At 41.4% G+C, this 288,358-nt stretch overlaps 2 protein-coding genes across 7 annotated transcripts in view; one reads left to right on the top strand and one right to left on the bottom strand.

The window, feature by feature from the left end:
• Nucleotides 1-4,031: 4,031 nt before the first annotated feature.
• Nucleotides 4,032-142,461, bottom strand: JAM2 (junctional adhesion molecule 2). Of its 2 annotated transcripts, none has more exons than XM_089657366.1 (10): nt 142,172-142,461; nt 60,507-60,572; nt 49,517-49,633; nt 47,395-47,544; nt 35,101-35,300; nt 32,699-32,801; nt 30,330-30,437; nt 16,630-16,645; nt 14,186-14,225; nt 4,032-11,510 (listed from the first exon to the last, which is right to left on the bottom strand). In XM_089657366.1, exons 1-10 carry the CDS (start codon nt 142,224-142,226, stop codon nt 11,478-11,480), a joined length of 888 nt encoding a protein of 295 aa, XP_089513492.1. In that variant the 5' UTR covers nt 142,227-142,461; the 3' UTR covers nt 4,032-11,477. The 2 variants fall into 2 exon arrangements, with proteins under 2 accessions (XP_089513492.1, XP_089513491.1); XM_089657365.1 differs by having other exon boundaries at nt 14,186-14,228.
• Nucleotides 142,462-176,010: 33,549 nt separating this feature from the next.
• Nucleotides 176,011-288,358, top strand: part of MRPL39 (mitochondrial ribosomal protein L39) — a 151,525-nt gene continuing 39,177 nt past the window's right edge. For all 5 annotated transcript variants that reach the window (XM_089657367.1, XM_089657370.1, XM_089657371.1 and 2 more), the window contains exons 1-7: nt 176,011-176,167; nt 185,170-185,376; nt 228,607-228,746; nt 235,154-235,253; nt 258,871-258,938; nt 268,684-268,796; nt 279,994-280,059. In XM_089657367.1, the coding sequence (XP_089513493.1) occupies nt 176,092-176,167; nt 185,170-185,376; nt 228,607-228,746; nt 235,154-235,253; nt 258,871-258,938; nt 268,684-268,796; nt 279,994-280,059 (770 nt within the window). In that variant the 5' untranslated portion in view covers nt 176,011-176,091. The remainder of the gene's footprint in view (nt 176,168-185,169; nt 185,377-228,606; nt 228,747-235,153; nt 235,254-258,870; nt 258,939-268,683; nt 268,797-279,993; nt 280,060-288,358) is intronic.

Here is a 288,358-nt window from a genome sequence, read left to right on the forward strand (position 1 = left end):
CTGATGATCAGCTTCTCTTGAACAGAGAGGGCTATAAAAAGATTGAAATACAGCGGGTTCCTACTGAACCAGCCAAATGTTGATCCGTGTGTATCCATCTCAAGATAGTGGCACCCAGCAGCAGTTTCAGGGCTATTAGATATCTACACAAGTGAGCCATTTATGGGTAAGTAACATACATATAAAAAGACACTTTAACAAGTATTTAAGTGGTGCATAATCAATATTTCGTGCAAAAAAAAAAAAAACCAATAAAATATATAGAAGTGAATAAAAATATTCCACAACAAACAAATATATAATTGAAAATAACTGTATAGTCCAAAACAAAGTCCAAATAATATTAATTAGTCCATCAAAAAGATCACCACATGAAAGAATTTTGTGCAAAACAAGTGAAAGTGTGTGTGTGGAGTGCCCCCCTCTCAGGTGTGCACTCACCAGCAAGTATTGCCTCCCACTCTCATGGTTGGCAAACCAGGCTTAACAGACGATCTTCAAGAGATAAATCAGACCAATGTGGTATTTCAATTTCCTTCTTTTTTGGAAAATCCAGAATCCTAAGACCGGTACTCTTGAACTCCAATATTCAAACTTAGGTAATGAAGCTCAAGGACTCCTTTCTCCTAATACTCCATACTCAAATAGCCATGTAAGAGAAAAAAAACAAGAAAGCCCCAATGGTGCAGTACAAACTAAAAGTCCCTTTATTGCCACAATAGACTGCCACTTACAAGATATAAATGAATAAAAAGTCCAAAGATGTTAGCTTAGATATGCCTAAAGTGAAGAAAGCCGAGCCATTGCTCTCACCACTGCCGGCCCTAGATTGCTGATGCTTCCGGTTCCTGTTCCGGGCAGCGTCACTTCTGGTTGTGCCTGGGCGAGGGCAAGTGGTTTGAATATTGGAGTTCAAGAGTACCTGTCTTAGGATTCTGGTTTTCCCAAAAAAGAAGGAAATTTAAATACCACATTGGTCTGATTTATCTCTTGAAGATAGCCTGGTTTGCCAACCATGAGAGTGGGAAGCAACACTTGCTGGTGAGTGCACACCTGAGAGGGGGCAACACACACACACTTTTTCACTTGTTTTGCATAAGATTCTTTCACGTGGTGACCTTTTTGATGGACTAATTAATATTATTTGGACTTTTTTTGGACTATACACCGTTATTTTCAATTATGTTTATTGTGGAATATTTTTATTCACTTCTATATATTTTGTTTTTTGCATGAAATATTGATTATGTGTCACTTGAATACTTGTTAAAGTGTCCTTTCACATTATTTTTAAAGTGGCAGCTTAGCTTATGTGGTTATACACAGTTCTTGTTTGCTTAATAACGGCATTTATCACCTGTTTATATATTCAGCGCAGTTGTTGGTAGTATACCTATTATCACTTTCAAGTAACATACATAAACTATATTAAAGTGGTTGTAAATCTCAGATATGAAAAAGCATATCCCTCAAAGGTGTACTTGTCTCAATTAGGAGCACTAACTGTCATTTCTGTATGCTGCCTCTTAGCATTATTCACTTCTTACAAGTTTTCCTGACCCCAAGAGAAAAAAAAAGGTGACGGGGAAGCACCTCCAGCACACAGCCTTTGATTTACTGCCTCAGCTCTGTTTCTGGGATCTGTGTGGAGGGGGGCTGTGTCTTTTCCCTTCACTCAGCTCTCCTCACTGAGCTCTGCAGTGTGTAATTTCAGCTCTCCATCCCCTTTTCTCTCAGAAAAGCTGTATAAATTCAACACTTTGAATGGATGTAGAGAAGATAAGACTGCAGCTAAACAGGTACAACTTAGGAGGATTTGTTTCTTCTCTGTGTATCACCTGAGGCCAGTTACTTCACTGGGTATATGTAAGGGTTTACAACCACTTTAAATGCACAAAAAATTGTTATGGAAAGATTTTGCCTGAAATTAATGGCTTGGTGACAGAGTCTCTTTAACAAAGCCTCGGTTCCCAGCAGTCACTGCCTGTCCACTGCAGGTAAATGAGGACTTATTGATGGTGGGGGATGAACTAGGGTAACTTTTTTAACTTGAAGAGATTCTTGCAGGGGACAAATAGCGTAATTTTTAGTTTAGAAAATGTAATTCTGAACTAGTTAGTTTGGCTTGCTTTCATTTCATTTTGAAGTTAGCATTTGAAAATAATTTTTATGGTATTTTTTACGACAGGTAAATTTCTGGTGTTTTTGGAAACTAAGCACTCTCCGCACTCTCTGTCTTTTATTATGAGAGCTCAGACAGAAGTGTTTGAAGTTGAAGTCTAGTAAAACTTTTTTGGCCAGCATCAGTCTAATAATAAACCTGTAATGATGTGTATCCCAGGTCCTGCTGGTTGCAAATGAATATAATAGGTTCTCCCCTTTGTGCTCCAGAACGCTGGCATACTGCAGATCCGCTGATAGAATATATTTAACCCTCTCAAAGTTTAATCCTTCTCCAAGAAATACAGCCTAAAGAAGGGGAAGACAATTCTCCTGAAACATGTTGGCTCTACTTGTTAATTTTTATCATCAGTAAAATTCATCAAGGGAGACTTTTTTTTTTACATTGGAAGCTCCTCTCCAATCAACTATGTATTCCCTGTGGTAACACCTCCATTGTCATTATCAGAAAAGTAGCAGTCCTAAACCCCAATGGAGTCTATTACCTCCCACCGGGATATAATCCATTAGAAGCAATTCCCTCCATACCCTCCACACAGTATCTTGCTGCTAGGAAGCTTCCATCAGCACTAGTCCAGTGCTGTCTTCCACTCAAAGTAAGGCAGATCTGGAATTATGGGGAAGATTATTACATTGACCAGTAGCCAGCAGGACCTGTGATACACTCAGGGCTGGTGCTTTCACTAGGCAAACTAGGCAGCTGCCTAGGGCGCATGACCACCTAAGAGTGCCTGGGCGCAGAACAGGTCAGCACTCTCTCTGTGTGGGATGCTACCACGTCATGAATGATCCTTCATCTGAGGGGAGGGGCGGCAGAGGGAAAACAAAAGGGCAGAGGAAGATGTCTGGGGCCAGTATAGCAGCTGAGCTGTCGCTCCTTCCAGAGTTCCTCTCAGACTCAGTCCCTTACTGCAAGCTGTCTGGTGGCTGCTGATCACTGTGGAGTTTTAGCCCTTCTCTTCCCATTCATCAGCAGAGGCGGAGCTGTGCCTGCGGAGGAAGGTAATGTCTGAGTCTGAGGTCTCATCTCCTTTGTGAATGTGACCCGGCCGGCCATCCATCACATGTGCAATGCGTCAGTGAGTGATGACATCACGATCCCACAGCCTGCTTTTCTAGTGCCTGCTGATCTGTCAGTGTTGCTGATCGTGTGTTGTGTCAGATCTGTCACTGTGTGGGAATCACTTGTTCAGTTCTGTGTGTGTCGCCTGGGCTGCCTGCTGTCACAGCGTTTTATCTCCCCCCCCCCCCCCCCCATTGCCCGGGGAATTCCAGCCTGGGATCTGTCAGAGCTATCTTATGGCACATATTGCAAATTAAAAGATATTTAGCAGTTTCATATTTTGTTGATTTAATATTTTCTGTTTTTAATTTTTTTTTAATTTTTTTTTGGGGGGGGGGGGTGTCTAGCTGGTCTTGTCCAGGGCGCAAAATAGTCTAGCACCAGCCCTGGATACACTTAATTAGAGGTACATAATTAGAATAGTGCTGTATGCTCCCCAAAACATTTTACTAGATGTCAGCTACTGACCGGGTGCAGGCCATGGCCAGCAGCTGGCTGAATACAATAGTTAAGGCAGGAAATTTATCCATCTGCAGGCTGAAAGGAAATGAAAATCTAATTGTGCATGGATGGATTTATTCACAGTAAAACTTTCTGGGATAGAGCAAACAAGGATTTGAACTCCTGTTCAGTATTTATGGCTATTCAGTGCTCTGTTGGAGAGATTTACCCAACAGGTGATTTTTTTTTTTTTTTTTACACTTATTAAAATGTCCCTTATGATCACTATGTCAAAGCAAAGGTATGCTCCTTGTAAGCAAAAATGCGCACAAACCAGGCACAAACATAAAAAAAACACACTTTTTATTTATTTATACTGTATTCTACACAAGGTTAAAATCTTACAATGACAAAAGGTGCTAAGCAACTAACCTTCATCTTATGGGCATGCAGAATGACAGCTGAATATGCTTTTCAGGCACCGCCATGGCGCCATAGTGCAATTCATTTCAGAAGCAAATGTGTGATCAGTTCATTCACAGGCCTGGGGATATATTTCTACAAACACTGTGTGTATATATACACACTCCATAGAAAAGAAAATGTATACATTCTTGCCTGTGAAATTTAAATTAAGGCACATATACTCATCTACAACAAAAATAAATCTAAATATTTGACAAAAATACTTTCAGTACTTTGTTTCAGTACAGAGGGTATTCAATTTCAATGAAAAAACAGGAAGGAAATGACTGGATGAGTGGACATGCGTCTTCTGGAGGGGTCAGAAGAGAAGTTTTGAAATGCTTCCAGAGGAAGTTGGAACTGCACTGTTCTGGCCAATGAAAGTAAAGCCTAAGGCCCCTTTCACACAGGGTGGACCCATCAGTGGATCCACTTGCTCAGTGGGAAATCCGCTCGCTGATCCCCACTGAGCAAGCAAAGGATAGGTCCGTGTCCGCTCTATGCAGAGCGGACACAGCCTGCTGTCCTCTGGGCTGTCAGATGGAAATGGACCGCCTGTCCGTTTCCATCTGACTGTCATCTGATCCGCCAGATGGATGGGGAATGGATCCCCATCTGTCTGTTTTTAGCAGACAGGATTGGATCAGATGCAGGCAGGTGTAAACAGTCACATATTCATTTATATCTACCGCTCCATAGACAGCAATGGAGGGTCCAAACGGATCTGCTTCCAAAACGGACAGACGGACGCAATTGGTCCCTTGAAGTGAAAGGGACCTAAAGGAACTTTATGTTTAAGATTCCAAAAGCACTGGGTGTTAATCTCTGGTGCATGAACCTCCGGTGTTTAGGGCAGTAGGCACCCAGGGACAAATGCCAGGATCGCAAGAAGGCCGGGCAGAAACAAGTTTGTTTTATTGCAGGAGACACATAGCATGTCTCTCCTGTAATAAGCAGCTTGTGTTGCATTGTGTTTTTAGCACTTTAGTTTTGCTTTAATCCAGCTAAACACATTCCAGGTGCATTAAAACAAAACATTTTCAAAGTCTTACAGTCTTTCTTTGGAAAGTAGCCACAGCCTGTGTAGAAAAGCCTGCACCCTGCCAGCATGCTGTAGAGAATTACCCTTTTACTGTGGAAGCAGTGGTCCAAAATGCTCCCTGTGAGTCGGGGCTAGAGATCTGCAATCAGCAGGGAGCATCAGTTTTGCTGATTGCCAAACTTCAACTCTGACTTAGCAGGGACCATTGTAGAGAGACCATTGCTTCCACATAGAGAGCTACTGTAGGTTCTTTCTTAAACAGCACGCCTGCAGGGGATAGGCTTTACTACACAGGCTGAGACTGCTTTGTAAAGAAAAGGAACTTTGGAAATCTTTTATTTTTTTCTGCAATTGGGATGAATTTAGTGCCAACGGGTTCTGATGCTGGGGTCGCTGTCCCTAGGTCACTTTGGACCTTCTCTTGTGCAGCCGTAACAACTCGGCAGAGGGTGTGGCTTTCTCTTATTGGCAAAATCTCACCCACTAAGGTTTTCCTGCTTTCTCATTGAAGGTGTAGAATACCTTTTAAGAGGGAATCATTTTAATCTCTTTACATAAATACAAAAGGCATGGAGGAGCTCAGCTATGAGGAAAGATTGGCGTAACTGAATTTATTCTCTGTTGAGAAGAGACAATTGAGGGAGGATATGATCACCATGTATAGAGACATAAGGGGGGATATGATCACCATTTATAAATGCATAGGGGAGATATGATCACCATGTATAAATGCATAGGAGAGATATGATCACCATGTATAAATACATAGGGGGGTATGATCACCATGTATAAATACATAGGGGGGGTATGATCACCATGTATAAATACATAAGGAAGATATGATCACTATGTATAAATGCATAGGGGAGATATGAATACCATGTATAAATATATAAGGGAGACATGATCACCATGTATGAATACATAGGGGAGATATGAATACCATGTATAAATACATAAGGAAGACATGATCACCATGTTTAATGGCATGGGGGGATATGATCCCTATGTATAAATACAGAAGGTGGAATATGATCACTATGTATAAATACATAAGGGAGATATGATCACCATGTATTAATATATAAAGGGGACATGATCACCATGTGCAAATACATAAGGGGGATATGATCACCATGTATTAATACAGTGGTCTCCAAACTGCAGCCCTGGGGACAGATGCGGCCCTTCGCTTTCTTTTATCCAGCCCTTGGGGCACTATTTTCATCCGCTGATACCAATGAAGGTGCAGAATTCTTCCCAATGACATCAACAATGGGGTACAGTTCCTCCGAATGACACCAAAGATGGCGCACAGTTCCTCCCAATGACAACAATGGGGTACAGTTCCTCCGAATGACACCAAAGATGGCGCACAGTTCCTCCCAGTGACACCACAGATGGTGCACAGTTCCTCCCAATGACACCAAAGATGGCGCACAGTTCCTCCCAATGACATCAATAATGGAGCACAATATCACAAATGATAGGGCACAATTCTTCCCGAAGACACCTATCATGGGGAGCAAATCCTTCCACTGACATCAAGGATTGGGTGCTACTCCTCCCACTGACACCAAAGATTGGGCATTGCTTATTCCCACTAACATCAAGACCTTCTCTACTCCCAATGGCCTCAGTCCTTCCCCCCTTAAGTCAGAAGGAAACTGGCTCTTTGTTTAGAAAATTTGAAGACCCCTGTATTAATACATAAGTGGTCCATATAGTGAACTTGGTGTAGAGTTATTCCCTTTCAGATTATTACAGAGGACAAGGGGGCACTCTTTACATCTGGAGGAAAAGAGATTAAATCTCCACATATGGAAAGGCTTCTTCACAGTAATTTCCTAAATGCACAAAATATAACTGGATATTACATTTATAGGTAATAACATCAGGAATTGTTGATCCAGGAAATATCCAATTGCCTCCTGGGAGATCAGGGAGGAATTTTTTCCCATTCTGGAGCAAACCGGACCATACTTTGTGGGTTTTTTGCCCTCCTCTTGGCCAGCTGTGGGAATAGGATTGTGTATATGGAGGTTTTCTATTGGTTTATTATTTATTGGTTGAACTAGAGGGACTTGTGACTTTTTTCAACCTAACTATATAACAAAGTAAAAATCATGATGTGGTGCTGCACGGATCATAGGCTCAGATATGTCGGCTCATTCTAAATAACTGTGACCCAGCCAAAGAACCAGTACATCAGTATTCATTTGTAGTGTTCATCTGATGTATTTATATTCAAATGAAATAATCATGTAAAGGGGAATCCTGTGTCTTATGCTGGGTACATGCTATAAGTTTTTTTTGTTCAACCCAGCAGGCTGAACAAAAAAAGAAAACCTTACAGATCGCCATACTAACACAAGCAATGTTAGTGTGGCGATCTCCCCCTCTGTGCTCTCGTGTTGTGACAGGGTGACGGCCCCCGATGGAACATGCTAATCAGTGGTGGCAGCCATTGGCAGCACTGATCGGATGCTGGTTGGATGCTGGTTTTCCAGCATGCCTGTTCGACAGAAGCCTGCCCATGTGTATCCAGCTTTACTATATTATATATATACATGGATCTAATGTCCAAAGGGTTTAGCTCAGTATTCAGCTAATACAAGGTCCAGACTGTGATGACAACTTAACAATGGCTTCCTAATTAGCTAGTTTCTGCATCAACCTTCTAAATTTCCTTCTTCCTGATACAAAATTTTATCTCAAAATCCAGGCTAACAACTAACGTTGAAATACATACTGTATATAGGGGTTGGTTTACCTGTTAAAGGATCTGTAACTCTTTCCAGCCAGACCTGAGATTTACACAGCCCCCGGCTAGTGACACAAATTTTCTCTGCTGCAGTTAAACAATAGAGTTAGGTCACCTCCCCGCTCCCAGCCTGCACAATGAAGGAACAGCAGAAAACTGATGAGATCATACCTCTTCATTCTGTGCTCTCTTTCTGTCAGCCTTGTTATAACACATACATTCAACAAGCCTGATTGGCCCCTAGTGCTGACCTGCCAAAAATCAGTGCTGCTTTTCAGAAGAGGCTGACACCAAGGGAAACTCTTCAGATTACACAAGTTTCCTTTAAAAGTACATTCTTCTGCTTGCACTTTCCTTTATATCTGCCTGTCATTTAGCTTTAGGCTACCATTTAGGCCATCAACTCTTTCTAAACTATAGCTAGTCATACATGTTCCATTCTTCCATGTGCTGAATGGCAAAAAAAAGAAATCAGTCTTTTCCCCCATCCACACTTAGACCCTTTCACACATGCGAACCAATTAAGTCCGCCTGTCAGTTGTTCAAGTGGACCTGATTGGACACTCCATTCAGCCCTATGGACTGGCGGGTGTAAACAGACTTGATGGGGATCTGCACCCCTCCGTCTAGGTCAGGGATAGGCAGCCTTAAAGCGGTGGAGATCTACCTGAGCAACATAGGAGAGATCAAACATCACTGTGTCACCTCCTCACACCCGATTTAAACCTCTAATTGCCGTACTACCTGCAATCACATGCATTACACGGCAATCATGGGTTGAAATCAGGTGGTGAGGAGGCACCTCCTCATCACCTATCAAACACATTTAGATTACTTTTCAGAGGAGCACTAGTGCCTGCTGCACTTGAATGAGGTCTTAGTTGCATTTGGCAGCGGCTGTCTTAGGGCTCCTTCACGTGTAAAGTTGGGGGGTGGTAAACCCCTGCGGTTGAGTAGCAGTTTTCCCGCACCCAATCCCTACCCCCTTTAACTGCAGAGGCAGCAGCCAAAGGTGTACACATGCCGCAGCAAAAATTAATCCCCTGTTGCTTTAGGTGGGTGCTACCGCCTGCCATTCAACCCATTCAAGTAATGGGGCCATTCTGCAAGCAACCCACAAATGCATGCTTCTGAGGGGTCCAGGGGGTTAGCAGGTAGTGAGAAAGCTACACAACACTGCCTGCTTTAACCCCTTGTTTTCTGTACTGTGCAAGGTTGCAGGGCACTTGCAGAGAGGCCTTAGTCACTTGAATGGGTCATGCTTGGCAGAGCTGCACCCACTAATCATGACAGGGTGTATGACTCCTGCTGCGGCTGCAACATGTGTACACCCCTGGCCACTGCAGCTAAAGGGGGTGTGGTTGGGGTGGGAGTGGTAAAAACACATATTAGCTGAAAATAAACAAACTCATTGCTCTGAGCGCCCTATAAGGCTGCTTTCACATTGATGTGCTGAGGTCCACCTGCACCGTGGGTACAGCACAGTGCATCTGCACTTTCCTGGGTTAGCCGTGCTTTGCTATGGACTTCTATTATATCCTACAGGTGCACTTTTGGAAAGCAAAAATGCAACAAACCCGTAGGATATAATAGAAGTCTATGGCTACAGGCAGCAAACCCACAGGAAAACTACAGGTACACTGCATTGCACCCGCGGTGTGGGTAAACAACAGCATCAGTGTGAAAGCAGCCCTGTACTACTATGCCCAGTGTATTGCTTCACACTGACCTGAAGATCTCTGCCTACTACAACTCCAACTTTGGAAGTTGTCCCTCTGCATTGCACTCGGTTTGATGCTCTGGGATAGTGGGTCAGCAAGCCCAGACTGCAATCTACCAGTCACCTGGCTGAGATCTATTGGTATATTGCGATCTACAGGTTGCTGACCCCTGGTCTAGGTGGAGTGGATTGGAGGGCAGTCATGAGTAAACAGACAAACACTCGAACGACCACAAAGCAGAGTGGGCTCTCAGTTTATGCGGTGCAGACACAGACCTGTCATCCTCCTGGAGAGCAGAGTGATCCCCTGCTGATCTAAACGGAGCCCACACCATGTGAAAGGGGCCTAAACCGTGTGGACGGAGGAATATCTCCTACTGGCTACTGTAGTCAGGCAGCTACAACACCCACAGCTGTTAGAATACTCATATAGTGACTGGTTCTAATAGGATGTAGTCACTGTTCAGCTGATAATTTTCCACCTGACTTATTCTATTTTTACCCCATGTTTTTTCGAACTGGGCAATGTCAACAGGGCCATCCACAACACTAAATTTGTCTGATTCAGCAGGAATCAAACAAGATTCGAGCCATCTATGGCCAGCTTAAGCGAAGTCATTCTGTTTTTAACCCAAATGTACTCAAAATGGGTAGTGTCAACAAGGCCATCCACAGCTCTAAATTTGTCTGATTCAGCAGGAATTGGCCGAAATTCAAGCTGTGTATGATCATCTTGTGGAATAGGCTTTCCAAGGAGGGTTAATCCAATTTTCACACATTGGGTCATTGTCTACATTTGGCAGTCTCAGCAGGTATCAGCCAAAATTTGAGCTGTGTATGAACAGCTTAAGTGAAGTCATTCTATTTTCAAACCAAAACTTGGTGGTGCCAACAGGGTCCTACAGAGCTCTAAATTTGGACAATTTAGCAGGAATTGGCTAAAATCCAAGCTGTGTACAGCCAGCCTAAATAAATAGAGTCATTGTCTAACATAAGGCATAATATTCCACTCCTTCCTGTTGCCAATCACCCCCTACCTGTTCCAAACCTCTATACCCTATACCAGATTGAGACCCTAAAAAAACAGTTGGTTGAAGCAGGCCTTGTATTATGTCAGAATCTACAGGAGAAGAGACCTCTGGGATTAGAAAGTGAGATGAGAGTACCTTCTCCTCTCATGGTAGGAAGAGTTTGGTGTAGTCATCAAAGCAGCAATTGGCCACCATGTATAGGCACAAAAGAATCTTTCCATCCTCTGTCTTTTTCTTTTCTTCAGGTCACCAGTTTTATGTTGCACGTGGTATATATTTTTATGAGAATGTTTTCCATCCAGAAGATAAAATACTAAACTAGCTAGTTTCAGTACAAGGCCTCCTGAACTGCCTTTTTTACGCTACAATTTTTCACTGTGTTAAGTAACACCTAAGACTGAGCCTTCCTATATTAGAGGCTAAGCATTTAGCTCCCAGTTTTTCTATATACACATGAGCTCTGCTGACTGTGTCAAGCGCTTTGAAATACTTGTAGGAAAGTATTAACACTGCATGGTAAATGATGGCAGGGAATTGCAGGCTTGTCTTCTTATCACAATGGTGGAAGACTCAGTGACCATAGATGAACATCACTGTCCGTGCTGATTTGTCTGTTCACATTAAAGCACAAATGGTTTCCTCTTCTGAACATGGTAATTTACATTTTATGTAAAAATAGATACTCTTTTTTAAGTCTATCTTGAAATGACAATGGAGCATGCCATTCAGGAAACACCGCGGTAAAAATGGCTGCCTTTACAAACTGGTTCTCATATGACAAAGGACTTGGTGTGCTTGAAATCCTGCGAGGAAGAAAAGAAAAATGTTATTGAAACTATCCCTTTTTCAAAACGGTTTGTATGGGCAGAAGGTTTTTTTTGCCTTAATGCATTCTCTGCATTGAGGTAAAAAAATACCTTCCATGTTCCATTACAAGTCTGATTTCCATCCAGCGCTGCGTTCACAAACAGCAGTACTGCTCTCTCTTTCCTTACTGGACATGGAGACAGAAGCGGGAGCAATTGGCTCCTGCTGCTGTCAGTCATATCCTGTAAGGAGGGATTGGGGGGTGGGGCCAAACCACGCTGTGTGTCTATGGGATTGAGCTCACACAAGTGCCCCATAGCAAGTGGCTTGCTATGGGGGCACTCAGAAGAAAGGAGGAGCCAGGAAGGCTAGTAGGAGCCCCTAGAAGAGGAAACCTTATATACAAATAAAAAAGCAGCCAAAGGAAAAGTATCAAGCCCACTGTTTATTGTTCATCACCCCCACCTACTCATTTTCTCAGTGTGCATTTATTTTATTCATTCTGAACAACCAGGAGGTATTATGCTAAACAGAACTGACTGAAATCCCCCCTTTCCTTCTTGTTCTTAGATTAGTTAGTTATTTTGTTATGTAATATATATATATATATATATATATATATATATATATATATATATATATATTGTAATGGTGGGATGACTGGGTCAGAGCAATTCCAAAACTGCAGCTCCTGTAGAATGTTCCCAGTCTGCAGTCAATTATTGCTGCTGATTGTCAATTATGCCTCATCCAGACTCAGAATTATGGTTGGCTGAGTACTGGCGGATGTCTTTTCCATAAAGCAAAAATAAAGATTTAGAAAAAAATTATCCAAGCCAAGACCCCTTAAAGACCATTTGTTTTAAAAAAAAAAACTGCATACATAAAATGTCATGGTATCTCATAACCCAGGGGAGCTCTCCTACATCAAAAACCATCTGGGCATATAAAAATAAGAGTTTTTGATGTAGAAGAGCTCTCCTGAGTTATTGGACACATAGAGGGTTCATGAGGGGTTTTATGGGAGATATCATTACGATGGTATTTTATGTAGGTGGTTTTGTAAAATAAATGGTCTTTAAGGGGACATGGCTAGGGTTGCCACCTCATCACTGTAAAACTAAACACAATTATTTACTGATTAAGGTGGCAACCCTAGACATGGCTGATGCGTTTTCTATAGCTGCTTTTTTTGTTATTTGTGTATTAGGCCATTGTAGTTCACAAACAGGGTTTTTTTTTTCTAGAATTTTCTTCAACAATATATGTTAATTATACTGATGACTCCGGCTTCATTTTGGGGATTGACAGATATTTTTTTATTACAAAAACAGTTGGGTTTTAAATATTAAAGTAGAACTATAGGCAAAACTTTTTTTTCAGTTTTGATAGAGTATGGGAGGGTTATAACCCCTGGTAGATTTGTTTTCACTATCTGTGTCCTATTGCGGAGATTTCTCTTCACTTCCTATTTTATATCCAAACAGGAAGTGAGAGGAAATCCCAGCAAATTAAGGGAATCCCCTCGCCCCCTCCCCCCAGGTCACTAGAACTAGAGTCCCCATTGGAAGATTTCCACTCTATTACTTTTCTGGGGACATCCCATAATTTGGGACTTTCTTTTACTTCAACCACTTGCCCTCCAGAGGATTTATACCCCTTCCTGACCAGGCCATTCTTTTGTGATATGGCGCTGCATTACTTTAACTGACAATGCACCCAAGTGAACTTTACGTCCTTTTTTCCCACAAATGGAGCTTTCTTTCGGTGGTATTTGATCGCCTGTGTGGTTTTTATTTTTTGTGCTATAAACAAAAAAGACCGACAATTTTGAAAAAAAATATATATATATATATTTGTTACTTTTTGCTATAAAACATATCCAGTAAAAAATATAAAATATGAAATTTCGTCATAAATTTAGACCAAAATGTATTCTGCTACATGTCTTTGCTAAACAAAATCCAAATACATGTAAATTAATTGGTTTATGTGAAAGTTATAGCCTCTACAAATCGCGATATATATACTGCCGATCAACAACTTATAGTGGGAATGAAGGACTGCGGCGGGCATTCTGACACTGGGGGGGGAAATGACTAACTATCACTGACATCACCAGTGACACAAATACAGTGATCTGTGCTAATAAAAAGCACTGACACTGTACTAATGACATTGGGCAGGAAGGGGTTAAAATCTGGGGCGATCAAAGGTTTAATTATGTGCTGTTTGACTATGTGGTCTGTGTGTGCTTTACAGTGTAAGCATGCTTTTTTGTATTGCTCTGCATAGCTGGTGCTGACAGGAGAGATCTATATTGTTTACATACAGACCTCTCCCCCGTCAGTGTTCCTCGGTGATTGTCAGGTGCCGGCGGAAAATCTCCAGCCAGGATCTGGTGATCGACAGCTGTAGCTGCCAATGGCGGCGCGGGTAGGGCAGCGTGCATGCCCCCTAGCCAGAAATACAAAATCACATATATATCTATATATATTTATATAATTTCCGATGCTATTGGTAAACAGGACAAATAGAGACGGTGGATCTCCCTAACAGGGGCACAGACAGCAACACTGACAAGTGTTCTAATCCCTCCACACTCTATCCAAAACTAAAAAGAAAAAAAGGTTTTGCCTTTAATTAGTACTCTAAGCCCTGTAGTACTCACGTTTTCCATTTGTGATGCTGACATTTGAGATCCTTCTTTCCTGCTGAAGAAGATCAAAAAAATATGTTTGGTGGAAGGAAATGACTTGTGAAGACGAAACGTTTTGTAGATTGGACAATTTATCTTCTAAAAGGACTCTGATATCTGGTTATCAGTGTCTTTCTTTGTGCATTAGGTTAACTATTGTAGAAAAATGGAAGCGAACACTTTATAAAAGAATACAAAGGGATTCTTCTTCACTAAAGGCAATTAAGCCGTTTGCTGTGCAAGTGAATTTACACTTTGCAAGGGGGGTTTCCCTCAGCTTAGTGGATGTGGTGAAAATTTACTTTGTAAAGAATATGTAATCATGTGCAAGGGGAAAAAAAGTTAATTAAATGCTTGCACACAATTGGATGATGAAAGTCAGCAGAGCTTCCCCCCATTTACTAAACTAAAGGAAAATTCCCTTTGCATAGTGAACATCTGACTTTAGTAAATCAACCCCAATTATTGTCTATGGGAAATTAAACTTGTCAGAGAACCATATTTATCCCCTGGCTCACATCTGTGCAGGTGGTGCCGCTGCGGGACCTGCAAAAATACCTGCAGCTGCACCACCCACATAGAGGAATGTGGGACCCGCAGGCGGGTGCCATTAATTCTAATCGCACTTCACCCGCACTGGAAATCACAACTGTACTGGGAACCTGAGTTCCTGTGCGGGCTGCAATTTCGCAAGTAGTGCAGCGACTTCTTCCTTGTGTGTTCCAGGGCATGGGAATCCATTCAAATGAATGGGCTCTCATATCCGTGCAACTCATGGCCCATACGGCCACACAGATGTGAACCAGGAGTTACTCTTTTCTGACCAGGGGTTATTGAAGCACAGATATTGGTCAAATCCAGCAATCTCTGCATGCCTCAGTTACCTTATTAGAGGCTGACAAATGTTAAAAAGTGAAAACAAATTGAAGTGTTAAAGGCTGTCTGGGTCTTTTGTTTGCTTCAGATCCATGGAAATGGAAAACTAGCTTATGCCCCGGTTCACACTGGATCCAACTTCAAATGAAGTCGCATGATTTCAAAGTCGGATTGCAGTACGACTTTAGGTGTGACTTGATAGACATCTGTATGACTTCATGCATAGATGTCTATGCAAATCGCACCTCAAATCGGCAAAAGTAGTGCAGGAACTACTTTACTCGTCGGAGTCACACCGATTAGGACAGTTCCATTGCTGATCATTGGATGCGATTTATCATAAGATTTGAACGGTCAAATCGCATGACAATTTGCATCAGTGTGAACCAGGGCTAAAGCATATATGAACCCAAATCCAAAAATGTAATATATTGCAAGCTTATCAATTCTTAGATGTGGTGACTGCATTAGTTTTCTATTAGATTTTTTTCCCTCTTTATTTATTTTTATTTTCTTATTATTAGTGATCTGTCCAGTAACACACTTCAAGTCTTGTGGTGTTTCCTCTACCTATACAGGAGAATGAAAGACACCCTTGGAAAGCAGAACTGTCTGGAGAGGGAAGTGTTATATGTACTAATGGATTTAGATGGACTTTATATGAGTGACTATCATATTAAAGCTGAAATCCAAATAACGTGAATAATCCCCCTGCACTCCACAGATACAAAAATAAATAAATAATACCAGTGCCAGCCGCTATCACCTCTTCCTTATACCACAGAAAAATGCATACCGATCAATAGTGGTGAAGCGCTATGCTCAATATCATAATAAAGTGCAATAAATAATACATAAAAATAATAAATACCACTAAAGTAGGTGTGTAACCCTATAAGCTCTGTGCCACAAAATACAAATAAATATATGTAAACTAGAATGAATTTTATACAAGTGCAGTAAAAATGATTAAATAATGCAAATAAAATAAATTAGTGAATATACAATGATTGAGTGTTATAAAATCACACTTGTGATATTGTGCAAAAACTCATAGATGTTTATGATAAACCTATCTAGCAAGTAACTAGACCAATAAAGTGAAATATACAGTGATGTGTCACTTATCTATTCACACAAAGTGACAGGTGCTAAAATATTTAAAAAACATATAAATAATCAATCCACAATGAAGTGACAAGTGCTCCAGATATATATATAAAAAATATATACAAAATGAGTCCACAAAAAGGTGCAAGCCAATATGTGCAAATGATAATTATATTGTGAAAAATGCAGCATGTTCTACTTTTTTTAGTGCAACCAGAATGCACTGGAACTGCAAGCACTAATGTGAACTATGACATTGACAACCATAGCACCTACTTTCTGTGCATTTTGGATGCAGAAAAAAAGCAACTGAAATGCATGTAGTGTGAACTGGACCTAAAACAGACTGCAGGCAGGAAGGAATGAAAGTTGTGTTTTCTGTCTGTCACAATGCCTAAATCAATACATCTAAAATAGAAAATAATACTCACTCAGAGGATTTTCCACCTGAAAGAAGAAAAAAGAGAAAAACAAGATTACAATTTACAATAATGTTCTATTTATAAAATGATCATTGTAAATTCATATCAGATATGTATTCAGGGATTATCTTATGTTTCATTTTTAAAAATTATTTTTACATTTGAAATTACTGTCAATGTGTTTACATGAATACATTTTGTTGAACTGCCAATCTATCTCAGCTGAAAGATATACAGAAACAGGTCACGGCGCAGTCATAATGGTCATCGGGACCAATAAAGACGCTGTATTTCCTCAAAAGACACGCAGACAGTAATAAAAAAAACAAAACACATTTTTAAAAGAAAAATTCCAGGTATACCATTTTTTTTTTAAAAAGCATTATCTGACTGGATGAGGTAGAGAGTATGATGTCATCTCTCCACCTTGTCCAATTAGAGAACGCTTTGCATTCATTAATAAAATACAACGCATTCTGTGAATGGTGGCTGTACTGAGCGGCCGACCTTCTGTGTTCACAATGCAGCAAAGCACAGGACTCAAAAGCAAGTCGAGATCACTGGAATAGTGGCATCTGCTTCAGTGATTTCCAGCTTCTAGAGGGCTTGGCCAGGTGTAACATATCCATAGTTAGGCCTGGTTCACACCAATGCGTATTTTACTGCATTTTGCAAAAACACACTACAGTCCATTTAACATGGTTTCCTATGGGAAACATTTGCATCTATGCGTTTTCAGCCCCTGCATATTTGGAAAGGATCAGGGACTTTTTTCCCACAGCAGATTGCGTTTTTGTTGCAATAGACTTCATTGCAACTGCGCCAAAAACGCAAGTATTGCATTTTTGATGCGTTTGACATTTTGTTTTGGCCAATAGGAAAGTATTGAGTGTGACTTTCATGGGACTTTAATCCCACTTGAGTGCAGAGAGTGTAAAGTTGCATTGAAGTTGCATCAAAGTTGCGCAGGAACCTTTTCAAAGTTGACTTCGAATAGATTCCTGCACTACTTTGATTTGACTTTCATGCAACTATGAGTGCCAGAGAGCAGGAACATTTTCAAAGTTGCTGCGGATTTGAAAAGTTTTCTACACTAATTTGTTGAAACTTTGATGTGACTTTGAGTGCCAGAGGGTGTAAAGTTGCATCAAAGTAGTGCAGCAACATTTTCACAGTTGATGTGACTTTGAGTGCCAGAGAGTGTAAAGCCGTATCAAAGTCGCACTAAATACTTTCCTACTGGCAAATAAAAAATGCAAAACATCATAAAAACGCATGTTCAAAAAAGCAAAGCGCACTGCAAAACATGCCAGAAAAACACATAAATCACAACACATAGGTGTGAATCAGGTCTTGTTCCAAGCTGGGCCAATGTAACTATGAAAAAAATGACATTCCTAGCATTGATCTTTAAAAGGTCTTTTGGGCTTTAATTACTATCTGTAAGCTGCAAATCTGAAATTCTTCTTTAACTTTTTTTACACTCCATAGCCAAATGAAAGTTTTGGCTTTGGATATAATCATTCGGTTTTGAATTTGATCTAGTGGTGTAGTTTCCCCTTGTGGCCAGTAGGTGGGGCATGTTACTAAGGTATCAGAAGCCTCACTGCTAGGAAAGTCATATCCTTAGTGATACCAAAGAAAACTTCAGAGTCCCTGAGCAAAGCGTTCCAAAACGTTGCGTAACAACAAAAAGTACAATATAAATAAACACGGGCTGTCACAGTTTATTTTATAAGCTGCCTAATAAGTGTACACGTACCTTTCTTTTATCTGCATGTCGAAATGATGTGGACATCAAACTTCTGATAGATATATGTGTATATATATATATATATATATATATATATATATATACACACACACACATATACACACACACACACACTATATTGCCAAAAGTATTGGGACACCCCTCCAAATCATTGGATTTAGGTGTTCCAATCACCTCCATGGCCACAGGTGTATAAAATCAAGCACCTAGGCATGCAAACTGCTTCTACAAACATTTGTGAAAGAATGGGTCGCTCTCAGGAGCTCAGTGAATTCAAATGTGGTACCGTGATAGGTTGCCACCTGTGCAATAAGTCCATCCATGAAATTTCCTTGCCACTAAATATTCCACAGTCAACTGTTAGTGGTGTTATAACAAAGTGGAAACAACTGGGAACAACACAATTCAGCCACAAAGTGGAAGGCCACGTAAAATGACAGAGCACATGCTGAAGCACACAGTGCATAGAAGTCGCCAATTGTCTGCTAAAGACCTCCAAACTTCATGTGGCCTTCAGATAGCACAACAACAATATGTAGAGAGCTTCATGGAATGGGTTTCCATGGCCGAGCAGCTGCATCCATGCCTTACATCACCAAGTGCAATGCAAAGAGATGGATGCCGTGGTGTAAAGCACGCCGCTACTGGACTCTAGAGCGGTGGAGACATGTTCTCTGGAGTGACGAATCACGCTTCTCTGTATGGCAATCTGATGGATGTTTGGTGGTTGCCAGGAAAACGGTACTTACCTGACTGCATTGTGCCAAGTGTAAAGTTTGGTGGAGGGGAGATTATGGTGTGGGTTTTTTCAGGGGTTGGGCTTGGCCTCTTAGTTCAAGTGAAGGGAACTCTTAAAGCATCAGCATACCAAGACATTTTGGACAATTTAATGCTCCCAACTTTTGTGGGAACAGTTTGGGGATGGCCTCTTCCTGTTCCAACATGACTGCGCACCAGTGCACAAAGCAAGGTCCATAAAGACATGGATGAGAGAGTTTGGGGTGGAGGAACTTGACTGGCCTGCACAGAGTCCTGACCTCAACCTGGAGACTTTATCACCTTTGGGATAAATTAGTGGAGACTGTGAGCCAGGCCTTCTCATCTGACATCATTGCCAGACCTCACAAATGCGCTTCTGGAAGAATGGTCAAACATTCCCATAGACACACTCCTAAACCTTGTGGACAGCATTCCCAGAAGAGTTGAAGCTGTTACAGCTGCAAAGGGTGGGCCAACTCAATATTGAACCCTATGGACTAAGACTGGGATGCCATTAACGTTCATGCGTGTGTAAAGGCAGGCGTCCCAATACTTTTGGCAAAATATCTATCTATCTATCTATCTATCTATCTATCTTGCAGGCACCTGTGTGATAATGATTGTATTATAAAGGAAATGGCTGCAAGAGGGCAATAAATTGATGAGGAACTTCATCCAAACGTTAGTTCTTGATGGTGTGGGGAAGGGTTAGCATTTTTCGTTTTTGTTCTTTTTTCCCTTGATGTGTCACCATTGGAAAGGTTACCCCATACTTCCTCCCTAGTAACACCCATCAGACTGCTGTAGGCGAAATATTTACTTCCCTCTTGCAGAGTGCATACTCTATGTATTGCTAAGGAGATTCTAATAGGGAGTCATTGACACTGACACCAGCCCCACTCCATTCTTCAAATGAATGTATGAAGAGTGCACTCTAGAGAAATCTCCGTAATGGGGACGCAACCATAAAAAAACTAATAAACACCTGACCCTTCTACCTTTAAATCAATCAGCTAAAAACGTTTAGCTTGAGTCCTATTTAAAGCTGAAGGTTAACCTGCTTATATTTTGCCCTCCCTTGTTCTTCCTTTTCTACCTCATCAACAATTTAATGACTTGTAAACAAAATGTGCCAGAAACGCTTTGTCTTAAAAGTATACATCAGTATTTTTTGCTAGAAAATTACTTATAACCCCCAAACATAACATATATATTTTTACAAAGACCCTAGAGAATGAAATGGTGATCGTTGCAATTTATTATGTCACATGGTATTTGCGCAGCAGTTTTTCAAACACAATTTTTTTAGAAAAAATACTTTAACGAATTAAGAAAAAAAACACAATATATACCAGAATTTTTTTGTAAAATATGAAAGAGGATATTAAGGTGAGCAAATATACATTTTTATATTTTACCTGTTTAGAGTTACAGAGGAGATTTAGTGCTAGAATTATTGCTCTAGCACTAATGTTCACAGCAATACATCACAAATGGTGCTGAAAATTCCATTTACATATGCGTGCGCAACTTACGTATAAACTCACTTCTGCGCGCAAGCACGGAGGGTGGGGGGGGGGTGATTTAAAAAAAAATGTCATTATTTTATTTTTACACTGTCCCTTTATTGTCTTTTGTTATCACATTTTTTTCCTATTACAAGGAATGTAAACATCCCTTGTGTTAGAAATAAGCATGACAGGTCCTCTTTAAGGAGAGATCTGGGGTCAAAAGACTGGAAATCTCTCCTTTTCCTTTTTAAAGCAAAAGATCAAAAAAACATTTTTTTTGATCTTTTGCTTTAAAAAAGAAAAAGAAAATGGTTACATCTGCCCAGGGTCAGATGTGACATCATGACGTTGCTCCAGTCCTCCAATGCCACAGAGATGACCAGAGACCATGGAGTCTCTCATCGCCTCTCTGACCACCACCGTCGGATTGTTTCTCAGGTGCAGCAGTTTTAATGGTAAGCCCAAGAAACACCGGAGAGTGGCGGGAGGGGACTGAAAGTGATCCAGTGGCTAATGAGCCTCTTGGACCGCTTTCATTAGAAAGCCAGCCACTGGCAAAAAAAATGGCTAACATCTTCAGCCATGACCCCAGTAAACCACTTGAAAACGCAACGTATATATACGTATTGTGGTCGTCAAATGGTCAATAATAACTTTCTGTTTTCATTACCTTTTAGACCCAAGGATGTCATTACTGGGTCTCTGTTCTTCTCTATGAAATGCAGACATATCATGGCTGGTGGGAGTGGCCGGCAGGGTGTTGCACATAGCTTTCTGAAAACATCACAGCACCCTGCTTTTCTACTGATCTCAAGAGTCCTCAGCCTTAATGCAAGAAGTGGGCTGGCAATTGGGAGAAGTTATGCAAATATCAAAATGTCTTGATGGAAGAGTGTGCAAACATTCATTAAATGTACGTTTTATTTTATTAAAGTGTGTATATTTGTTACATTTTTGCAAACAGACTACCGTATATCTTTAAGCTGTTTAATTATTCTTTCAAATCCATATCTGAATTGTATGTGAATTGCAATAATCACAGTGATGTAATGATGTGAATGTGACATCAAAGGGAAAAAGCGGCCATTCTGCAGCCAATGACAGTCCGGCACATTCTCCTTATCTGATAGTCAGGCTTCCAGAAACACAGCAGCTGTAACCTGTTTATTTGGCTGTCCAGCTGGGGGTCCGTTGTGGGGGGTTGTGGGGGATGTCCATTAATTGTTATCTGCTGGCTCAGCTCATGACATCAAGCAGAGGAGCAGGAAAGAGGAAGGAACTTCCATATGTGGCAAGGGACAACCTGGGAAATCATTCTGCAGTTATAACAACAAGACGGGAAAACATAATACAAATTGGAAAAAGTGGCCCCTATCTGATACAGTCTGGGACTGGGAATATTTGGGAATTGGGAGGCAGCACAGTGGCCACAAAAAATCATCTCAGTAATCCGAAAACCTTTTACATCTGTTTTTTAGGGCTTGTTCACATGTGCAGTGCAATCTGAAAAGCAATCCTTGTTGAACCCTTCAGAGGGCATTGCACAAGTGGCAAGGAGGTATTATGTCATTTCCTCACAACCTAATTCAACCCTTTAAATCCTGCACTACCACACTACAATCATTTAATTACTGCTGCTCCCATGATGCTGTGTCATTGGCATCTGGACAACCTTAAGTGGCTGTATGCTCAGGTTCAAGCGGCCGGTTGGGGAGAAGGGCGGCAAAACCGTAGCTCAACTGCATGGTTTTACCACCCCATAGCTTTAAACCAGCCATACATAGATCAGAATTTGGCTGGTTCTGTAGGGACCGGCCAAATTTCAATCCATGAATAGGCAGGGATGTTACACAAAAATCGATCAAACAATCGACTTCTGTAAAACCACAATGTCTGATTTTCTCCACTCGATCAGCACCACTGCCAACAGTCAGCGTCACTGATCAGTGTATTCTGACAGTGGGGAAGTCTGTGGACCATCCACATCAAGTGTGTGGATGGGGGATTTGAGTCCTTTTTTTGTTCAACCCACTAGTCGAACGAAAAAAAATGATTTATCTATGGGCTGCCTTATAATGAAAAAAACCTTGTAAAAGCATAAAACAAATATATTCAGAAGACAGATACTGCCTCTGACTAGGATCTGAGTTCAGTAATAATAAAGAAAAAAAAATGTAAAGTCCCCCATGTACACAAACATTAACGCATGCATGCACTAAAAAAATTACACTGCACTTCACTGCATATCACCACGAAAGAGCAAACTTTCTAGGGCAATCACTTTCAGTTGATTATAAACGGACAACCTGTAAAAACGAAGGCAACAATACAGGGCACCGATGTTTGCCACACATTTTTAAGGCTTGACATGTTTGGCATCTCTTTAAACACTTTAAGTCCACCCTATAGTAGATTTATTGCTACAGGATGGATGTTCTGTGCAAAATCACGTTTTTATACATCATTTTGCACCTTCTCCGTAGAGGACTCGCGCGTGCGCCACAAGAGCACCTCTTCTGCCGTGACTGGACAAAGCAGAAGCTGATCAACAGGTGCCAGCCACTGGATGAGCGCCAGTACCCGTTGATCGCTGAGGAGACTGACAAAACACAGCTCTGCTGTGTTCTGTCAGCGGCGATCTGCAAGATTTTTCTTTCCCTGCAAAGCAGGGAATAAAATCTAGCAGATTACCTATGTGTTTTGTGTACATGACACTGTACACAAAACACATAGCTAGGCACACAGTTAACCCCTTGATCGCCCTAGATGTTTAACCCCTTCCCTGCCAGTGTCATTAATACAGTGACAATGTATAGTTTTAGCACTGATCACTGTCACTGGTTCCCACAAAGTGTCAGTGAGGGTCAGACTGTCTGCCGCAATATCACAGTCCCGCTATAAGTCACTGATCATCGTCATTTCTAGAATTAAAAAAAAAAAAAAGTTCCAGTATCTCTACCTCCATTTGTAGATGCTATAACCTTTGTGCAAACCAATCAATATATTCTTACTGGGACTTTTCTGCAAAAATATGTAGCAGAATACATTTTGGCCTAAATTTGGGAAGAAATTTGATTTTACATTTTTTTTATTGGACATGTTTTATAGCAAAAAGTAAACAATATATATATATATATATATATATATATATATATTTTTTTTTTTTTTTTTTTTAATTTGGTTGATTTTTTTATTTATAGCACAAAACAAAACAAACAAAAAAACCCGCAGGGGTGATCAAATATTGCCAAGCAAAAGCTCTATTTGTGGGAAAAAATTATAGAATTTATATTTTGTCTGTGTACAGCTTTGCATGACCGCACAATTGTCAGTTAAAGTAATACAGCGCTGTATAGCAACAAATGTCCTGGTCATGAAGGGGGGAGGGTAAATCTTCCACAGGTCAAGTGGTTAATTGTTGCAACCTCTTTAGTGCTTGCATGTACGAAAATGTACTTCTTGTGTTGTTAACTGATAATCTGCATTTGATAAACATTTGTGCTCAGATCGTAGGACATAAATTACAACTAGCAATATTTTATTCTCCAGGGCCTTTGCTTCAGAAAATATATCATCTTTGGAAGGTTTAACTAACTTTCAGGTCTAAAATGTACATTTTAACATGGGTGCTAAACGTGAAGAAATGTCTGGTAGGAAAGCGGAAACACATGTAATAATTGTTTAGAAGAGTTTTGCACTGTGCGGTCTGTTCCTCTGTTTCTGGCCGTCTGCCGTCTTTCTTAGTACACTCTCATAGATGTACATGATATCTCCTCGCTGATACATGGATTTAGCCTGCTGGGTCTGGCATAAATCATTTCCTGCCCTATCCACCCTCCTCTACCGCACAGCTCATTGACGGCCATGCCGCTTGCTTTCCTGTCTTTGTCTAGCTCTGGCATCTGGCTTCTCAGGGCGTTTTCCTTAAGGACAAAAATATTACTACATTGTTTTCTTTTATTACTCTTACTTACATATAATACCCTGGCTTGTGACATATTGTTGGGTGGATGCTGACCTTTTTGTAGTTTGTGGGATCAATTTATATCACAGAGTTCCTGCAGAAAGACCAACACTCCTGCCACTCACCTTGGCACCATACCCTCTCCCCAGGGACATAAAGGTGGAAATTCACTCCCACAATTAATAATGACTGTTTTTAATCCTTATGCTGCTAGCATTAGTTAATAGATATTATATTTACTTGTTAGTACAGTATATTTACTTTTTTTTTTTTTACATTTCTTCAGTTGCTTCCTGGTTTCCCGGATTAGACACACCCTTCTGTCTGCATGCCTGTGCTAAGGGCAGATGGATTCCAGGAAATAAGTACTACATGAATCACCTGCCCTTACTCAAGAAGGCCAGAAATGCTAAGGGGGTGTTTTGAAATGTGATGTCTCAACAGAATAAAGCATGGAGACATGGCTGAGGACGCCGCTGTTTGCATACACCTGTCATCCTGCACAAGAATTCACCAATTCTTGCCACTAAAATCTGGTGTATGCAGATAATCGCCTATGTGAAGGAGGCCTTACCCCCAAAATTCAATGGTATGTGCAGCGCTGCATGCCCATTTATGAATATAATTAAATTATTTCTGAGAATCCTAAACTTTTGATAAACTTAAATTTTTTTTGGCCTACTTCCTGGTTTGGCAACATAGCCCCAGCCTCACAGGTGCCCCCTAGGAAGGCTACATCACCAGTGTTATCCAGAGAACTCTTGCCAGATCTTGTGCATGCACCGCACATGTTTGGGGCTTCCAGTTATTGAAGAATATCAAGCTGCCCCAGAACACGTATGGCACATTTACCAGTTGAAATATATATTCATTGACTTAAACCCAAAAACCCACAATTATAGTGAAAAGATCAAAACCCAAAGAGATTACCCAAAAAATAAAAAATATCAAATATATATAAAAGAACAAAAATAAATAAAGTCCCAATATGCAAAGTGTCCAAATAATGTGTCCAAACAAAGATCAATTTCTTGATAGGAAGACGCTTCCTACTCCACTGAAGAAGATGCAAATCAATCACAGGTGCTCTTCAAATACCTCAAAAAACAAAATCTCAACATAGTATATTACCTTTTAAATCCCAGAACTAAAGTGCCACACGTGTATCATGCAAAAAAAACACTCCAGTGTCACAGCACTCATGTGAGAAAAAAAAAAAAAATTAAATTTTATAAGTATCACTGCAAACTATATATAAAGTGCATAATTACCCTAAAACAAACAAATTCCAGTTTGTAATCAACCACATATGTACAGAGTGTCCTTAGATTGGTATCCTCTTGTTCCTCAGGACCTCACAAACAGACCAGGAATCAGTATGTGAATTATAATCATATATAAAATTTATTGTAGCCACTTACATATAAAAATGATAAGATCAGCAAGACAGCATCCAACTCCTCATGCCCAGTATGCGATCCCCTTTCCGTGTGTAGAGGGTCTCCCGATCACCAGGTAATTCCCCCTTGCTACTCCTATCCAGCACTATCACTTTGTAGCTCTGGGGGACACCTGAAGTGCACCGTTACTCTCCAGACCTCCAACACACAGGGATTCCAGAATCCAAAATGGCTGCCGCAGCACTTCCGGGAACGTCACGTGCCCTGGACGCGTTTCGTCTCTTCTGGACTTTGTCAACAAGGATCCTTGTTGACAAAGTCCAGAAGAGACGAAACGCGTCCAGGGCACGTGACGTTCCCGGAGGTGCTGCGGCAGCCATTTTGGATTCTGGAATCCCTGTGTGTTGGAGGTCTGGAGAGTAACGGTGCACTTCAGGTGTCCCCCAGAGCTACAAAGTGATAGTGCTGGATAGGAGTAGCAAGGGGGAATTACCTGGTGATCGGGAGACCCTCTACACACGGAAAGGGGATCGCATACTGGGCATGAGGAGTTGGATGCTGTCTTGCTGATCTTATCGTTTTTATATGTAAGTGGCTACAATAAATTTTATATATGATTATAATTCACATACTGATTCCTGGTCTGTTTGTGAGGTCCTGAGGAACAAGAGGATACCAATCTAAGGACACTCTGTACATATGTGGTTGATTACAAACTGGAATTTGTTTGTTTTAGGGTAATTATGCACATTATATATATAGTTTGCAGTGATACTTATAAAATTTAAATATTTTTTTTTTCTTTTTTTTCTCACATGAGTGCTGTGACACTGGAGTGTTTTCTTTGCATGATACACGTGTGGCACTTTAGTTCTGGGATTTAAAAGGTAATATACTATGTTGAGATTTTGTTTTTTGAGGTATTTGAAGAGCACCTGTGATTGATTTGCATCTTCTTCAGTGGAGTAGGAAGCGTCTTCCTATCAAGAAATTGATCTTTGTTTGGACACATTATTTGGACACTTTGCATATTGGGACTTTATTTATTTTTGTTCTTTTATATATATTTGATATTTTTTATTTTTTGGGTAATCTCTTTGGGTTTTGATCTTTTCACTATAATTGTGGGTTTTTGGGTTTAAGTCAATGAATATATATTTTATTAGTACTTCAGGGGAAGGATATTGATATGACTTTAAGGGATTTTTGAGGATTTTATATATATATATATGTGTGCTGATTTATACTTATTACATTTACCAGTTGTCCTTATTCTTACCATCATTACATTGTTGGTAAAAATAATGGTGCTGGGTGTGGAACCCAGCCAGGCAGGATCTGTAGGAATGGGGCAATCCAATAAAGAATGTTCCCATTTGTAAGTTTATTTGTTTGTTAAAGTGGAAAATTAGGTAAAAAAAAAAATGGTGAACAGGCAGGACTCGTAATGCAGAAGGACACACCTTGTCTCTTCTGCACGAAAGTCCCTTACCTGCCTGTCCGCCCTGTACAGTGAGGAGCGCATATGCAGCTTACTGTACAAATTCGTCAATGCCGAATCTGACTCAACTCCTGCATACGCACGGGAGTGACGTCATCCCCACCCAACCAATGGCAGCAGCCGGCGTTTGAAACCCGGAAGCCAGCTGCCCAAAGATGTCACTGGCCAAGAGCAGCAGGATGCCTCATCATTGGAGCCAAAGTAAGTCATTGATCTGAACAGGCTGCCTTCATGCCCCTGTATGGAAGATGTGTGCATCCTGGGCATCTGAATACGGGCTCTTCACATGAGTGTAAGGATCGAGTACTCCCATGTGAATGAGGAGTAACACAGCATGTGTCAATGGATATTTGTTTGCTTCAAGCAGGTATTGCATTCTCAGTCTATAGCAGGGGTTTCCAAACTTTCTAAACAAAGGGCCAGTCTACTATCCTTTAGACTTTAGGGGGGTCAGACTGTGGTCAGCAGGAATAGAAAATGTCTCAGGCCTGGTGATCAGTGAGATCACCAAAAAATTGCATAGTGTAAGTGGTCAGTGCCTCATCATTGGTGTTAGTGGGAGGAAGAGTGCCCATTGTTGGTGTCAGCGGGAAAAATGGTGCCTCATTGTTGGTGTCAGTGGGAGGAATAGTGCCCACTGTTAGTGTCAGTGGGAAAAATGGTGCCATATCGTTGGTGTCAGTGGAAGGAATAGTGTCTCCTGCCAGTCGGAGGACCAAAGCACCAAGGGCCAGGCAAAGGCACACAAAGGGCCGCATGTGGATAGCGGGCCACAGTTTGGAGACCACTGGTCTATGGGAATGCAAAACCTGTCAATTTTGAACGTTCTAAGAAGAGTCTCAAACTGATGCCATCAATACAAGTACAAAGCCCCTGAACAAAAGGGCCCTTAGTGCCCATTCACACCAAATGTGTTGGGTTGCATTGGGCATTGCTGCCCACTGCAGTCCCAATACATAGACAAGGCAATGCACCTTATAGCCTAGTGTTTCAATTGTTGGTGTGTGCTGACATAAAATAGGACAGGATGCATTTTTACGCAGCGCAGGGTTTAGCAGAGCACTACACCACATTGCTGCAGGACACAAGTTGTCATTTTGTGATATTGCATTAAAAGCTCATACCTGTGGGTTTGCCTTATACAGAGCTTACATTTTTAAAAAAAGTAAAAAAAAATTAAATAAATAAAAATCATATCTCTTTGACTTTGATGAAACCTCACTGATTTCTGTGCTGTGTCAACAATAGTAAGTCCTGCTTTTAGTGTGATATAAACCCTGAAATATTACAATGCAGGTCACACGGAACAGCTGTAAATATATTTTATTTTCCAATACTATTAATACAGCCAGCCGCACCCCATTCCCCGGGTAATGCTATCCACAACTAAATTTAACTCTGGAACATAATGTCTGACCGCTCCTTCCATAGAATACTTCTACCTTTCTCTCTGCAGTAGACTCAGGACAGATTTTTATTTATCAGCAATTAGCAAACAGATGTTATTTTAGATGCCATATGGATGAACTACAGGCAGAAATAAAGGACAGACATTAATGCTGCTCTCTATTCATTAATTCATTGTTTCTGTACCTGAATTTTACTTGGTATCAGCCTATTGCAATTCCCAATGCAGCAGCACTAGAAGGGGTGGGACTGGCAGCCAATTAAATTTGTTGACAAGGAACATGCTGATAGGAGGAGACTGAAGAGTGAGCAGAAGGATGATCTCATCTGTCTCCTAGTGCTTACTGCCTGGTCAACAGACTGCAGGTGAAGGGAGGAAACCACTTAATTCCTTAAAGTGGAACTTTAGGTAAAATAAAAAAATGGGCTAACAGGCAGGAATTTTAGTGTAGAAGAGACATGCTTTGTCTCTTCTGCATTAAATTTACTTATCTGCCTGTCCAAACGTCATGTGGCCTTCAGATTAGCACAACAGTGTGTAGAGAACTTCATGGTATGGGTTTCCATGGCTGAGCAGCTGCATCCAAACCTTACATCACCAAGTGCACTGCAAAGTGTCGGATGCCGTGGTGTAAAGCACGCCACCACTGAACTCTAGAGCAGTGGAGACATGTTTTCTGAAGTAACAAGTCACGTTTCTCTGTCTGGCGATTCGATGGACGTGTCTGGGTTTGGCAGTTGCTAGGAGAATGGTACTTGCCTGACTGCACTGTGCCACATATAAAGTTTGGTGGAGGGGGGATTATGGTGTGGGGTTGTTTTTCAGGGGTTGGGCTTGCCCCCCTAGTATCAGTGAAGGGAACTCTTAGGGCATCAGCATACCAAGACATTTTAGGCAATTTCATGCTCCCAACTTTGGGGATGGCCCCTTCCTGTTCCAACATGACTGCGCACCAGTGCACAAAGCAAGGTACATAAAGACATGGATGAGCGAGTTTGGAAAGGAGGAACTTGACTGGACTGCACAGAGTCCTGACCTCAACCACATAGAATTCTTATCTTTATGGATGAATTAGAGTGGAGACTGCAAGCCAGACCTTCCTGTCCAACATCAGTGCCTGACCTCACAAATGCACTTCTGGAAGAATGGTCAAACATTCCCATAGACACACCTAAACCTTGTGGACGGCCTTCCCAGAAGAATTGAAGCTGTTATAGCTGCAAAGGGCGGGCCAACTCAATATTGAACCCTACGGGATGCAATTAAAGTTCATGTGTGTGTAAAAGCAGACGTTCCAATACTTTTGGCAATATAGTGTATATACAATTGATCAAATGCCATTATAGTGTCTCTTTAAGGATGAAAGATATGTTCCGGCGTTATGGTACTTACCAGAGAAGTATCCTCGTCTCTGAGCGTAGCACACACCAAAGCCACATAAAATGATGAGAACACCCACGATCACCACTGCTGATATGATCCCCGCCCAATTCAAGTCCTCTGCAACACGGGAAAATGGTATAATGCATAACATCTTCGTAAATAGACGCTACAGCATGATAGGAATGTATGGCACTATGAGCATTATGTAATGTAGTTCTCAACATTTTACACTAAGGAACTCTTGAAATAACTTTCTGATCTCAGGGAACCCAACAATCTATAGATCAACTTGTGTGTAACCAGCCTGCTCATACATGAATAGAATGTCAGCCAGTTGCTGCTTAACCAGCCAAATTTTGATCCATGTATGCCGGATAAAGGCTGGCCATAGACTGATAGTTTTCATTCATTCAGCCTTCAGGCTATACAGTGCAGGTGGATGCATCCTCCTAAATGGCAACTGTATTCTAACAGCCACTGCCTGCGGCTGCCAAAGTGCCCGAATCACAGCTGCATCTGCTGGATGTTGCTGATGTTCAACCAACAACTTTTAGCCTAGTTCCTTTGATTCTTCGTGGAATGTTGGACAGAAATGGGCCAATGGGGCTACCCAAGAAGCAAATTTTGGCAAGTTCTTCAGGAACCAGGCAAAATTCACAGTGTAAAGCCAGCTTATTTTTCTGATTTCTTATCTTTGGCTGGCATGAAAAAACAAAGCAAAATTGGACAAATCCACAATTTGTCAGCCCAACTCAATACTAGCCATCAGTTGGGCTGTGTAACTTTCAGAGCCACTCCTTATCCCACAAGAAGATTCTCCAAGTTGTGCAATCCGGTCTAATTGTTTTAAACTGACATAGACTGCTTCAGTCAGATACACATCTGCCTGTCTATGGCCTGCGTTTGTTGACACTTAGGGGTCTACTTATAAAACATTTGTTGCGAGAATGCCAGAAATATTTGCTAAAGCTGCACTTGACTTCAATAGATTAATTACTGTAATTAATTACTGTATCGCCAGCTCCATCTAGTGGTCTAAATGCAGTATAGTTGTCTGAAATACCTCAATTTAAAATATACTTCCTTTTGGCCAGTAGATGGAACTGATGGTACAAAAATTAATCTATTAGAAAAAATAAGGGAACATTTTTTTGTTCAGCTTGCAAAAATGCTTCTGTCATTCGGCCAATAAGTGTTTTCTAAGCAGACCCCTTAAAGTGTATGTAAACGAAAAACAATTTCAGACATAATACTATACCTTACAGGGTTGAGCTATGGGTGTGTCAGCCTGAGACAGCACATGTCCTGGCTGTTCCCTTTTTAAACTGAACTGTTCACGTTTGTCAATGCCACCATGGGTATGAAACCGTGAATATTGTTGAGAGAATGCAGCAGGAAGCAACGGCAGGAAGGGACAGACTGGCAGGATTATCAGCTACTTTTGCAACTTCGACAACAAAAGAAGAAAAAAGGCAGCAAAAGCCAAAAAAAAGGAAAGCTTCAGTTTTGTAAAATTGTTTTTTAAATTTCAGCACAAGGAACAATACTTACATTGAAGGAGAAGTGTTCTGATGGCTGTTCTGTTCAGTGAAATCTTATTCCTCCCTCCCAACCTTCCCCATATTCCCACTGCTGTGATCTTCTGGTGCTGCGGTGGTTAGTTGACTATTCCTGCCCTGTCTACCCCCTCCTCCATTCACAGAGATTATCTGATAGCTTCCATCACTGAATACAAATTGAGGATGGATAGCTATGAAAGATTGGCCACTTCCATTCATAAAGCGCTTTATTTTGGGGGAAGCGACAGTACAGCTTCTATAATTGGAGGAGGGAAGCAGAAAAGCCGGACTCAGTCAGCACCTTTGACAAGTGTCTGTGAGAGCAGGGCCGGGACAAGGGGTGGGAGGGGCGGCTGCCCCTGGGCGCAAAAGTTTACTGTAGGGATGGGGGTGCCTTCCTTCTGTTACAAGGCAGGATGTAGGATCCCCTAAGCTTGCACATCTTGATTTGGGGGGGTGCAGTTTTGGCATCTTTGTCCTGGGTGCTGAATGACCTTGTCCCAGCACTGTGTGAGAGGTGCAGCCACTCATGTTAACCTCCGCAGCACCAGATGATCACAGCTGTGGGGGCATGGGGGAGGGGGAAGAGGAATGAACATTTCAACGAACAGAGCAACTATCAGCACAAGGGACATTTCTCATCGAAAGTAAGTACTGTCCCTGGCGCTGACTTTAAAAAATTACCTAAACAAACTTTAAAAGGAATTAACAGATATCATCAAAAGCCTACTGACACAGCTCTGTATATAGATATGAATAAAAGTTATATACATCACTCATATGCACACTCATATATATTTTTAGAGTTGTCCTACTCACCAACTTGCATTTTCTTTGCGGGACACCTCTGTGGTTTGCCGATCCTGTTATTGGCCTCGCAGAAATATTCTCCCGTATCATGTTTTGTGACAGTGCTGAAGTGCTGGGTGGAAAGAATGGCATTGTTACAGACTCAGATCAATACAGATAATGAGGCTAATTAAATCCATGTAATGTCAATCCAGTTAAAGCCATCCAATGGACCGAGTCGTGAGTTAATAATCCCAGAATGAACTGCCTCTAAAGCAAACCATCACCTTCTAAACCTAGGTCGTAGTTTTATATAGGAAACATTTGGAGTTATAAAAAACTAAATGGCAAAACAGCTAAAACATGACTGTCACCTAACAAATGATAAAGGAGAACTGCACTCTGTCAATCAACATTAACATCGACTATGTTTTAACCTTATGATGCTAGCATTAGTATATTTACTTGTTTTAATTTTTTTTGCATTTTTTCAGTGATTTCAGGCCTAGGCAAATGATGTCATACACCCCAGGAGTCATCAGGAGGGGAGGAGGGATTTTCTCAGCAAAGCACAACCTCCTGCCTGCATGCCTGAGCTAAGGACAGATGAATTCCAGGAAGTAAATGCTACATGAATCATTTGCCCTTACTCGAGATGACCACAGCCAGAAATGCTAGGGTGTGTTTTTAAAAATAATTTTTTAGTAAAATAAAGCATTGAGACATAGATGGATGGGTAAGTTTTCTCGGAATATTAAAAATGAATTCAAGTGATAGTAAACTTAGTTTAAAAAAAAATTGCTAACAGGTAGGGTATTTATGACAGAAGAGATCCAGCAGTCTCTTCTGTCATCAAAGCTTCCCCCTGCCTGTCAGGCTTCATGTACACTGAGCTGCGCATGTGCAGCTCATGGTACAATTACGACCCCGATCTTGGCCATGGCAATGTCACTCCCATGCACTTGCATCATCGTTGCCCACCCAAGGCACAGAGCCTGGAAAGAAGACTGGGCAAAGATCGAAGTACCCGGGGCCAGCCAGATACATTACCAGGCAGAGCTGGAGGGTTTTTTTGGCAGGCATGTCTGTCATAATGTCCTAATATGTAGTTCATTCTATGGGTGGCTATTGGCACCACCCAGCTCAACAAACGCCAATTTTGGGTGGCCAAACAGTTCTTGCATCCAAGCAGGTGCAGTCATAAAAATTATTTCAGCTAGTGTGCAGAAACTTGCTGTAAAGACAAAGATTACAAGCACTTGTTTTATCAGCGGAATTGAAAATTAGATAACGATCTTTGAAGGAACATGTAAGCCAGTTTAGAGCCTACAATGTGGTCCTCTAATGTTTAAAGTGTGGCCCTGCAATCATTGATTTGCAATGGGGCCTTTAATAATAGTAATCTTTAGCAGTCTCATGCAACATGTTCCTAGTCTCTGACTGTCTCCTACAGCAATACTTCAGTCTCCAACCATTCCTATAAAACAGTCTTAGACCATTTCTTCCAGCAAGTCTTCAGTCTATTGCCGTGTTCCTGATTTCATATGGGGCCTCATTTGAGGTTCCCAATACCTTGTAAGTTGACAACCACTGGTCTACACCCTCAAGTTCTGCACACATCATCAGATGGACAGGGTTCTTTTGGAGCCTAAATCTGAAGGGGTAGGGATATGTTAGGCTAAATTGTAATGAGCAGTAGCCCACCTGACACAAGACCTCCCTTTTCGTGGTAGCCAGCTCCCACCAATGTTTTGACAATGAGTGTTAACACAAGCACTCAGGTGGGCTGTAAAACAAACTAACCAACACATAATGTCAGACTCTATTATAGTAGTCACAGGTGCAGAAGCAGACTGACCATTTGGAAACTCGGGCACTGCCCGAGGGCCTGGGGTCAGTAGGGGGCGCCATGAGATGCCACTGGTACCTTTTTCATAGGCTTTTTTGAGTTTGGGCAAGGACACAGGGGCCCCATGATCCCCTATTGCCCGGGGGCCCCATGAGTTGTCAGTCCGCCCCTGCACAGGTGGACAGAGCTTGGAACACAGCTCCCACCAATGTTTTGCCAATATCCCTGATAAGTATACAAAACACTAGTGGGTAAGTCCGCATGAAAGCACCTACCGAAGGCTATCATTTCTGTTAAAGGAAAACTGATCCTTAGACCATAAAAAAACAGGCATCGACACAAAGGGGGTTATTTACTAAAGCTGGAGCGTGCAAAGTTAGGCTCACTTCTGCATAAAAACCAATCAGCTTCTCACTCCAGCTTGTTCAATTAAGCTTTGGCAATAAAACCTGGAAGATGATTGGTTTCTGTGCAAAAGTGAGCCTGATTTTGCACTCTCCAGCTTTAGTAAATAAAACGGAAAATGTCTGCCTCCGTTTTTTATTGTAGACAGTTAAAAATTTGAAGATGCAAATCCGCTTACCAGAGTGCCTGTGGCCTTATCCAACTTATAAGTCACATTGGCAGACCTGGCGTTTGGGATTTGGTTATCCAAAGGTAAACCATCTTTAAACCACCGATATTCGGAAGCTGGGTTCCCTTCCTTCTCCCGACATTTCAGTTCGACAGCGCTGCCACTAATAGCAGAGTTGGGAATATCGCACACTGGAGTGCTTGGGGCCACTGTGGAAGAAAACATTGGCATTACTTAAAGAGACACCAAACTCTGGTTTAAAAAAAATCTTTTCAAGTATGTTAACCCAAAAGTACTCTCAGCCTCCTGTTAGAAAATGCCTACATCTGTGCTCCATGGTCCCATGGTATATAGGAACATAGCCATCCTCTCTTGCTTGCTCACGAAATGTATTATGGAATTTGTAGTGCGCGTAGAGCAGTGTACATGGCCAACAAGCACTTCCAAATAAACAAAAGTGAGGGGGGAAAAGGACAGGTTTGGAAGGTCACAGAGGACATTACAAGGGGGCAAAAAACACAGAAAGAAATGATTTCCTGAAAAATAGATTACAGGGCCATTGATTAGTGAGTCTGTATAAATACATTTGGAGAATAAGCATATTCTTTAGAGTCACTTTAAATTTTTCCACATTCCCCTCCAGGAAATCACACTTTCTTTTGTGACAGAAATATAAAGTAAGGCTCAATTCATTCTGCTGCGACCCCAAAGTTGTGTGACTTCCAGTGTGACTTTTCATTGTGACTTGTTTGCGACTTCAATGCGACTTTCATGTTTTGTGACTTTGACTTAAAAAACCCTTGCAGCCAGAGTTGCAAAGATAAGACAAGTATAGGACTAGCTTGTGACTTTTGTGGTTTTACAGTGCAGTCTATGACACTCATGTTGCACCAAAGACGCAGAAAAGTAGTGCAGGAAAAAAGGTGCTTTGCCACTGCAACTTGAGTTGCAGCAATGAAGACAGCACCCATTGAAATGAATGTGTGAATATGTATATATATATATATATATATATATATATATATATTTATATATATATATATATATATATATATATATATACAGTGGGGATCGAAAGTTTGGGCACCCCAGCTAAAAATTTGTATTAATGTGCATAAAGAAGCCAAGGAAAGATGGAAAAATCTCCAAAAGGCATCAAATTACAGATTAGACATTCTTATAATATGTCAACAAAAGTTAGATTTTATTTCCATCATTTACACTTTCAAAATAACAGAAAACAAAAAAATGACGTCTGCAAAAGTTTAGGCACCCTGCAGAATTTATAGCATGCACTGCCCCCTTTGCAAAGCTGAGACATGCCAATGTCATGGATTGTTCTCAATCATCGTCTGGGGAGACCAGGTGATGTCAATCTCGAAGGTTTTAAATGCCCAGACTCATCTGACCTTGTCCCAACAATCAGCACCATGGGTTCTTCTAAGTAGTTGTCTAGAAAACTGAAACTGAAAATAGTTGACGCTCACAAAGCTGCAGAAGGCTATAAGAAGATAGCAAAGCGTTTTCAGATGTCAATATCCTCTGTTCGGAATGTAATTAAGAAATGGCAGTCATCAGGAACAGTGGAAGTTAAAGCAAGATCTGGAAGACCAAGAAAAATATCAGACAGAACAGCTTGCAGGATTGTGAGCAAAACAATTCAAAACCCACGTTTGACTGCACGATCCCTCCAGAAAGATCTGGCAGACACTGCAGTTGTGGTACACTATTCCACTATAAAGAGATACTTGTACAAATATGGTCTTCATGGAAGAGTCATCAGAAGAAAACATCTTCTACGTCCTCACCACAAAAATCATCGTTTGAACTTTGCAAATGAACATACAGACGCGCCTGATACATTTTGGAAACAAGTTCTGTGGACCGATGAGGTTAAAATTGAACTTTTTGACCGGAATGAGCAAAGGTACGTTTGGAGAAGAAGGGGCACAGAATTTAATGAAAAAAACCTCTGTCCAACTGTTAAGCATGGGGTTGGATCAATCGTGCTTTGGGGTTGTGTTGCAGCCAGTGGCACAGGGAACATCTCACGAGTAGAAGGAAAAATGGATTCAATAAAATTTCAGCAAATTTTGGATGGTAACTTGATGCCATCTGTGAAAAAGCTGAAGTTAAAGAGAGGATGGCTTCTACAAATGGATAATGATCCTAAATACACCTCGAAATCCACGGGGGATTACATCAAGAGGCGTAAACTGAAGGTTTTGCCATGGCCTTCACAATCTCCTGACCTCAACATAATTGAAAATCTATGGATAGACCTTAAAAGAGCAGTGCGTGACAGACAGCCCAGAAATCTCAAAGAACTGGAAGACTTTTATAAGGAAGAATGGGCAAAGATACCTCTAACAAGAATTGAAAGACTCTTGGCTGGCTACAAAAAGCGTTTACAAGCTGTGATACTTGCCAAAGGGGGCAGTACAAGATATTAACTCTGCAGGGTGCCCACACTTTTGCAGACACCATTTTTTTGTTTTCTGTTATTTTGAAAGTGTAAATGATGGAAATAAAATCTAACTTTTGTTGACATATTATAAGAATGTCTAATCTGTAATTTGATGCCTTTTGGAGATTTTTCCATCTTTCTTGGCTTCTTTAAGCACATTAATACAAATTTTTAGCTGGGGTGCCCAAACTTTCGATCCCCACTGTATATACACACACACACACTATATTGACAAAAAAAAGTATTGGGACAACCCTCCAAATTATTGGATTCAGTTGTTCCAATCACCTCCATGGCCACAGTTGCATAAAATCAAGCACCTAGGCATGCAGACTGCTTCTACAAGCATTTGTGAAAGAATGGGTTGCTCTCAGAAGCTCAGTGAATTCAAGCGTGGTACTGTGATAGATTGCCACTTGTGCAATAAGTCCATTCGTGAAATTGCCTTGCTACTAAATATTCAACGGTCAACTGTTAGTGGTATTATAACAAAGTGGAAGCAACTGGAAACAACAGATACTCAGCTACGAAGTGGTGGGCCACGTAAAGTGACAGAGCGGGGTCAGTGCAGGCGTCCCAATACGTTTGGCAATATAGTGTATATATATATTTTTTGTATTTTATTCTTTTCCTTTGGATTACAATTCCCCTTTAAGGATTACAGGAACATCTAATTCCATTGAAAAATGAATTTGATGGCTTGATGAGTCTTTTTTCCCAGCCTGATTAAGTAGATAAAGGCAGCAGCTATATTTTATTCTAGACGTGCAGGTTACCTGGCTGCTAGCCCTGCATGAAGCCCAATATGGCTGACTCTGCTATGTGTCTGAGATGGATGTACTTTAAATCTGCACTCCTTTGCATTATTCTAAAATATTACATTATGTTCTGCAATCTGCCATGTATTTTTCTTCCTAAGTAAGAAAGAGAGGTGATTTCCTCTGTGGAGCAAGTGCCAGCATTTCCATTATTTAATGAAGTGCTCTTTTACGTGATATCTTCTGGATGAGTCACTTGTACAGAAAGCAGATTCTTGGTTATTAGTGTATTGTTAGACAATTAGCAGGAAGCTGGGTTGGTGTAAAATGGCCCTCGGACAAATCTGCTTAAGAAACATGTTTATGTATAAAGCTAGCGTAATAAGCCAACAGTGTGCTCAGCACAGTTCAGAGATCTGCGGGGGTGGACATTTCACACTGCACACCTCATTTCCTGTAACTGCAGTTTGGCTTTCATTCTGTATGCTAACCTAATTCCAGCACATCAGAGATGTGAGTTTTATAGAAAACCATTCTTCTGGCAGAGAGGCAGAAAGAAATGTCTTCTATACGATAAATTGCAATTTCACTCTAACAGGCTTATGGAAAGCAATGCTTGGTAAGGGTAGCACATTTTTGTTTTCCCTAACTGTCCATGAATGTAAAAATTACAAGCAATTGAATTATGTACTGATTCTGTCAATTAATGTGAAATTCTAGCTTCTTTAAGAAAAACAAATAACTTCCAGCTCAACGAAGGTACATAATAAGTCAAACAGATTTCTTTCTTTTGGCTGTGTATACACTGAGCACAGGACATGGCACAATACTGAATTTAACATGGGAAAACGCACACTTAAAAATTAGATATCAATTGCATATCAGGTATCATGTAGCTAAAAATTTAAACAAAAACTATATTGTACAAATTTTTTTCTTTAAATCACAAATAATCAAATGCACAGGAATACCCGAATAAAATATTCAGATAATCTCAGCAAGTAGTCAAATAACTCAAACTATCAAGAAACTATCATAAATCAATCTTCTGTGCTAAAGAACTATAAACATATATATAAAAGTGAATTGATAAAACTAAAATGATTATTTAAAATTATATATAATCCAAAACAAAAGTCCAAATAAATCAGTCCACAAGATGATCACCACTGAGAAAGACTTGTGCAGAATGAGTGAATACGTAAATATATGTGAAGTGCCCCCTCTCAGGTGTGCACTCACCAAAAGGTGTTGCCAGGATTTAAGTCTTGCTGTGTTGTTCCTGCTGTACAGTATGGAGTATTAGGAGGAGGAATTTGTATACTGGAGTTCAAGAGCACCTGTCCTGGGATTCTTGTTTTTCAAGATATAAGGAGATTAAAACATCACAGTGATCTGATTCATCTCTTGAAAATCGTCTGTTAAAGCCTAGTGTGCCCACCATGAAAGTGGGAGGCAACACCTTTTGGTGAGTGCACACCTGAGAGGGGGGCACTTCACATATATTTAGGTATTCACTCATTTTGCACAAGTATTTCTCACATGGTGATCGTCTTGTGGACTGATTTATTTGGCCTTTTCTTTTGGATTATATATAATTTTAAATAATCATTTTAATTTTATCAATTCACTTTTATATATATTTTTATAGTTCTTTTGCACAGAAGATTGATTTATGCACCACCTAAATACTTGCTAGAGTGTTTTTGCTTGATGATTTGTTTACTTTTTAAAGTGGCAGCATAGTTTATATGGTTACATACAGATATTATTCAATAGTGATAGGTATCACTCATTTATATATTCAGCGCAGTTTGTTGGTTATACACCTTCATCACTTTTATATTCTGCAAATAACTCAAACTACCCACAAAATATAGGGAAATTCAGTTTGGAAAGAGCTTAGAACATTCCCAAAAAAGACAAAAAAATCTTTGATGCAAAAACTATGTTGTACAAAAATATTTACAAAATCATGAAAAATCAAATTTCCAGGACTATCCAAATAAAATATTCAAATAATCTCCACAAATAGTCAAATAAAACTACTTTAATAATATAATATAGCAGAAATAATTTTAGAAAAAGCTTAGGGCATTCCTAAAACAGGCAAAAAATCTTTGACGCAAAAATTTCATTGTACAAAAATAGTGCCAAATCTCGAATAATGAAATTTGGAGGACAACTGAAATAAGATATTCAACTAATCTCCACAAATAATCCAAAAATTCCAACTACCCAGATAATATGATAAAAGAGAATTAATTTTAGACTTTGGAAAATTTCAGAAATAGACAAAAATATTACAAAATCACAAATCAAATTCCCAGGACTACCCAGATAAAATACCTAAAAAAAAAAAAAATATATATATATATATATAGGTAAATATTTTATCCAGGTAGTCCTGGGAATTTGATGTTTTATTTTTGTAAATTTTTTTGTCCATTTTTGGAATGTCCTAAAGTTTTTCTAAATACATTTATCTGCATAAAAGTACCACTACAAAAGGTACAATTTTTAAGGAAGATAGCCTGCTAAAGAACATAGCACAGCTTGTCTTGTGCTGCTACAAAGTGTTAATGAACTGGGACCTTCAATTCACATTTAAACTAAGTATACCAGTGGCATCCATAATTCATACAGCCTGCATTTGTAATATGTTCTTAGGCTGTATACATGTGTCACAGGCAACAAATGAACAAAGAGAGAATTGAAATCATAGTAATAGGGAATCAAACAGTTGTCATAACACCGAAAAGATAACTTTGCCAGAAAATCATGGATGACTGCTAAAATGGAAGAGTAAGTTTTAATAACAATGCATTACAAAAATATTTCAATGGCAAACATCAACATATAGCGTGGGTTTCCTCTGGGTACTCTGGTTTCCTCCCACACTCCAAAGACATGCTGGCAGGGTAAATGGATCCTGTCTAAATTGGCCCTAGTATGTATATGTATGAATGTGAGTTAGGGACCTTAGGTTGTACGCTCCTTGAGGGCAGGGCCTGATATGAATGTACAATATATAAATTGACAAAATTTAAAATTGGCTATAAAAGTGCCTGTAATAAACAGAATAATAAATAGTATTGTAAGGAGGACACACTGCCAGCTGGTGTTGGCAGTAGTAAACCATGCAGAAGCAGGGACAGCCAGGACCAGTCCAAGCAGGTTTGTCCTGAACTCTTATTCAGTAAGGCAGCAAACAAATAATCTTCAGTGCAGTAGGCTTTGTATGGCAAAACTACAACATAAAACAAACATACTGTAACATCTGCTCACCGAATCCACTAACTAAACTCATGATCAGGTCATGACAAGCAAGGTGTCTCATAATGGGTTCCCCAAGCAAACAGGCAGAACATGTACGCTTTTAGTGTTTTTCCAGCACTCAGCTTTCATTTCTCACAAAAGAGAGAGTGAGACAGGAAGCAAGGAAAAAAGGAAGGAAGGAAGAAAAGGAAGGAAAGAAAGAAAAGGAAAGAAAGGACAGAAATGAAAGGAAAGAAAGGAAAGGAAAGAAAGAAAAAAAAGAAAGAAAGGAAATAATCCCTGATCAGTCAGTCCTGATTATCAGTCAGTCCACATATATATATATATATATATATATATATATATATATATATATATAAAGGCTGTGGATGGACAGCTGAGACTAATAATGTCTGGTTATCAGGTACGATTTGGACCTAGGCATGGCGTCTTTATTCCAGCCAAAGCTCTACCAAGCCTCCAGGCTCCATGACCCAAACAGAGCTTATTAAGACTCTAAGAAAACAAAAAGTTTGTTTTCTTTACATTAATCTTAAACCTTGGAGCCAATCAACATCTGTATGTGGGAAACCTAAATGACACATACACACCATTGTCAATTCTGCCAGCCAGTGCCTCACAATACATTGTATATTTTGGTGCCAGCAATCCAGTTTATGCCTACAGCCCACAAAATGTACATCCACAATTGGGAGATTGCAGCAGGGATTGATTTAAATTGAAGGGGAAACCTAATAATATAAGCAATTAAATGCAATCTGTAGGCTTTGTGTAAATATTACCATGAAATTGGTTATCCTGTATATACGAGTATTCGTATATCAAAAATGTTACAGATTTGTGCATTATAACAAATGTTAAATTGCATATCAGGTATCATGTGACCAAAAGATTGTGTAATTCTTGAAGTGAGAACAGGTCCCTTTTCCATAATGCAAAAATTTTGTTGATAATTATTACCCAAGCTGTACATTATCTTTCATACAAATCATGTTTTCATCATCATATGCCTCTTTCCTTCACCAGGGACATGAAAGCATTTGCATAAGGAGAGGCAGCCTTTAAACCCTTCACAGCACCCCTTAATTGTAGGAAATAAGGAAAGGCTACGTAGCTCAAAACTGTTGCCTTCTGTAACTTACTGGGAAACAAAAAACTACACTTAAGTGCTGATATATATATATATATATATATATATATATATATATATATATATATATACATACACACACTTCTATACTGTATGTGTACATCTCCATGTAAAAGAAAAGAAATCTCAGCATTATGTATTAGTAGAATAGAATGTCCATTATTTACACTTTGTTAAAAAAAAGCTGTTTTTCCTGGATAGAAAACAAAATGGAAACTGGCCAATAGAAGGAATATAAACAAATCTAATTCTGAGTGATTTGTCTTGTAAATGCAGCAGCCAGCCATGCAAAGTCTGCAGATGATACATTTCTACTTAATCAGACAGAAAGAATCCAAATTCAATTAATTTTTAAAAGTGCAGTATAAAATAAACATTTTTTTTAGTGGTTTGGATTTGTCACCAGATAAATCTCCTACAATTACTGGGTTTGCTGCATAGAACAGGATTTAGCTACACTCCAGCCTTAGCTGGGGCCACATGCTCGGTCTTTATTTCTGAGGCACCATAGTTATTAATATTTTGTGATCTGATATTCTTCACTTACCTATGCAGCATGGCCTTATTCATTTTCTTTCCTCTGATAAGCATATAAAATCATTTGTAAACCCCCCACCCCCTGTAAGTACGTCTGCCTTTGTATTTCTGGCCTCACAGCTGACCCCAGCAATGCAGTTTTGTCTCTGATCCCCCATGGGATTCATTCAAATAAATTCAGGATGTGATGATGCTGCAGAATTATCAAAGTCTGAGTGGGAAAGAACCCACAAGGGGGTGGAGACATGATCATGGTACTGGGGGTCAAAAGATTTAATAAATAACATCATGGCTAGAGTTTAATTTGAATTGGTGGCCAGACTATTGACATTTTTAGCATTTATGTATATATTCGTAACAAGCACAAGCACAACAAGCACAAGCCCTCACTGACCTCTGTAGCTATTTACACTGTGGAGCAATCCATTTTCAAAACTTACTGCAGAAATAGGGAAGCTGTTCAAATTATATCCTTAGCTCATTTCCCCTTGCTTCTCCCACTTAGCAATGCCACAGCAGCTCAGCACTCTTGCTTCTCCCCTCCCAACTGTAACTCAGCAGCTCAGCTCGACCAGCTCCTTCCTCCAACAGTGTCTCAGCAGCTCAAGTCAACCTGCTTCCCCCAACCAGCTATAACTTAGCTGCCCCTGCTCCTCCTTCAAGCAGTAACCCAGCAGCTTAGCTAAAGCAGTAACCCAGCAGCTTAGCTCACCCTGCTCCCTCTACCAAAATGTATTCAGCAGCTAAATTCCCCCAGTTCCTCCCTCCCAATAGTGACTCAGCAGTCTTCTAACCTTTAACATAAACACAGGTGGAGTTGAGCTGCAGACTTACAAATTCAGTGCTTCTGTTGTAAATTTGATCATGAATTGTTTAACAGTGCCTGCAGCTACAGAGATTAGCCTAGGTATAGCCTTGGCATAAGTTACTTAAAAAAAGAGGAATTTTTTAGTGCATTCAAACATCATTTGGACACAACTTCATTAAGCCTGGTCCTTCATCACCTTTCATTCTGTAGGAAAGAGCTTGGCCAGGTTGAAAAAGCTACAGATGAGTAAGCAGGTAGTTAGGATTATATTGGTTATGACTGGCACATGCAAAGTGCCAAGTAGAATCTGACATCATCTCCTTGGGGATGTATATTCTTAGCAAGCAGGTGATCTGGTGTCCTCCAACAACCCTTGATATACCAGTAGGTTAGTTGGCTCTGGTCGTGTTTTTGGTGCCAGTTTCCGAGTGCTCTCTGAAAAGCAAGCTGCGGCCTGAAAGTTCCATTCAAACCACCGCACTGCACACCCGCCAACCAAACATATCCATACGGAGCTATTCAGTTCAGTATACTCTATTGGAGCTGGTGCACAGATGGCACTTAGCAGGGGTCAAAACTGCCTGCCAATCATCCAGTTTAAGTGACCTATTTGAACAAGCCCCCACAGTCACAACAGCTGAGCATAATGTGTGTTTGTATGACAGATGTAGATAAAACAGTCTGGAACCTGCTTCAAAGATAGGGACTTGTGTATACAGTCTATACAGAATACATCCATACTTTAATTACTATTCAAGTACTATTCAGTTTCTGCAATACCAAAAAATATACAAGCCTAGAGATAATTGTTATAGCTTTCTGTCACCAACAGATGCAAAAAGCATATGACCAGAACATGGAAGTCTATACAATAGCCAATCAGAATTCCAAGAGAGGGATGTAATTTGGAACAGGAAAGTGGAAAATGGTTAAAACAGATGAAAACTGTGAGAACACTAAGTTGTGTATATATAACAAATTCACACAGCAATTTGCCCAGTGAAAGTACATGTACACAGGCTATATCCTGTACTATTCAAAGGTAAATCATTGATTTTAAATCTCACAATTTTCATCCCCATTTTGCCCATTAGATGGAGCTATTATAGGAAATTCCTACCATACTTAATTCCATCTAGTGGGCATATGCAGTTATTTCAATTTAAAATCATTTATTTACATTCGAACAGCACAGGATATAGCCTATTTACATTTACCTTTTGCCCCATTTGCACAGAAGCAATGTACATGCACGTTCCCTGGTATGCAAATAATTTTTTTTAGAAATACATCTGTATGTATAAACATGTTTCCCCTAGAAATAACTGGGGTCATGATTGTAAATAAACAAAACTGGAAGAGGGAGTATGTAGTTAAAGGTTCTTCATTATCATAAAGGTTTTTAAAAAATAAAAAAAAGTATATATTCTCAAAAAATGTCTTTACATGCACAGTAAAGTTCATATCTTGCAAGGTCCCAAATCCTGTACATAGGCGGCCTGCATACACCAATTGCTTGTACAAGCCTGGCTAAATGCTGACTTTATACTCTGTGTTACTATAGTGTTTTCCTCCTGCCCTTTGGAATGTCAGCACAGCAGGCCGCTGTTAGTGCAGCCACAACATGAACCAGCAGGAAGCTAGAAGATGAACAATGGAGCTGGAACCAAAATCCTCTGAGCATAATCAGCCCTAAAATTGTAAGTCTGTCAATTTCTTCTAAAGGATAAAATAAAATACTTATAGCCCATTTCCAGCTGCAGGATTTGTGTCCTAAATAATAAGGCCGGCCTTTGCTAAAAAAAAAAAAAGAAAACTAGCTCTCCTTGTAAAACTCACCCAACCTTTGGTTCTGTCTCCTCAAAAAGTCCTCTTCGCCACTAGATGTTAGTCCTCTTTCAGGTTCATTTGGAATTACAGGATAATCCTAACTACTCCTGAAACTGTCCCCGTCCCCCGCCTAAAACCTATGCTGACTCACCTGTGTACGAAACAACTGTATACTTGTACCTGTTTCAGCCCACTCCAGTCTGGTCATGTGATTCCCTGTTTCAGCCAGTGCTGGCTGCAGGGAAGAAGAGGGAGCACTGACAACGGATGGGCCATTGAAGCCTATGGGTGACGTCTCAACTCCAGGCTTTACTAGCCATTTTCGGAGCCCTCCTCTCCCTTGCAGCTGCCGCTGGCTGACATTGGAGATCACAAGATCTGGAGCCTGGAACAGCTTGGAAATGGGTAAGCATATATCTGTATATCTTACACAGGCTAGTAAACAAAGGTGTTAAAGTGTTACTAAACTGAGGAGGGTACAAGGCACAACTTTATCAAAACAGCTCAGTTTGAAGCTATTAACCACCACAGAGCCAGCAGTTCAGAGAAAGGAAGAGGACGGGGCATCCCTGAACAGAAGTTTTCTACAGGATTTCACTGATTGCACAATGTGGGGACACACTCATTACAGGTACGTAATGTGACTAATAGTGTACAGAAAAGTAAAACTTGGCAAAACTTCAGCTTTAAAGGAGATTATCATGTTATTTTCAAGAAGATATGTACTGCACACTGTGTAAGGAGAGTGGCTCAATAGAAGATTGTCACTCCAGCATATCAGAAAAGCAAATGACTCATTGCACTCCGGGGTGCAGCAACATTTCTTGTTTATTTATACAGTAGCAGAGTCACCTCTGGTAGATTTTGTGCTAAACAGTGCTGTTGCAAAAAGCCCTCTTCAGCGCAAAACATTTTAGGGGTAACCCCTGTTGCTGTTTATAAACCAGAAATGTCACTGCAGCCCGAAGTGCAATAAGTAATTTCCTTTTTCTGACTTCCATGTTATCTTTTATTGTCAGCTCATGTGCTCCCACAGAAAGCAGGAACTTGCACCTTAAAGTGCACCTGTCCCCAGACCATGGACACTTAAGCAGTAAAAAGGTTTCCAAACAAGCCATCACTGACCTCTCTAGTTGCATGTAATGTAAACTAATGTATTGCAAAAATATGAAAGATCATACCATAGTCTCTAGGTCAGGTTTCAGTCATTTTTTTAACAGCATGGAAACACCTTCATTGTGTTCACATTACAGGCCTGGCAGGTGACCTAGATTCTATTTCCATAAGCAATCACTGAGATTTCAGTGCCTCACTTGTGAGTTTTTAAAAATAATTTCTCCACAATTCTTATAGCTACAGATGTGAATGAGGGTTTATTTTCAAGTGCTTTTTTAGAATATGATAAACTTCAGTGTACATATCCTCGGCAAAGGTTCACTTTAAGCACGAAAAACGTCACCCTGATTTCTCTCACCTAAGACAGTCAAAGTGATAGTAATTTCATTGAAATTTTTTTTGTCTTGAGGAGCGCTGACTTCACAGCGATATTTCCCTGAGTCTCCTCTTGTTAGGTTTCTAATCCTGATACTGGAGGTTTCCATATCTGCTCGTGTTGCCAAGCCACCTGCCAAGAGAAAAAGAGAGAAAGAGGATAATGTTTAAAGCAGTAATATTTCCCAAAAACAAAAATGTAATATATTGAAGCTTACCAAGCTTAGATGTGATGGCTGCATTACTTTTCTTTTCTTAGAGCCTTTTCCTCCTTCTCATCTGGCCAGTAAGTCTGTTAGTTTTTCAATTTTAACAGACCAAGCTGTCCAGAGAAAATGCCAGTTAAAGGGTTAAATAGGAATGAACAAATTAGCTCCTGCTACTGCTTCTTCCTCTCACACTCCAGCCCTGTTGTACAGGGATTGCAAGAAGCTGAAAGCAGCTCAAACTCAAGTACTTACACTGCTTACATTTAAAAAATACATTTAATGATGTATTAATCACTTCAGCCCCGAAAGGTCTTACCCCATTCATTACCAAGCCATTTTTTGCTATTTAGCACTTTAACTGGTAATTGCACGGTCATGGGACACTGTATCCAAACTAAATTTATATTGTTTTTTTCTTTTGGTCATATTTGATCAATGCTGAATTTTTTTATTCTTATTATATGAACAAAAAAAGACTTTTGAAGAAAAAGTTTGAAGAAGTTTGAAAGTTTTCCTTTCTGCTATAAAACATATCCAATAAAAATGTTTTTAAAAAAAAATCTAATTTCTTCATAAATTTAGGCCAAAATGTTTAGGTCAAGAAATAGCCTCCAGAGCAGTTTGGATTTTGGACATCATGGGGCAGTTTTTTGGCATGTTGTATGTGGGTCTAAATTGTTTGTGGCTTTTATAGTAGAGTATAGTAAAGTATCAGTTTTAAATTTTGGTTGAGGGTTAGTTATGGGGCTTAGGTTGAGGGCACACAACCTAAGGGCCGGTTCGCACTATAGAAACGCAGTATGTTCTACTTTTTTTTCTGCAACTGGAACACACTGGAACTGCAAGCACTGATGTGAATAATGACATTGACAACCATTTAACCTACTTCCTGTGCGTTTTGAATGCAGAAAAAAAAAGCAACTGAAACACATGTAGTGTGAACTGGCCCTAAAGGATAAGTGTACTTTTACAGAAAGTACCCTGATCCTTTTTCTCTGGGTCTCTCTTGCAAATTCTCACCCACCTTTCCCTGCACAGATCCACTGCAGCTGGCTTCTGGGAAGCAAATAGATGAAGAGGCTGCAGTGGAGATATTAAAGCTGAGCTAAAGGAAAATATAAAAGACACAAATTAATGCAGCTATGTGCAGTGCAGTGAGCTGCGATAAAATATACATTTTTATGCAGCTCACTGGATGGCACTGTATGTGCGGTGACATAAATGAAGTGTCATTTCAAGTACAGTTACCCAAAAAAAGAAACGATGTGATGCAGTAAAATGAGTAGCACACCGCCCCTTACGCACGGCTCACTCCTGCTGAAAAAGACAGCCGCCCTTACATTAAACTGGAGCAGGTAGTGTGAACAGGGCCCCTAAATAGGTCTGCTACTTCTCCTTGCAATGTCCAATCACAAGCTGGGGGTGGGGAGCAGACCTTTAAAGCTGTTAAAGCAGAGTGTTTCTTCTCTGCTTTAAAGTATAAAACCTTCCATGGTCAGCTGCGCCCCATCCCCCAATACTTAAGCCCAATCTCGATCCAGTGCTATGCCCGAATGCAGCGGTGCTGCTCTCTCTCCTTACTGGGCGTAAGGAGGTTTGGGGGCCACTCTAGGTAAAATCATTGCACAGTGCAGGTAGATATGAAATGTCTGCTATTTAAAAAAAATACTTTATAATCACTTTATTTTGTTACTGAACTTGTGAAATTTGTGCAGCAAAATTTCCAGCACCTGAAAAAAAAATTGCAGTTTTAGGAAGGCCAAGTGATGTATCAAAAGCCTCACCATGGTGAACAGACGGAAGGTTCCAGTATGACCACAGAGAAGCACAATGCAATATCTCATAGTATACTTGATAGCATTCAAGATACCATCGTATGATGAAACAAAACCTTACCCACTAAAGAGTTTTGAAAGAAGACAAAGGAGATTTCTTCATTGAGAGCCACTTTTTTCCACTCTAGCCTAACGATCTGCTCCTTTTCCAATTTATAATTACAGCTGAGAAGCGCCTCTGTTAAAAAAAAAATTAAAACAATGAAACAACAGACAGCTAAAGGGTAAAATTTCACTTAGCAATGTACACAGGGGACGCAGCCTTTCTGACCACTACTGCCATTGCTGATCTGAGAATACCTGTTGGAAGATCTATTCCTAACCACATCCACTGCAGGCTTCTGATACAAGCTCTCTGACCATTATTTGGTTTTCAATACAAACACTGCTTGAGTGCAATCACTTGTGTGTGCATAGCTTCTAAAGTTCTGAGATGAGAAAGATGTTTGTCTTCTATATGGACTTGACTGAAACAACTTTGTAGAAGGAAACACAGACGCAAAAATGCATTGACATGTGGGAATTTTTTAATAACGCATGACCAATTTTAAGCAAGCAAAAGATTCTAAATAACTTTGCATTGACTTCTTGGTATACTCTTAGAACTCTCTACAATGACCCCCCCCAGTCTACCTTTATAACCTAACTCCAGCCTTGCAATCACAAATAGTTTGGGCCGAGACGACCAAAACAATTTCCTTTACTAATAAATGTGTATAAATTGTATGTGGCATCAGCTGCACACAGTATATAGTGATGTGTTTCAGCAGCAGTAGAAGTGCCTTCATACTGTATGTTTTGCTAAAAAGTGTCCCTCTTTCTCATCTTAGAAATTTGGAAGGTACATGTGTGTGATCTTCAGCTTGAGCTATTTTGCTCTGTAAATGTGAATTTTACAACAAAGAAGCAAAAGAGACAGAGGAAAGCAAGAGAAAATGAACCTCAAAGATCCACCTGCTGGCTGGGCAAAAGACTGTAATCATGTTCTTTATTTTACTATTTTAATTTTTAGACCTGGCTATAATAAATAAAAAAAAATATACCAAACAGCTGCCGTAACTTAAGGCTAGATTCACATATGTGTGTGCGTCTCCCGCAAGTACAGAAGCCCATAGACTGCTGTACACTTGAGAAAAGGTGGAAATAAGTCCTTGACCCTTTTTTAAAATGTGCCACGCGGAACCGTATGATGTTGTGGCACCATGTGGTTTTGGGCACAGGTGTTGATGCATGGGGGGGGGGTGCACATCTGGTAATGTGTTCCCGACCTGCACTAATATGACCCTAGCCTTAAATGGTTTTTAGCTCCCAGCAGCTGTTGGCAGAAAAACAAAAAACACAACACTTACAACCCAGAAATTTCCATTCACTGATTTGGGTTCTCTCAGTCCAACCAGCCAAGGGCCATCTGGAACTTCTGTTTCTTTGCTGCAGCCAGGGCTTCTATTAGAAACCACGGGGCCCCATACAGCCAACCTGACAGGGCCCTTCCACCAAAGAAAACCCAGTTTACAAGGCTTCAGTTATGAATGAACACAGTCAGTAATTGTTATGGATCACTCATTGTATTCATTCAGGAAAGGAGGAGGCTAGTGAACATGAGGGGGAAATTACTGGAACTGATCCCCTGTATGGCTTTCTCTGCAGCAGCTGAAAGCCAGCGGGAGGGAGAGGAGAAGAAACCACCCCATCTGACCACATCTGATTCACCCAGCTGCGTGGACCCCCCTGCTGGCATGGGCCCCAGTACAGGAGGACTGGTGGTACCCCCCTTATCCACAGCCCTGGCTACAGCCAAGACTGAAAGAAGCAGCCAATTAATGCCTCTGCCTCACATAGAGCCCTCCTTTTGGCTGTGGTAAGAAAGTTTAAGTGCCTGAAGGACCACTTGGTCAGGAAGAAAAACGTGTCAGGGAACATTTCATTATTTCAAGATTATAAATAATATTGTTATAATGGCCACATCAACCTCATTTCCTTGGTTCTGCCTCCATTATCAAACTGGACCGGACTGTTCCTCTAACAATAAGGAATGACACCAAGGTATGTGACACGCAGGAGAGATGTTGATCCCAGTTCCTGAGATAGTTTACAGAGAGTGCCAGGGTTATCCAGCAGAAATATGTGACAAGGCGTCTCTGCAGAGGCACGCTGACCTTGCTGTTAAATCATTGCTGATGCAGAATTATTGTACACGGAGGACAGAACTAAAATAGATTGAAGGTTTCTTGAAGTTTAAAGATGAATTAATAAGTTGGGGGGGGGGGGGGTGACAATGCTAGCATGGATCATTGTTATCAAAGCAAGCTATCAGTGTCTTGTTGGCAGCAGAAGTAACACAACAATTAAAGGGAAGCTGGCTAAATGGGAATCCTGGCTGATTCCATGCTCTATTCAATTAATACGGAGCTTGCATAATATCGCATATGTTGTTAACCAAATGAGAGTTTCCAGCCAAAATGTTTTCTTTAGTTTTGGATTTAGCATGGAATGATTAGATCCTCTTTTAGTTTTTACTGCTTAGTGTAGATCCATAGGGTAGGTTTCCCCTTACTCCCTATTTTAGTGACAACATTGCTACCAGGCAGGGAAGCAGGCCCAGACTGGGACAGAAAATAGGCCAGGGCATTTTAGACTGAGCAGCCAGGGGGGGCTTCGGACACGGGGTGGTTGGTGATAGGACTGCACCTTCTGAACACAAAAAATGCAATGCAGCTAGCCACTCACAGGAGCCAAAACAGCAGTAGGAAGTAGCAGACTCCTGCCCCTGCCATATCCATTGTGCCTAAACATTCATGCGAATGTAGCTTTAGAACAGGGTTTGGATGCTACTACTTTAGAAAAGGTTTTGGAAACTAGTTACCAAACCCTGTTATAAAGTGAAGTTCCCTTTGAAAACCTCTAAAGTAGGTTACAAAGCCAATTATAAAGCATTACTTGCCAAAGCCAGTTATTAGGCAAACTGCCTTTATAACTGGCTATGTGAGTAATGCTTAGTAACTGGCTCTGTGAGTAATGCTTAGTAACTGGCTTTGTGAACAATGCTAAATAACTGGCTTTGTGAGTAATGCTTAGTAACTGGCTCTGTGAGTAATGCTTAGTAACTGGCTTTGTGAGTAATGCTTAGTAACTGGCTCTGTGAGTAATGCTTAGTAACTGGCTTTGTGAGTAATGCTTAGTAACTGGCTCTGTGAGTAATGCTTAGTAACTGGCTCTGTGAGTAATGCTTAGTAACTGGCTCTGTGAGTAATGCTTAGTAACTGGCTCCGTGAGTAATGCTAAATAACTGGCTTTGTGAGTAATGCTTAGTAACTGGCTCCGTGAGTAATGCTAAATAACTGGCTTTGTGAGTAATGCTTAGTAACTGGCTGCTTAGTAACTGGCTGTGTGAGTACTACAAAGCCAGCTATAAAGCTATAAAGCAATACTCACAAAGCAAGACATAAAGGAGTTTTGCTAAATAATGGCTTTGTGAGTAATGCTAAATAACTGGCTTTGTGAGTAAAGCTTAGTAACTGGCTTTGTGAGTAATGCTTAGTAACTGGCTGTGTGAGTAATGCTTAGTAACTGGCTGTGTGAGTAATGCTAAATAACTGGCTTTGTGAGTAATGCTTAGTAACTTAACTGGCCTTGTGAGTAATGCTTAGTAACTGGCTTTGTGAGTAATGCTTAGTAACTGGCTTTGTGAGTAATGCTAAATAACTGGCTTTGTGAGTAATGCTTAGTAACTGGCTGTCTGAGTAATGCTAAATAACTGGCTTTGTGAGTAATGCTTAGTAACTGGCTTTGTGAGTAATGCTTAGTAACTGGCTGTGTGAGTACTACAAAGCCAGCTATAAAGCAATACTCACAAAGCAAGACATAAAGGAGTTTTGCTAAATAATGGCTTTGTGAGTAATGCTAAATAACAGACTACTGAAAAGCCAATTATTAAGCAAAACTCCTTTACAACTGGCTCTGTGAGAAATGTTTTATAACTAGCTTTGTCAGTACTGCAAAGCCAATTGTAAAGCATCACGTACAGAGCCAGTTATAAAGAACTATTACTTTATAACAGGCTTTTTGAGTATTGCTTTTAGTAGTGCTTATAAAGCCTGCAAAATACTTATCTACAGTCAACTTTCCTGGGTAGAACAGTCCCCCCTTCAACTTGAGCCAGGCACACAGCAGGTGCACGCTGAATAGAAAAGCCTGGCCATGAGCCTGCTAATTAGAGGACTGCAGTTACAGAGTGCATAATTACCATTAAAAAAAGGAGTATCTGGCCCTGGAGAATCAGATCCGACCCCTTCACCGGGGGAAAAGAAGTGAGCAAGAAGAGAGGTGGGCGTACACCAGCCACAATGCTTTCCCTATATGCGGCCACAGCACCTCACTGGCTTTCATGTGTGGGAAGGCCTCGACCTCAGTTTCTCCATCCCTCCTCCACTCCTGGTGTCCTGGTTGCCAGGCGACCAGTGGCTGTGGGGTACATGCACAAACTGGGACAATCGGTTGTCATGGAGCAGCTTGGTGGGTGGGGGTATGGAGAGACTCTTTCCGCTCCTCCCACCACCTCCAATCATATGCAGCAAGTGTTGGCAGCGCATGCCTGGAAGGCACATCCACCCGCGGCTGGTCCTGCATGTCGCAGCCAACTCTTCTTAAGACATGCGGCCCGGCGACCCCTGCTCACTGGGCAGATGCCCGGTTTGCCCTACGGCCAGTCCGGGGATGATGGGAAATAAGAAAACATGCACCACGGACACATACAGCAAGAAAAAATCGGAGCAGATAAGGGGAATGGTAGAATCTTCCATCATTTTCTGTCCTGGTGAAAACAATGTTGAAAGCAAATCTCCGTGACATCTCAGACAGCAATGAAAACCTCATAAAGGATCTAAACCTTCCTCAGCACAAAAAGCTTTGGCTTGGGATACACTTTAGGTTATAGACCGAAGATGAATCACATTAACCCCCGTTCCCTAAAGAAGCGACATTCCGCCAAGCATTTTTCTTCTGTGACAACACAACAGTACCCACCCAATCTTATAGCTTAGCATTTGGCTTCTCACTTGCTCCTAATTGTTCTTATACAAATGAGATAAATACATGGTCTTTGGATCTTGGTATTCCTCTTTCAGATAACAGTGGAGATTGTGGTAGTTTAATGTTCTCATTAATGTTTGTGGCTGGAATGTGAAATATTACACCTGCATCAGACCCATCCAAGTAGAGGGGACTTCATACAGTGTCAGAAGAAAAAGTGAAATTGGATCCTGAAACTGAGGGGTCCTAAAGTCTATAAACTTCAATACCTCCTAGTAGTCAATGGCTGATGTAGCCAAAACCTTCCTATTGGCCAATGATGAGGCCAACCATAATGATGGGCCAATAATAAAGAATATGAGGTGGGAAAGGGCAGGCCAGCATTGACATTACAGACAGGGCTGCCCTAGGTTTTAGAGGTTCTTTGGAGCTCTTGGAGACTTCTGAAGGTACTTAGTGTAGGCCTGTACTTCAAGCATATGTTCACTTTTATTTTTTATGGGCAAGACACATCCTCTTAGATTGTAAGCTCCAAGGAGCAGGGCTCTCCTAACCCTCTTGTATTGAACTGTATTGTTGCTGTATTGTCTCCAGTTATATTGCAAAGAGCTGAGCAAACTGTGGGCGCTATATAAATCCTGTATAATAATAAAAATAAAAAGACACACCCAGTCTACAGTTTAGACAATCACCTAGCCAAATATTAGCAGTTCCTCAGTTTTAGTCCCTGAGACAAACTTGTAGTTTAACCTCTTTACAACAGAGCTACACATATATGCAATAGTATGGTGGGTGGACCCTAATGTCCAAACGTTGCATATACGCACCATTGTGTTATTCTGAGACATGCTCAGATGGTGGGGTGTCCCCAGAATGTGACTGAGATGTGATCAGCGACAGCTCACGGTCATCCACTGAAAAGCAGAAGTCAGTGGGAAAGGCTCCTGATTACCACATTACAGTGAACAAAGGAATGAAAGCCCCTCCTACTGGCTCCCGGAATCACTGGCCACTCCTAATGGTCAGAGACGGTGGACTTAGTACAGAAGATGGTCAGAGATTGTGGACATAATACAAGAGATGGCCAAAGGCTGTAGACATGATACAGGACATAGTCAGGGACTACGGACATGCTGCAGGAGATTTACAGAGAGAATAATCATAGCATAGGAGTTGTTGGACACTGGGGACATGCTTCAGGAGACAGTCATAGACTGAAGCCACATTACATGAGACTGCTAGAAATCATTGCTATAACAGAGCAATCTGGAACCACAGATTAGTGTCTGCCAGGCCCCGAGGGCCGCGCAAGAGATGCCAAAGGGCTACATGCAGACCCCAGTGGCATAGAAGATTCATAGTCAGTTGGCTGTCATGCTCTTTACCATGCTGCTGTTCACAAGACAGCAGCTTACGGAAAACATCTTAAAGTTATTTTTAGCGGAAGTCTTGTTTTTATACGTTGCATAGGTGTAACATTATTTAATGTGAAATCCAGTAAATTCCAAGGCCTCTTTAACATTAAGTAATTGAAGCACTTAGCAAATAAGAGTGATTGAAAGTATTGATTAGTGAGTGAATATGCTGGCTTATTAAACTGACAGGTTTTCCAAATGTCAGTGTTGTTTTTTACCCAGACGTACACCATCGGCCCGCAGTGTTCCTGGAAGCCAGACCCACACACTGCAAGCCAAATGAAATGGCTGGACAATGTCTGTGGCTGCTGGAAAGCCTAGTAAAACTGCCAACTATTCATCACAATGACGGCTCACTAATAAAATATATTCCAGATAATTATTTCTTGGATGAAGACACGAATTAGGCAATGTTTTCAGGCACAGGACTGTCTATAAAGTTGTCTATTCTACGTATTGCTTTTTATTCATTTTAGGATATATTCTTTCGATATTAGCAAAAGCTTACACTATTGAGATATAATAAAATTTAAATTAATCGTGTCTTCATTCAGCTCATGAATATAATAATTCTGCCACTGGGTTTTTATTACTCAAAGATTTGTGAGATGGGTTCCAAGAACTTTGGAAAGAAAGATAAGCATGTATGGCTGGTGGGTTTGGCATTTAAGTCCAACTTAGATCACTGAATAAATTCCAGTTGCATCAAAACAAAACAAAGTCTAAGTATTCAATAAAAATATGGCGGCATACTGGAAAATCCACATGGCTTTTTTTATAAACATTTTCTTCATTTTTAAGTAAAAAAAGTTTACAAAAAAAGGGTAGTACAACATGTCTTCATGAGAAGGTGTACAAGACAAGAATTTGAAAGGCAGACAAGTTTAGCATGGGAACTATATTGTTCTTATCATAATATAGTTAAATGTTCGATATGAGGTACTGTAGATGGGAGTGACCCATAGGGAACACCAAGGAGGGAAAGTAAAGTGGAATGGAGAATGAGAGGGGTAGGGGGACAGGAAGAGGGGAGAGGACCTCAAGTGGTAGGCCAAATGAGGTGTCAGTATTAAGTGTCTTCAAACATGAGGGTCTTGCCTTCCACCAAAAATGTGAAGTCCAGCTAGTAAAACAAGGCCCTCCCAAAAGATATGCTGATTATCTTGAAAGGAAAGGACAAGGTCCTCCATATGACAAGTTTTATTGATTTTTTTTACCAAAGTGAAATCACGAGAGGGGAAGTGTTTTGCTTGCCATCTTGATTGGAAGCATGATTTAGCTGCGTTCAAAAGGTGGTGGAGAATAGACTTCACATATGTTTGGTGAGGATTGAAGAGTGATGCAGTAAAAGAAGGCCAGACTGGAAGGGTGAAATCAGTAAATATCAGTAATATCTCACACTTTTGTTGAAAAAGGGGTCAGTTTAAGGCAAGACCAGAATATGTAAAGGAACTAGTCAGTTTTTGAGTCACCATGGCAACAGGTGTCAGGGATATCAGAACAGTTGAATTTGTGCAATACAGATGTGTAGATAGGATTTGATAGATAGTTGGTTTCCTGTAACCTAAAACATGTAGAGGATTTTAGGGAGAAGTGGAGTAGCTTTTGGCTAGGGAGGGATGAAAGATGCTCGGAGGTCCTGTTCCAATTGGGAGAGAAAAGGAAACTTTAATGCTCCTGTGGTTGGGAGAGCAGGACGTAGGTGAGGGAGAGAGGGTGTTTGTCATGAACCACAAACCAGCGGAGACAGAAAGTGCAGTTAAAATCACAACTCTAATGAAATAGCAAAAACAACACAGTTCAGGAATATAGTAAAAAAACAGAAGCCAGGGTTTGGATGCCAGAGCAGGTACAAGTCAGGGTCAGGAAACCAGAAATCAGCATAGTCAGAAGCAAATATCAGGAACAGGAACTAGAAAAGAAGTCAGCCAGACCAGGTTGTACACAGAAATACAGGCAGGAACACACTGGAGATCATACACCACGTAAGGGCAAGGAGAAAATGAGTTATGCTGCTAAAAAAGCAAAAAGGGCTGGCTGTAGGCTGGACTAATAAGGCAAGTAATGGTATCCAGGTGAGTCACTATGGAGACAACGGGTGGCTGGTAATTAACTGACAGCTGAGCAGATACTGAGCACTAATAAAGTGGCTGGAAGACTTTGGTTATAAAGAAAGTAAGTAGCAGGAGCCCAGCCCAGACAGTGTCTCTAAGCAGGCCCATTTCCGAGCACAGGCTCGGTGATAATCTTTATGAACACTTTAAACATGGCAGAACAGGAATAAGTATCCTGTGTATCCTGTTCTGCCGTGTTTTGAAAATGTAACAAAATAGCTGCATGGCTTTTCAAATGTGGCATCATCAATTTATCGAATATATAGAAGTTGCCAGTGACAAACTGGATGAGGACAAGATCTTAGAGGGCAAATTAATATAAAATTGGTTACAGGGATGCATCAAGGGTGGTGATAAATAGCGTATCTTCTGATTGGTCTGGAGTTGTGAGTGATGTGCCCCAGGGCTTTGTCCTAGGATCAATTCTGTTTAACTTGTTCATAAACTATATAGAGGTTGGTATAAATAGTTCAATCTCAGTGTTTTCTAATCAGGACAATAACTTCACAACAGGATATAGAACCTTTACAAGAAGACCTAGATAAAATAGACATGTAGGCAAATTCAAAGCAAATGGAGTTCAATGTAAGAAAATGTAAAGTAATGCACTTAAGGACTAAAAATATGAACAAAAGCCACACACTAGGGGACCACTGCTGAAGAAATCAAGACAAATCTAGTAAAGTGGCTGGACGACCTCAGTTATGAAGAAATGCTACACGTTAGGCTTGTTTTCCCTGGAAAAGAAACAATTAAGAGGACATATGATCGCAATATATAAATATCTAAATGGTGAATCTAACATAGGGAGGAAACTATTCAGTCTCAGGTCGCTCAAGAGGGCACGTGGTCACTCATTGAAGTTGGACAAGAAGCGGTTTAAATTTAAACTGCGTAGGGGGTTCTTTACTGTTAGAATGGAAGGATGTGGAACTCCCTTCCACAATCGGTGGTGTCAGCAGGCAGCGCCGATAATTAAAAAAAACTTGTATGATACAATATACAGGAATATGGGAAGTGGTAGAGTCATAAATACATACACACACCCACACAGGTTGAACTGGATGGACTGGTGTCTTTATTAAACCTTAACAGCTATGTAACTACCTTATGTAATGTGCACCGAACTGGAGCTGTACTTTTAGTATTCTGCATGTGCAAAGTCAAGGGGCTCATTAACACCATCGCTTTTTATAGAAACTACAACACAGGAGCCCTCATTACAGTGCAGTAAGAGCTCATGTACTTGCATACAGAAAACTGTATGTGTACAGGGTTGTGAGCCCTGAACACAGATTTTCTAAGTTCTGGGGGATATGTCCCAATACACACATGCCCTGTGCTTAAGTACTGCTCGAATGTGCGTACAGCTGCCCACAGCCAGTGCGTATTTGAGCATGTCATTGACTTTGACAGGCTGAGGCAGTGGGTTGTTCATGCTACCTGTGACTCTTGGGTACCAAAATACACCCGCTTTTTACACTGTATGGGCAAAGGCATCCACACGCATGAGCACTAAAAGCTTGTGAAAAATAATAAGCATTACAACCAATGATGCACTTCACATTATTTTATTGTGTTAGAGGGCAATGCATTGCATTTCTGAAAAATCCTGCTTGCCATATTATTTGGGCATTTTGGTAAAAAAAAAAACCATTACATTATAGTCAATAGCACCTCATTGTAAACACATTAAAAACACAATCTACGTTTCCATTAGTGTGTTTTTCAAGCCATGCGTCCTTTTTTCTAAAATACACAGACCCAACCCCCAATATAAAATTTGTTGGATGAATGTCACATGAATTTGCTCAGCCATCATGAATTCTGGATAATATGTGCTATTTCTTATGCTCTTCCATTCCATCTAGTGGCCATGACATGGTATTTTCCTGATTGAAGTAGATCTGGGAAAAAAATTGTATTATGGCCACTAGATAGCACTGATGAGTATAGGAAATCAAAATAATAACAAAATACAGTCACAATTCAAGATGATTGGTCAAATGCTTGTGATATTCTTCCAACACATTTTTTATGAATAAACCCCATATTATGTTTTGTGTGTTTTTCTAACATGTGTACATGTATATTTTCTAACACAATGGTGTGAATGGTCCGTTACACTTATTTTCATTAGATAGCAGCCTCAGCTTGAGTAGAAAAGCATTCTGTACAGAAAGATCTTTGCCTTCCATGTGGAAGCAGTGGTCTCTCTGCAAAGGACCAACACACTCACCTGAGTCAGAGCTACAGTTCCTAATCAGCAGGAAGCATCAAAAGCCCACAGCCTGCTTGTACACACCCTCTCTTCTGGCAGCTGCCAGAACCTAGTAGTCCTGATCTGATTGTCTAGGACTGAACCTAGATCACCAAATAGAAGCACTGCAATTTCCTGTAAGTGATATGCACATTTAATTACTACTGTTCATTGAGAATGCAACTGCCAACTAATAGAGATTTTAGTGTATATTATGGTACAAATGAACAATACCTCCAAACTCCATTTGGCTGACATCGACGTTTTCTGATTCCACAATCACACCAAAGGACCGCTGACCTGTGAATATATGAACAGTCATCACTTGGCCTGTACATTGATGGATTCTGGATAGTATTACGGCAGAAGCTGATTGAAGTAAATGTAAATCCAATCAAAAAAATCTCATATAGGCGTTAAAGCCTAAAGTTCAAAAGTTAGTGAACTTGACTTTTGAAAGTACTTTTTTTTTTTTTTAATTTCAGATTTTGTTTTAAAGTTTTCATAACAAGTAAATAGAAAAAAAGAAAGAAAAAAAAAAGAACAAGAGAACAAAACATCAATTTAAACATCAAAGCAGAAAGAAAGAAAAAAAAACAATATCAATTTAACAAATAATACTATAACATCAACATTAACATTTCCAAAAATAATCAAAGGGTTTTCACAGAAATTCAAGAATTCAAAAATATTGTAGAGCAACCAGTATAATATACTATTAGCAATATATATAGAGTTTTTACCCTAAGACAGGTCACCCCATTCATAAAAAAAAACAAAAAAAAAATAATAAAAATAATAATAAACAAAATTAAAAATTAAAAATATATAAGTGATTAATAAAAAAATATATTATATATTATTTTTTATGTTCAGCTTTCTTTAATAATCACTTGCCGACTGCCTAACGTACTAGTACAAAGCAGCCTCTCTGTACTGGATCCTTGGTAAAAGCAGTACATATTACACATAGTTAGGCACACTTTTAACCCCTTGATCACCCTATATGTTAACCCCTTCCTTCCCAGTGTTATTAGTACAGTGACAGTGCATATTATTAGCACTGATCACTGTATTAATGTCACTGGTGATGTCAGTGGCAGTTAGTTAGTTCCCCCCAGTGTCAGATTGCCGGCCGCAGTATCGCAGTCCTCTTATAATTCCATGATTGTCACCATTACTAGTTCAAAAATAAATAAAAATCAATACACACTTATTGGGAATGTTGTTTATCAAAGACACGTAGCAGAATACGTTTTGGCCAAAATTTATGAAGAAATTTTATTTTAATTTTTTTTGGATATGTTTTATAGAAGAAAGTAAAAAAAAGTTTTTTTTCCAAAATTGTCAGTTTCATTTATATCACAATAAATAAAAAACCCAGTGGTGGTCAAATACAACCAAAAGAAAACTCTACTTGTGTGAAAAAAATTATATAAATTTTGTTTGGGTACAGCACTGCATGACCGTGCAATTACTAGTTAAAGAAGTGCAGTGCCGAATAGCAAAAAATGACCTGGTCATGAAGGGGGTAAAACCTTCCGGAGGTTAAAATAGATGTTAACCCAAACGTAATGACATTCAGTTTGCTAAAGCACTATGTGTTGCCATTTAAAAAAGAAATCAAGTACTTGTTTTCACTGTTTTAATCCTCTGCTGAATCTCAGTGTTGCTGATCTCCTGCGGCCTCTTTGCAGCCACTTTCTGTCTACATGCACTTCGGTAATGACTGCATGACACTTCTCAGGGCAGGTTTCCTAATGGTGACTAAAGCAGCTCATGCATGAAACTGCCACTTCACCATCAGCAGAAAGTGTGACAACACAAAAGCATAATTGAAAAAGAGGGGCAGAGAGTTGTCACCCTGAACAAGGACCTTAAAGGCAGGATCGCCAGATATTATTTGAATGAAAGCTGCTAAATTCAAAAGACCGAAGATGACTTTAGAAATGACATTTAGGCTCCATTCACATTTGTGCCACCTGTCATGCGACCAAGTAGCCTAAGGGTGAAAAACTGACTCAGTCAAGCTATGACAACCTTATGATATGACAAAGCATGAAATAATGTAAAACAGCCGATTCTATATCACATACTTCTCGCTGAGTCAGCTCTGTGGTCGGTAGCTACACTGTGCCTTGTATGAAGGGATTCAATAGTGGAGGTTAACCAGGAGGGAATGAGTCACAGAGGGTCATGAGTCAAAAGTATTTCAATCGATTAGATCACATAAAAAATTACAACATTTATAAAGGCAAAGATCATTTAGGGTGCACATCCATTTAGCAACAATTAGAGTAGGGAGGTCAGATTGTTAATAGTTTGCTTGAGGAGGCCATAGACCACCCATTCTCAACTAGGGTTCCTCCTGAGGTGGCTATGGGTTCCTTGAGATGTGGCTTACTGACCACCCATGTGATGGTGCCTGCATAGCTCCAGGTCCAATGCCATGCAGCATGATTGCAAGGGTGACATTCTGACCACCACTGTAAAGGGGGCATTCTTCCCACTGACCCAACCACTGTAAGGGGCATTTTCCTGATGATCCCCAATGGACTAATCTTAGCAGGGGTTCCCTGCGACCTGAATATTATTATTTGGTGTAAAAATGTTGTCAGAGACATTAAAGCGGAGTTCCAGCTGAAAAAAATAAATAAACGTCAACAGCTACAAAAACTGTAGCTACTGACTTTTAAAATACAGATACTTACCTGTCCCTCGGTCCAGAGGTGTCCTCATGGTTGGTTTCACCAGCTGTCTTCTCTCCCCGGTTCTGGCATCTTCAGTGAGGGCACCCAGCTGTGACAGCTTGCGGCTTCACAGCCGGGTGCCCACTGAACATGCGCGATAAGCACTGCGCTTTGTGAATGGCCTCATAGCCTTCTGGGACCTGTCACCTGTCCCAGAAGACTACGAGGGGATGGGGGAGGGGGGACAACTTCTGCTTCCAATCGCCTAGGTGACTGCAGCGGAAGTGGGAGTGAGTACCTGTCAAATTCGGGTACCCGCTCCCCAAAGGTGCCAATCCTTAATGGGGAGTGGAGGACAAAGGCTTAAAGCGGAACTTCCCCTTTTGGGTGGAGCTCTGCTTTAAAGTGAGCTTGTGGCCAAGCTATGGAATACAACTGTGTACATAGTTGACTCACTGACCTCTGTAGCTGCAAGCTTTATGGAGCAATTCATCTCAGCAGCTCAGCTCATCATGCTCACCCCTGCCTGCAAATTCTCAAGTTGCATTGCTCCTCCCTCCAAGCAGTGATCTCAACTCATGTGCATGTCTTTGTATGCATGTACCGCTTGGATGTGCAAATATCAAAGTAAAACCACGGCATATTTCAGCTTGTCATTGATTTTGGCAGGATGCTGGCAGCGAGTTGTACTGTGACTTCTGAGCAGAGAATTACACCCAAACATATGCTGTCTGGTCCTGTACATATACCCTTAGACTGTTCCCAGAATGTTGAATTTTTGGTCCCATGCTGCACTCAGCAGTATGATCCACCAGTCTACATCCCATATTGTGTAGTGTACAAATGTTAGGGCTGGCAGGAGAAACCACAAAGTGCAGCAAGAAACCAGGGAACTGACACTTCTGGAGGTGTCGATTTCTGAAGGTACTTTAGAAGTAGGTTTCTCTTAAACACGGAAAAGATCAGGAACAGAATCTGTTTAACTGTCTTGTAAATAGCTATCAGAGATCTGTCTGGGTGTTAGGAGAAATTTAGACTAAACAGCTGCTCCTCTGAAAAGCGATCTGCAGTCAGATCACTTTTCAGAGCTGTTTGAAAGCTAGCAAAGAGGCAGTATGATGCCTCCTGGACTCCTGTTTTAACCCTGTGAATGCCACACCAACCCGTGTGCACTGCATGCTTTTTTGGGACATTTACAGGGCTTCCCCTTTTGCTTGAAGTGATCATTTTTGACATGGCAAGCAACGGCAAGTGAACACCCTGGTCTGCTGCTTTTACAATATATGCAAAGCCAACATTTCATATTCCTGATATGTGCCTGCTGAACCAACTACTTGTATGAAAAAGTCTCCTGTTCTCTTTGTATTGTTTCCTTTGTGTGAAATCCCTGGTGTTCCTGCCAGTCACTCTACTTTCCTATCAAAAACTGACCACCTTAGGCAGGAGAGCAGAGCATGGTCAGTTCTCTAGCTGTGCTGAGAACTCAGTCTGCTCTCCTCCAATGATCAGGCTTCTGCTGGCACACTGCACCCCTCTGCAGAGCCATTCACTGGGGAGACCAGTGTGCTGCTAAAAAAATATATAGAATGAACCTCCCGTACTACCTGCCTGTGCAATAAAGAAAAGGGGAGCTGCTATTACCTGACTATATGCCCAGATGGAAACGATGTATATTCAAAACAAAATGGTGTAGCGCTATCCCAAAAATTCTCTGCCTTCATCCACATATATGAATCATAATAAACAGTGTAACCCAGTAATGGTTAAAACAAGTGAAAATATTGAACCACACATATGTAGTACTACAGAACTAAAGAAACCAAAAAGAAAGAGAAAAAACGCCAATGGACTGACCAGGAAAAATGGTCAGTGTGATATAGTGTACAATAAAAATGTGAATAAAAACCTCCTTTAATATCATAAGGAGTAAATGTGCTCCCAGATGTCTGAAAGTGACATCCAATAATGCCTTACAAAGACTAGTGCAAATTTATAGTGAGAACCAATCGGGAAGAGTGCTGACCGAGTGAAAAGGTCAGTGATAAAATCACAATAGATAGTGAACGGTTGCAAGCCGCCCTAAATGCAGAAGGCTAAAAGTGGTAGAAGTGAACTCCCACATGCCCAAAAAATGACATCAACATATGTGACCTTAATACATAAATGCACAAAACAATGGGCAATACCACGATCTGTGGGACCAAAAGGGTCCTAAAATATTTCCCATAAATAATAATGAAGTGATAATAATTTGACACTATACAAAAATCACCTTCATATACAAGTGAACTATTGGAACAAAAAACATGCCCCTCTAAAATGACCTACAATCCGGTCAATCCCATACGTGGGAGAAAACCAGTGTGCTGCAGTTTCTCCTCTCCCAGCTCTCCGTGCAGCTTAGAATAGAGGGTATGTGATCACTTATAAAAAAAAAGGGGGAAAAGGGTATTTAAAATGTTTTTTATATCTATAAAAAAGTTTATTTTTCATTTCTATTTGAAACGGATGGGTTGTTTTACAAGGTGAGGGTTCACATATACTTTAAAGCCTGGAGGAGGGGGAGTTTGAGGCTGCTAAAAAACACAGCTCAACTATGCACTTTTAACACCCCCCCAACCACAAATCACATGTCTAAACAAGCCCTTATAGATGATGGCACTTACAGGTCCTCATTGTCTTTTGCCCTTCCCTACTATGTAATCCTGAATGTTTTCATGTGGATTTTGCTGAATAACGTCTTTTTTCTCCCCCCACCGTCTCATACGTGAAAAGCTCTGTCTGCTGTCCATGCTCTGATAGAGCAATTTGTGTTAGTTCAGTAGCCAGATACATAGCCCTAGGCCTGTTTTTCTACCCTGAGTGTCTTATTCAATGACCCCAAATAAGACTCTGCTGGGGAACATTGCCACGGCTAACCTCACCGCCAACACAACCCGCACAGTTCATGTGAAGTGCCAGACTTCTAATTAGAACTTTCATGCAATTACTGTCCAGGGACTGGAGCAGGACACAGGAGGGTGGACAGCTTCTCTACTTTGGATCTCAGTGCTGAAAAATGTGGAGATGTAAATAATTGATTCAAGAGGGACACCAAATAAAAATGTTCATGCTTCATGAGCTTCCAAGCAAGCATGTGATCAAATTAAATAGACCCATTTTATCAAATTCTGCTGTGAGAACTAAACAAACATAATCACTTTCAAAATGAGCCTGTCAATGATCAACCAGTTAAATTTGAATCATAAAGTGTACCTGTCATCTCTGCAGAGAGGCCATTTATTGGACTGAGCCAATATTCCACCTATGGGTTTACTGATACATTAAAGTGGTCATAAACAACCTATACCCAGTGAAGTGACTGGCCTCAGGTAACACACAGAGATTAAACAAATCCTCCTACATAAATTGTACTGGATTATTTTCCACCATTTGTCCTGTACTTCCTGTAAAACTCAGAGATGAAAAGGATTTTTCACAGACTCACTGAGCAGGAGGAAGAGAGCTGCAGTTAAACTCTGTACAAGAGCTCTGAGAGCTGTTCGGAAAGAAGGGACACACTATCCTTCACACAGGTACAGAGCTGAGGCTGTCAATCACAGGCTGTGTGCTGGAGATCCCTTCCTCCCTGTCACCTTTTGAGCTCTTGGTATCAGGAAAACTTGTCAGAAGTGATAATAGAGGAAGTAGACAGCAGAAAGAAAGGACACTTGTTGCTTTGGAGAGAGGCAAGTAAAAACTATAGAAATATCTGCTTTGTTCAGATTTCATGATTGAGGTTTATAGCCACTTTAAGTGAGGCACAATGTTTGATATTGATTTAGCTGATATGAGTTAACTTTTTGAACATATCTGCTCCATAAAACTGGAGATCTACAGCAGCAAACTGATCTAGTATGTAACAATTTTCCACCTCTCTGTGTTTTTGTGAGCAACACCGGGCATTAAAATGAAAGCAGTTCAAGCCAACAAGAGTATTTAAGCCCCATCCACCAAATGAGAATTATAACTCCTGTCGGGTTTTTTTTGCCATCTGTGACCCATTGGGGAGATTTCCCTTCACTTCCTGTCCCATAGCCAAATAGGAAGTGAGAGGAAATTCCTCCAAAGTGAGGGAATCCTTGGAGTGTACCTTGTGTACCTGAGTGATTAAGTGCACATTAATCATAAATTGTGCCTGTTCTAATTGATTATCCATATGCTAGTAGAACTAGGTGTTTTTATAATTTTTTATAATATTTCATAGTTTCCAAAAAATTTTCCCCCCCAAGTAATAGTGCAGCATTTTTAAATGTCACTTGTTTTGTTGCTGTTTTTTTAAAAATGTTTAATTGTTGTTATCCTGTATGGTAGGATGGATGAACCGTCCTTTCCGTCTTGTGTTCCCCTTGTTTATGTCTCAATCCAGCCTCCGTTCCTGGCTAACCTCCTATAAAAATGTCCGATAGCCACCTGTCCCTAGATTTGATAAGGCGCATGCGCGTGAAACGCGGTGTCTAGGTTACCAGCCCGCCTTGCATTCCAAGGCAGGATCCTCCTTCTGCTTCCTCCGAGATCGTGGTGATGTCAGTCCCGGGACGCCGTGAACTCCGGAAACTCCAGCAGTGCATGGAGCACTCTCTCCCTGTTGACACCTGAGGAGCGGACAGTTCTCCCACCTTGCCCTGGCCATTAAAGCTCTGCTTTTCTTGCATTCCAATAAAGGTACACCTCTGTGTGAAGTTCATATTTCATCCGTTCTCACAGCAGTTTGTTCTTTGGATATATGGATTCACTACACCAGTGGTTACACAGTAGCAGTGATGGGGATTTTGACTCTTTTACCAGATGGTTCTTTCTGCGCTTGATCATTTGACGTATTTATGCGTCACCAGAACTAGTGCTCCCATTGGAAGGTTTCCCCCTCTATTCCTGTTCTGGTGACAACCCAAAATTTGAGATTTTCTTTTACTTAAAAACCTGACGTGTTGTAAGCCCTCTCCACTCTATCCAAGACTAAAAAACATTTTGCCTTTCCTTATATTATAAAGACCAAAGACCCTAGATATAATCTGCAGTGTAAAGATCTAGGCTTTGGATGTGTGCACGTGTTTTTCCATGTGCTATTGTGGGAACATGTCCGGAATAATTGACCACACAAGTCTGTATGGTCATGTGTTTTGTGTATATGATGTGATCAGGCTGTTACGGTCATGGTCACAGCAAAGATGTTTGGTGTCAACTTCAATCTAGTAATCAGGTCCATCTGACAAGCAGAAGCATAAAAATCTATCTCCCTCTGTAACTTGCTGTCAAAGGGCTGAGAATAAGGTATCTCCTGTGAAAGTGCCACACTTTCTCATGGTGTCAGAAGAATCTGGTGTCACCCAGGTTTCTCACCCATGCAGACTGAGAATCAATGGGATGTCTGACTTAAAGTGTTACTAAACACAGGACCCTGCATTTACTATATCTGGTCTCCCACAGTACAAGGAACATGTAAATGCAAATATTTTAATGAATATAAAGTGTTAAATATCTTTTCTCATCAGCAGTATATAGCAGTCTTGTGACTTCTATCAGTGTTCAGCAGAGCCCTGGTTAAAGATTGTAGGAGCAGTTTTCATTCTGATTATCCTATGAGGCTGCATAACCCTTGACCTTTGTCTGAACAGCACTGATTGCCCTTGTACTAATCACATGCACTCCCAGAAAAAAAACCTCTCTAGCAATGCACACCAAACTGAGCATGTGCAGAGTGCATCCTAGAGCTCTCTACTATCAGCAGATGGATGGCCTGTGGAAGAAAGGGAGGATCAGAGAAGACAGGATCAGACAGCCTTCATACACAATGCGGATGATTAACCCCTTAGGTTCCACAGTGAGTATAACAAGCATGCTTTACTGCATATACAGACTTATTTTACTGTTGTGGGTTTAGTAACACTTTAATTGAAGAAAACTGTTTTTACCGTTTTCTTTAGAGTTAGTAATTCCTGGATTGGGTCCAAGAGCCCAAAGGCTTTGTACAGACTTTGAGGATTGAAGCCTCCAGCTTTGGGTCCAAGTTTTGATGGTGACCAGCACCTGCAAGTGTGCGTGGGCCCTATAGTATTGGTGGTGAGTAGGACAAAAACAAAAGTCACCCCACAACAGGATTTGTCTGACCAAGGTAGGATCACCAGTATTGTTCAATGAAAGCTGCAGATCAACATGTTGGGGCTGATGTGACATTTTAGAGATTGGGTTAACATCTACTTTAAAGCAGAAGGAAACCCATTTAATACATATTGACATCAAGCCAAGCTGCACCAATGTAGGTATGGGGAAAAATAATTCTTGTAGTTCCACTCTAAAGCTTACACAATACACTACCATTTTATTAGAAGTGCAATTGGTGACTTTACTGCCACTTTAAACTATAAGGTCTTTTCAAGGCGAGGACTGATGAAAATAACTCAAACTTGTAAAATGAAGGAAGGTTTTAGCAATGTTGCCCAAATTGTATCTTATGGAAAAATGGGGTTAAATTTTAGGAATTTTAATCAATTTAATGGGCCAGTATTTTAGTTACCTAAAATACTGGCCCAATCAAAAAGACAGTGACAGTGTCTATAGAGCAGTTATTCTCAACTAGGGTTCCTCAAGAGATTGCTAGGGGTTCCTTAAGCTGACTGACTTCTCACCTGATGGTGCCTGCAAGATTCTAGGTCTAATACCACTTGGCACAGCCAGCATCATGACACCAATGCTCTTTTTAGCTGTCTGTAATGGTGGCATTCTGATCACTACTGTATAAGGAGCATTCTTCCCACTAACCACCAATGTAATGGTCAACATTCTCATTGACCATCAATGTTATGGACAACCTTTGCCACTGACCTCGATTAATTAATTTTATCTGGGGTTCCCCAACACCTTAAATTGTTTCAAGGGTAACCAGACTGAGAAAGGCACTTGTAGAATATACATTCCTGACAGGTACAAGAGTCCTAGGATCTCCTAGCTGTAGGTCTGTCCCAACAGCTGACACTCAGAGCACTGTGTGACAAATGCTAATCGAAAGCCAGGTGGCATCACTAACCATGCTGGTCTGAGATATATTCTTGGACTTTGTGGAATGCGTTAAGATGCTGCCACCAGCCATCACAGCTATGTGGTATGCGGAGAAGCCAAGGAATTTCAGCCACAGCAAGCAAGGCAGCAGTCTGGTCATCCATGATATAATTTTACATTGAAATAAAGGCTAAACAGAATATTTCTAGGCAGGAGGGGACTCCGGGAATCCTATTAGAATCAGGTTCTTGTCTTTGGTGGTTGGATCCTACAGTTTCAGATTTGCACATTCCACATTTTCCTCCCCCTCTACTTCCCAGACCCTGGTATGTAACAGCTGGTCCTGAGGCAGTTTCAATCTGTCACTTTTCTTTGTTTTGTGTTTAAAATTAGGAGCCGGGTGTCATCACTGGTGTGTAGTAGCCAACAGGTCAGATCCAAATAGCTCCCATGGTATGATAACAACCTGTCTTTTTAAAGAGAAAGTATCCACAGAATTTTCAACAGAAAGCACACTGCTGAGAATTTCTGTTATGTGATTATGACATTCTTTGTTACCAAAATTCCAAGTCTAACATGTGCCTCTGTCAGGAGTAATGCCCATGGTGCCTGAATATGGTCATAGTGTATTGTTTTTTTGTCACTGAGCTGTGAAAACACACATACAATACTGATATACAAAAATAAAGAAGAAAACATATCATCTCCACTGACCACCACAGCGCCTGCGTACATCTCCACTGACCACCACAGCACCTATGTACTTCTCCACTGACCACCACAGCACCTACATACTTCTCCACTGACCACCACAGCAGCTACGTACTCCTCCGCTGACCACCACAGCACCTACATACTTCTCCACTGACCACCACAGCACCTACGTACTCCTCCGCTGACCACCACAGCACCTACATACTTCTCCACTGACCACCACAGCACCTACGTACTCCTCCGCTGACCACCACAGCACCTACATACTTCTCCACTGACCACCACAGCACCTACATACTTCTCCACTGACCACCACAGCACCTATGTACTCCTCCACTGACCACCACAGCACCTACATACTTCTCCACTGACCACCACAGCACCTACGTACTCCTCCACTGACCACCACAGCACCTACGTACTCCTCCGCTGACCACCACAGCACCTACGTACTCCTCCACTGACCACCACAGCACCTACGTACTTCTCCACTGACCACCAAAGCACCTACGTACTTCTCCACTGACCACCACAGCACCTATGTACTCCTCCACTGACCACCACAGCACCTACATACTTCTCCACTGACCACCACAGCACCTACGTACTCCTCCACTGACCACCACAGCACCTACGTACTCCTCCACTGACCACCACAGCACCTACAGTTGCAAGAAAAAGTATGTGAACCCCTTGGGATTACGTGGAGTTTTGCATGAATTGGGCATAAAATGTGCTCTGAACGTCATCTAAGTCACAACAATAGAAGAACACAGTCTGCTGAACATAATACTACACAAACATTAGATGTTGCCATGGTTTAATTGCACATAACATGTAAACATTCACAGTGCAGGGAGGAAAAAGTATGTGAACCTTTGGACTTAATAACTGGTTGACCCTCCTTTGGCAGCAATAACCTCAACCAAACGTTTCCTGTAGTTGCAGATCAGACCTGCACAACGATCTGGAGTAATTTTGGACCACTCCTCTTCACAAAACTGTTTCAGTGTAACAATATTCTTGGGATATCTGGTGTGAATCGCTCTCTTAAGGTCATGCCACAGCATTTCAGTCGGGTTGAGGTCAGGACTCTGACTGGGCCACTCCAGAAGGCGTATTCTGTGCTGTTGCAGCCATTGTTTTGTTGAATTACTTGTATGCTTTGGGTCATTGTCCTGTTGCATCACCCATCCTCTGCGGAGCTTCAGTTGGCAGACAGATGGTCGTATGTTTTCATGCAAAATGTCTTGATAAACTCTGGAATTCATTTTCCCATCAATGACAACAATCCGTCCAGGCCCTGAGGCAGCAAAGCAGCCTCAAACCATGATGCTCCCTCCGCCATGTTTTACAGTGGGGATGAGGTTTTGATGTTGGTTTGCTGCGCCTTTTTTTCTCCACACACAGTGTTGTGTGTTCTTCCCAAACAACTCAATCTTGGTTTCATCTGTCCACAGTATATTTTGCCAGTAGTGATGTGGAACATCCAGGTGCTCTTTTGCAAACTTCAAACGTGCTGCAATATTCTTTTTGGACGGCAATGGCTTCCTCCGTGGTGTCCTCCCATGTACTCCATTCTTGTTTAATGTTTTCCTTATTGTAGATGTGTCAACATAAATGATAGCATGTGCCAGAGATTTCTGTAGGTCTTTAGCTGACACTCTGGGATTCTTCTTTACCTCATGCAGCATTCTGCGCTGTGCTCTTGCAGTCATTTTTACAGGACGACCACGCCTAGGGAGAGTAGAAACAGTGCTAAACTTTCTCCATTTGTAGACAGTCTGTCTTACCGTGGACACATGAACATCAAGGCTTTTGGAGATACTTTTGTAACCCTTTCCAGCTTCATGCAAGTCAACAATTCTTGATCGTAGGTCTTCTGAGAGCTCTTTTCTGCGAGGCATGGTTCACATCAGACAGTGCTTCTTGAAACCAGTAAACCCAAAACAGGTGTGTGTTTTTTAAGGGCAGAACAGCTGTCAGCAACACATCCAATATCATCACACTGATTGGAGTCAAGGTTGGCTCATTCCTGGCTCCAATTAGCTCTGGGAGAAGTCATTAAGCTAGGGCCTCACATACTTTTTCCTCCCTGCACTGTGAATGTTTACATGTTATGTGCAATTAAACCATGGCAACATCTAATGTTTGTGTAGTATTATGTTCAGCAGACTGTGTTCTTCTATTGTTGTGACTTAGATGACGTTCAGAGCACATTTTATGCCCAATTCATGCAAAACTCCACGTAATCCCAAGGGGTTCACATACTTTTTCTTGCAACTGTACGTACTTCTTCAATGACCACCACAGCACCTACGTACTTCTCCACTGACCATCACAGCACCTACATACTTCTCCACTGACCACCACAGCACCTATGTACTTCTCCACTGACCACCACAATACCTACATACTTCTCCACTGACCACCACAGCACCTACGTACTCCTCCACTGCCCACCACAGCACCTACGTACTCCTCCACTGCCCACCACAGCACCTACATACTTCTCCACTGACCACCACAGCACCTATGTACTTCTCCACTGACCACCACAGCACCTATGTACTTCTCCACTGACCACCACAGCACCTACGTACTCCTCCACTGACCACCACAGCACCTACATACCTCTCCACTGACCACCACAGCAGCTAAGTGCTTTTCCACTGACCACCACAGCAGCTACGTACTTTTCCACTGACCACCACAGCAGCTACGTACTTCTCCACTGACCACCACAGCACCTACGTACTCCTCCACTGACCACCACAGCAGCTACATACTTTTCCACTGACCACCACAGCAGCTACGTACTTTTCCACTGACCACCACAGCAGCTACATATTTCTCCACTGACCACCACAGCACATACAAACTTCTCCACTGACCACAACTGCACCTACGTACTTCTCCACTGACCATCACTGCAATCATACACTTTTCCACTGACAACCACAGAATGTACATACTTCTTCATTGACCACCACAGCAGCTACGTACTTCTCCACTGATCATCACAGCACCTACATACTTCAGCACCGGCCACCACAACACCTACATACGTCTCCACTGACTGCCACAGCACCCATGCACATCTCCACTGACCACCACAGAACCCCTGCACTGCTTTACTGACCACCACAGCACCTATACATTTCTCTTCTGACCGCCACAGCACCTACGTACTTCTTCATTCACTGACTGTGGCAGCTATAATTTTCTGCACTCCACTGTCACTGCACATACAACCTCCACTGACCACCACAGGAACTATGCACTTCTCCACTCATGACCACTGCAACCATGCATTTCTCCACTGACTGCCATAGGAGCCATGTACTTCTCCACTAACACCCCCTGCACCTACGCCCTTCTCCACTGAGTGCCACAGCTCTCATGCATTCTCCACTGCTCACCATAGCACTCATGCACTTCTCCACTGACCCCAATAGCACCCATGTACTTCTCCACTCACCCCCACTGTACCTATGCACTTCTTCACTGAGCACCACAACTCTCAAGCATTCTCCACTGATCACTACCGTACCCATGCACTTCTCCACTGACTGCTACTACACCCACACACTTCATCATTGACAACCACTGCACCCAAGCACCTCTCCACTCACAACCACTGCACCTATACACTTCTCTATTGACTGCCACCGCATCCACTCCAGTTTCCAATGACTGCCACTGTACCCACATACTTTTCCGCTAACCACCAATACATTCATACTCAAACTGGAACCTGAGAATGTTGTTTATTTGCTCTATAGGCAGGGCCAGATTTCACATTAGGCACTGTAGGCATGTGCCTATAGGCACCTGTCCTAGAGGGCTACCCGTCTGTATGAACAGAGCCACACGACAAACCATTGCTCCTGGCTGGAACTGTGTAGATACTAACCCAAGGATCTGATCTCCTTCTAGGGCCCCTATAGGGATCCTGGGACTGCTGATCACCTCCCGGGACCAGACCATGGGAGGATCGCAGTAAAGGCTCCTCAGCACCACAGACCTTGCTCCCACTCCTCTGCCTCCTCTTCCTCGGAGTATGTGTGGATGGTGGAGCGCCCTGTCTGGGCAACTGCACCCAAGGCCTCACCTCTAAATCGGGACTCAGGGGAGCATTCTACTAAGATGGGGGAGTTTAGTGTGTGTGGAGCTCATATATATATATTCCTGTTCTATCATCGCCAGTCTCTGTCTCTTTCCCCCCCCCTCTTTCTCCCCCCCCCCCCCGGCTTTTCCTCCCCTCTTTCTCCCTCTCTCCCTCCCTCTCTCTCTCTCCCCCCTCCGCTCTTTCTCCCTCCCCTCCCTCCCCCACCCCCCGCTTTTCCTCCCCTCTCTTTCCCCCCTCTCCCTCCCTCTCTCTCCACCCTCTCTCTTTTATCATGAAAAAAAAAATCAGTTTGGGTGGTTGGGGGGGGGGGGCGCTTCAGAATTCTCTGCCTATAGGCTCCTGAGATGTAAATCAGGCCCTGCCTATAGGACAGAGTATTTTCATTTCAATGGCAGTAATAGTTTTTTTTAGGAAATGCTTTCTGATCCTATGAGACAATAATGTAAATAATTATTATATAAGTTTACATCTTCTGCATATGGTTTTTTAAAAATTAAATAACTTTCTTACATCACTATATCAACACTTTATGTTTAATAGGAGAAAAAGAACAACTGGCAAGATGCAGCAAGATCCAGCTATCATTTTAACTATACTAAACTGATGACATTTGCTTGACTTCTATGGATTAATAATCGTCACTGTAAAGGGTGGTATATCACAGTAAAGTGGATATAAAAAGTCTACACACCCCTGTTAAAATGGCAGGTTTCTGTGATGTAAAAAAAATGAGACAAAGATAAATAATTTCAGAACTTTTTCCACCTTTAATGTGACCTATAAACTGTACAACAAACTGAAATCTTTTTTTTTTTGGGGGGGGGGAGGAGTAAACCTAAAAAACTAAAATAATGTGGTTGCATAAGTGTGCACACCCTCCTATAACTGGGGATGTAGCTGTGTTCATAATTAAGCAATCACATTCAAAATGATGTTAAATAGGAGCAGGGCTTTTTTTCTCAGAGGAAAGGTGGTGGAACTCCCCCACCCAAACCTGGCCACGCCCCCATCAAACCCTAGGACCACCCCTTTAGAGAACAGGAATGCAAGTAAAATTTGGGAGGGGCTTCCGATGACATCATTTCCCGTACATACCATATAAGGGAAATGATGTCATCGGACCCCCGGCTGCCTCTTGCATGATCTGCATGAAACACATGCATAGATATAAAATGACTAATGTACTGACACCAGAAACACATGCATAGATATAAAATGACTAATGTACTGACACCAGAAACACATGCATAGATATAAAATGAATACCGTACTGACACCAGAAACACACGCATAGATATAAAATCAGTACCGTACTGACACCAGAAACACATGCATAGATATAAAATGACTAATGTACTGACACCAGAAACACATGCATAGATATAAAATCAGTACCGTACTGACACCAGAAACACACGCATAGATATAAAATCAGTACCGTACTGACACCAGAAACACATGCATAGATATAAAATCAGTACCGTACTGACACCAGAAACACACGCATAGATATAAAATCAGTACCGTACTGACACCAGGAACACATGCATAGATATAAAATCATGGCAGGCCGTTTGTAAACGTCCAGCATAGATATAAAATCAGTCTAGCATGCATGTGTACCCTGTCTGGTAGATGTGCCTGCTCCTACAGGCTCCCCTAGGGTTGCCACCTTTTCCTCCAAAAAATACCGTCCATCACTGAATTTATCTTTCCTGTTCCTCATGCACAGGAGGGGCGCTCTCGATCGGCGCCGCTGAGCGCTGAGCAATTGCGTTCTGAAATAGTTTAGGTGGGCTCAGGTGGGTGAGGATAGTTTAGGTGGGCTCAGATAGTTTAGGTGGGCACAGGTGGTTGGGATAGTTTAGGTGGGCACAGGCTGGGGAGAGAGTAAAAATTTAGAGCAATACATGATACTGCAGTCAGTGACAGGGAGCCGAGCGCAGCTTACCTACTCCAAGCTGTACGGCCCCTGCGTCCACGCTGTCACTGCCGTTGATGTCGCCGCGCCGCCCCCGATGTTTACACGCCGGCGGGGGGGGGCGGTGAAGCGTGCATAGTGTCCTCGCCCATCGTCCGCGCCCCCGATGTTTACACGCTGGCGGTAGAGGGGGGGGGGGGTGAAGCGTGCATGTCCCCGCTCACCGGCTGTGAGCAGCGGCAGTGACAGGTGCCGGGCACGCGCAAGCATGACATAAACAAGCCGCGTCCGGCACCTGTCACTTTCGCTGCTCTGCATAGCTTGTCAGCTCTGCAGAGGCAGTCGGTGAGCGGGGACAAGAAGAAAAAGGTGGCGGAACGCAGTACCGCCGCGTTCCGGCAGAAAGAAAGCCCTGAATAGGAGTCAGTACACATCTGCCATCATTTAAAGTGCCTCTGATTAACCCCAAATAAAGTTCAGCTGTTCTAGTAGGTCTTTCCAGACATCTTCTTAGTCGCATCCTACAGCAAAAGCCAAGGTCTGCAGAGAGCTTCAAAGCATAAGAGGGATCTCATTGTTAAAAGGTATCAGTCAGGAGAAGGGTACAAAAAAATTTCCAAGGCATTAGATATACCATGGAACACAGTGAAGACAGTCAAGTGGAGAAATTATGGCGCAATAGTGACATTACCAAGAACTGGATGTCCCTCCAAAATTGATGAAACAAGAAGAAAACTGGTCTGGGAGGCTGCCAAGAGGCCTACAGCAACATTAAAGATGCTGTAGGAATATCTGGCAAGTACTGGCTGTGTGGTACATGTGACAACAATCTCCCATTCTCTTCACATGTCTGGGCTATGGGGTAGAGTGGCAAGACGGAAGCCTTTTCTTACGAAGAAAAACATCCAAAAGCATGTGGGATAATGTGTTCTGGTCTGATGAAGCCAAGGTTGAACTTTTTTGGCCATAATTCCAAAATATATGTTTGGCGCAAAAACAACACTGCACATCACCAAAAGAACCCCATACCCACAGTGAAGCATGGTGGTGGCAGCATCATGCTTTGGGGCTGTTTTTCAGCTGGAACTGGGGCCTTAGTCAAGGTAGAGGGAATTATGAAGAGTTCCAAATACCAGTCAATATTTGCACAAATCCTTCAGGCTTCTGCTAGAAAGCTGAACATAAGGAGGAACTTCATCTTTGAGCATGACAACGACCCAAAGCATACATCCAAATCAACAAAGCAATGGCTTCACCAGAAGAAGATTAAAGCTTTGGAATGGCCCAGCCAGAGCCCAGACCTGAATATGATCAAAAATCTGTGGGGTGATCTGAAGAGGGCTGTGCACAGGAGAAGCCCTCGCAATCTAACAGATTTGGAGTGTTTTTGCAAGGAAGAGTGGGCAAATATTGTGTCATGCACATCTTGCATTGGGAGGAAGCTCCAGCACACAGCATGTGATTGACAGCCTCAGCTCTTTTTCTGTAAGCTGTGCAAAGGGAGGGGGGGTGTCCCTTCCCCCCAATCAGCTCTCAGAGATCTACTCACTGAGCTCTGCAGAGTGTAATTTCAGCTCTCTTCCCCCTTCTTCTGAATTATGAAAAGCTTTATAAATTCAGAATTTTAAACAGATGTAGAAAAGAGAAGACTGTAGATAAACAGGTACAACTTACGTAAGAGGATTTCTTTCATCTTTGTGTATCACCTGAGGCCAGTCACTTCACTGGGTATATGTAAGGGTCCCTAGTGCAAGAAGTTTAGTTAATTCCTCAGATTACATCTAAAATGTATATCAAAGCTTGCCTATGCAAAGCACATTAAAACATATGCTGTGGTATGAGTGCTACAGAAGCCCTCTTGGATACTGCATCCTGCTGTGTGGTCTTGCGATTTCCTACTGACTTCTACAGGTAAAATATAAAGTACTGAAAAATTGCCCACTACACCCAAAAGACTAGATTTTGTTTAGGACTGACACTTTCCATGTGTAGGCTTGTGGACCCAGGGCCCAACTTGGAAGCAGAGTGCTCTTTTACTTAAGCCCTGACTTTTTAAAGCTCCCTAAAAGGCCACGACTTTAAACATGATATACAGTAGAAAAAAAATGAATGATTACCATCTCATCTCCAAATATGTCTTGCAGGGATTTATATCGCTGTTGACAGAACACAGTGTGTAGCTGTAGGAGGATGACAAGGCCTGGATCCATACACATGAGATCATAACTGTAGGCTGCCATTAGAGTGATGAAAAACACACACGTGTCTGATATGTACTATTTTCAAGTCCAAGTAGAACTTGTACTTTCTCCAGGTGAACGGTTGAGCTCAGCTTTTCAGATGAGCTACTGTTTTTACTAGCTTCCATATATAATTATTTATATATTCTTGGAAAGAGTCCAGTGAAGATCAGATGATACAGCATGCCTATGTTCTGCATCTTCTAATACAGTATATTCTCTACAGAAATATATGAAGAACTCGGGCTGAATAAAGTGAGCAGTAGCTTAACCCGACCTATAATATGTGCAAAGTGTTGCTGCAGGTCAGTTCACACTTGCCTGCTGCAGATGGGTGCTCGTCCAACTCATCACCGACAGCTTGTTAAAAAAATAGATGTTTGGAGGCACATCATAAAAGTCCATGCAAATTGTTTAGCCCTAGTTCACATCTAAGCGGGTGGTTGTGGGTGCAGGAATCACAATGATTCCCACACCCTCAACCACCTGCTGTCAAAACGCACTGTTGTTTGAAAACACATGGGGCTGCCATTCACTTTGAATGGCGCCCCCACGCATCTAAAAATGCAGCGCATTTGTGGGTTTCGGGAACCACAGGGTGCAAAAGCATTTTTAGAATGGTGCAGGAACCTTTTTCCTGCAGGAAATGCAGGCTTTGCAGCCCATTCAAATGCATAGGCTGCCATACCTGCAAAAACGTGGGCTGCAAACCCGCATATATGTGAACTTGGCCTTATTAACACTAGAACAAGGCACAGTAGGATACACAGGAACTAAGATCTCTAGATCATATGATTAGGCACCTGTATGTGTAAAACACAAAGGAGATCAAAATTCCTGTGCATCCTGTTATGTCATGTTTTAAGGATTAATAAATAATTTACATGGACTTTAAATTCTCATTTACATATGTGATGCCCTCTAAAGAGCAATCTGCGTTCAAATATCTCTTCAGAAGGCATATGACAGGCAGTGAGGATACGTTATATCACCTCCTCCCCACCTGTTTTAACCCCCTAAACCCAGCACTAGTGCACCCCAAACAGCATTGCACACAGTTGTAGGAAACCTCTTTTTTGTTAAGTGGGTCTCATTCAATGGATGGTACTGCACATGTAACACAACAGCGGGGCTAATTTTTACTGTGCATCGCAGCATATGTGCACCCCCTCTGTCGCCTCAGCAGCTTAAGAGGGAGTGGTTGGTGGTTTCAGCCACACGCTTTTACTCCCCCCCCCCCCCAACCACAAATGTAAGCTAGGCTGGTGGTTGGTGTGCCACCACCCATCTACCTTTGAACAACTTGTAGCATAAAGAAACACAATTGTCTTCCCTAGAACAATGTTTTTACCTTTTTTATTTTTTAATTTCAGTGCTACTGATTGTGGCCTGTGTTATGTGGGGTCTACCAATGCTTAAAGCGATACTAAAGCCCAAATGATTTTTTGCCTTAATGCATTCTCAGCCATATACAGACCAAGCTGGTGGAACATACAGGAGCCAAGGATTGTATTGACCACAAGCTGCAGATCTCATATTGAAGGGCTTGCTTACATCCTATGGTGCACCAGCTTAGTGCACTGTTCTTGTGAGCAAGATTTGACTTTACTTTTTAATAAAATGCTTTTTTATATGGAAAACACTATAATCTTTTATTATACCCTCACTGGCCACTTTATTAGGTACACCTTGCTAGTACCGGGTTGGACCCCCTTTTGCCTTCAGAACTGCCTTAATTCTTTGTGGCACAGAATCAACAAGGCGTCGGAAAGATTCCTCAGAGATTTTGGTCCATTTTGACATGAGTTACTGTTGCCTTTCTATCATCTGGAATCAGTCTGCCCATTCTTCTCTGACCTCTGACATCAACAAGGCATTTTCCTCTACACAACTTCCACACACTGGATATTTTCTCTTTTTCAGACCATTCTCTGTAAGCCCTAGAGATGGTTTTATGTGAAAATGCTAGTAGATCAACAGTTTTTGAAATACTCAGACCAGCCCGTCTGACACCAACAACCATGCCTGTTCAAAGTCACTTAAATCCCCTTTGTTCTCCATTCTAATGTTCAGTTCAAACTTTAGCAAGTCGTCTTCACCACGTCTACATGCCTAAATGCAATGAGTTGCTGCCATGTGATTGGCTGATTAGAAATTTGTGTTACCATGCTATTGAACAGGTGTACCTAATAAAGTGGCCGGTGAGTGTATTTTGGGCATGTGATCATTTGAGAGGATCAGACAGGAACCACTAACCAGCCTGGAGGGAGGTTTCCCATCGCCCTGGGTCCAAATGGGCTAAAGCTGCAGTAGGTCAAATCCCTAAGGTGAGAGGCTGATGGTGGTGGTAATACACAGAGTGGAGAAGCAGTAGTTCATCTACCCACAGATAGATTGGTATGGTTAACTCTTTTACGACTTTCATAAAGGACTACCAATTCCTTACATACAGAGTTTTAGTGTATGCCTTGTGAGATATTTGGACTGTGGCTTATGTATTTATCTGGCATTTACTATGACATACTGTATATATATGAATGTGATGCTATGTCTATATTATTGGATGGTGTAGTGCTGTTTTATTCATTCTTTATAAAATGCCCCACTACCTGACCCCTCTATCCTTAAAGTGTTACTAAACCCAGGACCCTGCGTTCACTATATCTGGTCTCCCAGGACCCTGCATTCACTATATCTGGTCTTCCACAGTACACACAACATGGAAATACAACTATTTTAGTAAATATAAACTGCTAAATACCTTTTCTCACAAGCAGTATATAGCAGTCTTGTGACTTCATTCAGTGTCCAGCTGAGCGCTGGTTAAAGCTTGTAGGAGGAGTTTTCATACTGCTCTGACTGTCATATGAGGCTGCATAACGCTTGACCTCTCTCTGGACAGTGCTGATTGGCCCTGTGCTGATCGTATGCTGATCATATCCACTCTCCCACACACTAAACTGAGCATGTGCAAAATGAGTCCTAGAGCTCTGTACTATCAGCAAATGGATTGGGGACAGCAGAAGGAGGGGAGGATCATAGAAAACAGGATCAAACAGCCTTTTTTTTTTAAGAAATGTGAAAGCCCCTTAGGTTCCACAGTGAGTATAACAAGCATGCTTTACTGCATATATTGTACAGGCTGATTTTACTGTTGTGGGTTTAGTAACACTTTAAACACTTATCTGGCTCTATGTCATGGCTCCAGCACTGTCTATAGACACACACAGCTCGGCTTTGGAATCAACAGGATCACAGAGGCTTGGGTCTCTCCTTAGCACCCAGATTGCTATAGGAGGCACCTGAAGGAGGAATGAGCCAACAGCACCGGCGAGGACTGCCAGAAGAGGAAGGAGGATAGCAATCTTTCTGTGCACTGTATCACTTTAAAGTCTCAATCAGATGAGCATGTGGCAGGGTGACAAGGCAGAAGAACAGTTGGCAGAGAGTTGTCACCTCATAAAAGAAAGTGTCTGAATAAGTGCAATCACTGTGATTGATGAAAGTTGCAGATTTTAGAAGATTGAAACCGTTTTGAATTATATTAATATGTACTGTAAAATGTAGCCATTTGGGTTAATTTACTAAAGGCAAATAGACTGTGTACTTTGTAAGCGCAATTGCACTAATTCACTCCAAAGTTTAGTAAAAGCGGTAAAGCTCTGCTGATTTCCACCATCCAATCATGTGCAAGGAAAATCCTTTTTTTTTTCTTTTCTTCATTTTCCTTACACCTGATTGGGTATTCTTTACAAAGTGAAGTTTTACCTCCTTACATTTACTAAGGAAAATGAGTTTAACTGCACTTGCAAAGTGCACAGTCTATTTGCCTTTAGTATATCCACCCCACTGCCTTGTATATTGCAATTTTTATGTATTAATGATCACGAAGAGTGGGGTCCGCCAGGTCTTTTGGCTTGGTGAACCTGAGTGTGCACTTCAGGAGTCTTACACCCCAGGGGGGGGGGGGGCTCAGGCAAAGGTCCTTCCTCTTCGGGTAGGGACCAATGATACACTCTGGTGTACCTCTTTTTTGTTCACTAAGGTGTTTTGTTTTTGAGCAATGCACCATGGGCTCGAAATTTCAAAAAACAAATCAAAAACATGTTAAAGCTAGGATTAGATTTTAGTGATTGAGTTTAGCTTTACTAAACAGCAGAGCAACCAAAGATCTAATCCTTGCCCCATCCATGATCCAGAAATCTTGGGTGAATGTGGGTGATGCTGGTGTGTATGTGATTTACCATTCAGCAACCACACAAGGCAGATATATACTGTATATTTGTGAAATTTATACCTACAAGAAATCCTTTAACAAAGCCGCAGACATCCAGCAGCTCAGGCGTTAACCATAAGGGGGAGCTTCCAGTAAAGATTCATTAATCAGGCGGTGAGATCTGTGCCACGTGCTTGGGACAGACAGTGAATTTACTCCCACATGTCAAACATCTCTAAGTTTGTTATGACAGGGGAACATAAGTGTTTACATTTGGACTGCGTCTATGCATTTCCAACATATGTTGTACTGCCGGCAATGGGAACAGGTAATAACCATTATGAGCGGCCAGACGGAGAAGAGCCACACTCTGCCAGCAGAGACCCTTTTATTGACCTAGCTCATACTAGTAAGTGTATATGCTGTTTAATGAGCACTGATAAAAATCACGTATTAAAGAGCAGAAAATAGGAGATCCGTCATATCTGATGAACACGGATCAGCCTTAAAGCTGAACTCCAGGCACAAATATTTTCATTCAAATATATTTCACAATAGTCAAAAAGGATATAAATCCACTTTGTGTGCTCCATAAAATCCAGATATTACCATGTAAATGTAGCAGAGGCATCATCACTGTGCTGTACACAGCCTGTACAGAAAGAAGAGCTGTGGGAGGGACCCAGAGGCTCCACCCACTACTGCATGCAAAAAACTATAGGAAGGGACGGAGACAAGACCAGTCACCCTGCACAAAGAGATAGAGCAACAGTGACAGGTCTTTATTACAGGAAGCTTCTGCAGGTAAAGGATTACTGCACAGATCTGGAAGAAATACACAAAGCACATCAAGTTTGAAAGTGTTACTAAACCCAGAACAGTAAAATCAGTCTGTATATGCAGTAAAGCATGCTTGTTATACTCACTGTGGAACCTAAGGGGTAATCCTCTGCATCGTGTAAAAAGGCAGTTTGATCTTGTTTTCTCTGCCCCTCCTATTGTTCAAATGTCCACCTGACAGACTGAACCCGTAGCCACATGCACATGCTCAGTTTAGTGTGTATTGCTAGTGAGGTTTTTTTCTTTTCTTGGGAGAGTGCATGTGATCAGCACAGGGCCAATCAGCACTGTCCAGACAGAGGGTCAGGGGTTTTGCATCCCCCTAGAGCACAGAGAAAACTCCTTCTACAAGCTTTAACCAGTGCTCTGCTGAAGTCACAAGACTGCTCTAACTGCTAATGAGAAAAGGTATTTAGCAGTTTATATTTACTAAAATAATTGCATTTACATGTTGTGTGTACTGTGGGAGACCAGATATAGTGAATGCAGGGTCTGGGGTTTAGTAACACTTTAAGAAGAGTACACATGATGATGGAAACAGACACTATTTGTTTAGTTTGGAGTTCAGCTTTAAAGAGCAATATAAAGCAGCATGTAAAATGAGTGATCTACTGCTATTCAATAAAAATATACTATAATAAAGTTTATTTATTATAGGTATTTATATAGAGCCAACAATTTACGCTGTGATTTAGATACTATACATTCGTATCAGTCCCTGTCCTCAAGGAGCTCACAGTCTGTGGTCCCATCTCACATACCAACATAGATGCACACACATGCTAGGGCCAATTTAGGCCTCATTCACATCGCAGATCAATGCCGTACCCAGCCAAGAATCAGCAAAGATAACAGGTGTGTGTGATCAGCCACAGTCAGGAAGCCTGTAGAAATCAATGACCAAAGCTGTTTGCATATAAACAGACACCTGAGCTGTTACCTGCATTTGCACCCCGGTCACATTGGGTGCGACTTGTCATGCGATTTGCAAATCGTATGCCAAGTTGCACCCTATTGTCCGCAATTACAGTAGTCATATCGGTGCGGTTCTGACTTGGTTGGAACCGCACCGATCTCTAAAGTAGTGCATGCACTACTTTTGGTGCGATTTGCATAGACATCTGTGTCAGATGTCTTGCAAATCGCACCTCAAATCGGCAAGTCACCCGACTTTGAAATCGTGCAACTTCACTGTAAGTCGCACGATTTCAAAATCGGCTTTGATGTGACTGGGGGGGGGGGGGGGTAAGAGACAGATGAGTGGCGTCCTTGGAATTTACAGTGATTCTTGGTGGTACACGCCTAATGCTCACCAAATACAGTTAGAAAGTGATTTGAAAAAAAAACGATCGGATTTAAAAAGATCTGCCAACCAAGCATGCCATCATTGTATCGATATTTGTCACCTAGTTATCAACATATTATCGATCGATAACAACATAAATGGTACATTTTGCGCAGACTGATTACACAATGTTAACCACTATATACATTTTATATACATGGGCCGGACGGGAGCAGTGCAGGGGCGGTGGCCATTTATAAATGTCCTCCCCGCTCCCTGCTTGTGCGCGCTCCCTGGGAACACCTATCATTGTACGGGACCTCTGTGTGAGGTTCCGATCATGGGATCACTGATTGGCTAATCAGTGATCACATGAAGAGTAGTAAGCAAGATGTCACTTCTGACATCATTGCTTTCTACATATGAAATCTGTGAATGAACACAGAGATCACATGGTACAAGGCTATTCACAACACATGTGACAAGCTGTGACCAATCACAGCTCTCACAGTATTTCTCAATGGCTGCAAAAATGCAGCCAGAGAGGAGAAATGATTGCTTTTACAGCCTTTATGAGTATAAAAGCAATCAGTGTAAAAAAAAAATCTTCATCACCCCCCACAAGTAGTACAGTGTCACTATGGTGACACTGTACTGCTAGGGTGACAGTATGTAAAAAAAAAACAAATAATACTATAAAATAAAATAAAAATGTAAAAAATGTTTTAGAAAAATTATAACTTTTGGTTATAAACTAATTTGGGTTATTTTTTTTTTACTAAAAAGATAATTTAATTCATTTTGGCCACGATTTATGAAGAAAGATTATTTATTTGCAAAATGTTTTAAGAAAAACAATTTTTTTTCAAAATTTTTGGACTTTTTCATTTATATAGCAAAAAAATAAAAATCCCAGTGGTGAATAAATATTATTATTATTATTATTACTATTATTATTATACAGTATTTATAAAGCGCCAATAGTTCGCTCAGCACTGTACATTACAAATAAATACCACCAAAATAAAGTTTTATCTGCTAAAAAATTCATATGGGCACAGTGTTGCATGACCGCGCAATTGTCATTCAAAGTGTGATAGCGCTGAAAGCTGAAAATTGGCCTGGACAGGAAGGGGGTAAAAGTGTCCAGACTTGAAGTGGTTAATGGACTTCCAGGATTACATTTTAACACGTGCATGCGCTGTAGATTTTTTCAAACTGTTTTCGATCGATTCCACTACTAATGTTTAGAAAATCAATCGTTTAGGCTACAAATAAATCTGTCATGACGGTCCGTTTTTCTGCCATAAAACTGCATTTCGATAATCGAAATTAGCCCGCTAACCTTTCAAAAGCCAAGCGATTGAGTGTATCGAACACATTTTGGCCTAAATTTATTTTTTTTAATTTGATATGTTTAATAGCAAAAAGTAAAAAATATTTTTTTTCTCAAAATTGTCGGTCTTTTTTTGTTTATAGCGCAAAAAAATTAAAACCACAGAGGTGATCAAATACCACCGAAAGAAAGCTCTATTTGTGGGAAAAAAGGACATAAATTTCATTTATGTACAGCGTTGCATGACCGTGCAATTGTCAGTTAAAGTAACGCGGTGCCGTATCACAAAAAATGGCCTGGTCAGGAAGGGGGGTTAATCCTCTGGAGGACAGGTGGTTAAGTAATGTTTTTGTGCCTACGCGGTGCCTCAATAACGCAAGTTTTTCTTGTTTTATGATTTTTAGCTACTTTGGGATGTGGCACCTTCCACCACCACATAAATTATTTAAGGTTTTTTTTATGGTGCAATGGGTTTTCAATGGTCCTGAGGTGACAGAGGCTCTTTCCAACTATACCTGTTCTGATTAGCATTATTTTATCTTTTTTATTTTCATTTTTTTAACAGAAAGAAAAAAAACAAACACTGAAAAAAAGCAAAATGTGAAGCTACAGTACACAAATTATAAAAAATAAACACTCCACTAATTTAACAAACAATAAATGAAGTCAACTAAATAAACTAAACTTTAAAAATCCTCTAAAGTAAAAAAGAGTATATTTTTTAAACATAGTTTGTCTAAGCATCTCAATAAGCGACAATGAGGGTTTCTGCTCTGGCAAAATGTTGTCAATGACAAAGTTTCTAATTTCACTGTGAAATCGAATTTAAATAAATCATTCTGCTCATCCATGCTTGCAATCCTTTGCATCTGCCTCTTACTAAAAAGGGATTCCTATTGGATCCCACCTGCTGAGTGGTAGAGAAGATTAAAGGCACTAAATTACATCTTAAATATTTAATATTATTTTATATTTAAGAATATATAAAATAATGTTAAAATGCATCTTCTTTGTGATTTTACTGTAGACGACTATATATATATATAAAAAAATATACAGTGCTCAGCATAAATGAGCACACCCCAACAGATTTGTCAAAAAACCTTTCCTTTCCTTTCAGAATCAACATTTTCTATGAGACACTATACTACAAAATAGTCCCACAAATGTAGGCCATTGATTTCACACAAAATTAGGTAATTTGCACACACAAAAAAGTATTTTTCCTAACAAATGTATTCAAGACCATGTTGCAAAACTGAATACACCCCAATGAAAGTCTTAGGTGTCCAGCAAACAGTTGGTTATAAAAGGGTGTTACTTAACAAAGAAAACCCCTCCCATATCATGCTGTCAACAATGGCACCAAATGGAAGAGAAATGTCACAAGGCCTGAGAAAGAAAATAATTTCTTTACATAAAAAAGGTCAAGGCTACAAAAAGATCAGCAAAGCTTTACTTATCAGTCAAAGTACTGTAGCAAAAGTGATACAAATATTTAACAAAGATGGAACTGCAACCATCTCACAGAGGCGCCCAGGCCATCCACGGAAGTTAACACCTCGACAGGAGCATCTTCTGAAGAGAAGGGTTGAAGAAAATTGGCATGTAAGTTCACTGCAGTTAGCTAAAGAAGTAGAAGGCCAAGCAGGGGTGATTGTTTTCCGTAACACAATACGGCGTACACTGAAGAGGAATGGCATGCATGGTGTCGTCCACGAAGGAAGCTTCTCCTAAAGCTCATGCACAAAAAAGCCCACCTAGAATTTGCCAGGGCCTATGCTGAAAAAGAAGAAGACTACGGGGACTCCGTACTCTGGAGTGATGACACCAAATGTTTTTGGAACTGATGGCTTCAAAACTGTATGGCGTTGCAAAGGTGAGGAGCACAAAGAAAAATGCATGGTGTCTACATTGAAACATGGAGGTGGCAGTGTCCTTCTGTGGGGCTGCATGAGTGCTGCTAATGTTGGGGAGCTCCATTTCATTGATGGTGTCATGAATTCACAGATGTACTGCTCTATATTGAAAAAGAAGAGGTTACCATCACTCAGTGTCCTTGATCGTCGTGCACTTTTCCAACATGACAATGATCCAAAACACACATCTAAGGCCACTGTTGCATTTCTGAAGAACTGGGTGAAAGTGATTCAGTGGCTAAGTATGTCTCCTGATCTGAACCCAATCGAACACCTATGGGGAATTCTGAAAAGACAAATTGAGCATCACTCTCCATCCAGCAAAAAAAGAGGTCACTCTTGAAGAATGGAAAAAGATAGATGTTCCTAAATGTCTCCAACTTGTTCATTCCATGCCTAGAAGACTTGGTGCTGTCCTTACAAATCATGGAGGTCATACAAAATGCTAGATGTAGTTTTTGTTGTAGGATGTATTCATTTTTGCATCAACTAATTTGAGTAAAACTTAAGATTTATTAAACTAATTTCTATTATGAACCTTACTTTCATGTAATGAGCTGAACAAATGTTTTATAAAACTCAGTTTTATCAAAATTTTGGAAATTGTTCTTGTGTTCATTGAGATATTGATTAAAATCTTACTTTTCAAAAGGGGTGTACTGATTTATGCTGAGCACTGTGAGTATTATATATATACAGGGTGATTGAAAAGTAACTCTTTTAAACTATTTATACATTTTTTATATGAAGTTACTTTTTTCTCAATTCTTTAATGTATATTCCTTAATCTATGACAATTAAATCTGCGATACCATGAATGCCGAAAGGTATCTCACTATGCTGCAAGATGAAATCTGGCCAGTTGTCAATACCTGGGAGAATATTGAAGACTTGATTTTTATGCAAGATGGTGCTCCTCCACATTTTGCTATTATTGTTCATGAATGACTGAATGAACATTTTCCTGGGAGATGGTTGGGTCAACGTGGTCCGCATGAGTGGCCGGCCAGAAGCCCTGATTTAACACCCTGCGACTTTTTTCTTTGGGGTTGGTTGAAGGAACAAGTTTACTCTACAAAACCAAAGACTTTAGAAGAACTTGAAGGGCGACAACGAGAAGTTATTTCTGCCATCCCACAAGAGTTCCTGCGAAGATCTGTGGATGCGATTCCCAAGCGGCTTCAGAAGCTGCAGGCGAATGCTGGTGCACATATCGAATTTTAAATAAAACTCCATGTTATGTATGTTTTCGTATTAATTTTTTGTAAAAATAATGATTAAAAAATAAATTATAAGATTTTTAAAATAAGGAGTTACTTTTCAATCACCCTGTATATAGTTGTGCTCAAAAGTCTGCCTACCCTCGAAGAATTGGTAATATAAATTATGTACCATTTTTAATAAAAACATGAGTGAGCAGGCACACATTTCTTTTCTTATGGGATTCATATTCAACACTTTGCTACAATGTAAAGCAGTGAGTGTACAGCTTGTATAACAGTGTAAATTTGCTGTCCCCTCAAAAAAACTCAACACACAGCCATTAATGTCTAAACTGGTGGGAAAAAAAGTGAGTACACCCCTAAGTGAAAATGTCCAAATGGGGCCAAAAAGTGTCAATATTTTTTGTGGCCACCATTATTTTCCAGCACTGCCTTAACCCTCTTGGACATGGAGTTCACCAGAGCTTCACAGGTTGCCACTGGGGTCCTCTTCCACTCCTCCATGACAACATCACGGAGCTGGTGGATGTTAGAGACCTTGTGCTCCTCCACCTTCCATTTGAGGATGCCCCACAGATGCTCAATAGGTCTGGAGACATGCTTGGCCAATCCATCACCCTCAGCTTCTTTAGCAAGGCAGTGGTCATCTTGGAGGTGTGTTTGGGGTCGTTATCATGTTGGAATACTGTCCAGTCTCCGAAGGGAGGGGATCATGCTCTGCGTCAGTATGTCACAGTACATGTTGACATTCATGGTTTCCTCAATGAACTGTAGCTCCCAAGTGCACTCATGCAGCACTTATGCAGCCCCAGACCATGACACTCCCACCACCATGCTTGACTGTAGGCAAGACACACTTGTCTTTGTACTCCTCACCTGGTTGCCGCCACGCACGCTTGACACTATCTGAACCAAATAAGTTTATCTTGGTCTCATCAGACCACAGGACATGGTTCCAGTAATCCATGTCCTTAGTCTGCTTGTCTTCAGCAAACTGTTTGCGGGATTTCTTGTGCATCATCTTTAGAAGAGGCTTCCTTCTGGGACAACAGCCATGCAGACCAATTTGATGCAGTGTGCGGCATATAGTCTGAGCACTGACAGGCTGACCCCCCACCACTTCAACCTCTGCAGCAATGCTGGCAGCACTCATACGTCTATTTCCCAAAGACAACCTCTGGATCTGACGCTGAGCACGTGCACTCAACTTCTTTGGTTGACCATGGCGAGGCCTGTTCTGAGTGGAACCTGTCCTGTTAAACCGCTGTATGGTCTTGGCCACCGTGCTGCAGCTCACTTTCAGGGTCATGGCAATCTTCTTATAGCCTAGGCCATCTTTATGTAGAGCAACAATTCTTTTTTTCAGATCCTCAGAGAGTTCTTTGCCACGAGGTTCCATACTGAACTTCCAGTGACCAGTATGGGAGAGTGAGAGTGATAACACAAAATTTAACACACCTGAGACCTTGTAATACTAATGAGTCACAAGACACTAGGGAGGGAAAATGGCTAATTTGTCAGCCCAGATTCAGCCAAATGCAGCAAAGTTGATTGGACGGCGCTCCACAGTACAGATGGACAATGATCCAAAACACACTGCAAAAGCAACTCAGTAGCTTTTGATGGAAAAGAAGGCTACTCTTAAGAGCTGTAATTCCTAAATCCTTCCTCCAATTTGGATGTACATACCCTCAAATTAAACCTGAGAGTGTACACTTTCAGCCCATTATATAACTATAGCTTGAAGCTGTGTCCAAATATATATGGACTTATGTATGTATATATATATATATATATATATATATATACATATATATATATATATATATATATATATATATATATACATATATATATATATATATATATATATATATATACACATGTGTATATATATATTTTTATATATATATATATATATATATATACACATGTATATACAAATATAGCAATTTAAATAACTGCTTGGAATGTCTTCAGGTTTTGTAACATCCGTATATGGTCTTCTGAAGTAAAATCACTAACAAAAAGAAGACAACGTTTTATAAGTGTAAGAAAGCCTCTGACAATATGCCAACAAATGACTCACAGATTTTACTGTTACAAGTGTATTTCATGGTAGAACAACTGCACTGATCAGAAGAATCCACATCATTCTCTGCTTCATAAGGCCATAGAATTCCAGGTTCTAAAGGCCATGCACTTTATTTTGGAGGGCAGTCATTGTTCCAGTACAATAGGAATCCATGTTTTGTTGTGTTTTATGTCTCAATAGACATGGCAGGGCTTGTAAAGTCAACAGCAACAGCTATCTCTAGTGTTAAATTTTATTGCAGACAGCATTCCATGAGAGTCAGCTTAAACATGCTAGCGTGTTCTTTTTCTCTTAGTTTATGAAGTTTTAGAACAAACAAGAGAAGAGAGTTTTCAGGAGGCTGTAATTGACCTGGACCCCAATGGAAAATACAAACATGTTAATAATACCTTTCATTATGGTTGTCCATGGACTTTTTTGAGTGGGATGTCTTTAGATACATTTAAAGCATGCTTCCCATTTCCCAATATTCAATGTCTCCCAGACTTCTGAGATAGAAAAGACTGGCACTATTTATCAACAATTTTTTTAGGAAGAATCTAGCCATTTCAAACAAAATCATGTATGTATTACAGGCATTTAGAAGCATTTTTTACAGTGGCAGCTAATGCACTAACATCTTCGGGACAACACAGGCTTTGCTTAACCACTTGCCTACCAGGCACTTATACCCCCTTCTTTACCAGGCCAATTTTCAGCTTTCAGCGCTGCCGCACTTTGATTGACAATTGCGCGGTCATGCAACATTGTACCCATATGAAATTTTGATCATTTTTTTCTCACAAATAGAGCTTTCTTTTGGTGGTATTTAATCGCCACTGGGCACTTTACTTTTTGCGCTATAAATAAAAAAATGCAAAAAATTTGAAAAAAAAAAAAAGTTTATTTGTTTCTTTTATAAAATTTTTCAAACAGGTATTTTTTCTCCTTCACTGATGTGCGTTGATGAGGCAGCACTGATGGGCGGTGGGTGGCACTGGTGGGCACAGGTGGGTGGGCACAGGTGGGTGGCACTGCTGGGCACATGTAGGTGGCACTTCTGGGCACAGGTAGGTGGCACTGTAGAGTGGCACAGGTGGGTGCACTGCTGGGCACAGGTGGGTGCACTGATGGGCACGGGTGGGCGGAGCTAGTGGGCGCACTGCTGGGCGGAACTTGCGGGTGGCACTGCTGGGCACCGATCATCAGGGCACTGATCATCAGTGCCCTGATGATGGGTGCCGATCCCCGCTCTAACAACTGCCGGTTCTCGGCAGTACTTTCCTCACGATCTGACAGCGTGAGGAAAGTGCAGCCGAGAACCGGCACTTGCATTTTCCTCTGATCAGCGTGTCATTGGACACCGCTGATCACGTGGTAAAAGGCCGCTGTGATTGGCCTTTTACCACATCACGTGATCAGCTGTGTCCGTAGGACACAGCGATCACGGAGATCGCCGGGTGCGCGCCCCAGGAGGGCGCGTTCTGGGAGGACGTCATATGACATCCACCCAGAACTGGCCGGCCGCAGTGAAGCCGTTATTCGGCTATCTGCGGTCGGCAGCTGGTTAAAGTGTTACTAAACCCAGGACCCTGCATTCACTATATCTGGTCTCCCACATAGAAATGCAATTATTTTAGTAAATATAAACTGCTAAATACCTTTTCTCATCAGCAGTTAGAGCAATATTGTGACTTCTATCAGTATGCAGCCAAGCACATGTTAAAGCTTGTAGGAGGAGTTTTCATTCTGCTCTAGGAGGATGCAGAAGCCCTGATCTCTGTCCGGGCAGTGCTGATTGGCCCTGTGCTGATCACATGCACTCTCCCAAGAAAAAAAAAACAAAACCTCTCTAGCAATACACACTAAACTGAGCATGTGCAGAGTGACTCCACACGATATGTCTTATCAGGAGATAGGAGGGGGACACTGGAAGAAGTGGAGGATCAGAGAAGTTAGGATCAAACAGCCTTTTCACACAATGGAGAGGATTATCTACTTAGGTTCCACAGTCAGTATATCAAGCATGCTTTACTGCATATACAGACTGATTTTACTGTTGTGGGTTAAGTAACACTTTAAGGAAAATAAAATTATTTTAAAGCCTAGATTAAGCTTGGGCAGAAAACACAATGTAGTCCCCAGTTTACAGGCTAATCCTACCTTTTGCAAAAACAAACAAACCAAAAATTAATAATAAATGCTCCCATATGTATTAATTAAAAAAAATGTGCACTCATTATTGCTTGCATTGGAACCTGCAAAGCATTGCAACCATGACCAGTGGATTCCTGGTGAAGTGCTCTAACGTGTCCAGTGGATTCCTGGTGAAATGCTCTAACGTGACCAGTGGATTCCTGGTGAAATGCTCTAACGTGTCTAGTGGATTCCTGGTGAACTGCTCTAACGTGACCAGTGGATTCCTGGTGAACTGCTCTAACCTGACCAGTGGATTCCTGGTGAACTGCTCTAACGTGTCCAGTGGATTCCTGGTGCAATGCTCTAACGTGTCCAGTGGATTCCTGGTAAAATGCTCTAACGTGTCCAGTGGATTCCTGGTGCAATGCTCTAACTCCTGGAGACTAATCCTCCAGATTCAGACTAGTACCTCATTTATGTGCTGGAGGAAGTATCAATGGGCTACAGGTCTGGTGACATCACCGCACATATGCTCCATTGAGAACTAAGAGTCTCTTTGCCGGGGTGGCAAATGGGATTTTTAGATTTTTGATCACAAATTTCTATGAACGAAATACGCAGCTGTACTGGCGCAACCATGCATAACGGCACAGAATTTAAATTCTGACACGCTGGCAGCGAAGCATGGTCTAAAAGGTAGACAACTGTAATATTCACCTTATCTCTAATGCATGTAGACTCACCTAGTTACCGATCCAGCTCCGGTTAAAATAGCCCAGCATCATTCAACCAACATAATGTGAGTTCAGGGCAGGGGACAGTATTTTCAAAGAGGAACAGGCCGCTTCCGTGAATGGATAAATGTTGCTGAGAATGGTGCCACATCATCAGCAGTCATTGCTCTCTGCAGCATACAGGATTCGCCCACCATTGGTGGAAGAAGACAATGAGAAGGACTTGTGATGTCACCAGACCAGACCCAAGATTTCTGGAAAAAGGGTAAGTATATTGATTTTTTAAAAGGCTGCAAGGATGCTCCAGTGAATTGGGGGTTGAACCTGGAGTTAAATTATAAAGGTCATTTCAGAGCAATTGTATAGATATGCTTTGGAAACAAGAATTAATTTCATGTGAAGGGTAAAGCTGAGGATAAGGTAATGGTGTTATGGGTAGGCTGATGTTTAGGTCTGGAGCTCAGGTAAAGGATTTGGGGTTAGATTGAGCCCTGAGATTAAATTGGCTACACATGAATTATGCACTAGTTTTATTTGATGAGAATTTTAATATAAAAACATCAAAAATGTTTTAAATATTTGTGCTGTCTTTCTACTTAAATGTTCTCTTTTAAATTTTGATTGAATCCTAATTACGGACGGATGTGGTAACGAATAAATTAGATCTAATGTACATGTCATTCCTTTTTCAACTCCATCCAATTTTCTAACATTAGAAAATCAGACACTGTCACAAAATTAAAAATAATAATGTAATAAATTGATTAATTTTATGACAGTAAAAAAAATTAACAATAATAACAATACTGTCTACAATAAAAAATGTGTACAATAGTAGAAGAAAAAGAGACATAAGTATCTGAGATAAAAAAAAAGGAAAAGCCGAGAGTTATTTTATGCATTTCCTTTGACCTATCAAAAGAAAATCAATTGCTCAGTGTTATTTTATAATGGCGTGCTGATGTCATTTGATTTTTCTGCTTATATTTTCCTTTGCTATTGATTTAATTCAAATCCCTGTAGCACATCATCTGTTATCTAGTATTTTGTATAGCTGCTGCTTTGACATTTATAGATAAAACCCAGGCAAATAAAAAAAAACTCATGTAAACCTGTACTTTGTCCATATTAGTCAAAGCAAAAACTTTACTTTAGAGGAGGAACTTAAAGCCTATCTCCATGTTTTAGTGAACTTTAAATAGTTTGTTTGGACGAAGCTGGTGTTATAGTATTGGAAGGTGTGTTACTGGCCAGATCACCAGGTGAAAAAATAGGGGAAAAAAGAAAACGAATGCAGCCACCACATCTAATGATTGTTAAGCTGCAAATATATTAAATTTTTGGTTTTGAGTTTAATGCAACTTTAAAGATGTATTAACAAATACAGAGCTGCATTAAATGTGTTTTTTCTTATTTGCCAGGAGTTCCACTTTAAAACTGCAGCTTTCATCGATATAATACTTAGTCATCCTGCCATGAAGGTCCTTTGACATTATTAGCTTGATATTAGTTAATTATTAGTTCTTGTTCGATTATCACTTTTCAAACTTTTAAGATACTCCATAAAAACAAAATAAAAGAACTAAGTATTAGAACAAAATGAAGTTAATGCAAAAAACAACTGGAGCCAATAAAAACGTATGATATTATCCCTGTCAGTTCGATTTCTGCCTCGTTATTTTAAACTGTGTTGAAAATGTTGGTGGTACTTTGGTTGCTTCTCATTTTAGAAATCAGTTGCTATATATTTTTCATTAGGTTTTAGCTGTTCTAAAATACTGAGATTCTTGTAAAATCCTTCCAGCCGGCCTCAGTCAATGTATCAGCTGGCGCTCATCTATTAGTTATAATGCTGGCACATTCCTGTGTGTATAATCCTGTTTTCCACACTGCGCTGGAAAGGTTCATGGCTTCACTGCTGCATGATCAGCTCAAGCCTGGACAAAGAAAACACCAACCAATGTTGAACATAGTCACTCGTGCAAGAACAATTTTTGGGCCCCATTCAGCTACTACCCAAGTAGAAACAATTATTCACTGTGAAAGACAGATGACTAGATAGATAGATGATAGATAGGTTAGTAACATGCATGAAGCCTAAAACTGGCCATAATTAATCCCTACTTTAAATGCTTGTTTTTTTTCTAGGGGACAGGCTAGCACACAGTAATACTCACCTTACCTTACCAGTCCAGCCATCTTCCTCCTTGCAGGTTCTGGTTGTGATGACTGATCCACCAAAGCTGCTCTTCATGCCATTCTCCAACCGGTCTTATCACTGTCCCTCTCAACATCATCACACCTGTACTGTGATCAGTGCAAAATCAGTGGTCACATCCCCAGGCACAAATATGGCCACTTGTAGGAGTATATGTTTACATTCTAGAGCTAAGAAGTGGAGGACTGGGCCGCTGGCTGTAATGGGACCCTGGGGAATGGGCAGTATTATTGTGTACCAGCCCATTCCCTAAAAAAGGCAAGCAATCTATTCTTCCTTAGATGGGGGGAAGCAATTATAATTATTTTTACTGCAGTCTTTCTTAACATTTTTACCAAAAGAGGAACCCTTAAAATAGTTTTCAGGTCTAAAGGAACCCCTGCAAAAAAATAATTATCTGGGGGTTAGTGTGAAAATGCCTCATACAGTTGGGATCAATGGGAAGAATGCTCTCCTTTCTGTGGTGGTCAGAATACCACCATTAGAGACATCTAAAAAAGATTATTGGTGTTATGCTACTGGACCTGCCCAGTGATGTTGGCTCCTGGATTATGCAACATCCATCAGATTGAAGGTCAGTCAGCCAAAGATCAAAGAACCCCTAGCAACTCCTGGAGGAACCTTAGTTGATAATGGCTGGGGGAGTCTTCAGCTCTCCCATGGTTTATAAGTTTTAACTGCAGTCAGACAGTAAACACTTCTTATATTTCTAGTCTAACTTGTGCTAAGAGAAAATGGGACAAACATTCTGCAAGTCTCGGTGCCAGTCAGGCAACAAGTGAAGGAGATGCTACTGACTACAATCATTGGGATAGTTGGAAGTTAGAAATGTTCAGGTTAATGTGAAAATGTGAGGGAATCCTAGCACCCACCCATACCACCATTATAGTATAAATGATCCCAGACGGCTCTTGGGCTCTTTACAGTCTGCAAAAATAATATGCATGTCCCTGACAACAACCCATCAATGTAACAATAAACATTTACGGAGATACTACACAATATACAGTATATGACCGGATAGGAATTTAGTCATGAAGAAAAATTACTGCATGAGAATCCTCAGATGAAAGCTGCTGTTCTCTGACTCCAGCTGTTATTCAAACAGATCATGCAGTCTACCGAAGATGGATACATTCATTTTTGGTACATGCTGGAAAGTGTATGTAAAGTAAAACCCTTTTTCTGTTTGTTTTGGATTAAGTACAAAATGATTAAGTCCTCTGTTATTTTTTTTGTTTGTTTCTTACTAGAGACACAGGAGAAAGTCAAAGGAGATCTCTTCAAAGCAAGGGGATATCCTTTCTTAGGTAATTTCCACCAGAACAAATGTCCCCATTGGAAGATGCCCCCCTCACCTCTTTTTTCTGTAACAACTCAAATTTTGGATTTCCCACCACTTTCTATATCAGTAACAATGGTCTCCAAGACCATACGAATACATACAGCAATGAAACTTGATGTTCTAATCTTTCCACATTCTACCCAAAATTAATAATAAAACGTTTTGCCTTTACATTCAGTTTATACCATCTGGTAGTTTTGAGATATCCAGGTAATATTGCAGGAGGAGCTAGCACAAGCAAGGATGGACAGAAACACTCAAAACCAACTTTGGAATTACAGGGAGCTCTCTCTGTTGGAATATCCAAGATGTAAAAGAAGCCAGGAGTTGGCTCAGCTCACCAGGCTTGACCTAGTACGAAAACATAATTTTTGGGTGGTGTAACCTTGAAGCTGGTATATTGATTAATAATAAATAATATATATATATATATTAATGTATTCCTGAATACGTTTCTGTATTCTTTATATTGTCTTTTCTTTTCTGCTAAATAATTTTCATGTTACAGCTACTGGCACAGCCGAAGTGTCTAAACTTACAAGCCAAGCATTTTATGACCTACTACTGTAACTAACGCACTCCAGGTGTCTCTGGTATTACAAGTCTTTCGGGGTTACAGGATCTAAAACACTGATATCCGTGCACACTATATTGTGTCAGTATATGAGTACTATCATTTATTTTCAGTGTTAATAATGAAAACAGTTGTTTGTAATATAGTGTGGTCATTACCTGATCACATTGCAACAAAGTCAGTGTGATTTTTTTTTTACTTGTTGATAGTAATGGGTGAATCTGCCTGAGTTTATTTTGTTGTAGGTTCTACGAAAATGGTTTAAAGTTTAGAGAACCTGAATTTTGTGGCCAATCCTACTGTTGTCTATGTTGGGCATATCTTGCTGTTAAATTCTAGTAATTTGGGGTAAAATTTTGCCAAAAAAAGTACATGGACATCTGAGCACTGCCATTGGAGTACATTTAAAGTGGTTATAAAGCCTAAACATTTCTTAGCTTAATGCATTCCTTGCAAATAGAAACCGACTATGTAGGTTTTATGATGCAATAGAAGTTAGCATGTTAGGTCCCTTTCATACAAGGCAGACACCTTCTGTGATCTGCTTGCTCAGCAGGGGATCTGTCTGCTGAAACCCTACTGAGCAGACAGAGCTCAGGTCCATGTCCGCTCCGCTTATGCAGAGCACACATGGACACAAACTGCTCTCCTCTATGGGCAGTCGAATGTTTTTGGCGAACAGGATCAGTTTGGATATAGGCAGGTGTTTCTGATTGGGTCTGCCTGAAAAATGGACAGGTGGACCAGATCGGAAATCTCATGTGAAAGTGGCCTAAGCCACAGCTCAGTGGATGGCCTCTCACCTGACATCCTTTGATTGCAAAATTGAAGGAGCGAGGCAGAAAACACAATAGCTGAAACAGGAGTATCATTCATCCACTATGTAGCATGGATGGAGAAACTTGTTAAATTTTTTCTGTTTGGCCGGCATGTGTATAGCCAGCTTTAGACAACACAATGACTGCAGGGAAAGACAGAAGCTCTAACGCACACTGTGCCAGCTCCAGTCAGTGGTCCAGCCTGGACACCCAAGGTTCTGTGTCTGCAAATAGCCATCTGAAAACCTTTGTTACTGCATTCTTGCTAGGCCTCCTTGAAGAAATTCTCTATAAAGTTGTGACCAACGATCAAAAGTGAATAAAACAGTAAATGAGTAAGGAAATTCTGGGTCAAAATATTTTAGATGACAAATCTTCATTTGAACATAAAGCATATCTTTCAGCCTGTGCAGCTCCTTCACACAAGGATAGGTGTCATATTAGCATGCATTATGGAAATTTCATAGCAAACAAACTAAAAATAATTGCCACCTCTCTCAATGTCGTTTTAATCAACATATTTTGCAGCATTAAGATCAAACAGATTTAGCTAATAAAGTATTAAAATACATTTTCTTAAAGCAAACATTTCCTGATAGAGAGAGACATGGACACTACCATTGGCGACTCTTCTAGGCCAGTCACCTAGCTGTCATGCTACCCATAACTGATTTCAATACTTGAGTCACTGACCATGAACAAGTATGCAGATATGGGCTTCTCACTTTTGACTAATTTTATTAACATAAAAAATTGTTCTACTCAGAAAATATATGAGGAAGAAGCCAGTAGATGCCAGTAGGTCTACATAATAACCAGGCATTTTCAGGAGCAGGTAAGCAATAGCATAAGTCTAATTAAAGTGCACGTCCACAGTTGAGTGAATTGCTTGCTAGGCATCATAAAGAAAAATATTGAAGCCAAGAAAGTGTGAGTCTACTAGAAGTGGACTCATGCTTTAACAGACAGATTGGATCACAAGGGCAAGGGTAATTAATTCAACTGTCAAAACTTCAAGCCCATATCCTTTTTGGGTAGGCTGATTTTCTTGAGTTCTTCCATTCCTATGTGAAGCTCCTTTTGCTGCTGATCAGTAAGGGTGTTACTGTAAGAACTCCCAAAGATCAGCAGTTTGATTGGAAGACCTTCCACTTATTCAGGTCACATAGCTAGCCTTTGGGAAGACACTGGTTTCCAGCCTAAGTTGGGTTGTGCAAACGTAATTTATCCTCAGAAATCTAATGAGAAACAATGAGATTCTGAGGGTAGCCAAGGAAAGCAGAGAAGTAGGTCTTTGGGGGGCTATTTTTATGTGCAAAATTATGATTTTACTATTATTATGTCAAATAATGATGTTAGTAGAAATTGACTTCTCATCTAACCTGTGTTCACAGGTACCTAAATGGCAAGGCTGTCATTTGTTTTTTTCAGTTTTGGTTGGACTCTGGCAGGTAGAATTCTTACTTTTTATTTCTCAGTATCCCAAACAATCCCCAATTTGAGTTCCATTGTTTCTTCTGGCAAACTGCCATTAAAAGCCCAGCATAAAGACCAACAATTCTTGGAACATTTTCTAAAATCTAGAGGAGTAGAGAATATTTCCTGACGACTGTCTGGCCTCTAGAACTCTCTAAAGACATAAGCAGAACTCTTGTAGGTAGACTGACCCTTTAGCAGTTTATGAGAGGCAACAGTTACTCTATCACCTGTGTAAAAGTATCACAGGACTGAAAGCATACATCAATGACCTGGCCTTGATCCCTCCTGGCTGTCAGATGGGTATAGCATAGTAAACCGTTTAAGATCTCTGTTTCCTCAAAATTATTTTTGAATATAATTTCCAAGTTGGCAGAAATTCACAAGACTGCCCTCAAAGTGACCTGGGCAGATTTAGCACTATGCCTTCTCTTTCCGTCCTCTTTGAAGTTCAAGAAGAGCCGGAGAGACTTATTTTAATTCATGACCGCAACACTTATATATGTAAGATACATGGAACAGAAGATTGTGCAGCAGGTCCAGAGTTAATCAGCTGTTGTACCACTTTACTACACATAAGTGTGACCTTACATGGAGGCAAACAGAGTCAAGAGTCCAAAAGAAGGGCCAGCAAATATAGTACAGCTGTCTTAATGGGAGTGGACTCAATATTTCCATGGGGGGACACCACAGTAATGACCAAAGCATTAGTAAATGAGGAAAGTACAACTGATCAGCAAAAGTACCAGCAATAGAGAAGGCTAGTCTGTTCAGACTGTCACTGACTCACGTGAAAATCAGCAAAACTTTTGAATAAAACTAACTTACAAGAGGGTCACAACCAGGAATTGATAGGAACTTTCTTGACTTTTTCCTTAAAGTGTATCACCAGACAACTGATATGTTTGCTTTGGATAGAGTATTAAAATCCTGCCATTATTTTTCAGTTTTCCCTTTACTTCCTGTTACAGAGACATAACAGGAAGTGAGAAGATATTTTTTCAAAATAAGTTTAATTCCCTTGTGACAAAGAATCTACTTATCCAAAACAGGTTTCCCCCATTTAGAGGGTTCCTTTCACCATCTGTTGTGCAGTGACCACCATAAACATTTGCTGTTATAGTGATTACCAGGACAAATAGTGAGGATGAATCTCCCCAGCAGGGACACATAAACTTAACAGAGGTCCAAACGCTTCTCCACTCTATCCAAAATTTAAAGAAAAATTGACTAGAGATATTTCAAAAACAACAACAGAGGGGCTGTAACTGTAAATGAGAACTATGGCTGTATTCAGCAGTACTGCTTAGATAGAAAAAAACTTTTTTGCATATTATAAGTTAGTTTTTTTTATTCAATATCTATTATTAAAGAAGAGTATAAAGGCAACCAAATAACCACAGGACTGAAATGGTAGCGTAAAAATACATAACATAGAATTCAAGTGAATTTGAACGGCATCAAGAATGAGCAATGCAAGAATTGCCTGCAAGGATCTAACTGGCAACTGAAACTGGAAATATTGTAAACCTAAACACCTAGGGACAGAGAAGTGTTAGTGAAAGAGGGTCCCAGATTTTTCTAAATGTGGGCATCACATTATAAGGTTTCCCATTAGAGAAATTACAGTGAGTGAGTCAAATAGTCAGGCTCTCGCTATTGTTTGTTTGGTTGCTGTCAAAACAAGTGTCATTAGTTTGAACTGATGCTTTCAGAGGCCATCCGGTTTGAGCTTAAGAAGTGCTTATCTGGCAGCAAGGGGATGGAGGTGCCTAACAACGTGCATGACATGTAGGTTTCTGAATCTAAGCAACCACAAAAAACAATGCCCTGTGTGACCTAGGTTCAAATGTCCAAGGCGGGTGGGTACTAAATACCAATGATATAAAATTTGAATATTAGTTTCCAAGGCTAGGACATTCTGGGTGCACAAATTTGTGGTGGTCCTGAATTTGGGCTTACTGTTTAGGTTCTTAAGTGATGCCAGGTTCTGCTGCCCATTCGTGAACATTGTTGTGACTTGGTGGTGTAAAACCAATGGGCAGCAAGTTACATAGCAAAGAGGTCAAGCCAGGGGAGTGTGGGTCATCCTGACACTTTTGTTCAAAGGGGGTTAAGGTCACTGCATCTGAAGGGGGACAGATCATGTAAGCAACAAGGTGTTTTATCTGCATATCATAACAGTTCTATCTGGGGTAGCTTATTATTGGTTTGTATGACCTGAAACTATTTCCCACTATGTGTTGCAACAAGGTGGTGGAAATAAGTGAGTTCTGAGTTGATCCAGTATTTAAATGTTGCAGTTTCCTCAAGGCAGGGTAGGGATTCCTGAGAAAGGACATTAAGAGAAGATGAGGTGATAGGAGACCTCTTGAGTAATTGAGGTCATTCCACAACAGCAAAGAGTGGACAGGGCACTCTAGAAAGGATCTATCATTTAGGAGGAGCCACAGCAAATTAGGGGGTCACAGTTTACTGGTTCGAGGGATACCCATATGGGTGTTTCAGTGATAGTGTATAACTTAGGGGTTGATTTACTAAAACTGAAGAATGCTAAATCTGGTGCAGCGGTGCATGGTAGCCATTCAGTTTCTAACTTTTGATTGTTCAGTTAAGGTTTGACAATAAAACCTGGAAACTGATTGGTTTCTATGTAGACCTGAACAAGATTTTGCACTCTCCAGTTTTTGTCAACCCATGTGTGAGAGAGAATAGTTGGGCCATTGATAGTATTCTTGTAAATGGGAAACTCCCAGCCCACCATGGAGCCTAGATTGGAATAAGGGGTGCCTGGCAAATCTAGGTCTGCAGTCTTTCCATATGAAGCATGAAAATTGCTTTTGTAGAGGCATATTGTAAGTTTTATAACTGCACTGACTAATAAAATATATCAGAATTAACAGAAGATGAATGTTTTGCTTTGAAAGGAAATTCTAGTTAATGACACATGGAATTTTGGCCCTATATATAACTGAATGAAGGTATAATGGCATAACAAGATATAATATAAACAATACACCAGTGACCAATTTGTAAATGCTCTCTGCGGTTTTTATCTCAACCTGGTTTACTCTGCTCTACTCCTGGACTTGTCCAGATATGATTCTAAAGCTATAAGTCTCACTTGTTGATGAATTGTTGGTCTGTGAGCCCTCACATCAAACTAAAAGAAAATACATATTATTTTTAATTACTAGAACTAGTACAAGGTCTTTGGAAGAAGGGAAAGGTACGTTTCTCTACAGCCATAATCCATAACATATGAGTCTAAGGGTTCTGTTTAGGGCAGTGCTACTCTAACATTTTTGTCTTAATGTGGAATTATAGTCACCTTCCCTCCAATGATAAAACAGCTGCAAGCTTCCTTGTTAGTGCCACCATCTCACTAGCTTTTTCTGGGTTCAGAAGCTTCAAACATCTTGACTGGCTTGGCACGGTGATGTAACTCTTGTGAATGCGTACAGGAGTGCATTCATTACAGCATCCAGGGGATTGGACACTGAGTTGCACATGTACAGCTTAGGTAGCTTTCGAGGGGAAGGATAAGAATCCTTTATTGCAGAAGAGACATGGTATATCTATTGTGCAATAAAATCCCTCTTCTTGCCAATTTTTAATAATTAAAGTTAATTATTTCACGGATTCCTCTGAAGTAAAATGGTTGAGAAATCTTTACTGACCACAAGCTTCAAGATGAATACATCATATGGACTGCTTCTGGAAAGTTTTGGGTTTCTCTTCTGTTCAATGCTTTCAGGACTAAACCCTGTTTCCCCTAAGCAGGTTTATAGAAGTGCTGCTTTCACATTCCTTTTTGTAAGTTTTTTTATTTTTAATATTTCTGGTTTTATTGTATATTTTATTGTATATTGTTTATATAGTATACACTGTAATGCAGGCCATAGATGGGTCGAAAATCGGCCGATTTTTCGGCCGAAAATAAAATCGGCCGATTTTCGGATCGTTAGTGGGCTATTTGTTCGGCCGTTTTTCGGTATTTTGGCCGTTTTTTTTAATCGGGAAAGTTGGAAAAAAATCGGCCGATCGGCCGATTTTCGCGGCAATAATGGCCTAATCGGCCGATACATTGTTGCAACCTCTGTAAATGTCAAGGAACTGTCAAAGAAATAGCAGAGCTCTCTGCAGGGACACTTTTTGCCGGCTGTAGACGGGATGAAAATCGGCCGATTTTTTTTACCATTGGTGGTAACGTCGGCCACTTGAACGACCGATTGTTCGTTTTTTTAAAAGAAAAATCGGCCGATTTTCGACCCATCTATGGCCTGCATTAGTGTAGGAGTTTTTCTTGTTCCAGACATTGTTCAGAAGAACAGCGTACCTTGATTAAAAAGTTGATTGGAGAGGGGAAAACATATAAAGAAGTGCAGAAAATGATAGGCTGCTCAGCTAAAATGATCGTAAATGCTTTAAAATGGCAACCAAAACCTGAAAGACGTGGAAGAAAGCAAAAAACTACCATTCGAATGGATAGAAGAATAGCCAAAATGGCAAGGACTCAGCCAACAATCAGCTCCAGGAAGATCAAAGAAGGTCTAAAGTTACCTGTGAGTACTGTTACAATTAGAAGACACCTATGTGAAGCCAAGCTATCTGCAAGAAGCCCCCGCAAAGTCCCACTATTGAAAAAAAGACGTGCTGAAAAGGTTACACATTGACTGGCCTAAAGAGAAATGGCGCAACATTTTATGGACTGATTCTTACTCTAGATTGTTCTTTTTGGATCTAGTGGCCGGAGACAGTTTGTCAGATGACCCCCAAACACTGAATTCAAGCCACAGTAAACTGTGAAGACAGTGAAGCATGGTTGTGCAAGCATCATGATATGGGGATGTTTCTCATACTACGGTGTTGGGCCTATTTATCGCATACCAGGGATCATGGATCAGTTTGAATACATCAGAATACTTGAAGAGGTCATGCTGCCTTATGCTGAAGAGGAAATGCCCTTGAAATGGGTGTTCCAACAAGACAACGACCCCAAACACACCAGTAAGTGTGCAACATCTTGTTTCCAGACCAACAAGATTGACGTTATGGAGTGGCCAGCCCAATCCCCGGATCTTAATCCAATAGAAAACTTGTGAGGTGACATCAAAAATGCAGTTTCTGAGGCAAAACCAAGAAATAGAGAACTGTGGAATGTAGTCCAATTATCCTGGGCTGGAATACCTGTTCACAGGTGCCAGAAGTTGGTTGACTCCATGCAACACAGATGTACAGCAGTTCTCAGAAACAGTGCTTATACACCTAAATATTAATTAAGTTATTCAAAGGAAAGCAAAATCTTCAAACATTTTTCAGTTTATACAGTGAATGTTTGAGTTTGTAAAGAAGAATACAAACACTGCTATTTTTTTGAACAGTCTAATATTCACTTTTCTTCCATTTTTTTAGAGGAACAACACAAATTTGATATATTTTTCTTTATGTTTTGATTTGGAATAGAATGTGTAGTGTTCCCAATGCATTTGTGTGTATGGAAATAAAAGCTATTAGAAGGATTTTGAGCTTTATTCACTTTATTCAACACACTGCTATTATTTTGAATACAACTGTATATGTAAAGTGCTGCATAAATTGACAGTACTATATAAGTACCTGTAATAAATAATATTCTTAAAACTTTTTTTTTTTGCCTCTCCCCATGGCTACAGGACTCAGCACGGAAATAGGGGTCAGAGGATAGAATAATCAGGGGGCTAGATTGTAAGCTCGAAAGAGCAGGGCCCTCGATCCCCTCATGTTTTGCATTGTATTGGTATTGTTCTGTCACATGTTCTGTTCCCCTCTGTAATGTACAGCGCTGAGCGAACTATTGGCGCTTTATAAATACTGTATAATAATAATAATAAGCATTCAACACCCTTCGAATACCCACAAGTTAGTAACTTCAAGAAACAGCAAAGCCAGATTAAGGAGGACAGCTCTGGAACTGCCACCATCAAAAACACCAAAAACACACAAGCAATGGTTCAACATATCCAGATGGGCGCCTTTGAAGACAAGACAAACAACAATTCCAGGTGTCTGATTTACAAGATAAGTTAGTATATATATATATATATATATATCACTGTTTCCTGAACTGAGACCAAACTGTTAATAGGTTATATTTAGAACTCTAATCAGTTTCACCATTAGACCCTACAGAAGAGTTTTTGTTTAGTGGAGATATGCCACTAGATAAAGAGCCTGGCAGCCCTATAAATCCACTTGAAAAATAATAGAAAGGGATTTCTCATAGGACTCAATTTGAAGGATGATTTGTTAACACAAGTAATGATGGCATCTTGTACTATTATATGTAGCTTATTAACACAGCTCATAAATAATATTGTAATATGTAACCTGCAGTGATCATGGTAAATTACCTTGATTTGCAGTGTAACGCTTTCCATTGAGCACAACACCATTTTTTTCCCCTTATGCTTGGCGTAGAAGAAAGCAGCCCATTATAGCAGAGAACCGTCTGCAGTAATTAAGGAAAGTGGTCATAATTCAATCAGAAACAGTAGTGCTCTTCATTTGGGTCAGCAGATTTAACTTAGATTGTGGGTTATAATTAATAAGACTGGATACGAAGACTTGTTTTGTTTGCCAGAGTATGCATAATGTTCCCAGACTTAAAGGTGAACTACCGTCTAGAATGTTCACTACAGCTATATGGGTGAATGGGATCAGCTTATTGTAAATTATCTTATGTGTTGATATATTGCAAATCTAAATTCTATGTGTAATTTGTGATTATGGCATCCCTATGATTAGGACCAGGTCAGGTTGAAACGCATCAGAGTTTTTTTTAAAAACGTAATCGTTATAATTGGATTAGGTGCACTGATCATTGTTGCCTTGACAAAATGACCAATATTCTCCATGAGCCAGCCTGCCACAGGACCTTCCCGCTATAGCATGTCATCCGCCTTACTAACACTGTAAGCAGCCTCAGAAGACCCTGCTGTTATCTAGCTGCTAATCTGGTACAGTGGTCCACCATAAATCAGGTACCTCCAGGTGTTCGCTCACATCCTCAGATTCCTGGGAGTCCCAAAACCCAAGATGTCCTATTATAAAAACTGTATACCGAGTCTGCATGGATCACACTTTGGTCCCACTCCCCCTATTACCATGATGTCCTGTTGGTTGTCAGTCAAATATGACAAGATCACTCAGGGATGCCAGAGGCTGATCCTTGATCAACGTAACAAGGCATGCCTTCCACCAACCACCATTATAAGGAGTCCTCTCTCCCACTGATCACCACTGTAAGGATGAAACTTTTCTACTGACCACAAATGTAAGGGGGCATCTGTCCCACTGACCACCAATGTAAGGGGACATTTCTCCCACTGATCACCAATGTAGGGGGCATCTCTTCCACTGACCACCAATGTAAGGGGATTTCTCTTCTACTGGCCACCAATGTAAGTGTGAAATCTGTCCTTCTGACCACCACTGTAAGTGTGCAATCTCTCCCACTGTAAAGCTAGCTATACACTAGTACATTTTTGTAAAAACATTTGTACAGAAATTTTAAGTACAGTCAATGACTTGATGAATGTTGTTAGAAAGTTCTTGGAAATTTTGTTTGCTTTTAACATTCAGTTTGGAGTGTATAGGGTGACTTTACAGAGAGAAACTCATATACACTGTTGGAAATTTGTTCATTAAAGATAAATTGCCATCCTGTTCCTCTTTTTCTCGTCCCTGTGGTTGAAAACAAGCATCAATCTGATCCCACTAACGATTAGAAAAACAAATGAATGTTCTTAAAAGAAAAGTTTTTGAACAAAATTCCACTAGCCAGCTTTATTGGGGTATCTCTCCCACTGACTACCAACGTAAAGTTGCATCTCTACTACTGATTAGCAATGTAAGGTGGGATCTCTACTACTGACTATTTAAGTAAGGGGCATCTCTACTACGGACTACCAATGTAAGGGGCATCTCTCCTACTAACTACCAATGTAAGGTGGCATTTCTACTACTGAATACTTATGTACCTATGTAAGGGGAATTTCTACAGCTGACTATCAATGTAAGGTGGTATCTCTACCACTGACTACCAATATAAGCTGACATCTTTACTATTACTGATCATGAAAATGTACTAAGAGCTGTAGATATAATAATTTCATTTCAGGGGTTCCCTGACACCTATAAACTATTTCAAAGGTTCCTCCATGTTAAAAAGGTTGAGAAAGGCTGCCCTAGATATACATCTGCATGGACTAAAGCCAAATCATAAAATAGTATAGAGGTTCTTGCTAATACTTATGAGTCAAATCATCAATCTACAGCACATGCCATTGTATGTGACAAGTGAATGCATGGTGTGTGACATGTCTTGGTCATATATCTAAGTGACACCCATAAAACAGCACTTCTAATTTGCTCTCCATGTTCATAGAATGCATTTACATGAAGATGATTGGCACTTCTCTTGATGAACGCTGAAAGCTCGCCTTGTCCATGCATAAACACACCCATGTAAGCGCACAGCATTTTTCAAATGTTTCCTAACGCAGAGAAGCTTTTTGGAAAATCCTAAACAGTTATATATACCCGCGTATATATAGACATGGCTGTGGGCACTGGTGGAAGCATGACTATATATAAATGTCAGTATATCAGCATGGGAACGGCATGGCATTTCATGTTCCGACATGCTTAGCGGGGACAGAATGCCGCTGTACACAAGTGATATTCTATAATGATATCCAATATGCGCTAAACCCAGCAACACCAGAAACTTGCTGGAAATGGTATATTCCTTACTGGCAGAAGCATGACATAAAATGAACCTGTCAGCCATTTTTAAACTTTTAAAACAGTCCTACCTAGGAGGAGGTAAAACAAAAATGATTGCTGTTAACCTTATTAACCAGAACACCCTCCCTTGTATCAGAGAGGTGCATTTTAGTGGGTTTTCTGGCTAGAAATATAAATCTTTTTGTAACTGCTCTTAGGAAGGACTTTGGTTCATACCTTTGTAGGGACCATGTACCGAGGAAGTGTGGAGGCTGCCAATGCTGACCTCTCCTTTTGAAAATACTAGTTCCCTGACTATTATTCTGATCCAAAGGCTTCATTATTTCTAGAGATTGGGATATTTAACCTCACTAATCTGTATGACTCTGCTGGGTCAATGACTAAGGCTAGGTTCATATCTGTGTGGTTGGGGAACGTACTCAAAATCATGAACATTTTTGACCTACAGAGAAACGTGCTGCACTTTATCAGATGCACGGGGAAGCCATTAAAGCAGTAGTTAACCCTGTATGTAAACGTGTATCTACAAGTAAGCTTACAATACCTGCATTTTCATGAACGAGCCTTAAAATGTGGGCTGCTTTGGGTAAGACTGCAAAAGGAGAGCAGATAGCAGAAACACCTCTCTGAAAATAGGAAAATATATTAGCCTCACTCCAATTAGCTCTGCTTACAGTATTTTTAATAATGCGTTTCACCACTCTTAGCTTGCTCACAAGGATAGTGGCCTTCATCTATACTTGTGAGAAAGCCAGGAGTGGTGAAAGACCTCACAAAAGGTTGGTTTTGGGTTGGAGACATCGCTGTATGCAGCCAATTCATTGATTATTAAAAATACTACAAGAATAGCTAATTGGAGTGCGGCCAATATTTTTTCCTATTTTCAACAAAGAGTGGAGACAAACTTAGATGGTCAGTTCAGGTTGTCCATGTGCAGGAGAGGCCAGTCTTGAGACAGACATATAGATTTGTGTGAGTAACCCCTCTCTGTTATAATTCAGCACCTTCATGAAATAGATTACTTGAAATAACGTTCTCCACAGGAAACAGGCAACCTCTAGGGGCCCATTCACACTAGTGCACTGTGGTACTGCATACAATGGTAATGGATGTTTCATGCACTGGTGTGCTGCAGGTTCATTCATTATGAATGGCATCCAACGCACCTCCCAATGTACCTGAATTGCACTTCACCAGAGTGCACAGTAATGATCTACCATGCATTGTATTGCCATGCAGTACAAAAAAATACTGCAAGCCCAAATAAGGACATTTCCACACTGCAGTGCGGTTGCAGCACAGTGTACCCGCATTTTTCTTGCAGCTTACGCAAGCTTTCCCATAGGCGTCTATTAGATCAGGCATTTGTGGTGCAGTTTCTTAACCACTTCCTGTCTGGCCCATGTAGATAAACGGCCGGAAGGGAGCATTACCGATGCGGGTGGATGTTTCTAAACATCCCCCGCATCCATTGCCTGTGCGCGCTCCCTGGCACTGTGATCGTTGCGCACTGTGAGGAACACAGATCGGTGTAGAGGACCTCTCTGTGAGATCCAGATTCATGTGATCACTGGTTGGCCAATCAGTGATCACATGAATAGTAGTAAACAAGATGTCACTTCCTGACATCATTGCTTACTACTTGTCAAATCTGTGAATGATCACAGAGATCACATGGTACAAGGCTATTCACAACAGCCTTGTACCATGTGACAAGCTGTGACCAATCACAGCTCTCACAGTATTTCTCAATGGCTGCAGGAATGCAGCCAGAGAGAAGGAGAAATGATTGCTTTTACAGCCTTTATGGGTGTAAAAGCAATCAGTGTAAAAAAAAGAAAAAACACTGTACTGCTAGGGTGACAGTATGTTAAAAAAACCCATAAATAATAATATAAAAAAATAAAATAAAAATGTAAAAAAACATTTTTAAATTATAATTTTTGGTTATAAACTAATTTGGGTTATTTTTTTTCACTAAAAAGATAGATGAATACATTTTGGCCAAGATTTATGAAGAAATATTATTTATTTGCAAAATGTTATAGTGAAAAACACTTTTTTTTCAACATTTTTGGACTTTTTCATTTATATAGCAAAAAAATTAAAATCCCAGTGGTGAATAAATACCACCAAAATAAAGTTTTATCTGTCTCAAACAAATGCTAAAAAAATTCATATGGGTACAGTGTTGCATGTCAGTGCAATTGTCATTCAAAGTATGATAGCACTGAAAGCTGAAAATTGGCCTGGACTGGAAGGAGGTGAAAGTGTCCGGACTTGAAGTGGTTAAGGTGCACCAAAGATGCAGCAAGCAGGACTTTTGGTGTGCTTTGAGAAAACGCACCAAAAACACCTGCTCTAATAGAAGTCTACAGGAAAGCACGGGTAACCTGTAAAAAACCATGGGTACACTGTGCTGCAACCACGCTGCAGACAAACTACAGCTCGGCACTGTGAAAGTGCCCTTAACCCTGGTTCACACTGGTGCGGTGCGGAATTCTCAGCATTTTCTATGCAAATTCTGTACCACATCAGAATGGCACCCCGTTAATGCGAACCACTGCGGGTGTGTATGTTAAGCAAAATGTGGTGCGATGTGCAGAATCGGATTGCATAGGTGTGAATACCCATGCAATCTGATTCTAGTGGGGACCCACCTGCACCTTTTTGGTAGCGGTAGCAGTGACACCATGCCACTGGAAGGCTTTATTTCAAGGTAAGTCTTTCATTACGTGCTAGTATATGATGCATACTAGCACATTATGCCTTTACCTTGCAGTGAGAAAGTTTATTTTTTTTAAAGTTTACTACCGCTTTATCACAACGCATGTTGACATGGAGCCTTGGCTCCTAGATGCTCATCCACCCTCTCCATCAGCCTCCGGGATCTCTACCAGGACAACGTCTACTCTGAGACACATGCCTTTTATCCACGACTATCTAGTGAGTTACCCAGTTATCTTGCTCAATTAAACTACCTTCTAATACTGCACTTAGTCTGGCGCCCCTCTCTTCTTTTCTTCTGCATGTTGACGTGAAAATGGGTCTTAAATAAAGAAACAAAAGTAAATACGTAAGTACATTTTAAAGCAAATTTTACCTCAGTTAACAAAAGCGGGAGTTTCTGTTTTGGTGTAAATTCTTCAAAATCACTCCACTCATTCCTAATCAGGATCTGGCCTGGTGCCATAGGCCCAGTGACAGCTGCTGTCTGCCGCCCCTGACACCCTTGTTCCTCCACCATTTGAGGACACTTGTCATAGCGGGCAATCTCTAGAGTATACGTCGGGTCCGGTGCAATTATCAGAGGAGAATTGGATGCATGAATGAACTCCTCTGTATGAAAAGAGTTTTAGTAGGGCCCTACCCCCCTCTTCCCACACTCAATTTTATGGACGGAATACAGGGGACATCGCTAGATAAAAACAATACTTCATATGTCCCGTGTTTCCTTCCTTACCACACATCAAAGTGTACACAGAGGAGGATTCCCAGTGGGTGATCAGTAAGAAAACAGCACAGTAGATTCTAAATATCATCTGAAAGGTCTTTAGTGTCCAAGGAAACACATTCCTATGGAGGGCTTTTTTCACAGGCCGAAAATGAGCTTGTAACAATAGAGTCCCGGCCAGACAAAAGAGTCCGAGTCATCATTCATTTATCCTCTGGCTAAGAGGCAAAGCCAGGGGGATTCTGGGAGTCTCCTGGAAGTATCCTAAAGATAAGTAGGATGGAGCACAATCCAACCAGCTCCGAGAATAAAATTTTTTCTTTGTGGAGTCTGGACGCTCATTGCCGACACTTTTGAACTCCATGTCACCTTTGTGTTCTGCCCTAAAGTAAACCTATCATGACAGAAATATAGAATGGATTGTACAAGGGCCAGATGTAGGGGCTCAGGGCACTTCAAGTTCGGTGGGGCCCTCACACACAGGAAATAAAATACACAGCAAATCTCTCAATTTATACAATAAAGTCCATTGATTGCAGGTCATTGGAACTGACAAGTTACACAAACATAGAAAGATTAAGTAAGTTCTACATCTGAAGTAAATAAATGCCAGCAAAACTCCAAGTCGATTTTTACGTAGGCCCTATGTTGCTGTGTACTTTAGTTGAACTAGAGGCAAAACGTTTTTTTTTCATTTTGTATAACGCATCGGAATTGTTGTAACCCATGTTTATTGTGTTCCATTTGGGACATTTCCCTTCACTTCCTGTCTCATAGCCAAAACAGGACATGAGAGGACATCCCTCCAAAGCAAGGGAATCCCTGGTTGTCAAATAGGGGTTTATTTACAAAAGCTTAAGAATGCAAAATCAGGCTCACTTCTGCATAGAAACCAATCAGCTTCTAACCTCAGCTTGTTCAGTGAACCTTTAACAATAAAACTGATGGAAGCTGATTGGTTTCTATGAAGAATTGAGCCTGATTTGCACTCTCCAGCTTTAATAAATAAACCCCATAGTGCAGAGGCGTCCCTAGGGTTGGTGTCACGCGGTGCGGCAACACTTGGTGACACCCCCTCTGACGATCCTCGCAGAATGGATTGGATATGCAGATTGAGCATAATGGATCGGGCTCAATCCGCAGATCCGATCCATCCTGCAGGGATCGTCGGATTTCTTTACCACTCACCTTTTCTTGGAGTGGGTCCGGGACAACTGCGCATGTCCCGGTTTCAGGCACGATCAATCGATGATAGCAGTAGTTCTATGATCGATTGATCGTGCCTGAACCGGGACATGCGCAGTTGCTTCAGGGGGACATATCTACATGGGAGACACATCTTGCCGATACACCGGTGTCACCCCGCAGGATCGTCCTCATGCAACTTATATGGGGTGACACCCACTCCAAGAAAAGGTAAGTTGTAAAGAAAGCCGACGATCCCCGCAGGATGGATCGTCAGCTTGCTTTACAACTTACCTTTTTGTGGAGTGGGTCCAGTGTCACCCCGTGCGGTCGGTGTCACCCGGTGCGGACCGCACCCCCCGTACCTGCCTCGGGACACCACTGCCATAGTGTCTCCTAGATTTCCCCTCTATTTCTGTTCTGATGACAACCCAAAACGGGGATTTTCTTACCATTTTCACTTTCGGTGATAATGGTAAACAGGACAAATAGAGAGGGTGAATCTCTCCAATGGAGGTACAGATGATAAAAAAAACCTGACAGAAGTTTAAATCCCTTTCCACTCTATCCAAAGCTAAAAAAACAGTTTTTCCTTATACATTAAGGGTCAGTTCACACTACATGCGTTTCAGTAGCTTTTTTTGCATCCAAAACGCACAGAAAGTAGGTTAACTGGTTGTCAATGTTCACATCAGTGCTTGCAGTTCCAATGCGTTCCGCGTTGCAGAGAAAAAAGTAGAACAGGGTGTATTTGTTCTGCACAGAACTGTATTGAAACACAGTAAAACGCATCACAAACGCACTGCATCACACCGAAAATGCACTTAATGCACATGTCCCTATTTACATTGAAGAAAAAGAAAGGGGGAACGCATCAAAAATGCATCGGAACACGTCTGGACTGCGTTTCTATAGTGTGAACCGGCCTTAAGAGCTCATGCAAACAGGCATAATTGATAGCACAGTACAAAATACGGCTGTAATTTGGCACCTGGGAGCCACTGGTGAGACATACAGCTGCCTGTACAAATAAATTATAGGATGCAGCTGTACGCGGGTATATACTGGTCCTACAGCAATTGGTGCAGACTATGTCTAGGGCCATATATCTGTACGCTTATATATGCTTACATTAGGACCAGTATATACCTGCATACACCTGTATCCTGTATTTTGTTTTTACAGGTGGCTATACACAACACCTGTGGTTCTCGAAGGGTGAAGTATGGCCGCATACTTGCTGTACTCCTGCATGCTTAAACCTTTAAAGGATAAGTTCACCTTTGGGAACATGTTACATGTTCTACCCGCTTTTAGAACATGTAACATGTTCCCATAGCTGCAGCTGCGCCTGCCACCCCCCCCCCCTTCTCTGATAGATAGTACAAATCTGTCAGATTTGAAGACAGCGTTCTGTGAATGAGTGCCTACAAGTCCCAGCAGCCTTAGCGACTGTCTGCTTGTAGTTTTCAATTAACTTTAACATTTCTTCTAAGGAAGATTCATTGAATCTTCCTGTCAGTATATCTGCTTTCTCGTACATCCTGTACAGCAAGCAGATATTCTGACAGGTCTGCAGGAGACCTGCATGGCATCAGCGATCTACTGATTGCTGGTGCAATGCTTTCCAGGCTCCTGCAGACAAAAATAATAAATGCACATTTTTAACCTGTAAAAAAAAAATGTACATTTATTATTTTTTGTCACAAAGGTGAATTTATCCTTTAAGCTGACTATACAGTAGGAGATTTTCAAATGAATGTTCATACGAACGGTCATAGGAAAAGTCTTCGTACATTCGATGAATGTCATTTTAAAGTACTTTTTTTTTGCTTTTAACATTTCATTAGATTTCAGAAGAAATCTAATTTTACTGAACAAAGACCACATACACATTTGTTCATTCTAAGAAAATTTTCCACAAATTATCTAATCTCTGCAGTTGAAAGTGAACGTCCCATTGATGATTAGAAAATCTCACAAACATTTCTAAAACAAACAATTCTGCACAAGATACTACTAGTGTATAGCCAGTTTTAGTTTCCATAGATTGCCATAGCTGACTCAAAAATGTACACAACAAATTTCAACTCTGAACCTGCCAAGGTGAACATTTTAAGTTCATCTAAGTTAAGTACAGTAAGTTTTACCAATGTCGGTATGGGGTCGTGCTTACACACATGCATGCAGTCCTAGTATCCTTAAGGACATAAGCACACTATATGGAAGATTTACTAAAACTGGAGCATTCAGAATTTGGTGCAGATGTGCATAGCAGCCAATCAGCTTCTAACTTCAGCTTGTTCGGTTAAGCTTTGACAATAACACCCCAGTCAATTAGAGTGGTCAAATCGGTGCGGTTCTGACTTGGTAGTACATGCACTACTTTTGGTGCGATTCGCATAGACATCTGTGCCAGATGTCTTGCAAATCGCACCTGAGTTTGGCATCTCACCCGACTTTGAAATCGTGCGACTTCGCTGTAAGTGGCACGATTTCAAAGTCGGGCTTGATGTGACCGGGAGGTAAAATCTGGAAGTTGATTGGCTACCATACATAGCTGCACCAGATTTTGCACTCTCCATTTTTAGCATATAACCATCTAAGGCTGACCATACATTATACAATTTTCCTTTAGATTTGCCAAAACCATATAATATAAGGTCAACCTAAACACTTTCAATTTGTATGCAGTCAGACAGGCCCTTGCACTACATAGTCGAAGGTAAATCTAAAAGAAATTGAATAAGAAAATTGTATAATGTATGGCCAGCCTATGGGTGGTTCGATTGAGCCACCAAAATTTCATTTAAAAGTGATACAATAAACTAGTCCAGACTAAGGCATCATGCACACTGCAGCTGTCAATCACCCATTTTATAGGCGTTTGATTTTTTTTTTACCCCTAAAAGCCCCTCTGTATTAGCCTATGTGTCCATGCCCACATAGGGCATTTACAGGCGTTTAGAGGCAAAGGCATTTAGGTGCAGAAATGTGAATGCACCAGAGAAGCGTTTAGATAGAAAAAAATCCTGGCGCACCTAAAAACATGTAAACGTGCCTAAACGCTAGACGCATGTAGCACTTGAGCATTCAGTCATTTCAATAGCTAGAATAATAAAATTCTGGCCATTGAAATGAATAAACTCCCAAATGTCTGATGCACCTGAATGGGTCTGAAAGCATTTGAAAAACTTGGCTTTAGGACCTTTTTTAACGCTGCTTTTCTCCTGTCAGTAGAAAGGCATTTAGAAGAGCCCAGTGGGCATGAGGCTAACAAGCTATTTCCAGGCAAAATGTTGCTTCCCAAGATCACTTTGAAAGAAGGCAATTTTTACATTTTTATATTTTTTTTTATAGATAGGGATCTCTTCTGACAAGGGGCCCAAGGCACGTGCCCCTTTTGCCCCCTTAAAAATGCACTGCTGAGCTCCTTTTGAAAATGCCAGTTTCTCAGCTTACAGTATATAATGACCCACTAGATCAAGAAAGTCATAGAATAATCATAAGTCCTTGTTCTGTGATGGTGATGGAGAACATTGATACAAAAAGATTAACAGCAAAGCAGCTAGCATTTTCTGAATTTACCAATGGCTGCCTCTACATTTCTCTTAGGTTTGATATACAGAAACGTGCTGAATTAAATTTGGGGCTGACATTGATAACCTTCTGTTCTGCTATTTACCTGGATGTATTATGCAGGTTGTACATGGGTTGAATTCCAAACAATTAGCTGATCAAAAGTAAAACATTTAGTGTATTTTGTAATCCGATGGTGCCACCATTGATTTAGAAATTTGACCAACCAAGCCTTCAATTTCCCCTCATTTTGTTACAGAAACAAAATTACGTGCCCGGAAATCTTCTTTTCTTTCCAGGTCACAGTTCATGCACATTTCATTTTCAATTATATTTCTTACCCGATTCTCCCATCATTGATTATAAATTCGTATATTTTTCAAAAAATGTCCAACATGCCAGATCACTCAAATTTGATGTCCACATGAAAATCAGCCGTTGCTGTGGCCCCACTAATGGTCGAAATTCGAACAATAATTCAAAGTTACGATTTTTAACAGAAACATCATTTGGAATTCGACCCATGTATGGCCAGCCTTAGTCTCCATGTCTCTCTATACCCGTTCCAGTGTCCCAGAATAAGCAGTTAATGAAGCCAAAGTGAAATCAGAACACTTGACTTGTATACTTGTCCAGGATCAACGGCCCAGACAGTAATGAAGTAACTGGATCAGCTTGTCAGCCAGGCAACCAGCATTTTTAGAATTCAGCAATGGCAGCCTCTACATTTCTCTGATGATAGGGTTCCTATAAAGCAACTCTACAGTCACAATACACTCACTGGCCACTTTATTAGGTACACCTTGCTAGTGCCAAGAAAATCTCCCCCACACCATTACACCACCAGTCTGAACCGTTGATATAAGGTAGGATGGATCCATGCTTTCATGTTGTTTACACCAAATTATGACCCTACCATCTGAATGTCACAGCAACCAGTCTGCCCATTCTCCTCTGACATCTGACATCAATAAGGCATTTTCGTCCACACAACTGCCACTTACTGGATATTTAATTTTTTTCGGACCATTCTCTGTAAACCCTAGATATGGTTGTGCGTGAAAATCCCAGTAAATCAGCAGTTTTTTAAAATACTCAGACCAGTCTGTCTGGCACCAACAACTGTTCAGGCTGCAAAACTAAACCTCAATCCAGAGCTCCCCCTGCAGTAATTCCTTTTTGTCACCAGATGTCCTCAGTTCTTCAGCTGAGTAATGCCCAGTGTCATTGAACCCAGAAGACTGAGGACATAGTGTGAGTGTAGGGCATCATGGACACACCTCCCTTAAAGGTTTCCTGCACTCACATTGTAATGTTGCTGTTGTCTGCATCACTGAGGACCACCCAACACTGAGAGAAGATCCAAAGAGGGAGAGGACCCTGCATATCATGTGAAGGCCCTGAACACATCTGGAAAGGTAAGTATAAAATAATAAGCAAAAAAGAAAATACATTTAATGTGCCTAATTGGGGAAAAAAAGACCTTTCAGCAGAGCTCCCAACATTCAAAGATGACTAGGCCTTATACATTTTTTAATGCTGTGATATTTATTTTTTACATACTAGCCAGCTGTCACTAGCACCCTGCTTATCAGTTTAAATGTGAAACTAACCAGACCTCGGTATCAGAAGCTGTTGTACGCTATCCCAACCAGGCAAGGATCACATATCCATAGCAACAGGAGGGCAGCCAACAGTCCTCTTAAATTCAGCACATGTGACCTGCGTCCCATAGACCCTCCAGCTCAGCCTTTCTCAACCTTCTTAACACAGAGGAACCCTTAAAATAACTTTTGGGTCACTGCTGGTAATTATTATATCTGCAGCCCATGGTACATTAGTGTGGCCAGTAAGTTGATAAATAAGAATGAATAAAATAATAAGGATTGTGGTTTAATTAGTAAATGTGACACCAGGGACTATTCTGAAAAAATAATTTTCAGGAATAATAATAAAAAAAAATGGAACTAGTGATAGCAAGGCCCAGAAAATAAACACAGTCAAAACTGTATAGTTCCCACATATTGATAGTCAGTAGGAGAAGAACATTGGTGGTTAGTGGATAACTGACCATCTTACATTGGAGGCTAGTGGGAAAAAGCCCATCTTACATTCGGAATCAGTGGGAAAGGACCATGTTATATTGGAGGCTAGTGGGGAAAGGACCATCTTACACTGGTGGTCAGTGAGAAGAAGGTCAGCAGGAAAAGGACCATCTTACATTGGCAGACAGTGGGAAATGGACCATCTTATATTGGTGGTAAGCAAGAGGAGGACACCCTTACATTGGTGATTAGTGGGAAAAGGACTATCTTATATTGATGGACAGTGGGAGAAGGACCCTCCTACTTTGTCAGTGAGAGGAGGACCCTCTTATATTGGTGGTCAGTGGAAGAAGGACCATCTTACATTGGTGGTCAGCAAGAAAAGGCTCATCTTACATTGGTAAAAAGTGGGAAAAGGACCATCTTACATTGGTTCTACGTAAAAGGAGAGCACCCTTACATTGGTGGTCAGTAGCAAAAGGACCATCTTACATTAGTAGACAGTGGGAAAAGGATCCTCCTACTTTGATGTTGAGTGAGAGAAGGACCCTCTTACATTGGTGCTCAACAGGAAAAAGACCATCTTCCATTCACGGTCTGTGGGAAAAGACTGTTTTACATTGTTGGTCAATGGGAAAATGACCACGTTACAATCATGGTCAATGGGAAAAGGCCCATCTTACAATGGTGGTCAGTAGGAAAAGCCATATCATATATTTGTGGTAGATAGAAGGGCCCCGTACATTAGTGGCTAGTGGGAAAAGACCCACTTACATTGGTGGCAACTAGAAGAAGTGCACTGATGGTCAGTGAAAAGAATGCCCCCCTTACAGACTGCTAAAAAGATAACCTCTAAAGGAGCCCTAGGTTTTCAAAATGATTGAAAAAGGCTGATCCATCTGTACCCAATCAGATCCTCAATAAACTATTATAAAGATGTAGTTTAACTGCCAGCTGATTTAAAGGCCCACTAACTAGAAATAATCAGGTATTTTGTTAACTTTATGGGAGTAATAACTGTAATGATAGTATTCAGTATACAATTTCCCTTTACTTTCAAAGCCTTCATTTACAGTAACTTTCCTCCACATACTCATTAGGTTATCTAGCAAAAGTGTCTGACAGGGGATTAGGACAAACTGTTATACTGACAGGGGTGCTTACAATGTTCAGCTATTTAATCATATAGCTGAAATAGTTTTTCCAAAAGAAATACAACTGTTGCTGCTATCAGCATAGCTGAAATAGTTTTTCCAAAAGAAATACAACTGTTGCTGCTATCAGCAGGAAAGTGGCGTGAATCCCAGCAGTGGGGGATCCTGTGTCTTTTGGATTGGGCTATCATGAACAGGCCATCTCTGCATCCTACATCTGGCTATTTTCACTTTTAATCTGATAAGGAAGGAAGAATGATTCATTTATGTGTCAACACTTTAAAGAAGAACTCTAGAACACCCAGTCCAGTAATAAGTATGTCACAGAAGTAGCTATTAAGTGAACTCTGCTTTCTTGTTGTTAGCTGAACTGTTTGAATGAAAAAAAAAAAGGTTCATAAGGCTAGGTTCACACCTATGCAGGTTGCGTTTGAGCCGTTTCTGCATTGCGTTGCGTTTTTGCACCTGCGGTGTTTATATGTTTTTAATGCTTTTTGCATGTATTTTACATTTTTTTTATTTTTCTTATTGCTAGGCACATTTCAAATGCACCAAAAACGCAGCAAAACGCAATACATGATTTTTGTCAGCATTTCCATTGAAGTCTATAGAACCAAAAACAAAACTTTTTTGCATTAAAATAAGTCCCTGACCCTTTCCAAAAAATGCCTGGTGAAAACGTGCAGATATGAACTAACGATAAATTACTAAGCCATCCATAACTCTGCCCCCAGCTACATCACCAACTCTCAAAATATCAACCAAACTGCTCTCTGCAATCCTCCTAAGACCTTATGTGCTCTAGTTCTCATGTCACCTTCTCCCATGCTCGCCTCCAGGACTTCTCCTGAGCTTCTCCCATCCTATGGAACTCCCTACCCCAATCTGTCCTGCTATCTCCTAATCTATCCACATTGAGACGATCCCTGAAAATCTTTCTCTTTAAAGAAGCCTATGCTGCTTCTACCTAGTAAACTGCCTTTTATTTCCTCCATCAGCTCATCCCCCACAGCTATTACCTTTTGTATCACTCAACCCTTCCTCCTAGATTGTAAGCTCTAACGAGCAGGGCCCTCTGTTTCCTCTTGTACCAAATTGTATTGTAACTGTAATGTCTGCCTTCATTTTGTAAAGTGCTGAGCAAACTGTTGACGCTATATAAATCCTGTACAACAATATAATAATAAATGTCCCATAGGAAATCATGTTAAATGGACTGTACTGCAATTCTTCAAAATGCTGCAGAGAAGGCTTAGGTGTGAACCTACGGTAAAGTATTTGAGACAGCGGTCTACTTCTGCAGATCTGAGACAGCATCATGGCATCAATGAGGAACAATGCTCTCAGCTGCTGTGAAGGAAATTTGTATTACCTATCACCAGGCCTAGAGGTTCCATATCAGGGATAGGCATGCTTTGTCCTAAGCAAATACTGACTTTAGAGAGTCTGCATTTCCATAGTATTTTCAGGGGCTGGGCATTACATCAGGGTATTCTGAGAGTGCAGTGAAAAAGGCACCATACATGCAAGCTTTCCAACTCATCTGGAAAAAATTACCAGCCTTATTGTATTTCCTATTAATAACAATTGCAACAAGGTCCATTAAAGTGGTTTTAAAGGATATTTTTGTTTTAAAATAATAAACAGGTTATACTTACCGATATTGCACAGAGCAGCCCTGAACCTCCTCTTGCGGGTCCCCTGCCGACGCTCTTATTTGAGTGCCCCCATTTTCAAGCCACTTGTTTTGGGAGCACCCCTATGGACTCGCTCCCGAGCTAGGCTGTGTGTATCCACAGAAACACAGCGCAGCTCAGTTTTGCCCCCTGCTCTCTCCTCACAGGATTTGATTGATAGCAGTGGGAGCCAATGGCTCCTGCAGCTGCCTCTGTGTCCTGTAAGGAGAGGAACAAAGACCAGTGCCATTACAGTTAGGCACAGCACTGGATCGAGATAGGACTATAGCGAAGTGGCGGGGGGAGGGGGGGTATACAACTACTGAGGCATTTTTTACCCTAATACAGGTAACGCATGAAGGTAAAAAAATGACTTGGCTTTGGAACCATTTTAAATATTAGCTAGATGGAAACTTTACATTTGTTAGTTTGCCACCTGGGCTGAGTACAGGGTTACTTTAGCCCAGTCATCTCAACCTTTTTACCCAAGAGGAACTATTGAGATCATATTCAGGTCTCAGGGAACCTCTACTAAGATTAGGTCATCAAGAGCCATTGGGAAATGCCTTTTACATTGCTAGCCAGTCCTCAGTCACCCTTAGGCCCCCTCACATGGGCAATGTTGCTGACTCATGATCTGCAGTGCATCTCTTTGACAACAGTGGCTGGTCCATGGTTACCAGGTGCTTACGAGATGATTTTCTTCCTCTGGATGTCTATTTGAAGGGAGATTTCACACTGAAATCCCTGTTCACCATGACGCAACTGCATCCATTAGACACGGTTGCGGCACAGCGCCCTCACTTCCATATGGTATGCCCTACTTTTTTGCCACGATGAAAAGCCTTGTGACCATGACAAGGTTTTTACTGGCAGTTGAGGCGCATTAAAAACACATCCCAACAGCCTGGTTTTGTTGCACTAACAATGCCCATGTGAAATGGGCCTTACATATAGCTAAACATATCATTAGCGTCGTGCCACTGGTCCTTCATTGGAGTGGGACCTAGGCAGGCATAATCATATCGTAAAGTAGCCACCGCTCAAGGCACCCTGGGATTTCTTGGAACTTTGGTTGGAAATTGCAGCTGTTTTAGAAGTATCTACACCTCTGCCCACATAATCTTCTTGGACATACCCTTGAAGAGTCAAATGCAGTTCAGTAAAGTATAAAAAGCCATTGTTCTGGTCCATAGAGCATCATTTGGAAGCATATCGAAGAGTCAATATTATTCCTCTCACCGGGAACTGGGTAGGGATGTATAACTCCAACCTCCAGTCATAGTACAGGAGATACCCAGCATCTATGAACGGACAGATAACATATCCAGGGGTGATCTCTATTGTAAATATTTAAGCTCATGCATGATGTCTGGGAGTGCATCAAATATGACTCTGCAAGGCCTTCCTGAAATCTCAACTTTGTTTAACAAACACACTTCCTATAAGGAAGCACGTTTGCTATGCTGTGACGGAATTCTCAAGCAAACTTCAATGTTGCCTGGCAAGACTTGCTATTTACAATGGGCACAGCCAGGACACACTTGAATTTTGTGGTTTGTGTAACCATTTGCCCTCCAGAGGATTTACCCCCCCCCCCTTCCTGACCAGGCCATTTTATGCGATACGGTGTTGAATTACTTTAACTGACAATTGTGCAGTCATGCAATGCTGTACCCAAATTAAATTTATGTCCTTTTTTCCCACAAATAGCCTTCTTTTGGTGGTATTTGGTGGATCGCCTGTGCTTTTTTTATTTTTGCGCTAAAAACAAAAGACAGACAATTTTGAGAAAAAAAACAATATTTTGACTTTTTGCTATTAAACCTGTCCAGTAAAAAAAAATTAAAAATTACATTTCGCCATAAATTTAGGACAAAATGTATTCTGCTACATGTCTTTGCTAAAAAAAATCCCAATACATGTAAATCAATTGGTTTATGTGAACATTATAGCTTCTACAAATGGCAGTATAGATACTGGATTTTTTTTTCTTATACTAGTAATGGTGGCAGTCAGCAACTTATAGTGGGACTGTGGGGCTGCGGGACTGCGGCAGCATTCTGACACTGGGGGGAACAGACTAACTGTCACTGACATCCCCAGTGATACCAATACAGTGATCAGTGCTAAAAGCACTGACACTGTACTAATGACACTGGGCAGAAAGGGGTTAACATCAGGGGTGATCAAAGGGTTAACTGTGTGCTGTTTTGCTTTATGTGCTGTGTGTCTTTCACTGTCTCAACACATTGCTTTGTATTGCTCTGCTATGCTTCCCGCACCGCATTCCGATCGCAATGCCCTTGCGATCTGCTGCGGGGGTCAGTTAACGTTAACAACACTCCGGACGCAGGTCGCAAAAGCATTGCATCTGCCCACACCAAACCACATGGTACAAAGTGAATGCAAATGAATAAGCATGAAATAAGCATGAAATTGCACCACAGACCTGTATGCAGAGCAATACAAAGCAATGTGCAGGAGCTGACAGGGGAGAGATCTGTATTATTTATATACAGGTCTCTCCTGTCAGTGATACTTGGTGATTGCCGGGTGATGACCCAGTGATCGACAGCTGAGGCTGCCAATGGCCTACCTGGAAATGCAAAATCACGTATATATACATGATTTTACACAGCCTTGTCACCCTGTTGAAGTATTTCTGTTATAGGGTGGCGGGAAAGCGGTTAAACCACCAAAAAAGTTGCAAACTTTTATCAAGGTAGATCGAGCTAAATTTTCTTTTATAATTCTGGGTATATCTTAAAGTGAAACTACATTGTATATGAGCACCACAAACCAAAAACACTATTTAATTAATTTTACATTTTCAAAGCAACTCCCCCGCCCATCCATGTCTCCATGTTTTATTTTGCTGAGAAAACCCACCAGCATTCCTGGCCATGGCCATCTTGAGTAAGGGCAGATGATTAACCTCCCTGGCGGTATTCCCGAGTGTAGCTCGGGGTAACATTTCAGTACCAAAAGCGGTAACCCCGAGCTACACTCGGGAATACCATGCGGCACTGCTCCGGCATGTGTTCTTCACTTACCTTACCCTGCGCTCCCACGATGTGTCCCCTGCAGCGTCCCCGGCCATCTCCTCCGGCCGATGCCGGCATCCGGCTTCTGTGTCCTGTCCCTGTGACGTCGGGACGTACGGGCGCCGCAGCCGGCGGCGGGAAATTTAAAAATTTTAAAAAATGTCATTTTTTTTTTTTTTCATTTTACACAGTAAAACATTGCTGTTTCAACCTATTTCACATACATATTGTCCCTAGTGCTTTGTCCTGTGCCCTGCCTGCATTTTGTCTGTTCTTTCTGCCTGGAAACTGAGAAATGTCCATGGCGTCCAAAAAGTGTCCCTTTAGGTCAAAAGCGGGTTTAGATCAGCTAGAGAACAGCGATAGTAAATCAGAACCACTTGCAGAATTGAGTGATAATGATTCGTGGGGAAATTCATCATCAGACACTGAAAACGATTCTGCGACTTTGCTCAGTGATGTGCAAACTTGGCGCTATATTTCAAATTTCAGTGTTTTTGGTTTGATTATATTATTTAATTAAATTTGTTATTATTATATTATTATTTTTTATGATTATTTATTAAATTATAATTTATGATTTTGTGTTTCAAGTTTTATCACATCTGGAATGTTTACTAGACTCTTGCTCGGACAGATTTCAGTGAGTTATTCCTAAAATTACAGGCCTACAATAAAAAAAATACATATTTCCATGCAAAAAAATGGTACCGCTTTCAGCACCAAAAATCTGAAATAATCATACCGCCAGGGAGGTTAATGCAGCTTTTACTTCCTGGAATGCGTCTGTCCTTAGCTCAAGCATGCTGACAGGAGGGTGTGTTTAGCTGTAAAAAACCCTCCTCCCCTTCTGAAGACTCCTGGGATGTATGACATTTGCCTAGGCTGGAAACCAGAAAGTAACTGAAGATTTTTTAAAAAGAAGGTTTAACACAGGTAAATATAATATAATATACTTTCCTATCTATTTACTAATGCTAGAAGCATAAGGGATAAAAATAATATATATATAATCGATGTTGATTGAAAGAGTGAAGTTTCACTTTGAAGATTTTTACTACCATCTGCATCTCCAATGTAGAAAATTCTCTTCTTTTCCCTTTCAGACACAACAAGAAATGTGACTAAAGCTCCCCAAGGTCAGGGAAAATAAATTATTAAGGGATCATTAATCATTAGATATAAAAGTCTGCATAGAGGTGCATTTTTACCTTCATTAAGCTGGTGCGTTGACATGCTTTTTTCCATGGAGCAGCTGGACACGTTTTAGGACATGGACACGTTTTAGCACATTGCAGAGCATAAAATGCAAGCTATAGACCCTAAATGCTTGTTCACACTGGAATGTAGTGCGGGAGAGACGTGTTCCCGTGCAGCTTCCCACACCGCATTCCGAACGCAATGTCCTTGCGATCTGCTGCGGGGGTTAGTTAGAGTTAACAACACCCTGAAAGCAGGTCACAAACGCATTGCATCTGCCCGCACCAAACCACAAGGTACAAAGTACCATGCGATGTGGTTGTTGCATGCTTAAAAAAAGTAGTGCATGCAAACGAATGGGCATGAACTCACACCGCATAAACCCGCATATGAATCGCACAGGAATGCACAGCGCATTCCTGTGCGATTCATATCAGGGTGTAGTGTGAACCAGCCCTAAATGTATTTTATAAATGCAGTTTGTGGAAGTGCCCGGATTTCATTTGGTATCAGCCTCTTACCGTCATCTATACAGCAGAGCTATGACAGAGAGTTAATCAAATGTTTTGCACGGATATGTGATGACATGCTGTTAGAAGGAGAGAGCAGAGTGAGCAGCAGACTGACCTTTTCAGCCTTCTGCTGCTCCTTCACATTACAGTCAACAGGCTGCAGGTGGAGAGAGACAGGACACCACTGTCTCCCTTCCACAGTCTACAACTATAACAAAGAGGTGTCAGCCACGTGGCATGGCTGTGTACATTTTAGAATTGGATGGACAAAAATACAAATCGCTAAAGAGGAAATTCACCCACAAGGGGAAGTTCCACTTGTTTTCATCCTCCCCCCTCCTATGTTGCAACTGTCACTTTTGTTTTGGGGGGTGGGGGGAGCAGGAACCAGGTGTTTACAGGTACCCTATCCCACTTCCAGATGGATCACCTGGCTGATCTGAGTGGAAATTTGTCCCCACTCCCTTCTGGGAAACATCACAGGTCACAGAAAACTGGGGGACTCTTCACATTCACATGCACAGTGGAAGTCTTGCGGCTTCACTGCTCCTCTTCTCGTGTCCCCCGCAGACTCTCCTGGCCCCTCCCTCTTGTCGGGTGCCCCCACAGCAAGCATCTTGCTATGGGGCACCCACTGCTACATGTCCATTCACACACAGAGCTGCCACTCAGCCCTGACTCACTGGCTGTGATTGACAGCAGTGGGAACCAATGGCTCCTGCTTCTGTCTCAGCCAATGAGAAGAGGGAGTCCCAGGATAGCCAAGACTCCAATGCACAGTGCTGGATTGAGAGGGGACTTAGGTGAGTATTAGGGGACACTGGGGGGATGCTGCACACAGAAGGTTTTTTTACCTGCATGCAGGTGAAAAACCTTGAGCCTTTAGAACACGGGTGTCAAACTGGCGGCCCTCCAGCTGTTGCCAAACTACAAGTCCCATGAGGCATTGCAAGGTTGACAGTTACAAGCATAACTCCCAAAGGCAGAGGCATGATGGGACTTGTAGTTTCAAAACAGCTGAAGGGCCACCAGTTTGACACCCCTGCTTTAGAACCAATTTAAGATGCTGGCGCCAGGAACCTGAAGCTGATTGAAGAATTGGCTCAGGTGAGGACAGCGCTAGATCCCTGGGTAGGTAAGTGTCCTTATATTAAAAGTCAGCAGCTACAGTATTTGTAGCTGCTGACGTTTAATTTTTTTGTGGAGACTAGAGCTCCACTTTAAGGCTAGGTTCACACCTATGCAGTTTGCGTTTGATCCGGCTCTGCAGTGCATTTTGCGAAGCGTTTTGCATTTTTGTACATATGTTTTTGCGTTTATTTAAATGTTTTTTCTTGTTGCTAGGCTGATTTAAAATGCAATACGCATCAAAGACGCAGCAAAAACATGACAAAAACGCATCAAAAACACACTACATGCTTTTTTGCAGCGTTACCATTAAAGTCTATAGAACCTAAAACGCAACTTTTTGCATTCAAAAAAGTCCCTGACCCTTTCCAAAAAATGCACCTGGTGAAAAGGCAGAATTGTGAACATGTCCCATAGGAAATCATGTTAAATGGACTGTACTGCGTTTCTACAAAATGCAAAATGCTGTGGAAAACACTTAGGTGTGAACCTAGGGAAAATAGGAAAAACAGCTCCCATATCTGTATTTCATCTGTGTATTTAGCTGTTGGACTAGAGTTCAACTTCATCTCTACAATATATAAAAAAATAAATCCATCTAATAGTACAACATCTCAGCCTTATATCACCCCCCTATAAATCAGGTCGCATACCAATCCCTAATATCTGTGCTAGACAAACCACAGGCATTCCAAATTCCTCAAATAATTCAAATAGAAAAGGTGACAATATAACGGTCCCAACCACAGCACAGTTGCTTCCAGCAATATTTTATTGAATGTTGTGCCATCTGCAATCTGTCTGGGATGATCTCTGGGTAATTATTTGGGGCCGTTTCATTCCATGGATTGGAATCCCGCAGACAGTGCTAAGCTGGGGGTCACATTTCCAAACAGCATATTCTGGATCACAGATAAGAGAGTGAGAAATCTTCAGACAACTGCATGATCAGATGGCGTGCAACATGATTTCCGAGCAGGCCTCGTGGTTTAGGACATAATTGTTTTACTTAAATGTTAGTCAATACAGACTTGACCTAATGATTTATAGGACACTGTTAGAGTTTGAGGGAACACGATGGTGTAATGATCACTGCTCTTGCTATGCAGCGTGGGGCTCCTGGGTTCAATTACCACCAAGGAGACTAGCCTGCAGTTTGTGTGTTCCCCTAAGTGTGGGTTTTCTGTGGCTTCAACATAATGTACGGCAATATGTAATTGCCACTGTATTTAAAGAAAACAATTTTTGACAGTTATGACAAACTTATGTGCTCTATAACATTTTGATAGTTTTTACATTTTTGGTTAACTGTAAAAATTTATAAATAAGGAAACTTCAAATTTTCATCTGGAAGCCCTGCTGCTGAAGGGTTCAAGACTTCTCTTTCCGTGCATTCTGTTAGGTCATTTGGGTGAAGAGCTCAAAGCTTGATTTTGGATTCCAACCATTAAGTGGAAGGGCCCTCTGGATTATTAGAAAAAGTGTAATTCCCATAGAATGCAGATGAACAAGAGATTTTGAAGAATTAGTGGAGTTTTTTTTTTCATGGGAAAAAGACAATATTCCATTAGTGTTTTTTCTTGTTATTTTATACTTATGCATTTTGTTGCAAAAAAAGAGAATGGATCTTGGATCCTGCACACAGTGAGGAATGAACCTTTCTTCCCCTCTTCTGATGTCTGTTATCAATCCCCTACCTACCCCCACCCTTTCTTTTTTTTTTTCTTGTACTCTATCATTGTCCCTTCATCTTCCCTACCCCATCCCTTCCCACTCCATGCCCTCTTCACATTGTTTAAAAAATAAACAACATGCCCTCATTCACATTGCTCTGTATGTGCTACAGTAGAGAAGTTCTGTGTTACATCTATACTGCGGGACACATTTTACATGCTGTGTGTCCCTGTGCAATTCAGGTGGTTCTGGGTGGTGCAATTTCAACTCATTCATTTCTAATGGGCTAAAATCGCACTGTACCAAAAGTTGTGCATGCACTACCTTTTAAAGTGCACTGCAACCAGATTGCATGGTACAAAAGTACCATGCAATCCGTTGCCAGAAGGTACGGTCAAATGCACTGTGCTTGCGACCTGCGTTTGGGGTGCATTAACTTTGTATTAACACCTGCTGCAGACCGCAAATGAGGTGCATTTTGCAGGCGGTGTGAATCAAACAAGAACATATGCAGAGCGCGTTCCTGCATGATTTAACTGCGGACATGGTATGAACTGGCCCTTAACGTGACCATGCTATAGTTGGATGACCCTGTTTGATTTTATTTGTACTTTCATGATGAATACTTTGATTACTGTACCTTTTGACGTCATATGGAAAGTTTTTTTTATACTTTGCATGCTTATATCTCTTTTGTGCACTATTTTTCTATGAATGCTAGAGAGTTTAAATTAAGAATTAGCAAAAAAGAGAATGGAAATAAAAAAATTAAAGAAAAGGAAACAAAGACGAGAATTAAGAGACACAGAAACCGTGAGAAAAACAAGATAAAAAGTGGGAAAAAAAGATAGAAAAAGAAAAAAATCAACAAAAAGAAAAAAGTTAAAGTAATAAAAAATTTAAGTAAATGAAAAAAAGAGGAAAAAAAAAAGAAAAAGGAAGATAAAGGAAAAAACAGAAAAAGAGATGGGGGGGAGAGAGTGAATGCAACAGAAAAAAAAGAAAGGAAAGAAGAAATAAAAAGAAAAGGAGAACCAAGAGAAAGATTGAAAAGGAATGAAAAAAGTAAAAAAAAAAAAGAAACTAACTTGTGACATGTGTCCTTGTGACACTGTTAGCTGACTTGCTCTAGCTGTTATTTTTACCACGTGGGTTGACTTATGTTTTGGTGGGTTATTATAGAATAAATGAGTCAGTGCAAGTTACACCACATTTTTTGGCTCTTTTGTGTACTGTGCCAACCTGATACGGATAATCTTATCCTGAAAAACATTCCAAGGATTCCCAGAACTTTCACCAAAAAAGTTTCACAATAGTTCAACAGAAATTACAAATGTTTATTTATTTATGTTTATTTTTTTACTATTATTATTTAAATAGTCTACTGTAAGTGAAAATTATTTGAAGTTTGTGATGTACCCTTGTGAACCTTCGTTAGTCCTTCCATACATAGCAATCTATTGCAGCCAACCCAAACTATCTTTTACTGCCTGGACTTGCACACACCTTCTGTACGGATGGTATAGTGCTAAGAGAGGAACGAACCAACATGGTCTCAACTGAGGTCACCCCAACCCACAACTGAAAATCTAATCTAGAAGAGTTTTTTTTTTTTGTTCTGATTATACATGTAGCAGTTTTATAGAAACATATTCATAGATTCTTAGACTCTTTGAGAAAGACAGTAACTCTGCTTGAGAGGCTTTCCTGTTGTTCTTGCCTTCTGACATGAAAACATTTCTTTGGAAATTTTTGTGGCCAATTTGAACAATTTTCTGGAATGTTTGTTTTAAGGGTAATTACTCAACCTTTTATTCAGTCAAGGCACCGATTATGCACAACTTCAAGGCACCTCATTCTAAAATGTTAAAAACGAAACTAATATTTTTATGCCGAAAGCAGAAGCATCTACATATACGTGGGAAAGCCAACATTAGAGGTGAACAACAAAGACACTGTAAAGGCGCCTGACGTGCTCCCAATCAACCAGAGACGTCACCAGTTGTTAGAATGGCAGTGGGTCTTGGTTTTGGTTACACAAAGCCAAACAGGCTTGATCCAACCGCTGGCTTGTTGACAATTTTTGAGCAATTGTTTAGGCATTTTGCCATAGCACCCTTGAAGAAACAGATGGTCTCCCAAGGTCCCTAGTTGAAAAAGGCTGGTCCAGAGAATGGACACTAGATCCCACATTATGGGGTTTATTTACTAAAGCTGGAGAGTGCAAAATCAGGCTCACTTCTGCATAGAGACCAATCAGCTTGCAGGTTTTATTGCCGCAGCTTCATTGAACAAGCTGAGGTTAGAAGCTGATTGGCTACATGCAAAGGTGCACCAGATCCTAAGTGAACCAGTTTTAGTAAATCTATCCCAATATATGCAAATTCCTATAGTTAAAGTGGTATTAAACCCAAGAGCAAACATTTATTATATTGCAGCTTACTAGTTCTTAGATGGCTGCATTACTTTTTTTTTTTTAGTGTCCATGCACACTGGCTTAAAAAGAACGCTGCTCTTAGAGGAGTTTAGCGTTTTGCCTGTAGAAGCAACTAATGTTACCCTATGTGTCCATACACATTAGGTAGTCTAGAAGTGTTTTATAAGCTCACTGTATAGAGGCAGAAAAGAACCCTTCTGTTTGGCGTTTTTAAGGCTCAATGCACACTAATGTTTTTTAAGCTCCTAGAAGCTGTTGTTAACATTTTTTTTACTGCTCCTAGAAGCTGAATAGTGTTTTCCTATGTGTCCATGCACACTACTTTAGTCTATTAGTGTTTTTTTGCTAAACACTCCTAAACACTACTAACAGCTTTTTTCTAGCTTTTTAATTTTTTTTTCTACATGTACTGTAAATATGCTAATCCTCCTAAATGCTTCTAAACACTAATAAAAACGCTATTACCAGCATTTTTTTATCCAGCATTTTTTCCTGCAATTTTTCTGACAGAATACAACACTAAACGCTCCTAAACGCTAGTACAAAAAAAGCTCAAAATTAGCATTTTGTTCTGCCAAAAGCACTGCCATTTTTTTTTAAACAATGTGCATTGACCCTTAGTCTTTCTTTCCTTTATTTTTACCAGGTGATCTGGCCTGTAAGTCTGTTGCTTTTCAAAACAACAAGATCTTTTACTACTGACAGGGGCGCTTACAATGGTCATTTTTTTATTTATGTAAAATGAAAAAAAAATGTTTGCTGCAACTGCTTATAAATTTTTAGCTGGAGTTTGGCTTCAAATTGTTAATGTATCTAAATCTGATAGTCCATCTAACACTTCCCTCTCCCCAGACTGGCAATGCTGCTAGTGCCCATGTACTCCTTCATCCAGAGTGGAGCCACTCTAATATAGGAGGTGTGTTACTAGCCAGATCACTAGGTGAAAACAAAGGGAAAAAAAGAAAACCAACGCAGACACCACGTCTAATGAATGATAAGCTGCAATATATACATTTTTTTATCTTGGGTTTAATACCCCTTTAAATTAATGTTTACGACTTCAACAATGAGTCTACCAACAATAAAGGATCACTGATTAACGGACATACACATTGTCGTTGTCATAGATTGTTCTATGAATGGGTCCAGGAGGTTTGGGCACACTGTTGCCTTTTAGTTTTTACAGAAGTGTGCTTTCCATCTATACCTGGTACCCAGAGACAAACCAGATGCTGAGGCTTGCAGCCAGATTTCTAAAGAGGCGAAGAATGTTTAATCACCACTGATAACCTATAAATTCACCATCCAAATTCATCTACTATGTCTATGCTCAGATGAGTAATATTTACCAATCATTTGACCCACTTTTGCCATGCTGCGAATTAGGATATTTCTCACTTGCATATGCACAGCCTACACATCATGAGCGGTTTCATGCAGCAGCCCACCCAAAAGTGATATTTGTTGATTGGGGGGCTCAGTCAGCCCTTGGCTTCTTATATGATTTGGATACCCCAACAGTGGAATCTCCATGACATAATTCCTGACTCTGTTCCTGTCTGCCTGGGAGTTTTGTCCATTCCCACCCTCCTATGTATGTTCAGCCACTACTGTTGCATTCTCCTAAATGTAAAGTATTTCAAAAATCCAGCAGGGTATGTGGGACTCTCTAGTAATAGCCACAGCAGGTGTGAAGACCCAGGAACTCAAGGATCTTTCCAAGATATCTACGGAGCTGTCACATGGCTGATCTCTCCAGCATCTAACAAAAACATAAATATCAGTTTTAGATGGACTGATCCATTGATATTTTTAAATACCAACATAATTTATAGCAGAGTTCCACCCTATTTTGCAATCACGGCTGCATTTGTTGCTGATCCCTCTGCAATTAATTTTCGGATATTGTAATTTTTTTTGTTTTAGTACCTTTAGATGTCAGAAATTGCTTCACTTCCATCCTACCTCACCCCACCGAGGTATGTAATTTCCTTTCTCCCGTTGGCTCCTGGGATACCAATGCCATCAATCCCAAGAGTTGATTGACAGGTTGCGATAACAAAGGGGCGGGATCTTCCTCCTATGCCGCCATTGCTATTGCAACCTGCAATACACTTAGAGCGCCATGATTAGTTCCCACTGCACATGCAGAAGATCAGGAGGTGTATGCTGGGTAGCCAGCTGCACCTAATCCCAGGAGAAACTCATAGGCCACTTACATGATTCAGGGGGTGCTGTAAGTAATGCTGGATTTTATTTAAAAAAAAAAAAAAAAAAAAGGTTAGAAATATAGAGTATACCGATTTGGTGTAAAGTTGCAACAACTGCTGGGCGATTTTTAATTTTTTTTAATGATAAAACTGAACAATTTTAGAACAATTTTGTTTCAATTTAAATAAAATGAATGAATTAAATTAAATGTAAATTAAATTAAATTTATAACAGAAGCAAATCCAACCAAGCCAAAAAGATGACATTCCCCCAATGTTTAAAGATGCCCAGTTTGTATCAGGAGATTTTTTTCCCTACAATTTTGCCTATGTTTTTCAATTTTGACAAATTGCACAATTCAACCTTTTTTTCTCTGCACACTAGTGTCAAAAATTATTTTACAAGCCATGTGACATGACGGGTCTGATTTATTAAACTGCACAAAATACTGCTGAAACAAAAGGGAAGGTTTTGCCAAGAGCATCCAATCAGATGTCATCTTTCAAATCAAATAAGAAATGTGTTTGCTCTGGGAACAGTTCTGCTGTTTCCATTTTTCCTCGCTCCTGTTTTTATTAATCATTCTCTGTGATGGGCTGAGATTCATTGGCTCAGAAAACCATCCCATATGCTCAGAGACTTGGCCCTGGAAACATTCCTGATTTTAAATATTGATCAGGTTCTCAATAATATCCTTGTTCTTAGGAAGTTGCATGCATTTCTTATGATCAATCCATACTAGACTAGGCTTTTTTATGGCAAATTTAACCAATTCCCCTCCACCCTATAGCAGAAATACTGCTACAGGGCAGCAGGGATGCGCAAAATCACGTATATATACACGTGATTTTGCAGTTCTGGGTAGGGGGCGCGCCATTCGCTGCCTCAGTTGTCAGTCACTGGGTCCCAGCCGGTGATTACTCACCGACACAAAGTGATCGCCGAGTATTACCAACGGGGGCAAAGAACCATATGTAAACAATACAGTTCTCTCCCCTGTCAGCTCCTGCACACTGCTTTGTATGGCTCTGCATAGCAGAGTGAAAGCCTCATAGTAAGTCACACACAGTACACAGTTAACCCTTTGATTGCCCCAGATGTTAACCCCTTCCTGCCCAGTTGCATTAGTACAGCGTCAGTGCTTTTTATCAGCACTGATCACTGTATTGGTGTCACTGGGGATGTCAGTGACACCAAGTCAGTTCCCCCCAGTGTCAGTGTCAAAATGCCCGCCACAGTCTCACAGTTTCACTATAAGTCGCTGATCGCTGCCATTACTAGTAACAAAAAAAAACCTCCAGTATATATACCGCCATTTGTAGTTACTATAACTTTCACGTAAACCAATTAATTTACACGTATTGGGATTTTTTTTTAGCAAAGACACGTAGCAGAATACATTTTGCCCTAAATTTATGATGAAATTTGATTTTTTACATTTTGTTATTGGACATGTTTAATAGCAGAAAGTCATAAATATGGTTTTTTTCACAAAATTGATAGACATTTTTTGTTTATAGCACAAAAAAATTAAAAATGTAGAGACAACCAAATACCACCTAAAGAAATCTCTATTTTGAGTGACAAAAAAAGACGTAAATTTCATTTGGGTGCAGTGCTGCATGACCGCACAATTGTCAGTTAAAGTAACGCAGCACCGTAACACAAAAAATGGCCTGGTCAGGAAAGAGGGTAAATCCTCTGAAGGGCAAGTGGCTAAAAAGATGATCAACTTTACAATCAATGTATTCCTGGAAAGCATTTCTAAACGTTACCTGCTGTGTAGACTTATAAACCCAAACATGTATAACATCTAGCTCTTCAAGAGGTAGCCCCTTTCAAAAAACACATGGCTAGTAAAGGCCTCTTTTCTATTACTACATGTGTTCAAGCAGCCTTTCTCAACACCGTCAATAGAGAGAAACCCTTGAAATAACTTTCCAGTCCTAGGGTACCCCTGCTAAAAATTACTATATCTACAACTCATGATACATTAGTGTGATGGTCAGTGGGAACAATGCTCCTTAAAATTGTGGCCCCTTACAGATAAGATCAATGGTTTCAGTGGGAACTTTTCTGAGAGGCAGAAATTGCTTATTGCTCAAGGAACCTCTAACAACCTCAAGAGCAGTGGTCTCCAATTCCTTCCATTGACACCAACAATAAGGCACTATTTCACCCCTAAATACCAACAATGGGGCACTATTCCACCCACTGACACCAACGATGGGTTACTATTCCTCCCTGAAATACCAACAATGGGGTACCATTCCTCCCACTGACACTAACAATGGGAAACTATTCCTAACCCTAAACACCAACAATGGGGCACCATTCCTAACACTAATACCAACAATGGGTCACTATTTCTCCCACTAAAACCAAAGATGGGCCATTGTTTATGCCCGCTGACATCAGGGCATTTTTTTAATCTCACTAGCCACAGTCTGGCCCCCAAAACCCTGAACGACAGTTAACTGGTCCCTTACTTAGAAACTTTGGAGACCCCTGCTCTAGAGGAGTCCTGGTTGAGAAACCCTATGTTAAAGGGTCAACCTTTCAAAACTTTCTTTTCAAAATCTTTTTTAAGATACTGGCAATTTGAATTACCTACCAACTTAAAGCTGAAGTGTAGCTTCAATCACAAAATCAACTGAGCAGATCAATGGAACCTGTAACCTGCAGCTTCTACTGAAATGATAGTATTTATAGAAGGTAGGTAGCTTTGATCTGATGGTTGCTATCAAAACCTAGTTTAAATTACCCAAACAATTGTCATAGGTATGCCCTACTGTTTCTCCTGCACTCTCCGAAACATAAAGTGACTGTAGATGTCAATAGGCAGATTTCTCTCATTCAGCTCATAGATGGAAGAATCTCCTCTGCTGGCTATTGTATTCAGGCAGCCACAGCACCAGAGCTGCCTTCATATCCGAACAGTATTGATAAGCCATGTTTCCAGGAATGTGTGCAATGGGAATATAGACAAGATCATATCCAAACAGTGACTACAGCTGATTGGATGCAGTCCCTATTCAGCCAATATTACAGCCGGCTCTTTCTTTTTGACTTTCGTGAAGTTGGGTGGTGCCCTCAGGGCCACCCACAGCTTGAATTTCAGCCAATTCAGCAGAAATCTTAGGAAATTCAAGTTGTATGTGGCCAGTTTAAGATTTCCCTGTAAATCCTGTGCCAGGTGGATGAACCAGGGAGCTCAATGGCAATGATTTTCCCAACAATGCCAATTACTAAGATGGATTTGGCCACCTCAATTAAGTGAAAGGAACAACCAAGGAATATACAGCCTAGTTACACTTGCTAACAGGCACCAAAGGATGCTATGATCATCATATAACTAGCCAATATATAAAACTTTAATTTGCAATATAGTAATTTAAAAGGGTCAAAATGCCCCGAACTGATATTTCACGTTTTGGTGGATGCTGGACAGTTAAAACACCTAGCAGTTTCTTATATCTCTTGAGGTCTCTAGTGGTAAGATCTTGGCATTTGAGTTCACAGGCCTATGCGAAGGTCTATGTGAAGTTCCCACTGTTCCTTTTGGATTTTTTATTTAGTTTTTTGTTATGGAGATAACAGATGAACTGTAGAAAAAAGGAATAAAGAACCTCGGTGGGTGGAAGGCCCAAGGTGCATGCTAGACCCAAGGTAGGCAGAAATAATGGCAGGATTTATGGAATGAGAAGATCTCAGTCCTGATTTCCTCAAGAGATGCTATAAATCAGAGAATGACACAGCCCAACAGATTACACTTATAACTAAATATAATATAAACAAGTATATTTGGTGGAGTGGCAAAAAAAGGACACCATCTGCAACTGGAAACAAATATTTGAATCTCCTATTCCTCCTAAAATGGTTCTTGGCCTATATCTAATACCAAGAGAAAAACTGTAGTGCATTGAAACTTACCAGTGGCTGCATTTGTTTTCTTTTTTAAAGCCCATCTCCCGAAACTCAGAAAATTCTTCCTTGCAGTGGGGTGCAGAGGAAAGGGTAAGCAAATCTTCTTCTTTCCTTGCCCCTTAGACCTAAATAAGCAGATAACACTTGAAGTTCTGCACTGCAAGGAGGACTTTTCACATTTCCAAAAGTTAAGGCTGGTACACACGGGCCGAAAATATCAGCTGTTGTCAGCCGGCTCAACAAAAAACAGACGACATGTGTACATCCGATTAGTACATCTGATGATGACATGTGTACTTCTGATCAGTGTGTCCTGATGGGGGGGAAGGGGGTATCAGTCCCTGTGTCAGAACACAATAGCTCAGTGGGGGATGATCGCAGCACTAAAATCGTTTAACTTTTTTCCGCTCAGCCCGCTGGGTTGAATGAAAGAAAACTCCCTATGTGTACCCGGCATAAGGCTTTAAGGCTAAGAAGCTGCTGATTCTGTCAAAAAAATCCAGTGTCCTTAATACAACCTGTGCACTTGACTCAAATTTCAAAGAGTTATCAGCCTTCTTAATTGTCCTCTATGAACAGCAGAACACTTCCCTCTATGTTATGCAGATGGGGAACGGGGGTGTTCTGTAGTCCCTACACACTTCCTGTCTTAGGGTGACAACACTGTTCCTCCATAAATAAAGTAAGGTGAGCGAACATAGTCACCCTTTATTGGCAGGACGATCAGATGAAAACAGAGAATAAAAAGCCTGCAAATGGAAACTAATGCAACTACCACATCTAATGAATAGTAAGCTGCAATATACACTTTTTTTTTTGGGGGGGGTGGTTAGATTCTTTTCAGCTTCAAAATCTGGGCAGATGTCAACATTAAAATAATCTTTATATTACAGCATTCCAGTACTTAGATGCGGCAGTTGTATTAGTTTTAATTTTTCAGGCTAAGGACCAGGGGTGGACTGACAACTCATGGGGCTCCCGGGCAATAGGGGATCATGGGGCCCCTGTGTCCTTGCCCAAACTCAAAAAAGCATATGAAAAACGTACCAGGGGCATCTCATGGGGCCCCCTACTTACCCCGGGCCCTCGGGTAGTGCCCGAGTTTCCAAATGGTCAGTCTGCCCCTGCTAAGGACATTTTCTAGTACAGAAAATACCTGTTGCTCCTGGCAGAAATGGGTGTCCATGTCACTTCCCTTCTACCCAGCACGTAATGAAGATGAAGATGAACAAAGACATTCATGTTTAAGAACCAGCCTGTATAAATAACCATGGCTGTCCCCACAGATACAGCAGATAAATGAGCATAGCCAAAAAGATAATGAATACAGCCGTCACATCCAAGAACTGGTAGGCAGCAATCAGGGGCGGACTGACAACTCATGGGGCCCCTGTGTCCTTGCCCAAACTCAAAAAAGCCTATGAAAAAGGTACCAGGGGCATCTCATGGGGCCCCCTACTGACCCCGGGCCCTCGGGCAGTGCCCGAGTTTCCAAATGGTCAGTTCGCCCCTGGCTGCAATATATTACATTTCTGCTTCTGAATTCAGATATACTTTAATTACTTTGATCACCATTAGGGATCAGGAAGGAAGATGGACCAAGTTTGGTGAGCCTTCCTCAGGACTTTAAGAATGTGATTTTGTGAATAAGGATAAACCCAGATATATGTGTTTATATTATTAACTTTATACTTTTTGGTCACAAATAGAATGAATGTCTATGTACCCAATCAATAAACTAAACAGTGGAGGTACAAACTGAGATCTTGGAAAAAGAATTGCATATATTATGATTATATTATTTTATATATATTATTTTTATTTCAGGTACTTATATAGCACTGTCAATTTACGCAGCGCTTTACATATATATTGTACATTCACATCAGTCCCGAACTCTGAAGGGGTGTACAATCTAAGGTCCCTAACTCACATTCATACATATACATACTATTATAATTGTGTACATATAAGGGGTTATTTAAAGCGTTATAGGTTAAAGGGTTATATAAAGCGCTGAGAAAACTGTTGGCGCTATATAAATCCTGTATAATAATAATAATTTACTAAAACTGGAGAGTGCAAAATCTGGTGCAAACCAATCAGCTTCCAGTTTTTAATTGCCAAGTCTTAATTGAACAAGTTGAAGTTAGATGCTGATTGGCTACCATGCACAGCTGCACTCGATTCTGAGTACTCCAGTTTTAGTAAATCTCCAACATAGTGTTATATTATTATTAATATTATTATGTGTGTAGATAGATAGATAGACAGATACACACACACACACATATATAACATTTTATATATGTACATATATATAAAAGTTAATTTGTTGTGTGTGTGTATCTGTATTTTATATATATACACACACAATTACTATTCCATTAATGTATACAGTAACTTATATATTATTGTTGTTACTATTACTATTATCTATTATTATTTGCTATTACTACCTTGTCATTCCTCTGGGTCATCTTGGCTTTTTTGATTATTTCTTTATTTATTCTTTTTTTTTTTTATTATTATTATTATTATTACTTTTTAGAATCATCACTTGCATCTATGTGATCCTAAATCTCTGAGAGGTAAAGAGAAGTAATGTGAGATTCACCTACCCAACATCCAGAACAGTCCTTCATTGTGGGGGTGAAGTGATCCTTCATCATGTAGTCTGTGACCAGTGCTCAGTCTGGCATGTATCATATTTACATAATAACAATGTATACAGTCAGAACACATTGCAGGTCAGATGGAGGATGGTGATGGTAGTTCCATCCTCTGCACACACACAGCCCCCCGATCCCCGCAGTGTACGGGGGTCCCCTCCATCCCAGCCCCCATCCCGCACTCCGGACAATGGGCAGAGCACAAAGCAACAGCCCCGACCCCCAACTCGGAGCACAGAGTGGCCGCACCGCACACAGCCCAGGGAGACACAAACTTACAGCAAACTGCCACAAAGTATCCGAGGAGGAGGATCCCCCGAACCGACATCTTCATACAGAGAGGAGAGGAGAGTTGACGTCCAGGGCACCGCTCCACTCCGCACACCCAGCGCTGCTACCGCCGCTTCTCCGAGCTCTGAGCTCTATGAATGGGAGGAGGTGAAGGCGGGGCGCCCTCTACAGGAGCTCTGCAACACCCGCTCAGAGGAATGTAACGGATTTGTATGAGAAGAAGAGAAGAGCAGGAGGAAGACCAGGAAAGGGGGATAGGAAGGGAAGATTAGGAAGGGCAGAGAAAGAAGAGAAGAGTGGGAAGGGAAACGCTGGGGGAGGGGGACAGGGAGAGAAGAGTAGTAGAGAAGAATACTAAAGCGAAGAGTGGGAAGGGAAGAAACGAATGGGAGGAGCAGGAGGAAAAAAAGTTGGAAAGGAAGAGCAGGAAGAGAGGAGAAAGAAGAAAACAGTAGGAAGAGGAGAAGGAAAAGAAGAGAAGGAAATAGTAGGAAGAGAAGGAAAAGAAGAAAAGGACGGGAAGAGAAGGAAAAGAAGAGAGGGAAGGGAAGGGAAGAGTTGGAAGAGAAGGAAGGGAAGAGAAGGAAGGAAAGAGTAGGAAGAGAAAAGAATGAAGGAAAAAGTAGGAAAAGAAGAGAAGAAAAGGAAGAGAAGGGAAGAGTATGAAAAGAAGAGAAGAAAAGAAAAGGAAGGGACTAGAAGGATGAGAAGAGAAGGAAAAAAAGAGAAGGAAGGGAAGAGAAGGAAGGGAAGAGTTGGATGGGAAGAGAAGGGAAGAGTAGGAAAAGAAGAGAAGGAAGAGAACAGACAGAAGGGAAGAGAAGGAAGGGAAAAGAAGGAAGGGAAAAGAAGGAAGGGAAGAGAAGGAAGAGAAAAGAAGGAAGGGAAGAGAAGGAAGGGAAAAGAAGGAAGGGAAGAGAAGGAAAGGAAAAGAAGGAAGAGAAGGAAGGGGAAAGAAGGAAGGGAAGAGAAGGCAGGGAAGAGAGGAGTTGCCAAGGAAGAGCAGGAGGAAGAGTAGGAAAGGAAGAGATGGATAGAAAGGGAAGACAATAGAAAGAGAAGAGTGGAAAGGGAAAAGTTGGAGGAGAGTAGTAGGAAGAGAAAAGTAGAAAGGGATGAGTAGAAAGAGAAGAGTAGCAAAGGAAGAGTGGGAAGGGAAGAATTAGAAGGAAATAGATGAAAGGGAGGAGTAGGAGGAGAGAGGTTGGAGGGGAAGAGTAGGAAGAGAAGAGTAAGAAGAAAAGAGTAGGAAGAGGAAAGAAGGAAAGGAAGAGTAGAAAAGGAAGAGTAGCATGAGAAGTAGGAAGGGAAGAGTTGGAATGGATGAGTAGGAAGTGTAGAAAAGTAAGCAGAAAGAGAAGAGTGGGAAGAGAAGAGTAACAGAGGAGCAGGATAATAAATGTTAGAGAAGGGGAGGAGGAAGTGATGAATAGAAAGAAAAATAGCAAGGAAGGAGTAGGAAGAGAAGAGCAGTAAAGGAAATAGTAGAAAGAGAAAAGCAGGAAGGGAATAGTTGGAAGGGAAGATTTGGAGGGAAAGAGATGAAAGGGAGGATGTCAAGGTCCTACCATTTCCCAGAGGTTATGTTACTCCATGTGCTGGCATCCATCTTGGATTTCTGCTGAGCATGGTGGGAATCTTTTATGCCTTCAGGTCTCTGAGGTCCATCCCCCAGAGGGGTGTGGCTGAGTACATATAAGCCTGTGATCTGCACATGCTCTTTGCACTTGTGTCTTGTGTCTTTGTCTTGCTACAGCTCTGTGTACACTCTCGTGACTCTTCTGGTATCTGACTCGGCTTGTGACTAAGACCATTCTCTGTGTTTTCCTTCGATCTGACCCTCCGTTGCTGAACCTGGCCCGTGACCTGTGATTCTCTGTCTACTGTGCTGTACCGTTTTGCCCCGTTGTTGTTGACCCGGCCTGCCTGACTACGCTATTGTCATTCTTACCAGCTACACGCCGTTGGCGGCGGCCATTACCGCCGCCGGGGTGTCTCGGGGGCCGCGACCTGGTTCCTGGCTGCGTCAAGTTCATCCCCACCATCAGGGGCCCTGGTGAAGGGCAGCCTGGGACTTAGACTCCGCGCCCTGAGGGACTTCAGTCTGTTGGTGGTGGTTGTCGTCAGCCAGTGCGTTACCCTGCCACTAGGCCTACCTGACCGTTCCACAGCCCTGCCCTGACATTGGAGTAGGTTAGGAAGAGTAGAAAAAAAGTTGGAGGGGAACAGTAGGACGAGAATAGGAAGGGAAAAGTGAGAGGAGAAGAGTAGGAAAAGAAGGAAGGGGGAGTAGGAACAGAGTAGTAGGAAATAGTTGTATAGAGATGAACTGGAAAGGAAGAGCTGGAAAAAAAAAGAGTAGGATGGGAAGAGTTTGAAGGATAAAGTTGAAAACTCTCAGATGTTTTGTGACCTTGCAGAAGGGGGGTATACCCATGGCACAGGGACATGCTTTGTTATAGGAAGGGGAAGGGAGTTTTGGCAGGTGCAGTTAGTTTGCCTGCCACTTATTGGCTCAGTTCCCATTATAGTACGGTAAACTGAATTAGATGTTAGCTCCCCTTTTAGAGAAAGCCCAGTGATGTAATGGATGGGATTAGTGCTCAAATAATTGCTAGTGGTGAGAGGAGCCCTAGTCAGATGGGGCATGGGAGCCAAACACCCCAGAGTTGCTAACATGTAATCCAACACACTGACCTCATCCAATGGGTCCTTTGCAGGGCTGAAATCCCAGACAACGTGGTAAAGAACACAAAAGCAACGGCTGTAGTCACTTTGTCTTCCCTGACCTTCTTCTGCAGATCCTGTATCAGGCCTTTGAGGACAGGACAGAGTCTTCTGATGTGACTAATGGTGGAAGCCTGGGACTGTGGCATCTGGGAGTGTGCCCAGCTGGGCAAAGCTATAGGAAGGGACAAAGAAACAAAAACTGGTCTATTAACCAATTCAATACCGGGCAATTTTACACCTTCCTGCCCAGGCCAGTTTTCAGGTTTCAGCGCTCTCACACTTTGAATGACAATTGCGCGGTCATACAACATTGTACCCAAACAAACATTTTATCATTTTCTTCACACAACTAGAGCTTTCTTTTGGTGGTATTTAATCACCGCTGGGGTTTTTATTTTTTGCTAAATTAACAAAAAAAGGCCAAATTTTTTTTAAAAAAACACACGTTTTTCTTTGTTTCTGTTATAAAAGTTTGCAAATAAATAATTGTTCTTCATAAATTTAGGCCAAGATGTATTCTGCTACATGTCTTTGGTGAAAATAACCCAAATTAGGATGTATTTTTTAGTTTGTAGGAAAGTTATAGAGTTCACAAACTATGGTATAGATCTGAATATTGATCAATCCTAAAGTACTGACAGCCAATCTAATTTCTTGAGGTCCAAGAATGTCAGAACAGTACAGATATCCGCCAAATGACCCCTTTTTGCAAAGTAGACAGTCCGACGTACTTCATAAGAGGCATGGCGAGTTTTTTTAAGTTGTATTTTTTTGTCATAATTTTTTGAAAAATGAAAAAATTAAAAAAATTAGTTTCACTATTTTTTTTTTACATATTGTCACCAGTGCAGTACAGCGTCGTCATATAACTGGCATGGTGGTGATCAGGGACACTGACTGGTGACAGTATGAAAAAAAAAAAATTATATATATTTTTTTATTTTTTTATTATTTTTTATTAAATTTTTTTTCTTTTTATTAAGATTTGTCATATTTCACTATGACCAAAGTAGTACAATGTTACCATAATAACATTGTACTACTTTGGGGAAGTGATCAGTATTTTTTTTTTCTACACAATTTGCTTATAGCAAAGAATTACTTTTTTTTTTTTTTTTTTGTGCTTAGCTGTTATTTGGCCACAGTTAATCACATGACAGCTAGACACAAGTATACAATGGATGGCATGAATGAAGCCATCCATTGTATACAACTGTCATGTGACCTGCTGTAATTGGTCACAGCAGGTCACATGGTACCGGCAACGGGGGCCGATACTCAGATCTGTCATCGGCCGTGTCTGAGGTACACGGCCGGTGACAGATTGCGCCGCTGCGCAGCTCCACAGGAGCGCAATCTGCGCATGTGCGGGAGGACACCATATGGCGTCCACCCGGAACGCTGATGACATTTGCCAGCCGCCATTCGGCCATAGGGTGGGCGGCAAATGGTTAAAGGGGGCCCCTTGACCCCCCTGACTCCACTGTGGGTCCTGTGAAAAGCATTTGTAAAATCTTTTTTTTTTAAATTTTAAAATAACAAACATGTTATACTTACCTACTCTGGGCAATGGTTTTGAACAAAGCAGCTTCAAACCTTCTCTTCTTGTGTCCCCCACCTGTGCTCTTGGCTCCTCCCCTTCTTTGTGTTCCACAATAGGATGGTATTTCCTACTGTGGCACACCTTCGGGATCAATCCTGAGCTGTGTAGTCTGCTTCTATAGATACAGACAGTGAGGTTCAGCCCTGTTCCCATCTCCCTTGTCACTGGATTTGACTGACAGCAGCGAGATCCAATGGCTCCATCTGCTTTCAGAAAAGCATGTGAAGGCGGGGAGAAGAGGAGAGAACTGCTGCCAACTGGCACAGCACTGGATCAAGATCGGGCTTAGGCAAGTATATGAGGGGTGAAAGGGGGCGATACAACTACTGAAACATCTTTTACCTTAATGCAGGGAATGCCTTAAAGTAAAAAATGTTTAGGATTTACAACTACTTTAATGCTGTGGACTTAGTATACTTTGGAAAGTGGTCCCAACACTATGGGGCTCCTAAGGAGGATTGGAGGTGTAGAGGAAAGATGGCTTATTAGATAAGTGCTTGCTTTTCTGACACCTACAGAATGCTCACTACTGTGTATGGTGTTTTGCATCAGAGTTCTGTTAGTCTGCCAAATGTGATGTCAGATATCACAGTAAAACTTGTGAAGTTACAGTAAAGTGGGGAAGTGCATTTTATGTGTGGACATTCTGCTATTCTCAAATATTAAGGCCTACAGCCTATGGCTAGGAGCATGAGCATGACTCGATATGGCAGAGGGTTTCATCAACAATAAGTGGGAGGCTGTCCCATCCAAGAAGCGTGGTGGGGACTTGCACAGTTTGGCACCAACATCTGCCTAATCCTGGTCCACCTTACATGACTTTCCCTCAAGGATTCTATGCAGCAAAGCATATATGGTTTTAGTTCAAGATTGTAAATAATTCCATTCACTGGATTATGTATATGGAAGTAACGAGATTGCAAAATAGGGTATTTATGGCATTTGCAAGTACGTTAGCTGGAAGTCTATTTTTGTCAATCTAAATTTTGCAGAAACACTTTCATATCTTCTGAAGAAATTGACTTTTTTCCAAGAAACATCTAGAGAGTAATGTCTTTTTTCTTACTTCCTTGTTGACTATTGAGAACTTCATCACTCTGAATATGTGATTTATCCCATATCTGAGAACTATTAAGGACAAATCAGAAACTGGAATGAGCAGACTGCGGCTAGGAGGTGTATGTCCTGTATATAACGTGTGCTGGTAATGTCATTTTATTTATATTTTAATGATTCTGTAATAAAATGAAATACTTTTTATACTAATAAAGAATGGCTTTATGTAACAATATAGACACATAGGGGTTGATTTACTAAAGCTGGAGCGTGCAAAATCTGGTGCAGCTGTGCATATAAACCAATCAGCTTCCAAGTTTTTTTTTGTCAAAGCTCAATTGAACAAACTGAAGTTAGAAGCTGATTGGCTACCATGCACAGCTGCACCAGATTTTGCACTCTAGTTTTTGTAAATCAACCCCATAGATTGAGCATTGAACCTTTCTGTAGATTCTTTGTTGTATTACCTTTTGACAATTCCATTATAAAAAATAAAACAAAACCCTAAAAAATGCCTCACAATGTAACTTCATCATCAATCAAGTCATCCAGCGATGTAGATCCATGAATGACACCCACCGACTTGCCGAACAACATAACATGCTGACCTTCAGACACATCCAATCATGACAACTGCTTGCGGTGGATGACAGTTCCCTGAGCTGTCAACCAACACCCTCTTTCCACATACATTAAAAAGTAGACAACATTGTCTTTTAACCAACAATACACTATCCCACACTCTATATCAGGAGCATTACTTTAACACATGAGGTCTGTGCTCACTTCTGTATGTCCTGATGAAGTGCTGAGAAAGGGTGAAACTCACCAGATGTGTTGCACTGCATAGTCTATATGACATGGATACATAGCCAAGCACTTTTGTAGGTCTGATGAGTGGCGTTCCACTTCTTGGCTTGGAATAAGAAACAGGCCATCCCTGGAAAAGGTTGGATAGTCAGTAGCCAGTGCATGACACCACGTGTAATTTCATGTGAGTTTTTCACCAGTGAGTTGGACCAGGTTTTGGCAAAAAAGCTGAACCCTATTTTTCAAAGGTTCTTAAATCTTCTCCCTTATGGGAGGAAAGTTTATTTTGCTGTCCTCCCTCCAAGGGAAAGGGAGTCCTTTTTTAGCTTATCGTGTCTGGGAGGGTCCTAAGGCAGCTACACTTATGTGCAGGCAATGTGGCTGGTTTTGGGCCCCAGGGCTGGAGCCTAGGCTCCTCTGTATGTAGGTCATATTGGTCTAACTTTGTTCTATGCTAGAGTCATCACTGGAGCAGAGAAACATTGAAACCTCCAGTTTTGTGGGGCTAAACTGCTATAGAAGAGGTTCCATGGGATACTTGTGGATGCTTTGACCCACCTAGTGACTTACTGTACATAGTTACATAGTTTGACTGGTTGAAAATAAACACAAGCCCATCCAGTTCAATCAATAGAACTTCTATCCTGAGAAGCTGTCAGAGCCCAACCATCAGGTTTTGTGGTATTCCACCTTCTCCTGTCCTACAGCCTATCAAGTATGGGATTAAATAATTAATCTGCAAAAAAGTCTAAACTTGCACTTCTTCATCTACAAAAAGTTAAAATATGATGTACCCTTGGGTCAAGGTGTTTCCAGGAAGGTGGCCCCCTTATCCAAAGGACCTTTCTGGGTAGAGGCACTAAAGATTCACAGACTCAGAGACATTGCTTTAAACTCTCACTTAGGGAAGGCTTGAGACCCTCTGTTTTTCCAAGGTGCTGCACAGTGTTGGATGTAATTGGTGTGAGGAGAGAGTTATCTCACATGAAACAGGGTTATGCAGCAAAGAATATAGACGAAAATAAAAGTTAACACAGATTTTCAAACATGCATGCATACATCTTTAACTTGCAATTTCAAAGTGTTTCCATGCAAATGAAAATGTACTTTAGCATTGCTTTAAATGTAATTCTCATCAATGTGTCTTTATTGCCAATCTCTGTCACCAAGGACTGTTGGTGGCTCTATGTTGTGCTGTAGTAAGCAAAGAACATAAAACAAATAGCTTTTGCTCACTTCTAATGGGTTTTGCATTCCAATACAAGGCCATGAAGTATCTCAAACTGATGCCAAACCGATGCCCAAACCCCCCCCCCCCCCGACACAGGCCCTTACTGTGTTTTCAGAAGGATAATTCCTGCCTTTATTCAAACACTGGATGTACTTACAATAGAAAAAGTAAAACCAGAAAATTCATAGATGCTATGATTCCTTCGTCAGCAGCATCAGGTGAAATTCATTGTGTTAGTACATAATGTTTAAAAAAAATTGTACTGTGGGCAGGTCGGGTAATACAGGCACTGTAATGTATCTGTGCATCATGGCACACGCACACTCGGAAACAGCAGTGATGGGCTGATTTTTTCTCCCTGCAAAGCAGAGAGTAAAAACCAGAACATTGCTTAGCACAATCAACACACATCACACATAGTAAACAAGTTAATCCCTTGATTGCTCCTAAATGTTAACCCCTTCCCAGCCAGTGTCATTAGTACAGTGAGAGTGTATACTATTAGCACTGATCACTGTATTAGTGTCACTGGAGATGTCAGTGTCAGTCAGTTGCCCCCCCAGCGTCAGTTAATGTCAGATTGCCCGCCGCAATAGCACAGTCTCACAGTATAAATAAAAACGCAGTATCTATACCATAGCTTGTAGACACTATAACTTTCACACAAATCAATCAATATACATTTATTGGGTTTTTGTTTTTACCAAAGGCATATATCAGAATACATTTTGGCCTAAATTTATGAATAAAAATTAGATTTTTTACAATTTTTTAATTGGATATGTTTTATAGCAGAATATAGAAAATATTGTTTTTTACCCAACTTTTTGGTCTTTTTTCATTTATATCGCAAAAATAAAAAAAAAACCCAGTGGCGATCAACTACCGTGTATATAAAGAAATAATATCTGCACTAGATCAAACAAATAATTGCACTACTCAGCCACTGAGACAACTGTGATACCCATTGAAAAACTACAACAAAACCAAAAGACAGCAGCGCTAAAATAGCATTATAGAAGGCTATAGGGAATCATATAATCAAATAAATAAACACAACCCACAAAAATAAATAAGTGATTAAAAGTGTACAATCATAAGTGATACAGAAGTAATTAACTTTATATAATTACCACCCCAAATGGTGCATAACAATCAATCATAAAGTATCCTGTGCAAAAAAATCTAATTCTTTATATTTGCTAAAAAATTAAAAAGTGTCTATAATAAGTAATCCTGCATATCATAAAGTGCTGCACAAACTGTTGGTGCTATATAAATCTTTTATCATAATAATAATAATAATAACTTCTGTATCACTTATGATTGTACACTTTTAATCACTTATTTATTTTTGTGGGTTGTGTATACACACTCCTATTTATTTATTTGATTATATGATTCCCTTTAGCAAAAAAAGCTCTATTTGTGTGGAAATAATGGTATAAATTTCATTTGGATACAGGATTGCATGACTGTGCAATTACCAATTAAAGTAGTATAGTGCTATATAGCAAAAAATGGACTTGTTATTTTGGTCCTACCCTCCTGGAAGCAAAAACTCTGGACTTTTTTGTTAAAATGGAGACAATAAGTACATTTAGTACATTTTATGAGAAACCTAGAAAATGTATGGAGCATTAAGGTGTGTTTATAAAAAATGAGGCCTTATAAACGTTTTGGAAAAAAAAAAAAAAATTATATATATATATATATATATATATATATATATATATATATACACACACATATACACATACAGTAAATAAGCCTGTGCTAGAAACATGACAAGAAATCCCAGGCTCTCACTCTTGTGTACATTGTCATTAACATCTTGCAATAAGTCCCATAATTGCAAAACTGGTGGGCTGGTTGTCAGAAATGACCTTCTGACCTTTTAACTGACAGTCAATGAAAAGTATTAATCTTGGTGTGCTCTTTTTACAGGAAGCCGGAGATGGATTGACTATGTGCTAGAATGGTGGAGAATTAGGTTTCATGTACACTGCAGCTCCTAAACGTTCATCGTTTTTTTCAGCAGCCCCTGAACGCTCCCTAATGTTTTCCTATGTTTCAATGTACACTATATCATTTACAATAGTTTACAAGCAGTTGAGTTTACAGTTGTTTTTTTGAACGCACCAAACTTGCGTTCAGGAGTAGATTTTACCGGTGTTTCAAATGCCAAATGCTTATAAACACTTGTTAATGCGGTTAACCGCGTTTATAAGCATTTGCATTTAGAAGCGTTTTTTACCTGTTCCATGTCCAGAGCCTTTTTTTATCATCAGCAATGCATGCAAAGAGTTTTCCATGTATTCAAATGGACCTAGTACACCAGCGCAGTTAGTTCCAGGTTTGGCATGAAGGAAACAATGGTAGAACGTGCCGCATTATGCTCATGATGGAATCCATTGTGAATACAACCAGAAAAGACAGGTCATCTCAACACATACTGCTCTCTTTGCTTCTGCTTTCTCTATTCCTCTCAAAATGTCTGAAATAGTTAATTTTTTACTATTTTTCAGTGCATTCTGGGCATTTGGGAAGGTCTCCCGAGGTTATCTTTTAAAAAACACTTCTAAACACAAACGCGCATAAATGTGCATAAATGCGGTATGCAAACACGGCTAAACTGAAGTTCTTTAACCTACGTTTTCCAACAGTCAGTTTCCATCGTTCAGAAGAGTTTTCCAAAAAGGAGTTACTTTATTATAGCTTTATCTTTCATACCCTTCAGCTCTGAAAATATAAGTTATTTATAAATAAAATAGTTCTTGTATGGCAAAAAAAAAAAAATAACCCTGTGCTAACCAAAGAAAACCTCAGATACAAAACCTAAATAAAAAAAACATAAACAAAACAGATGTTGCTGTCCGCAAATGTCATGTGTTCCCACTGCACAAAAAAAGTATAAAAGTAAAAAAAAATGTAAACTAGAATGGTGGAGAATCAAAAGCAACATGTTCAATTAAATGTAAAGGTGTTACTTTTTTCTGTTTCATTCTTTTTATTAAGTTTGAAATAACAATAGAACAGTACAAGAGTACCAACGTATGTATCAAAGTGAATTGTCTAAATAAGAACGATGTACCTGTATACATAGGAGACAATAAGAAAAGAACATAAAAAATGAGGGACATGAGGGGTAAAGAAAAAAAAAAAGGCCGGGAAGAGCAAATAGTAACACTATAGTCGGTTCAAATGCAACAAATTATGCAGTCTAGACAATGTTCTTTAATCCTGAGTAAGGGTCCAAAAGGCGGACAATATAGCACCAAGTTAATTAAAACAGGAAATGCAGAGAAGGGGAAAAAAAGAGAAGGAAAGTAGAAGAGGAGAGAGGAAGAGGGAGAGGAGAGTAAAAGAGGAAGTATACACCGGGAAATCCACCATGCCTCCAATCCGATGACAACCTTTAGTGTCCGGTACCTGCAGGTAGGATAACCAGGGGTGCCATATTTTTTCAAACGGGTTGTTTATCAAATGCATTACTTTTTTATGGGTTTGATCTTTCTTGCTTTTCAGCTCTGAAAATATAAGTTATTATAGATAAAATAGTTCTTGTGCATAGAGCTGCCGGCAGCCTGCAAAACTTTATGAGAGGCTGAAAGCTGCTGCAGTTGGACGAGCTGGATGGTGCACTGAGCGGTACAAACATTTCATGTGGTATGGACTCAGAGATGAATGCAGACTACCAGGGGCGGACTGACAACTCATGGGACCCCTGGGCAATAGGGGATCATGGGGCCCCTGTGTCCTTGCCCACACTCAAAGCACACCCAAAAAGCCTATAAAAAGGTAAAGGGGCACATTTCATGGGGCCCTCTACTGACCCGGGCCCTTGGACAGTGCCTGAGTGCTCGAATGGTCAGTCCGCCCCTGCAGACTACTTGCATTCTGGAAATTTGTCCCGTGGTCCATACTTATGGGCCCCGGTACACCATTCAGCCACAGCAGCTGTCAGCCTCTCATAGAGTTTTATAGCCTTTTGGCAATGAGGCTGGCAGCACCCTCCAGCCTTCTAGTTGCACCTAAATGCCAGAGTCTCATGCACCAGGGATAAACACCCAATGTGCAAGGGGCCTTAGTCTGCTTGATGTGGGGTGCTGTAAAACTCTCGTTGAAGTGCTCACTCTCAAAGTGAGAGTATTTGTAATCCACAAGGAAATGCTCCCGAAAAGTATAATGGGCAGATTCTCTTGCTGGCAGCCAAATTCAACAACAGCAAGCAAGCTTAGCACAAATGGCTAAAAAACCTCTCACCACTGATGCTCTGCAGGTGTCTTAGGGTCAGTTGTCCATTCCCCAGTGGCCAGGTGAGAGGTCACATTATACTCTAGGGCTCCCCTTTCAGGCCCGCAGCCACCACCCATGCCCATGTGGATCCTCTGTCTTAGCATTTGCCCCTCTATAGAGTTAGCTGTCCATATCCCAGCATAGACTGCACGCATAACTACACCATGGGGAACTAACTTCAACAAAATCATGGCCATCTGCACATAGACACCAAATCCCTGTTGTATAAATGTGAATGAGATGTGTAAAAGATGGCTTCAGCTCTTGTTCTTCACCTGTAGAGAACTTCTCAGATGCATTTCACCCTTTTCAGGGTTTAATAGTAAAAGCAATCTGCAGAAAGGACCGCTTGTGATTATATAGCATGGTGTACCATAAAGGAACAGAATCCGGACAAATTGGTTGTGAGCTCCGCGGATCCACCTGCTGCTCAGAGGACAAACCTGCAGGACTTGCAATTGCATACTAAGCCCCTGGTCACATCTGGTGCGACTTGGCATGCGATTTGCATGCCAGGCGACTTGCAAATCATATGCCAAGTTGCACCCTATTGTCTGCTATTACAGCGGTCATATCAGTATGGTTCCGACTTGGTCATCTAAGTCAGCTGAACCACAGTTTATGATCAAAATGGCAAGTTAGTGCCACCACATGACCACAAAGCAAACTGCTTGTACATTAAATTATAAGCATTGGTTCAATGTAGAATGACCTGCCAAAAGTGGGAAAGTGCCCATGATGACATGATGAAATGTCATAATCCATTGAAATAAATAAATTTAAATAAAATAAATGCAGTAAAAGAAAGAAAAAGGCAAAATAAATCAAAAAGTCCCAGCTGTATGACCAGAACACTAAACAAGAAAAAAATAATCAATGAGGTTGATTTGCTAAAACTGGAGAGTGAAAAATATGGTGCAGCTTTGCACAGAAACCAATCAGCTTCCAATTTTTTTGCCAAAGCGTAATTGAAAAAGCTGATGTTGAAAGCTGATTGGCTACCATGCACAGCTGCACCAGATTTTGCACTCTCCAGTTTTAGTAAATCAACACCAATGCTTATGAGAAACAAATAAAAACATGAAAAAAGGAGGGTAAAAAAATGAATAATCAAGATAAAATAGAATACAATGGAACACCCAAAAGCTATAAAGTAAATGTAAATTAAATGTATATATAACTATATGAATATGTCATGGGTGGACAAAAGATAAGTCATATGGTGGTATTAACATGTGATGCATGCAGGAAAATTATATGCAAGGCACACGTCCACATAAAGAAAAAGCAATGATGGTATGGTAAGGGGAAATAAAAATAAGAAGAGGGAGAGAGACAATTAAAAAAAGGGGATACACAGACCCTGGTGGGATTGACAGGAACAAACCCACCTCTCCGCAAATACCTCCTTGTTACAACTCCCCAGTGAACCCACCATTAACTGGGATCCTACAGAGTATGCCATACCTTAGATGGGTGCCTACTATGAACTATTCTAGAAAATTTTAACTTCTCTGAAGACCCCAAGTGCAAGGGCCCTAAATCCAGCACTATAACTAATCCAACGCAAGGCAGGAAGATGGGAAGATTGCTTCACGTATGTTCACTCCAACTGCCACCTTTTGGATCCCTGTGTACCCCTGCAGCCCACCTACTCTCTGCAAATTGGCCAGTCATGGTATGGGACCATCTTCCTCTGCTATTGCTACTTAACCCTATCCTTCCTTGTTTCTCCTGTCCCCCTAGCTATGCCGCCCTTCACCTTTGTTTTTTGCTTTGAGCCTATCTAACTCACTGAGCTGGACTTACAGTGCATACAGTGCTTGCAGCAGGAAACTGAGGAGGTCATCCCTCTACTCAATCTGCTCTCCCTTCCTAACAGCATATATGCATGCCACACACTTGATTGGATCCCAGTCTGAGCAGTGCTGCACAAGGGAGTGCAAGGGAATAATACCAAGTTTAATTCAGATTCTTACAGAGCTGAATTCATTTGTGTCTGGAGTTCAGCATTGATATCAGGAAGACCAGAGAAGTAGAATGTTCTTTATTTCCAGTTCCTCTGGATTTTGACATCTTCCATAATTAGATAAAAGATTCCAAGCCTGACTAGACCTTTATTTTTAGACATATCACATGATACATGCTTCAAAGTATTTAATGTACACAAAATCCTTTAATTTATTAAGGTAAATCCTTTGTTGCTGTTCACTTCATAGGCACACTTTTAAAGACTTGCCGAGTTTCCTAGAACACATCACAACATGTAGATAGTTGGGTGCTGTATATCTTTTTGTAAAGTCAAGCAAGACCGAAAGAAAAAAATTTACATAATTCATCATGAAAACAGTGCGTTTACTTCTTACAGCCATGTTTGTGCAGTATGTATGGAGACTTGAAATGTTTACATTGCTGGTGATCACGTCTTCTGGAATGACGTGCTCCAGATATAGAATAGAATCCTAAAGCAAAACAAAGATTATGAATTGTTGCAATGGAACAAGTTGCATAGCAGCTGGTTATTCTGTTAAAAAAAAGTCACAAAATTTACTTTTTTTTTTTAGTGCTGGCGGGAGGGGAGGATCTCACATAAGGTAACCCAAGGGGCAACCTATGAGCTGACAAGGTTAGGGTTCCTTAGGAACGCATAACCTAAAATAGCTTCCAAGCTTGACTTGTATCCTGCAAATAACAGCAAACAGCTCCCTGTATAGTCCCTCCAAAAATAAACTAAGATTACTTGGAATGTTTCAAGTCATATATACTGGAATCTACCTCAAGGTAGTAACGGGACAAGCTCCTTCGCCTTCCAAGACAAGGATGCCAAACTGCGCCCCCCCCAAACTTTAACTTGGTACTACAAAAACGAAACACTTTAAAATTAAACAAAAAAAACAAACAAAGGCTAGGGGAAGGGAAACAATGAATTATAATAATATATAATAAAATAATATGGCTTAACTAAAATTTTAACTATGGATTTTATGAACGTCTATCCCCTGCAACTAAAAGTATTTCCTTTATCAAAAATTAAGCCGCACTCACCAATTCTCTAAAACTCCCACTATGTTTAAATGGGAACATGCCCTGTTACCCTTCATTGTATATTCCCCACTACCTCAAACAATTGCTGGTGTTGTCACAGTGCTAGGGGGGCATATTTGCCTGTCTGGTGGGAGTGTGACTTCATTCAACCATTCTGGAATATGATTTTTAAGATTCATAATCAGATCTATGATGAGCCACTCACCCCGTCACCTGAAATAGCTCTGTTAGCTACTGTATACAGTACTTCCACACTCTGTTAAGTCGCAGGAAGAAAGTTTAGGGTTTTTTCTTTCCAGATTTTGAAATTCTACCTATTTGCCTCCCTTGTCCCTATAGATGGACATAGTTAATGACATTATGCTAATGGATAGGATGCGGGCACAAGAAACTGACAGATGGGACAAGTTTACCACTTTGTGGTACATATGGATGCATTATTCTGCCTCTGATAAATTAAAAAAATTGCTCTCCCCGTGAGTCTCTGAAAATTCATCTGGATAAGGACCTCCTCCCCCGGCTCCTCCTCTGCACCTGGGCTTTGGAGGCCATCTTTGGCCGCTGTTCTTGTCGGCCTTAGTGCAATGCGTTATTTAGCTGGCCCCTGGTGAACTTGCTTATTTTTATGAAGAAGTGCACAAGTTTACATATAACTCATTACTTGATAGTCCGGTATTGCTTCCGTGTCCCCTTGCTTTTCTTAATATTCCCCTTTCCTCCCTATACATCCTCCCCCTCTCTTCTATTTTTCCCTTCCTTCTCCCATTTTGTTTAGGCCTGGTCCCCCTTTACTCTTTGGTTGGTCACTCGCTGGGCCCACGAGACCATCATTGGTTATTTGCTCAATATGCTTACATTGCCTATGTTCTCTCCCTTTTTCTGTATTGTTCAGAAATTCAAATAAATATATATTCAACCTTAAATGGGACTTTCCCAATCCTTCTCTAAATTGAAATGGCTTACTGCCATTAGAATATCTCATAACTCTACCCTTTGCACTGTCCACTGGGAAATCATGTTGAAAATAATACATATCTTACACCATACAAACTTTCTAAATACTCACCCACCAACTCTGCTCAGTGTTGGGGGGGTTGTGGATCCCCAGGCTCCCTTATCTATATTTTGTGATATTGTAAGTTCTTGCATTCTTACTGAAACTAAATCTTCAGACTCATATCTGACTTCAACACCTGCACTGATCCTCCCTTCTACAGAACTAGCTAATCTTCACCTTAATATAGATTCTGTTCCCCTAGCTTCTAGGACTATTACAATGCATGTCCTCCTCTCAGCCAAACTTAATATCACTTGCAGCTGGAACTCCTCAGTTATACCAGGAATGACGGATATCATTAAAGAGATTATTCAAAGTTGCACATAGGAAACAAATATTTGCCTTGAAAAATAACTGTTTACCCAAATTTCAGGCTGCTTGGGACCTATGGCTTAACCACCACTATTGTACTTCCTAAATTGCTTAAAGTGCCACTAAGCCCACAACAGTAAAATCAGTCTGTAAATGCAGTAAAGCATGCTTGTTATACTCACTGTGGAACCTAAGGGGTTAATCCTCTGCATTGTGTTTGATCCTTTCTTCTGTGCCCTCCTCTTGTTGAAATGACCACCGGATACAGACTGAACCTATAGTTACATGCACATGCTCAGTGTGGTGTGTATTGCTATAGAGGTTTTTTTTTTTTCGTTCTTGGGAGAGTGCATATGATCAGCACAGGGCCAATCAGTGCTATCCAGACAGAGGGTCAGGACTTTCACATCCTCCTAGAGAAGAAAGAAAGCTCCTCCTACAAGCTTTAACCAGTGCTCTGCTGAAGTCACAAGACTGATCTAACTGCTAATGAGAAAAGGTATTTAGCAGTTTATATTTACTAAAGTAATTGCATTTCCATGTTGTGTGTACTGTGGGAGACCAGATATAGTGAATGCAGGGTCCTGGGTCTAGTAACATTTTAATTTCATACCAATGGGCTATAACTAAGGCCCCATGTGAATGTGAATGTGTGAACCTGAGCATTTTGTAACACAAAGCTCGAATCTGCAACACAGGGAGAAAAAAAATCAATATTACTCTATGGAGACGGTTCACTTGAAGCAGAACGCCTGAAGCTAAAAAATGTTTTGAAGCTACTTTTGTAGCTCAATTCTTGCTGATTGATGCATTTTTGGCACATTTTCCTTACCATAAATATACACAGAAACACGCAAAGCACACATTTTCATGCGCTTTTGCGCATTTTGTCATGTGACCAAAAGTGTTTTTCTGGCATGGTAAAACATGGGAACAATTGATCACAAATTAAATTTTTCTCTATTGGCTAATACAAAAATGGCAGAACTCAAAAAGCCTGAAAACACCTGAACTAATCTTGCACAAACTATCGTAAACACGCATAAAACCTTTTTTCACATTTTTTTCAAAGAAAAAATTATTCAGTTTTATCAGTTTCTCATTGGTTTCAGTTTTTTACATCTATTACCAATGCAAAAATGGATGCAAAACTGGACCATTTGTTCATTTACATTCATTTACATCTGTTTTTTGTCTGTTCCGTTTTTTTTTTAACAGAACAAAAATAGGACTTTGATCCGTTTCAGTAAATGAATATTTCTACGGATGCGAATGTAAATGGATGATCATCCGTTTGTCCATAGAGATGCATTGATGTCCGTTTTTCATCTGTCAACGAAACACCTGTGTGAAAGGGGCCTAATTCTTCTCCAAGATTATCTTTTTTTCTTTAACAGCTTCCCGTCCACCCTATAGCAGAAATACTACTACAAGGTGGCATGGGTGCGCAAAGTCACGTATATATACGTGATTTTACATTCACGGGTAGGGGGCACGCATGCCGCGCACATGCCCTATCCACGCCACCTTTTGTGGCCATGTCTGCAAATCACAGGGTCCTGACCAATGATTACTCGCCGGCGCCCGGTGATTTCCGACGTTCTCCGATGGGAAGGAGGACTGTTTTGTTTACTAACAGTTCTCCTCCCTGTCAGCTCAGGCACACTGCTCTGGATGGCTGTGCACAGCACAGCCAATCAAAGCAGTGTACTTACAGTGATGCACACTGACACGGCCCCTATGTAAAACACTCCCAGCACAATTAACCCTTTGATCGCCCCTCATGTTAACCCCTTCCTTCCCAGTGTCATTAGTACATTTTTTTTTAGAACTGATCACTGTATTGGTCTCTTGGGGATGTCAGTGAGACCAAGTCAGTTCCCCCCAGTGTCAGAATGCCCGCTGCAGTCCCGCAGTCCTGCTGTAAGTCGCTGATCGCTGCCATTACTAGTAAAAATAATAATAAGAAAAAAAATCCAGTATCTATACCGCCATTTGTAAACGCTATAACTTTCACATAAACCATTTAATTTACACGTATTGGGATTTTTTTTCCTGCAAAGACATGTAGCAGAATACATTTTGGCCTAAATTTATGACAAAATTTGATTATTTAAATTTTTTTTACTGGACATGTTTAATAGGAAAAAGTCAAAAACATTGTTTTTTTTCTCAAAAGTGCAAAAAATAAAAAATGCAAAGGCGATCAAATATCAAAGAAAGAAATCTCAATTTGTGGGACAAAAAGGACGTAAATTTAATTTGGGTGCAGCGTTGCATGACCGCGCAATTGTCAGCTAAAGTAACACAGTGCCATAATGCAAAAAAAATGGCCTGGTTAGGAAGGGGGTAAATCCTCAGGAGGGCAAGTGGTTAATCAGTCCTACCAGGGACCTCTTTCATGCCCAACTAACTATTATTCCTTTCTTGATGCTCCTGAAATATGGAAACTTTTTTTCCTATGGTTCTTACTGTATCAAAATGTTCATTATTCCCTCTGGACATACATGTTAAAACCTTTTAAATGTATCTCTTGCAACCATGATATGTGTCGTTAAACTGTGATTAAAGTTGAGCTCCACTGAAAATGGGAAGTTCCGCTTTATGGCCTCATCCCCCACTTGGAGCGTGGTGGTGGGGGGGGGAGCAGGTATCCGATTTTGACAGGTACTCGCTCTCACTTTCACTGTGATTGGCTTGGTGATTGGAAGCGGAGGTTGTGCTTCCCCCCTCCCTCTCTGTGCACTCTCCCAAGAAAAAAAAATCCTCTCTAGCAATACACACTAAACTGAGCATTTGCATGTGACTACGGGTTTGGTCTGTCTTATCATGTGGACATCTGAACAAGAGGAGGGGCAGAGAAAACAGGACCAAACAGGCTTTTTACACAAAGCGGATGATTAACCCCTTAGGTTTCACAGTGATTGGTTTCACAGTGAGTATAACAAGTATGCTTTACTGCATATACAGGCTGATTTTACTGTTGTGGGTTTAGTAACTTGGAATTCAAGTGAACAACATGTGTTTTCTGTTCTCCTCTTTGATACAGGTAAGTCACACTTTGTTTATGCTATCTTTGTTCAGTTTTGTGTTTATTCTGACATTCACTTTCTCTGTTTAGTATCCTATATGTTAGTAATGGTAACTTTCAAAAAAAAAATTACTGTGCTTTTCCATGTGGCCTGCACTGCCACTATAAAGAAAATATTTATCTGTATAATGTGATCCATTTCTGTTTGACACATTAAACTCGGAATGCATGTAAGCAACCTGTGTTTTGTGCTCTCCTCTTTAATACAGATACTGCAGGCTGCATCTTTTTCATACCTCACACTCAGATCACGGGTAATCTTGAAACACTCTTTTTTTGCAGATGCCCTTATACTGTACAGGGTGGGTGGAGTCTAGTGAAGAAGATAATACCTCGGAGCAGCACGATGTAGCAGTGGAATAATGAAACCACGTCCAACGTGGACTTCCCTCTGCCATGGGTTTACAGCACCTGACACTATTTGGTGACCTGAAGGGATTGGTAATTCAAAGCTGATGTCAGAAGATGTGGGTACATAAATTTAGATTGAAATTTGAAGTGCTCACAAAGTGCCATGTTATTTCAGAAGAATCAGAAGATGTATTATTTATCATGGAAGATATTCATAGAAAATGGATATTTAAAGGGTAACTCCATTTTCAAAGGAAAAACAATAGCAAAAAAAATAATATACCATATATAATTGCCAGACAAGCCATGTTGTCATTTAAAAAGTAACTCTACTTTTGTTTAAAAAAACCCCCAAAAAAACAACAACAACAACAACAAAAAAACAATGCCCTCTAGGTGATCAATATACATTGCAGGGATCTTAAACTTTGTAGCAAATTCCTACTTTCTGAAAAAATAGAAGTTTGTTGCACCATATCCTTTGCAGACTGATTCTGAATGGGAGTGACTGGTTTAATATATTCTGCTGGGGCACACTCCAATAAATGAAATAGTGTTCCAATAAGAAAAAGGTACAGGGTCTGCATTGCTCTAAAAGTATGTAACCCTTAGAGAGTATATCACTAAAAGTGAAACTTCTATTGTTGGGGGTGCCCAAAACCTGACTTGTATCATAGTAGAGACTTCTGGAAAAATCAGTGAGCCAATCACACAACCAGAAAATGACATTCCTGTGGGCGTTCTGTACACCAATGGTTGCTGTTTTGCATTGAATTTTACAGAAAATTCAGTTCCTACAAAGACAGTGTTACATAAACCCAAATCCGTCTTTCCTCCTAAAGCAGAAGTCTGAAGATATAATTTTTGCCTCCCACCCTCATTGTTTCCACTCCATCAGCTCCATGACAAGGGACCTGAACTTCCCACAATGAACATGGAAGTCATACGTCTCTCTGTCACATTTCACAACAGAACCAACCTCACTGTATTAACTAATTATGAAGAGGCCATTTGGGACAATTGAAGCAAATTCATCATCTTAGGTACAGTCTTACCATACATAAACATAGGCTGAGTGTAGCTATACACAAGATGACAAAAGCCAGGCCTATAGTTCCTGTGTTTAAGTCATATCTCACAACGCGTCACATTATTTAACCTATTAGCACAAACATCAAGAGGCTTATTTTAGTATTCCCGTAGCAACAAGTTCCTTTTTAAATTGATATTAAGACTCATGGTTATTTTGTTAATGATCCAACCAACCAAAAAAAAAAAAAATGGTGCATTTTACCTATTTCTTTTTTTTATTATTTTGGTTAGAGCAGAAATAACTAAAATCTCTGTTCATTTTTTTTTTCTTGCCATATGTGTCTCATTGGGGATATTTCTCCTAATTTCCTGTTCTGTAGATACAACAGGAAGTGAGAGATAATCTCTCCAAAGAAGGCAACAAGTGTCCCTATCGAAAGATTTCCCCTCTGTTTCTGTTCTAGTGATGACTCAAAGACCTCATTCACACAGGTGTACTACAGCAAACGGTCATGAGAGGGCCAGGTTTACCTGCACGGGGATGTACAGGTGCAGGCATGTCAGCTGGGAAACAGCAACTGCATGGACACAGCTGCTACTCCCAATTTGATATCTGTGCAAATGTGGGTGCAGGGTCCCAAATGTACACTGTCTGCTTTCAGGGATGTGCACCCATACCCACACAAATGTCAAATTGAGAGCAGCGGCTGTGTCTGTGCAGCTGCTGTTTCCCAAATGGCACATAATGGACCTCCTGCACAGAAAACCTGTGCATCCCCATGCAGGAAAACATGGCCCTTACGCAGGCGTAAACTGTAGTACACCTGTGTGAATGAGGCCAAAATGTTAAATTTTCCATCACTTTCAGTCTTGGTGTCAGGAACATTGTGCCAGTTGTTGGACTCATGCACATGTACATGTAGCACCCTCCTAGTTAGGTGCAAGAATGTGGATAGTTGGGTTAAGCATAGCGTGTTTCTCTGCTTACCAGAGAGGCTGTCAGGTAAATCCAGGGTGGTATTCTGCTTAACAGAGTGCTGTGATTGATGAGTCAGGTCTGCTCATGTTGCTCTGGTGCAATTGGGCTTTGTCTGAGTTCTGCCCGCCTTTAGGAAGCTTTGAGAGCCTTCCAGAACATGGGTAGGGGCTAGGCAAATGAACAGCATAAATATGGACACAGCCCTGGACAGTTGCAGGGGAGGGTGTCCCCGTTGCATGCTAGGAGTGGTATTTATGTTCTGGGAGCACATGGGCTTTGGGTCTTTCCTGGGAGTGTATTGCACCATGCCAGGCTGGAGGCAGGCTGCCTCGCCTGGCACTTGCTGCCATGTGACCTCAGGTGGGTTGACCGAAGGGCCTGAAGTTAGAGAGAGTGACCCAGGTTCTACAGTAAGCTGACTGGAGAGAGTCACTTGGAAGATTGGGAGGAGGCAACCATTCTGTCCTTGGACTTGTGAGTACAGACTCTGAGAGATCTTGGGGACTCTGTGTGCTTGCTACCCCCTCTGGTGCTTGATAGTCAGTGTGGGTCTGAGAAAGGGAACACTGGCTAGTGTTCTGAAGAGCTTGTCCAATTGTGGCTACTGCAAAGGACTTTGCTCGGTTGCTATCACTTCTAGACTGTCGCAGTCTGCCGTAACGGGCCTGTACCTGAGGAGCTCAACCTTGTTACTGTTACTACTGCTGAACGGACTTGGCTCACTCCTAAAACTACTTGCTGCTAAATGTTACAAGGAAGTCTGCTATCTACTGTCAGCCAAGACTTTGTAACTGCTCAACTAAGAGATCAGAAAGTCAGAATGTCCTCAATGTGAATAGTTCTAGGAGTTTTGGAGTTTTTTTTCCCCCAGTTTTTTCTTTGCTAGTTTTGGAGTAGCCTACTACAATTCCCCATCCCTATCCCCAGGTCTACTATAAAAATCCAAAAACAAACATCCCTTAGACTGGTCATTGAAGACAACGAGCGGAAGTGTGTGTATTTGGCTGAAGAAATACACTGTGCCTGGCTGCGGGGCGAAGTAAGAGGAAACCAGGGAAAACATATAAGTGGTTCCTGCAGGGGTAGCACTCCATACAGCATAGAAGCCCAACTAGGCTTTGCTCTTGTGTACAAGCATTAGTGCACATCCGCATCCACAACAGGCATTGGTGCCAAGTATAACGTACCTGGTGGTGGAGCCTGATGTGGAGAGAGGGCGTCCTCTTACCACTCCCGTTCGGGACCCCTGATAGGGTAGACAGGAAGTAACGAGCTGGGAGGGGCACGAGTGCCTGACGGGTCTGCGGTGACAGCTGGCAGGTGAAGACCCGGAAGACCAGGATGAAGGTGAGCAAGTGCAGCAGCAGAGAGGTGTAGCTGAGATGCAGATGACCGTGGCAGCTGGTAGCCAGAGGTAGTCACAGGCAGGAGAGGTAGAATAGTCAGGCAGGCCGGGTCAGGATCAATCGGACGGATCAGGTACAGAGGAACAGGCAAGCAGATAGTCAAAGGGAGAGCCGGGTCGGTGCAGGCGGAGATCAGTCGTAGTCAGAGTCAATCAGGTAGATCACAGGAGTCAAGATACAGATACAGGACACAGTAGACCAGAAGGCACCATTCTGTTTGCAGCAGGGGTTTAAATAGCCCACCTGTACACGTCAGCATATGCACGTCTGCGCACTCTGGTGCGGGCAACCATGTGCGCACCGGCAAGGCCATTGGGAACTCGGCGTTGGCCCACAGATGTGCGCAGATGCAAAATTTTTCTTCCCTGACACCAAGTATGCAGTTTAAACCTGCTTTATGACTATATTTACACCTAACCTGCTCTTGGATTTCCCTTTTCAGTTTATGATTGATGTTTTTCTTCATTTACTGACCTCATCCTGGACTTCTGACCAAGATTCTATCAACTTTACTGCCTGCATGAATTCCAAACCATCCATGAGTAAGTTCTAGTACAGCACGAACCGCGTTAGAGGGGTTCCCGTCATTCCCCTGCTGTTTGCTTGATGTTTTCATCCAGTTTTTGGAACTTGTGTAATAAAGCTGGTTTAGTAGAGCAGCTGTCCGAACTTCTTTTCTCAATAGTACTTCAGCTGTGATCTGGGTCAGCAAATAATTGTGCTCCTGTAGTAGATGATTAGCTGACTGACTTGGAGTAGTGTTTCTTTCTTCCTTCACTGCCTGCATGTAGTCATCATCCTCAGTGTGCTACCAGCTGTACTTGTGCTTATACCAGAAGCCCCAGGTTCCAGTCACCAGTTCCATTACTCCGGCACTTGTGCCTTCCCATCTTCTTTGTAGGACTTGTCCCAACTTCCAGGGGTACTCACATGGGAATTGTGCAAGAAGCCACCGTCATGATTTCAGGGCTCCTGGTTTGATTTTTGGTTTGATTATATTATTGAATTAAATTTATTATATTATTATTTTTTATGATTATTTATTAAATTATCATTTATGATTTTGTGTTTCAAGTTTTATCCTACCCGGGATGTTTACTAGACTCTTGTTTGGACAGATTTCAGTGAGTTATTCCTAAAAATTACAGGCCTACAATAAAAAAAATACATATTTCCATGCAAAAAAATGTACCGCTTTGAGCACAGAAATATGGACATAATCAGGGAGGTTAAACATGTCCAGTAAAAAAAATTTGCAAATCCCATTTTGTCATAAATTTAGGGCAAAATGTATTCTGCTACATGTCTTTGCTAAAAAAAAAGTCCCAATACAATACAATACAGTAATTTAATTGGTTTACGTGAAAGTTACAGCATTTACAAATGGTGGTATAGATACTGGAATTTTATTTTTTTTACTAGTAATGACGGCGATCAGCGGACATTCTGACACTGGGAGGAACTGATTTGGTGTCACTGACATCCCCAGTGACACCAATACAGTGATCAGTGCTAAAAAAAAGCACTGACACTATACTAATGGCACTGGGCAGGAAGGGGTTAACATGAGGGGTGATCAAAGGGTTAACTGTGTGCAGGGAGTGTTTTACTGGGGGGCGGTGTCTGTGTGCTTCACTGTAATCACACTGCACAGCACAGACATCCAGAGCACTGTGCCAGAGCTGACAGGGCCGAGGACTGTTAGTAAACAAAACAGTCCTCCTCCCCGTTGGAGATGCTCAGTAATCACCGGGCGCTGGCAGGTAATCACCAGCCGGGACCCAGTGATTGACAGCCGCGGCCAAGCCCCCTAACCGGAAATGCAAAATCATGTATATATATGTGATTTTGCGCACCCCTGCCGCCCTGTAGCATTATATCTGCTATAGGGAGGTGGGAAAGCAGATAAACACAATAGATAAACAAACACCACTTGATATGTAAATGAAATTAACTGAACAATAAGGTTCCATTCACATCTGAGCGTAGCGGTTTTTAGCATTTTTCGTGCATATATTATCACGATTTTTGAGCATTTTTGCGTTTTCATACAGGGTTTTTAGCCCTTTTTGAGCTTTTGTCGTTTTATTTATTAGCCAATAGAGAAAAGTATCATCTGTTGCATCACTTTTTGCTAGGTTTTTCTGCTTCTTTAGCTTTTCCATCAGCTTTTATTTCTTTTATCATTACTATTTTATTATTATTATTTTGTTTTTTGTTAGGGTAAGGGGTTAGAGTTAAGGTTAGGTTAGGATTAGGGGTTAGGGTTTGGGTTGGGGTTAGTATTTTATTATTTATTTATTTTGTTAGTGTTAGGGTGTTAATAATAATAATAAAAAAATAAATAAATACATGTAAAATAAATACATAAATAAAAATAATCATAAATAATACTATGTAATAATCAATAAATAACCATTAACCCATAACCTTAACACCCTAACCCTTAAAAAATATATTAAATAAATAAATACATTATTATTATTATTAATTATAATAATAATAATAATAATAATAATAAACACCTACACCCAAACAAAAATATTATTAATAATAATAATAATAATAATAATAATAATAAAAAAAATGAATAAATAAATGTAAAATAAATACACTAATAAATCAAAATATTCATAAATAAATACTATGTAATAATACATTAATAATAATTAGCCCATAACCTTAACCCCCTAATCCTTAAAAAATTAATACAATAATAATAACAACAATAATTTATTGTTATTAATATTGTATTTTTGTTCGGTTTGGGTGTTTATTATTATTATTATTATTATTAATATTAAAAATAATAATAATAACAATAATAATAACAACAACAATATTATTAATAATAATAATAATGTATTTAATATTTTATTTTTTAACATTAGGGGTTAATTATTATTTTTTTTCTTTATCATGATTTTTTATTATTATGTGTATGTATTTTACATTAATGTATTCATGTATTATTACAATTTTTTTTACATTTTCTTCATTTAAGCAGAAAATCATGCAAACTGGGAATAAAAATGCACCAAAAACACACAAATCTGCCCAATCTGAGCTACAAAAGTAGCTCCAAAAATGTTTTGAGCTTCAGGTGTTCTGAGATGTGAACCATCTCTATAGAGTAATATTGATTTTTTTCCCTCTGAGCATTTTGGAGCTTCGAGCTTCGCGCTACAACACGCTCAGGTGTGAATGGGGCCTAAATCAATAAACACCACTGTGACACAAGTGAATAAAGAAATATTCCTTTGTATATGAGTAAGCTATGTCCATAAATCCATAAAAAAAAAACTTGTAAGTTTCAACAGTGACCCAACAGTGACCCCCAAATCATAGACAGTCAAACAGACATAGGACTGTGTGGATATTATAAGAAGGATAATCCATTACAGGAATACTGTGAAGCACTACAACTGAGGATTCCAATACACTGCTCTCTTGCTTGTTCCAGATGATATCTGGCAAAAGGACAAGTGAAGTGAAAAACTTCTCTCCTCCAATGATCAAACTTGTCCTGATCCCCCCCAACTCACACAGCCTTTCACTTGAAAGTTCTAGTGTGCTGCTGTTTCTCCTCCCCCAGCTCTTACTGTATGCAGTTCTTAACAGAGGGTGGTCACTTATAAAAAAGGTAACAAAAGTGTTTATAATGTTTTGTTATTTTTATATCTATACACAAATGTTTTGCCTTTCAAGTCTGAAAACTTAATGGGTTGTTTTACAAGGTGAGGGTTTACCTATACTTTATATATACTATACTGTTAGTACAGCAAGGACCAGAGGGAGGAGGGTGTCCGGTGCTAGTTCACCTTTATCACCTCTTCTGTAAGGTGAACTAACCATTTAAGAAGGCTTTAGGGCTTGTGCTTGTTCACACCAGATGCATGCTTTCTGATGCTTTATTTGAACTCATGCGCAGTAAAAACAGTGTTTTCCAATCACCCTTAAAGACAGGTGCCTACCAGAGGGTTAATATGGTTTTCTTTACGCATTCCTGTTTTTCCTCTCTGTGTCCATGTTCTCAAATTAAATGATCGAGCAGGGTGCAAATTGTTACAATGTCTTGATATTGCACTATATCCGTAGGTTGATCTGTGAGTTGAGGGTAACTGAGCAGGAAGGGTTAAAGTGGTTGTAAAGGCTGAAGGTTTGTTACCGTCATACATTCTATGCAGGAAGATAAACAAAACCTTCTGTGTGCAGCAGCCCCCCCCCCCACAGCTCCCTCAATACTTACCTTAGCCCCATCGCGATCCAGCGATGTGAGTGACAGCCTCAGCTGCCCCGGGTCTCTGCCTCCTCATTGGCTGAGACAGCAAGCGTGAGCCATGGGAGTGCAACGTCTTTATACTGCATAGGTAACCACAACTTCTGTGATTTGCATGCCCACATGGAAGAAAAATATATTTGTAATATATTTAAAAAATATTCTTCCCAAATATATTTCCATATATTTGAATTACTACAATTTTTGCCATATTCAATATATTTCAAAATATATTACAATATATATATATATACTGCATGTTGAAATGCGTTTTTATTACAAGATATATGAAAAATAAATTTCAAATATACTGTATGTCTTTTAATATACAAAATACAAATCTACATTTTTGGAATACATTTATATATATTTGTAAAAATTTATGTTAAAATTACTTTTTTATATCTTAAAAAAAAAATGAAGAATATATTTTAAAAATATATATTTTTAAAAATATATTTTTTTTAAATATATTCTTCAGATTTTTTTTAACATATAAAAAAGTCATTTTAACATATATTTTTACATATATTTGTAAATGCATTCCAAAAATGTAGATTTGTATTTTTAAAGACAGAAACAATTGAGTACTGTCCGTGATACTTTTTTTATTTGCACTAACATACAATTTTGAGGACAAGCTTTCGGGGTATGTCCCCTTCTTCAAAGTCCAAGCAGTACTATACAAATCACAAAGTTTTAGCAGAATGTTAGAAGAAATGAAGAAAAAAAAAAAGAGGCTAGAGATAAGATACAGCCAAAGCAAAGGGGGGGGGGGGGGGAGACAATACTCACACAGAGGGAGTCAAGCTTGAGCTGATAGTCATAAAACTGCTGGATAATGATTGAGGAATCCCATGTCCAAATTAAGGCCGTTATCTCTTGTGTCAGATAGAATTATCATTCTTAGTTCAAAAGTTTTTCTTTCCTGGATGGATTTGAAATTTCCTTTAAGAACTAAAATATTGAGGTCTCCCATTGTGTGGCCTGGTTGTGCGAAATGATGTGCAGAAGTCTTCTTCTTTATGTTCCTTGATGGTATGTCTGTGCAAATTCATCCTTGTTTGTAACTCCTGTCCTGTTTCGCCAACATAAGATCCTTTGCTGCATTTTCTGCACTGGATAAGGTACACAACATTACTGGAGGTGCAGCTGTATGATCCGGAGATATTGAAGATCCCTTTTGAATGTCTGACACTTTTTGATGGATTGATTTGGTTGCACAGTTTGCAGCGTTTTCTATTGCAGGGTTTGCTTCCATTATTTGTGACATCTTGATCAGAAGGAAGTTTCCTACTGATTAATTTATTTCTGAGGTTGGGGGTTGTCTGAAGGCCAGTATTGGGGGTTGCTGGAATATCTCTTTCATGCTCTGTTATGATGGGTTGTAAATCTTTGATTATTTTTCTTCCACACAGTATATTTGAAATGTATTTTTAAAAACATTTTTCATATATTTTGTATTAAAAACGCATTTCAACATGCAGTATATATATATATATATATATATATATATATATATATATATGTGTGTGTTTGTGTGTGTGTATTGAAATGTATTGAATATGGGCAAAATTGTAGTATTTCAAATGTATGGTAATATATTTGGGAAAATATTTTAAAAATAAATTTCACATATATTTTTCTTTCATATGGGTGGTTTCACCTGCTGTCCTGAATAGAGGAATAATTCTCTTATATTTGAGATATGTGATTGCATGAGATATGTGAATACTTTCTGTTCTAAGAAGGCTTGCTGCATAAAACACTGTTCTCAATATTCTTTTGAAATGCATATTCCATACACCAATGTACACAATCCCCAATACTTACGGTATTAATTTAGGATGTTTATAGGTGCTTTTCAGAGTGCCCTGAAGGAGCTAACATTTACCTCCCACAGACATATACACACTAGGGTCAGACACCAGCTGGATATTTTTGGCTTGTGGGAGGAAACAGGAGCACATGAAGGAAACCCACACAAAAAGAGTTCTGGCTAAAAATAAGTACTCTAGGTTTCAGATCACTCAGGAGGAGATCTTCAGACATCTCTAAGTACATTTCAATTATACTACCAGTGTAGACATTTGAGACTCATGTTAGGTCGGCTCTAAAACCCAACTCCAGATTATTACAAAAATGAACATTTTCCATGCCCTGCACTAGTTTAAAAAAAGAGATGTCTTTGTTACAATACTCTACTATCGCTTGCTTTGTCCTCCACAGACTCATTGTTTTGTAATTTTCCTTTTACGGGTTAAATGACAGCCAGTATCTCTTGTGAGCCTGGGGTGTCAAGTACCCGCCCTCTGAGGGTGTGTCAATAAAATAGCCAGGGCTCACCAGAGAATGCAGTAGAGAATGGCACCATGTTATTAGGTGACACTGCTGTTGGCAGCATTTAGAACCCCCCCCCCCATGAGGAAAAGAGGAGGAAAAGGACCTTTACACTCATGCGATTGGACTGACAATCCATTAAAAAAGAAAAAAGCAGCTCAAGGTCCCCAAAGGGGAGTGGTGGTTGAAAACTGGGGAAGGAAATTCTACACCAAAGCTAAACTCTCAGAAGCACACCCGAGTGTTTTGAAGCTTGAAGACGCTCAACAAGCAATGTCCCATTCATTTCAATGGTTCCTGTTCATGCTCAGATGTGAACAGGGATCAGGGCTTAAAGCTTTGAGCTTCAAGTTACAAAATGCTCAGGTTTGATTGCAGGCTTAATGAAATGTTTGCTTCAAATTTTATATATAGCCAAAACTCTTTTTCTAGTTCTGCACCTTTTCTACTTCTGTTGAGTAGAAAAGCATTAGAACCCCTATTAGGGGAGGACTGGGCTGTGGGGATATTTGCCCTATGGGTCAGTATTAATAAGATACATTGGGCTGGTGGCCCTAGGTGGAGTTACTTCTCCATTCAGACCTCAATCACATGGTCGGCATTATTTAGCTGCCTGCTCCTTGTTCTGATCTTAGCAGAGGGAACTCTTCCAGCATTGATTTCCTTTCTGACTCGGAGATGAAATGCGACTCTTTGTTGAGCGGTGCAAAGAAAGCTGATACTGATGCTGGAAGCTGTGGAAAGGTGTGCCCCAATGAGCCATATCCTTTAGGAAAACCCACATTCCACCAATCACTGGCACGCTGCATATGTTGCACTTTTTTTAGCCCACAGAAAATCTGATCCTACCATGGAGGGGCCACTTGGCCACTTGATTGTGTCTGCCCCTCCCCCCTCCTCCCCTCAGGCCAAAGGGTCTCAGTCTCACTTGTTCTAATGACAACTATAAAATCACATATTTCCAATCTTTCAGTGGTCATCATAACAGAAAGTGAGGATGAATGTCCCAAGGCACGGATCAGAAACTTGTATAAGCCTGACAAAGGTTCCAACTCTTTCATGTGCTAACCAAAACCAATGCTAACCAGAATGAGGAAAGGTTTAGCGGACATTTTAATAAATCGGTGATATAACCTGAACTACTTCACAATCTTACAGCCTAGGTTTGCTGTTAAGCTCGGTTTGATGGGAAGAATGAAACTGGGAGTTTTCACAAAATTCAGGTAAAAATTGGTACTTTTCTCCAAAACCTCACCATTTCAGTAAAATGCATTGAGGTCAAAGGAAAAGGTGAAATTGTTTTTTTTTTCAGTTTTAATGGTGAAATTGGTGTTAAATTGTTCCTGAGGGTTAGGAAAGCTCAACTATCCTGGAGTTGTTCTTGTGCCAAAAATTGTCCAGAGACATGACATTAGATATTGAGGAACCCAAACCCTTACCTTTCATACAAGTGTACATTTGTAAAAAAAATTACTTTTTTTTTAAATGTACATTTCTTAAAAATCCATATTATTATTATTACTACTATTATTATTATTATCAATTTTATTATTATTTTACTTAACTGAGCATTGTGTTATTTAAGAAAGGTGTTTGGTCTATAAAGAAATTCAGTACAGCTGTCAGTTACATGGCTCTTTTTTGAATAAGAAAGCCATTGATTGCAATGTAGGCACTGGTGACCACACAGCTTTGTTAAAAAACCCCAAAGTATTAGTGTTAGAGTGAGGGTTAGTTTTAGACATTTATCATCTAAGCAATTAATTATCATGCCAGTGGCTTTTTGTGATTTTTTTTTAAAGCAGTCCACGTAGCCAAAAATTTAGGCAGGTTTCGACACAGGCAAACACATTATTTTGTGGAGACGTTACAGCAGCATGGGCTTCTTGTCTAAGGTCTCCATGTGGCTGGCATTTTTCTGTCATGGCTGGTAAAACAAGACTTCTTGCCAGTGTTCTCAACAGAAAAGAGAACGTCTCCTGTTTCTGCCCACATGGTGTCAAGTTTTGGTCCTAGCAAAAGGAGACAACTCAAAAAGTTTTTTTTTTCCATGGTAACTGCATTATAGAATGCACTAAGGTAAAAGAACCCACCTTTACAACCACTTAAGCAAACTGGACAACACATTTCTACTGGGATGAGTTGTTTAGGATTCCAATTCAAATGAATGGGCTGGCAACCTATCCTGAAAAACAGGAAACAGACTTCCAATAGAGGTAGTAACTCAAACAACAGTATGGCCTTGTTCACACGGACATCACACGAAGGGACATCTTTGCCTGGACATGATGCACAGGGGTTTTGTGCATCTGGGTGCAGGCAGTCCCAATAATGTCTATTGAATACAGCTCTTGGTCCTGATTTTGCAGCTGTGTGAACAATGGATGTTTGCACTGGTGTGCAAATAGGTACGCCTATGTGAATAAGGCCTAAGGGCTCAGTCACTTGTAAGCAGGTTGTGTTAATGCTAATTTAGTGAGTTAGCGGCTGGCCCAGGCTGGGGGAAATGGTTAAATGATGTGTGCTCAGTTTCTGGGCTTTTTGGTTCAAGCAAGCCCACCTGTGCTATAAAAAGTGGAAAGGCTGAGGTCTAAGGGCTTCCTCTTAGTTCCCACTCTCAGCTTATGGTACTAGGACGTCTGCAACTTGCAGTCCTCTAAAGATACCGGGGTTTCCAGAGGACTTCCAAGTCATGGAGAATACCAGCATGGACTAACACCTAATGAAGGTAAAAATCCTAAGGTACCTAAAAATCCCAATATTTGGGTTGTCCCCAGAAAAGTAATAGAGGGGTAAATTTCCAATAGGGGCACTAGTTCTGGTGACCTGGGGGTCCCCATGGAATCCCTTTAATTTGCTGGGATTTTGCACCCTTGGCAAGACCAACAATTTGCATCCCCCCCAAAAAAAGAATTTTTAAAAACAGTAGGAAATATTAAATCAACAAAACATGAAACTGCTAAATTTCTTTTAATTTGCAAAAATAAGTGCCATAAGATGCCATCAACACCAAAATTATAGACAAAATCAGTGTCACTGATGGACTGTATCTGTGGCTGGCAGTGGCAGAGTGACAGTTGCAGTGAGTGGAGGATGATGGATCCACTCTCTGACAGATCCCAGGCTGGAATTCCTCAGGCAATGGGGGGAGATCAAACGCTGTGACAGCAGGCAGCTGAACTGAGCGATCCCACACAATGACAGATCTGACACAACACATCACCACTGACACAGATCAACAGGCTCTAGAAGTGCAGGTTGTGGGATCGTGATGATGTCATCTCTCACTGACACATTGCACATGTGATGAATGGCCGGGCCACACTCACACAGACATGAGACATCAGACATTACCTTCCTCTGCAGGTGCAGCTCTACCTCTGCTGATGAATGGGAAGAGAAGGGCTGGAACTCCACAGAGATCAGCAGCCACCAGCCGGCTTGCAGTAAGGGACTGAGTCTGAGAGGAACACTGGAAGGAGTAGCAGCTCAGCTGCTACACTAGCCCTAGACAAATCTTCCTCTGTACTTTCCTCCTCCCCTCCCCCCAGTTGAAGGATTATTCATGACATGGTGGTGTCCCACACAGAGAGAGTTCCAGCCCGTGCCCTTAGGTGGCAGTGCGCCCTAGGTGGCTGCCTAGTTTGCCTTGTGGAAGCCCCAGCCCTGGTTATGGGACAGGAAATGAAGGGAAATCTCTGTAACGGATTGCAGATGGCGAAAGGTCATAACCCTCCCTTGCTCTGTCCAAGATGAAAAAAAGTTTTGCCTATAGTTCTACATTAAGGGAATCCCTTGGGGTCCACCAGTTCATCAGAACTGGTGTCCCCATTGGAATATTTCCTATTACTTTTTTTGGGGACAACCCAAAATTTGGGATTTTTTTTACTTTCACTTTGAATGAATGGTAAACAGGAAAGATAGAGATGGTGAATCTCCCTAACAGGGGTACATACAGCAAGACTGACAAGTGTTCTCACCACTCTATCCAAAACTAAACCAAAAATGTATGACCTTAAGTTCTGCCCTGAAGTTTGCACCTTCTATGGGATGTGACAATTGGCTGGCTGCCTGCTCTGCTCACACGTTTTGCAGTACAACAGCGCACTCTGGTGGTTCCTGGTATACATGCAGCGTGGCAGCGCCCTCTGGCGGTTGTACGCTTTCTATGCACAGCTTGCCTGCTAGCACGAGAGTGAACGCGGAACCTTGGTGATGAGTCTGTGTTCCTGTGGGGGACGGATTGTTGTGCGGACACGTCGCACACATGCTTGGTGTTGTCAATGAATGTCACTTTGCCGGGCAGGGATGAGGTGCAGAGCTGTGATGGCGGGGATCTGCGGCCTGAGGGCCATACGGGGCAGTAAGTTTTGGGCACAGGGTGGGAGGGGTGATATTAGATGGAGCACAGAGGGGGGAGGGGTAATGGGGTAGCACACAGCTGGTCACACTGAGCCTCCACTGGGAGGACAGCTAGTCTCATCCTGACACCTCCAATACCAGACAGATGGAGTGGCTATTGCTGGCCTCTTTCTGAAAATGCTTGTTGCCTGGCTGTTCCTGCATTGGTTTTGCATATCAGGGAGGTTGGAGACTGCATGGGGGAGATTTACTAAGACTGGTGCACTTAGAATCGGGCGCAGTTGTGCATGGGAGCCAATCAGCTTCTAACCTCAGCTAGTACAATTAAAGGATAAGTTCACCTTTGGGAACATGTTCCATCAGTTTTTAGATGTTCCCATAGCCGCAGCCTCCTCCCGAAGCCACCCCTCTGACAGTATGAGGAAACTTCTCCCCATACTATCTGTCTAATTTGAAAACAGCGCGGCTGTGCAGGGCTCCTCCCACACGGCCGCGTCATTCATTCATGGACTTCCGTAAATTAATGAACTGCATGTCCCGACAGCCTTAGCGGCTGTGGGATTGTAGTTTGCAATGGACTGCCACAGCACTGTGGAGCGCCAAGGTAGTTCATTGAAGCTTCCCGTCAGAATGTCTGCTTGCCTGTACAGCTCATACATCCTGTACAGCAAGCAGATATTCTGACAGGTCTGCAGGAGACCTGCATGGCATCAGTGATCTACTGATCGCTGGTGCAATGCTTTCCAGGCTCCTGTAGACAAAAATAATAAATGCACATTTTTTTACCTGGAAAAAAATGTGTATTATTTTTGTCTAAAAGGTGAACTTATCCTTTAAGGTTTGACAAAACCTAAAACTGATTGGTTTCTATGCAGAGTGAGCCTAACTTTGCACTCTGCTGTTTTAGTAAATCACCTTCCATGGGTTGCTCAGGGAAGGATGGACACCCCTGTGGGACATCTTCTCCTTTTTGTGGGCTCATTACTATCAAGGACAGCTTCAGATACTGAAGCTGAACTGTAACTGAAATGATTTTCAGATTTTAAGCTTTTAATGCTGATGCCTCGTTCCTATGGGGCGTGCAGCCTTGGCCAAACGTTCTGAGAATGACACACAAATTAATTTTCACAAAGTCTGCTGCTTCACTGTTTTTAGATCTTTCTGTTAGATGTTACTCTGGTATACTGAAGATGAATTACAAACATTTCATAAGTGTCAAAGGCTTTTATTGACAATTACATTAAGTTTATGCAAAGAGACAATATTTGCAGTGTTGACCCTTCTTTTTCAAGACCTCTGCAATCACCTTGGCATGCTGTCAATCAACTTCTGGGCCACATCCTGACTGATGGCAGCCCATTCTTGCATAATCAATGCTTGGAGTTTGTCAGAATTTGTGAGGTTTTTTTGTTGACCCGCCTTTTGAGGATTGTCCACAAGTTCTCAATGGGATTAAGGTCTGGGGAGTTTCCTGGCCATGGACCCAAAATTTGGATGTTTTGTTTCCCAAGCCACTTTTGCCTTATGGCAAGGTGCTGCATCTTGCTGGAAAAGGCATTGTTCCTCACCAAACTGTTCTTGGATGTTTGGGAGAAGTTGCCCCTGGAGGATGTTTTTGTACCATTCTTTATTCATGGCTGTGTTCTAAGGCAAAATTGTGAGTGAGCCCATTCCCTTGGCTGAGAAGCAACCCCACACATGAATGGTCATAGGATGCTTTACTGATGGTAGTGCTCACTTTTTCTTCTCGGGTCAAGGTTTTATCCAGATGCCCCAAACAATCGGAAAGGGAATTCATCAGAGAAAATTATTTTTCCCCAGTCCTCAGCAGTCCAATCCTTGTACCTTTTGCAGAGTATCATTCTGTCCTTGATGTTTTTCCTGGAGAGAAGTGCCTTCTTTGCTGCCCTTCCTGACACCAGGCCATCCTCCAAAAGGCCTGCTGCCATTCCTGATCAAGCTCTGCACTGGTGGTGCCCTGATCCTGCAGTTTAATCAACTTTAGGAGACAGTCCTGGCACTTGCTGACTTTCTTTGGTGCCCTGAAGCCTTCTTCACAACAATTGAGCCTCTCTCCTTGAAGTTCTTGATGATCCGATAAATGGTTGATTTAGGTGCAATCTTAGTAGCAGCAATATCCTTGCCTGTGAATCCCTTTTTGTGCAAAGCAATGATAACTTCACATGTTTCCTTGCAGGTAAATTTAATATTTGTGTTCTCAAAACATTTGGCTAGGGCTGTAAATAACTGTACACCTGTAGAGGGCTGTGCTTACCTGCATGGGGATGCACAGGTGTTTAGTGCATCCTTGTGACAGTAGTCCCATAGCTGTCAATTGGGATGCAGTGGCTGCACAGATGCAGCCGCTGCTCCCAATGTGACATCTATACAGGTAAGCATGGCTTTCCATGGGTGTACAGTTACATACACCCCATAGGAACAAGGCATTAGAGCATGCTCCTAAAAACCACCCTCCCTTTTTCATGTGCACCCTGGAATGCTCGCTCTGTCTGTAATAAGCTCACCTCTGTCCATGACTTTTTTGTCTCCCGCTCCCTTAACCTACTAGCAATTACAGAAACCTGGCTTCAAGCATCAGATTCTGCTTCTTCAGCAGTACTTTCCTATGGAGGCCTTTCTCTGGACTCACTCGCCCAGACCCAGTGGTCAGAAAGGAGGTGGAGTTGGTTTGCTTCTATCTCCACTGAGCACCTTTCAAGTCCTCCCTAACCCCCCCTCTATCCTTCTCTTCTTTTGAGACTCACTGCATTCTGCTGTTTTCTCCCATTTCTCTGACAATTGCAATAATCTACCAGCCTCCTGGACTGACGTAGTGCTTTCTTGATGACTTGGCTTGGCTACCCTACTTTCTCTCCTCTGAAATATCCACTATCGTTCTTGGAGATTTTAACATCCCCATTAATGTGAACAACCCGGCTACATCCCAACTCTTCAACGTAACCTCATCTATTGCCTTAACACAATAGGCACAGTCCTCCACTCACTCTGATGGGAATACATTAGACCTTGTTTTCTCCCATCTTTGCACTCCCTACAACCTCACAAACACCCCCTTTCCTCTCTCAGTTCATAATCTCATCACCTTTACAGTGTCCTCGTCTTCAAACACCTATCCCTCCAAGCAGCAAACAATTACCCGCAGAAATCTTCACAACTTTAACCCTTCTCTTTTCCATTCTGGAACTTACTGCCTCTATGACAGAATCTCTCCGCTGTCCTGCCCTGCCCTGGCCACTGCTGTCTATAACAGTTTGCTTTCATCCACACTAGACTCACTTCCTCCTCTAACTACATGAAGTGTCAGGCCCCTGACCATTACAACCTTGGCAGACTGACGGCACCAGAAATCTTAAGCGACATATTCGTGCACTGGAGCGATTGTGGCATAAAACCAAATCTCTGCAAGCATTCACCCTATATAAATCTGCTTTCTTAACATACAATTCCTCCCTCCATGCTGCCAAACAAGCCTACTTTATCACTTGTATTAATACCTTGTCATCCAGTCCTCGTCGTCTCTTCTCTACTTTTAACTCTACTTTCTCCACCTCCACCCAGTACCTCACTCACTGCGTACAAGATTGCAAATCATTTCAAAAACAAGATTGATGCAATTTGTAGGGGCATCTCCACTGCACAGACATCTATCTCTCTTAGCATACCTTATACTAAACCTCCCTCAACACTTTCTTCTTTTGACCTTGCTACTACCGAAGAGGTCACTAAAGTTTTCTCAGAAGACCGTCTCACCACGTGCCCCATGGATCCTGTCCCCTCACAACTACTACGGTCACCCTTTTCTTCTGTCCTATGCTTCCTCACTCACATCTTAAATCACTCCCTCTCTAATGGTGTCTTCCCCACCGCTCTAAAGCATGCGCACATCACTCCCATACTTAAAAAGCCATCCCTGGACCCCACCAATCTGAACAACTTAAGACCCATCTCCCTGTTCCCGTTTACCTCTAACCTCTTAGAACGCTTAGTCTACAATCGCCTGAGCTCCCACCTCACTGACAACAACCTTCTTGACCCTTTACAGTCTGGCTTTCGCTCACTACACTCCACTGCAACTGCCCTACTAAAACTCACTAATGACTTACTAACTGCTAAATCCAATGGCCACTACTCCATACTCTTACTACTTGACCTCTCTACGGTTTTTGATACTGTTGACCATCCCCTCCTCCTCAAAAAACTCCACTCTCTTGGCCTCCGAGACTCTGCTCTCTCCTGGTTCTCCTCCTACGTATCGCAGCGCTCCTTCAGCGTTACCTGTAAATCTGTCTCTCCTCTTCACTTCCTCTTTCTGTAGGGGTTCCTCAAGGTTCTGCCCTTGGACCCCTTCTCTTCTCCATCTACACCCCCTCCCTTGGTCACTTGATAAACTCCCATGGCTTTAACCACCTCCCGCCCGCCATATAGTCCAATGACGGGCGCAAGGTGGTTCTCTCATTCTGATAGGCTGTCTCTTGACGGCCTTCCATTGTCACTGTGCATGCACGACTCAGGGAGCGCGCAGCGTGGCGATCGGCGGTGCTCTGTGTTCCTCGGACACAGCGGATCACCGATCCACGTAAAGAGCCGAAGATGTCGGCTCGGTCATGTGATCAGCTGTGTCCAATCACAGCTGATCACATGTAAACAGGGAAATGCCGGGTATCGGCATTTCTCTCCTCTCGAGCTTTCACGCTGACAGCTCGAGAGGAGAGGAGAGGCGGTAATCGGCATTCCGCGGAGGGGACATTTACATTGATCATCATGGCACTGATGATCAGTGTGGCCCCAGAAGTGTCACCTGTCAGTGTCCATCAGTGCCAGCTGTCAGTGCTGGACAGTGCCACATATCAGTGCCTACCAGTGCACATCAATGCCACATATCAGTGCCCATCTGAGCTGCCCTTCAGTGCCACCTATCAGTGCCAGTCAGTGCCACCTATCAGTGCCAATCAGTGCTGCCAGTCAGTGCCGTCTATCAGTGCCATATATCAGTGCTGCCTTTCAGTGCCCATCAGTGATGCCTGTCAATGCCCATCAGTGCCACCTACCAGTGCCTCCTCATCAGTGCCACCTATCAGTGTCCATCAGTGCAGCCTATCAGTGTCCATCACTGTAGCCTCATTAGCGCACATCAGTGAAGGAGAAAAATCACTTCTTTACAAAATTTTATAACAAAAACTAAGAAAAATTTTTTTTTTTTCAAAATTTTCAGTTGTTTTTGGTTTGTTTAAGAAAAAATAAAAAACCCAGAGGTGATTAAATACCACCAAAATAAAGCTCTGTCTGTCACAAAAAGATAAAAATTCCATATCGGTACAGTGTTGCATGACCGCGCAATTATCATTCAAAGTGTGACAGCGCTGAGAGCTGGAAATTGGCCTGGGCAGGAAGGGGGTATAAGTACCCTGTAGGTAAGCGGTTAAGTACCATCTTTATGCTGATGACACACAAATCTATCTTTCTACCCCTCGCCTCACCCCTTCAGTCTCTTCTCGCATTACTAACCTACTAAGCGACATATCAGCATGGATGTCACTCCACTTCCTCAAACTCAATCTTTCCAGTACGGAGCTCATACTATGCCCTCCAGCCTGTGCCCCCTCCTCTGACTTCTCCATCAAGATCAATAATACAACCAACAGTCCCTCCCCTCACGCCAGGGTATTAGGTGTAATCCTGGACTCCCATCTGTCCTTTCAGCCCCAAATCCAATCGCTGTCCAAATCGTGTAGACTTCACCTCTGCAACATCTCCAAGATATGCCCGTTCCTAACCTTGGAACCACTAAGCAACTTATTCACTCCCTTGTTATATCTCGCCTTGACTATTGTAACTCCCTCCTCATTGGCCTACCGAATCTCAGGGTATCCCCCCTCCAGTCTATCATGAATGCTGCTACCAAACTCATCCACCTTACTAACCATTCCATATCTGCCGCCCCTCTCTGCCAATCCCTTCACTGGCTTCCCATTGCCCAAAGGATAAAATTCAAAACATTAACAATAACATATAAAACCATTTATAACTCTGCCCCAAATTACATCACCGATCTTGTCTCTAAATATCACCCAAACCGTACTCTCCGCTCCTCGCACAACCTCCTGCTCTCTAGCTCCCTTGTCTCCTCCCATGCTCATCTCCAGGACTTCTCCAGAGCTTCCCCCATCCTCTGGAACACTCTACTCCAATCTATCTGACTTTTGCCTACTCTGCCCACTTTTAGTCGATCTCTGATAACCTATCTCTTCAGGGAAGCCTATCCCGCCTTCAGCTAGTAATGGAATCTTCTATTCCTCCTATCAGTTCATCCCCCACAGTTATTACCTTTTGTACCACCAGCCCCTCCCTCTTAGATTGTAAGCTCCAGGGAGCAGGATCCTCCTAACCCTCTTGTATTGAACTGTGTCATTGCTGTATTGTCTCCCTTTATGTTGTAAAGCGCTGAACAAACTGTTGGCACTATATAAATCCTGTGTTATAATAATAACTGATAAACAAGCTTCACCCTCTGAATAATGACTCACAGTCATAGGTTGTTAAAGTATAACTAAAGGCAAAACTTTTTTTTTCATTTTGTATAGAATAGAGAGAAATTAGAAAACCTGTCATGTTTTTATTACTGTCTGCGCCCCCGTTAGGGAGATTTATCCTGTTTGTGGCTATCGCCAAAAGTAAAAGAAAATCTCAAATTTTGGGTTTTCCCCAGAACAGTGATAGAGGGGAAATTCTTCAATGGGGACACTAGTTCTGCTGACCTGCGGGGCCCCAAGGGATTCCCTTAATTTGTTTTGGTTATGTGACAGGAAGTGAAGGTAAATCTCCCCAATTGGATACAGATGGCAAAAAAAAACTGAGGTTATAATCCCCCCTTACTCTATCCCATTAAAAACAAAATTTTGCCCACTGAATGCAACTAAGGTTATATTTTTAGCTGTGATGCAAAGTATCACAGCTGTTGCATGTATACATTCGACATGCCTTTGCAGATTAGGGGGGAGTAGTTGCGGGGGGTGGGGAAAATACAATTCACCTATTTTTGTTGCCCCCCAACCATAGGTGTAAATATAAAGCCTTTCAGAAACCCTTTCATTAGACTGAATAAACCTAGTAGAACACGTGTATTATATTTAGTATTAGAGCTTCACTAGCATCCAGTCTTTCCTCTACTGCAGAGATTAAAGTGGAGCTCCAGTCTGAATCTAAACAAAAGCCAGCATCTACAAAAACTGTAGGTGCTGACTTTTAAAGAACAGCCACTCACCTGTCCCTCAATCCAGCGGTGTCTGTTTCACCAGCTGTCCTCTCTCCCTTGCGCCAGCATCTTAAGTGTAGGCACCTGGCTGTGACAGTTTTTACAGCCAGGTGCCCACTGTGCATGCGCGATTAGCGCTGCGCTTAGTGAATGGTTCCGTAGTCTTCTGGCACCTGTCACATGTCCCAGAAAACTACTTCCGATTGCCTAGGCGGAAGTGGGAGCGGGTATTTGTCAAACTCGGGTTCTGATCCCCAAAGGTGCCGATCCAGTGTATTTTATGTTGTATGCATATAAACATTTGTTCTTACCTTTACATGTGTCCAGCATACAGGGACCCTAAAGGCCACTGCCACTGCTTAGGGCCAACGTGTTGATATCGGTAGTGTGTCTGCAGCTATTGATGTTTATATGTTGGTCCTGAGGAAGTCATTCATGCAGAGTGGCGATGCATGTGCAGAATGACTGAAGGCATCGTGTGTTTTCAGCTGATCACACACTATTGATGTAACCATCAATAGCCTCCTTATGAATGAGTCATTCATGCAGTGGTAGCGCATATGCAAAATTACCTTGGCCTTCCCTAATTCAGAGTGACTGAAAGCATAGAGCAGGGGTGTCAAACGCAGTTTAATCGCGGCCCGCAAGAGCATTATGGTTACCCTCCAAAAGGCGGGTTGTGCCTGTAAGACTAGATGTCCAGAGCACCGCAAGCCCCTTACATCAGATGTCGAGCCCCCCCCCCCCTCCAATCAGAACTTGAGTGTCCCCCACTTTCATTTACATCATAGTACATCCCCTTTACCTTATGCATCTGCCAGTAAGAAGCTGGGGGTGTTGCTGGGTCTGGAGGAGGACCAGAGGAGGGCTGTAGTCTTCTGAATGCTGAGACCAGGGTAGGTGGAGAGAAGGGGGTGCTACGACTGCACAGAGAGGCGCAGGAGTTCTATCACTCACACCTTAACTCATCCCTCTGTCCATTTTGTCCCTCACGCCTGAGCTTGGCCCTCTCTGCTGCCATCTGCTGAGATGGGGGCTGTCAGAGAAGATCCTCTACATGGTTGGACGGAGTAGTGCAGGATCTGGCGGAGGAGCTCTGTCTTCCTCTGCTGCTGACTGCTGAGACAAGGTGGGGTTGAAGACATGGGGGTGTCGCAGCTGCAGGAGAGGTGTGAGGGCACATGAAATGGCCTGTTGGGCCGGATTCAGCCTGTTGGCCTTGTGTTTGACACATTGGCATAGTGTAATCTGCTACTCTGCCCACACACTATTTACATGTTGACTGTGAGCAGCAGCAGTGCAACTCAGCTCATATGAACATATACGGTGTGTAAGTCCATCTGATTTCATGTGCAGTATGAACAACGTTTTGCTGCCAGCAAGCTCCTATGTAAAATTATATGCCTGTGTGACTGAGCCCTGAGAGCTGGAGAATAGCAGCGTGGGCCTGGAAGCTTGAGACCTGTCATTGATATTTACTGCTTATTTGTGCTGCTGGAGCAAAGTCAAGAAATAAATCCAAAGTATATGTAAAGAACATATAATTATGGAGATCTGTCACCGGGATTTGTTGAACCTCGTGTTTCAGGCATTTCCCAGTACTGGATGTATTTGAGATAAAGGAGTGTGAAGGTTTATATTGTCCTACAGTCACCTTTCTGATTAATTTTTCTATAAAGCTACATTCTATTTGCTTACTGTATTTATGTAATTCTTTGGATATTTTCTAGGGTTTTACACTGTGGCTGCAGCCACTAAACTATCCAATTCCGAGATCTCTCAGAGACGCTCCGCGCTGTTTGATAAAGAAAAGGAGAGACAGCTAGCCCTGCATCCTCTTACTGAGAAGATAGAGGTGAGCCTTGTTGGGAAGATCAATCCAGGAACTATTTTTGTGATGAACAAGGGGATCTCCACTCCATACAACTGTGCAATGCGTAAGTATGTGGTCTATATAGACTATACAGTGTCAGCCTTTGGTGAAAAAAGACATCCGTCTGCAAGTGAGTTACATATGGTACTGTTTTGTGCTTGTGAAAAAATGCCGTAAAGTGAGGATGCTCTGAAAATAAGAAGTTTTTATTAAATATTTTCCTACAGCTGAGAATATGGAGCATATACCTCCATTCTCCACCTGAAAGTCAACACCAGTGTATACAACCCCACACTCTCCGCTCAGCATGGGATCTGTGTAGGGAGGTCTCCCGCATGTCTCCTGTGTGAACTTCAGGCTATGACAAGTTTGGGTTCACACAGGAGCAGTGGGGAAAACGCATGCAATTTGGACAAGAATCACATTCCTGATCAAATCGAATGCTATTCTTTGCGATGCAGTTTGCACCCATACACTTTGTATTGACGTAAATTGCACTGCAAAGTATTGGTTTGGGTATCGGGAGCATTTTCACGAGTACTCATAAAAATACCCGGTATCAGCATTGGTGCATCCCTAGTTTTGAATAGCATGTAGAAGCATTAGAACGCCTATCAGGATTTTATTGCTGCTTGTGTCCCCATTAGGGAGATTCATCCTTTCTATTTGCCAAGTTTACTGTTATCACCAAAAGTGAAAGAAAATCCAAAGGTTTGGGTTGTCACCAGAACAGTAATAGAGGGGAAATCTCCCAATTGGGGCTTGAGTTCTGGTGACACCCTAGGATTCCATCACTTTGCAGGGATTTCCTCTCACTTTCATTCTTGGCTGTGGGACAGGAAGTGAAGGGAAATCTCCTTAATGGTACACAAATGGCAAAAAAAATCCTGACGGGTTATAACACTCCCTTACTTTAATCAACATGAAAGAAAAAAAGTTTTGTCTTTAGTCTCACTTAAATTTTTTTTTTAAAGCATCTTCAACTTACGGCATTTTTTAATAAGTGTCCAAAACTTTTGCACAGTACATTTTGTACATTGCAGGAATTTTAGAAAATTGCTGATTATTTTTACTCTTGGCTGTTCTTTGAGCAAACTGAATGGCATCCAGGTGTTAGCTTAAATGTAAGTGTATTCCAATGTTATAATAAGAGAAAAACAACTGGGAATGCACAGAGCTAATCCTAAGAGCAGAAAATGTTATTCTGGAGGAGTTCTGTACACAGAGCATGTACAAGATGCCCTTTGGTTTCCATGGTTACAACAAAGTGACAGTTTAGTTTTTTGGCAAATTTAGAACATCTTAGCTGATCTGCAGATTGTAATGGAAAGCTAATTTTGTAAATATTCTTACTTTATGTACTTTGTATCAGTTGTGTATAATATTTAATTTTTTATTCAATTTGAAGTTTTCATTAAAAGAGAAGCATGGGATTTGCTTTTTTTAAAAAAAAAATCATACTTACATAGATGGATGCAGCATTGGTTTGGTGCTGCATCTGTCCCCTCCCCCTCCTCCGTGTGAGAACTCCGTGATCACACGACTGCTGATCGCTGAGTTCTCACAGCCGCTCTGAGCAGAGAGCGGTGACTGTCAGTCACAGCTCTCTCCTCTGCCCCTCCACACTCACTGGAATGCTGGGCTGTGCAGTGGGAGAGAGCAGGTGGCTCAGGCTTTCAGAGGATTGCTGAGAGGCTGAGCCAGGTGCCGCTCCAGACTCTTGGGTGGATCCTGACTTTAAAACCTGGATGGGCTGAATGACAAAAGCCGATAGCGGGCTTCAGCCCACTGTCAACTGAAAATGGGTCACAGGAGTGCAGAACAAACTGCACTCCTGTGATCCACATGAGACGTACAGCCAAACAAGCTTTGTCTGTATTTCCTCTTTAAGCCTGGTTCACACTTCTGCAATTTCTGGTGCGACTTGCGACACAGAAAGTCACAAGATAAGTAAAAACACATTAATTCCAATGGGTGCCATCTTAATTGCTATAACTCAAGTTGCAGCGACAAAAAAAAATTAGTTCCTGCACTAATTGTCTGAGTCTTTCATGTGACGTGAGTGCCAAAGACTGCATTGTTAAAATCATAAAAGTCGCAAGGTAGTCAAATCTTTGGCGACTCTGGCTGCAACTTCAGAGCGATTTTTAAAGCCAAAGTCAAATGAATTGCATCAAGTCATAAGCAAGTCGCAATGCAAACTTGTATGACTTTGGGGTTGAACCGAGCCTAAATGATGCCACTGATAATCATGCCTATGTCTGACTTGGAAAAACATTCTAATAGGTGCAGTCTTCATCTGATAGATTTGGAGATTAATGTAATCACATTTAGGGTGCATTCACATCTATGTATTTAACGCATTTTAAGAAATGTATACAGGTTAGCCATTCCGTTCTGGTTCATTTCTGTGTGTTGCAGCAAAGCATGTTGTCGGTTTTGCTTGTTTTTGCTAATTAGGGATTTTTGTAACAACTCAGTAGGTCTTGCAAGAACTCTCTATAGCTGATTTACCAAGCATATAGGTTTGCTTAGCTTAGTAAATAAGTGAAGCTCTATTAAAATGACACTAAATAATATCCCTATTTTCCTCAAATAATCCATACACATCTACTGCTTAACCATGTCAGTACTGGACATTTCACCTCCTTCCTGCTTTCACACTTTGAATGACAATTGCACGGTCATGCAACACTGTACCTAAACAAACTTAATATTTTTTTTGAGACAGAGTTTCCTTTTGGTGGTATTTATTCACCATTGGGTTTTTCTTAGTTTCTGGTTTAAAAATTTGCAAAGTAATTTTTCTCCATTGATGTGCATTGATGAGGCTGCACTGATGAGGTGACACTAATGGGCATTGATGAGGAGGCACTAATAGGCGGCACAGATGGGCACTGATAGGCAGCCCCAATGGGGCTGCACTGATAATCGGGGCACCGATGATCAGTGACCTTATTATCAGTGTAAATGTCCCCTGTGTGAATTGCCGATTACTGGCTCTCACACTGATAGGGCTTGAGAAAAAGATTGCCAATAACTGACACATCTGTTTACAGTGTGATCAGCTAAGAGTGCACACAGCTGATCACATGGTAAAGGGGCCGCTGTGGTTGGCCCTTTACCGGGAACTGTGGTCAGCTGCTTCCATAGGACAAGCTCTCTCCCAGAACTGGACAACCTTGCTGTAGCCATCTTTTGGAATAAGTTAATAGCCTAGTAATCTATTTTTAAAGAAATAATTTCTTTGTTTTTCTGCCTCCTTTTATCTTCTTTGAGCACCCAAACCTATCCTTTTCCCCCCTAATTTCCCTTTGTTTGGAAGGAGCAGTGCATGTTATTTGCGGTCACGGACATTGCTCTATGCATCTTACAAATCCCATACTTCAATTTGGGACTACAATGATACTTACAGAGAGACCATAGAGAATAAATGTAGCTGCCCTCTAACAGGAAGTCGAGTCACAGCAGCAAAATCAAAGCAATTTGGAGGAGGCTGAGAGTAATAGGTACTTTTTAAAATTAATACACAAAAATATATTTTTTTCTTTCTAAACCAGAATTTAGTGTCACTTTAACTGTAAATACCCAATTATGTTCAAGGGAAATTAAAAAAGTACTTGTTGTGATTGATGATTGATATGTGAATGTGATGGACATTCACTGTGGATAGCAGTCTGTACTGCACTAGTTAATCAACCACTCTGTGTTGTAGGGGATCAGATGACTTGGTGTGAATTGTATGAACTGATTTTATTGTGTTTTTTAAAGTGGTTGTAAACCCTTACATATACCCAGTGAAGTAGCTGGCCTCAGGTGATACACAGAGATGAAACAAATCCTCCTGTATAAGTTGTACCTTTTTATCTAAGCCATCTTTCCCATACATCTGTTCATAGTGTATAATTTACACAGGACCTCTCAGCTCTGAAAGCAGGGGGTGGGGATCTGAAGTTTCAGCAGTGAGCAGAGCTCTGAGAGCTGATTGGAGGGAAGGGACACACCACACCCCCTCCACACAGCTCACAGGAACAGGCTATCAATCACATGCTGTTCTCTCCCCTCACCATTTTTCTCTTGGTGTCAGGAAAACTTGTCAGAAATGACTCATGCTGATAGCAGTGGAATGAGGCAGGAGACAGAAATGACACTCAGTGCTCTGAATAGAGACAAGTACACACTATAGAGGGATATGCTTTGTTCATATTTCATGTCTGAGGTTTACAACCACTTTAAGTATCAGATCTATATATCTATCAGATGTAAATGGGGACACCATTTATCTTTCTGAAGCATATAGGTTTCCGTCAAATTATTTGCGTTCTTTCATTCTTATCTTCTAGTATTACATGACATCAAATTTGGGAATCTCTGTGGGACTGCATTGTTAGGACAGTTTCTCTGTACATCGTATTTCTTATGATAGGAAAGGTAATACTGCCGTGTATGAGAACGTGCAGCTGTCAGTGCCGTCATTCCTGTAATTTTCGCTGAACAAAAAGCGAACGTATTACAGTAACCACACACAGTCACATAAACACCTTAACACTTAAGGAGGATTTCAATTCCCTTTCTTGTTTTATTTAATTTTTTTATTTTTTCTGTGTTCTCTTACCTGTACTGCAGTTTGTCCACAAATAACATACACAGCCAGATATTCCTGAGTTGTGTGCTGCAATCTGCCCCTCCCCTGCTTCATTCTGGGTCCCATACCTCCTTCTTCTATACATGAGGCTAGGTGTCTCTTCTAAGTTTTTTTTTTTCTTTTTTCATCTGGCCCCCTGATGACACTACGCATGCACAGTGTACACGAGAATGTCCGGTGCATGTGCAGTGTGCCTGAGATTGCCCCGAAGCCTCCTGGGATGAATGGCATGAATATCTTGGGAGGTTTCAGGAAGGTGGTATACATCATTCTCGCCTAAGTTAGAAAAGGTGGAAGAGTGGGTCTAGATCCCCCAAAAAGAGGTATTTGGGGGAGAGGGGATTTTTAGTGTGATTTTATAAAAGCGGAGGGAGAATAATATTTAGTGTATAAAGAGGGTGAGCGTGCTCTTTAAAGTGCCCTAAGGGGGTTAAGATGGTTGTTAACAGTGATGTAGCAGCTGAGATGGTTGTAGACTAGGCATTCTAGAGGGAACGGGAATAAGGAGATGGGTCTTAAGTTGTTAAGGTGGGGTCCAGCAGGAACTTTATGAACATAAGGTATGGGGTGACCCGCTCTTGTTTTAGAGGAATGGGAAAGTTGTCAGTAGGCAAGGAGAGATTAAAGATGTGAGTTGGAACTTACAGTCGGTCCACTTCAACATTAAAGACAAACCTTTTTTTATCAGTTTTTTTCTCTGTTCCCAGTGGGGAGATTTCCCTTCATTTCATAGCCAAACAGGAAGTGACAGTAAATACCTTCAAATTACTGGAATCCCTTGGGGCCCCTCGGGTCACCAGAACTAGTGTCCCCATTGGAAGGTTTACCCTCTATTACTTTTCTGGGGACAACCCAAAATTTGGGATTTTCTTTTTACTTTCACATTCAATGATAATGGTAAACGGCATAAACAGGGTGAATCTCCTTAACAGGGGCACAGTCTGATAAAAACATTACAGGTGTTCTAATCCAGCTCCACTCTGTCTAAAACTAAAAAAAAATTATCTTTAGTTCTACTTCAAAGTGATATTGAAACCCCCTAGCTAAAAAAAATATATTGCATCAGACCCCAGCAATTACCATGCTTGCTGTGTGTAACTTTAGTGGGTGAATCTAATTAGTGGGGACGCAGACAGCAATAAACTATGAAGGGCACTATTCCTTCCAAAAAAAAAAATCTTGGCTATATGTATACTTTAAAATGGCCAGTAGAGGGCGGAAGCTTCCTGTGGATGGAAAACCATCTCCTTTTCTGTGAGCTGAACATAAGGTGGAATTCTGCAAGTAGTTTTTAATAACAGAAAATTGTTTTCTGCTACCGTTGCTACTTCACAATTCTTCACTGCACAAAGGGGATTGTCGTTTCAGTTTGATATTCTGCGTTGCTGTCGATTCTGGTGAAGGGGAAAAAAAAAAAAAAAATGTAGTCGATGCTACGAAGCTTCACTCAATAGCCAGAGCTGTAGACACTGCTAAGCCATGCCTATTATGTAGTCCACCATTTATAAGCACAGGAAAAGAAACGGACATTCCTTTTGCAGATGGGAAACTTTTTTTTTAATTTTTTTATTTATTTATTTTTTTTAATGCAGGTTATAAAATTAAATCATGCATTTGATTGGTTAATATGGTCAACTTGTATTATTTTCCATATTTTGTGCTGGCAACAATATCTACAATGCTTTGCTGAACTGTAAATCGGTACCGGCCTTCTATCTAGAGAAATGACTATATTGACAATTAATAAGTGTGAGCTGATTTGCTTATGGAAAAAAAATTGTCATCCTGTTTAGCCAGGCTTGTGATTTCACATATCTCTATTGCATTGTACAGGCTAGAGTCCATTGGGGCAGAAACTGCTAAAGCCTCTATTATGTCTCAGGGCTCATGCACACAGATGTATCTGCAGGCATATGGCCATACAACATAACATACATTGTATTTGTGTGGTCTGGATGCCCCATCTGCTGTGTAGTTCTGCCCATAGGAATGAATAAAAAAATATGCTTTCCACGTTTAGGAAAATAGTCCTCAGGCAGTTAACTCGGGCGCACACAGCTCCTCTGGCCTAGTCCTTGGGCCGTTAACTTGGGCGCACACAGCTTCTCTGGCCTAGTCCTCAGTCCATCGACTCGGGCGCACACAGCTTCTCTGGCCTAGTCCTCAGGCCTTTAACTCGGGTGCGCACAGCTCCTCTGGCCTAGTTCTCGGGACTTTAACTCGGGTGCAAACAGCTCCTCTGCCCTAGTTCTTAGGCCATTAACTCGGGCTCAAACAGCTCCTCTGTCCTAGTCCTCAGGCCATTAACCCGGGCGCAAACAGCTCCTCTGTCCTAGTCCTCAGGCCATTAACCCGGGTGCAAACAGCTCCTCTGCCCTAGTCCTCAGGCCATTGACTCGGGTGTACACAGCTCCTCTGGCCAAGTCTCAGGCAGTTAACTCGGGCGTACACAGCTCCTCTGGCCTAGTCCTCAGGCCGTTAACTCAGGCGCACACAGCTCTTCTGGCCTAGCCCTCGGGCCGTTAACTCGGGCGCACACAGCTCCTCTGGCTTAGTCCTTGGGCCGTTAACTCAGGCGCACACAACTCCTCTGTCCTAGTCCTCAGGCCGTTAACTCAGGCGCACACAACTCCTCTGGCCTAGTCCTCAGGCCTTTAACTCGGGTGCGCACAGCTCCTCTGGCCTAGTCCTCAGACCGTTAACTCAGGCGCACACAGCTCCTCTGGCATAGTCCTTGTTAACTTTCTCTTGCAGACATTCATACTCTGCCTGCCACCTGCAGCCTCTCTGACTCCTGTAGGAGACCTTCTGTCTCTCTTGGGTGGAGCCCTGAGGTATTCCTAAACCTCCATTATTAGGGCTGTGTGCACCTGGGCACACACCCTGCTGTTCTTCCACAGAACCCGAACACTGGGTTGGAGATTCCGTCCTGCCCAAGGCACTATGGAATCTCCAAACAAGGGAGCCCCATCCAGGACTACTAAAACCTGGAGAAAGCTGCAAAAGCAGTTTTCTCCATTCAGAAAATCTGCTCCCTTGTCCTGCACTCAGCAAAAGTGCAAACCCTGTAACCACTTACACAGTCACAGAACCTCGTACTGTCACATAGGACACTGGGTATTTTGTAATTCATTCCTATTGATAGAGCTACACAGCAGCTAGGGCTCCTGGTCACCACAAATACAGGTATTTTGTGCCGTACAGCCATATGCCTGCAAATATGTACGTGCACAGGAGCCTTGGGGTTGTGGGCATAGGCTCACAAAAACACATGGAGTATATAATATAATAGTGTGTCTGATGGGAAATTAACTCAAGTTCCCAACACTGCAAAACAAGAGTGCTGATCATGCTCTGGCAGCAATTTGGTCAGGAGCCAGTTGACCCGTCATTATGTGAGTTGTGTGAGAAAACTGGAGAATCTGGAGGAACCGCAAACGTTTTTGGAGAACATGCACGCTTCTTGTAGACAGACATCCTGGTGAGAATTAACACCAATACCCCAGTGCTGCAGGCTACAGTAATGACTGCATAGCTGATGAGATGGGGGATTCTGAGATAGTTGAAAGTTCATACCAATAACAGCCAGTCTGGTTTTACCTTTCATTTTGTGGATAACTGAAAGAAGAATTCTGATAGGTCTCTGTGGGCAGCCTCACCACTTGTATGCTGACTTTTTTTATGCTCCACTTATATTGAATCAGCCCCTATGGCTGACTCAGTGATTTAAAGCCGAGCTCCACCCAAAAGGGGTAGTTTCGCTTTAAGCCTTTGTCCCCTGCTCCCCATTAAGGATTGCAACCCAATTTTGACAGCTACCCGCTCCCACCCTCCCTGTAGTCCTCTGGGACACATGACATGCCCCAAAAGACTATGGGACCATTCACAAAGCGCAGCGCTTCTCGCGTATGCACAGTGGGCACCCGGCTGTAAAGCCGCAAGCTGTTACAGCTGGGTGCCCACACTGAAGATGCCGGTGCCAGGGAGAGAAGACGGCCAGTGAAACCAGCGGTGGTGAGGACACCGCTGGACCAAGGGACAGGTGAGTGGTTGTATTTAAAAGTCAGCAGCTACAGTATTTGTAGGTGCTGACTTTTATTTATTTTTTTTTTCAGATGGAACTCTGCTTTAAGATCTTTATTTTACCTCTCCAAACTGGAACTGAAAAGTTTTTTTTAAAGTGATATAAAACACACACTGTTTAATTTCCATTGTCCCTTCTCTTTCTGTATGTAGATAATGGCATTGTAATTATTTTAGGAAAAAAACAAAACTTTTTTCCTAATTGATATACAGCTGTCACATGGCCCAGCTCTTTCCCAGCCTGTCTGTAGGGAAACCTAAGCAGGAGGAGCTTCTAGTCCTCTGCTACTGGTCACATTTTCAACTTTTGAACAGATTTTGGAATACTGAGGAAAAATAAAAAATATCAAATTGTGTTAAATCGTCATACAAATATATATTCGAAATGGAATCTTGATTATTTTTTGGCAATGACATGATGTGAGTGGATTTCTTCCAGTCACAGGCTGTGTCATGCCCTTCCAGCCTGTGTCTTCGAATAAGAGGGAGGTGAAGCCTCCATCAATCTGCATGTAATATCCCACCCTCATCATGTTTAGCTGGTTAGTGGCCATGAAGGAGGGGGTAAGGTGTGGGCTGTCATTTACTACTGTGTATATGCCCATGACTCATGGGCTGTTCAGATGTAAAAGGGAGGAAATGCTCAGGGTAGAAAATACACTGAAAACTGAGCTTGTGTAGTAGCTGCCATCACTGCTCTTCAGAATCCCCAGCGGCAGTGGGGACATGGACAGAAGAGGGAGATAGAGAACAGCAGGATCAAGCAGGTTTTTTTTGTAAAATACAGAAAACAAATTCCATAGCGACTGAGTGAGTATGAACAGCATGTAATAAAGCATTTATTGTTAGTTTTTAACCTCCCTGGCGGTATACCCGAGGGTAGCTCAGGGTTAATTTTCAGTACCAGAAGCAGTAACCCCGAGCTACACTCGGGATTACCCTGCAGCGTTGCTCTGGGATCCCTCGAGCATTTACCTTGTCCTGCACTTTCATGATGTCCCCCCTGCAGTGTCCCTGGCCATCTCCTCCGGCTGATGCCGGCATCAGTCTTTCGGGTTCCGTTCCCTGCGAGCGTCGGGATCGAACCATTTCACATACATTTTGTCCCGAGTGCTTTGTCCTGCCTGCATTGTTACTGTTCTTTCTGCCTGGAAACTGAGAAATGTCCATGGCGTCCAAAAAGCGTCCCTTTAGGTCAAAAGCGGTTTTAGACCGGCTAGAGAACAGCGATAGTAAATTAGAACCACTTCCAGAATTGAGTGCTAATGATTCATGGACAAATTCGTCATCGGACACTGAAAAACGATTTTGCGACTATGCTCAGTGATGTGCGAACTTGGCTCTATATTTAAAATTTCAGTGTTTTTGATTTGATTATATTATTGAATTAAATTTATTATTATTATATTTTTTTTATGATTATTTATTAAATTATAATTTATGATTTTGTGTTTCAAATTTTATTATACCTGGGATGTTTACTAGACTCTTGTTTGGACAGATAACAGATTTCAGTGAGTTATTCCTAAGAATTACAGGCCTACAATAAAAAAAACAACATATTTCCATTGAAAATAATGTACTGCTTTGAGCACAGAAATACTGACATAATCAGACCGCTAGGGAGGTTAATGGTGTGGGTTTAATGACACTATAACGATTCAACAAAGCTGCTCAAAGCTTGCTGTACACACTGGTCTTGCATAAACATGGGCTTGGGCATCCTCCAAACTCATCTTCAACCCAAACTCCAAACTTTTTTGTACTCTAATGAGCTGCAGGTCGGTATTGGGAAGGGATTGAGCCTGTAGCTCATTGGAGTATAAAAAAACTAAAGCTCATCTTTAGTCTTATGCAAACTGAAGCTTATTTTACCACCTCCCGCCCGCCATATAAGGAAATGATGGGAGGGCATCAGTTCTCTAGTTTTGGGAGGATGTCGTATGACGTCCTCTCACTCTAGCTGCGTATGCACGCCCCTGTGGGAGCCCAATGAACGGTGGCACGTTGTGTTCCTGGGACAGAGCGGATCACCGATCGCAGTAAAGAACTGATGACATAGGCTCTATTGTGATCAGCTGACAGCGTGTGAGGAGAGGAGAGCCAGTAAGCGGCATTTCTCAAGGGGACATGTACACTGATCATCAATGCCCTGATTATTAGTGTAGCCCCATCAGTGCCACCTGTCAGTGTCCTTTAATTGCCACATACCAGTGCCTACCAGTGCCCATCAATGCCACATATCAGTGCACATTAATGCCACTTATCAGTGCCCATCAGAGATGCCTCTCAGTGCCAGTCAGTACCACCTATCAGTGCTGCCTTTCAAGGCAACATGAGTGCTGCCTTTTAGTGCCCATTAGTGATGCCTGTCAATGCCCATCAGTGCCTCCTCATCAGTTCAGCCTATCAGTACCCAGCACTGCAGCCTCATTAGCGCACATCAGTGAAGGAGAAAAATTACTTATTTACAAAATTTTATAATAGAAACGAAGAAAAAACTTTTTCTTTTTTTATTTTCAGTCTTTTAGTTTGTTTAGCAAAAAAAAAAAAAAAACCCAGTGGTGATTAAATACCACCAAAAAAAGCTATATCTGTCTCAAAAAAATTATAAAAATTTAGTTTGGTTACAGTGTTGCATGACTGCGCAATTGCCATTCAAAGTGCGACAGCGCTGGAAGGGGGTAAAAGTGCTCCGTAGGCAAGTGGTTAAACAAGGCCTAAGGTATATGTAACGCCAATCAGTAAAAATTCATACAATATAAGGTTTAACATGTTCATTTACTGTAGACTTCCAGCATACCACGTTTAAAAATGTTCCCTCCCCACTTCTAACTATGCTGCCTAACCTGTAAAAGTGTATACTTACCTATTTTTAATCCACTCTGGTCCAGTCACATGATACCTGTGTTGGTGAGCAGTGGATGCCAGGGAGAGGAGGGAGTGCTGCCAACGAATGGAACATGGGAGCCTATGGGCGAAGTCACAGCTTTGGGAATTCCTAGCCATTGTTGAGGAATTTCACTTTATTTTCAAAAGTCATTTTCAAACCTTTTAAATCTTCACCTTCCAGTAAAAGAATACTTGGTGATCCTGCCATGAACGCACTGCCTGGTATAGGGTGATAATGCTCTGTTCTTGTTTTCCATATGTTCGTCTGCATTGTCACCCTCTTACCAGCTTATGCTGGTATGGTCTACTGTTGTCAGCATCAGAATACCCACCATGAGAAATCTAATGCAGTCATCAATGCAGGAAGGGGCGGGTTAGAGGCTGTAGGAGATCAGCGTAGTGCAACAAAAAAAAAAGGTGAAACTAAGTATTTTATTAAAATAAAAATGCCAATTGCTTATGATTTACAGTGCTTTAGCAAACTAAATGTTAGCCAACTAGGGTTTTTATTTTATTCTACTTTAAAATGGTAAGTATGAAGCAGTATCATATGCACGCTGCCACATATTAAAATAGCACTTGATTGACACATTTTGCATGTGGTATGTTGTCACAGCTGTATAGATCAGGCCTTTTGTGTTAGACAGAGCTCCCATTGAAACTATTCTCTGCTATCCAGGGCTATGCTGCCCTTGATGCCATTTGAGGCGACACTAATGGAGGCATGGTGGGGGTGGCACTGAGGCAGTAGTGTTCATACCGGATGCTTTGTCCTGCATTTTCAGCCCTGTGTAGGCTCAGCCACTGGGCTGCATAACGTTATTGGTTGCTTTGGTGCAGGTTGCTAGGTGTACACGGTACAATCTGGCCGCCTGCATCCTAGTAACCAAAGACAAGACCAGGCTGCTGGTGTCCTAAGAACCTATGATGGTTTTCAGTCACTTATGTTCTGCATTGTCTGTCCTTGTGACACTTTCGATAAAGCTCCCCCCAAAATGCTCTCTGAGCTCGGCATCTGTAAAATCTAATTGAAAATATTTAGAAAGGAGCAGAAAATGTTTCTGCAAAAAAAAGCAGTATAGGTTTCTTGTTTTTAAAATATTTATCTTTATTTTCCGAACGCTTGTAAGTAAAAATTGATTCTACAAAGCTTTAAACTGCATTAATCGGTTGCATTGAATGCCATGAAATTACCATACAAATGACTTTTCTTTTTTTCTTTTTTTTTTTCTTTCTGTTATTTTCCTACAAATTCGTAGCAGTGCAAGTGTTTGCAAGATATTTAATTTACTCCATGAGCCGTGCTGTGAGTCAGTTATTAAGTGTTTGCAGTCATGGTCAGTTCACAAATCACAATTCCACTCTATCTAGGAGTTGTGCCGTAACATCAGACCACAGGAGCAGTTAATGGACTGCGTCCTGCAGAACATGGGACTCCAGTGAAATCTTCAGCTTTTTCCCTTTAGCCTTGACCCTCAATCCTGACATGAGATTTGGCCTTTGGTCTTCTTTCTTCAACATCTATCGTAGCAGTCATGTTCTGTAGCCTTCAGATATTAGAGTTGTCAGCATGTTCTGTTTATATAGTACAAAGTGTAATGTGTAGGTTGGAGGATTTGATATACCTTTTGCTCTCCTACTGTTACATGCTTTGTAGTATTATATATTTTTAACATTTCTGCAGGGGCACTGGGATCGCCAGGTAATGGCTCAGTGGGTATGCAAGTCAATTTTATGATTTTTTTTTTTATGACTAACATAATTTAATGCCAACTTCAGCTTGGGCAGAAACCTGAGATATCAGCCCACGGCATCTTAAAAAAAAACAACAAAACTATAATGCCAATGGCAGGTTGCCAATGAGGCAAACTGTGGTTGCCTAAGGTGGCACACACTGGGGGTGTGGGGAACACATTGAAGCAGGTTTGTCCATACCAAGCACTCCATCCTCACTGCAAATCTGTAACATTGCCCTTTATACACAGGGAAGTGTTACTGAGCTGGTTTCTAAGATGATGGCACTGTCTGCCCCATAATTACCAGTGTATATATAGTAGCTGTCTGAAATGATTACATCACCCTGCCTCTATAATCATCTCCAGAACCCCTAGCCCTGTTGTGAGCAGTGGGCTGGCTTTGAGGAGACTTATGAAAATATGTAAGCACCTTGATAGACACATGTTAGTCTAGGGCAGAGGTCTCCAGACTTTCTATTCAAACGACCAGTTTACTGTCCTTCTGAATTCGGGGGGGCTGGACTGTGGCCATTGGAAGTAGAAAATCTCCCGGCATCAATGGGAGTAAACAATGTCCTGACATCTTTGATGTCATTGAGAGGAGTTGTGCTCCATCGTTGGTGTCATTGGGTGGAAAAAAACATGCCCCCAACACTGGTGTCAACGGGAAGAATTGTGTCCCATCATTGATGTCATTGAGTGGAACTGTGCCCCATTGTTGGTGTCATTTGGAGGAATTGTGTCCCTTTGTTGGTGTCAGTGGATGAAATCTTGCCCAAGGGCCAGATAAAAGCAAGCATAGAGCCATATCTGTTGGATGGGTCACATATTTTGGATACCACTGGTCAAGGGGATTGTTAAGCAGGCTGCATTTGAATGCAGACCCCCCCCCCCAGGTAGTACTCACAAATGATCTTGCGCCTCTGTGATTTAAAGAACTGAAATTTTAATTAATGAAATGGGCAGGCCAGGGACAGTCAGCTTTGCTGGAAAGTACCAGATGATGCTGGATGTCCTCCAGCGAGGAAATAAGGCAAGCTCTGCCTAACATGCTGCAGTTTCTTTTTCACAATGTGAGAAGCTAACAGTGTGCAGTGAAATCAGGAAAGGCCATTTTTAGTACAGAAGAGGAGTGAAGGTAAGTTTCACATATTAAAGAATTCCAGGAAAAATGTTTTTTGCCCGTGCAGTGGGGCTGTTTTTTCACTGCATGAGTTAAATGCTTGATTTGTTCTAGGGGAGAGGACACTGAAGATCTACTCACCTGACCCGCTGATCCTCCCCTCACAAGACCGGTCCTTTCATTTCCCCCCCCCCCCCATGGTTCATTGGTTTTGTAAATGGACTGTTCCTAACATCAGCATGCTCCATAGACAGGAACAGTTCATCGCTGTGCCATGAGGAAGCGCGATTTTTCGTAGGATTGGTGGGTCAGGTGATTATGAGCTCTGTCCTCACCTATAGATAAAAATAGCAGCTGATCCATGCAGTGGGGGCATGGTAATAAAAAAAAAACAATTTGGACTGGAGTTCTGCTTTAAAGAGTTTTTTTTTTTTTTTTTTGTGTTTTAACTGTGCAACAATATATTTAATATATACTCTGTGTGTGTGTGTATATGCATGCATACAGAGAGAGAGAGAGAGAGAGAGAGAGAGAGAGAGAGAGAGAGAGAGAGAGAGAGAGCGGGTAAAATAAGTATTGAACACGCCACCATTTTTCTAGGTAAATATATTTCTAAAGGTGCTATTGACATGAAATTATGTGTAATGTCAGTGCATTTAATATTAGCTGGTTCAGTCTCAACTGATGGCCTATACTAAGATGTCACACAAGAAACATCTCATGATGGGTAAAACCAAAGAGCTCTCAAGACCTTCACAGCCTTATTGTTGTAAAATATACTGATGCATTGATTACAGAAGGATTTCTGAATATTCCAGTGAGCACTGTTTGGGCCATAATCCGGAAGTGGAAAGAACATCATTTCACCATAAACCAACCACGACCAGGTGCTCCTTACAAGATTTCTGACAGTGAGTGAAAAAATTGTCAGAAGAGTTGTCCAAGAGCCAAGGAGCACATGTGGAGAGCTTCAGAAAGACCTGGAATCAGCAGGTAGAATTGTTTTAAAGAAAACGTAACAAAAAGTAATGCACTTAACCGCCGTGGTCTGTATGCACACTCACCACACAAGATTCCATTGCTGAAGAAAAAACATGTTGAAGCTCGATTAAAGATTGCTGCACAACATTTAGACAAGCCTGTGAAATACTGGGAGAATATAGTCCGGTCAGATGAAACCAAATTAACTCTTTGGATGCCACAATACACACCATGTTTGGAGGTCAAATAAATGGCACTGCACCTCAACCCAAACACACCATGCTGACAGAAAAGTTTTGGAGGGGGGGACATCATGTTGTGTTGTTTCAGCATATGGTACTGGCAAACTTCATGTGCTTAAAGTAAGGATGAATGAAGAAATGTACCAAGACATTCTTGATAAAAATCTGCTGCCGTCTACCAGGATGATGAAGATGAAATGAGGGTGGACATTTCAGCAAGACAATGATCCCAAAAACAAAGCCAAGGAAATTCTCAATGGGTTTCAAAGAAAGATAATAAAGCTGCTAGAATGGCACAGCGAACTACCGGACTTGAATCCAATAGAAAATCTATGTAAAGAACTAAAGATCAGAGTTCATAGAAGAGGCTCACGGAACCTTCAAGATTTGAAGACCATTTGTGTGGAAGAATGGGCCAAAACCTTACCTGAGTAATGCATGTGACTAGTTTCTCCATACAGGAGGTGTCTTGAAGCTGTCATCATCAACAAAGGATTTTGTACGAAGTATTAAAATAAATTTCAGTTAGTATGTTCAATACTTTTTTCCCTCTGTCATTCTACTTTATTACAAATTGCCTTCAGAAGTCACCTAATTAGTCAATCGAGTCCACCTATGTGTAATTTAATCTGTTCTGTGAAGCCCTCAGACGGTTCTTAGAGAACATTAATGAACAAACAGCATCGTGAAGGCCAAGGAACACCAGACAGGTCAGGGACAAAATTGTGGAGACGTTTAAAGCAGGGGTAGGTTATAAAAAAAATATCCAAAACTTTGAACATCTCACGGAGCACTGTTCAATCCATCATCTGAAAATGAAAAGAGTATGGCACAACTGCAAACCTACCAAGACATGGCTGTCTGCCTAAACTGACAGGCCGGGCAAGGAGAGCATTGATCAGAGAAGCAGCCAAGCGGCCCATGGTAACGCTGGAGGAGCTGTGGAGATCTACAGCTAAGGTGGGAGAATCTGTCCACAGGACAACTATTGTGCACACACAAATCTGGCCTTTATGGAAGAGTGGCAAGAAGAAAGCCATTGTTGAAAGAAAGCAATAAGAAGTCCCGTTTGTGAGAAGCAAACATGTGGAAGAAGGTGTTCTGGTCAGATGAGACCAAAATTGTACTTTTTGGCATAAAAGCAAAACGCTGTGTGTGGTGGAAAACTAACACTGCACATGAACTGCCCTGAACACACCATCCCCACCGTGAAACATGGTGGTGGCAGCATCATGTTGTAGAGATGCTTTTCTTCAGCAGGGACAGGGAAGCTGGTTGGAGTTGATGGGAAGATGGATGGAGCCAAGTACAGAGCAATCTTAGAAGAAAACCTGTCAGAGTCTGCAAAAGACTTGAGACTGGGCAGAGGTTCACCTTCCAGCAGGAGAATGACCCTAAACATACGGCCAGAGCTACTATGGAATGGTTTAGATCAAAACATATTCATGTGTTAGAATGGCCCAGACCTAAATCCAATTGAGATTTGCTGTTCACAGACGCTCTCCATCCAATTTGACAGAGCTTGAGCTATTTTGCAAAGACGAATGGTCAAAAATTTCACTCTCTATATGTGCAAAGCTGGTAGAGACATACCCATAAAGACTTGCAGCTGTAATTGCACTGAAAGGTGGTTCTACAAAGTGTTGACTCGGGGGCTGAATACAGTTACATGCCACACTTTTCAGATCTTTATTTGTAAAAATTTAGAAAAACATTAATCATTTTTCTTTCACGTCACAATTATGTGCCACTTTGTGTTGGTCTATCACATAAAATCGCAACATTTACATTTTTGGTTGTAACATGACAAAATGTGTAAAATTTCAAGGGGTAAGAATATCTTATATGTATGTGTGTGTATGTACAGTATGTGTATGTATGTACAGTATGTGTGTGTGTGTATATGTGTATATGTGTGTGTGTGTGTATATATATATATATATATATATATATATATATATATATATATATACACACACACACACAGTTGTGCTCAAACATTTGCATACCCTTGGAGTATAGTACAGTATGTACCATTTTTTAACCACTTGCCCTCCTGAGGATTTACCCCCCTTCCTTACCAGGCCATTTGTTTGCGTTACGGCACTTGTTAATTTAACTGACATTTGCGCAGTCATGCAACGCTCCACCCAAATTAAATTTACGTCCCCCCCGCCACATATTGAGCTTTTTTTGGTGGTCATTGATCACCTGTGCGTTTTTTAATTTTTTTGCACTCTAAAAAAAAAAAAAAAAGACCGACAATTTGAGAAAAAAATTATATTTTTGAATTTTCGCTATTAAACATATCCAGAAAATTTTTTAAAAAAAATCAGATTTTGGCATAAATTTAGGCCAAAATTTATTCTGCTACATGTCTTTGCTAAAAGAAATTCCAATACTTGTAAAGTAAATGGTGTACATGAAAGTTATAGCGTTTACAAGTGGCGGTATAGATACTGGAATTTTTTTTTTAATTTTTACTAGTAATGCCACAGATGTGGTAAATTAACCTTTAATTTCCATTTTAACCTGTGTGTTTTACCTTGTGTGTCTGTATCAAGGCCATTTGAGTGATTTCTGTTATCAATATGATTTAAAAAGGAGCAAAACAACTATGCAATAATAAATGGCTTCATATAATCACTATCTTTTAAAGTATAACTTTTTTTTTTTTTTTTTTAAAGTTTTGGGCAGAGTGGAGATGGATTAGAACATCTGTCAATTTGTTTTTATTGCAGTCTTTGTACCTGTTAGGGAGATTCACTCTCTCTATTTGTCCTGTTTAGCATTATCGTTGAAAGTGAAAGTAAAAGAAACCCCAAATTTTGGGTTGTCCCCAGAAAAGTAGTATAACCCTTTCTTACTCCCAAAATGAGATTGATTGTAATCAATATCTCAATGAACATAAGTACAATTTCAAAAATTTTTATAAAACTGAGCTTTATAGAACATTTGTTTTAGCTCATTACATGAAAGTAAGGGTAATAATATAACTTAGATTACAAAATCTTCAGTTTTACTCAAATTAGTTGATGTGAAAATGAATACACCGGATACAACAAAAACTACTACTTCTAGTAATTTTGTATGATCTCCATGATTTGTAAGGACAGCACAAAGTCTTTTAGGCATGGAATGAACAAGTTGACGACATATTGCAACATCTATCTTTTTCCATTCTTCAAGAACGACTTATTTTAGAGCCTGGATGCTGGATGGAGAGTGATGCTCAATCTGTCTGTCTCTTCAGAATTCCCCATAGGTGTTCGATTGGGTTCAGATCAGGAGACATACTTGGCCAATAAATCATTTCACCCTGTTCTTCTTCAGAAATGCAAGTGTCCTTCGATGTGTGTTTTGGATCATTGTCATGTTGAAAAAGTGCACGACGACCAAGGATATGGAGTGATGGTAGCATCTTCTCTTTCAATATAGAGCAGTACATTTGTGAATTCATGATACCATCAATGAAATGGAGCTCCCTGACACCAGCAGCACTCATGAAGCCCCACAAAAGGATGCTGTCACCACCATGTCTCACTGTAGGCACCATGCACTTTTCTTTGTACTCCAACTTTGCGACTCAATACAGTTTTGAAGCAATCCGTTCCAAAAACATTTATCTTTGTCTTATCACTTCAGAGTACAGAGTCCCAGTAGTCATCTTCTTTTTGAGCATGGGCCATGGCAAATTCTAGGCAGGATTTTTTGTTCATGGGCTTTAGACTTCCTTTGTGGATGACACCCATGCATGCCATTCCTCTGCAGTGTATTGTATCATGGGAAACAATGACCCCAGTTTGGCTTTCTACTTGTTCAGCTGACTGCAGTGAACTTGCATGGCAATTTTCTTCAACCCTTCTCATCAGAAGACGCTGCTGTTGAGGTGTTAACTTCCGTGGACGGCCTGGACATCTCTGTGAGATGGTTGCAGTTCCATCTTTTTTAAATTTTTGTATCACTTTTGCATCAGTATTCTGACTGATAAGTAAAGCTTTGCGGATCTTCTTGTAGCCTTCACCTTTCTTGTGTAAAGAAATTATTTTTTTTCTCAGGCCTTGTTTCATTTCTCTTCCATATGGTTCCATTGCTGACAGCATGGAATGAGAAGGGGTTTTCTTTAAGTAACGCCCTTTTATAATCAGCTGTTTGCTGGACACTTGTTTAATGAATAATTAGACTCACCTGTAGTTGAATTCTTGTTATTTAGGATTTTGCTGTCTAAAATTTGGCTTTGCTTCTTAGACTTTCATTGGGACATATTAACTTTTGCAACATGATGTTGAATGAATTTGTTAGGAAAAATACGTTTTGTGTGTGCAAATTGACAAATCTTGTTTGCAATCAATGGCCTGCATTTGTGGGAGTATTTTGTAGTATAGTGTCTCATAGAAAATGTTGATTCTGAAAGGAAAGTAAAGATTTTCTGTCAAATCTGTTGGGGTGTACTCATTTATGCTGAGCACTGTCATATAAATATCACTGGCAGGTTGTGCATTTCACACCTAGGCTTTCAATGGGAATGTAGTGTGAAGTTCCAAAACCTCCTGCACTGAATGTATATCCTGGGGTGTTTGGGCATGTTTAAGGGTCTATTGATGCTGGCCGCTGGGAGATCTATTGTCTCTAAAGGTATGTAGTGTTGCTGGGGTTGGTGGGTCTATTGCTGCTAGGGGCATCTACTGTTGCAGGCGCTTCTATTGATGCTGGCTCCTAGGAAGTGTGTTGTTTCTGGGTTTGATCAATTGTTGCTTAAACGGGTGCTTTTCAATAAATTACAATATCATCAAAAAGTTTATTTATTTCAATAATTCAGTTCAAAAAGTGTAACTCATATATAGGTTCATTACACACAGAGTGATATATTTCAAGCATTTCCTTCTTTTAATTTTGATCATTATGGCTTACAGCTAGTGAAACTGAAAATTCAGTATCTCAGAAAATTAGAATATTACATAAGACCAATAAAAAAAAAAAAAGAATTTTGAATACAGAAATGTTGGCTTACTGCAAAATATATGTCCATGTACAGTGTAGTATGCAATCAATACTTGGTCAGGGCTCTTTTTGCATGAATTATTGAATCAATGCTGCGTGGCATGGAGGCGATCAGCCTTTGGTACTGCTGAGGTGTTATGATAGCGACCTTCATCTCATCTGCATTGTTGGGTCTGGTGTGTCTCATCTTTCTCTTGACAATACCCCACAGATTCTCTATGGTGTTTAGGTCAGGCGAGTTTGCTGGCCAATCAAGCACCAGGTATCTTTACTTTTTAGCAGTGTGGGAAGGTGCCAAGTCGTGCTGAAAAATGAAATCAGCATCTCCATAAAGCTGGTCAGCAGAGGGAAGCATGAAGTGCTCTAGAATTTCCTGGTAGAGAACTGCGCTGACATTGGAATTGATAAAACACAATGGACCTGTATACACACACACATATTATAAACATGGCTTTGAGATAGTTTGTGATGCATTTTGGGGTTCGGCCCATTCTAAGCTCACACAGCAGGTCTAATTCTCTTGATAAGAAAATGATTTCTTGCCTTTTTCATGAATATGCCGGTGCAGTAGGGTCTTCTCTGCATTTGGCTGGAGTAATCAGCCTCATGAAAGGGGAATCCCCAGCAGAGAATGCAGGCTGTGATAAGTACAGATTCACAGCACACAGAACACCAGAATCGTATTAGGCTCCCTGGATAAACTGGAAATTGGCAGAAATGGAACCAGTTAGTCTTTTGTTGCCTCTTGGCTGGGAGTCTGGCATCTTCTCGATCCTGACTTGTCTCAGAAATGCTGAGAATTGGTTTGTGACAGTGATTGGGGGCTTGTAGAGATTTTATAAAGGAAAGAGATTGCCAGCGGCATTTTTTTCCAGCTGAAGAGATTATGTATTAGGTTTCAAGTAGAAAAATATCTCTTCCCTTCTGGCTGTAACATCCTTCATACTGAAAGCCGATTTTGTCATTTAAAGAGACCCTCTCTCATATCGAGAAGTCTGCCATTATTTTCTGTACTGAAAACAATACATATTTTTTCAACCTTGTAACGCATATTCACGGTGGCAAGGAAGGTAGGAGTTAATGGCCACATGTCATGCATATGCATCCATGGCAGTGCAGGTTCCTGTACTCAAAGATCCCAGCACAATGACTGTGTTCTCACAGATGGCTCCCTAGTTATGATTGGGAACTGGTGGAACAGGCTCCAGATCATGTGACCACTATGACAGCCAAAGCGTATATCAACAGCGCACCACGGATCTTCAAGATATGTCAAGATGTCCAAACATTTAGTAAAGTGATCACAGCATTAAAGCTGCAACGCTTCAGGCCTGAATGAAAGGGTCCTGCGTGGCCCTGAAATATTGCACCTTTACTGCTATGATCAGTAAAATGTTTGGAAATTATCGTGAAGATCCATGATGTGCTGGAGATATTCGCTTTGTCTTGTATTACTGGTTTTCAGCTTATAGCACTAGGTTTGCAGAGATTGTCAATAGAGAGTATGTTAGGCTTCCACGGTTGCTGCCAAGACCTTGGATGACATCAGGACTGGTGGTGGGAGGGCAGCTACGTTTCTCTAGCATGCTTCTGCAGTCCTGGAAGTGTCAGAACTGATGAAAAATATAAGTATTATATTCTTGATAATCCTAGGTCAGAGATACATAACATCCAAACTGTAAAAATACGAATATTACTTGTACTGTCAGGTTAGACCTGGGAAAAAACAAAGGATGAGTATATATCTTGATTGCTGGGAACAATTCAATGTGCCTAGACAAAGGTATCAGATGGAATTTGTGATTTTTCCAACTGAACTACACTGCATATGAGCACCACAAACCAAAAACCCTGTTTAATTCATTTTTAAAGTGGAGTTTCACTCAAAAGCGGAAGCTCCGCTTATTTGCCTCTTCCTCCCCCTTCACTGCCATATATATTTGGCACCTTTTGGTGGGGAGGGGGGTGTGGATACCTGTTTTTGACAGGTACCCGCTCCCACTTCCTGCTCACTTCGCTGCGGCGAAGTGACTCGGACGTTTAGCCCCCCCCCCCCTCCCGCAATCTCCTGGGAACTTTCACCAATTCCAGGAGACTGCCGGAGCAATTAGGCGCAGCGCGACTCGCGCATGGGCAGTGGGTACCAGGCTGTGAAGCCGCAAGCTGTCACAGCCTGGTGCCCACAGTTGAGATGCCGGCGCCGTGGAGGCGAGAAGGGAAGAAGGGACGGTGTGGGTGAGAACATTGCTGGACTCTGGGACAGGTAAGTGTGTGTTTATTAAAAGATCCTGTCTTCTCTAATCCTCCCCTTCTTTTAATGTCCCCAATCCATCTGCTGATAGAACAGAGCCCTATGGGCAAGCTGCACATGCCCAGTTTGATGTGTTTTGCTAGAGAGTTTTTTTTCTTTCTTGGGAGAGTGCATGTGATCAGCACAGGGCCAATCAGCACTGTACAGATTTGAGGCTGCAGGTCAGGGGTCCTGCAGCCTCATAGGGAGAATGAAAACTCTTCCTACAGGCTTTAACCAGTGTTCTGCTGGACACTGATAGAAGTCACAAGGTTGCTCTAACTGCTGATGAGAAAAGGTATTTAGCAGTTTATATATACTAAGATAATTGCATTTCCATGTTGTGTGTACTGTGGGAGACCAGATATAGGGAATGCAGGGTCCTGGGAGACCAGATATAGTGAATGCAGGGTCCTGGGAGACCAGATATAGTGAATGCAGGGTCCTGGGTTTAGTGACACTTTACGTTTAGAAACTGTCAGTTGGAATCTGGTGCTTTGGGCAACAGGCTTCTATTTTCCATCTTTAAATCCATCTCTCATCTTCTGTCATTTTAAGATCGCTTTGCTTAATGTTGATGCAGAAGGAAATAAAGGGGAAGAAATGGGGGGGGCGGAGTGGAGTCATGTTTAGATTCTGCGTATAAACTGCAACATTATTAGCATGTTAATGCGGCATTCACTGACCCGTCCTTTCACAGGAGCACTCAAATATATCAGAAACGGTCACCACCTCCTGTTACACTGGCATAGTTCAATTAAGTGGCCTTTTGTTATTAATTCCAACTTAATTAGGTAGCACCAGTTAATTAAACGAACATTACCAGAAAAAATTCAATTAAAAGTTTTTAATATAATTTTTGTTAGCCATTTTATACCAGAGCTGCGTAGAATTCACCCCCCCCCCCCTTGTATTTTGCTTCTTTTTTTTCCTAATTGCAATCACTTCAATCAATCGTGTGCGCCCAGATCATCTTGCCCTTGGAGGGTTTCTGTAGAGAGGATTTTATGGGAAGGCACTAATAAATGCATTTACTCTGCAGGAAGGACTGTAACGCAGCAGCATTTACGACTGCTTTGTACAGCACTGATAGAAAAGCATTAACACACCATAAATCACAAATTGTAATGGCCTTACCAAAGTGTACTCATTCGGATTTATTCAATTAGCAACACAAAGGGGTGTATTTATAAAAAAAACTGCGCAGAGCTATTCTTCCTGTAAAACTGCATGTATATGCATTTGGGGGCAAAATCAAATGTTATCAGGATATTTTCTGTCCACCTTGAATGTTACTCATTTGTACCATATAGAGTGAATCAGGAAAATTCTGCATTATGGCCACTAGATGGAGCCGATAATCACAGGAATTCAATAATTATTTACTTTAATTGCCAGTTCCATTTAGTGGCCAAAGTGTGGTAAAAAAAAACAAAAAACCACTGCAACTGAGCACCACAAATCAAAAATGCTGTTTAATTCATGTTAATATTCAATGCAACCCCCCCCCATCCATCCATGCTTTATTTTGCTCAGAAATCATTTTGAAATGCACCCCCTGGCATTTCTGGCAGTGGCCATCTTGAGAAAGGGCAGATGATTCATGTAGTATTTACTTCCTGGAATCCATGTGCCCTGCCAGGCATAGGCTGAGCTCAGAATCCTCCATCCCCTCTTGAAGACTGCTGGGATGTATGACATCTTTTTGCCTAGACATGGAAACCAGGAAGTAAGTGAAGAAACGCAAAAGTAAAGTTTAAGACAAGTAAATCTGATATACTTTCCTGTCTATTTACTAATGCTAGCAGCATAAGGATTAAAAATACTCCATGTTGATTGAGAGGGTGAAGTTCCACTTTAATAATGTGTGCTAAGCTAGAAAACAGTACCCCTCTAATTCTCCAGAAGGTGAGTCCTGTGGCTTTTGACACTGTATGTTGGTGCTGTTCAGGATGTCAGGCTCAGCTTGGACTACAAGAAAATGGCACCTGGCCACACACAGGATCAGAAGACTAAAGCTAAAATAGCAAAAGATGATGAAATTGGCTTCAGCTCAGTTGTCTGCCCATAGAACACCCATCTATGAAGCCAATTTTTGTCATCCTTTACTGTATTAGCTTTACAGTTTGCTGATCATATGTGTGTCCTGGCACCATTTTCTTGTACTCTTGGTAGATTTGTTGATCTGGAGGGACCACATTCACATAGAGTTTATGTATATTTTTCTTTCACAGGATGACTAGCTCTGCAATTTTTTTTTTCATAAAAACACCCCAAAGTGACCTATCAGGTGAAAAGTGAACCCACAAGCCCCCAGTAGAATATGAACTGATTCTTCATATAGGATGCATCACAGGTTCTGTTGTCCAGGAATCTCCAATAAATCGTGGAGAGCATTCGACTTGCTATTTGATTTTGAACCCACCGGCACAGAATTAATGTACACGCAGTTTCGCAGGACAACTAACTTTGCAAATATTTTTATACAGTCCAAAGTGGCCAATCAGATGAAAAGTGAACCCTGTGGGCCCTAAGAAGAATATGAACTCATACACATATTTCGTTACCACTTGCTTACTGGGCACTTCTACCCCCTTCTTGCCCAGGCCACTTTTCAGCTTTCAGCGCTGTTGCACTTTGACAATTGCGCGCTCATGCAACATTGTACCCATAAGAAATTTTTATAATTTTTTTTCACACAAATAGAGCTTTCTTTTGGTGGTATTTAATCGTCACTGGGTGTTTTATTTTTTGTGCTATAAACAAAAAAAAAAGAATTTTTCTTTGTTTCTATTACAAAATTTTGCAAACGAGTAATTTTTCTCCATCGCTGATGTGCATTGATGAGGTGGCACGGATAGGCAGCACTGATGGTCACTGATAGGCGGCATTGATAGGCGGCACTGATTATGTTGCACTGATGGGTGGCACTGATGGGCACAGGTGGGTGGCACTGATGGGCACAGGTGGGCGGCACTGATGGGCACTAATCATCTGGGGAATGATCATCAGTGCCGATCCCTTCGCTGACAATTGCCGATTGTCGGCAGTACTTTCCTCATGCTGTGACAGCGTGAGGAAAGTGCAGCCGATAACCGGCAACTGTATTTACCCGGTGATCTGCTGTCATTGGAAACAGCTGATCATATTGTAAAAGGCCGCTGTGATTGGCCGTTTTACCATATTACATGATCAGATGTGTCCATAGGACACAGCAATCACCGGCGGCGCTGAGTGAGCGCCGCTGGGGGCGCGAAGGTTACGTGTTCTGCAATGACGTCCTAGAGCTAGACAACCGTGCTGTAGCCATCCTTCAGCTATAGCGCGGTTGGGAACTGGTTAAAGTATAACTAAAGTCAGATTTTTTTTTTTTATTATTATTTTGGATAGAGTGGTGAGAGATTACTACATCTATCAGTGCTCCCGTTATGGAGATTCATCCTCTTTGTCCTGTTTACCATTGTCATTGAAAGTGAAAGTAAATGAAAAACCCAAATTTTAGGTTGTCCCTTGAACAGTATCAAAGGGTATATCTTCCAATGGGGACAGTAGTTCTGATGACCTGAGGGACCCCAAGGGATTCCTTTTAATTTGCAGGGATTTCCTCCCACTTCCTGTTTTGCCTGTAGGACAGGAAGTGAAGGTAAAGCTATACATTTCTCTATACTAAATAAAATAAAAAAAAAAGAGAGTTTTGCTCTAGTTCTACTTTAAGTATGCATCCCAATGTGCTGCACGTTACAAATGCATATTGAGGCCAGTAATGGTCCAGTAGTAATGCTGTCCTTTATTCGGACAGATTTTCTCTCATTCTTTGTCTCTTAGATACCTTTACAAAAACTGGGTGGTGCAGCCACCATCGGGACAATAAGACACAGCAAGCAAATAAAACCATGTCAGAATTTCTAGACCTTCCTTGTCTGCTAAAAATGTGTCAATGTTTTTTTTTTTTTTTTTTTTTTGCCTGTGTCCCCGTTTGATGGATTTCCCTTCACTTCCTGTCCTCAATAAGGATACTGATGGCATTGATAACCTGACAGAGTCTCTACTCCATCCCCAGAAATAAGTTTTGTCTATAGCAATTCAAAGCAAGAAAACTAAACTAATTTGTTGCTATATGTTACTTCAGTTCACATAATTCTATTGCTTTTGGCTTTCTGGAAAAGGACGATGTATAAAACCCACAGCGGTCTGAAAACATGTAATTTTCTATGCATTATGCATTTTTCCTGAAGTGTGCTTTATTTGTAATGCATAATAGTACCGTTTTTGAATATTTTATGAGGTAAAATATTTTACCAAGATCCTTGTATTTCAGCATAATCAAAGGGAGAGAAATTTTACTTTTTTTTTTTTTTAACAATGCCTCCCAGTAAGCCTGGCGAGAGACAGCTGTTCTGTGGGATGAGCAGCCAGCGAGTATGCTGGATTTATCTGCATGTGTGAACACTAAGGGAAGCCATTTTGTAAGCTGTGACTAATGTTCCAGCAAACAGAGGAGACCGCTGTTGGGGAGCGGGAGCCAATATTTGGTTCTTCACTTCCACTTTGCAGCATGAAGTGACACTCAGAGTTTCACACAAACAAGGAGCCGAGACAGAATTGGTTTCTGCACAGATATTGTAAATGTGGTATTTTCTGCTAATAAGTAATTATGAGCCGACAAGTCTGATATGTAGTGCACTGCTGGCTACACTCATAATCAGTATATCTGTTTTTGCTTTTTCTGGGGTGCTATCCTTTTTTTTTAAAAATGTATTTATTTGTATAAAAGCAAATTTTGCCAATCTGTACAGCCTATTCATGCTCCATTGCTGAGTCCGACTTACTCCTTACTGATACAGTCGACTACCGCCTCCTCCTCAAAAAATTACACTCCCTCGGCCTCAGAGACTCCGCTCTCTCCTGGCTCTCATCCTACCTATCACAACGCTCTTTCAGCTTTATTTTTAACGCTACCACCTCCCCCTCACTCCCCCTCTCTGTTGGGGTCCCTCAAGGCTCCATCCTCGGGCCCCTTCTCTTCTCCATCTACACCTCCTCCCTTGGCCAACTCATACACTCTCATGGATTCAACTACCACCTACCGACGACACACATATCTATCTCTCAACCCCCCCACCTCACCCCCTCATTCTCCGCCCGAATCACAAACCTACTGAAAGACTTATCAGACTGGATGTCGCTCCACTTCCTTAAACTGAACCTCTCCAAAACCGAGCTCCTAGTCTTCCCCCCCAGCCCGGACACCACCCCCCATTGACTTCTCCATCATGTCCAACAATGCCACCATCAGGCCCGCCCTGCAGGCCAGAGTACTTGGTGTCATTCTGGACTCCAACCTATCCTTCCAGCCCCAAGTCCAATCACTAACAAACTCATGCAGACTCCACCTCCGCAACATCGCCAAATTACGCACGTTCCTAACCCCAGAAACCACTAAACAGCTCATCCACTCCCTCACCATATCACAAATCGATTACTGAAACTCACTCCTCTCTGGCCTGCCTCGCCACAGGCTATCCCCGCTTCAGTCGATCCTGAATACGGCTGCCAGACTCATTCACCTTACCAACCGCTCCGTTTCCGCCACCCCCCTCTGCCAATCCCTCCACTGGCTTCCGATTGCGCAACGGATCAAATTCAAAATCCTAACACTGACGTACAAAGCTGTCCACCATACTGCCCCGAACTACATCACTGACCTAATATCCAAGTACCCACCAACACGCACACTCCGCTCCTCACAAGACCTCCTTCTCTCTAGTACCCTGGTCTCCTCCTCCTCCTATGCCCGCCTCCAGGATTTCTCCAGGGTGTCACCCATCCTCTGGAACTCCCTGCCCCAACCCATCAGACTATCACCTACTCTCCTCTCCTTTAGGCGTACCCTGAAAACCCTCCTCTTCAGGAAAGCCTACCCCACCCCCTGATAATTTGCCAACCTCCTCCACTCTTCCTACCACCCCATCCCCCACAGCTATCTCCTCCTGTGCCACCATCCCCTCCCTCCTAGATTGTAAGCTCGAAAGAGTAGGGCCCTCGAACCCCTCGTGTATCGCATTGTATTGTTACTGTACTGTCTCATGTTCTGTCCCCCTTTGTAATGTACAGCGCTAAGTGAACTGTTGGCGCTTTATAAATACTGTATAATAATAATAATACTCCTGGATCCAGCAATGGCTGCCCTCTTATTGGGATGAGCTCAGTTGTGTTCAGGTCCTAGTCGGAAACCACCTGAGCTATCCTGCCAGAAAGCTGTCACTGCACACATTGTATACATGCGGCTGTGGGATGAAGAATACCTTGGCTGCTTATGATTGGCTTTATGCAGTGAAAACTTCCTGGTGAGATAGCTGAGGTGGGTTCTTGGACTAGGATTCGGTCTGTCTTTTGACGCGCCCTCCAAGGTGGCATGTCACCATGAAGGCTAGGCTTACAGTACTCGAGGACTGAGTGGCGCACATGTCGGTATATGAGCGCCATTCTGTCCTGAAAGAATGCCCAAAGGAGAGGAAGCCATCATGACATCACTGGACCAGCTAGATGTGACATCACTTGTCTGGCTAAACGACTGCAGGAAAAAGGTGTGTGTGTGTATGTATGTGTGTGTATGTATATATATATATGTGTGTGTGTGTGTGTGTGTATATATATATATATATATATATATATATATATATATATATATATATAATGTGTTAACACCGTGACATTCCATTAAGTAAAAAAAACAACAAACAAAAATTCTCAGCTCACTTACTAGCCAGCCTGTAACAAACCAAATTGACTGTATCTAACAGTTAACATTAAAACAAAGGGGTTTAGTATGCACACATTTGCAAATATATGCGTAAGCTGCAGCCACATCACGGCACCACAGTGTACTGCAGTCCTAACTCTATAATTTTGAGAGTCTTCTGAGTTGGAGCACATACAGTATAATAGTGGATAGCTTAAGGGCAGGTATGCCTGGAGGGAGCCCATCTCTCTTTAAAGGTATAGTGAGGCACTGGACACAATGGCAGCAAAGAAATCCAGTGCATGCCCTCACCAATTCACCAAACGTTCAAACAAATGGCAACCACCCCAAACTATAACTGGTCTTTTCAGCAAGGAGCACATGGAATGGTGAACCATGTTAAAAAACAGCAAACAAAACGTCCTAGCTCACTTTACCAGCCAGCCTGCAACAAACCAAATTGACCCCGTCTAACAATTCAAGTTAAAACCAAGGGGTTTAGTTTGCACACATATGCAAATTTAATTGTGAGCTTCAGAGACCACGCCACGGCACCCCAGAGTCCTAATTCTGTCATTTTAAACACAGCAGTTGAACTAAAGCAGGAGAACTTAAGCAGCAGGAAGACACAACAACAACAACAAGAAGCTCTACTGCATGCTGGACAGACTGCAAGTAACACCCTGGGAAACTTCTCTTACATACCTGAGACCCACTCCGTGTACCTTTTATATAATACCCCCCCTCTTCTCCTTATCACATTACTATCGTCTGTTCCCAAATCTCATTTCTTTACCCCTCTGCTCCACCCCAAAACTTGTACATCTCCCCTTCATTGCTATCATCTCCCTACTATTGCTTTCTTCTCCTCCCCAAAATGCCTCTTCCTCTCCTCCATTCCCAAAATCCATTCACTATATCCCTCTGTTCCTCCCAAACAATTGTATATTGTGTCCTCACTGCTTCCTTCACCCCTCTATGGCACCCACCACCTCCTCCTATTACTCCACTGTCCCACTGACCCGAATACCTCCACTAGTGGTTTCTCACGCTCCTGCACATCCCGCTCCCATGCCACCTTTCTCACCCTTCTCATAACCGCGGGGGACATCTCCCCGAATCCTGGCCCTCCACCACCTCCCTCACCCGCACAGCACCCTCCCGCCTCCACGTCCCGCTGCAACCCCCGCAACTTAGTATCTATCCCCCGGCTCCCTAAAATCTCCCCCCCGTTTTCATGTGCACTCCTGAACGCCCGATCGGTGTGCAACAAGCTTACCGCCATCCACGACCTCTTTGTTTCCCGTTCCCTCAACCTCCTGGCGATTACGGAAACCTGGATCCAGCCCACCGACTCTACCTCCCCTGCTGCACTCTCCTACGGAGGTCTCACCTGCACCCACTCACCCAGGCCCAACGGTCGTAAAGGTGGTGGGGTTGGTCTGCTCCTGTCACCGCAGAGCACCTTCCGAGTCCTCCCAAACCCCCCCTCCCTATCCTTCTCCTCCTTCGAGGCCCACTGCGTCCGACTATTCTCCCCAACCCCCCTGAAGATTGCCGTGATATACCGGCCTCCTGGATCCATACCCTGCTTCCTGGATGACTTCTCCTCCTGGCTACCCTTCTTCCTCTCCTCTGAGCTACCCACCATCATCCTTGGGGATTTCAAAATCCCTGTCAACCTCGACAACCCGGACACAGCCCGTCTCCTCCACTTAACATCCTCCTTTGCACTTGCACAGTGCATACAATCCACCACCCACTCCGACGGTAATATCCTTGATCTCGTCTTCTCCAACCGCTGCGCTCCCCACAACCTCACTAACACCCCCTTCCCTCTCTCTGACCACAACCTGATTACCTTCTCTATCTCCTCGTCCTCCAACACCTACCCCTCCCCCTCCAAATGTCACACTACTACCAGCCGTAACCTCCACAACCTTAACCCTGCCTCCCTCCATTCTGCAGCTGATCAACTCCACGACCGCATCCTCCCCCTGTCCTGCCCTGACTTGGCTATGACCGCCTACAACAACGCGCTCTCAACAGCCCTTGACTCACTAGCGCCTTTAACCACACGCAACATCAGACCCCGACCGCTCCAGCCCTGGCAGACTGATCACACCAAACCCCTCAAACGACACAGTCGTGCCCTGGAGCGACTATGGCGCAAAACCAAATCCCAACAAGCCTTCACCCGCTACAAATCTGCCTTCCACACCTACACCTTCTCCCTCCATGCTGCCAAACAAGCCTACTTCCTGACCCTCATCAAGGCCCTCTCCTGCAATCCTCGCCGACTCTTCTCTGCCTTCAACTCTCTACTCTCTCCACCCCCACCTCCACCCAGCACCTCACTCACTGCCCTTGAGATTGCCAATCACTTCAAAAACAAGATTAACACAATTCGCAAGGACATTGCCGCAACTCACACGCCCTCTCAACCCGTCCCCTCTCACACAGCTACCCCCTCATCCCCCCTCCCCCTCGACATAACCCGCAGGGACCTTGTCGCTGCTCAAACTCTCTCCAACCCCCTTCACCCTCACTCAGCTACCCCCTCATCACCCCTCTCCCACGGCCCCACCACTGCTCTGACCTCCTCTTCCACCCCACCCTACATTCCTCATACTGAAGCTCCCCCAACACTCCGCACCTTTGACCTTACTACCATCGAGGAAGTCTCCAAGATCCTCTCTGATGCCCGCCTCACCACCTGCCCCCTTGACCCTATCCCCTCACAACTCCTACGACCTCCCTCCCCCTCCATCCTACGCTCTCTCACCCACATCTTCAATCTCTCCCTCTCCTCCGGCACTTTTCCCTCCCCTCTGAAACATGCACACATCAACCCCATACTTAAAAAGCCCTCCCTGGACCCCAATGACCCGAACAACCTCAGACCCATCTCCCTGCTCCCATTTACATCTAAACTCCTCGAGCGCCTAGTCTACACCCGCCTATGCTCTCACCTCAACGACAACAACCTCCTCGATCCCCTACAGTCCGGCTTCCGTCCCCTACACTCCACCGAAACTGCCTTACTCAAACTCTCCAACGACCTGCTAACCGCCAAAGCTAATGGCCACTATTTAGTGCTCCTACTCCTTGACCTCTCTGCGGCCTTTGACACAGTCGACCACCCCCTCCTCCTCAAAAAACTACACTCCCTCTGCCTCAGAGATTCTGCTCTCTCCTGGCTCTCATCCTACCTGTCACAACGTTCCTTCAGCGTTACCTATAATGCTACCACCTCCCCCTCACTCCCCCTCTCTGTTGGGGTCCCTCAAGGCTCTGTCCTCGGGCCCCTTCTCTTCTCCATCTATACCTCCTCCCTTGGCCAACTCATACACTTTCACAGTTTCAACTACCACCTCTATGCCGACGACACACAAATCTATCTCTCAACCCCCCCCCCCACCTCACCCCCTTGGTCTCAGCCCGAATCACACACCTACTGAGCAACATATCAGACTGGATGTCGCTCCAATTCCTTAAATTGAACCTCTCCAAAACCGAGTTTCTTGTCTTCCCCCCAGCCCGGACACCACCCCCCATTGACTTCTCTGTCACATCCAACAACGCTACCATCAAACCTGCCCTGAAGGCCAGAGTACTTGGTGTCATTCTGGACTCCAATCTATCCTTTCAGCCCCAAGTCCAATCTTTAACAAACTCGTGCAGACTCCACCTCCGCAACATCGCCAAAATCCGCACGTTCCTAACCCCAGAAACCACTAAACAGTTCATCCACTCCCTCATCATATCACGACTCGACTACTGCAACTCCCTCCTCACTGGCCTGTCTCGCCGCTGGCTGTCCCCGCTTCAGTCGATCCTGAATACGGCTGCCAGACTCATTCACCTTTCCAACCGCTCTGTCTCCGCCGCCCCCCTCTGCCAATCCCTCCACTGGCTTCCGATTGCGCAACGGATCAAAATCCTAATGCTGACGTACAAAGCTGTCCACCACACTGCCCCGAACTACATCACTGACCTAATATCCAAGTACCGCCCAGCACGCACACTCCGCTCCTCACAAGACCTCCTTCTCTCTAGTTCCCTGGTCTCCTCCTCCCATGCCCGCCTCCAGGACTTCTCCAGGGTGTCACCCATCCTCTAAAACTCCCTGCCCCAACCCATCAGATTATCACCTACCCTCCTCTCCTTTAGGCGCACCCTGAAAACCCATCTCTTCAGGGAAGCCTACCCCACCCCCTGCTAACTTGCCGACCTCCTCCACTCTTCCTACCACTCCATCCCCCACAGCTATCTCCTCCTGTGCCACCATCCCCTCCCTCCTAGATTGTAAGCTCGAAAGAGCATTGTAATGGTATTGTTCTGTCACATGTTCTGTCCCCCTCTGTAATGTACAGCGCTGAGCGAACTATTGGCGCTTTATAAATACTGTATAATAATAATAATTTTGAGAGTCTCCTCAGTTGGAGCACATATATAATTATGGATAGATTATAGGCAGGTAAGCCTGGAGGGAGCCCTCCCCTTAAAGATATAGAGGCGCACTCAGGGCCAATGCTCCCACTTGGCGAATTAAGCAGTCACCTAGGGTGCATTGCTGCCTAGGGTATAGCCACGGCTGTTGGCTTCTCTACTCTCCGCCATGGCTGGATCTAGGGGGGTGCTGGGGTCAATCTTACAGGCCAGGGGAAATGTACACAATGAAGGGGGGGGGGGGGAAATAACAATCACTTGTGCTGAGATAAGTGGTTTGTGCAGGAGGGGGATGGGGGCAATTTGTGCTGGGACGGGTAATGTGGATGCTGGGGGGGGGGGGATTTGTGCTAGGAGTAGGAGAGAGGTTTGATGGGAAGGGTGGGGGGTGTTGGGTGGGATTTGTGCTAAAAGGGGTAGGGGATTTGGGTAAAGTGGAAGGGGTTTTAGCTAGAGGAGGGATTTGGGGCAGTTTGTCCTAAGTGGGGGATTGAACGAAGAGTATTTGTGCTATGGGGGGGATTGGGGGGGGTTGTTCTAGAAGAGGAGATAGGGAGGATTTGTTTTAGGAAAGGGGATGTAGGGATTTGTGTTGAGAGGGGAGATTTGGGGGGATTTATGTTAGGAAGGGGAATCGGGGGATATGTACTAGGAGGGGGAATTGGGGGGCATTTGTTCTAGGAGAGGGGATGGGGGGTTTGTGCTAGGAGGGCTGGTTGCGGTGGGTTGTGCTAGGTGGGGAAGTTGAGGTGGGAATTTGTGCTAGGAGAGTGGATTGGGGGGAATTTGTGCTAGGAGGGTGGGTTTGGGGGGGATTGTGCTAGGAGGGGGATTTGAGGGGGGGGGGGATTTGTGCTAGAAGAGTAGATTGGGGGGAAGTTGTGCTAGGAGAGTGGGATGGGGGGGGGGATGTTCTAGGAGGGTGGATTTGAGGGGGAAATTTGTGCTAGGAGAGGGGGTTTTGTATTGGGGGGGATTATGCGAAGGGGGGGGGTTGTGCTATGAGGGGGTATTTGGGTGGGGAGGAAAGATCTGTACTGGTAAGGGTAATTTGGAGTTGGTTGTGCTAGGAGGAGGGAGTTAGGGGGATTTATGCTATGATTTGGAGGAGTGGATTTGTGCTAGGGTAGAAAATTTGAGGGGAAAGTGGATAAAAAAAATAAATAAAAATTAACTGAAACTGTACTTAAATCTGAGGTGCTTTTAGGAATATCTGGGGCTTTTAAAAACCAAAAAGGGCTTTATGGAGACAAATGTTTCATAGTTTTAATATTGTGCTGTTTTTTCAGAAAGCGGAGTATCGGGCTTATCCTTTTGCTGCCAGAGCTGTTTTTGCGTTTTTTTGCACACGTTTAAAAAAAATCATTTTAGGCCTCAAGATTACACAAAACCCATAAACATATATTTTCTGAAAGCAGACACCCTAGAGAATAAAATATTTTTTATGTCATATTTATTTTTTATTTTTATATGTCAGACAATAATTCCCACAAAGGTCTAGGAAACACAAAAGTTCAGTACAAAATACACTTGAGTAAATTTTAGGGCACAAAAAAAGCAATAAATTACCCAATTTGTTTGGTAAAATATAAAAGTTTAGGTTGCACCGAGTAAATAGATATCCATTAGGGATGCACCGATACCTTTTTTTAAATCTGCGAGTACCGATACTTTCGGTCAAATATTTACCGATACTGAGTACCGATGCTTTGTGGTGTGATTTGCGTTAATGGATGCAAATTGCACCACAAAGAATAGCATGCAAATTGCACAGGAATGTGATTCCTGTTCAAATCGCATGCGGTTTGCCCACTGCTCTTGTGTGAACACAGACTTGTCATTTCAAATCCCCACTGCTTTCTCTTCTCTCCTACCTTTGACACTCGGCATGGGATGCCTGCCAGGAGGTTTCTTGCACCGCTCCTGTGTGAACTTGGGCTATAACAACCTTGGGTTCACACAGGAGCTGTAGGGAAACTGCATGCTATTTGGACAGGAATCACATTCTTGTTCAAATTGCATGCTAATCTTTGCGGTGCAATTTGCGTCCATTAACCTAAATCACACTAAGTATCAGTTAAGGTATTTGGAAATATTTTCTCGATACCTTCCCTAATATCCAACATGTCAAACCTTAAATGTGCGTGGACAAAGGCCCTGGATGTCTCCCCTGTATTCTACTGGATGTAATGCAATGCATATCGCACTGCATTACATTCTTTGCCAGCCTCAGTGGCCTGTCAGTGGGGACCAGGAGGTTATGTCACAACGTCACTTCTGGGTTAGGACAAGAAGGGGAGCGGATGTGTCCGCTCTTCTTCCTCTTCTATACTTGCGGACACTCGCTGAACCAGTCCCAAGCCCGCAGTTGAGCAAGCTTAGCCCGAGAGACATAGCAGGCAGGGGGATGGAGGCTGGCACTGTAGTGGGCTGTGTGAAAGCATTTGGGCGGCAGCACAGCCACCCAAATGCTTGCACCTGACAGGTGAGCCCTGCTGCTTGCCTGCAGCAGGGCTAAAGGCTAAAAACCTATGGATGCACCAGAATTTTGGTGGCTGAAAACACTCCTATCGGCCCTTGGCCGATATGAAAATAGGTACAGAAGGGTGCTGAAAATAACCCTGCCCCTCACCACCGCCCAGTGGTTCTCAGTCTTACCTGCGAACCCATCCAACGATCCTGGTGCTAGGCATAGAGATCAGTGAAGGAAAGATGGCCTTCACTCATCTCTATGCCCTTGGAGGACCGGAATGACGTCATTACGTCACTTCTGGTTCAGGCGCCTTGTAAACAAGGCCATTTTATTTTTTCTATAAAGCAATAGATCAATACTTTTTTTTAATCCAATGCTTTACATTGTAGAGGACCATAAAGAGGACCTGCTACTGCTTATTTCTTTCACAAGGGATGTTTGCATTCCTTGTGATAGGAATAAAAGTGATAAAAAAAAACATTTTAAAGGGACAGTGTAAAATAATGTAATAAAATAAATAAAAAATGTTTAAAGTGCCCTCATCCCCCCGTGCTTCTGCGCAGTGGTGAGCGCTTACGTAAGTGAGGTATCGCCGCAAACATCAGAGCAATAATTCTAGCACTAGACCTGCTCTGTAACTTTAAACTGGTAACTGGCAGATATTATTAAAGCGTCACCCATGGAGATTTTTAAGTACCGTAGTTTGGCCCCATTTCACGAGTGAGCACAATTTTAAAGCATGACATGTTGGGTTTCTATTTACTTGCCATAACATCATCTTCCATAATTTACCAAAACAGACAGGGTGTTTTTTTTTTTTATACATTAATGTGCATTTTTTATTAAAAAAATTGTGCTTGAAAAATATATACATTTTTAAAAACTGCCCATTTCACTTTTGGCTTTCAACCAATGCATCCTAAATTTTAGGTTTCGGCACCAGAATTTTCATTTCGGTGCACCACTATAAAAAAACACTACATGCCCAGGAATACATGTCCCGGGTGTCGGGCGTTATAAATTTAACATCCCTGGTATATCCATTTTTAACCTGTCTACTGCCTGCTTTGTATGTCAAATCATTATATGACTGCAAAAGAGATCTATAAACAGACACTGGGGCAGCTGTCTAGCCTATGTGGTGTCCTTCGGTGTAGGTTTCCCTCACTCTCCTATAAAAAGGCTATTTTGAAAAACTTGTGAGCCACTACTTCCGTTTGACAAGGTGTGTCAGCACAAAAAACACTTACTCAATGTCTATAAATAAAATTACAAACAATAGTGCCTCGCTCCTATCCCCCTGATGAAGCTGCGTCATCTGCAGCGTAACACGTAGGGGAGGAGTCTTGATGTCACCCGGCACCCAAGGAAGGCAGGCACATACGCTGAACGGCAGACACGCTGGCAGTAAGGGATCGTGGATTTTAAATAAAATGCTTGTTTCTAAATACATGTGAGTGCATATGGGCACATAATAAAGGTCTTTTATGTAAGGATAAGACACTATGTTTATGTCTCCTTTATACTGAGGAATATTCTTGGGAGGAGATTGAGCAAGGGATTCCTGCGGTGGTGTGAATAGGAGAGGAGAGTCACGTTTCCAGCAGCAATTGGGAGATACTCACCACTATTGCTGTGACGCAATATATTATCCATAGTTCCAATAGGTGAACAAAAGCGAGTTTTGCTTTTTAGGAGGCATCAAAGGAGGTGAGAGCATATTGAGATCACAATAAGAAGTCACTTGGAATGAAGATTTGTTCACTTCTGAATGTGTCACGTTTGGAATGATCACATATTTTTTTTTAGTATATTTCAATGGTCACTTATTATTTGGATATAATTTGTCTCATGATAACACAAAGGATTATATCACTAATGTATATGTTTTGAAAGGTAATTGCTTTATTATATGATATAATAGTTTTAGGAGCCCGGCACTATTGTTTGTAACCATACTCTCCTATGCTGCCACTAATTCTGCTGGTCTGTGTGCTATTCCTCGATTCTGCTTGATCCCCAGAAGGTCCTTGTGCTGCCGCAGCTGGAGTGGGAACATTGGCTAGTCAGACATCCAGCTTTGATCCTCCAAGTGCACCTCCCTAACAGCTGATTTGTGGTTGGAGGGGTTTGATTCAGGGGAGCTTGTGCATTGAGCTGCCGCTTTCATGCTGTGTGGTGCTCAGGTGCTATCCCAAGTGCACATGGGAAGCCACAGTGTGGCAGCTGAGAATCAGTGAACTGGACGGTTTAGATGGACAGTAAAGACTAAGTTCACCTTTTCCAAAAATATAGCCTATGCAGTCAAGGTGGCCTAGTAGGTATTAAAAAGCTGTTCAGCTTTGTAAAATCGTTCATTACATTTGTCATACCTGTAGGCCATTTGGCCCCCCTGGAAGCCTGTCTGAAAAACTCCCCAAGTTAGCAATCCCCAAGCCCTAACTTGATGCTAGTTGGACAGTCAATCCCAGCATTACAGGAGTGGAAGTACAAAGTTTTGTGCATCTTATTAACAAGGCAGGATGTGGGGATTGGCTGTTTTTACTTTTTTTTTTTTTTTTTTTTTTAGGCTAGGCTTAAGGCGGGCTCAAATGGCCTACGGGTATGCCAATAAAATTGGTGAATATTTTTCAGAGTTGCGCCGTTTAATATCTACTGGGGCCCCTTGATTGCATAGCCTATTTTCTGTGAAAGGTGAATCTATCCTTTAAGGCTTGCTAAAGTGGCATTCATTAATACTGGTTAAAAGGCCACCTAATGGGTCGTAAGTGTTTTTTGAATGTTGATGAAACAAGGCTAATGTAGTGAACCTATGGACAGTGCTGGGAATTCCCACCTCAAGCTCTCTTTGGACTCCTGCAAAAACAATGGGTTATTCTGTGTAAGATTTTTGGGTGCAGTGTACAGAACGCCCCCAGAGTTGCTGCAAATGCCAAGAAGGAACATAATAATAAAGCAGCCTGCTCTTTGAAATGAAAAAAATGTAATTGCATTATATTAGAGAATGGTTTGTCTTGAAATAACAAAAAAAAACAAAAAACAGGATTTCCATTACAAATGAAATAATCTACTGGCAGGGGAAGGGTTTAGGGACCCAAAATGTGCATGGAAGTCCTCAATGGGCACACAGCCCCTCTTAATATATGGAGACCAGTGAAATCTATCGCTCAGTATTGATTTTGCTTGCAGATTACAGTGTGGTTATTTAAAATGTACATTTGTGTCCTAGTTGGGAGCCAGGTGGGCCTCCCTGCATATTGATAGCCACAATTAATCTTGTTTTGTCAGGTGCCCCAACATAATTAAAATTGATTGTTTTGTTCTTAATGTACTGATCTCCCAATGTTCAGTGGCAGGGCGCATGGCATTCCATTGTCTATTGGTTCCTGACCTTGTGTAAGCTTTCAGCAGATAAGGAGCAAGAGCTGAAATGCTTTGTGCTTTATTCCCAACAAGACAGTTTTGCTGCACATTTTTAAAGTTGTAATGGATGTTTCACTGTACTTTACAGAAAATATCTTCATTGTTGCCATTCAGGTTTGTTATATTTTGGATATAAAATATTCTTTTTAAATACATTGTTGCGGAAAATAGAGGCAGAAAGATTTTTACACGGAGTACTGTTTTCTTTTCTCTCCACCTTAGCTGTCAACTTTTTTTTTTTTTTTAATCATTTACACTGCATTCAGAAGTTCCCTTTTTCATACTCGTAAAGGATTGAACATTTAAAGCAAACACTGTATGGGGAAGCAAGAAAACCTCATTTACTTGGCCCAACTTTTTAAAGCGACCCTGCTTCTCACCTTTCATGTTGTCCCCACAGCTGAACAATGCTCCGATCCTAAGAAATGTACCTCAGAAGTCCCCTGGGGAACTGACATTTCCTGAACGATCTCCTCAAGGCCCCCCCCCATCTCCTGCTAACCTCCACGTCACTACTGTATTCTGTAAGAGAAAAGACTGAGAGCTGCGTGCGACCCAGGAGATCAACACTCCTGGAAGTGTTTCTTTCCAAGTGGACTTTGAGGACCATGTTTCAGGATCAGAGCAAATTTTGGTGGTGCGGGCAGCAGGAAAGGTACTTTTACATTATGTCTTGCTTAAATCAGATCTTCACCCTGTACATTCAGTAAGTAAGAGGGGAGTGGGCCTAGTGACATATCATTGCGAGGCCCTGCCATATGAACCTGGAAGACCTGGTGAGCCTCTCGATTGTCGTCACAAGTGAAATGGTGGTGTGGGACCGAGCTGTGTCTGTTGACAAAAGGATGTCAGTGGAACAACGCTGGGTTCACTGGGTGGGTGAGTATCTGAACTGGGCAGACAACACCATCCGGTAAGCGGTGGTATAGAAAAAAAAATGGGGGGATTAGGGTGAAGGTCTTTTTTTAAAGCGGAGTGCCAATCAAAAGCAGAAGCTCTGCTTATTTGCCTCCCCCCCCCCTCCACTCACATATTTGGCACCTTTTGGGAGGAGGGGGGAGCGGGTACCTGGTTTTGACAGGTACCTGCTGCCACTTCCGGCTCAGTTTGTTGCAGCAAAGTGATGCGGAAGTCGGTCCCCTTCTTCCTCCCGCAGTGTCCTGGGAACTTTTACAGGTCCCAGGAGACTGCCAGACCATTCAGGAGGCGCGGCATGACTCGCGCTTGCGCAGTGGGCACCAGGCTGTGAAGCCGCAAGCTGTCACAGTTTGGTGCCCACAGTAGAGATGTCGGCACCGTGGAGGACAGAAGGAGAGAAGGGACTGCACGGGTGAGTACATCGCTGGACCCTGGGACAGGTAAGTGTGTGTGTACTAAAAGTCATCAGCTACAGTTTTTGTAGCTGCTGACTTTTAATAAACACTTAAAACAACTGGAAATCCACTTTAAGTACCTTTTTGTAAGAAATGGATCAGTTTAGATTAGAAATGAGCTTGAACGTCTTCAAACTCATCTTTTACACGACTTCCAAACTTGTGCTCTTTTGCGCTCCAGTGCGGTACGGGCTGGGTTATTCTCAGCCCCACAGCAACAGAAACAGCGAGGCAGGGAATGACTCCGCCTGCAGCTCATTGGAGGAAAAAGAGCACGAATGCCAGTTAATATGAATTTGAAGGATGCCAAAACTCATTTCTACTTTAGAGGAAACCTTTTCTCAGAGAAAAATGTTGCCACCATTACTAACATGTCATTCTGAAAATGCTGGTTGCCTAGCAGTAATCCTAGTGACCTGCAGGCTTCAGGTGAGTAACCCAGGACAAGTATGCAGATAAGGACTTCTGACTTTTTTCTGATTTCCTAACCTGTTCTAAGTTTAAAGCCAGGCATAGATGGTTAGTAGTTTTTCCATTGAGCCAGCGAGCAGACTGATTCCTCCATCTGCACAAGTGAGGTGTATTGAGAAAATCCCCTCGCCAGCTCATTGTATTCTAATAGCAGCTGTCACTGCTGCCAGAATACACTGATCAGGGGCTACAGCCGCTGATCGATAATTTTTTCAGCGTATCTATTGAACAGAAGTCAATCTAGAAGTTGAACAGGGACGGCCACACGAAGATTGAAATTCAACTGTTCATTGCTGCACCAGAGGAATTTTTTTACATCTACGCCTAATCTAAGTTTTAAGAAGCATTGAAGTCATAGAGTCAACATTACAGCCAGGCAACCAGCTTTTTCAGAATGAAATAGGCAATAACAGCTCCCATATTCCTCATAGGAAACGGTTGTTTTAAGTGGCTCTTAGAGCGATGTATGATATCCATTCAGATGAAAGGTGAAGAATATTAGGTATCCATGTAGCAGATGTTGGCTGGACACTCAGAGTGTCGAATCGTATCATTACTGATTTCGCTGCAGCTTTTCAAGACTAATGCCATCTCTAAAATTTTTGCAAATGTTATATTTGAGTTTAAAGAAACAAACCAGCTTTGTAAATAGGACATCATCTGTCTGGTTCCCATCACATACGCTTGCACTGGCTTTCAAAGTATGTTTTGCAAGCTGTTTTAGCAAAGATTAGATGAAGTCTACAGCTTCCTCATAGCACTGATTAATATGTCAGTGTATCCTATACATTAGACACACTTCTTAAAGTGTTACTAAACCCACAACAGTAAAATCAGTCTGTATATGCAGTAAAGCATGCTTGTTATACTTACTGTGGAATCTAAGGGGTTAATCCTCCACATTATATAAAACAAGTTTAATCCCGTCTTCTCCAATCCTTCCCTTCTAGTGTCCCTAATCCATCTGCTGATAGTACAGAGCTCTAGGAGTCACTCAGCACATGCTCAGTTTGGTGTGTATTGCTAGAGAGTTTTTTTTTTTCTTTGCTGATCACATGCACCCTCTCAAAGAGCCAGTTGGGGTTGTCCAGACAGAGGGTCAGGGGTTATATAGCCTCATAGGACAGTCAGAGCAGAATGAAAACTCCTCCTACAAGCTTTAAGCACTGCTCGGCCAGACACTGACAGAAGTCACACAACTGCTCTAACTGCTGATGAGATAATGTATTTAGCCATTTATATTTACTAACATAATTGCATTTCCATGTTCTGTGTACTGTGGAAGACTAGATATAGGGGTTGTTAAAACTTGATTTACCTTTCTGCGTGATCAGATGTCATGTTTTACTTTTACTGTTTCTTTCCAGATCTCAATGAATGGTACTGTGCAAAGTCTGTGCTAGCTCTGGTGGACGGTGAGGTTTGGGATATGTATAAACCTCTCACTAAATCCTGTAATATCCAGTTTCTTACCTTCAAAGATGAAGATCCAGAAGAAGTCAATAAGGTCAGTAGACATTTATTTTCAGCGCTTTCATTCCTTCAGTTTAAGCTATATAACACAGATGTTTTACCTTTGATGGAAAGCACACACTTGTTAGCGATATGACTGTTTGGTTTGGGTACCCTACACCTTTTGAAATTAGTTTAACCCTTTGTGCTTGGAGGACATTGAAGTCTATGTGCTCAGAGGTCACGGCATAGAGCAGTGTTTCTCAATTTTTTTTTCCAGTTAAGGCTCCCTTTGAAATTTTGCTCAAGGCATCCCATTATAAAATATGTAAAACTTTTAGTTTAGTTTTTTTTTTTTTTTTCATAACACAGCAGTATCCACACACGTAGAACACCCAACATTAGAGGTGATTTATTCTTAAAAAGCAGATACACTTTTGCACTCTGGTACTGACTGGCATTCCACCATTTGTCTTCTCCTTCACTCAGCTAATGTGACCCCCAGTGCTGATGAAGAAGGGCAGGGGAGGAGCAAACAAGGATGCTGTGCAGTTGCCCAACATCCTACTTGTTAACCAATGTTTTCAAATGGTTGCTAGGGTACCGGCGGCTGACCCACACGCTGCCCAAGGTTATAATGCTGCACAATGAGAACCTGTGGCTTTGTGTAACAAGAAGGCAGGCTTGAGCCGCCTGCTAGCTTGTTGACAGTTTTTGGGCAATTTTTAGGCATTTTGCCAAGGCACCCATGAAGCATCTTGAGGGCACCTTGGTTGAAAAAGGCTGACCTAGTTGCCTAGACCAGTGTTTCTCAACCTTTTTTCGGTCAAGGCACTCTAAAAAATTATAGACTGTCCCGAGGCACCCTTTAAAATTATGCACAGTCTTGAGGCACCCCATTCTAAAATGTGAAAAACTATTCTAATAGCTTTATATAACACCGCAGCATCCACACATGTAGGACTCCCAGCATTAGAGGTGATTTATTCTTCCAAAGCAAATGCACGTTTGCTCACTGCTACTGACTAGTATTCCAGTGTTTCTCTTCTCCCTCAGTTTTTCTCCATCACTGAGCTAATGTGAACCCAGCACTGATGGAGAGGAGCAGGGGAAGGTCAAACTAGGTTGCTGTGCAGGCAGCTGACATCCTCCTCATCAACTGATGATGTCATTTGTTGTCAGGACGTTGGTGTCTAGAAGGTTGTAATGGCGTACAATGAAAACCTGTGGCTTTGTGTAACTAAAGGTCAGGCTTGTTCCATCCGCTGGCTTGTATACAAGTTTTGGGCAATTTTTAGACATCTTGCCAAGGCACCCCTGAAGAAACTTCAAGGCACCCCAGATGAGAAAGGCTGGCCTAGACCAAAGGCGGCCGTCAGTATGAATTTGGTTAACTTGATTATAAAGCTGTGACTAATTTGCCTACCTAAATCCGTTTTTTACTTTTTTTTTTTTTTTAATAGAACATAAGGATTTTATTTGACGTTTTAATAGTGTTTTTCTTTTATTTTAGGCTTACAAATAGTAAGTAACATATGTAAATGAAAAAAATTTATCATATTATTTTAAAACTATTTTAAATATCTTGATTAAATAATGTTTTGTTGATTACAATTACACACTGCCATCTTTAGGCTGCAGAGACCTTTCTTCACATTAGTTTATTTATTTTAGTCAGTTTTTTCCCCTCTGTTTTCACCTGGTGATCTGGCCTGTAACACATCTCTTGTATTCTAGTGCCCACACTCTGGACGTAGGAGCAGCAGAGATACCTTTGGGCAGCAGCACTGTTAATCTGTGGAGAAGGTGCTGTTAGATGTGCTGTCAGATTTAGATACAATAACAAACTGAAGCCAAACTTCAGCTAACACTTTATAAGCAGTTACAGCAACAGTTTTTTTTTGGGGAGATAAATGTTTTACATAATTAAAAGGTGATCATTGTATGCACCCCTGTCAGTGGTAAATGATTTGTCTCAACCCCCTAACTGCCACATCTGCAGGACAAGTTGTTCTGTTGAAAAACAAGACCTACTGGCAGGATCATCAGGTGATAATAAAGGAAAGCCAACCTTAGAAAGAAAACTAATGCAGCCATCATATCTAGGAGCTGATAAGCTGCAATATAATAAAAATGTTATCTTTTTGGTTTAATACCACTTTTTTATGATTAAACTCTTCAGCTTGCATTTGTTCAAAGCTTGCATTGTGAATACATGATTGCTAACCACTCTAATTTGTTTAAAAACATTAATGAAGGCTAATGCTATCAGTGACTGCCAGGTTTGACAGCTAGTGGCCTAATACAGTATAGTGTTAAATGGATGGTGTAAATAGATAGAGGCTGCCAGTGCTGACTCTTGAGGGCCAACAGTAATTTAGATAGGACAGGCTTTCCACCCTATCCATTCATCTGTGCCCCCTTAGAGTATTTGGTTCCTGGGTTTCTGCCGCTTCTGTAGGCAAGAGATTGTCATTTGATCTAGATATTTTTTATCTCTTTCTTTCCCACTTCTTTCTTTTACGTCACATCAAGGTCCTCATCCACAGTATATATTGGAAGGCCATGTTGGGCCTGTTTGTGAATGCAGATCTAGGGGTCTGTTCTGTCTGCCTCAGTAGGAGAAAGTAGTACCTGATTCATATTAGACACACTAATTCTCTCCTTTTTCTCCATAATCGATAAAACAGGCAGAATGAATCAGACCTCCGGTGAGATTGCTCCACTATAAACCCCTCTTCCACTAAGCCTCCCTTTGTGCCGGTTATTGGCTAGGGGCTCCTAGGGCCTTGTTTGGACATGTATTTATATGCTGATTTAGGGACATTGGACCAAAAGCTGATTTTAGCTCTCAGACTAGGAGCAAGAAGACATGTAAGGAAACCGCTCTTGATTTCAGATGAGTCGGGTAGATGTGCTCAAACATACAGTATGTGCTTCTTAATTTTAGATTTCCTAATGGCAAATATGCACACCTGAGAGATATTTGTCTGAGCATATTAAATGATGAACAGGAGGAAACCAGCTACTCAATTAGTTCCTAATGCATTTGGAGGATTGGGGCTTTTCATTTCCAATGAACATCACAAACTGCAGCTATGGGTTACAATCTCGCCACACGCTAAGCGCCGCATTATTTACCAGCTATGTAGAACATCATTACTCTACATTGAATCTGTTGCTGGAAAGCTTTTTCTTCCTCGGCTTTCACAGTAACCGTTTCATACCAAAGTAAGGCCTCTTGCACATGGGCATAAAAAATTGCCAATGTTTAGGCCTTATGCATACTTGAGCTCAAAAATGCTGCTTTCATAGTCATCCCTCCATGTTAACCTATATGTATATGCACACCTAGGAGTTTAGAGACAAGGGCATTTAGAGGCAGAAAAAATAATCACTTGTGTATTCAGGAGAATGCATAAAAACCGTTAAAAAGCACCTACACACACATTAACATTAGGGGCATTTAGGCGTGTTCCTGTTTTTCCACATTAATGTATTATAATAGCATATAAAATTCTGTTCAGTAGAGTTCAGTTAACGCCAGATGCGGGAACACGCATACAAAAACGTGGCTTTTTACCACGTTTCTCCTGCTGCTAAAATCTATAGAATACAGTTTGCATGAAACCTTACATTCAGGATTTTGTTGACAGATCCTGAGTAAAATGTTCTGTAAAGTCCTTGTGTATACACACATATAGGTACATACACGTACAATTGTTTTTCATCCTCTTTTAGCTTCTAGTGTTACGATGTATACAAATATATGTGCATAAATTACCACACTGAAATGTTATTTTTTTTTTTTTTTTATAAATTTCTAGATCATGACTCTATACTCATTGCTGTATTAATGATCTTTACGCAGCTGTATTCTTTGTTCCATAGACAACAATGCACCTGTGTTCAGATCAATAAAAAACAATTTGACATTTAAAGTGGTTGTTAACCTCAGACATGAAATGTGAACAAAGCATATCCCTCTCTAGTGTGTACTTGTCTCATTTAAGAGCACTGTCATTTCTCTCTGCTGCTTTGTTCCTCTGCTATCAGCATGATTAATTTCTGACAAGTTTTTCTGACACCAAGAAAAAAATGGTGACAGAGGAGGGACCTCCATCACACAGCTTGTGACTGACAGCTTTAGCTTTGTGTCTCTTCCCTCAAGTCAGATCTCAGAGCTCTCCTCATTGAGCTTTTTAGTGTGTCATTTCAGCGGTCCACACCCTTTTTTCAGAACTCTGACAAGCTGTATGAATTCTGCACTTTGGATGTAGAGAAGAGATTGTTGCAGATAAATGGATACAGCTTGTGTAGGAGGATTTGTTTAATCTCTGTATATAACCTGAGACCAGTGACTTATATATAAGGGTTTACAACCACTTGAACTCTCATGTGCAAAAGTCTTAAACAATATGTAATGTGTAACATATTTTAATAATAGCTGAAAGAACCTCTTGTTACGATGTACACTATATTGCCAAAAGTATTGGGACACTCCTCCAAATCATTGAATTCAGTTGTCACCTCCAATCACCTCCATGGCCACAGATGTATAATATCAAGGACCTAGACATGCAGACTGCCTCTACAAACATTTGTGAAAGATTGGGTCGCTTTCAGGAACTCAGTGACTCCAAGCGTGGTACTGTGATAGGTTGCCACCTGTGCAATAAGTCCATCCCTGAAATTTCCTTGCTACTAAATATTCCACGGTCAGCTGTTAGTAGTATTATAACAAAGTGGAAGCAACTGGGAACCAGGGGCGGACTGACAACTCATGGGGCCCCCGGGCAATAGGGGATCATGGGGCCCCTGTGTCCTTGCCCAAACTCAAAAAAGCCTATGAAAAAGGTACCAGGGGCATCTCATGGGGCCCTCTACTGACCCCGGGCCCTCGGGCAGTGCCCGAGTTTCCAAATGGTCAGTCTGCCCCTGCTGGGAACAACAGCAACTCTGCCATGAAGTGGTAGGCCACGTAAAGTAACAGAGTGGGGTCAGCGCATGCTAAAGCGCACAGTGCGCAGAAGTCGCCAACTATCTGCTAATGTATCTAAAAACCTCCAAACTTCGTCTGGCCTTCAGGTTAGCACAACAACAGTGCGTAGAGAGCTTCATGGAATGGGTTTTCATGGCCAAGCTGCTGCATCTAAGCCTTACATCACCAAGTGCAATGCAAAGTGTTGGATGCAGTGGTGTAAAGCATGCCGCCACTGGATTCTAGAGCAGTGGAGACGTGTTTCTAGAGTGGCAAATCACGCTTCTCTGTCTGGCAATCTGATGGACGTGTCTGGGTTTGGCAGTTGCCAGGAGAAGGGTACTTCCTGACTGCATTGTGCCAAGTGTAAAGTTTGGTGGAGGAGGGATTATGGTTTGGGGTTGTCTTTCAGGGTTTGGACTTGGCCCCTTAGTTTCAGTAAAGGGAACTTTTAAGGTGTCAGCATACCAAGACATTTTGGACAATTTCATGCTCCCAGCTTTGTGGGGACAGTTTGGGGATGGCCCCTTCCTGTTCCAACATGACTGCGCACCAGTGCACAAAGCAAGGTCCATAAGGACATGGATGAGCGAGTCTGGGGTGGAGGAACTTGACTGGCCTGCACAGAGTCCTGACCTCAACCCAATAGAACACCTTTGGGATGAATTAGAGTGGAGACCTTCTCGTCCGACATCAGTGCCTGACCTCACAAATGCATTTCTGGGAGAATGGTCAAACCTTCCCATAGACACTCCTAAACCTTGTGGACAGTCTTCCCAGAAGAGTTGAAGCTGTTTTAGCTGCAAAGGGTGGGCCAACTCAATATTTAACCCTACGGACTAAGACTGGGATGCCATTAAAGTTCATATGCGTGTAAAGGCAGGCGGCCCAATATTTTTGGCAATATAGTGTATCTAAACCCAAGAACAATTTTGTTTATATGTTTATGCTTACCAGTGCTATGTGCTCTGATTCATTATGTTTTTCCATAGTTTTTCTGGTGTTCAGTGTGCAGTATTTCTAAATCACTGAAATGCATAGTAAAGCAGGACCTCCCACTTAGCAATCAGCTTGAAGTAGGCCAAAGTGATCTGTTCTCAGTATCTGCAGAATAAAAAGAGATGAGGATTTCCCCAAAGTCCTTGACATATATTGTATACTTGACAAAGGGGCTGTTTTTTCACTGACTCTTCCTTCTATTAGCTGTGGGAACCCTTTTGAAAGTTTTTCAGGGTCCTATGTTACAAGTAATACAAGAAATACAGGTGAGCAAATTCAGATGGAATTACCAATGATTATTTGCCAAATACAATTACCTCTAGCAACCAATTCATTTTAGTGTGATGTAATCAGTCTATCTGTTTACCATAGCATATTACCTTTCATATATGAATTTTCTTTGCACCATTTCGCCAGATAAGCCTGTATTAACCAGGTAATGCTAGTAATGGGATTTCTAATTCTTTTCTCCTGGGTTTCAGGCATATTGGCGTTCTTGTGCAGCAATACTGGGATATGTGTTAGAACAGGCTTTCAAAGAGGATTACATGGTGAATCTTGTTAGAGCTCCAGAGATACCAGGTGAGGTTTTCATTTTTTTTTTTTTTTATTGAAAATGTTATTAAAAGGATACCTAAAGGCAAGTCTTCTACGTGTGAATCAGAAGGGTAGAGGGTAACATATGAAAACTATATACACCTCTGTGTTTTTGAAAGTCAGGAGGTGAACTAAACAGCAACAGAGTGACCTCCAGGTTCTGCAATCTATGCTTTCTGTGACATTAGGTATTTACAAAGCTTTCTCATTTTAGCTCTTTGTTCCATATTTTGTTTGCTGTGTGAATTTTGCTTAAACAATAAATGCATTTTTTTTATCCCCCCTTCCAGATGAATACTTAAAGCGGAACTTAACCCAAAAGGGGAAGTTCCATTTTAAGTCCTCCGACCCCCCCCCCCCTTTACTTAGTTTGGCATGTAATCTTTTTTTGGAGGGAGCAGGTACCTAGGTTTGACAGGCAATCTAAGCGGAAGTTCTCCTTTCCTTTTCCCTTCCTGCAGTCTTCTAGGAAACATCACAGGTCCCAGAAGACTGCAGGACCATTCACAAAGCGCAGCACGGCTTGCACATGTGCAGTGAGCAGCCAGCTGGGAAGCTGCAAGCAGCACAGTCGACTGCCCACAGTTAAGATGCCGGTGCTGGGAACCCGAAGACTAGTGAAAGAACTAGCCTGGGTGAGGACAGCACTGGATCCATGAAGAGGTAAGTGTCCTATTATTACAAGTCAGCAGCTACAGGATTTGTAGCTGCTGACTTTTATTTGTCTATTTTTTACAGAGTGGAGAACTGCTTTAATGAGACATTCAGTGCCGCAAGTCCTAACTGTATCTGTACAGTAGAGCCCCACAAACATTTATGCAGAAATCTACAGGGCTTGTCCTGAAACTAAATTTTCTTTAGAGTAGAGAATACAGTTCTCTGTCAGCATGCTGTAGAGAAAGAGCCTTGCTCTCTGTGTGGAGCAGTGGTCTCACTGAAGAGGTCTGACACAGCTGACTAATCAGGAAATGTTCTGCTTCATGCTGACTGGAGAGCGCTAGTTCTGACTTGAGGCATGGGTCTCTGCAGAGAGATCACGACTTCCCCACAGAGGGCAAGAGTTGCTCTCAACAGCATACTGAAAGGGGACAGGCTTTTCTACTCAGGCTGTGACTTCTTTTAGGAAAGAAACAAACGTTAAAGACTTTGCACACCTTTTGTTTAGCAGTGTATTTAACTGATTTTAAATAAACGTTCAATTAGGCTTTACCACTTTTTTTTTTTTAGACCTCTTCTGAAAATACTATTTGCTTGGTTGTCCTTGGGGCACTTTAGCTCTGTATGTTTCCCTTTACTGATCTGGAACAAATATAGAGCTGAGCAATTTCCTCACTGATATACACTATATTGCCAAAAGTATTGGGACACTCCTCCAGATCACTGGGTGTAGATATTCCAATCACCTCCATGGCCACAGGTGTATAAAATCAAGCACCTAGGCATTCAGACTGCTTCTACAAACATTTGTGAACAAATGGGTCGCTTTCAGGAGCTCAGTGACTCCAAGCATGGTACCATGATAGGTTGCCACCTGTGCAATAAGTCCATCTGTGAGTTTTCCTTCCTACTAAATATTCCAAGGTCAAATGTTAGTGGTATTATAACAAAGTGGAAGCAACTGGGAACAACAGCAACTCAGCCACGAAGTAGTAGGCCACGTAAAATGGCAGAGCGGGGTCAGCGCATGCTGAAGCACACAGTGCACAGAAGTCGCCATCTGTCTGCAGAGTCAATAGCTGAAGACCTCCAAACTTTGTGTGGTCTTTAGATTAGTACAACAACAGTGCGTAGAGAGCTCCATGCAATGGGTTTTCATGACCAAGGAACTGCATCCAAGCCTTACATCACCAAGTGCAAAGTGTCAGATGCAGTGGTGTAAAGCACACCGCCACTGGACTCTAGAGCAGTGGAGACATGTTCTCTGGAGTGACGAATCACGCTTCTCTGTCTGGCAATCTGGTGGATGTGTTCTGATATGGTGATTGCCAGGAAAACGGTACTTGCCTGACTGCAATGTGCCAAGTGTAAAGTTTGGTGGAGGGGGGTTTATGGTGTGGGGTTGTTTTTCAGGGGTTGGGCTTGGCATCTTAGTTCCAGTGAAGGGAACACTTAAGGGGTCGGCATACGAAGACATTTTGGACAATTTCATGCTCCCAACTTTGTGAGAACCTTTTGGGGATGACCCCTTCCTGTTCCAACATGACTGCTCACCAGTGCACAAAGCAAGGTCCATAAAGACATGGATGAGCGAGTCTGGGGTGGAGGAACTTGACTGATCTGCACAGAGTCCTGACCTCAACCAAATAGAACACCTTTGGGATGAATTAGAGTGGAGACTGCGAGCCAGGCCTTCTCGTCGTACATCAGTACCTGACCTCACAAATGCGCTTCTGAAAGAATGGTCAAACATTTCTATAGACAACTCCTATACCTTGTGGACAGCCTTACCAGAAGAGGTGAAGCTGTTATAGCTACAAAGGGTGGTCCAACTCAATATTGAACCCTACGGACTAAGACTGGGATGCCATTAAAGTTGATGTGCATGTAAAGGCAGGCATCCCAATGCTTTTGCCAATATAGTGTATGCTTATGCCAGGCCCCACACTCCCTTTCCCATACACTTCCTGCACTCTCCAATATACTCTGTAAGGGTCCTCCTGTGATGGACACTTCTGGCAGCCAATAGGCAGTGTCAGCAGTAAGCAATTCTTCCACACAAAGGAGAGCCTTTCACACTACAGATCGGAAGAGAAAAGAATTGGGGCTCTGCCTATCACATGACTACAATTTTTAGATAAGTAGCCAGGGTTTTTTTTAGACTTTAAACTGAAAACACTGGATATTGACCAGGGATAGGTGGAGTGGAAAGCGATTATTTTATTTTCTGGAGATGAACTTTAAGGACTGCTGATAGAAGTTCAGGCCTTATGGAAAGTCTGTAATTTTAATCAGATCAGACTTGACTCCTAGGGGTGTGTTTATCAATGATTCTCTGGTGAAATTTGACTAGTGCCAAAAAAGCTAAATTCACCCAAGTAAGATTTGACAGTATTGCCCAGAATTTTCTCTTAGGATTCGTTCTGTTTATTATGTGACATTAGCTGGGTGAGTTTGTTAGTTCACATTTTGCCAGGATGAATCTTGATTGTACAGGAGAAACAGTTTTTTCACTTTTGGATAAATCTTTGTGTGAATGTTAACCGCCTCTCACCCGCCATATAGTCCAATGACGGGCGCAAGGTGGTTCTCTCGTTCTGGGAGGACGTCATATGACGTCCTCCCATTCTCACCGCGCTCCGGAAGGAAAAGAAAAAAAAAAGAAAAAGCTCCTAGAAGCTGAAGCTCAAAAAACGCTAATAGCTTGGACACATATGATAACACTATTTAGCTTCTAGGAGTTTAAAAAATCGCTAGTCTGCATGGAGCCTTAAACTGATGGTTCAATCGGGCTTCAAATGTATTTTCGTTCTAACAATACACACTTCATAATCCTGCTTTTACCTACGGTAGAACCAGATGCCTTGTACCTACGGTAGGACCAGATGCATTGTACCTACTGTAGGACCAGATGCCTTGTACCTACTGTAGAACCTGATGCCTTGTACCTACTGTAGGGCCAGATGCCTTGTACCTACTGTAGGACCAGGTGCCTTGTATCTACTGTAGGACCAGATGCCTTGTACCTACGGTAGGACCAGATGCATTGTACCTACTGTAGGACCAGATGCCTTGTACCTACTGTAGAACCTGATGCCTTGTACCTACTGTAGGGCCAGATGCCTTGTACCTACTGTAGGACCAGGTGCCTTGTATCTACTGTAGGACCAGATGCCTTGTACCTACGGTAGGACCAGATGCTTTGTACCTACTGTAGGACCAGATTCATTAACTTTTTTTTTTTCTCAACTCCTAACATTAATTACTCATGTACAGCAGCAAAAGACAGAAATAGATGTGGACATGAAATAATATGTGAGGTGCCTAGGCTGTGTTAATTAGTGCGGTTATTACAGTGCGTTAATGAAAACAAGGAATTGTAATGACTTGGTAATTAGAGGGGTAGTGTAAGGTGGGCAGTGCCAGGGAATGGAGATTGCATATTGTGATCTCTCATTACACAGCCTCTACCCAGCATCTGTCATAATGAGACCTCAGCCTGGCTCACTTCATAATTAAATGTGCACGTTGTTTGTGTATTTCCAGCATGGTGAAATTCCTCTCTGTAATTGTCACTTTTCATATTGTTGACATGATTGGGGTCACAAACTCATTTTTCTTTTTTTCCTTCTGTTTGGCATAACAAGCTGTTTGTTCTTCCATACAACTCTTCTGACTCCTATATCAACTGCATAGAAAGTGTGGATCGTGTTATCTGTCGCTTCCGCTCTGTAGAGCAGCCATTTTGTGTCCATTGCCATTATGTATGCAAATACAATTTATTGGTGATGTGACATTATAGCTGTTTACACCTAATCATTAAAGTGGCTGTAAACCTCAGACATAAAATATGAACAAAACCTATCCCTCTATAGTGTGTACTTGTCTCAATTAAGAGCACCACCGGGGAGATTTACTAAAACTGGAGAGTAGAGAATCTGTGCAGGTCTGCAGAGAAACAAATTATTTTCCAGGTTTTGTTCTCAAAGCTTAATCAAACAAACTATGGTTAGACGTTGGCTACAATGTACAGCTGCACCAGATTTTGAGTGCTCCAGTTTTAGTAAATCGCCCCCTAAGTGTCATTTCTGTCTGCTGCTTCATTCCTTTGCTATCAGCATGAATCACCTCTGACAAGTTTTCCTGACACCAAGAGAAAAAATGGTGACGGGGAGGGACCTCCATAAGATTGACATCCTTGGCTCTGTTCATGTGTGCTTTGTGAAGGAGGAATGTGTTCCTTCCCTCTTATCAGCTCTCAGAGCACTCTTCACTGAGCTCTGCAGTGTGTAAATTCAAATTAAAAAAACTGCATATAGACAAGTACAATTTATGTAGGAGGATTTGTTTCATCTTTGTGTATCACCTGAGGCCAGTAACCTCACTGGGTATATGTAAGGATTTGCAACCACTTTAGCCTCTTTCTGCCTGCCGTACACATATATGCGGCCTCTAGGCAGTTGGGCTTTAACGTAGAGAGGCCACATATATGCGTCCTAAATGCTCACTCACAGCACAGTTACCGGCAGGTACCGGAAAGCTCCCGACGACTACTTGCAATCAGGAGCTTTCCGATCATGTGACCCCGTCACATGATCAGAACGCTCGCCTCCACCTCCCAGCATTTAGAACCTCTTAAACAGCTGGGAGGCGGCAGCAGGAAGCAGTAAAAATCTACGTCATGCATACACTAGGACCGCTATTGTAAAAAGTGATGTATTCTGATAACTGTATGCAGCTAATACTTGTAACTATTGCACACAGGACCTTAAAAAAATTTCTCTTAGAAGCTCTCCTCCTGGCAGCAGTGTTTTTGCAGAAACAAAACACCTGACGCTTGTAAAAGTATCTAACACTTTTAACAAGCATTTAGGCGCGTTTAGTAGCATCAAGCGCTTGGGTGTTAATTCAGTTCATTGGCCAGAATGATAATTTTTTCTGGCTATTGAAATGGATTAATGTTCAAGTGCTAAACATGCCTAGTGTTAAAATGCATTTAGATGCGTCAAGCGATTTTTCTGCCAAAACTGTGCTGCTCCTGGATGCATTGGCCCTGGGATTTTTTTTTCCTGCTGGTAAACGTTACTGCTACTAAAAGCTTCTAAAAGTGTGCGTGGACACATAGGATAACATAGAGGGCCATTTGGAAGCAGTAAAAAAAAACAAAACAGCCTGATGCCCCTAAAAGTGGCTGCAAAAACATCCTGTGTGCATGAGACCTTAGTATACAAACAAAATGTATAATTTTATCCTCATTTGTATGCTGAGCAAGCATAATGATGGAGTTGGGACACTGCGACATTGCTAGGGGAGGTTACAACAGTTAAACTATATCTAAACCCCCCCAAAAATGTAAAATATTGCATCTTACCATTCCTTTGATGTGGTGTCTGCATTAGTTTCTGTATAGAATATAATTGTTATTTTTTCTTCTTTCATTTATCATTTATTTTTCACCTTATAATCCTGTGAATAGCAGACTTCCTGTCCCTGGACTTCAAACATGTCTTCATCTTCGTCACATGTAAAACGGGGAGATTAGTATTTTATCGAAAAAGATATTTATGTTTTTGTTTTCAATGCTGCTCTCAGGAAGTGACAAGAACACTGTATTTCTGGCAAGATAAGCAGGTATTTTCTGTGCTTGCTGAGCCTGAGAAATGAAAAATAATGCAGCCATCACATCTAAGGACTGGTAAACTGAAATATATTAAATTTATTTCCTTTTTTTTTTTTTTTTTTTTTTTGTTCCCATGTTTTTTTCCAAAGTACACTTATCATTTTTTGCCCACATTCTTCTGCCTACTTGCCCACAGCCTGCTGCAATGTTTTCATCCTGCCCATAAGTTATTCAGTGTTGTGGCTGAGCCTGCTCAGTAGATGCTCATAAACTCCTATGGGACTGCCTGCTGAGGCAGGATATACTTGGGACAAGGTTCCATAGAAGTCTTTAGGCACTGCATAAGCTTTGTGAGCACAAAGAAGATATCTTAATCATACAGTACAGATAAAGGATATTTGCAGACCCTGGATTATTGGCTGCTACCGTAAGGTAATTGGACACTCATAAAGCTTTGTTGGACTTGCCCTCTGGGTGTACTCCTACAACCCTACACCACTCTGTAGCACCTCTGTTTTTTGCTAGTGTCCTTAGGTGATTGTTATCTTCTCCCTTACAGAGGAATCATTGTATGCCCAACAAGTTTATTATTTTATCTTGAATCAAGCCACCCTTACAGCACCCTCTGCTTCCTTGGGATCTTAATTTGGTTCTCTTTGTCTTGCATAAACCACCATTTGAACCGATTAGGAAACTTTGCATGATCTCTCCTACAACGTGGCCTTCCGAAATGCTATTATGTCTGTCAGACTTGTTTCTTAATTGGCAGCTCTCTCTTGTAGGGAGCTATTTCTGATTCTTCACAAAGACAAAGTGATCCTACGCCCAGGAACTACTGTTCTATCCAAAGTGGTATCTACCTATCACCCTAAAGAAGACAGTCCTTCCCTCTTTGTGTTCTGATCCAAAGTACCCCAAAGAGATTGCTCATCATTGTCTGGATTTGGAGCTGTCAGAGTCTATCTGAAAGCTACAACTTCTTCCAGAAAGATGGTCTCTTTGTCCTGTTGTCAGGGCCTTGTTAAAGGAAATCTAGTATTGCCAGGTGGATAACCCATCTCCTCTCAAGAGCTTACACTCAAAAGAAACACCTCCAGCACTCTTACATGCTCAGATCGGTGAGGCTTCCTGGGTACTCTGACAGACCGCCTCTGTTGCCCAGCTTTGCATGGCCACCGCCTGGCCTTCAGTTCATACCTTCTTCAAGTACCTGGTGGATGTCCAGTCTTTTGCGGATGCAGCTTTTGCCCGCAGTGTTCTCGCAGCAGCACTGCTGACCGTTGTTATTGAGCCTGTTGGTACTGTTTTATTTGCCTCGTTGTTGTCCACCCTTTTATTCCTTGAACTTCACCCAAAAGGGTTTGCCAATTCCCCCCCCCCCTACCCCCCAGTGTCACATTTGGCACTTTGTGGGCAAGAGGAGAGAACACATACCTGGTTTCGGTAGGTACTTGGTCCCACTTCCGGTCAGATGCGCCACGGCGATCTGAGCCAGAAGTTCGGCCCCCTGTCTTCCCCTGCAGCCATCTGGGACACGTCACAGATCCCAGAAGACTGTGGGACCATTCACAAAGCGCAGCGTGCTTCGCGCATGTGCAGTAGGTAGCCGGCTGGGAAGACGCAAGGCTTCACTTACAGTTTCCCTTACTGAAGATGCCTGAACCTGCACCCAAAGCTGATTGAAGAATCAGCTCTGGTGAGGACATCGCTGGATCCCTGGACAAGCAAGTGTCCTTATAGTAAAAGTCAGCAGATACAGTATTTGTAGCTGCTGCCTTTTATTTTTTTGGGGGGGAGCCTGGAGCTCTACTTTAAGCACACCTAGTATTTTTACAGAGAATTCTAAATAAGGGCACGTGGAATGAAAGAATTAAAAAGTACATGCAGTATGCTATGCTTATTATACATGCTGTACTAACCAGGTACACTTCTAAAATACAATATTATTACTATAGTGGCCCTTTTAACTTGGGGACATATTATCTGACGCTATGTCTGCTTTAAAGAAAAATATACAGGTTTTGTTGTATAGATTGCTTTCCCTGGAAATAGAGGATTCTTCAGCAACAAGCTGCAAAGTACCAGCAGATAAAGAAATGGTTTGTGTGGTGTAAGGATAGAGAGAGCTGTGAATAGCTCCCAGCAGTCTCATCCACTAGAAACATTACACTGCTCAGGAATGGTAGTATTGTCCTTTATATTTTATTGGCTGTGCTAATGTAATAAGAGCCTGCCAGGCCACACTGCTTTCATGCTTATTCGGTTAAGCAGATCTTTCCTTAATACTGTGCCAGAGACTGTCTCTTAAAGTGACACTGGAGTGAGAGTAAAGTGCCCAGCTTTGGTTGAAGAATGAAGACCACCCATTCCTCCATCCCCACTCTATAAACATGTACAGTATATCTGAATCAGGAGGAAATAAACAACCTTGCTTGCCTCTATCCTTGAGACATGTCCTTCATACTCTTCTTTTTTTTTTTTCTTACAAATTCTTTATTTAAGAGTAAAGTATCCAACAAACCATGTCAGTAAAACGGGCATTGACCAAAGCCATACAGCTTACAACATAAAAGTCGTATGTATAAAAGCAGCATTTCCAGAGAAGCACAATAATAAAGTATGGTTGTACAAAACATTAACCACTTCAAGTCCGGACACTTTAACCCCCTTCCTGTCCAGGCCAATTTTCAGCTTTCAGTGCTATCATACTTTGAATGACAATTGCGCGGTCATGCAACACTGTACCCATATGAATTTTTTAGCATTTTTTTGAGACAGATAAAGCTTTATTTTGGTGATATTTATTCACCACTGGGATTTTGTTTTGTAACTGAACTGTAACTGAAGAAGTCCAAACAATTTTACATTTTTTTAATATTTTTTTTTTTACATACTGTCACTTTAGCAGTACAGTGTCACCATGGTGACACTGTACTACTTGTGGGGGGCGATGAAGATTTTTTATTTTTTTTTTACACTGATTGCTTTTACATCCATAAAGACTGTAAATGCAATAATTTCTCCTCCTATCTGGCTGCATTTTTGCAGCCTTTCAGAACTACTGTGTGAGCTGTGATTGGTCACAGTTTGTCACATGGTACAAGGCTGTTGTGAATAGCCTTGTACCATGTGACCTCTGTGATCATTCACAGATTTCACACGTAGTAAGCAATGATGTCAGAAGTGACATCTTGCTTACTACTCTGCATGTGATCACTGATTGACCAATCAGTGATCACATGATCAGGACCTCGCACAGAGGTCCCGTATGACGATCGGCGTTCCACTGTGTCCAGAGGACACAACGGGCACCGGATCGCGGTGCTGCGCACTCCCAGGGAGCGCGCACAAGCAGGGAGTGGGGAGGCCTTTCATAAACGGCCACCCGACCCTGCACTGCCACCGTCTGGCCGTTTATATACAACGGCCGGACGGGAGGTGGTGAAAGAGGGGACCGCACCGGGGCAGGAAAATACTTGGCTATTTTTGTCCTGCCTGTTGCCTGGGTCCCTGTTCCCCCACCGCCAATTTGAAAATATCTGTGATACATGCGCTTCATCTCGCAAGTGCACCTCAGGACATTACTGGCATCTGTTGGGGGAATACACCCTTTCCCAACATTTTGCAGGACCTTGGGGAAAAGATTTTTTTTCCCTCCGCAAATGAATGCAATTATGTATGGCATTATTATGACATCATGCACTTTATGTAGTGCATGCGCAGTATAAAAATACTGCTTTATCTTACGATTTAGGTATGGGATTTCCCTGAAGACAACGATGACATTGCTTTCCCAAGGGACATCTGTGCGGCCAGGGCAATGTCACCACTGCCTTCAGGGAAACCAGAAAATACCAGCGAAGAAAGGAAAGCAGAAAAACATTTACAAAATCCCTCAAACCTTGACACTCCTTCCTTGGTTTTAGAGCCCAATCCTACTTCTATTTTTATGCAGTATAGCACATTCAGTTTAAGTATAGTTCACATTCTTTCCTATGTAGCTAGGTTACATCTATGCATTATTACCCTATTGAAATGGGATTGAAGAGTTGATAGCATTGGTAGAGAAATCCCTACTGTTTCTGTCTTGGATTGTCACTTGTTTTTGCAGTAAAGAATGTAAGTGTCATAGAATCTCATGGCCTTGTTCACATGAGCTTTAGCTTATATCATTTTGGAAATATTAAAAAGATTTTATTAGTAGTGGTGACTGTCAGTTTTATCAATTTACTAGCCAGCTTTATGGCTTGTTTGCACACAGCAGCCTATGGCACTCTTGAAAGGTGGCTGGGAAACCATTTGTCACCTCCTTACTGACTGTTTTAACCCCGAAAGGCCCACAGCACCATGCCACAACTGCTGCATTGCATGTAGTTGCAGGGCGGTTAGCTCCATGGCCCTTTTCACTTGAATGGGTCACATTCAGCAGTGGTAGTAGCTGCTGAATGGGACATGGGTTACAATTTTTCCCACGCCATGTGTATGGGGGAAAGCAGGGGCAGTAAAATGTGTAAATGAGCCCCTAATAGGCAGAACAACCACTTGAAGCTTGCTGTTACCATCTTGTTTAACCACTTGCCCTCCTGAGGATTTACCCCCCTTCTGACCAGGCCATTTTTTTGTAATATGGCACTGCATTATGTTAACTGACAATTGCACGGTCATGCAACGCTGCACTCAAGTGAAATTTGCGTCCTTTTTTCCCCACACATAGAGCTTTCTTTCGGTGGTATTTGATCGCCTGTGCGGTTTTTATTTTTTGCACTATAAGCAGTTTTGAGAAAAAAAACCCCAATATTTTTGACTTTTTGCTATTAAACATGTCCAGTAAAAACATTTAAAAAAAATCACATTTCCTTATAAATTTAGGACAAAATGTATTCTTCGACATGTCTTTGCTAAAAGAAAAAAAAAAATCCCAATACGTGTAAATTAATTGGTTTGCATGAAAGTTAGCGTTTACAAATGGCGGTATAGATACTGGAATTTAAAAAAAAAAATCTTTTCTTTTACTAGTAGTGGCAATCAGCAACTTATTGCGGGACTGCAGCGGGCATTCAGACACTGGGGGGAACTGATTTGGTGTCACTGACAATCCCCAGTGACACCAATACAGTGATCAGTGCTTCTAAAAGGACACTGACACTGTACTAATGGCACTGGGCAGGAAGGGGATAACGTGGAGCGATCAAAGTGTTAACTGTGTGCTGTTTTACTATGTGGGCTGTCTGTGTTTCACTGTAAGAACACTGCTTTGCCATGCAGAGCCATACAAAGCAGTGTGCAGGAGCTGACAGGAGAGATCTGTATTGTTTACATACAGGTCTCTCCCCCATCGGAGATGCTTGGCGATCACCGGGTGCTGGAGAGTAATCACCGGCCGGGACCCGGTGATTGACAGCTGGGACCACGAACACCCGGAACTGCAAAATCACTTATATAGACGTGATTTTTTGCAACCCTTGCCGCCCTTTAGCAGTATTTCTGCTATAGGGTGGAGGGGAAGCGGTTAACAAGACTGTTAGGATTTTTGTTTAACATTCCCATAGGGCTCTTTCATATTAGTGGTTGAGGGGTGGTAAAACACCACTGTTGAGCTGTGTTTTACCATCCCCCAAGTGTTCCCCTGTTTAGCTGCAGCAGCCAGGGGTGTACACATGCTGCAGCCTTGATGCTTTGCTTTGCAGCTGCAGCAAGGAATTTACCCCCTCTCTCAAGTGAATGGGGCAGTTCTGCAAGTGCCCTGCAACTGTGTGCAGTACATGCTGTTGCCATAGGCAAGTGCAGGGTTCAAGGTGTTAAAAAAGTGGTGATATGGCAATACTACAACGCCTCACCGTTTTTCAAATGCTCTCTGTAATCCAAACATGGATCACTCTTCAGAGACCAAAGCAAGTGTGAATGAGCCCTTAAAGTGACAAATCAAGTACAATTTACATGCGTCTCTACCAAAGGTAGTTTATTCCGAACAAGAAAACTTTTAATCCTGGAAGCTTCACACTGAGATGACTGTCTTGTATCTGTGTAATGAAAACAATAAGCGGCACGTTATTAAGAATTGATGAAATCTCTGACGAGAATGCAGAATTATGGGATGAAATGCCATACATTATTAATGAATAGCAGATTTACAAGCAGGATAAGCAACTTGCAACAGTGCCAGCTACATCTGCCATCCCCAAGCTCGTACTTTGAACACAAGAAGAATCTTGTGTTGTCGGTCTGTTGTAGGACACACAAAAAATGATCAAGGCATTTGAAATCATTTAATGCGAGCACTTTCTTCTCTTGCGACGGAGCTGCCCTTCCGTAAATAATTTCCACTGAAGAGGCTGAGATTAAAGCCAGAGTCGCCTGTAATTTAGGTTGCCGTTTTCTGCTATTATAGTATGAAAGCTTGGAATTGAGACACAAAAGAGTGACCTGATATTACCGGGAATGCTATTTTTTTGTGGGAACTGGTGACCCCAGTGAATCCGTTCTTCATCCTTCAGCAGTATACTGTACATAAAGCATTGTTTGAGAATCAATTTGTAAGCCATATTCCTGGGAAACTTTTAGGTGAAGATAGCAGATGTTTAAAAAGCATTTTAACCCTATTATTGTCAATGCCTTTATACTTGGCCACCAGGAATTTGGCAGCAGCATCACTGGTACCAAAGTGCATGAGCACATATACAATCGGTCAAAGTGCTCTATGAGGTTGGCTCAGCCTTGAATCTGAAAGTGTAAAGGGAATTTTTTTTTTTTATAGCAACCATGTCATACTTACCTGTTCTGTGCAGTGGTTTTGTGTCAATTGATGCACACAGCACGGCTCTGCCCCACCCGCCATTGTCTCCTCACAGGCTCCTCACATCAAGAGCCAATGGCTCCCACTGCTGCCTCCATGGCCAGAGAGATGAGAGCCGCTGCCCATGGACACAGTGCTGGATAGAGATCAGTCTCGGGTAAATATAAGAGGTGGCTAGGAGGGGGGGCTACACATAGGTTTTTTGTACCTTAATGCTTAGAATGCGTTAAGATAAAAAACCTTCTGCTTTTAGAATCACTGGAAGCTTAAAGTGGTTGTACAGGCTGAAAGTTTTTGCCTTCATATATTTTATGCATGAAGGTAAAAAACCTTCCACCTTAGCCCCCCCCCAATACTTATCTGAGCCTGATCTCGATCCAACGCTGTACGTGAATCCTTCCTCACTGGCTCAGAGACAGCAGTGGCCAGTGAGGAGGGATCGGGGGCAGGGTTGAGCTATGTTCTGTATATCTGTGGACAAACCGAGTTGACTCGGGAGCAAGCATGTGGCTCGCTATAGGCGCACTCAGCAAAAGGGGAGAAGCTGAAATTGCTAGCAAGGGACCAAAAAAGAGGAGGATCGGGGCTGCTCTGTGCAAAACCATTCCACCGAGCGGATAAGTATGACATGCTTGTTGTTTTAACCACTTTACAACCGGGCTATAGCCAAATGATCTCCGTGATCGCTGTGTCCTATCGACACTGCTGATCATGTGATGTGGTAAAATGCCAATCATAGCGGCCTTTTACCACGTGATCAGCTGTGTCCAATAACACAGCAGATCACCGGGTAAATGCAGTTGCTGGTTGTCGGCTGTACTTTCCTCAGGTTGCCACAGCGTGAGAAAAGTACTGCCGATAACCGGCAATTGTCAGAAAACAGAACGGTACTGATGATCAGTGCCCAGCAGTGCCACCCATCTGTGTTCATCAGTGCCTAGCAGTGCCCATCGTTGCTGCTTTCAGTGCAGCATAATCAGTGCTGCCTATCAGTTCTGCATATCCATGCTGCCTATCAGTACCCATCTGTGCTGCCTATCAGTGCAGCCTCATCAATGCACATCAGTGAAGGAGAAAAATTACCTGTTTGCAAAATTTTAAAATAGAAACAAAGAAACACTTTTTTTTTTCAAATGTTTTGCTCTTTTTTTTGTTTATAGCGCAAAAAATAAAAGTGGCGATTAAATACCACCAAAAGAAAGCTCTATTTGCGTGAGAAAAATTATAAAAATTTCATATGGGTACAGTGTTGCATGACCGCGCAAATAGCATTCAAAATGCGACAGCGCTAAAAGTTGAAAATCGGCCTGGGCAGGAAGGGGGTATAAGTGCCCGGTAGGCAAGTGGTACAAAAAAACCCCTTTAGTATCACTTTAATCTGCGTATAATTTGCCTTTTCTAGTTGCTGCTCTTCCCACTCATTTACATGCTAACAATGTTTTAAAATAAAATCCATTTTCATTACATGTCTTATTTTATATGCAGTCTGTGCTTCTCTATGTAATGCAGGCAGATTGTGGCTGGTGGGAGTGGCCTGTATGGTGCTGTAGATGGTTTCCTGAAAACATCACCACACCCTGTACTGCACTGCTTTTTTGAGCCCTTAGCCTGGACATAAGCAGTTGTCTAGCACTTGAGAGGCGTTATACAAATATAAATATTCACTTAAGGACCGGGCTTTTTCTGGCACTTTTTGTTCACTTGCAGCAATCCGTTTTTTAGAACCCCCAAACATTATTATTTTTTTTTTTTTCAAGCAGAGGCCCTAGAGAATAAATTGGTGGGTTTTGCAATTTTTTATGTCGCACAGTATTTGCACAGTGGTTTTTCAAACTAGTTTTTGGGAAAAAATACACTTAATAATGCAAAAAAACACAACACATAACCCTATTCTTTGTAAATTATAAAATATGATGTTACGCCAAGTAAATAGATACCAAACATGTCATGCTTTAAAATTGCAAAAACCCGTGCAACAGCAAGAAATGACGTAAATTAGGCAACGCTTTGATAGCCTTTACAGGTTACCACTTTAGATTTACAGAAGAGATCTGGTACTAGAATTACTGCCCTATTTGACATTCCCGGTGATACCTCACATGTGTGAGATGATTGGTGTTTTTGCGCATGAGAGGCGGATGTGTGTGTTCTCCTTTGCTTGCAAGCACGAGTGGATGGGGGCACTTATTTTTTAATTATTTTATTATTTGGTTTTTTTACACGGTTGCTTTAAATTTTTTTTAGCACTTTTATTGCTGTCACAAGAAATGTAAACATCCTGGTGACCGCAAAAGGCACCTGACAGGTACTCTTTATGAAGGGATCTGGGGTCTATAAGACCCGAAATCCCTCTTCTGCACTTAAAAGCATTCAAAACACCAAGATCATTGTTTTTGAATGCTTTTGAGTTTTTAAAAATGGTGCCGTTGACATCCTGGTAAACCGAAAATGATGACAGGTCATCGTTTCTGGGTTACCTTAGCGGAAAGCCGATCAAAGCCATTTCCAGCTTTGTTTGGATCTCCAACCAGCTGTCAGACAGGTTGACTGGTTGCTCAGATCAGCTGGTGGGACAGGAGAGCCCAAGCAAGCTGTGGAAAGCGGCTGGAGGGGGGACGTCCCCTCCCACTGCTTTTAATAGCGATCAAGAGGCTAGTTAGCTGCTCTGATTGCTATTACAAGAGAGCTGATTCAGAGGGTTCACCACAAGGTGCAAACCATTCATAAGCCTGAAGAATAGAAAAGCCACGTAAGACTTTGCCGAAAAACATCTAAAAAAGCCAGAGCAGTTCTGGAAAAGCATTCTTTGGACGGATGAAACTAAGATTAATCTATCCAAGAATGACTGGCAGCAAAAAGTGTGGAGGAGATTTGGAACAGCTCATGATCCAAAGCACACAACGTCATCTGTAAAACATGGTGGAAGCTGTGTGATGGCATGGGCATACATGGCTTCTAGTGGCACGGGTCATTGGTGTTTAATGATAATGTGACAGAAGCAGCCCGATGAATTCTGCAGTGTTTAGTGATATACTGTCAGCCCAGATTCAGCCAAATTCAGCAAAGTTGATTGGATGGCGCTTCACAGTACAGATGGACAATGATCCAAAACACACTACAAAAGCAACCAAGGAGCTTTTGAAGGAAAAGAAGTGGAATATTCTGCAATGGCCGAGTCAATCATCTGATCTCAACCCATTTGAGCATGCATTTCATTTGCTGAAGGCAAAACTAAAGGCAGAAAGAAAGCACAACTGAAGACCGCTGCAGTTAGAGCCTGGCAAAGCATCAGAAAGGAGGAATCCCAGTCTTTGGTAATGTCCATGGGTTCCAGACTTCAGGCAGTCATTCCCAGTAAAGGATTCTCAACAAAATATTAAAAATAAACATTTTATTTATGATTATATTAATTTGTCCAATTACTTTTGGACAATGGGATGGCTACTCTTGAAAAAGGGGGGATGGCTACTCTTAAGGTAAGGTAATTACTAAGGTATTTCCTAAACCCTTCCTGCATTTTGGATGTACATACCCTCAAATTAAACCTGAGAGCGTGCACTTTCAGCCCATATCCATTATATAACTATAGCTTGAATATGTTTTGGAAATAACTGGAAAAAAACTAAAATTGTTCCTGTGTCCAAATAAATATGGACCTAACTGTACATAGATAGAATACATGGATAGAATACCTTGTGTAATGCCCACATTGATGATAAGCCTCCTTGTTTAAAATAAGTAAAATACAGCAAATGAAAGTGGTAGGCCAGGACAAATAAAGCTAGGGAGGAAAGAGCTAGATGATGCTAAATATCCTTGAGCCAGGAAACTGGTCTGCATAGCTTTTAATGCACATCGTGAAAAAAATCTGAGTACACAATTTTAATACAGAAGAGGAGAGTAAAGGTAAGTCTGTGGGGTCCTTTTTTAAATGTGAAATTGGATAATGGGGGCTTTGATGGCGAGTCTGACTAGGAATATTGTAGTCCTGGTAAAACACTGTCTTTTTGGACTGAGTTTGAAGTAGTATCGGCCTCTTGCAATCCCTCCTAGCCTTCTTGTCTTAATTTGCATTCTAACTGTACGGTCTCACTTTATTTTGTAAAGCACTGTGCAAACTGTTGATACTGTATAACAATAGACTGAAATACAAGCGACACAGTCTTGACTATTAGACTTTGTAAGTTTCAAATTACATACAGAAAGTAAAATAAACATTTGTAAGAGTAGAGATGGACAGTCATCGTGTTACAGAGCACAATGACTATTCATCTCTACTCTTACAAATGTTTATTTTCATCAATATTAAAAAGTAAAAAAAGGAGTGGGGGAAATGTCACAGAAAATGTGTGTGTGTGTGAAAAGGTAAGTATAAGCTGGCCGGATTAAAAGGACAACTGACAACTGTGATTTAGAATGAAATAGTACAATATTCTGGGGGATTATATGCACTGGAGGTCATGGAGATGGGGGTAATCATTATGTTTCAGGATTATACAGCTTGGCATTTGTCCATGTTTCTAGTTGCGGGTGAAAGGAAAATAGGAAATATTGTAGAGCAAGAAGAATCCAGCTGAAGGATGAGGAAAGAAAAGAATAGTGGAAGAGAAGAGCAAAGGAATGAAGGGAAAGGGGAGAGAGAAGGGAAGAATATGAAAGAGGGGGGGAGGAAGCAATAGAGGGAATGGGGTGGGAGAAAGAGTAGTAGCAGGGACACCCCTGGGGCCTGACCAGGGGCACGGAAACCTCGGTTTTGTGGTGAGCTATTTCATGGTAGGTAAAGAGAATGATCTAGGTTCATATGGTCATTTTATTCCACCCATGGGGACCATGTATTGAGCATCATTAAAGTATATGTGAACCCTCAACTTTTAATAACAACTCATTCATGGTTGAATGACTGTTCGGGGGGGGGGGGGGAGGGGTTGTCAGCACAAGTCTGATCATTGAGCAGGCTGAGTTACTGTGCTGGGAGGGGCTTCTATTTTTCATCTAAGCATTGCTGCATTTCTCATTTTATCCCACTGAATTAAGTTGGAAATCTGCAGGACCCCTATTTTCATGCAAGAGGTGTATTCCCAATCATACTGCCTGCAAGCTTATTACTGTCATACTTACAAAAAGCAAGTTATTGCAAGTTTCTAATAACCACTAGTCATAGTCAAATGTTCCTGGGAAGCAGGAATTCTACTGGCTCGCCTGCATGGCAGCACATGACTCTGATGCAGAGTAAGTGAAGGTTTGGCTCCGATGTGAGGGAGAATCTGATAAAATGGAGGGTCCTCTAATATGTGAAGTTGATTTTATGAAGACGGTTGGCCCAGGCTCAGGCTCCCCACTTAAAAATAACATTTACAATTTTTGCATTTTATACTGGGAGGCCTCCAAATTTACCATGCATACAGGGTCCAGCGAATGTAAAAAGGTTGAGAAACGCTGAATTACACAAAACTCAATGGTGGATTGAGTGGATTTTCTGGCTTCTGTCACAGGGTTTATGTCATTGAATGCAACCAAAGGCAGAAATAAATGCCTTAAAACCCAACACAGGGAAAAGTAAAAGTCCTCCTTTGCAGTTGGACTGTGCCGACTCATTAATGTTCACATGTTGCTAAAAGCACTTTTACTTACCTGATCCTCTGCTTCTCCCAGCAGTCAGAGCTCCCCTACACTCTGACAGTGAACTGTCCCTTGGAATCTCCACATTCATTACAGGGTTTTGGTCCTTGCATCAGTATTGATGGCAATTGGGGCACCCGGCCGCAGGTTCCGGTCTAGTAATGTGGAGGACCCTGTGGGAATGGAAGATTGGTTTGAAATAACTACTTTACTTGATCCCCCTAGACATAAACAGGTAACCCTGTCATTGCGGGCACAGCCCCACTGTAAGGGAGGACTTTTACTTCTCCTGGAGTACATCTTTAGAAAGCTTGCATCCTCAAAACCATACATCTGCAGTTAATTCAGATGAATACAAAAAGCACATTTAAAGCATGCCCCCCCTATAGGGATTTAGATACTCTCTGAGTTGATAATCAGTAATTTTCCTCTGGGTACTCACAATTCAAAGACATGCAGGTAGCTTATTTGGTTATTGACCCCAGTATGTATGTGTGCAGGTAAGATAGAATCTTTTGGTTGTAAGCTCCTTGAGGGCAGGGGCAGAGTCTGGTGTGAATGTGAATATGAAAAGAGATCTGTGAAATTATCAGCACTATATCAATTCCTGTAATAAATAATATGTACTAAAATCTACAGTGTTCTTTCTTAAGAATGCTAATAGCCAGGTATATTTTGTAGATTTCTAGCCTTTTTGTCTGTAGAGTTGGCTTGAGCCTCTGTTGAAGTCTATTCCACATTTTCACAGATCTTACTGCAAAGAAGCCTTTCCACATGGGGAGGTTAAACCTCCTTTCCTGCAAAGGCAAAGAATAGGCTCCTCTTTTACAATGATTTTAAAGTGTTACTAAATCCAGGACTCTGCATTCACTGTATCTAGTCTCCCACAGTACACAGAACATGGAGATACAATGATTTAGTAAATATAAACAGCTGAATACATTTTATCATTAGCACTATATAGTAGTCTTGTGACTTCCATCAGTGTTCAGCAGAGCACTGGTTAAAGCTTGTAGGAGGTGGTTAAAGCTTGTCCTGTGAGGCTGCAGGACCCCCGACCCTCCGTCTGGACAGCACTTATTGGCAATGTGCTGATCACATGCCCTGTTCCAAGAAGAAAAAAAGTCTCTAGCAATGCACACCAAACTGAGCATGTGCAGCTTGCCCCCAAGGCTTTGTACTATCAGCATATGGATTGGGGACTGTAGAAGAGGAGGATCGGAGGTGACAGGGTCAAACATCCTTTTTACACAGTGCGGAGTAAATTAACCCCTTGGGTTCCAAGGTGAGTATAACAAGCATGGTTTACTGCATATACAGACTGATTTTCCTGTTGTGGGTTTAGTAACACTAAAGTAAACAACTTGGAAACATTTCCAGATCCTGGGTCTCACTTGTTACCTCAATGTTCTTCTCTTCACACATTTTGTTGCTTTAAAAAAAAAAAAAAAAATCTTGTTTTCCATTCTGCTCATTCCAGAGTCTTTCTAGTTAAACCACAGCTGCTTTTTTTTTTTATATATTTGAAGAGCTTGCTATATTTTTATCATTAAATTTTCGTTTTGCCTCCTGTTAGTTTACAGTCCTGTAAGTGAAAGTGTTTTATAGCAGTGCTGTGCAGTCTCAGTCCTTCTGGTTAGCCAGACTGCTTAGCAACAGGGCATATGCCAACGGAGCGGAGTTCAGATAGATAACATGTATGGAAATGTAGTCATTTTCAGTGCAGATGATTTACTATCACTTTTGATAGCAATATATCCACCACATGTATTGCCGCAAGCTCATATCATGCATTTTCCTATATTTTTGGATGCAGCTTTGGTCTCCAGCCAATATTTATAGTTGTGTTTTAACAGACGGTCAGGGCCTTGAAATGTTGATAATGTGGTGTGTTAATATTGTATTCCATTGTTTTATTTTTATCTGTAGATGAAATCAGATACAAGCTGCCTTTTTTTAACCGCTTCCCGTCCGCCCTATAGTAGGAATACTGCTACAGGGTGGCACAGGTGTGCAAAATCACATATATATATACGTGATTTTGCAGTTCTGGCCACTCGTGGCCTCGGCTGTCAATCACTGGGTCCCAGCTGGTGATTACTTGCCGGCACCCGGTGATCACCGAGTATTTCTGAAGGGGGAGAGAACTGTATGTAAACAATACAGATCTCTCTCCTGTCAGCTCCTGCACACTGCTTTGTATGGCTCTACATAGTAGAGCCATACAAAGCATTGTGCTTACAGTTGAAAGCACACACACACAGCTTACTGTGAAACAGCTCACAGTTAACCCTTTGATTGCCCCACATGTTAACCCCTTTCCTGCCCAGTGCCATTAGTACAGTGTCAGTGCTTTTTATTAGCACTGATCACTGTATTGGTGTCACTGGGGATGTCAGTGACACCAAGTCAGTTCCCCACAGTGTCAGAATGCTCGCCGCAGTCCCGCTATAAGTCGCTGATCGCCGCCATTACTAGTAAAGGAAAAAAAAAATTCCAATATATATACCGCCATTTGTTAATGCTATAACTTTCACGTAAACCAATTAATTTACATGTATTGGGATTTTTTTTTAGCAAAGACATGTAGCAGAATAAATTCGAAATTTGATTTTTAAAATTTTTTACTGGATATGCTTAATAGCAAAAAGTTAAAAATTGTCGTTCTTTTTTTTGTCTTATATCTTAAAAACACGGTTTTGTCAGCCACGAGTCTGGGAAGTATGGTTATTAAAAATCCTACCAAGGATTAACTGTGTGGGTGCTACAAGCTGCCTTTAATTGTAAAATCTTTGTGATAGCTTGATATAAAATGGACAGAAAAGTATTTTTCCTAACAAATTCATTCAAGACCATGTTGCAAAGTGAATACACCCCAATGAAAGTCTTAGGAGCAAAGCTAAATTTTAGACAACAAAATCCTAATTAACAAGAATTAAACTACAGGTGAGTCTAATTATTCATTATACAAGTGTCCTGCAAACAGTTGATTATAAAAGAGTGTTACTTAAGCAGGCCATACATGGGTCGAATTCCAAATGATTTTTCGATCGAAAATATAGTTCGTTCTGTAATCTGATGGTGTCACCAATGATTTCGAAAATCGGTAATTTTTCACAAATTTTCCAACATGCCCGATAAACGGAATGGAGAGGAACCACGAAAATTATGCTGAGCACTGTATTTTTTGTTGAAAACTGAACTTATTCTTTAACACCAACCGACCTCTAAATGGCAAGTGATAAGAAAACCAACCATGCAACGTATGGTCTAGCATGTTCATTCGTATGCAGCAATACGGTTTAACATTTTCGGGTGGAATTCAACCTGTAGGGTACAGGGATTAAAATTTCAAGTCTTGAGCTACTAGCCAGGCCTTAGAGTTACTTACCACCAACAAACACACACAAACAGAGACACCTGTACACACACAGACATGTATATACACATACACACACAGAAACCTGTACACACACGCACAGAGACACATGTACACGCACATACAGACACATGTATACACACACAGGCACGTACAGACACGCATACACACAGATACATGTACATACACATGCACAGACACATGTACGTACACACACACACAGAGACACACACACACATACATACATGTACATACACGCAGACACATGTACAGATACACACATGTACATACACACAGACATATGTACAATTAAAAGTTGCAGTACTTCGTTGTTCACTCACAGATCCGGGTACTGCACTCTAGGGGGAGGCACAGAGCACAGCACACACTCCTTCCTTTGCTTTCACTGAACTCAGTTATTGAGCAATCTGATGGCTCCCAGTGCCAATGACAGATCCGGCCTGAGCTCAGAGCCTGCTCAGCAAGATGGCCCTGGGGGACACACTCGCCCCCACCATAATTTCAACTCGCTATTGGCGAGCAGGCGAGTGGAAATTTCAAGCCCTAGGGTAAACCATTAATGGTATTTTTTGCAGTGCTTCGTTCTTTATATAAAATCATGAAAGAAGTTCAGTGCCCTAGGGTGTGCTCTTTGTATTTCTATGGAGAATCTGTTGATGCTGTATGAGACTCTTCATGTGGAGTCATTTTAGGCCTGCAACCTGAATCCTGGATAAAATGCTGAGCTGTGCTACTTGGTAGATCTTTCCATTGAGGTCCTGCGAAAACCCTGAGGAGGAATTAGCCCTTTTTTATTCCACCCAAAATAAAAAAAAAAATTTAGTTTTTGCTTTTCCTGTAAAGCAACTCCTTGGCCAAAGTTCAGTGTGGCTGTCATTAGAATTTAACAAACTTAGTATACAAAAATGATGGCACAGTGATAAACGTGCTTGTTCTTTGATAACCAGCAATCCAGCCTCCTTGTGGTTGCTGATTATTTAATTAGCAATGGGACATTGCTGACATAGTCTTTCCTAAAGATCATCTGTTCAGGCTGAGAGGCTTACTGTTCTTCCTCCCTGGATATCTTCTTGGTCAGCCTTGTATAGTGGACAAGTCTTTGTGTTGGCTTTGTGAACAGCTATCAAATAAAGCCTCGATTATCACAGAAATAGGCACATTTATGAACATGTTCATAAACATCTTCAAATGCCCGGCTTGTGTAATTTTAAAGTAAAAGGTGACTGAATTGATTGCATGTGTCCACTTGGATCTTTCAGTTTAGTATCTATTGATGTGCTACTTAACAGTTTCTCTTGATGGGTATTCAGTGGAGTCTGGTGGCTGGCTTCATCCTCAGACATGCAAAATATGGACAGGCTTAGCCTGGCACTTTCTCAAGATATCCTCCACCATGTCTACAACATTTCCATCAGTGCTTGCCAAAGGTTTTGCTAATCTGCTCATACAGACAGCTTATGTATCAAAGCCATTCATCTAACATCTTGTACGTGTTTGTGTTCTATGTGTACAGTGATCTCTGGAGCGTTCTGCTATGACGTGGTGTTGGACCCAAAACTAGACGATTGGAAACCGACAAAGGTGAGTGAGATGCACTCTCAGCTCCAGAATTCTGTCTTCACAGATGAGGAGGGAGCAAGTATGTGATCATAGATGCAATAAGGGAACTGTGTTGGTGCCTAAAATGACTTAATCTGGACCATTATTCTTTATTTCTCTGACTGTATTCCAAGAGGGCACTTCACAGGACAGTTTAAAGCCCAGCTGAACTTTCAGTTTAAACCAGCTAAATACATTAAAGAATATGTAAACCCAACATTTCATATTCCTAATATGTGTTTTCTGTACCATGTATTTGTATAAAAAAATCCAGTTCTCTTTGTATTGCTTCCTTCTGTGAAATCCCTGGTGTTCCTGCCAGCTCCTCTGCTTTCCTATTAAAAACTGACCACACTAAGCAGGAGAACACACCATTGGTCATTCCTCCAATGATAAGACTCCCCCCCCGCATTCACTGGGAAGACTAAGGTATGCTGTTTCTCCTCCCCCTACTCTTATGCAGCTGGGAACAGAGAGAATGTGGTCACTTACCTGGAAAATGAAATGCAGAAACCTCAGTTACACAGTACCCAAGATATATAAGGTAGGTTATCCAGCATTGTAAGCTCCAAGGAGCAGGGCCCTCCTAACCCTCTTGTATTGAACTGTATTGTTGCTGTATTGTCTCCCTTTATATTGTAAAGCGCTAAGCAAACTGTTGGCGCTAAAAAAAAAAAAAAGGGGAAAAAAAGTGTTTAGAATGTTCTTTTATATCTATACACAAAAGCTTTGCCTTTCATTTCTGTTTTAAACTGAATAAGTTGTTTTGTTTGACAAGGTGAGGGTGTTATGTACTTTAAATATCAAAACAAAAGGTGTGTAAGGTCTTTGTTTTCCTTAAGAAACAGCCACACCCTGCGTAGGACAGCCTGTCCACTGCCAGCATGATGCAGAGAAGACCGTGTGCCCTCTGTGTGGAAGCAGTGGTCTGAAGAGACCAATACTTCCATAGAGAGATCAAGGGTCCTTCTCTATTGCATGCTGACAGGAGACAAGCTGACTATAACTGAAAGTTCACTTGGTCTGTAGGCTTTGAAGAAGATTTGCTAAAACGGAAGCACCCAGAGTCTGGTGCAGCTGTGCGGCTTCTATCCTCAGCTTGTTCAATTAAGCTTTGGCAATAAAACCTGGAAGCTGATTGGTTTCTGTGCAGCATTGCACCCAATTTTGCACACTCCAGTTAAAGAAAATGGCCCCCTGTGTATACATATATTGGGGCCACAGTGCCAATCTGAGTGCATCTAGGTAGGCTTTTCACAGAGGCATTTTTTTTAGGCAGATTTCTTTTAGGACCCAAATCTAAAATTCCCTTATTAAGTCTAACCTCCTTTTATGCTGTTACATTATTGCAGTTATATGTGTAGTGGGTCAGTCTGCTAAACTGGTCTTTTACTTCCACATAGATGCTGGAATTATTATATTATTATTATTATACAGGATTTATATGGCGCCAACAGTTTGCTCAGCGCTTTACAATATAAAGGGAGACAATACAGCAACAATACAGTTCAATACTAGAGGGTTAGGAGGGCCCTGCTCCTTGGAGCTTACAATGCTGGATAACCTACCTTATATATCTTGGGTACTGTGTAACTGAGGTTTCTGCATTTCATTTTCCAGGTGTACCAGCTGCCAATACTAGAGGAGAGATATTTTACATCACTAAAGGCAGCAGAAGCCATTGGTGGTCACACAATTTGCCAATAGGATTGTTCCATCTCCTTTAGGTTCACCAACCCCGATGTAGAGGAAGGGACATCATGATTGGATTTGTTTAGGTAGATCCTCTAATTTAAGTATCTGTGAACAAATCTATAGGAGGTTGTACAATTAGATTGTAATGTATGGGACCAGCTTACTTTGTGCAAGGCTGAGCTAGTAATTCCTGTGGGAAGTTGTCACCTTGAACTCGAAATGGGGCTTTAAATTTTAACTCCAGGCAACATCTACATATACAGCTGAAATGGATATGTGGGAGAAGTTTTACCTGCTGGTGGAATTGCTTTTCATCCATTGGACAGTGAAGGAACAGTATCAGACTAAGGAGGTCATGTCTCTGCTCTCTCCATCTATCAGCATGTTCCTTGTCAGCACATTTGCATCCAGCATATCTGGTTGGTTCCCAGTCCTGTCCTTTTTCTTTCCCAGTCTAGGTGCTGCTACACACCTGAGTTATATTTAATGATGTATTAATGAATTTACCTGCATTTGTTTGTGTCACTTCTACAACCCCAATTCCAAACAAGCTAGAACACTGTGTAAAATCTACATAAAAACACAAATCAATGATTTTCAAATCTTATAAACTCAAATTCATATTTAATTCACAAATGGAAATAGAAAACATATCAACATATCAGCAGATTATGCAGAAACATTTTTAAATTGTGCATGATACAACTGCAAAATCAAATCTCGATTGGACCATTGGCCCTATTACTGAAATTCATTTAACCCTGAATCCCCTGGAAACTGTGGTCCAGCTTCACCCTCTTGCCTGCATCACTAAATCATGTAAAAATCTCCATCTCTTGATTCCTATGGTTCAGCCTCTCCCTGGTGTTCCCATTACTGAAATGCATTAAACTCTGCTACCCCTGGTTCTTCTGGTCCAGCTTCTCCCTGGTGTCTGCATAACTGAAATGCATCAAATAATTAATCTCCCTGGTGGCTGCAATACTAAAATGCATTCAACTCTGCATCTCCTGGTTCCCCTGGTCCGTTCTCTCCCTAGTGATTACCCTGCTGAAATGCATTATATTACATTATGCAATATATTACTGCGGAGAGGAATTGTAAGGTTGTTAATAATTACTAGTAGAGCAGCAGAAATGTATTTTCTGAGGCACTATGAATAAGTCGCTGATCGCCATCATTACTGGTATAATTACTAGTATAATAAAAATAAAAATTCTAGTATATATACCGCCATTTGTAGACTCTATAACTTTCACATAAACCAATTAATTTACACGTATTGGGATTTTGTTTTTTAGCAAAGACATGTAGCAGAATACATTTTGGCCTAAATTTATGCCGAAATTAGATTTTTAAAATTTTTTTAGTGGACATGTTTAATAGCAAAAAGTCAAAAATATAGTTTTTTTTTTCCCTCAAAATTTTTTTTAGCGCAAACAATAAAAACCACAAAGGCAATCAAATACCACCGAAAGAAAGCTCCATTTGTGGGGAAAAAAAAGACATACATTTCATTTGGGTGCAGTTATGCATGACTGTGCAATTGTCAGTTAAAGTAACGCAGCTCCATAACGCAAAAAATGGCCTAGTCAGGAAGGGGGGTAAATCCTCTGGAGGGCAAGTGGTTAAACTTTAAATCTGTTTTCTATTTTCTATTGTGAGCAAAATATGGGTTTGTGAGATTTGCAAATCATTGCATTCGGTTTTAAAGTGGAGCTCCAGTCCCCCTAATAAATTTTTGGCAAAAGCAGTACCACGATGACCTTTCAAATAACATTAACAAATGGAATAATTCAATAGTAAAAGCATTGTAATTCGTAACTATAAAAATGTACCATGATCTCGGAAGCAGGCAGGCGCCATGATGGCTGTGGATATCTGAAGCCCACAAGTATTTATTTCCGGGAATCAGTGCTGCTGGCTATCCCAGCATGCACTACTCGGGACCAGAACTGCAGGCTTGCAGTGGATTTAAAGGTATGTATATTAAAAAAAAAAATATCCAACTTGTTCTTTATTTCACAGGGACAACATAATCATTTAAAGTATGAAGAATGGGTGGAACTCTGCTTTAATGTAGATTTTACATAGCGTCCCAACTTTTTTGAAATTGGGGTTATATCTGCCTTGAGTTCAGCTTTAAGAAAATAACAGAACTGAGAACTGGCTGCACATTGACACACAGTCACCGTGAGAATTTTTTTTATATCATTTTGATTGTAGCTGCCACTTAATGTTGGAAGAAAACATTTGAACGGTTCTTAAAAGTGAAGTGTTTAGTGGTTTTGCAGCAAACCTAGAGATAGATGTTTTGTATTATCTGTGAAGGATTTCGTTCTGTTAATATTCTGTAGCCAGCGGGTGGCTGTATTGCTCTTCCATTTCAGATACCAACAAAATATTCTCTGTAAATGGAAATTTCACAAGGAAAACTGATGCATTTTTGCAATAGGTATCTTGAACATATAGCTGATATAAAACATTTGTTTCTTAAATACATATTAGCTTTATTTATTTTTTTTGTTGTCTTTAGGCCATAGGTTAAAATAGGTTTTAAAAAATGCAGCAGATTATGCAGAAACATTTTTAAATTGTGCATGATACAACTGCAAAATCAAATCTCGATTGGACCATTGGCCCTATTACTGAAATTCATTTAACCCTGAATCCCCTGGAAACTGTGGTCCAGATTCACCCTCTTGCCTGCATCACTAAAATATGTAAAAATCTCCATCTCTTGATTCCTATGGTTCAGCCTCTCCCTGGTGTTCCCATTACTGAAATGCATTAAACTTTGCTACCCCTGGTTCTTCTGGTCCAGCTTCTCCCTGGTGTCTGCATACCTGAAATGCATAGACGTATTCATCTCCTTGGTGGCTGCAAAACTAAAATGCATTCAACTCTGCATCTCCTGGTTCCCCTGGTCCGGTCTCTCCCTAGTGATTACCCTGCTGAAATGCAATATAATACATTATGCAATATATTACTGTGGAGAGGAATTGTAAGATTGTTAATAATTACTAGCAGAGCAGTAGAAATGTATTTTCTCAGGCACTATGCATTTTTTAATGTTGCATATATAGTATAGCACCCAGTAGCTGTGTTTTTGCTTTGTTATTTTTGTGTTTTATCTAGAAAAATAACATTTTCTAAACCTTAAATTCTGTTAAAAGCCCAGCCCTAGCTCTCTTTTAATCACCTTTCTATGCTCCCCTGCTATAGTTGTTGTAAAATGCCTGATGATGCTAGATGTCGGAAAGCATGTGATCTCCTAGTATGCAGTACTTTGTCATGAGGGACAGCACCACCTGGCATGAAGAATATATGGGGTTAGGCAAGAACGGAGCAGCAAGGGAACACCACTAGTGGATAAAATGACAGTCTTTCTTGATTGCTGCTGAGCAACTGCTGTCAAATTGTTCCTCCATGAAAAGAGTTCCAATACTGGCTTCCCATGGCTTCCAATACCATTTCTGCACTGATGACACTCAGATCTATCCCTCACCCCTCTGTCTCCACATGCATCACTAATTTACTAACAGACATATCGGTCTGGATGTCACACCACTTCCTCAAGCTCAGTCTATCCAAAACCGAGCTCATAATATTTTTCCTCTCATGTGCCTCTTCCCCTGATTTCTCTGACAAGATCTATGGCACTCTATAAATCCATCTCCACATACCAAGGTGCTAGATGCTATCCTGGACTCTGAACTCTACTTTTTAGGGCCACATCCAATCACTGTCAATAGCCTGCCACCTCAACCTCAGCAACATCTCTAAAAATACATCCCTTCCTAACCAATGACACCACAAACCTAATTCACTCCCTGGCCATCTCTTGCCTCAATTACTGCATCTTTCTCCTCATTGGCTTACCTTTTACATAGGCTATCTCCCTTCAGTCCATTATGAATGCTGCTGGCAGACTCGTCCACCTTACTAACCTCTGTCCCTCTCTGCCAGTCTCTCCACAGGCTTCCACTCATCCACCGAATTAAAGTGTTGCTAAAATCAGGACCCTGCATTCTCTATATCTGGTCTTCCACAGTACACACAACATGGAAATGAGATGATTTTAGTAAATATAAACTGCTAAATACCTTTTCTCATCAGTAGTTAGAGCAGTCTTGTGACTTCAGTATCCAGCAGAGCACTAGTTAATCTTGTAGGAGGAGTTTTCATTCTCCCCTGATTGTCCTATGAGGCTGTAGGACCCCTGACCCTCTGGACAGCGTTGATTGAGCCGATCACATGCACTCTCCCAAGAAAAAAAAAAAAAACCTCTGTAGCAATACACAGCAAACTGAGCATGTGCAGCTTTCTCCTAGGGCTCTGTACTATCAGCAGATGGATTGGGGACAGTAGACGAAGGGGAGGATCAGAGAAGACAGGATAAAACATCCCTTTTACACAATGCAGAGAATTAACCCCCTTAGTTTCCACACTGAATTTAACAAGCATGCTTTACCACAGGTTCACACCTAAGTGTTTTCTGCAGCGTTTTGCAGAAACGCACTACAGTCTATTTAACATGATTTCCTATGGGACACGTTCACATCTCCGTGTTTTCATCCGGTGCGTTTTTTGGAAAGGGTCAGGGACTTTTCTAAATGCAAAAAGTTGTGTTTTTTTGGTTCTATAGACTGCAATGGAAACACTGCAGAAAAGCATGTAATGTGTTTTTGCAGCGTTTTGAAGCATTTTGCATTTTAAATCTGCCTAGCAGCAAGAAAAAAAACTCATCAAAAACGTGGCAAAAATGCATGTGTAGAAACGCAAAATGAACCGCAAAACACCCTGCAGAAACGCATCAAACGCAAACTGCATAGGTTTGAACCTAGCCTTACTGCATATACAGACTGATTTTACTGTTGTGGGTTTAGTAACACTTTAAATTCAAAATACTAACAATAGCTTACAAAGCCATCTACAGCTCTGCTCCCAGCTATATCACAAAACCTTGTCTCAAAATACCAGCAAATTTGTTCTCTTTGTTCCTCCCAAGACCTGCTGCTATCTAGCTCCTTTTTCACCTCATCCCATGCTCACTTCCAGCACTTCCCCGAGTCTCTTCCATCCTAATGAACACCCTAAGGCAGGGGTGGGCAACTGTGGCCCTCCAGCTGTTGGTGAACTACAAGTCCCATCATGCCTCTGCCTCTGGGAGTCATGCTTGTAACTGTCAGTTTTGCAATGCCTCATGGGACTTATAGTTCTACAACAGCTGGAGGGCCACAGTTGCCCACCCCTGCCCTAAGGCAATCTGACCAACTATCTCCTACTATGTCAATTTTCAACGAAAACCCTTCTCTTCTGAGATGCCTATCCCACCTCCACCTAACAATTGTTCTTTTATTTTTTCTATCAGCTCATCCCCCACAGTTATTACCTTTTTGTATCTCTTGACCCTCCCTCCTAGATTGTAAATGCTAATGAGCAAGGCCCTCTGATTCCTACTGTATTGAATTGTAATTGTATAATTGTAATTTTATTGTCTGCCCTCATGTTGTAAAGCACTGCGTCAATAGTTGGCACTATATAAATCCTGTCTAATAATAATAATAATACTGGTTCTAATATATACAGTCATGGCCAAAAATATTGGCAGTTTTGCGTGGAATGTGTCATATTTGGCTTTTTGTTTCTCCACTTTTTTGTGTCATACCAATACAAACAAAAGAAATAAATATGAAAATGCCTAAACATTTGTAATTGCAACAATTTTCTGAGTGAAGTGGTGCATTATCTGACAGAAATGCAAGGGTACCAATATTTTTGGCCATGACTATCTGTGAAGTCACTGTTTTCTCCATCCAATTCATCCACGTTTTATCCTTTGTTGAGCCCTGATGAAGGGAGAGTGGTGTTGGCCCTTAAATGTGTTGGATGTTTAAAATGATCTTGGAATCTCATTAGTTTTTGTTCTGGTGCTGCTTTCTTAGTCTCTTAGTCTATAAGTCTACTTTCAGCAAACCTCACATACTGTATGTAGAAGGACATCTCCATCACAACCAATCAGATCCCAGCCATGATTTTTCAGAGGTATGGTCTACCACTGGGACATTTTGTCCCTACTGGTCAATCCTGGGACTTTGGGCTCAGCAAGACCGAGTTCTTGTCCCAGAAAACTGTCATGTCAGAGCTTACTGAGAGCTTACTGAGCTTCAAAGAGGGTAAATTGCTGCTGCCTCTGTGATTGATTGAAGTTGCCAATTTATTTGCTGTGTCATGACTATCGATTAATGAGGTAAAGTATTAGTTATGATGAGATATACAGTTTCTGGGAAACCATCGCCTAATAAGCATAAGCGAGGTCGACATGGTCAACTAACCGAAAGAGACAACAGGACATTGTGTGGAATTGTGACCTAGAATAAGAAAACAACTGCTGCAAAAGTGACTGCAGATTTTAATCGCAGTCTACAAAAGACCGTGTCTGCAAAAACTGCAGAGGTAGCTGGTGAGCTGCAACTGCCAAACCATTAATGACCGATATTAATGCCTAGAAGAGGAGAGAGTGGTGCAACACCCATAAATCATTGACTATCGATCAATGGAAGACTAATATGGTCCAATGAATCAAGCTTCACACAGTTCCCAACCATCGGACTTGTGGCACTTGTGTGCCAAAACCGTCCAAGCTTATGACCAGAACGGTCTTGTGCCAATGTTAAAGCATAGTGGTGGCACAATCATGGTTTGAGAAGCCATTTCTAGGTATTCTGCAGGCCCTATCATCACTTCGAAAGGTAGAGTCACTGCCAGAGGCTATATACAAATTTTGTCCGACCATGTACAACCCATGGTGCAGAGATTGCTTCTCAAAGACCATGCCATTTACCAAGACGATAATGCTCAGATTCACACAGCTGGTGTTTTAACATCGTGGTTTGATGAACATGCAGATGAGGTTTTGCACCTTCACTGGGCACCGCAGTCGCCGGACCTCAATATCATAGAGCCACTATGGTCAATTCTGGAGAACAAGGTTCTGTGTCATGAAGAGTGGTATCAGATTCCATTATCCACCATCCAAGATTTATATTTTTCAGTTCCCAGGAGAATTGACAAACCCATGTTCAACCCCTGTACATATTAAAGTGCCTGGGAATTTGGTGCCCCCCGATACAATGAATCCGTAAAAATACCTAATGTTTTGACACCTGGAGGCACTTTTTGTCACTGGATTAGGGCAATAATTTAGGGTAGTTGCACACCACAGCTCACCACAGCATGATGTGGTGACATCTTTCTTGTTGGCACAAGTAGTTTTTAAAAGGGCTGTGGGGTGCACAAATGTAGAAGTGTTGACTTGCATATGGGCAACTATAGCAGTAGGACAGTCTCATGTATTATAGATCAGGGCAATGACTGTCTCCTGAAGTATGTTCCCACTCTCCAACAACTCCTATAGCATGCTTACAGTCTGTGACCATCTCCAGTTGTGTGTCTTCAGTCTTTTGACAGCATACTGTGGCAATGTGAATATTATGTACCCTTTCGCGATGTCAGGGTTGCTCTTGAGGCCCCAATATTAAAAAGGTTGACCACCGCATATTTAACTTGCAACTCCAGACATGTCTTTTTTTTGTGTACAGTGGGGTAGTTAGAACTTCTGTCATGTGATACCAGGGTAAGATATGAAGAGAATTTGAGTTTTTGGGTAAGGAAGATGCAGTCAACACTGAAGATTTACAGGCGTTCAAACCTGTCCCCACTTACCAGAAAACAATGCATTGGGCATCCTTAACTTTCCGGATCCTTTGTGAAACCCTACTCCACTCTATCTACAACTTGAAAAAAGTTTGTTTGGAGTTGGGCAAAAGTTGTATGCTTTTTCCCCTCATTTTTAATTGTTGAGCAAAAAAGTTGTAAACTTTTGTTTTCTTTGAAGACATTTTTTTTTCCTATGTAACATTTGTATATCTGCTGCTCTCTTCCTCCATCTTCTCTGTGAATTGTAACAGTACATTTCATAAGTACAGGAATACTTCAGAATCTTTCATTGATCTGTTTTCCTTTGCAGGAGAATCTGCATTCTTTCACGAGGGACGCACTTAAACTGATCAGCAAAGATCTGCCTTTCGAGTGTCTGGAAGTAGAAGAAAAAGTCGCCAGAGACATATTTCAGCAGAATCCGTAAGTTCCTTCATCAGTTCATTACAACTCTATTGAAGCATAGAATCTGATGGTCCACTGAAGTGTGATGAACGCAGTAACATAAAAACACTTGTAAGAAGATATTATTTTATGGTGTTTTAAAGTGGTGATTATGTGTTTCTGCTAAAATCTCTGTGGATCAGTAAGTACTGTGCTCATTCGCTATGCAGACAAGGCCAGGGTCTTTATAGCTGATGTTAAGAGTGCAATAAGTGAAAATTCCTGCAGGTACAACATTGTGTACTCTGTGATGGATACGAACATGAAAATGCTGCAACTATCTCCGTATTTTACATTGTACAGATCTGTTCTTTGACATGTGATAGACCTATGTTGTGGTGGAAGAGAGCAGCTTCGGATACTCTGGTGGTCATTAGTTGAGACCTACTGGGTATGGTTTTCCACTCTGCCTAAACTGATTGGGTGAAATGTACCTTTTTAAAATGGATATCCAGGAATACTTGCATATTATCACAGAAGTTCTTGTTCTATTTTTTTTGTCAACTTCATCAAACTTATGTTCTTGACTAAATTTGTAGCGATCATGTATGTAGGCATTTTTTCCCCTGCATTTGAAATGCACATATAATGCAGGCCCGCAGATTCCTACTGACTTCGTTGGAGTGGTGTAGATGTCTACAGAGGCTGTGGTTGACCTGTTGTGCATTGTATTTCTTCAAATGCACAGTGTTCTGTATAAGTGCGTTTTAAATGCAGACAAGGCAGGTCAAACGCTGCCTTTTTTCATCAAATACTGCATTTTGCATTTAAGTGCATGCTTGTTAGCAGAGCTGGGAACTTGAATGGCCTGCAAAGGGATTTAACCTCAACTTTTGGGAACACTAATTGTGAGCCTGGTCTTCTCGTCCATCGTCAGTAACGGACTTCTCAAATGCTCTTTAGGCTTAATGGGATACACTTTATGCTGATATTGAAAGACTTCTCAGAAGATAAAAGGCTGTTCTAGATGCAAAAGAGTGGGTTGGGAGGGAGGGAGGCGGCCTATGTTTGCAAAGAGATACTGTATATACTAATATTCCTGGATCTTCACCACCTCCTCAGGACCACAGTATCTCTAAGGCTTATTGTTATTCTTCCATCTGGATTATAGTACTTGTATGGTTCACTTTGTGAACATGATCTTTTTGTTTGTATGTGTTTTGCGTATTTTAATTTAGGTTAATAAAGGTATTACAACATTTTAATAAATTGGGTGCTGTAATGGAGTTTGTCATGCATTTTTCAAGAGTACTATTTTGTATAATTTTTTAAACCCAGAGATAAGGTTGAGCCCTATCCATTTCTTTGGGTTTGTAGAATTTTGAATTGTGTGGAGGGCTCCCCCACCTGGCTGAAGTGTATACATGCAGTCCTGGTGAAAACATGCCGACAAGGGCGCACTCTCATCGTGCATTACCGTGGTACACCACGTGTTTAATGAATAGACAAATGGATATATACTCACAAACCAACGAAGATAAAGGCAGAATATATGTTCCGCAATAGCAGTCACACAAATGCTGTGCCCTAAATAGGAATAAGCTAATGCAGTCCTAGTAAGATCAGGTAGGATTTTTTTTCAGTTGGGGCAGCAATTCCATGTTAAGGGATAAGGTCACTTTTTCCAAAAAAATTATAAATGAACATTTTTTTTTTGCGGGTTAAAAAAAGTGCTTTTATTATTTAAAGCCTCTAAAGCAGTGGTTCTCAATCTTCCTAATGCCGTGACCCTTTAATACAGTTCCTCATGTTGTGGTGACCCCCAACCATAAAATTATTTACCCAGTAATTATAATTCCTGAGTGTCGTTTTACCTCCAATACTGCTGCTTTCAACACAGTAGCTGCTTTTAACAGAGTAGCTGCTTTCTACACAGTAGCTGCTCTTTACACAGCAGAAATATGTGTTTTCTGATGGTCTTAGGGGACCCCTGTGAAAGGGTCGTTCGACCCCCAAAGGGGTCGCGACCCACAGGTTGAGAACCACTGCTCTAAAGCATTGCACCAACGATCAGTAGATCACTGGTTCCATGCTGGTCTCATTTGGATCTGTCAGTATATACTGACAGGGAAGAATCAATGAACTACTACAGTGCTCAACAGTGGCTTGGTAGTTCATTGAGAACTACAAGCTGATAGCCGCAAAGGCTGTCGGGACTTGTAGTTTATTCATTCACAGAACACCGTGACTGAATGACGTAGCTGGGTGGGCAGAGCCCACACGGCCACGTTTTTTTAAAAATTGTGACAGCGAGAAGATCCCCCGCTAGCTGTCACAGCAGGGAGTAGCGGGGTGGTGGGGTGAGTCTTGTAATATCTGCAACATGTTATGAAAGGTGAACTTATCCTTTAATGCCCATAGTTTTGCAATGGGATGTCCAACAAGTTCATATAGTGTGGTGGTCAGTTGTCCACAATTTGTTTTTTGCCATATATTGTAGTTGTTGTAAAATCCAAAGGAAATTCCACAGAATTAGGACAGTCAAATTGATGCTCACCTTCTTCATCCACTGATACTCGCCTTCTTTATCCACTCATACTCAACTCTCCCACCCAGTAATGCTCACCATCCCCACGCAATCATACCTGCCTTTGCTGTGCTCCCTCCACAGCTCCTTTTATCTGCTGGGAGTACCTGTTCTTTCTCGTTATGGTCAGCATATGACCTTCCCCGCAAGGTATAGTGCTATGGACTGAGCATCCAATTAGCAGACCCCAACACAGTCCTTTGAAGGAGGGAAGAAGGGAACCCCGTGAAGTGGTGGGAACTATCAAGAGAAAATGGGCAAAGTGACAGGCTATAGTTAAATATTACCATTGGATACTGTTAACGTAAGCAATGAATCCAAATGATATCTAAAAGTACAAGATTACTTGTCCATCTATCCTGTTATGTCGTAAAGCCTTGGAATGGTGGAAAAACAGACCCTTTGTGTTACCACACAATTGGATTGAACAAAAAGGCAACATTTCTATTTGTATGGAAAATCCTCTTTATTTTATGAAAATAACATTGTCTGACGAATATAATGCTTTTTTTTTTACTTTGTCTCATGAACACAAAAAAAAATTATTTCATTGTTTCTAAACTCTTCAGGCAGTTAAGTGACTGTGTGGGCAACAGCATCCCCGTCAGTAGATATGAGTACATTTTTACGTTTCACATGAAATATTTATTTTCCTATTTGGCTGCACTCTGTGTCCTGGTTTGGATTTGCCTGGATCCTCCTGCGTGCCACCCTTTGTTAGGATAAAACGGTAGTGACACCGCGGCTCGTTAGGCGGCAGCTGTCGGAAGCCACAAATGCTGTAGGCAGATACACCGGCTTTGTCTCTGAAAATAAGCCATAGGAGAGCAAGCTTGTATTCCTGTACAGCTTGTCACAAGTTATGAATCATTGTGATAATCTAGATGAAATCTATCCACTCTACTTTCTGCCTTTTATAACGATCACCTTAACTGCAGGAATGTTTTGCTTTTCTGTCGGGGGCTGATCTACAAATGCTGAGACAAAACTGAAGTGGTTACCTCCTAACCCTCATCAAATTTTTTGCTACATCTGAAAGATCCATAAATGCTGAGACAAAACTGAAGTGGTTACCTCCTAACCCTCATCAAATTCCTTGCTACATCTGAAAGATCCATGCATGCGAAGACAAAACTGAAGTTACCTAGTAAGTATTGTGTTGTTCAGCCGCAGGTCAGACTGTTCCTTTTTACATTGAAGAAGAAGAAGAAACATAAGCTGGCCTTATACCTGTAGAATATCAGTAGAGAATTTTCATTTTCAGAACTTTCGTTCGATTAAGAGTTAAAGGAATATAAAGGAGCACCTCTGTTTTAAAACATAAGTCCGTCTACTTGCTCTTGGAGATGGAAATAAGAAAAAAAATGTGGAAGTATAAGGGGAGAAGCGAAGGCGCATAATTTCATTCTGGAGAAGTGGGAGAGTTGTTTGTGCCTCCTAAAGGGGAAGACACACTAGGACTTATTGTGCATATAAGTCAATTATAAGATGAGAGAATAAAGTGGAAGGTGGTGGATCACTGGTGGAGTCACATATGAAAAGTAGAAGTGATTGAAGAGGACAAAGTTCAAATAAACAAAGACTTTAATTTTTGTTGGAATTTTATGTTATTACACTATAAGCACTATATACATGTGGTAATATGGAATAAGATAATTGCATAAAGAATTTTCAGCACACAGGCCGATTTTGTTTGTAAGGCTCATGCACACTGGCTTTTTTTTCTGATCCTAGAAGCCAATGGTGTTTTCCTATGTGTCCATGCACACTATTTTATGCTAGAAGCGTTTAGGAGCAGAACAAAAAGAGTTTTTGTATCGTTTTTGGGAGTGTTTTTGGGAGCGTTTTTTTTTTTCTTTATGTACTGTAAAAATGCTAATTAAAATGCTAACGCTCCTAAACGAGTTTTTTAAGCTTCAGAGTTTAGGAGCAGAAAGAAATTGTTTTTGTAGTGTTTTTCACAGCAGAAAAAAAACCACTGAATGCTCCTAAAGGCTCCCAAAACGTTACTAAAGCCGGTGCAAAAATGCTTTTATTAGTGTTTTCCATCCAGTGGTTTTTTTATAGCGTTTTTTGAGTTTATAAAAACACTAGTGTGCATGGAGTTTAAATGCTGGTTATATGGTATTATTTATTTTGTTTTCTTGTTTTTTCTGAATATAAGGTACATCAGCAAAAATGTTTGTAATATATATGTGGAACACATAACAGTGCAAGTGGCAGCACAGGGACTTCTATCCTTTTACTTGTTACACTTTTTGCGAATAAGTGATTGCACATAGAGTCTGTTTATTCAAATACATGCAAGCGTTATGCTCACAGATTATGTAACCATGCATGCACGTAACAATAAAAAAATATATCTCCTACTAGGTTCATTTTATATAGCCAGGAAGTTTGTACGTCAAGTTGTGTGCCAATTCCTTTTTGTGTGTGTGCTTTGGCTATGGGGCCCATAAGAGAAGTAGCAGGGAGTGTCAGATACATGGGATAAGGAGCAGGATAATAAGAAGGGGTGGGGGGGGGGGAGGAGCAGGGAGAGTAAGATGCGGGGGTGCCAGATAGGTGGGAGAAGGAAGGGAAGTGTCCAATAGGTGGCAGAAGGAGCGGGGAGTGTCAGATAGGGGGGAGAAAGAGCGGAGTAAAGAGCAGGGAGTGTCAGATAGGGGTTGGCTATATGGGAGGTAACAGGGAAGGGTGAGAGAGCCTGGCAAGGCTCATAGGAAGAGGACATCCTGTAGGGCACGGGTGTCAAGCTGCCGGCCCTCCAGCTGTTGCCAAACTACAAGTCACGTGAGGCATTTCAAAATTGACAGTTACAAGCATGACTCCCAAAGGCATGGGCATGATAGGACTTGTAGTTTTGCAATAGCTGTTGGGCCACCAGTTTGACACCCCTGCTGTAGGGCATCCTCCCAGCCCCTCTTACTGTCTGCTATTGAAGAGACCACAGCTAGAGCCCTTGTGATAAAGTCATAGGGCAGAAAAAAAAAGAAAATCTCCATAAAGGAGATCTGTGATTGTAAAGCCGGGTACACGTAACCGGACAAATTTTGGTCCGTGTATACCTCTGTCTGTTCAACAAAAGCCATTCTAATGACCAGCTTCATTTGAACGGTCCTGCTGGAAAGCCAGCATTCAATCAGCCTTTGGTTGCAGGAATTGACTTTTTTTTTACGTTCAGCCCACTGGTGATATGGAAAAAAACAGCTTGTTTACCCTGTTTAGTTTCTTTTTTTATCTATTGGAAAGGGTTGGATGAGGAAGTGTTAAAAGTTTTGTTTTATTGTGCCCAGAGTTTAGCTTTAAGTAATCTGCCCTGCAGCTAGTTTACAGTGCATCCAGAAAGTATTCACAGCGCTTTACTTTTGCCACATTTTGTTATGTTACAGCTTTATTCCAAAATGGATTAAATTCATTTTTTTTCCACAACATTCTACAAACAATACCCCATAATGACAACGTGAAAGACGTTCGTTTTGAAATATTTGCAATTTATTAAAAATTAAAAAACAAAAAAAAACAATATGTACATAAGTATTCACAGCCTTTGCCATAACACGTAAAATTGAGCTCTGGTGCATCCTTTTCCCACTGATCATCCTTGAGATGTTTCCATAACTTGATTGGAGTCCACCTGTGGGAAATTCAGTTGATTGGACATGATGAGTAAAGGCATAAACCTGTCTATATAAGGTCCCACAGTTACCAGTGCATGTCAGAGCACAAACCAAGCCATGAAGTCCAAGGAATTGTCCGTAGACCCCCGAGACAGGATTGTATCAAGTCACAGATCTGGGGAAGGGTACAGAAAAATTTCTGCAGCATTGAAGGTCCCAATGAGCACAGTGGTTTCCATCATCCATAAATGGAAGAAGTTTGGAACCACCAGGAATCTTCCTAGAGCTGGCCGCCTGGCCACAATCAGTGATCGAGGGAGAAGGGCCTTAGCCAGGGAGGTAACCAAGCACCCAATGGTCACTCTGAAAGAGCTCCAGCGTTTCTCTGTGAAGAGAGGAGAACCTTCCAGAAGAACAACCATCTCTACAGCACTCCACCAATTAGGCCTGTATGGTAGAGTGGCCAGACGGAAGCCACTTCTCAGTAAAAGGCAAATGGCAGCCCGCCTGGAGTTTGCCAAAAGGCACCTGAGGGACTCTCAGACCATGAGAAGCAAAACTCTCTGGTCGGAGGAAACAAAGATTGAGCTCTTTGGCCTGAAAGCTAAGCGTCATGTCTGGAGGAAACCATGCACTGCTCACCACCTAGCCAATACCATCCCTACAGTGAAGCATGGTGGTGGCAGCATCATGCTGTGGGGATGTTTTTCAGTGGCAGGAACTGGGAGATTAGTCAAGATCAAAGAAAAGATGAATGCAGAAATGTACAGAGACATCCTTGATGAAAACCTGTTCCAGAGCACTCTGGACCTTAAACTGGGGCGACGGTTCATCTTTCAACAGGACAACAATCCTAAGCATACAGCACACAAAGGAGTGGCTACGGGTCAACTCTGTGAATGTCCTGGAGTGGCCCAGCCAGAGCCCAGACTTGAACCCGATTGAACATCTCCTAGATTGTGAGAACGAAAGAGCAGGGCCCTCGAACCCCTCGTGTATTGTATTGTACTGTTTTGTCTCATGTTCTGTCCCTCCCGCTATTGTACACCGCGAGCAAACCCTTTGGCGCTATATAAATACTCTATAATAATAATCTCTGGAGAGATCTGAAAATGACTGTGCACCGACGCTCCCCATCCAACCTGATAGAGCTCGAGAGGTACTGCAAAGAAGAATGGGAGAAATTGCCCATAAATAGGTGTGCCAAGCTTGTAGCATCATACTCAAAACGACTTGAGGCTGTAATTGGTGCTAAAGGGGCTTCAACAAAGTATTGAGCAAAGGCTGTGAATACTTATGTACATGTGGTTTTTTTGTTTTTTATTTTTAATAGCAAAGATTTCAAAACAAATTTCTTTCATGTTTTCATTATAGGGTATTGTTTGTAGAATGTTGAGGAAAAAAAATTAATTTAATCCATTTGGGAATGAGGCTGTAACATAACAAAATGTGACAAAAGTTAAGTGCTGTGAATACTTTCTGGGTGCACTGTATATGGATTGCAACAAAGCATGGAATCTTTGTAGGCTCTCATACATTTATATAGGTAAGCTGACAACCTGAGAAAACATGGTGTTCCTTGATGCAAAAAGCACTCATACATCCTTTAACATATGTTCAGAGGTTCTAATTAACAACAAATTATCAGGGCATTTTTTTTGCATTTTTCATTGGCAAACCAACAATGAATTCCCCCTAAACACGGCTGATTAGGCATGAGTTAAAGTGCAGATGGATACTGATGATGGTAAATAAAAGAAATACATTCCTGCAAATTACTTTTTTTTCTCCATAATACTGACCATGTGGGCAGTGAATCTCCACACTTCTCCAGAATCCGGCAGATGTAAACAGCTGCTAAGATTATTTCTGCTTCAAATCTTTAATCTTGTAAGCACAAAACGTTATAGCGGGGGGCCAGCTGGAAAAACAGGAGCATCCGAGCAGATGTTATATTTTATATTGGCTTACGGCATGTGTGTGCTACCTTTTATCCGCTAATGTGTCTTTGTACGCAAGCATAGCTGTATAGTTCATAATCAAAGAGAAACACATTAAAAGGGTTGTACAGGCAAAATATGAAAACCCTCTCAGCGGATTACTAAAGTTTAAAGGGTAAGCGCACTTTTATTAAAAAACAAAAACAGCTCACATGGTCCTCTTCCCATCCACTCTTTTGTTAATATTTGGAGTCAACAACTTAGCACAGGCAATTCCAGGCAAACTGCTGTAAACACAGATGTAATACATATTTGGGAGCTGTTTTGCTGCCAAATGATTTGTAATTCTGTACATTCATTCCTGAGATTTACACCTCTCTGCCATACATCACCACCAAGTGGACGGCAATACTTACAGTTAAGGAATTTAGTTGTGCCTCCTTTCCATCCCCAGCCTTCTAATTGGAGCAGCAACAGACTGATGAAGTGCTCCCTCTGCTCTCTCCTATCAGCATATTCATGGTCAGCACACCTGGTTGTCTTTTAATCCTCCCCCTCCCTCTATTAAGCTGGCCTAGATGGACTGAAAATTGGCTAGTACTGAAGCTGATTGAACTGTACAGCCAGCCTCATAAAACTTAAAGTGGAGCTCCACCCAAAAGGGGAAGTTCCGCTTTAAAGACTGGTCCTCCGCTACCCATTAAGGATTGGCACCTTTGGGGAGCGGGTGGGGGGGGGGGGTGGCGTGGGTACCCGAATTGGACAGGTACCCGCTCCCACTTCCGCTGCGATCAGAAGTGGACGTTGTCCTCCCCTCCACCCCCTCCCTCCCCGAAGTCTTCTGGGACACGTGACAGGTCCCAGACGACACAGTGGGCACCTGGCTGTGACTGCTTGTCCACACTGAAGATGTCGGTGTCTATAGTTTTTGTTGTTGCTGACTTTTTTTATAGTGTGACTGGATCTCCGCTTTAAGGTCCTGTGTGTCGTTTCCTGCAATGGGTGCTGGCTGGGCAGGTGTCCATCTAAGTCCTCACATACTGTGGATATACATGGAGAAAGGTCCCAAACACCGCACCTAGTAAAGCCATTAGTAAATAGGTAAAAGCAGCCTCATCCAGCTTCATACAAAGCCACACCCCTAGGCGTGGCTGGGGTTGCTTTCACCTGTTTACTAATGGGTTTGCTAGGTGTGCGGTGTTTAGTACAGCCAGCCTGTTGGTTTCTTTCTTGCCTAATCACTGCTGCCAGCTGTAGCTGCCAACAGTGATCATTGTATTCTGCCAGTGGGGAAACCTCCCTGTGCTCCTCACTGGCAGAACACAATAGCGCTGTGGGAGGGATTCCCCCACCAACGCTGACTGTGTTGATTGGACAATCGAGTAATTTTCTTTCTTTCAACCTGTGGTTGAACTTGGGTGCATTCATTTGTAATTTTTATATCTGCCTGGCGTCCAATGTAATGCTCTAGAATTCTCTGAAATAGCATGTATTCACAGACCTCAGCAATAGAAAATATTTGCTGTTTCTGTCTTAAATGACCACCATCAGGAAAAATAAAGTATCCTGTCAATGGTATGGGGATTAAAGCATTTAGTCTATGTAAAAAAGACAGCAGTTGGGACAAGCTATAACACTGCTCAGGGTCTAATAGTCGATTTTTATTCAGATAGTGTAGGAAAAAAGCTGCTGAAAATGATCCCCTGACAGTTAGTTTGTTGCTAATTTTTTCTTTTTTTTCTAGTGTTTAGGTTTTAAAAGGCAACTTCATGCAGCAAATCAGTCAGTGAACTGTAAACATTATCCAAAAAACATTAACTTATTTTTTATACAGAAAGAGTAGTTGGTAGTGAGCCAGTCAACAGTAACTTATTCTAAATATGATCAGTATGTCAAACATGGAACTATACTCAGACAAAAATGTTTAAAAAAAAAAAATTAAAACGGGCCAGACTTGATGGACCACTTGGCCTTTTGTGCCATCCTTCTTCTATGTTTCCATTACAGCTGTCATAGAAAGTCCAGTTATCCTTAACCTCAATTCAGGTTGTCTAATCTTCTGGGGATCTTTTGTAATGTCAATGATTGTAAATGTTATTTTTTTTTACCAGTGTTATACAGTACTTGCCTGTTCTTTGTAATGGATTTGCACAGAGCAGTTCCGATCCTTCTCTTCTTGGGTCCCCTGCTGGCTCCTCCCCCCTTCCAAGTGCCCCTATAGCAAGCGGCTTGCTAGGGGGCACTCATGTATGCTTGATCCTGAGCTACGCTGTGTATATCCATAAACACACACATCACAGCTTGCCCCACCCCCTGCTGTCTCCTCACAGCCTGTGGTTTACATCAGTAGGAGCTAATGGCTCCCGCTACTGCCTCCATGTCCAGTAAAGAGAGAGAGAGCAGAGAGAGGTGCTGCTGTTGGGCACAGCGCTGGATCAAGATCAAGATCAGGCTCAGGTAAGTATTTCAGGGGGCTGGAGGATCCTGTTCAGAGAAGGTTTTTTTTTTTTCTCTTTACCTTAATGCAGAGAATGCATTAAGGTAAACAAACCTTCCAACTTTACAACCACTTTAAGGCCACCAAGCGTGGCTTGATTTTCTCTTGTTCAGTCCCAGCGGGTTGGAATAAACAATCTGCACTGCCAGCTATTTTTTTCAGGCAGCTACATTAACCAAGGCTGCCTGAATACTCAAATAGCGACTGCATCATATAGGTTGCAGTCATTCTTCCCCCTGATAATTTTTCATTCATCTAAGTCAATTTTTAAGTTGACTTTTATGAATTGACTGAAATTTGAGATTGATGGCTATTCTTGTCATGCTTAATATAGAAGCACTGCCAAGGTGTTTTAAACAGAGTTAGAAGTAAGGCAAAGGACCTGATTGGGCATAAGAGCGGCAGGGTAGGACTAGGAAGCTTTGGTTTGTGTAGACTGTAACAATCATGTTTTAAAATATATACCTAGGTAGAGGGGTATATTGAGATTATTTTAAGTCTGTTTTTTCATTATTTTGAGGTTTTTTTTCTCTTGGCTCCTATAAATATCACTAATGACCCAAAAGGTCTAATGAGACATTTGATTTTCTAGGTACAAACTGATGTGTCTAGAGGAGAAAGCAGCTGAGCATCCCGAAGGAAAGGTAACTCTACACAGGTCAGTGGTTATTTAACTTATAGAAATTTTGCTACATTTGTCGACCAGGCAAAAGGCAATCACATCATAGTGTAACTGGGAAAAGGGGTATAATGAGCATCATTATCAGCTGATTAACAAAAGCATATCCATACAACCCCTTAATGCCTACAATCTGTAGATTATTATTACCCTACACCAACATCTTCCTTTCCACAGCTAGCAGCTGACACTATGCACGGCTGCTACCTGTCACTCTGGACTGTCACAGCTGCTGTCTCTACTAACAATTACTATGAAATAGGTATGATATGCAGGGTGGAAGCTTCCTTTGCATAATAACCCTTCAGCCTGCAGATGGCAGTGTGTCAGTCTGTTTAGTACTATAATGATCAGATATGATTACAGTATTAAAAATATATATACAAACAGATCATGGTTTTTATTAAAAAGTGTTTTTTAAATTGATCATAGTTATAATCAAGTTAACATTAGGCATGCTGACACTGCTAAATGCTTGTCCTCATCATCTAGGCTTCAATAGCCTTTGGTAAAGAATGGTTAATGTGCATTTAGTATTAGTAGAGTGATGAAGCACTACAGTTTAGGCAGCCCATAGATGAGCAATTGTTTTATCTTATCCAGTGGGTTGAACAAATACAAAAAGTGACTCAATTTCATCCATACAAAAATTTAAAGTGGATGGGGGGGTCCCCCTTATCCCCCCTTATTTCCCCAGACACACCCACACACCCACACACACACTTAGCTATTATATTGTGACGGGGGGGAGACTTCCCTGCCATCAGAATACACTGATCAACGCTGCCGACTATAGTGAGTGGGGGAAATCGAACAGAGTGGTTTTAGGCCTCACAGTTGAAAGCAGTATTAAACCCAAAAGCAAATATTTTATTATATGGCTGCTTACCAATTCTTAAATGTGATGCCTGCATTAGTTTCATTTTTAGAATTGCTTCCTTCTATTTTCATCTGGTGATCCAGTTAGCAAGTTTGTTGTTCACAAGCTCAATCTCTCCAGCAGAGTATATCAGTTTACATGGATGAGAAAAATCACTTAACACTGGCAGGGGTGATTATGACCAGCTTCTATTTATTCATGTAACCTTTATTACAAAAGGAAAAAACTGTTTGCTATAACTGATTATAAAGTTTGAGCTGGAGCTTGGCTTCAATTGTTAGTGTAATTAAATCCGCTAATACATTTTAACACTCCCCCCCCTCCCCCCCTCCAGACTGACAATGGTGCTGTCTTCTGTGCCTTTTGTGCTCATTCCTCCAGAGTTGTCTCTCACTAATGCAGGAGGTGTGTTTATGGGCATATCTCCAGGTGAACACGGGGGAAAAAGCCAAAAAAAAGAAGACTGATGCAACCACCATATTTAATGATTGATTAAATTTTTTTGCGTTTTGGTTTTAATGTCATTTGAAGTTCAGTCTTGATGCCTGGCAAATAATACTTTCTACCCACTATTCTTTGCCGCTGTTACCCTGACAGTTAACTGATTTGTCACTCAGGGATGGAGGAAGGACATGAAAGTTCTTGATCTGGTTTTGAAACTTGCATGTTTTTCTGCTGAACCAAGCTAACTGCTGTGTTGATTTTGCTATTTCCATTGTTACAACAGAGTATGACAGTGAAATAAAAACAAAAAAAAATCTGTTTTTGTTACATTTTCAATCATTTTTAGTTTTCTGTTGTGACCATAAAAAGGCATCTAGAAAAGTATTGATTTCTAAGTGAAAACACACTATTAGGAAAAAGACAACATAGAAACCTATCAAAAACCAAATAAAGATGAATTCAGAATGCATCAATGCAAGCTGTTTTTTCTTTCCACGTTTTGATGAGATGAAAACCCTGTTGCACTTATTCATGTTTTATGAGTTTCATCGGTGTGTTATAGCCTGGTACAACTATGTTTGTGACATTTGTAGCTGCCACCAAATAGTTCAAATATTGTTTTCTGTTTAAAGTGGTATTAAACCCAAAACTAAAAATTGAATACATTGTAGTTTACTAATCCTTAGATGCTGTGGCTGCATTGGTTTCTTTTAGGCTTTTCTGGCAGTAACACACTTCATGTGTTAGGGTGCCTACACCCTGGATGAAGGAGCAAAAGAGACACCTTTGGACAGCAGCATTGCTAATCTGGGAGGGGGGGAGTGTTGGATGTATTAGCAGCTTTATATGCACTAATATATTGAAGCCAAACTCCAGCTAACACATTTTACGCAGTTACAGAAACAGGTTTTCTCCCTTTTGGAATAAAGATTTTACATAAAAGCTGATCATTGCAAGCACCCCTGTCAATGATAAATGCTTTGTCCCAGCCTTCTAATTGCTACATCTGCAGAGCAGCTTGCTGTTTTTTTTTTTTTAAATGAGCTTATGGGCCAGATCAACAGGTGAAAATAAAGGAAGCAAAGCCTGAAAATGAAAACTAATGCAGCCATCACGTATAAGAATTTGTAAGCGGCAGTATTTGCTTTCGGGTGTAGTATCGCTTTAAAGTGATTTGTAAACCTTGGTTTTTTTTTTTTTTTTAAAATAGCAAACATGTTATCCTTACCTTCTCTGTGCAATGGTTTTGTACAGAACAGATCCCATCCTCTTCTTCAGAGGTCCCCTGCTGGCACTCTTTGCTCCTCCTCTTCTGCAAAGCAGATTCCTATGGGGGCACTTGTACAGGTTCAGAGACCCCATGGGTCTCTTCTGTCATAAATGTTTCCTCCTGTCAGCCGTCATGTACACAGCGAACATTTACAGCCTTGATCTGTGCCGCTGCAATGTGATTCCTGTGCACATGTGAGGGAGTGACATAATCTTGGCCTGGTCATTCAAGCGGCTGAAGGCACAGAACCCGGAATGAAGACTGGGCAAAGGTGGAAGCACCTGGAACCCATTGGATTGATCACAACGCAGCACTGGAACGCTCGGTTTGACAGGTAAGTGTTCCGTAATGTGCTAATATGCTGTGCATACTAGTACATTATGGCATAACCCATCTGGGGGGCCCCTAAAAAGCAGAGTTTACTACCGCTTTAGGGTAAAAAAAAATCTTAAGGCTTTAGAACCACTTTAACTTTGCTCATAAAGGTTTCATGACAAACATAACAATGCAACATCGTGTACCAGAACATGAATTAGATATAACTTGTGGACAAAAAAACAGAAAGTACATCAGTTAAGGTTCTGATATATGAAAAGTGTGCTGAAGGTAAATATATTTCTTGTCCAACCAATCAGCTGCCTTGATTTATTTTTATATCTGGACTGTATTTTTTTTTCTGGTGGGAACATAAAACTTACCTTTTAGCACATTTGTTATCCATCAATTTCTCCAAAGCATTGATGTGGTGTCTAGTTTCAATTGTGTTTAAATCAAACCTGTGCTTTGTCTATACAAGTAAAGGCGAAAGGTTTGCTTCATTGCCCCCTTTGTACTGGTGATGGCAACCATTGGTAACAGGCTGATTGTAGCATAGCATGACTACGTGCTATCAGTCTCTTTTTCTGCCATTTAGCCTCCTCGGAGGTGTGTGCTGAGAAGGAGCAGCATTACAGGGTTTTGGCTTGCTGTAGAGCAGGGGTATTGAATTAAAATTCACCAAGGACCGGGCAGTAAAATTTACATGCATAAGATATCTGAATCTCATGTAGGCCCGTGTGGTGCACTTTCGTGTGCGCCAAACCACGTGTTGCTGAGGTGCACTTTTGAAAAAAAGGGTTGGGGACTTCTTCAGGTTTCTAGCAGGTAGTGCTGACCTACCCACAACATGTGCACCAAATGCACATGTACAGACCTGAACCAGTGTCCTCAATCCCCTTCTCATTCACAGCAAGATCCCTCTTGATGAGTGTCCTCAGCTTCCCCTTTATATCACTGCCCCCTCTACCCCTTACACAGTAGTGTTCTCAAACTTCCGTGACATCAAAACCCCCCCACCTCCCCTCCCCAACAGTATTGCCCTCTGCCCCCTTCACTGAAGAGTACTCTGCCCCTTTTTACATCATTCCTCCCCCATTACTGTCCTCAGCCCTACTGTCCTCAGCCCCCCATTACTTTCCTTAACCCCCCATTACTGTCCTTAGCCCCCCCATGTTACTGTCCTCATCTATCACACGTTACTGTCCTCAGCCCCCACGTTACAGTTCTCACCCCTCCCACTTTAATGTCCTCAGCCCCCAGAAACCACAGTCCTTCGCTCCCCACATTACTGTCCTCATATCCCCACATTCAGTCCTTCACAGTAATGTCCTTAGCCCCTTTAATTTTGCCCCCCCCACTGTCCTACCTTACACAGACAGTAATTGACAGACAGTGATTGATTGCCAGGACTGCCCTTCATCAGTACACATCCGGACCCCGGTCTGCCATTTAGTGATGCCTGCTGTAGAGCGTGGCACCCCCAGATGCAGTGACTGCTCAGAAAGAGCCAGCAAAGCGGAAGGCTTCCAGCCTCACTTCCTCTTCTGAGCTGTGATTGAAGATATTATTTAATGCAGAGCCCAGCAGACAAAGCAAATAGTGGAAGCATTCTTCTGCTGGCTCTCTGTTCACAAGCAGCAGCAGATTGGTTGAACTGTCACTGCCTCTGCATAGGCTGCTATAGTGGTAGTTCTGCCACTGTTCCATCCATTGTGTTTAGCTATCAGCAGCGATTTGGTTGAGTTGCCACTGCCTCTTCTGGTCATACTGACAAAGACCTGAGTGGGATTGGGGCACCATAGCAGACAACGTAGGCTGCTGCGGCAGTAGTTCTGCCACTACCTGGCCACTGTGTTTAGCTTTAGAAAAAGTTGCAGTTGCAGCTTCACAGAACTGAGGACTCTCTCTTTGCCCTAGTGTGACAGTGCTAGATTGACCACCAAGCACCAGCATTGTAATGTGACAAGGAGTCACATGCTCCTCCAAACCAAGAAATTCTGGGTATTTGCTTTGTTCCTTGCAGTTGAATAGAATGGTAGAGCAAAGGTAAAGTGAGTGTACTGCTGGAGAGGAGGACATGAACCCCTTTTCCTTCACTATCCCTATATTAACATTCCTCAGCGTGATTCCCTATGCTAAGGATATGCTAATAAATGTTCTGTTGCAGAACTAGCAGTCCGCACGCATGCTAGTCAGTGACTTGGTGACAGGCGCACTGTATTTGACTATGGTCTTGCCAAAAACAGTATTTGGGAACCAATTTTGATCATGTGACCACTATGGAAGGCATCAAAAGGTAAAAAAACACAGATGTTAAAGTGGCATTAAACAATATCTTTTTTTAAATAATCTATACACATCCATTGCTTAAAGGCCCTACAATTTATTTTTCATTAAATCATCACTTACTGTGTTTTTCTATCGCTTTTTAACATTCTTTGTGAGATCCCAAACCTCTAATTTCCCCCACAATTCCATTTGTTTGAAATTAACAGTGCATGTTAGTTGTGGTCATGTGCACTGCTCTATGCACACTTCACATCTCTAGTCTCTTGTCCATTTGGGGATTGAAAAAGAGAAGGTAGCTATACTCCTCCTTAACCACTTCCAATCCGGACACTTTTACCCCCTTCCTGTCCAGGCCAATTTTCAGCTTTCAGTGCTATCACGTTTTGAATGACAATTGCATGCAACACTGTACCCATATGAATTTTTTAGCATTTTTTTGAGACAGATAAAGCTTTATTTTAGGGATATTTATTCACCACTGGGATTTTTTTTTGTTTTGCTATGTAAATGAAAATGTCCAAAAACTTTGAAAAAAAGTGTTTTTTTGCTAAAATTTAGCAAATAATCTTTCATCATAAATCGTGGCCAAAATGTATTTCGTTATCTTTTTAAAAAAAAATAACCCAAATTAGTTTATAACCAAAAATTATAATTTTTAAACATTTTTGTTTACATTTTTTATTTTTTTTTTTTTTACACACTGTCACCCTAGCAGTACAGTGTCACTATGGTGAAACTGTACTACTTGTGGGGGGTGATGGTTTTTAGTTTTTTTTTTACACTGATTGCTTTTACACCCATAAAGGCTGTAAAATCAATCATTTCTCCTTCTCTCTGGCTGCATTCCTGCAGCCATTGAGAGCTACTGTGTGAGCTGTGTTTGGTCAAAGCTTGTCACATGGTACAAGGCTGTTGTGAATAGCCTTGTACCATGTGATCTCTGTGATCATTCACAGATTTCACATGTAGTAAGCAATGATGTCAGAAGTGACATCTTGCTTACTACTCTGCATGTGATCACTGATTGGCCAATCAGTGATCACATGATTGGGACCTCGCACAGGGGTCCCATACGACGACCGGTGTTCCACTGTGTCCAGAGGACACAGCAGGCACCGGATCGCGGTGCTGCATGCTGCCAGGGAGCATGCACAAGCAGGGGGAGGGGAGGCCGTTTATAAACGGCCACCTGATCCTGCACTGCCACCATCTGGCTGTTTATATACAAGGCCAGATGAGAAGTGGTTAAAGTAAGACCATGGACCACCAAGGATACCACCCCCTAACAGGAAGTTTGATCACAGCAGCAAAAGAAAAGGAATATGGAGATTTGGAGGAAGGTGAGTTCAATAGACGGTACTTTTCTGAGGTATGATTACATACTTGAATAGCATATTTTTTTTCTTTTTAAACCAGAGTTTAGTGTCACTGTAATATTAAAATAAATAGTGTCAGCTGGTAATTGAAAAATGATTTTTTTCACATTTTTTGTTTGTCCATTTGAGAAAAAAAACAAACAGAAAAAGAAAAAAAGAGCAGGGTCTTTATTGAATCCATGTTCTGAACAAAAGCCATGCAGTTACATATAGAACATGCAGTTTTAGGTAGCCAGATTATTCATAAAGTTATAGCAAAGAACACCAATGCAAATAGGTGCTGCTAAAATTGACCTGGTCATGTTTGAATCAAAGACTGCCAGTCAATAAAGGCTTAAAGCAGTGTTTCTCAATTCCAGTCCTCATGGACCCCCAACAGCTCATGTTTTCAGGATTTCCATTATTTTGCACAGGTGATTTGATCAGTTTCACTGCCTTAGTAATTACCACAGCTGTTTCATCTGAGGGAAATCCTGAAAACATGACCTGTTGGGGGTCCACGAGGACTGGAGTTGAGAAACACTGGCTTAAAGCAACCTGTTCTTTGCTCTCAATGGGCAAAACTCAGGCTTGTGTTATGTTTTACCTCAGTCCATGGCTGCCAGGTGACAATATAAATGTGAAAAGCTCAGCACCAAAGATATAATAAATAATTCGGCAGCTGCAGTCCCTAAACTCACTGTGGAGTGCGCAAAAAAACAAACGTGTATGACCACGCTCAAAATTTCAAGTGTTAAACTAAAACAAGAAAAGTGTTAAAATAATACCATATAAAATGTATCAACAAAATATTCACTTTTAAAGTATTGCAACTCAGTTTACAAACAATGTGTCCATAATAGTTATTATTAAATCCAAATAAACAAAGTCCTTAATGTCCACCATCGGGTGAAATATGCAAAAAAAAAGAAAAAGATATTGTGTGTGTGTGTGTAATTTTTTCTTGTGTTTTTTTTTTTTTAAATAAATTTGTGACAAAAATCACTTCGCATAAAAGTGTGTTGTCAAAGCACCCAGTGTCCTTCACCTCTTCAAGTAAATGGCTCCCTTCTTTCAACACAACTTAAAATATAAAGTAAAAATGTGTTCCTATAACCCTTTCGCCACCAGATCGTACGTTGTATGGACCTAACGGGGGGGTGGGAGTGTTATACACAATCTGGTGGCTGCAGCCCGCACCTCTTCCTGGCTCTCTCCTCCTCTCTTATTATTATTATTATACAGGATTTATATAGCGCCAACAGTTTGCTCAGCGCTTTACAATAGAACGGGAGACAATACAGCAACAATACAGTTCAATACAAGAGGGTTAGGAGGGCCCTACTCCTTGCCGACTTAACAGAAAGCTGTACTGGCTGCCCACCCACATCCTACATTGACATCATTGGTTTCTAAGGACTTGTTAAGTCCAAGTCACTGGTGATGTTTGTGTCAGAGCATACACATATTTTGATAAATGTGGAAAACTACTACCACTCATGGTGCATCCTTTGCAAAGACAATCAGATAAAGCAATGAATGTGAAGAAATTGGAAACAAGGATCAGAAGAACAAAAGTTCATGATGTGTAAAACGTATGTAATTGAATAAGTGCATCTTTTAGAACTGCGAGGAAGCGAAAAAGTCTCCTGGTGGCACTGCTCTTGATCTGCAAGGGTTATGTGTTCATTTAGATCTAGGGGGGTGCAAAAAGCAGTTTTA

The sequence above is a fragment of the Staurois parvus genome, unplaced genomic scaffold (genome assembly GCF_062004578.1).
Source record: "Staurois parvus isolate SC_StPar_1 unplaced genomic scaffold, SC_StPar_1.0 ptg000988l, whole genome shotgun sequence".
Lineage (NCBI taxonomy): Eukaryota > Metazoa > Chordata > Amphibia > Anura > Ranidae > Staurois > Staurois parvus.

Bases quoted from the DNA above. Each gene is read 5' to 3' on its own strand.
- JAM2 (XM_089657365.1), bottom strand. From the start codon at position 142,226: ATGAAGATGTCGGTTCGGGGGATCCTCCTCCTCGGATACTTTGTGGCA. The intron at 47,545-49,516 runs GTAAGGTTTTGT...TTCTCTTGGCAG, and splicing joins CTTTCAAAACTCTTTAGTGG to GTGGCTTGGCAACACGAGCA. The intron at 32,802-35,100 runs GTAAGCGGATTT...CTTTCCACCCAG, and splicing joins ATAAGGCCACAGGCACTCTG to CACTTCAGCACTGTCACAAA.